The sequence below is a fragment of the Melanotaenia boesemani genome, chromosome 4 (genome assembly GCF_017639745.1).
Source record: "Melanotaenia boesemani isolate fMelBoe1 chromosome 4, fMelBoe1.pri, whole genome shotgun sequence".
Classification (NCBI taxonomy): Eukaryota; Metazoa; Chordata; class Actinopteri; order Atheriniformes; family Melanotaeniidae; genus Melanotaenia; species Melanotaenia boesemani.
The window spans coordinates 2,540,418-2,773,668 of NC_055685.1; the positions used below are offsets into that span (position 1 = coordinate 2,540,418).

The window sequence follows — 233,251 nt, forward strand, 5'->3', positions numbered from 1 at the left end:
TGTTCTGTAGAGAGACGCACAAGGCGCCTGTGCTCCAAATTTGTCGTGGCTTTAAGCGATGTGTGTCAAAGGGCGAGGGTGTGCCGGGGATTTAAACAGCGCATAAAGACACTGCATTGTTTAAATCAACAGATGTGTTTCAGTGGAGATCACAACGTGGGAGGAAAATTAGGGCCCGAAACAACCCGCGAGGCAGCAGTTTATGCAGGAAAAAGCACCCGCAGCGACTATGAGGCTGAAAATTCCTCAATCTTCATGTAATAAACACCTACTCACTAGTAGCAACTTGTTAGTGCTTTAGCTTATCTTTTAAAGGATTAAAGTACAAAGTGTAAAAATATACTTTTTGTTTATTTCCTGTGAATTACAAATCTTTCCCCGGACCTGACATGCTGATAATCTGATTTTCTTTCGTTCTAACTGCAGAGTTTTAGAAATATCCAAGTCACTAGAGTGTGAAACTACAAAAGAGAAAGGAAGGTTTTAAAAACTCACCTCCAAAATATTTAATTCATTCTTTCTAGAAAGGAACCTGAACACCGTTATTAGGAGATAAAATGAACATCTGAATATTATCATTCAAAAGAAACAAAACTTTATGAATCACAACAAATGGCTGGAGCATGACTAGATTGATTTCACTTTTTCCCCTTTTCTATTCAAGTATTTTGTGTGTGTGTGTGTGTGTGTGTGTGTGTGTGTGTGTGTGTGTGTGTGTGTGTGTGTGTGTGTGTGTGTGTGTGTGTGTGTGTGTGGCTTCATTAAAGTCGTGTTGTCAGTAAATCCATGAATCCACCTCATGTAACAAACTCTCAGCACCTCAGAGCAGCTGTTTCTGCGCACTGGGAAGACCATAAATCTGGTTCCATTTACCTTGCCAAAACGCGGTGCTAATCACCAAATTGAAACCAGAAATGATACGGTGTCATTAAAAGGACCCTCGCTGTCGTTTTATAATCCTACAGAGACGATGGGCAACACATATAAAAAGCAAGGACAAACGCTTTCACGTAGAAGCACTCTGGCTAATTAAGTCATTGAACTCGATGCCCTCGACAAAGATGTCTCCTGCGGAGGGCCGGCAAGTGGAGGAAATGAGCCAATAGGAAGACATTTTGAGTCGAAGCAGCGGAACTCCAACCAATCAAATTTTAGATCCTTGGAGCGACGCTGAGGCAGCTCTGCCATAAAACGACCAGGGGAAAAAAGGTTAAATAGACGCTGAGAAGAGCAGAAATCCTCCAACTGTCGCGTTTTCAGCGATGTAGAGAAAAGAGGCTCTTTAATGAAACAGGTAAAAGGTTTATTTTCTCTCCTCGGGCCTGCTTCACGAACGCGCGGGTGTGTGTGTTTTGAAGGCTGACAGTGTCATGCCGGCAGGATGAAAGGGATTAGTGCGCCGTTACTGTGGCAACATTAGATGGAGGGATACACACTCCTCCTCCCGTCTAATCTGACAGCGCGCCTGATGGCATTTGAACCATTGTTCATGCTAATGAACGGACATTTTCCTTCTTGTTGGGCTGATTTAATGTTTATTGGAAGCTGCTGTCCTGATGTGTTCGTCCTCAGCAGAGAAAAAACACCACGGAGAGAAAATTCACGCAGCTGGGTGATTATTTCTGAGAAAGACCAACGGACAAATGATAAATAAATGTAGCTATAATTACATCTTTCATTTATAATTATGGGGCTTATGCTTGAAATTGATCAAGTAACTTTCATTATATATATATATATATATATATATATATATATATATATATATATATATATATATATATATATATATATGTGTGTGTGTGTATGTATGTGTGTGTGTGTGTGTGTGTATTAGGGCTGTCAAAAATAAGGCATTGACAAATTTATGTAATTAAATATATATTTAATTTAAATATTTTTAATGCAATTAACGCATGTGCAGAGTGACAAGCCCCATACATCCGTCATTTCTCTGTTATGATGACGGGACGCGGAGAGGCCAGATGGAAAAGCTGAGCCGGGTGGTTCTCAGGATGGATTTGAAAATAAACACATTAATGGAGCAACTCATGGAATTCGCCCCCAGTAGTTTAACACCAACTCTTTTCCTGGTGAGAGGGTTTCACACTCACATTTTTCCAATATTGTATTTTTTTAAATTGATTTATTTATTTTTTATTTTTACTTTTATTTTTTATTTTTTTTACTTATGCATTCCACACCAACATGGCTGCTCTAGAGGATCTCTGGTCGTCTCTGTGCAGCAGCTGCTTCCTCCCTCTCCTCTCATGTTCCGTGAATCATGATGGCTGTCAGTGATCAGCTGATCAGCTTTTCTCTCTTGCTGTGAGTGTTGATGGATCAGCTGAGAAGGAGGGAACTAGCCACATGGTTCACACCGTCAGATATTTACCCCAAAGTCTTGAGACCTTTTTTTAGGTGTACATTTTATGAAATATTGAACTGATTATTGAACTGATTATTACAACTAAAGTGATCATGTAAAAAAGTGAAGAAAAACTAGTCAAACAAACAGCCAATGATGTATTTTACTAGTAGGTGTTTACTTTGGGTGATGCTGCTGTAGGACTTTTATCACTGCTGCACAAACACTCACACTTCAATGATAAAAGCAAAAACCTATTTTAAGCCAGATCATCAGTTTTATCAGAGTTTCTTCATCAATGTTGGCTGTTTAACTTCAGTCGTCTCATCTGCTGGTTTTATGACAGAAATTATCACCATGGAGACGGTTGGTGAATTCTGAATTATGATCTAGAAAATGGTAGAGAAAGTTTAGAACAACACATAGAAGTACATTACATGCTGCATTTACTGACCCTTGGATGTCTGACGTTTACCCAAGAGAAGCTCAGTTAACAGTAAATATTTTTAGCATCGGCTCATTCTGGTGATACAATACAGTAAAAACTGTATGATTGATTTGTAAGCTGTGATAAATCACGATTAATCTCTTTGAAAGCTGTGACTGATCTGATTAAAAATTTTAATCATTTGACAGCCCTAATTTATCTGACAAACAACAAGGAAAAGGGCAGAACAAACAAGTAGGTGAGCAAATAGGGTATAGGTATGGTAAATAGAAATAGAATAAATTTATGTACAAGAAATAAATAAGTAGCAATAATAAAATGAATAAGTAGCTATAGTACACAATATAATATAAAATAATATAATATAATATATAAAGGAATGAATTACCAAAAGGTGCCAGATGGTCAACAAAAACTGTGACAACCCTCTCACCCTCTCTCTACACACACATCTCATCAGGTGTTTTAGGTGAGCTAATAACCACTGCCCATTCCCATGTGATCAGCTAATCCATTATCACTGTGATGCGAAATAATACCAAAACTATCAAACAATATTAAAATACAAAATTCATTCACACATTTATGGCTCCTGCACCTTGTCACCTGGTTTCATTTTACTGATTTTCTCACCTGCAAGTTATATTTTTGTAAATACAACCCTGGTTCCAACAAAGTACACTGTGCAAAATGTAGATAAAAACAGAATGTAAAGATTTCCAAATCTCATGAACCCAATTTTTATTCCAAGTTTTACATAAACATCATATCAGATGTTGAATTTGAGACGTTTTATGATTACATGGAAAATATGAGCTGATAGTGAATCTGATGGCAGCAACACATCTAGAGAAAAGTAGTTCCAGGGTGATGTTCAGCATGGTGTAAAAAGTAGTTCCAGGGTGATGTTCAGCATGGTGTAAAAAGTAGTTCCAGGGTGATGTTCAGCACGGTGTAAAAAGTAGTTCCAGGGTGATGTTCAGCACGGTGTAAAAAGTAGTTCCAGGGTGATGTTCAGCACGGTGTAAAAAGTAGTTCCAGGGTGATGTTGAGCATGGTGTAGCATCTCTTCTTCTAACATGTCTGGAAACAGGAGAGGAATGTTGTCCCATTCTGGTCTGATGCAGGATTCTAGCTGCTCTACAGTCCTGGACGTTGGTTGCTGGTTTTTTGCTTCCATGATGCTCCAGATGTTGTGTACTGGTGAAAGGTCTGAACTGCAGGCAGGCCAGTTCAGCAGCCGGACCCTTCTCCTGTGAAGCCAGGCTGCTGTGATGGATGCAGGATGTGGTTCTGCTGAAATCTGCAAGGTCTTCCCTGAAAGAAATGTTGTCTGGATGGGAGCAGATGTTGCTCTAAAACCTCCATGTACTTTTCAGCATTGATGGAGCTTCACAGATGTGGAAGCTGCCCACGCCATAGGCACTAATGCAGCCCCATCCCATCAGAGATGCAGCTTTTCACCTGATAACTAGCTGGATGCTCCCTCTCCTCTTTAGTCTGCAGGACACACCGTCCATGCTTTCCACAAACTAGTTCACATTATGACCCAGTTTTTCTCAGATTGGTGAACCTCTGTCCATCTTTCCATCTGAGAGACTCTGCCTCTCTGAAATGCTCTTTTTATACCCAGTCATGTTTCTGACCTGTTGCCAGTTACCTGGTTAGTTGTCAAATGCTCCTCCATTATTTAATGTTACAATTAATCACGATATTAATCGCTATGATTAATCGTAAAGATCCCTCAATATCGTCACTTTATATAAAATATTATGTAGGAATCATATCAGCAGATCAACATTCGCACAGAATGAAAAAAACTGTTAGATCCTTGTGTTTCCGTTTGTGTTGCTTTGTTTTGTTTCTGTGAGAGTTGAGGAAGAGGCTGCCTGAGTGGGACACTACGGCAGAGAAACAGTTTTCCCTCCAAACAAACAGATTAAGACATCCATTTTGGATTTTTTTATTTTATTTTTTTTTTATTTTGCTATTGGGTTAAAGGAAAAAAAATGACTAAGGTGTGATAGTGGAGGACTGTTCGCTTGTAAAGCAAAACATAAAAAGTTGCAGAGAAAGGAGGAAATACATGCAATACCACCTGCAGGATAACCAGCAGCTTTTTATGCTACAGTTTAACTAACATAACACTGAAGTGAAATGTCATTGTTTCATTTGTCATTTTGTTATTATACGACTCAGGTTGGTCTTTGATCTTGTTGGTCTTTTCCTGTGTTTCTATAGAAACGTTCAAAAGCATTTTTATAATGCAGTTTTCAGAAAGAAGGCTCCCAAGTCCAGGTAGATGTCTTGTAGCCTTTCCATCTATTTTCTCTAAGAGAAATCCAGAGTTGTGTAGGATTGATTTATTCTGCACACAGCAGAGATTTAGATTGAATTGACTTTGTTGTCTTATAATTTTGTATTGTTGGCATGGAAAGATAGAAATAAAAAAATCTTAAAGACCTGTAAGGAATGTTCAGGTAATATTACACATTACAGTGTTGGGAAATTAATTGACACATAAAAATTGTGATAAACATAAAATTGTGACTATTTCTTTGACAATAATCGTACCAAGAAAATCTATAATCTGACCCCAACTTTTTCTGGAATTATGGCTGTAGTTTTTTATGTATATAGACTCCTAGTTTTCCTTCCTTTTTACGCTGCCTGTCCTTCTCCCACTGGATTGTCTGTTGTTTACCTTTATTGCTGCCTCGGTTTGATTTATTGCAAGTTTCAGAGACCATCACCTCCTCCTTTTCATGCCTGTATTTGGGCCTACTTCCACCACAGCCTTGACATTTAGTTCTGTTCAGTTATAAGATTCTGCCCTATTAACTCTGAAATATAAAATAAATGCTTACCTACAGAAGCAAAGCAAATTTATTTATACAGCATTTTTCATACATGAAGCAACTCAATGTGCTGAACATACTGACCGTACACTGAATGACATGTTTTACATATATACAGTGCACACAGACAAGTCAAATTAAGTCAAAAAAAAAAAAAAAGAAAGAAAGAAAGAAAAACTTTCTGAATTTAATGCTCAACAGAAGAAGTCTTAGGACCTACTTTACCAGAACTAGAAGTTTTCTGGTAGTTTGTTCCAGATATCAGGAGCACAAAAACTAAAGGTTTAGCCTGAACTCTGAGGATGGAAAGCAAACTTGACCCAAATATTCTTTAGAAGTCTTGGTGGCTCATATGATGTCAGCAGATCAGATCTATAGTTTGGACCAGAACCATTCAGTCTCGTACACCTGCAGCGTCATTTTAAAATCAATTCTTTATATCACAGGAAGCCAGTGTAGACATGTGAGAACTGGAATAATATGTTCCCCTTTTCTCTTTGTAAAGACACGAGCAGCAGCCTTTTGGTTTTGTTGCAGTTGTCGTATAGAGAGACCTGTGAAAAAACTACATTACAGTTGTCAAGGCGACTCAAGACAAGTGACAAAGTTTTTCTAAATCAATCTGAACCATCAGTTCTCTTAATCTAGATATTTTCTTCAGGCGGTAAAATGCTGATTTGGTTCCTGCTTTAATATGGATGTTAAAATTCAGAGTCCAAAATGACACCAAGATTTCTGTATTGATCCGTTGGTTTAACATTGCTGACTGAAGTTGGACACTCATCTTTGGTGCCAAAGACAATAATACAGATAATACAGATTTATTTATTTTTTTAAAACTTGTCCTGTCCAGCGTGGTGGCAGCAGAATGATGGTCTGCCTGCTGTGAGCTGTGAGGGGAGCTTAATGGGTATAAGGCTCATCTTGATAATCTATTTTTTATTTATTTATTCATTTATTATTTTTAATCTTATTTATTTATTCTGAATTATGGAGTTTATGCAGTCTTGCTGGACCTGAACAGAGGGGACATAAAAAGGATCATAATGAAGAGAAGGAAAAAGAAAAGTAGAAAAAAATGGTAAATGGTCTGTATTTATATAGCGCTTTTACTGTATACCTGGAACGATACCCAAAGCACTTTACATCATACTTCACATTCATCCATTCACACACACATTCACACACTGATGGCGAAAGCTGCCATGCAAGGCGCTCGACCACGACACATCAGGAGCAATTAGGGGTTTGGTGTCTTGCCCAAGGACACCTCGACATGAACCCGACTTGACCGAGGATCGAACCGGCAACCCTTGGGTTACAAGACGACCGCTCTACCTTGCTGAGCCACTCAAGGCCATGCATGAGAAAAAAGGAAGAAGACACAAAGATACTGTAGGTAGAAGCAAAGACCCGTCAATCCAATCTAACGCAAGCAGAGTGTGAGGAATGAGACGTGATCAGAGATGAGTGTGATGAAGCAAACGTGACCTCTAGGGAGGCTGGAGGCAGACTAGGGCAGTTAAGTTGGAAGAGATATAGAATCTTCTAGCTTAGTTAATAGTCTATATATTTTTTATATCTTTCGGGCATTGATATTCAAGAATTCTGCTCCCCTGATCGGTAGCTGCAAGTTTAATTTGTTAATGGTAAATTCTTTAGACATAATAGATTTAAGCTGCTTGTTCTACAAGTTTAGTGCTACTGGTTCCATATTGTAAAGGGAGTATTTCAAATGACAAGAAGTTTCCTATTTCTCTTATATGTTGTTTTATTCCTTTATTTTTCCATTGAGTGAAGTTAATTATGTTTTCTTGTTGTTGTTTTTGTTTTTTTGAAGAATGTCAGGATTGTTCCAGATGGGTGTAAGCTTACAGTTCAGTTCAGTTCAGTTCAGTTCATTTCAGTTCATTTGCTATTTGCAGTATAAAAAAAAACACATTGGAAAACAGTTGCAAGAAGCTCAAAGTGCATTGTCAACATATAACAGACGAAAACATAAAAAACACAAGCCTAAAAAACACACATGGATAGATCATAAGAACACATAGATGCTAGGAAACAATAAAACAACAAAAACACTGTATAATTAAGTAGCGGTAAAGAGATGACTAAAACAATAAGGTGCATGTTCAAGGTATTCAAAGTGCATTGTTCAAAGTCTTCATAGCCTGTGGAAAAAAACTTTTAGCATGACGAGATGTAGTGCATTTAACAGAGCGATATCTTTTCCCTGAGGGGAGGAGGTCAAACATCTCGGAAGCAGGGTGGCCAGAGGGATATGATCTGCAAAGCTCTGGTTAAAAGTCTGGATTTGTAGGTGACCTCTAGGACTGGTAGGTCACAGCCAATTGTCCTGCGAGCAGAGCGAAGCACTTTGTTTAAAATTTTCTTCTCTTTCACAGTGAGATTACCGAACCACACAGTAATAGAGCTGGTAAGAAGACTCTCAATACCACACCGATAAAAGTTTAAAAGAATAGTTTTGTTTGGAGTAAACTCCCTTAGTTTCCGTAAAAACATGGAAACATGGAATAAGCGAAGACTAGATTATTTTTTTTAAATTCCCACCAAGCCATTAAAGAGGAACTGATGTTAATGCTTTTAAAACACTTATGTGTGATTTTGTTAAGTTCAAATTTAGCTTTCCTTGTACCATTCATTGTGTGTTCTTCTGGGGCGACATGGTAAGCATCCTCTAGGGATTTAACTCTGAGTCAAGCTCTGAAATCCTTGAAGCCTCCGTCTTTCTTATGAGAAGAGAAGGAAATTATTTTCCCTCTCATTACTGCTTTTCCTGCTTCCCAAAGAACACATGCTGAAGTTTCTGGCACGTCGTTATTTTCTAGATATAAGGACCATTCTCTTTTAAAGTAGCTGATAAACTCAGGATCTTTAAGTAATGACGTATTAAATCTCCAGTTTCTAGTTGCTGGTTTATTGCGCTTACTTCTCAGAGTGAATGATACTGGTGCATGATCACTAATGCCAATAGGATGGATTCTGATTTCTGACATGTCATTCATCAGCGAGCTGCTAGTTAAGAAATAATCTAATCTAGAATAGGAATGGTGAACTGAAGAGAAGAAGGTGTATTCTCTTAGTGTGGGATGGTGAGAGCGCCAAGCATCACAAAGACCAAAATCCTTCATGTACTGTTCAGCAGTTTCTGAGGATTTCCAGACTCAGTAACTTCCTGTAGTACTGTATTTGTCCAATATAATGTTAAAATCACCTCTTTATAATTAATGTGTTATCTGAGTGACCATAGACTGAGGTGAAGAGGGAGTGAAAGAAGGAGGGGTCATCAACATTTGGACCAGATACATTTGCAATACATAACTTAACATTTTGAATAGATATTGTAATGATTATAAATCTGCCTTCTGGATCTGTGATTGTTTATCTATGTCAGAGTTTAACCTTCTATTAATAAGAGTTGCTCCTTCTCTCTGCCTAGAATTATAACAAGCTGAGTACATATGTGGAAACTGGGCTGTTGAGAGAAGATCTATTGCTGAGTTTGATAAATGAGTTTCCTGTAAGAGGACAATGTCTGCCTTCATCTCCTGGAGCCGATTGAACATTTTTAACCTCTTTTCCCCTATACCAGCTCCACGCACATTTCAAGTGACAAACCTCAGAATATTCATGATCCAACCACAGAAATGAGGCTGTGTGCATATTACTGAAGCCTGTGTCTGTGTACATCCCACTGCTTCTCCGCATGCATGTGTATAAATGTCTGCATGCGTGCTTGTGCTTTTCCCTTATACATTGCGTGTGTGCATTTGTGATGATTGTGCAAGCTAGGCCTGATGTTAAAGTGTGTGTGTGCGCCATGGTTCGCATTATTATAACAAAAGGTAGGATTACTGTTAACTGTGAAAGGATCGAAAGAAGAAGAGTGAAAACTGAAAAGAGTGACAGTGCCAAAGGAAAAAAATAATTAAAAACACCTCAGTGAATTTACTGTTAACTAAATTATCTTTTATGGCAGTTGTATGTATTGACACAATATAATGTGAATATAGGAAGATTAAAGCACATACCAACAAGTCAGCAGAGCCACGGAGTGGCATTAAGGTCACGGTACATCTGTCTATTAATAAATAATTTATCCACCGTGGTGACAGTGCGAGTGCCTTTGGTGATAGAGTTCCTCCTGATGCGAAACAGGACCCTTCACCGATCCAGGATCTCTCTCGGATATTGGTCGTTTACTCCAAAGTTCGTTCCCTTCAGTTCGCGGCCCTGGTTCTTCACCTGCTCCTTCTGTTTGAAGTTGACGAACTTGGCTACAATGGGTCTTGGTCTGTTGGACCCGGGTTTCCTCCCACCCAGACGATGGACTCTGGGAAACAAGATGTTTTTCACCTTTTCCTCTGGGACCTTCAGGTGAGTGTGGATGAAGGTTTTCACCGTGGTCTCAGGGTCCTCCTTCATCTGCTCTGGAATTCCTGCAAATACCAAATTCTCTCTCATGCAGATGGATCACCATTTATTTTATCTTTTTATTTTCCTGAGAGAGTTGGGCCAACCCCTCGGTGAGGGATTTTACAGACCCTCTGAGGCCAGCAGTCTCGTCAGCCAGGGATTCCACCTTCTTCTGGCTGAATTCCAGTGATTCACGTAACACCTGGAACTCTTTGTGGAGAATTTCCACCAGACTCAAATGTGCATTAAAACTACTTAACAGAACGTCTGTTGGGTTGTTCCCAGGTGGTAAAAGAGCTCCAGATTAATCCTTGTTTCGCTGTCTCTTGGCCTTGGATGAGGTAGGTTGGGTAGATGCTTGGTTTGGCTTTCCTATGATGATTCTGTCATAGCACCGATCTATAAAACCTGTCAGGCTGGCCAAATCCTCCTCGCTGTGCTCCAGACTGTACTTTAAAAGATAGTATTTTTCCTACTTTCAAGAATATTTCGATTACAGTGGTGAAAATACAATTGAATGAATGAATGAATGTTTGAGCATGCCTAGTTTGAATCTGCCATCTCACTGGAACTAAGTCACTTAGAGCATCACCGTCACTTACCTTTATCTTCATTTATCTGAAGAAAATCCAGACACATTCATCTGCTCTGATAGCAAAAAATCTTTGACTCAAATATGGCCCACATCTGCAGTTTTGTTTGTTCAGATAGAACTTACTCTTCTGCACTGTACCCTCTGTATATAACATGGAGTTCCCCACTGGTCCAGCTTGGGCCCCCTATTGTTCAGTATCTACATGTTCCCACCAAAACTTGCTGGGAGTTGATTGAGTAATGAACTAAAACTTTGTCTAGGACCAGAGTTCTCTGGTGAGACATTAGAGCTGAGTGTCTTCAGCATAATTATGATCAGATATTTGGTTTGTTGCCTTGATCTTACAAACACTGCAAGAAGTGAGAACTTTGTTCTTGTTCTTGAGGTCACAAGAACAAAATTATGTCATTTTGTTGTGTACATTTTATACTTTCTCACCACCTCGATAAATTTATGTAAGTTTGTTCTCACGGTCTTGGTTTGGGAGTTCTTGCAGCTTCTTCTCGACCAGCTGGACCCTTGAGGAACTCCACATGTCATCTACGGGAGGGTACAGTGCTGACAGAGAAGAGGCAAGTTCTCTCTGCTTGGGAAATATAAAAGTTAGAACATCTTACAAGATTAATTAAGGGCACATTTACACCTGATAGTCCGGGGAACTTAGTCAGATTGGGTAGAGAATTCAGAAACATGTCTCACTTTCATTTTCAATTCAATTCAAATTTATTTATATAGCACAATACAAACCACACCTGCTGAACAAAGTGCTTCACAAATAAAAACAGATAAAAAAAACAATAAGACAACCAAAAAAGTTAAAATAAGATTATAATAAAAACAGTGAAAGTACCAAGTAACAAGCCAAGTTATACCCCAGAATTTCAGGTCATGTTGAAGTCCAGGGAAAAGAGATGCGATTTTGGTCTGAACTTAAATTGAACTACAGACTGAGAGTATCTGACAGACAGAGGAAAACTGTTCCATAGTCTGGGTGCTGTGACAGAAAAGGCTTTGTCCCCTCTGGTCTTTAGCCTAGCTTTAGGAACAACCAATAAGAGCTGATCAGCTGACCTCAAGGGTCTGGGTGGCGTATAAGGCTGCAACAGATTACTTAGATAAGGCAGGCCCAGGGAGTTTAAACACTTACAAACAATAAAACCTTAAATTTTACCTGAAAGGCAAGACCAAACCATTTAGTAAACATCACCAGTTACAACAACTGCAAACCACATCAAAGTAAGGTGAGACATTTTTCTGAATTCCACCCAATCAAATCGAGTTCCCCGGACTACCCTGGTGGGAATGTACCCATAAAGCCCTCAGTGTTGGTGAAGGTGATAACATCTGTTGCACTGTACTAAATATTCTGTACTTTTAGCTCTTAAATGTCTATTCAGTGTGTGTAAATGTGTAGATATAAGTGCTAACAGTTACCATTTAGGTTACGCATTCCAGTATAGGTCTAACTATAAACTTAACATCGTTTACTAAACAGTTCCAACTCGACACCACTGTCCACATGGTGACCAGATGGCCTAAAACAAGTTTTAAAAACAACACTCTCATGAAAAGGTGAAGTTAGTGTCCCTCCTTCTGCTATCAAGCTAAGCTGTCTTCCGCTAAACCCAGCTGCTCTGAAGGCAGTAGTACTTGACCAGTAGTAATCCTTGGTGCGCTCCAGCTCCTGATAATGGTTTTTGTCTTTTGTCATGTGTATCAGCAGAACCCATGACCCTGACACGAGGATCCTTCACCTACTCCAATGGCGAAGAGTACCACGGAGAATGGAAAGAAGGCAAGACTCACCTGCTCAGTCACCTGCCCATCCTCCATCACTGGCATGAACAGAACCAGTGTTGCTACTGTTTGATAAAGACCACAGAATAATGCAGTGTGAGGTGTTGTAAGAGTGATCTGCAGTATCTCTCAGACCTGATTTTATTATCCAAACAGCTATGTGGAATTTCTTGATCTGTGGCCATGTTTAGCCTCAGTCCAAATCATTTTGCACACTTTCTGTTATAGAAGATGCAGAACAAAGTTAGAACAGGATTCATACTGTGATCAAAATCTGAACAAACACCACACAGATATTAAGCTTTCTCTGAAGGATCCAACAAAACTCTGTGTGGATGGTGAAATAAAAAAAGACTTCTCATGGAGACTGCAGGTTCCCCTTTCTAGGAGGAATATTTTTTATTGTAATTATCCAGCAGTTTTTGACAAAATAACCCCTGAAAACCTTTTTCATGCAAAATTCCTTTTAACGCAAGATGATTAAGGATTGTCTTGCATGTCCCGCCTGTTACAAATTCCCCTGACTGCATTTAAATTAGATTTTTAACAGATGATTTAACAATTAATTTAGCTTAATTTGTTTTTTTGTTTTTTAAGATGCATTATCGACATCACAGGCTTGCACTGTGGAGAGCTTATTATATCCTGGCATGACAACTATATCTAATTTTACCTTCATGTAATTGAAATTGTGCATTCCTTCTTTACTTTCTTGTCTTGTAATTTTAATCTGTTTTATTTAAAATTTCAGACAGTCAAATGCCTCCTTGTTGAATTACGTTAAAAAATTAACTATCCTAAGGGTTGTACTTACTTTCTGACTTGAAAATAGGTCATGCTAGATCAATGCAGGCGGGGAGATTATCGTGTATTTTGGGAACATATAATCATATTTAGGTTAGCTGAATAATTAAAATGAATAGCCATAGAACAGCCTTTCATATTAAAGTAAAGCATAAAGAGACATCATAATAATTAGGGTGTAAAATAAAGTATTTTTGGGTACATATAAAAGTGGAGCACATCCTCTGGTTCACAGCTTCAGGAGACCTCTCTACTGCTGGTAGAACTTTTTACAATCTTAGTGATTTCCTGCAGAGATGTTCAGATTTTTATTTATTACACATCAGGGAAATGTCAAACATCCCTAAACATTTAGAATCATGAAGAATTGTCCTCAGAATTACAGTAATGAGGCATTCTGCAAGATGCTGTCCTTTAAAAAAGTTCACAAATTAAGGAACACTTCAGTTATATCAGTCAGTCAGGGTTCATTTGTTCATTCCTTCACTGGCTTCTTACATGTCACAACTCACCTCCCAGAGCCCCTTCTTGCAAAAATAACAGCCTTTCTTTATTCCTGTTGTGTCCTTTTTTCAGTCATCGGGAATTCTTAATTTAGATTGTAAATAAAAACCTTTATACTGAGAGCTGCAGAACTACATATCTACTGGAACCATAACAGAGTCTAATAAGCTGATGTACACCACAGCAACAATGATCCCAGAGATGTTTGGTTTTAAGATAACAAACAACATAAGTAGTAATAAAAGTCAGTATCCCCCATGGACAAAAAGGTTGGAGGCTAAAATGAAGCCAACCATGAAGTTAACCAGCTGTCAGAACAGCAGAACAGTCCAATAAAGAAAGACTTTTGCAGAAATTACAACAAGACCTGAATCACTAGAAACTGTCAAACAACGACACTCACCCCTGGTGACTTGTCTGAAAAAACACCAAGGAAGAAGAAACCAAGAGGATAAATAGAATGTTTTTATTTCCACTGCACCATCCAAGGTGTGCTCTCAGTGTCAGGGTAGTAAGATGCAAATAGCACCATTCAGGGCTAAGACTGAGCAAAACTAAAAATTGTACGTAGAAGAGAGAACACAAAACACTGGTGCTCCATGACTAGTAGATCTAACCACAGCAGTCTCGCAGATCAAGAACCAGTAACCATCACAGTGACAGATATCCAAGCTGGAGTCTCAAGTATGACGAGTTGGAGTGCACCAGGCCCTGGCATGAAACACACCTACTGGCTAAAGAAGCTAACAGCACTCCATAAACAGCTAGCAGCACAAATGAACCATTATGGATTCACACCTCAGTGTGACTGTGGAAACCAACTCTGGAGGCCACCTTCAAGCCAGTTGCACCAGTCTATCACATCTGGCGTGGCTGTAGCACAGGAGGAGGAGCAGTCGTTTTCCAACCCAAAGGTTGGTGGCTCGATTCCAGGCTTCCCCTTTTTCGACCTGTAGTCAGGTAGTGTAAAGCACTTTGAGTGGTCACTGACTGACTGGGAACTGACTGTATATAGGTACAATAAGTATAAGATCTCCACTGCTGTTCTGCATAAGCCTGAACCACCCCAGAGGTGGCAAAATGATCACAGCTGAAGGGGTTGAAGAGTCCTCTGAACGACAAGAATAAAGTCCACTACATCAACATGTATGACATGTCTGTAATCAGATAACCAGCTGGTAACAAATCCCAGGAACACCAAGTGAGACCCGTATCTAGAAAATTGCAGTCCTACAGCTAAGATTACCTTCACACTGCTGGTTTTAATGCACTATTCATCTTTTTGCAGAGGCATGATTTTTTTCACTGGGTTCATATTATGATTTAATGTGACCTCCATCAGACTCCAGTCTGACCAGTCTACAGTCCTGGAGGTGCAAAGAAAGACATCCCAAAGATGCCAGTCAACAGGTTTGCACAGGTTCCTAAATTTAATGATCATCTTATTATAATGGGATTACTTGCCCGGGTGTTTGAGAAATTATTGTTTTACTTTGACCAAACACGTACAAATCTAACTTGTCAAAGCCAGTCTAATACACCCAGAAAATTTGTTTGGAGGTTTAATGACTTGCAGATGCCTCAAACTTCCATCTTTCTGTATCTTTGTGTAAAACCAGTAAAGTATAAGTGGTTTTTCATCCAGTTAAATTGCCAAAACAAAAGCTGCTCTCATTCCCAGATGTCTCTGTCTTTTTTTGTCAGAAATTGGGACTGAAAAGCAGCTCACAGACTGCATGTCTACCCTTTGACCTTAAATCATCTCTAGACTGTCACTCTGCTCTGATAAAATCCTGTGTTTATAACTGCAGCATCATCTCATAAAATCACTGTTGAGGTAACTTAAAGATAACATATGCGTGGTGAATTCAGCAGGACTTACATGAACCATGATCTCCCACAGAGGAAGTTAGAAGCTGCAGGATGTCTGCAACATTCAGTCCACAGTGATGTCGTGTCAGACACATACAGTAGGTGGTTGTATGTATATAATCTGATGTTTTTTGTTTTTACATAAACATGCAAGCTCTCCTGTGTGGTTATTCTATGCTGATAATGACCTTTTATTCTTCTGTGTTCTGGACAGAAACTGCAGGGCATTAAGCCTTTCCTTTCAGGAGTAATAAGTCTCCCGACAACTGTCTCTAGGGATGTTAGTCTGGCTTTGAGAGCTTTAGTTTCATACGATTTTTATCAGACTAACATGCTCATCTGCATTTTAAGTCTGGTTTTGCTAAAACTAACACAAATAGCTGTTCATTTCCAGTTAAATATAAACATGCAAAGTTTGTTATCTATTAAGCTTTTAAACACATACATACTGGATTTCCTGGTCAGTATTTTGTCTTCTCTGTGGCACCTTAATGACGCTCCCACCACCACCACTGCAGACTCTTGTGATCTGAATCCTCTCTCGAGGATCTCTAATAAGATAAATGAATTAAAGGGATGTCAGTAAACATGATAAAACACAGTTAACTGTGGCAACATTTAATTAAAGTGGGATTTCATCTCAGATTGGAGGGTAGTGGGAGTAGTGTTAGTGTGTCACAATAGCAAAAGTTGGTTTTAAATTAACCTGCAGTTGCACACAAGCAGATTGTATTTAGCAGAAGAAAAACAGTGAAAAAACTGAAGTCAGTAACTTCACACACACGTGTACACAGAGACCATCTGGTGGCAGCGAGCCTGCTGAGACAGCATATCGCACTACCTGAACCAGTACGAGCGCTGACAAAAACACCCAGACAACCTTCTGACTGAGGTTCAACAGAATAAAAGCAGCATGGGGAGAGACATATGTTCGCTACACAATTAGCAAAAAAACTGTTGAACTGGTTTGCACTGATATAAGCGTCCTTGTGCTAGTTTTTCACACCAGTATTGAGATTTTTTATTTTTTTATTTTTGGCCCAGACATACAGTATTAGGTTCACAAATAGATGGATCTCTCTGTTGGCTGTTTTTCTTCTTATTGTTTGCTTCAGTTTAAAACACATCCAAATACATATTCAGTGCAAATATTCAAACACAGCAGCAGTGGGTGCAGATCTTTAGACCACAACACATGGTTGATTGAATTATTAACAGAACTACTGCGATTTAAAAACCCTCATAGCTGTAGTTCTTAAGCTTTAAACCACATACAACCCAATTCTGAGAGAGTTGGGGAAGCACCTGAAAATGTAAATTTACCAGATGTATAGATTTCACAAACCAACATTTACTGACAAACAACGTGGGAGACATCATATTCTGAAATTTGCTCATTTTGGATCTGAAGGCAGCAAAACGTCTCAGAAAAGTTTCAGGGGGCAGGGTAAGGGAGGGGGGGTATGGTGGAAAACATCCATACAGAGATAACTTTATGAGACAAGTTGCTGCCATAATTCTTCATGAAATATTGAAATATCAACCTTTAATATGTTAAAAATATGTGAGTTTTAGAAATCTTTGTGTTCTGGTTTTGTCTTTATTTGACCCAGAGTTTTTCGTTAATTCATTACTATCTAGGCCTACATCACATAAACTGTGTGGTGATCAGACTCACTCAACATCTTGAACTAAAAATCTACCTTTTGACTTTTGGAAATCATTTCTGTGGTAATAGTCTGAATTAATTTCAAACATACATGCTTCAGCTACTACTACTGCTACTGCTGTGTATTTGATGCATTTCTGATAATACTTTTCTCTAAACGTGACAGAGTGGAAGAATAATCCCCTCCTCCTCCCTCCCCACAGTTTACATCTCCCCTAAAAGGAGCTGAAGTTCTGTTGGGACTTATTTCTGTAGCACTTCATTTACCTTTTCTGTGATGCTATTATTTTCTCCCACATCGAACAAATGTGTGATTACACATCCTGCTCGTTTTGAATGTGAAATGTTGAATTAACACTGCTGGGTTAGGGTTAGTAATATGAGTGTGTTTTCCTGGAGTTTTCATGAACACAAACCATGTTAGTGTCTATGCATGCTAAGTCACTGTTTGCACACAAACATGTAGGTGTGTGTCAGACAGAGGTCTGCCATGTCACATAAATAATTCAGTGGAGCGCTGGCTAAAGACAAGCCCAGGGACTCTCAGGTTACAGGAAGTAGGACTGGTACATCCACAACAGCCAAGGCACAGACTCAAGCCATTTACTACTGCTCTGTTCCATGCGGTCATTTAACATCTGTGCATTACAACTATTGATTGACATAAAAGCCGGACAAATTCAGCTAAACCATAATTAGCCAGAGACCATGACCCGATGTAGCTTGGAGAAAGGCGTTGCAAAGAAGCTGAAGGACAGATTAGGGGCGATCTGGGGGGATTCGGTTGAGGAGACGGAGAGGAAATGATTGTCCCTTGCTGCAGCAGTGGCTGATAATCTGTACTTCCAGTAAAAGATAAACTGTTAGCTTCACAGCGGTCAGTAAAATGGTAACACTGCTGCTTGATTTTATTATATTCAATAACACCATTCATACTTTGACACAGATCTTGGAGGAAGACACAGCTGTTGGCGTTTGCTGCCAGATGACTATGGCCTCCTTGACACTTTGCAGATTGCTATACTTCAGCGGGTAGGCCATGAAATTTCTGCCTGAGGCTGTCTCTCACTCGTCAGGGCTCCTTCACAGTGAAAAGTTGCATTTCAGTCTCTTCTTTACCCATACGGAGCCCATCTTCTGCACATGCACATCAGCATATATATGGATGTAGGATGTTTCGGGAAAGGAAGGACTCATAAACTGGAATGCAGAGCTCCAGATTTAGTTTGTACCAAATCTGTTTTCCAAATCTCCCGTGAAAACCCAGCTGAGATTAGGCAGAGCGGCCCTAAGCAGCCCTGACAGATGGACTGCCTAATTTACTTTGCTGTTGGCTTGAAGCAAGAGACAACACTCACTTGCCTCACCCCTGCCTCATGCCCTGCAAGAGCCATCCTGCAGTAAATCCCAGTCTGCTGAGCCCCCTGCCCCCTCCAGATCTTCTGCTCCTCTCTAACGTGGCAGTTGGAGCGCTCCCTGTAAATCCTCTTCCTGTGCGAGAAGGACCTTCTCAACACGTGCCTAATGGCCTCACATTTTGTTATTCTCCTAATTCCTGCAGATCTGCTAATAGAGTTTAGCAAGAAGAAACGTTCTGTCTCGCCTCGTCTTCATCTGTTGCCGTCCTGATGCTGTAGAAGTATAGCAGAGATTTAATCTCACATTTTACTTTAAGAAAGAACAATATTATAAATAATGAACTCCAAAGTTTAGTTTATGGTATGTTAGCTGTAATTATTTTCTAGGTGATATGACATAAGTTATGACCGTCCAAAAATAAGAAAATAAATAAAGGGATAGCAAACAGTTAAGAGCCCTTCATGGGATAATTCCTGCATGGATGATAATGTTTCAGCTGCAGCAAATTATTTACCCTAACTGATGCATTTCTTCACATTTCTTAACCCTTGTTTGTCAGGGAATTTACTACCCTTATGGGTGATTAGGAGTAAAAGCAGCCATCTTTCAAAGGTGATAATAAAACATTACAGAATAATGTTTTCCCACATTTATCCCTCAAAACTGTCAATCAAATTTATAGTTTCTGTTAGAAATGCCAAATATGGAATTATTAAAATTTTTAACCCCTTACAAAAGGCTATTTAATGATGATGCAATGTTACTGTTATTTAAAAAAAAAAAAAAAAAAAAAACATTTCCATAAAATTCTTATTTTGGGAGCTCTGGGTCCTACATAAAGCAGAGATTCACATTTTGAGCACCAGGGTCGTCTTCCAGTCTTACTCCTGGTAGGAAGGTGAGCAAAGATCCAAAGCTGCAGATGTTTCCTTTTTAACACACATCAGAAGAAACTGACCTGTTCACGAGTCAATGGTATGATTTCCATGTACACATCCATAGTTTCACATCCTTCAAATTTAATTGTGTGAAGAAATACTGCCGTCATTGTGGCAGATGTATGCAGTCACTTAAAATGTCCTTTTTATTAAACTGTGGCTTTAATGATCAGGACTTGTGCTCAACCCTGTCAGTTTTTAATGCTGGTTCTGAGACCTTTTGCATCACTTTGTGGTAAAATCTTTGCTCAACACCCTGTTTAACACAATCTGATACTTGTCTTCTGCCCCCTGGTGGACACCTTATGCACTACATTTCTGACATTTCTGGCACAATTCTGACAACATGGTAATAAACTGTAAATATACAAAAATTTATTTTTGTTAATTTGTTATTTTAAATTTTCTTAAAAGACTAAATAAAGACTTCAGATTTAGAAAAAGAGAGAATTTTCTCCCCATTATGTCTTGGGTCAGGCCTTAAATGTTTAAGGAAAAGAAACTCTTTCAACAAGAGAATATATAGTAAACTAAAATCATCACAAACAAAGAATTTATAAGAAACTAAACCTCCAAAGCGGTCCTGTTTCAAGGATGGAGCCTGTTGTGTTCAGCTGTGTAAAAGATGAATTTCTGTAAACAGGCTGCTAAGACAGCAACCGCCACTCTTTATATACAGCAGAAACGTAACAGAAGTTCAATACAGGAGATTTCAAAAAGGTGACCTCCTTATTTATCCAATTTCATCATCCATCCTTGGAAAATGAAACAAAGCCTGAAGCACTATAGCACTACTTATTATGTGTATATCTATCTCTATAGAGATGCTGTGCCATATAATATTTGCTTCTTGCTCGCCTTCTGCGGCCTCTGCTTTTATTTATTTGTTTACTTGTTGCAGGTTTGCGTCATGGCCTGGGTCAGCTGACCTTTAGCGATGGGACGTGCTACACTGGACAGTTTGAGAACGGCCTCTTCAACGGCTGCGGGGTGCTCCTCTTTCCTGATGGCTCCAGGTTTGTCACTCACTGTTTTCTTTTTATTACCAGAAATGTTGGCTTGAAGCAGTGCCTCCCAACCTATAATAATAATAATAATGGATTTCAAGGCACCCAAAGCACTTTACATTGTGAATCCATTATTCATCCACTCCTCACTCATACCTGGTGATGGTAAGCTACGTGTGCAGCCACAGCTGCCCTGGGGCAGGCTGACGGAAACATGGCTGCCAGTCTGCGCCTACGGCCACACATTCATACACCAGCGATGCCAACACTGGAGGCAAGGAGGGTTAAGTGTCTTGCCCAAGGACACAACGACAGATTACTGCGGGAGTGAGAATCGAACCGCCGACCTTCCGATCATTGGATGACCTGCTCTACCACCTGAGCCACTGCTCGCCCCATTCCCTGAGGACCCCCTTCATGCAACTACCAAAAAGCTGTGGAGCACCTGCCCACCCTGTGTTGAAGCCATGTTTGGTTTTAGGTGCATCCTGGCTGAATCCTTTGGTTGGATAAAACCAAAGTTAAGATAATTACCAACATATAGCCTACCATATAATTAGATGTTTTTTTTTTTTAAATAAGGACGAATAATCTGATCTGTGGCATTTCTCTGACACGTCACATTAATAAAATGGTGCAAAGTTTTTTCAGGCTTCCAGAACATTGGTTCCATGGGAATGACAAACCTAAATGATAAAAAACTCAAGCGAATACACCTCAGCTCATCTCTGTGTGGGCATGGCCTTCATTTAAATCGCACTGGCTCTGAACAGTCAAAGCCTCGGGGACCCCCTGTGCTCTTTGGGGGTTCCCAGGTTGGGAGCCACAACAAGTGAATGCTGTGTGTGCTACACAATTAATAAAGTTCCTCCCCTTGTTTATTTTTATATTTAACATTACAAAGCTTGTTTGAACTGGTGCTACAGACATTATGGGAGGAGAAATAAATCAGTTAGTTGTTCAGGCTTTACAGTATAAAAACTGGACATCCAAATTTCCAGCACGTCTGTCAGTGTCTCATTTTGTTCAACTCAAAGGTCCAAAACCAAAAAGGTTTTCATTTTATAGTGGAAAGAAACCTGTAAGCTTTTCCTGTTTTTACTAGTCAAGGTATTTTCTGAAAAGCGCCACTGGCTGAAGCATGAAGAGCTACATGTTAGTGCTTTGCAACAAAAACTTAATGTAGTGCGTTATTATTCACTTACTATGGTTCACTTTTCAAAGCTGCATCTCAATCAAACCACTTAAGTCTCATACACATAATCACCCTTTCCCTCAGGCAAGGCAAGGTAGATTATTTTAAAGAAATAAACTTTATTTTTGCAAGCTTTGATGATTTGTCACACAAGTTTAGACTCCCCTGGTCTGGTCTATTTTGCTACTTCTTTCAGCATCACAACTTTTGACTTTCCATACATACCATCATCCTCTGGTTTAGATGAAACAACTCTAAAACACTAAAGACTCATGTCATTATTAATATGTTCAGATTTAATTTATGTAGTAAATTTCTTTTTATTTTTAATAATAAGAGGACACTGCAGGTAAATGGTAACTGGTAGATGAAGCATCATTTATTTTAAAATTCTACATCACTTCCACTGCTCGAGTAAAATAATCCACCCAATGTGTCTCTATGGTTTATTGACCTAATGCAATTCATTCAGTTAGAGAAGAGAAAGTACACTCTCAAGGGGTCCAGGGACAAACTGTTTTCTGTCTGGGACCCAGTACTGTCACATTTGGGTAAACTTAAAACTGTGTGCAGTCAATACCATTTTACAGCATCTGCATGTGGTTTAATCATCCATGTGTCCCGTGTAGTGCGCAGCTTTGGTGGTGGTGAGCCTGTGTTTACAGTCCTTTTCTTATGTTTTCTTGATTTTTCAGATTTAATTCATGTAGTTTATTTTAATTCTGGATGAATGTCCTAAATATTCTTGTTTTCAAGCATCTTTCTTTTAAATGTTTCTGCATTAACGAATGTTGTCCCGTCCACTCAGCAGTACTCGCGTTTTAACAAGATAATCGTTTGTGTCGTCTTCTTGTGTTCACTTAAATAAAATATCATATTATGTGTCTCAGATTACCTTTTTAATGGTCATTCACAAAGAATTTTGTTATCATAAAATAAATTAGGTATAGAAACATTTTAACATACATGTAAACTCTTCCATCAGCTGGTGGTTCCATTCCTTTTTTAGTAAAAACGTGACCTTGCATCCCAGACCTGATTAGATATTCCAGATTGTGTTCTACAGGAAGCAAATTGTTTATGGCCTGCTGCTGTACCTTTTCCTCACTAATGATGTGTCCTGGAGTCTTTTCCTGTCTGTAAGAATAGGAATGAATCATCTGTGGTGTTTCTCAGACATGTTTCATTAATGAAAGAAACATCCAGGTCCGGGATCAGAACTGGTTGGATGCTCAAGCAGTGGCCTAATAAGTAGCTTTTTATTTTTTAATATATGTTTTAAAATATTGTTGGATAGTAGATTTTGATTATCTCATTTTAGTCACTTTGGTAAAAAAGTGTTCAGACTCCCAAAACATGTCAACAAAACCTCCAAATGATAAAAAACTTAAGGAGATGCACCCCATCTCATCTGTGGAAATGGTCTTTATTAGAACAGTCACACAGACTTTGTACAGTCAAAACCAGGGACCGAAGTTGGGAACCACTGTTTAAGCCTACCAAGAACTGTTCTCATGGACTGTTAGAACCATACCCAAAGACCCACCACATGCGCAGATCTCCACTTTAGGCTTTTTGTCCACTGGGAGACGGGGTGAGAATATCACAGCTGAGTGTCTCCATCCATCCATCCATCCATCCATTCTCTTCCGCTTATCCGGAGTCGGGTCGCGGGGGCAGCTGCCTAAGCAGGGAAACCCAGACTTCCCTCTCCCCGGCCACATTCACCAGCTCATCCGAAGGGATCCCGAGGCGTTCCCAGGCCAGCCGAGAGATGTAGTCTGTCCAGCGTGTCCTGGGTCTGCCCCGGGGCCTCCTTCCGGTGGGACGTGCCAAGAACACCTCACCAGGGAGGCATCCAGGAGGCATCCTAACCAGATGCCCAAGCCACCTCATCTGGCTCCTCTCAATGTGGAGGAGAAGCGGCTCTACTCTGAGCCCCTCCCGGATCACCGAGCTTCTCACCCTATCTCTAAGGGAGAACCCGGCCACCCTGCGGAGGAAACTCATTTCGGCCGCTTGTATTCGAGATCTCGTTCTTTCGGTCATTACCTACAGCTCATGACCATAGGTGAGGGTAGGAACGTAGATCGACCGGTAAACTGAGAGCTTTGCCTTTTGGCTCAGCTCTCTCTTCACCACGACAGACCGATGCAGAGCCCGCATCACTGCGGACGCAGCACCGATCCGCCTGTCGATCTCCCGCTCCATCCTTCCCTCACTCGTGAACAAGACCCCGAGATATGTAAACTCCTCCACTTGGGGCAGGACCCCATCGCAGACCCGGAGAGAGCACTCCACCCTTTTCCGGCTGAGGACCATGGTCTCGGATTTGGAGGTGCTGATTCTCATCCCAGCCGCTTCACACTCGGCTACGAATCGCTCCAGTGCGAGCTGAAGATCACATCCCGATGAAGCCAACAGAACCAACTGGAGTTGGGGCACGGAGGCGAGCGCCTGGTGACCGGGCCTTTGCCCATGGGGCCCGGTCGGGCTCAGCCCGAAAGGGAGACATGGGCCTCTCCTCCCGTGGGCTCACCACCTACAGGAGGGGCCATAGGGGTCGGGTGCATTGTGAGCTGGGCAGCTGCCAGAGGCGGGGACCCTGGCGGTCTGATCCTCGGCTGCAAAAGCTAGCTCTAGGGACGTGGAATGTCACCTCTCTGGCGGGTAAGGAGCCTGAGCTGGTGCGCGAGGTTGAGCGGTTCCGGCTAGATATAGTTGGACTCACCTCGACGCATAGCTTGGGCTCTGGAACAACTGCCCTCGAGAGGGGCTGGACCCTCTTCCATTCTGGAGTTGCTCCCGGTGAGAGGCGCCGAGCAGGTGTAGGCCTGCTCATTGCCCCCCAACTTGGCGCCTGTACGTTGGGGTTTACCCCGGTGGACGAAAGGGTAGCCTCCCTCCGCCTTCGGGTGGGGGGATGGGTCCTGACTGTTGTTTGTGCCTATGCACCAAATAGCAGTTCAGAGTACCCACCCTTTTTGGAGTCCTTGGGGGGGGTGTTGGAGAGCACTCCTTCTGGGGACTCCCTCGTTCTGCTGGGGGACTTCAATGCTCACGTGGGCAATGACAGCGAGACCTGGAGGGGCGTGATTGGGAGGAACGGCCCCCCTGATCTGAATCCGAGTGGTGTTTTGTTGTTGGACTTCTGTGCTCGTCATGGATTGTCCATAACGAACACCTTGTTCAGACATAAGAGTGTCCACATGTGCACTTGGCACCAGGACACTCTAGGCCGCAGTTCGATGATCGACTTTGTAGTCGTGTCGTCGGACTTGCGGCCGCATGTCCTGGACACTCGGGTGAAGAGAGGGGCGGAGCTGTCAACTGATCACCACCTGGTGGTGAGTTGGCTCAGATGGTGGGGGAGGATGCCGGTCAGGCCTGGCAGGCCCAAGCGTGTTGTGAGGGTCTGCTGGGAACGTCTGGCAGAGTCCCCTGTCAGAAAGAGTTTCAACTCCCATCTCCGGCAGAGCTTCAACCAAGTCCCGGGTGAGGCGGGGGACATTGAGTCTGAATGGGCTGTGTTCCGTGCCTCTATTGTCGAGGCGGCCAGCCGCAGCTGTGGCCGTAAGGTCGTCGGTGCCTGTCGTGGCGGTAACCCCCGAACTCGTTGGTGGACACCGGCAGTAAGGGATGCCGTCAAGCTGAAGAAGGAGTCTTATCGGGCCTTTTTGGCCTGTGGGACTCCAGAGGCAGCTGATGGGTATCGGCTGGCTAAGCGGAGCGCAGCTTCGGCGGTCGCTAAGGCAAAAGCTTGGGCGTGGGAGGAGTTTGGAGAGGCCATGGAGAATGACTTTCGGACGGCTTCGAGGAGATTCTGGTCCACCATCCGGCGGCTCAGGAGGGGAAAGCAGTGCTCCGTCAACACTGTGTACAGTGGGGATGGGGGGCTGCTGACCTCAACTCGAGACGTTGTGAGGCGGTGGAGGGAATACTTCGAAGACCTCCTCAATCCCACCAACACGTCTTCTGATGAGGAAGCAGAGTCTGGGGTAGCTGGTGCTGGCTCGCCTATCTCTGGGGCTGAGGTCGCTGAGGTGGTTAAAAATCTCCTTGGTGGCAAGGCCCCGGGGGTGGATGAGGTCCGCCCAGAGTTCCTTAAGGCTCTGGATGCCGTAGGGCTGTCTTGGTTGCCACGCCTCTGCAGCATCGCGTGGACATCGGGGACAGTCCCCCTGGACTGGCAGACTGGGGTGGTGGTCCCCCTCTTCAAAAAGGGGGACCGGAGGGTGTGCTCCAACTACAGGGGGATCACACTCCTCAGCCTCCCCGGTAAGGTCTATTCAGGGGTGCTGCAGAGGAGGGTCCGTCAGATAGTCGAACCTCGAATCGAGGAGGAGCAGTGTGGTTTTCGTCCCAGTCGTGGAACAGTGGACCAGCTCTACACGCTCTTTGGGGTCTTTGAGGGGGCATCGGAGTTTGCCCAACCAATCTACATGTGTTTTGTGGATTTGGAGAAGGCATTTGACCGTGTTCCCCGGGGACTCCTGTGGGGGGTACTCCGGGAGTATGGAGTGCCGGACTCGCTTGTAAGAGCTGTCCGGTCCCTGTACGACCGGTGTCAGAGCTTGGTCCGCATTGCCGCCAGAAAATTTGGCTGAGTGTCTCCATCAACCAAATTTTCAATAAATCAGCTGAAGCTGGAGAACAAGTCACAGTCAAGAGGAGGTTTATTTCTGTAGCTGGTCTTCCTAACACCACCAGTAAAAGAGACTGAACACACGTGCACATTGAAAATGATTTTTCTTTGTCTCCGTCTGCACACATATGTCTGGTGTGTGTCTGCTGTGGGATTTTGTGAAAGAATAAGTTAATAAAAATAAGAATAAGAATAAAATGAGACTGAGAGTGCCAGGATGACCTCAAACTAAAATACGTTTTTACAACAAAAAGTACAACTCCCTGGTAAAATGACATCACATGCAAGAAAACAACGTATATGTTATGCTCTCAATGTAGAAAGGCTGTGAACACCAGATCAGATCCATAAAGCACCCGCAGTTCAGATCATTAAGCTTTCTTACCGACTGCATTTTACTGACTTTCTGAAGACCCAGTAAGTGAAAGAAACAAGAGCTCTGGGACATGCTGAATGTGTGATATTTAAGTGTCTTTCCTCTGGATTTATATGCAAAAAGTTATTCCTTTATCTTATGTGGTTGCAATTCTACAGGCACACAAATATTAATATGCAAATGCAAGCGCCGGCGCTCCCGTCAGTCTTAAATGAGTAATTTTGGTAAATGAGGCACAGTTTTCTTTGAACAGACCAAAAGGAAGATGTTTGGACAGAATAGACAACAACTGTTAATAAATCAGCTTTTTCAAGGGCGTATTTACTTATTCTTAAGAAGCAGATTTTTTTTTTTCATGTAAAACTCTTCTTTTCTTATTCACAAAACAGCATTTTGTCCACCTCAAAACAGAAAAAATAATTCAGATTGTTGCACAAAAACAGAGGGAAAAGAAGTTGGAGAGGAAGCAGAATCCATCTTTAACCTCAAGAGACCGATTCCACTACCAAACATGCTGAAAACAAATGTGTTTTAATGTTGGTTGCAACTCACTCAAACAGCAGACCAACACACAGCTGCTGCTCTTCTTTATGCTGTTCCTCACACAAGATTTTTTATTTTTTGATGTGGCTTTGTCACCCAAGTTAAAAGCATTTCTCATCCAATTCAGATCCAAACAGTTCAAATTTTTTCATCTGCTACTTCTATTTTAGTGAATAATAGGTTGGAGTGTGGTACAGCTCATGATAAAGAACCAGAGCACAGCCTGCTTAATGCCATTTGCTGTGTTTCTGCTTTGATTGGTTCCTCAAGGACCCTGAAAACAAAACATGTTGTTGAGGCTAAACGTGTCTTTTTTAGCATCAGTTAATAATTGCCTGCACACCTGTTTGAACTGCTTCAGATTCCAGTCATTTACGGAGCGAGAGTTGCTGTGCTGTTGGATTCTTTGTGCTTTTCTTTTTTCACTTTTAGTTTAGAGCGGCTTCCCACTCCTCCAGTCATCTGTCGTTGTGTCCTTGGGCAAGACACATCACCCTCCTTGCCTCCAGTGTCGGCATCACTGCTGTATGAAGGTGGATGAATGTTCGGTGTTGGTCGAAGAGGCTGTAGGCTCGGATTGGCTGCCATGTTTCCGTCAGTCTGCCACTTGTAGCTTACCAAGTGTGAATGAGGAGTGAATTTAAATGTAAAGTGCTAATTACTCATTATTATTATTGATCATTTCTTCTGTAGGTATTTTACACTCTTGCGGTTACAAGTACAGTCACTGTCCACTTTATCACTCCCTGTTAACACATATATATCTAACCAGCCCAGCACATGTAGTCATGTAGACGTGTTGAAGACAACCCGCTGAAGTTCAAACTGAGCATCAGAATGAGGAAGAACGAGGATTTAGTGACTTTCAATGTGGCATGGTTGTTGGTCTAGAGAAAACTACACCACTTTAGCCCTTTAACCCTTTAGCCGGTGGCGTGAGCCCCAAATTCTATCCAATCAGAATAGCTTTCTGTCTCTCAACGTCATTTCAACAAAACATAAAATTTTTCACTGTCTGTGATGAAGAACATGCCTCGGCCATGGAAAAGCTAGGTGGTGGAAAACAACTGTCTATAACATGTCCTTTGCCAGTGGTGTTCTACATGGAGTCGTACTTGAGCTTGTAAATACAAGCAAGCAAGATGCCTGGACAATCGACATCGCCGACACAGTTTTAAAGGGCATCCATCCTGAGTGTAAACACAGGTCACACACGTGACGTCACAGCATTTTACACTGAAAGCAGTGACGTTTCTAAAGCTAAAACCCCGGTTATTTATGTCCACATGCAAATTCTCAAATCTTCACTTGGGTCAGAGGCTTTTGACCGAATCGTTTTAATACCGTAAATCTGTGTTTTTGTGGGGCTGACAGGCCAAATTGTAGAAAAATATCTTTGTTTTGTGGGATACCCTGCTACGTGTGGACAAGCATGTATGTACTAGGATTTTCACACACAACCATCTCTAGAGTTCACAGACGAGGAGAAAATATCCAGCCAGCAGCAGTTGTCTGTTTGTCTGTATTATTATTATTATTATTATTATTATTATTATTATTATTATTATTATTATTATCTGTAAAACTGCTGTTATTGGAAAGCTGAAAGGAATGTTTTTCCCTACTGGGAATGCTTTGGTAATGTGAATGTTTCTTCAGGTATGAAGGTGAATTTGTGCAGGGGAAGTTCCAAGGTGCCGGCATCTTCTCTCGCTTTGACGGCATGAAGTTTGAGGGCGAGTTTAAAGGCGGATGTGTGGATGGCTACGGTAAGATTTCTATACTCTTTTTTCTCATTGATTGGACTGAACTGAAATGTTTTGTGGAGGATTGTGGTTTTTATAAATGAAAACCAGACATGTGACAGAAACCTTTGACTTGCAGAATTTTATTATAGGATCAGATTGTTTAAAATGTGACATTCACAGAAAACAACAAAACAAAACCTCAGTCTGTACGCATCCTAACTCTTCGCTCTTTGTTCTGATTTTTATGCAAGTATTGTTTGAGCTATGGTGGAACGTGTTAATTGTCTGGTCTGAAGCTCTTGTGTGTCTGGGCTCAGAGTCTCTGGAGGTAATCAACACATTTTTATTTGAAGGCTGCTGGGTGGCGAGGGCGGATCAACGTGTCACTGTGACAACGGGCTGATATTTGTGCTTTTAAAAATAGAGATGGAGCACCAAGCTCGCCTCAGTTTCCTGACATGTAAGAACCAGAAAACAGAGCAGGAAGTTTGAAAAGAAGGACTTCAAAACATTCTGTTTTTAGATAAATATTAACTTGAGCTTAATGAACAATAATGGAAAAAAGACTTGCAACAGGTTATAGAAAACACAGAGACAGAGTTTAAGCACCAGATTCGTCTATGAAGAAGCATTTAGTTTAGTGTAGATTATTCTGTCTCCTTTACAAAGCTGCTGGGTTCTCCAAGTTTTCCAAACCTGCTGTTACCGGTGGGCTTTAGATCCAGCAACTGTTGACTCTGTATATTGAGTTTTAACACGTTTGTCACTACTTTCTCAGCCAACAAACATCCATGTCGTTTCATGCATGGTGAATAGCCACCATGCATGAAAGCGGCTGATCAGCTGAGTGTGTGAAGAGACGGGGTCTGAGCCATTCAGCTGGAGTGTGCACGCTCCTTCTTTCTGCTGCATCTACTTATTTATCTGTGTTGATGGTTATTAAAATAATATGAATAAAACTAATTTTAGTGGTCACATTAAACTATAATAACTTCACATTGTAAATCGTTTTTAAAAAGTCTGAAAAGACTTGGAATATCAGTTTTCTTTGACTTTTTATACATTATCTTTTTAACTCTGTTTAATTGATTAAAAATAACTGAATAACAATAAAAGGATAATTTAGTTTTTTATGTGGAGGAAGGGAGAAAAAAAAACAAGGCAAACTGCTGGTTTAATCATTTATCATCATTTATTGATAAATTAACCAAAGTAAAACTTTGGTTAATTGACAGTGGACAAATTGCTGAATAAATTGCCACAGCTTTAGATGCTGAGGTCCGGCTCACTGACTGTTTCTAAGAATAATCTCAAACTTAAAAGGTCTTAACAGGGCTTGGGGGTGTTTTGTGACTCCTTGAACAGATTGAGAACAGCTTCAGGAACTTTGTCTCAGTTTTCTTTAACAAAATTTAAAATCGAAGGGGTACCCAAACATTTGCCTCCAGAGGAGCATGACAGTTATTTTTTATCTCACTGAAATTTGTTTTGAGTGTCTGGAAGCCCAAAGAGAAAAAAATCGGTCTTAAAAAAAAGTTTATTTTTAAGCTGTTAATCCATTTTGGATGTTTTAAAATAAACATTTTTAACTGTAACATTCTTTGAATATATCTTTTTTTTTTTTTAAAAAACTTTTAAGTTTTTAAATGTTTGTTAATTATTTGATTTTTCTGTTTAATCTGAGATATTGTGATAAAGCAATACATTTAGATATAGCTCAGCTTAGTAACTGAAAACAGGAGAAAAAAAAAAGAGGAAATCTGCCTTGGAGCCCATTTAGCACCAGAGATAACACCTTGCAATACGTTTCTGTAAGATGCATTCACTTTAAGATCATTTAAAAAAAGAACATGTGAGATTCTTCCAGGATTATGATCATGGATGTTCTCCATGATGGAGTACCTGCAGAACCTGAAGCTGCTGCCTCAGAAACACCAGTTTTTATAACAGCTACTTCATAGGATTACAAGTTACTCAGAGTAACAGTAATAAGATTTACTGCTGTACTCTGTGAGCGAACAATGACTGCAAATGAGTGATACTGGAAATGTGCCGGAAGCGAGGTTAAAAATGAAGATTCACCAGTTGCAGCCTGGTTCTTAAAAACTTTCTTACTGCATCGCTGAGTTGTAGGTCTATGGTAAAAGGAGTCCAGTGCAGCAGCATCCTGTGGGATACCGAATGACTACAACTTTACTTTAATTCTTTCTTTCTTCCCTGTAGGTGAAAACATGGTCCTGAAGCTTTTTATTTTTTTGTCTTGTAAATTCAGAATAAACAAGCATAAAATATATTTTTTCTAAAATTATCGAGTCCGTTCCGAAAAACAGCCGTTTCGTTGTCTAAGTTAATGCAGAACACTTCTGTAGCATCTTCTCTAAAAAAAGGTTTGTGTAAAATGCCACCGTATAATCCAGCAGGCTACCGGCAGGGAGTCCTTTCTCATGGGAAGACAACATAACTGCAGCATAGAGTGTGAATGTCTCAGCTGTGTTTACACCATTTCCACCTTACTGCCTGATTTTTATCAGATACAAGAACAAGACTCATTTCCAGTCAACTAAACCAGTCTGCAGCTACTTTCCTCTAAAAGCTGCCTAGTTGTTGTGAACCTCTTGTGTGGTGCAGGAGTGCTGACATTCGTGGATGGTGGCCATGGTGGAGGAGGAGGAGGCAGCCATGAGGGCCTGTTTGAGACCAACCAGCTGATGAGGAGAGCCAGCAGCCATGGAGCCGTCCAGAGGGCACAGGCGACAGCTGCCAAAGCCCGAGCTCTGGCTATGTGACCTGGACCGCACCACTCACAGTGCCCCGGTACCAGGATCGTCCTCCCACCATCCTCCTCTGGGTTTGACCTGCTGGGTACATATTCTCCTCCATTCTGATGTCTGACTCTGCTGACACTCTGAACAAATATATGTATAAATTTTTATTTTCACTCTCAGACACATCACTTAACTAGTTTAAAAATGAATGCCTCCAGTAAGTCCAGTAAGAATGGACCGGTCACTGTTTCGGGATCAGCTGAGCCAAACACAAATTTACTGTTCAGTTAACCCACTGGTGCTAAATCTGATCCAGGGTTGGTTCAACTTCATCTGGATTTAAAAGGGTATATAGGTAACACTGATCTGGTGATTTCCTCATGAACAAGTGGGTTTCAACTGGGCTTTACACGGCTGTGATAGTATTATAAAATCTATTACTGTTTCCCTTTTTTATTATAACTCATTTAAACTTTTGCAAAAGAAGGAAAAGAAATAATAATGAAGATCTGTAATTATGTCTGATGGCTGAGAAGTCTTTAACTGCAGACTAATTAGTGTTTAACGCCTGAAGCTGAGGAAGCAAAATGAGGAAGACTTTGTAGAAAGTGGGTTGATTATAAAAAGAGCTGGTAAAGTGAGTGCAGGGGTGAGAGATGCTGTCAGAGGACGATTTACCAGACAGAGATGCTGCAGTCACATTTAGATTTATCAGAATCTGTCAGCAGCAAATTTTTAGTGATTAACGGACGTCAGTGCTTCAAAAAATGAGACAAATCTGATTTTTAATTGTTCTTTGCTCATAAAGGGAGTAATGGGAAGAAAAACACAATTCAGTGTGAAGCATTTTACCAACAAGGAACCAATATTTGACCCATGTCTGAATTTCAGTCATTGATTTTATTCATGTTAAAACAAGAGACAATAAATAAATAAATAAATAAAATCTGTTTTTATTGCAGGTCTGTAATATATGATATGACAAACTATGAGCTGTAAATTTATATAAACTTGGCTTAGAAAGCCATTAAATGAGTGTTTGGTGGATTATTTCTATGTTGTAACAATGCTTTTTGGTAATAAATTTGTTTATTTCCCTTTTAAATGGAGCTATATGTGTTAGAAAAACGCATGTGTGGGACAAGCAGCAGAGTTGAGTATGTGGGTTGAGCCAACGAAAAACTTGCTAGCTGATTCTGCTGTTGAGTCTTGTACATTGGATCGAATTATTGAAGTCTGAAGAAGCATATTGGTAATTTAACAATGTCTTCATTTAGCAAACAGGAGCCTCAGTTTCATGTGAAACAGCCATACACAGCCACAACATCTGGTACCTCCTCCTCATGCTGGTCACACTGCTGTGAGATGGCATCTCATTCTTCAACCTGCATTTGTCACACCTCAGCCAGTGTGGCTGTGTTGGTGTCACTGGTACCAACAGCTGATCCCACAAGTGTTCAATGGGCTTGAGGTCAGGACTGCAGGCAGGTCATCCATCCTCTGGAGGTATAATCTCCTGGGGATGCCCACGTCGCAGCCCTGTTATATGAAACTTGGCCTTCAGTTTGGAGATGCCATCAGGGCTCATCCCAAATGATGCTGTAAACTGGTTTTTGCAGAACACCAGCTTGAAGTGGCTCTATGACATGGTCCTGTCGGATCGGTCAGACAAGGCATACGTGCTGCACTGGCACACAACACCAACAATCAGCTGTTTGGAAAAGAAGATTTAGCTTATTTTTAATGGGTTCAACTCGACCCTGCTGCTCCTCTCACAAAAACATTTTCCTTTCAAATGTTGCTCCATTTAAAAGAGAATTAAACAGACTTTCCAGCAGTAGAAGATTTGTTATTACATCAGAAGAAATATTATTACATCAAAGAAATAATCCACCAAACTCATTTACTGAGTTTTTGTGCTGAGTTTATATGTGCATAATTCAATAATCAGAAAATAAACTAGGTGTTCTTTGAAAAAGCAGCTTTAATTTGACCTGTAATATCATTTATTAATCAGAAGTGTTGAGCAGCAGAACTGACAGACCTGTCCAGCAAAGTGTCGACAGACTCACCTTTGCATTAAATGTAATCGGATGTAAAGCCCAGTGTTAACTGAGACACATTTTCATCAAGAAATCACCACATCAGCACTTCCTGTGTTTCCCTGCCCTCCACTTTTCTCCTCGTGTCTGTCCTCGTTAGGCTGCAGGTCATGTCTGAGAAAAAGTGTTTTCTTTTCACTCAGTGCCATTTCAGCTCAGACTGATCCCAGGTCAGCAGGAACAGCCTCCACAGTGCCAACCACACAGTGCCAACAGGCTGCAGCTGATCCCGAATCACTGGCTCATCATCTCAGAGGAAGGTGGGGGGGTGGAGGATGAAGGTGGAGGATGGAAGCGCCTGCACTGAGCAGGCTGCAGTAATGACTGCAATTTCTGAGCTGGAGGTGCAATTTGATAATCGCATGCAATTTCTGGTGAGAGCAAGATTTCCCTTCCACCGGCTTTTAGATTTGGATGAAGAGGAGGCAGAGATGCTTGTACAATGAAGCAGAGGCTGCATGACTCTGACATGGTTCATTACAGAAATATCTCCTATTATCACAGGTCACTGACAACGATTCTCCTTGATGTCAAAGTTCATTTAAACAATCGTGGTCGAGTGTTTCTGGGTGGAAAAATCTCATTTACTTTGTTTCTGAGCTGATTTTCATGTGTTTCCCTTTCTTCTTTCCTCTCTCTTTGTGACCTGAAATCCATGTTGTGATGTTTGTTTTTGTGCACAGTTAAAAAAAACACAGACAAAATAACTTTATGAACTTTACAGAGCTCATGATGAGCCCTCTCACACACACGTCACATATACACTGTGCCTGCTAGGAATCAGTGTCAGTCAATGTAATGAGACCGGTGTGTAAATGTACAGGCATGTGTGTGTTGTGTGTGTGCAGTCGTACTTTTGTGGGAGGGGGTTGAGTTATTAAATGGGAAATGTACATAATTGTGTATTATATGAAAATCAAAGAGTGAGATTAATTTAGGATGTGGTTTTTGGGAGCTGATGTCCTTCCTGATGATCCATACTGACTAAAAGAATACACAGTATTGTTGAAGGCTTGTCACACCTCATAACTGGCTCCGGCATCTTAACGGGCACTGTTAAATGCACCTTAATGATCGATCAGTCTGATCACCATCTTGTTTCCTGACTGTGTTTTTATATTGTCATATAACTAACTGAGTGATCCCTTGTTTCTCTTTTCTTATAAAACATTGAGGATCATGAATCCCTTTAAAAGGCGCCTTAAAAGCTCAACTTGAAAAGTTGCCATTTGATATTAAACTGTAAAGCCATTTAAATCTGTCAGTCAGCAGCAGGGATGCAGTCGCGTCTTTCACTGTTAGACGTTGTTGGAATTGATTTTATTGTTTCTCTGTGAGATAATATCCATTTATTTCATTTAGAAGATCATCAAAGTCAAAAATCACAGAAGGATCTATGTCTCGTCTTTCAAGCCAAAAATGTTCATGACTAAAAAGGTCAGAACTCAGATGCAGATATGAAATCATCCCTGACGTGTAAATCTGAGCTCTTCACACACCATGTCTGGATTTTTTATCACTTAAAATGATCAGGCCTGCACAGTGAGACATGGTTTATCTTTGTGTTTGTTGCAAACAGGGTTTTAAATTAACACCTGCCACATGTGGGTTGAAATGAACTTTAGCAGGTCTAAATAAAATCCGCCAGCCACTTTGGTGGTTGATGAACTTCAGACGCTGCTGCATTATTCAGAAATTTGAATTTGATGGACACACCGCATGACCAGCCACATGCTTGGAAGAGTTGATTCATACACTACCGTTCAAAAGTTTTGGGGTCACTTCCCTACTGAATCCCATGGCAAAGTGATCCCAAACTTTTGAACGGTAGTGTACCAGTATGTTAAAGAAGGAAGTGGGGGTGCTCTGAAGACAGAGTAGTCGTACAGACCACACAAAATGGCACAGCAAGACGGGGAATCGGACTGTGTTCCACTTCTTTTCTGAGATTGTTGTCTGAAGAAATTTGTACCTGAAATAACAATGACAATTTTTTTCCAAACAACAAACTCGTCACTTGCAGAGAACTTCACGATTCCAGCTTGAAAGATGGCTGCCCCCAGTACCACCTGTAGTTGTTGTTTTTATTCATTTTTCTCTAGTACAATTTGTGTCCATTAGGTTTCTAGCGTGAACAGTAATTCTGTAGTGAGCGAAAAGTAAAACACAAGCAGTATCTGGCTGCAGTTCAAAGAAACTGGAGATGGAGAAGCTGAGAAACAAACTGATGAATGAAAATGAATGAGTTCAGTTGTCCATTTAAAAAGTTTCATTAAAATGTTTGTTAAATAAGGTTTTTATGAAAACACTAAATAAAAATTTCTTACCAACAAAGTATTCATTCCAGCTAAAACAGAGCTCAGTGATTCTAAATGAAGAACTGTTACCTGGAAGATCTGGCTCTAAGGGAGCTAAATCTATGAGAAGATCTAAGGTGGATTAAACAAATCACTATAGTTCTTAATAACACTGTTCAGTCACATTTCATCACCACTTTCTGCCTGATCAAAATGCAGCTGAATGAGGAGAGAAATTTAATGAAGCAAAAGTTTCAAAAGAAAAAAGTTTGGTGGTTGGACCGCATAAATAACTAGGCTAGTTAGTAACTGGTTAGTTACTTTGTTCATTACTAGAAAAGGAAAAAAAAAAAAAAAAAAAAGAAAATTAAAGATGATTAAATGGGTTTAGTTGCATTAATAATCTGGTTTATTTTCCCCAGAAAAAAAGATTTGGTTAACTGAAATGCTAACTTTACAAATCATCCAGCCACTTTTTATTAGTTATAATGGCTCCATCAGAAGTCAGAGATTTTCTGGTCCTCGCACTTCTTTAGTCTGGAGGATGATAAAAGAGTTGGAATTATCCAAGTCAGGATGTCAGTTTACCCTCTGCTGGGAGTACTGGATCAATGCTTTAAGATAAATACTGTTTTTTTATATAGGTGTTAGATAATGAGACACAAAGTACACACATGTTGTCAGATACTATTTTAGATAATTATATTTCTACCTTCACTTCTATGTAGAGAACTAAAGATCCAACCTATCCCAAACCTGATGAAACCTTCACAGTCAGTGTGTAAATGTGACTAACATTTTATTTAACCTCTGTTTTACCTGGCAGGTAAAACCTTCCAGCTTATTTATTGAAATGGCTGAGTCACATTGATTAGCTAACTGGCTACAATGACCTAGCTAACCTTAGCTAAGGGAAGCACTAAAACACTCATATGATTTCAGTTATAGGTTTTATGTGGCACTTACTGTGATTTGGTAAAGTATTTACAATAATACATTTAAAAAAAACATGTGGTTCTTGTATAATCTCTGAGTTCAGGTTGGTTTACATTCAGTAACGATAAAGTAACAATAAGCTAATTACAGTACTTATGTACAAATCTTTAGATTCTTGTACATCATAGTCTGAGCTTGTGTGTTGATGAAATATGAGCCCTTCTGGTAGCTCTAGAACCAGTTCATACCAGAGGACACGTACAGGTCCGTGTCCTTTCAGCCAATTTGTTTTTTTCTTTTAAAGCGTAAAATCAAGAAAATAGAATAACCATTTGTTTTGCTGTTTTTTTTTGTTTGTTTGTTTGTTTGTTTGCTAAACCAAAATGAAAAATCCAAAAATGTTTTCCGATTTGTGCTCAGAATGAAAATGTGCATTAAGAAAATGAAAAATAATTTGATGTGTCTGAGAACACTTTTGTTTTCGCCTGTATCCATAGATACCGAGCAGTTGGATTTCCTCCATTTATGGATGGTCGCTGCTCTTTAACATGAGTCAAGTCGTCTCCCGTGCTAAGAAGTCAGCCACTATTCTCGCTCAGCACCCCATAAGTGTTTTAATCTCACTGTTTCAGCTGCAGAAGCAAATCATACTTTCACATGAGTTATGTTTAATTATTATAAAAATAAATGTTTAATGTTGTAGCTCTTTAGTGGCTCAAACCTCCACCTGCTGATTGCACAGTCTGGCTATGTGGCTACAACATGTGTTTACAATCAGATTAATAGTCATATTAATTTATTTCATACATATTTCAGTGCACCCACTTTATCAATAAAGTTTAGTGGCATCAGGTGTATATGTAAAGTATTAATCAGTGCTAATGTGACAGTCTGGTCACAAACTAAGCATAAGCAACTAAGCCAGCAACTGAAGTTAAAAAGTTTTGTTTTGATGTTTAAATCCAAACTCCCTATATCATCCGACACTGCAGAATGAGTGCAGATGAGCACCTTAGCCTAACTTAGTTTAACTTGGGTTTGCTTAGCTTAGCTTGGATTAGCTCAGTTTAGCTTATTTTAGCTTATATATTTCTTCATGAAAGTACAAGTTCTGTGTTATTCACCTACTTTCGAGATTCATCCCCCCTGCTTTCAGCTTTCATGATGAGCTTCTGGAATTACCTGCAGAAAACAGTTGATCTTCTCATGCAACTTTCAGAGATTATTTACCCCTGGTCAGACGAGAGGATGTGTTTTTCGTGTACATTTTAATATTATTGACCAAACCTTTCTTTTATTACCAGGTTTTCTGCTAAGTCATGGTACAGTAAACGCATCAGGAACAGTGAAGTCATCTTTTCATTTAACTTCCAGTATGACAGTAAGGAGTATTTCTAAAACGCCAGGCTCTGCTGTAGGTTTAGTCTAGCACAAGTGAAAAAAATGAGCAGTGGAAAAAGTGTTGCTTTTTGCTATGATTGTTTTCATGCTCTTGAAGAAATAAGCTAGATCAGTGTTTTAAAAACTGATTGGATGCCACTTAATGGTCAGTATATCACCATTTGAATACGTTCACTTTTTAACCAAGTACAAGGGCTCAGAGGGGTTTACACCCACAAATCTGAAAACCGTGCTGTAGTAAATAGGACGTTAAAGGGTTAATTCACTCCAGGAACCCGTTGTTGTCTCAGAGTTTTCAGCTGAAGGTACATTTTCATTTAATCTCAAAGACCTGAGAAATTGTCTCTTAATTCACACTCATGAGAACCAGAGATAATAATATGTGCCTCTTTTTTTCATTAATTTCACAGTATTCACCTCTTACACTCTTTCACCCAAACACACACTTGTGTAGTTATCATGTGCAACACAAACAAAACCAAACCATTAGCATAATAGCCTCTGTAATGAGAAAATATAGAAAGAGTATCTGAGGCAGCTGTTGAACAGGCGAGTGGATCAAGAATAGAAATTTCTTTAACAATGACACGAAGCAACTTTAATGAGTGCCTGAACAAAACCCTTCCTGTACTGTGCTTTAAATACTGCCTGACTGTTGTATTACCTTTTCCTTAAGTGTCACTACTTAACAATAAGAAAAATAAACCTTTTTTGTGCTTTAAATGAAAAAGAAGGCAGATTGCGTATGAAGGTGAAGGATAGCAGGTGACCGAACACGGACTCTTTGCCTTTACTCCACGTTTAAAAGTCAAAAGTCAAATACTACATTGCTTCAAAGATAGTTAGATATGGTCCATGGAGTATTTAGATTTTTAGCTAAAAGACAAAAACTAAACATAAATGAGGTCCCACATTATCTACATGTCACCATTTTCTTTTAAATGTAGACTATTCAAAATTACAAACATCTTTTTCAGGCCTGAGACACCATGCAAAATGTCTGGTTTACTCATATGTTGCATCACTTCATACCTTTTTTAAATGTACACTTTGACAATTAAAAATCACATAAATGTTCATTTAAAAAAGAGAAACTATAAAGACAGAACGGGAAATATGTGTTTTGATCGCATCAGAGACAGCATGAAAATGTTGGTCATGTTGGTTTCTTTCCGGATATCTGATGAACAGAACAGTTATTACGAACTTTTCTGCAGCTTTGTTTGAGTAAATGTAGATGGGAATGTCAGATTAATCATCTGGTTCAGTTTGCACCAAATTCCTTATGTGCAGTAGCTGTGGTTTACAGACATGTGCAGCATCAAGTGCAGCCACTTAAAGATGATGACAAACAGAGTTTCTAACTTTGATTAGTTCTTCATAAAGTCTCTCCAAATACCTTATTTGATTTTTATGTGCATCTGCTGGTAGGGTTTTATGATGGTAACATACGCTATGTGTGCTCATCCTCTGATGGGGACATTTTTAGCACACAAACACTAACTGTATGAAAAGTTAATGTCAGCACCAACCTGGACCTCGAAACTGTGCAGACGGGTTTGCTACTTAGGTGCTGCTGACGCTGCACTAACTCTGTATTTGTAAATCTGAGTTGCTCCACCTGCACTGACTGAATTCCAGACGCTCAAATGGAAAAGGAAGTTGTTGAGACACTCTCAAATCATGTTGAGGTTAAATCATGTTTAGGTTAAATCATGTTGAGGTTAAATCATGTTTAGGCTAAATCATGCTTAGTTTAAATCATGTTGAGGTTAAATCATGTTTAGGTTAAATCATGTTGAGGTTAAATCATGTTTAGGTTAAATCATGTTCAGCTTAAATCATGTTTAGGTTAAATCATGTTTAGTTTAAATCATCTTGAGGTTAAATCATGTTTAGGTTAAATCATGTTGAGGTTAAATCATGTTTAGGTTAAATCATGTTCAGTTTAAATCTTGTTGAGGTTAAACCATGTTTAGTTTAAATCATGTTTAGGTTAAATCATGTTTAGGTTAAATCATGTTCGGCTTAAATCATGTTTAGGTTAAATCATGTTTAGTTTAAATCATGTTCAGCTTAAATCATGTTTAGGTTAAATCATATTTAGGTTAAATCATGTTCAGCTTAAATCATGTTTTGGTTAAATCATGTTTAGTTTAAATCATGTTGAGGTTAAATCATGTTTAGGTTTAATCATGTTCAGCTTAAATCATGTTTAGGTTAAATCATGTTTAGGTCAAATGATGTTTTGGTTAAATCATGTTGAGGTTAAATCATCTTTAGTTTAAATCATGTTGAGGTTAAATCATGTTGAGTTTAAATCATGTTTAAGTTAAATCATGTTGAGGTTAAATCATGTTTAGGTTAAATCATGTTGAGGTTAAATCATGTTTAGGCTAAATCATGTTTAGTTTAAATCATGTTTAGATTAATTCATGTTTAGGTCAAATGATGTTTTGGTTAAATCATGTTGAGGTTAAATCATGTTCAGCTTAAATCATGTTGAGGTTAAATCATGTCGAGGTTAAATCATGTTTAGGTTAAATCATGTTCAGCTTAAATGATGTTTAGGTTAAATCATGTTTAGTTTAAATCATGTTGAGGTTAAATCATGTTTAGGTTAAATCATGTTGAGGTTAAATCATGTTTAGGTTAAATCATGTTCAGCTTAAATCATGTTTAGGCTAAATCATGTTTAGTTTAAATCATGTTGAGGTTAAATCATGTTTAGGTTAAATCATGTTGAGGTTAAATCATGTTTAGGTTAAATCATGTTCAGTTTAAATCTTGTTGAGGTTAAACCATGTTTAGGTCAAATGATGTTTTGGTTAAATCATGTTGAGGTCAAATCATCTGTAGTTTAAATCATGTTGAGGTTAAATCATGTTTAGGCTAAATCATGCTTAGTTTATATCATGTTTAGGCTAAATCCTGTTTAGGTTAAATCATGTTTAGCTTAAATCATGTTTAGGTCAAATGATGTTTTGGTTAAATCATGTTTAGGCTAAATCATGCTTAGTTTAAATCATGTTGAAGTTAAATCATGTTGAGGTTAAATCATGTTTAGGTTAAATCATGTTTAGGTTAAATCATGTTCAGTTTAAATCTTGTTGAGGTTAAACCATGTTTAGGTCAAATGATGTTTTGGTTAAATCATGTTGAGGTCAAATCATCTGTAGTTTAAATCATGTTGAGGTTAAATCATGTTTAGGCTAAATCATGCTTAGTTTATATCATGTTTAGGCTAAATCCTGTTTAGGTTAAATCATGTTTAGCTTAAATCATGTTTAGGTCAAATGATGTTTTGGTTAAATCATGTTTAGGCTAAATCATGCTTAGTTTAAATCATGTTGAAGTTAAATCATGTTGAGGTTAAATCATGTTTAGGTTAAATCATGTTTAGGTTAAATCATGTTGAGGTTAAATCATGTTTAGGTTAAATCATGTTTAGGCTAAATCATGTTGAGGTTAAATCATGTTTAGGTTAAATCATGTTTAGTTTAAATCGTGTTTAGGTTAAATCGGGTTTTGGTTAAATCATGCTTAGTTTAAATCATGTTTAGGTTAAATCATGTTTTGGTTAAATCATGTTTAGGTTAAATCGTGTTTAGGTTAAATCATGTTTAGGTTAAATCATATTTAGGTTAAATCATGTTTAGGTTAAATCATGTTTAGTTTAAATCGTGTTTAGGTTAAATCGGGTTTTGGTTAAATCATGCTTAGTTTAAATCATGTTTAGGTTAAATCATGTTTTGGTTAAATCATGTTTAGGTTAAATCGTGTTTAGGTTAAATCATGTTTAGGTTAAATCATATTTAGGTTAAATCATGTTCAGCTTAAATCATGTTTTGGTTAAATCATGTTTAGTTTAAATCATGTTGAGGTTAAATCATGTTTAGGTTAAATCATGTTCAGCTTAAATCATGTTTAGGTTAAATCATGTTTAGGTCAAATGATGTTTCGGTTAAATCATGTTGAGGTTAGATCATCTTTAGTTTAAATCATGTTGAGGTTAAATCATGTTTAGTTTAAATCATGTTTAAGTTAAATCATGTTGAGGTTAAATCATGTTTAGCTTAAATCATGTTGAGGCTAAATCATGTTTAGTTTAAATCATGTTGAGTTTAAATCATGTTGAGGTTAAATCATGTTTAGGCTAAATCATGCTTAGTTTAAATCATGTTTAGGCTAAATCATGTTTAGGTTAAATCATGTTTAGATTAAATCATGTTTAGTTCAAATGATGTTTTGGTTAAATCATGTTTAGGCTAAATAATGCTTAGTTTAAATCATGTTGAGGTTAAATCATGTCAAGATTAAATCATGTTTAGGTTAAATCATGTTTAGGTTAAATCATGTTCAGCTTAAATCATGTTTAGGTTAAATCATGTTTAGTTTAAATCATGTTGAGGTTAAATCATATTTAGGTTAAATCATGTTGAGGTTAAATCATGCTTAGGTTAAATCATGTTCAGCTTAAATCATGTTTAGGTTAAATCATGTTTAGGTTAAATCATGTTTAGGTTAAATCATGTTGAGGTTAAATCATGTTTAGGTTAAATCATGTTTAGGCTAAATCCTGTTTAGTTTAAATCATGTTGAGTTTAAATCATGTTGAGGTTAAATCATGTTTAGGCTAAATCATGCTTAGTTTAAATCATGTTTAGGCTAAATCATGTTTAGGTTAAATCATGTTTAGATTAATTCATGTTTAGGTCAAATGATGTTTTGGTTAAATCATGTTGAGGTTAAATCATGTTCAGCTTAAATCATGTTGAGGTTAAATCATGTCTAGGTTAAATCATGTTTAGGTTAAATCATATTTAGGTTAAATCATGTTCAACTTAAATCATGTTCAGCTTAAATCATGTTTAGGTTAAATCATGTTGAGGTTAAATCATGTTCAGCTTAAATCATGTTTAGGCTAAATCATGTTTAGTTTAAATCATGTTGAGGTTAAATCATGTTCAGTTTAAATCATGTTGAGGTTAAATCATGTTTAGGTTAAATCATGTTTAGGCTAAATCCTGTTTAGTTTAAATCATGTTGAGTTTAAATCATGTTGAGGTTAAATCATGTTTAGGCTAAATCATGCTTAGTTTAAATCATGTTTAGGCTAAATCATGTTTAGGTTAAATCATGTTTAGATTAAGTCATGTTTAGGTCAAATGATGTTTTGGTTAAATCATGTTGAGGTGAAATCATGTTCAGCTTAAATCATGTTGAGGTTAAATCATGTCGAGGTTAAATCATGTTTAGGTTAAATCATATTTAGGTTAAATCATGTTCAGCTTAAATCATGTTCAGCTTAAATCATGTTTAGGTTAAATCATATTGAGGTTAAATCATGTTCAGCTTAAATCATGTTTAGGCTAAATCATGTTTAGTTTAAATCATGTTGAGGTTAAATCATGTTCAGTTTAAATCATGTTGAGGTTAAATCATGTTTAGGTTAAATCATGTTTAGGCTAAATCCTGTTTAGTTTAAATCATGTTGAGTTTAAATCATGTTGAGGTTAAATCATGTTTAGGCTAAATCATGCTTAGTTTAAATCATGTTTAGGCTAAATCATGTTTAGGTTAAATCATGTTTAGATTAATTCATGTTTAGGTCAAATGATGTTTTGGTTAAATCATGTTGAGGTTAAATCATGTTCAGCTTAAATCATGTTGAGGTTAAATCATGTCGAGGTTAAATCATGTTTAGGTTAAATCATATTTAGGTTAAATCATGTTCAGCTTAAATCATGTTCAGCTTAAATCATGTTTAGGTTAAATCATGTTGAGGTTAAATCATGTTCATCTTAAATCATGTTTAGGCTAAATCATGTTTAGTTTAAATCATGTTGAGGTTAAATCATGTTCAGTTTAAATCATGTTGAGGTTAAATCATGTTTAGGTTAAATCATGTTTAGGCTAAATCCTGTTTAGTTTAAATCATGTTGAGTTTAAATCATGTTGAGGTTAAATCATGTTTAGGCTAAATCATGCTTAGTTTAAATCATGTTTAGGCTAAATCATGTTTAGGTTAAATCATGTTTAGATTAAGTCATGTTTAGGTCAAATGATGTTTTGGTTAAATCATGTTGAGGTGAAATCATGTTCAGCTTAAATCATGTTGAGGTTAAATCATGTCGAGGTTAAATCATGTTTAGGTTAAATCATATTTAGGTTAAATCATGTTCAGCTTAAATCATGTTCAGCTTAAATCATGTTTAGGTTAAATCATATTGAGGTTAAATCATGTTCAGCTTAAATCATGTTTAGGCTAAATCATGTTTAGTTTAAATCATGTTGAGGTTAAATCATGTTCAGTTTAAATCATGTTGAGGTTAAATCATGTTTAGGTTAAATCATGTTTAGGCTAAATCCTGTTTAGTTTAAATCATGTTGAGTTTAAATCATGTTGAGGTTAAATCATGTTTAGGCTAAATCATGCTTAGTTTAAATCATGTTTAGGCTAAATCATGTTTAGGTTAAATCATGTTTAGATTAATTCATGTTTAGGTCAAATGATGTTTTGGTTAAATCATGTTGAGGTTAAATCATGTTCAGCTTAAATCATGTTGAGGTTAAATCATGTCGAGGTTAAATCATGTTTAGGTTAAATCATATTTAGGTTAAATCATGTTCAGCTTAAATCATGTTCAGCTTAAATCATGTTTAGGTTAAATCATGTTGAGGTTAAATCATGTTTAGGTTAAATCATGTTGAGGTTAAATCATGTTCAGCTTAAATCATGTTTAGGCTAAATCATGTTTAGTTTAAATCATGTTGAGGTTAAATCATGTTCAGTTTAAATCTTGTTGAGGTTAAACCATGTTTAGTTTAAATCATGTTTAGGTTAAATCATGTTCAGCTTAAATCATGTTTAGGTTAAATCATGTTTAGGTCAAATCATGCTGAGGTTAAATCATGTTTAGGGTAAATCATGTTTAGGTTAAATCATGTTGAGGTTAAATCATTTTTAGTTTAAATCATGTTTAGGTTAAATCATGCTGAGGTTAAATCATGTTTAGGCTAAATCATGTTCAGTTTAAATCATGTTGAGTTTAAATCATGTTGAGGTTAAATCATGTTTAGGCTAAATCATGCTTAGTTTAAATCATGTTTAGGCTAAATCCTGTTTAGGTTAAATCATGTTTAGCTTAAATCATGTTTAGGTCAAATGATGTTTTTGTTAAATCATGTTTAGGCTAAATCATGCTTAGTTTAAATCATGTTGAGGTTAAATCATGTTGAGGTTAAATCATGTTTAGGTTAAATCATGTTGAGGTTAAATCATGTTTAGGTTAAATCATGTTTAGGCTAAATCATGTTGAGGTTAAATCATGTTTAGGTTAAATCATGTTTAGTTTAAATCGTGTTTAGGTTAAATCGTGTTTTGGTTAAATCATGCTCAGTTTAAATCATGTTTAGGTTAAATCATGTTTTGGTTAAATCATGTTTAGGTTAAATCGTGTTTAGGTTAAATCATGTTGAGGTTAAATCATGTTTAGTTTAAATCATGTTTAGGTTAAATCATGTTGAGGTTAAATCATGTTTAGGCTAAATCATGTTCAGTTTAAATCATGTTGAGTTCAAATCATGTTGAGGTTAAATCATGTTTAGGCTAAATCATCCTTAGTTTAAATCATGTTTAGGCTAAATCCTGTTTAGGTTAAATCATGTTTTGGTTAAATCATGTCGAGGTTAAATCATGTTTAGGTTAAATCATGTTTAGGTTAAATCATGTTGAGGTTAAATCATGTTTAGGTTAAATCATGTTTAGGCTAAATCATGTTGAGGTTAAATCATGTTTAGGGTAAATCATGTTTAGGTTAAATCATGTTGAGGTTAAATCATGTTTAGGGTAAATCATGTTTAGGTTAAATCATGTTGAGGTTAAATCATGTTTAGGTTAAATCGTGTTTAGGTTAAATCATGTTTAGGTCAAATGATGTTTTGGTTAAATCATGTTGAGGTTAAATCATGTTTAGGTTAAATCATGTTTACTTTAAATCATGTGTAGCAACAGAAAGGGCTTCAATGTGATGAGGAAAACAGTGAAGGTTGATGAATTGATGCTGCACAGCTCTCGTGAACCCTTATGAACTAGCATTGAGGGTTTCTGTGTTTGAGGCGTGACTTCGGGGCATAGTCTGAAGAAGGGGGTTTGTATGTTTGAATTGTGTATTTTCCAAATGTAGCTTGCTTGAACTGTTTTTCCAGGATCTCCTATCCTACTTTAAAATGAAACAACTAAAGATGTGAGAATGAGTTCATAATCCATTTCAGACATTCTAATATCATTTGGGTCAGTAGATGGAACCGTCTCAGGTTTCATAGGTGACAATATTCAGACAGGAAAACTTTTCTTTTCTCAAACTAAAGGGATCCCAGAGCAGTTGACTAATTAGATAAGGTGGGACCTCGTGAGAAAATCTGCTGGTGCATGTTGGCTTCGTCTCTTTTTAAAACTAAAAAGCATCTGCAAACCGTGGCCTGTTGTTATCACCAAGCTAATGTCACTTATGTGATTTCAATCTTTCTTATTTTCTTTTTGTGAGAAGTTATGTCATGAAAAGACTGTGTTTTTGGTATTTTGAAATAAAGCTGAATCACGGCTGGAGAATAAAGACGTGTATGAAAGTGAGCTGGTTTCTGAGCCGTTTGTGCGGAAACAAACATCAGCACAATGAAAGGTGCACACCGCCATGAGTCAACACACACAGACAGATGGAGGGATTTTGAACTCTGATCACACATCTCAGCAGGTCTAACGATTATTTGTGGAGCCTGGTTGTCAGAAACCTTCCCTCCCCCCACTCTGTCCTTCCCTCCCCCCACCCACTCTGCTGCTGTCACTAAAATAGCTTTAAGGTGTGTTTAGGTTGGACTTTAACCCCACCGCCTGTTCGTCTCCTTGGCAACCGTCCAGAGTTCCCTTAATTTGTATCATCTCAATCCCAAGTGCTGCAAGCAGTTTTGTCTGTTTGCCCCTAATCATAGAGCCTGTTGCCATGGCAAAGTGTTTAAATATGCTGTGTAGATCAGCTTTACCTAACACATCACAAGTGGCAGATGTATAACCATCTATGTGTGTTTTCTTTTGTTCTTTTACTAAAAGTAAATGTCTTCCTCCCTCTAGTCTTGAGCTTCATGTCTGACTTGTTTGCTTCTTTTTTATTTTGATTTAATGTCATTTTCCAAACATATGAGATTTTTTCACTCCTTTCAATTCTGTTGCGGTAATTCCACCGGGAACGATCCCGTTTTTTATTTCATGCATTCCTTAAAGCGAGAAGGCTTTTGTTTTTTATCTTATCGGCAAAGCTTCACGACTCCCAAAAGCTTTGGCCATGTTTAGAGAGGAGCTGCACGTGGCATACTGATAAGAGAGGCCTGGCACAGCAGGGACGCACGCCATCACTGCACGTACAACGACAAGAGATAAAAATCTGGGCTGTATGAAGAAGAAACAAAACACACAGCCAGTATGGAGTTTGTCTGCTTTTAATTGCTCTGGGTTCTCAGCTCATATGGGAGTTTGTGTAAGTGTGTAGCTGGACACGAGCATGCATGTGCAGGGGGAGGAGGCGTGTCGAAATAAGTGTATTCATCTGCTAAATAAAAATTTTAGCAGGTATTATGAGCAGAAACGAGAAGATAAAGACAGAAAGGTTAGATGGAAACATCACCCTGATCCTGATGCTGCTTATTAAAAAACATACATCAGCTGCTTCTCAGACCTGCCAACCTGAAACAAAGAACACCACGGCAACCAAAATCTCAACAGAACTCAAATATGAAGATGCTATGTTGGTTGGCACCGAGGGTGAAAAGAGAGTTTTATCTGTAATATCTGAGCCATCCTGACCCGTCCAAATAAAAACTACAGCTTGGCTGCTCTGCTTCACACAACGCACATATTACCAGGGTGGCTTCTAACCACACTCATGAGACTGGAAATTCAAACTATTTTCTACAATATAAAAAGAATTTAAGTTAGTAAATATAAAAATGAAAGAATAAGTGGTTAAGCTTAAAAAAGATATGTAATGTAATTATTTTAAAAACACATAATTGACAATTTGTAGAGGGAAAAAAGCATTTACCTCGGTTTAATTATGCATAAAAATGTTTTTACTTTTGTTGTTTCACATAATGTGTTGTGACAATTTAGAGAAATTACTGGTCTGACAAGTAGGAAAAATAACTTGTTTATATAAAAATTAAGTTCAAGAAACTTGACTGAGTACAAGTAATTAGAAAATAAACTCCATAAATCTGAGTCTGAGCTTGTAGAAACTCATAATTCATAAAACTGTAATTGTGTTGTGAATTTATCCTGATTGCAAGCAGGTTGTCGTTCTGTGTCACATCTGGAAAATATCACTGGTTTAATCGGGCAGAGGACAGTGAATGAGCTTGTGAAAAGATGATGGGCAGTAGAAGGGAGATTTTATTCATTTTTATTCAGAAACAATAGTTTTTAAACTGACTGAGTTTAATGGATTTATGTATTTATTTGGAAATAGCCTCTCCAGCCTTCAAAAACACACAGCACATGCTTCGGAGCATTGTAGCAGCATGTAGCATCGCTCATTTAGTAGATTTTGTTACGACTATGTTTCTAGTTCAGTTATACGCTTGTGTACAGCTGCACACAAGGCTTTACTGGGAAGCAAAATGAAAACCAGCTTCCACCTCCTCCCTCCACCACCCAGCCACAGCTTACAGAGAGCTGATGAAGAGGATGACCCACGGACGGTCAGATTTTACTATCTGACTCCTTATTGTCCTTCTACATATCAATTCTTTATCAAATCTGCAAGTTGGAGGGTTCACATTTACTGTGTTTAAGCAAACTAAAATGGAAAGATACGCATTGTCCAAGAAATCCCCAAAATAAAGAGCAGTCACATCCACGTGTTCAGTTTGTTCTCTGTATGATGAAGTCAAGACATTATTACATTCCTCCCTCAGGTAACTCATCACAGCACATCTTCATTTTAAGACCAGCACACATTAATTTTATGGTTATATCCTCACATTCAACATGCCTTCTCTGTGCTTCAGGCACAAAGGGAAGGAATGAGTGTAGCAGAGGCCGACTGAAGGAGGGCGGAGGGATGAATCTGCATGTGGAAATGATGGAGGAAATTTGGGCTCAGCCAGGAAACCACAGGAAAGTGGAAGCATAAAGGGGGTTGGGTGGTTATAGGTACCCAGGGACAGGAAGACATGACATACATATTCAACGTTTTATGTCCCATCAAGCAGAAATCCTCACGCTGATGCTCAGATTACTGGTGGTGCAGTGAATTCCAGCAGATATCTGGTGGCTTTGTTGAGTATTTTCAGAGGAAAGTGCTCAAACTTCAGCGTTCAGTCAGTGTGTCGACTTCAGAAGAAGTTTCATTTCAGACCCTCCTGATGGGCGACAGCCTGCACTGTAAAATAGTTTTAATTGAATATATTATGTGGACATAACTTCATTTTAATCTAGTTGTTAGTAATACTATTCTTAAATAAGTTAAATGAACTTTGGAGGTTAAAATGTTAAAAAAAAGTGTACTTAAGTTTAATCAGTAATTAAGATAATTAAATGATGAGTGATGACGTTGGGGGGAAGCAGGATTTCCCACAATGCTGCTCACTTCCATCATCAACAAATTAGAGATAATTTGCTGCATGAAACTTTGCATTTTTACTGTGACAAATTATTAATAGTTGAAATTACACAATATGTTTTGAAAGAACTGTTTATGTTTTACTTCTTTGGTTTATCAATAATTCAACTGACACAAAAATTTATTTGATTTCAGAAAGATGTAAAAAAAGAAAATCTAAAATACTGTCACGCCCATTTTCCAGTCATCCAAGTTAAAATGTCTCAAATTTGCTCTTGATTAGTTTCTTTTATCTTCTTGTCTTGGTTTAATTAGGAATAATAAAATGTGAAAACAGAGAAACAAACATCATATCATGTCACCCTTGATGATCTCCACTTTCAATTCCCTGCTCCGCCCACACCAAGTTCCTGCTGCAAAAGCAAACCATTTTTAGCCCATCAGTTACTTTAAGTGTTTCATGTGTTGGAAATAAAAACAACATTTTGTGAAGCATCTCTTCTAATTCATGTGAAATTAATCAATTAAGTTTCTTCCAAACCTCATTAAATGACAGCAAAGTCAAATGGATCAAGTTCGTAAAAGTTCAACAAACTAAAACCATTCTAGTTAGGCTTAATTATTCAATCACCCAAATTTACGGTGGCCGGGAAGTGCAAAACAATATTACATTGAGTAAAACACTTTTATATTTTCACAATACAAATTTACCTCCAGTGAAACACTTTTACAAGTTTACCGAAACACAATTACAAAGATAGGTGTTACACCAAAATCTGCGATCCATCAGAATCTGTGACCACAGCAGGGTTAGAACACGTGCAAAGTTCTTGAACACTTTTAATAAAAACACATTTCTGACAGCTATGAGAAGGTGTTACGTTACTGTACCGGCATTGTAATGAACACAGACTTCAATAACAGTGTTTTGAAGACTTTGCTCGTCTTCTAAGACGTACCTTCCGTGGGCTCCCTGCAATCACAGATTTTGGTGTAACGCCTATCTTTATAATTGTGTGTTCACTAAACTTGTAAAAGTGTTTCACTTGATGTACTATTGTTTTGCACTTCCTGGTCACCGTACAAATTTACAAAAATTTCATTCTTTTGAGGCAACGAGTTTTCCTATATTTTTAAGTAAAACCAACTAAGTTAGATTTTACAGTCTGCATGCTGAACATCAAGACAAATGTGTATTATCACTTTAAATCAGGGGTGGCAAACATACGGCTCAGGGGCCAGAACTGGCCCAATAGGGGATGAATTTGGTTAATGTGAAAATAATAGAATACATGAGCTGCATTTCTAAATAAAAGTAACTTTAATTCTTAATTTGTCCCTGTGAGGTTTCATTTTTTCTGTTTAAATGTAAAACATTTCCAAGGCAGGGGAATAACTTGTTCTATCTTTTATGTCTTTCTGACTGGATAGATCTGACTTCAGTTTGCATTGATCATTGATTTAAAGACGAAATAATTAGCATTGACACCTAGTGTTTCAAATCTGAACCGCAGTTGAAAGAGAAAAACAGGAGTGTCGTCGTTTTACTAGCTTCCATACCTGCATGCTGCAGCTCTTTTGCCAACATAAAATACCAAACGCTGCGTTGTTTGGCAACCGTGGGGAGTCGCATATGATTGGTTAAGGAACCAGGAAGTAGGAAAGAGCTGCACAGTGCACGAAGTTATTCCGTCACGCAAGTCTTACTTTGACAGGAGAAAAACTTGACAAAGATATTGTTGATGTAGGAGACAGATTGTTTATAGGGAAGCTTCCTTTTATCCCTCACAACAAATGAGAACATTTTAAATTATTTTTACAGAAAAAAAATCCTAATAATTTAGCCTTTAAGACGCATCAGTGATAACAAAAAAAAGTTACCATACATTTACTTTCGGAGGAAGTTGGACTCCTTTGAAGTGTCTAAGTTATGCACTTTTTACTCTTCATTTATTGAAAGTCTTAACTTTTTCTCCTTTTTTTTGTCGTAGTTTTATGGAATCTGTTCATATAGATATACAACATTTTTTAAATGTGGAGTTTAAAAAATTATAACATTTTATGAAGATTTTATATATAAAGAATTAATCAAATTAATAAAATGTATTTTATATTTATATATATGTATGTAAATATAAATGTATGTAAATATTTAAAAGTATAAATATCTTGATAAAAAATAAAGCTAAATATCTAAATAAATAAATAAAATAACAAAAATATGTAAATGCATAACTTAGGCAAAACATTGTTGAAACTGCTAATATTTTCGCCAGAAGTTTCAGGCTTATCATGAAGTTGTCTTAAAGGATATTTTACTTAAAAATGTGGAGTCATCATTTATTTTATTATGCTGTTCTTTACTGGTCCAGCCCATTGGAGATCAAACTCCTGAATGTGACCCCTGAACTGAAACCAGTTTAACACCCCTGTTCTAAATGGTCAACTAAAGCATCTCACAGTTAGTAGGCAGATTTTCCCGTTAAAACCATGTTGTTGTAAGTTTCTGCACAGCAGACAATCTGCATCTCACAAATATATTCAGCATCAGTGGTGGCAGAGTAGAGTCCTGGGATGGAGGAAGCTGTTTCTGGGCAGAAAGAAAGAAACGATGAAGGGAATGAAGCCAGCTTATCTGGCTTTGCTGTGTTTCATCTGCTCTGGGATTCTGTGTTAGTGTGTGTTTTTATGGGAAAAAAAACGTGAAAAGCCGGCTCTGAGGGTAAACTTAAGCCTGCTTTAAATGAGGGTGTTGATGCTTCCAAGAAGCTTCTAACCAACACGCTGTTTCCTTTTCTGTTGCTCCTGACAGGAAATTTAACGTCATGGTTTATGAGTTTATGGTCTTTTTGTGTTCTTTGTTTTCTGATTTTAGTGTCGACCTTGTCCTTTGAGTTTCCATGTTCAGTGCTCTAATCTTATCTACAGTCCGATTTCTGTTTTCCTTCTGCCCTTTAGTCAGCTTACTCTCTACTTTTGGATTCTCATTTGCCAGATTCTTGCCATCTGGGCTCTGTTTCCAACTCTTTATCTGTTTTGTTCTCCTTTGATCCAACTTACGTTGGATTTTCTGTCACTGGCCTCCCAGCCTCCAAGTCATTTGTTCGATCCACATTAACAAAAGTGCCGTGCACTTAAAGTTCCACTGACATTTCACCACCAAAACCAGTTCAGCTCATCCTCATATTCTTGTGGATATTTGTAAACAGATTAAATGGATTTCCTGAAGGAATCAGCAGGAAAGGTAACCAAGAGAGACTGATGGACAACCTGGACACATAAAGCCTTGGCTGTTTTTTTAGGATCAGCAGAATGTCCATCCATCCATCCATCCATCCGTCCATCCATCCGTCCTTCCGTCCATCCATCCATCCATCCACCCACCCATCCATCCTCTACCGCTTATATGGATTGGGTAGTGGGGGCAGCTGCCTAAGAAGGGAAACCTCTACCCTCTCCCCTGACACATTCACCAGCTTGTCTGGGGGGATCCTGAGGCGCTCACAGGCCAGCCAAGAGATGTAGTCTCTCCAGTATGTCCTGGGTTTTCCTTGGGGTCTCCGCCCCATGAGACATGCCCAGAACACCTCACCAGGGAGGCGTCCAGGAGGCATCCTGACCAGATGCCCGAGCCACCTCATCTGGCTCCTGTTCATGTGGAGGAGCAGCGACTCTACTCTGAGCCCCTTCTGGATCACTGAGCCTCTCACCCTATCTTTAAGGGAGAGCCCAACCACCCTACAGAGAAAACTCATTTCGGCTGCTTGTATTAGCGATCTTGATCTTTCAGTCACTACCCACAGCTCGTGACCATAGGTGAGGGTAAGCATGTAGATCAACCAGTAAATTAAGAGCTTTGCCTTTTGGCTCAGCTCCTTCTTCACCACAACAGATCGATGCAGAGTCCACATCACTGCAGATGTCGCACCGATCCGCCTGTCGATCTCCCGCTCCATCATTTCCTCATTCGTGAACAAAACCCCAATATACTCCTCCACTTCGGGCAGGTCCTCATTCCCGACCTGGAGAAAACACTCCACCCTTTTTTGACTGAGGACCATGGTCTAGGATTTGGAGGTGCTGATTCTCATCCCATCTGCTTCACACTCGGCTGCGGATTGCTCCAGTGAGAACTGAAGATCAGGGCCTGATGAAGCCAACAGGACCACATCATCCGCAAAGAGCAGAGACCCAATCCTGAGGCCACCAAACCAGATCCCCTCAACACCTCGACTGATCCTAGAAATTCTGTCCATAAAAGTTATGAACAGAATCAGTGACAAAGGGCAGCCTTGGCGGAGTCCAACCCGCACTGGAAACGACTCTGATTTACTGCCGGGAATGCGGACCAAGCTCTGACACCGGTCGTACAGGGACAGGACAGCTTGTACAGGGGAGTTCGGTACTCCATACTCCCGGAGCACGAGGGAGCAGAATGTGATTATTTTAATTTCAGTTCCACCGCTAACATTTCAGAGCGCCCACACCAACCCCATACCTGCTGATTGAGCCATCCATCTTAGACTGGAGCTGTGCTGCAGTGCCTTTAGAGTTTCAGTTATTCCAATCATTACTCCAACCTAACTTGAAAAATGCAATAACATTTCATCCTTTATTTACTGTGACTGGTTTGCACTTTACCTTTTATTGTTTGTACTTTGTTTTTGTTTATATTGATGAAAAATTATATATATTTATATAAAGGCAGAAAAACATAGACATTAAACCAAAAAAATAATAAAACAAAAATCCTTGCTCAAAAGGAATGGGAAGAGACCGGCAATTATGAATGAATAAAATTGGACACTACATGTTCCAAAATCACAGGTATTATTAGGAATAAACCCTAAGCAGTCCTATACATCATATTATAATGAAACAATAATTAGTAATAATGATAAAAAAATACTCAGCATAATCATATTAGTAAGGTTAACCTTATCGTATTTATAAGAAAACAGTAATCATAATAATGTGTACGTATATTGTCCATGCTGTATAACATATATCCTGTCTTTTATGTGAAATCATTTATATTTCCTTAAAAAAACATTTAAATGTATTTTTGGTAACACTTTACAATACTGGACGCAAAATTTGCTTCGTTACTAGGGAACACCTTGGGGGCGAATCAGTAAGTAATGGGTAGTTAACCAGTACTTACTGGTACCCACAAAAACCAGACTTATTAGGGAGCTACTGGTTAATTATTTGCTTCGTTACTATCGAACGCCTTACAGGCGTAATGGGAAGTAATGGGTAGTTTACCAGTACTTTCTGGTACCCACAAAAACCAGACTTATTAGGGAGCTACTGGTCAATTATTTGCTTTGTTACTAGCGAACGCCTTACAGGCGAATCAGGAAGTAATGGGTAGTTAACCAGTACTTACTGGTACCCACAAAAACCAGACTTATTAGGGAGCTACTGGTTAATTATTTGCTTCGTTACTATCTAACGCCTTAAAGGCGTAATGGAAAGTAATGGGTAGTTTACCAGTACTTACTGGTACCCACAAAAACCAGACTTATTAGGGAGCTACTGGTTAATTATTTGCTTCGTTACTATCGAACGCCTTACAGGCGAATCAGGAAGTAATGGGTAGTTAACCAGTACTTACTGGTACCCACAAAAACCAGACTTATTAGGGAGCTACTGGTCAATTATTTGCTTTGTTACTAGCGAACGCCTTACAGGCGAATCAGGAAGTAATGGGTAGTTAACCAGTACTTACTGGTGACCACAAAAACCAGACTTATTAGGGAACTACTGGTTAATTATTTGCTTCGTTACTATCGAACGCCTTAAAGGCATAATGGAAAGTAATGGGTAGTTTACCAGTACTTACTGGTACCCACAAAAACCAGACTTATTAGGGAGCTACTGGTTAATTATTTGCTTCGTTACTATCGAACGCCTTACAGGCGAATCAGGAAGTAATGGGTAGTTAACCAGTACTTACTGGTACCCACAAAAACCAGACTTATTAGGGAGCTACTGGTCAATTATTTGCTTTGTTACTAGCGAACGCCTTACAGGCAAATCAGGAAGTAATGGGTAGTTAACCAGTACTTACTGGTGACCACAAAAACCAGACTTATTAGGGAGCTACTGGTTAATTATTTGCTTTGTTACTAGCGAACGCCTTACAGGCAAATCAGGAAGTAATGGGTAGTTAACCAGTACTTACTGGTGACCACAAAAACCAGACTTATTAGGGAACTACTGGTTAATTATTTGCTTCGTTACTATCGAACGCCTTAAAGGCATAATGGGAAGTAATGGGTAGTTTACCAGTACTTACTGGTGCCCACAAAAACCAGACTTATTAGGGAACTACTGGTCAATTATTTGCTTTGTTACTAGCGAACGCCTTACAGGCGAATCAGGAAGTAATGGGTAGTTAACCAGTACTTACTGGTGACCACAAAAACCAGACTTATTAGGGAACTACTGGTTAATTATTTGCTTCGTTACTATCGAACGCCTTAAAGGCATAATGGGAAGTAATGGGTAGTTAACCAGTACTTACTGGTGCCCACAAAAACCAGACTTATTAGGGAGCTACTGGTTAATTATTTGCTTCGTTACTATCGAACGCCTTACAGGCGAATCAGGAAGTAATGGGTAGTTTACCAGTACTTACTGGTGCCCACAAAAACCAGACTTATTAGGGAGCTACTGGTCAATTATTTGCTTTGTTACTAGCGAACGCCTTACAGGCGAATCAGGAAGTAATGGGTAGTTAACCAGTACTTACTGGTGACCACAAAAACCAGACTTATTAGGGAGCTACTGGTTTATTATTTGCTTCGTTACTATCTAATGCCTTAAAGGCGTAATGGGAAGTAATGGGTAGTTTACCAGTACTTACTGGTGCCCACAAAAACCAGGCTTATTAAGGAACAAAAGAGAAATTCTTCATGTGAGTACTGGATTACTCTGACTCGTTGAGTGAACAGCTCATTTAGTCAAAAACCTTTTCCTGGTGGTTTTAGAAGCCTTTGTAAGGATGAAAAGCAGTTTTATTTATTTATTCTTGTACTGCTGTGTCATCTTACCTTTACTTGTTTATCACTTACTAAGTAATAAGTCATTACTTAATCATTGACTGGTCATTATCTATTATACTGTTTACCTTCATAAAAAAAGTCAAATATAGTACCAAGTATTTACTGAGGAACACATCACTAACTACTCAGTACCTGATCAGTACCTACTACTTTTGTGTACATTATTGTAAAGTCAAACATCATACCAAGTACTTACTGAGGAATGAAGCATTAACTAATCATTACCTGACCAGTACCTACTACTTTTGTGTACATTATTGTAAAGTCAAACATCATACCAAGTACTTACTGAGGAACGAAGCATTAACTAATCATTACCTGACCAGTACCTACTAGTTTTGTGTACATTATTGTAAAGTCAAACATCATACCAAGTACTTACTGAGGAACGAAGCATTAACTAATCATTACCTGAACAGTACCTAGTTTTGTGGCATTTTTTCTATATTGAAAATAACAATTTGATCTCTTTCTTATACCTGTTAGATACCATTTTTATCATAAGGCTTTATGCATATAGCTATCTAACATGTGCAAACCATTCAAAATTGATAACAACTGCAGAAGAAGAGACAGTATTTATTACACAAAATATGCCTTAAAGTTAGACACACACACACACACACGCAAGCATTTCCCCCAATAAATGGAAATGGATTTGAATTTGAATTTTGAATTTGAAACTATCGTTTCCATATATTTTAAACTTTGTACTGTTTGCATATCTCGTGAAGCATATGTCCAAGTGCACCATTCTTGTGAGATCTGGCCACCCAATGTGTCCACTCTATTGAGGCAAGCTGTTTCTTCAAGGTGTTCTCTGTTCGATTGCCAGGCAGTCTCCAGACCTGGGATTTGTAGGTAGACCACTCACAGTCAATGTTCTTTGTATGGGCACCTGTTTCTGCGTTTACAAATGACCGGCTGTGGTTTACTGAATAGTGAACATATCCACTATTAGCCAGTGCCGTCATATAAACCCTCCATTGATCTGAGATGATAGTGGTCCCTTGGCAATCATAACACCTTATGACTGGGATCAAGTGCCACCAGGACTGTTTTCTGACTAGCCTCAGAATGGGCCGCCTTCTCATGCCTTTAATGCCTAGCATTCCAAAGACCCATGTTCGCCTCCTCCAGATTCGCCCTAATCTTCCCCGACCATACTGTTCAAAATAAGAAAACATGGTAGTAAAAGAAAGTTTAATATTGTCCACAAATTCACAAAGTTCTTTGTATTTACTTGTAAAAACACACAGAAATATCATATAATTGGATATACTATTAGATAATTTAATTGGCTGAGTAAATATCAGAGTTAAAAAGTACAAAAACAATGTATAAAAAAATCACTTATAAACATCTTTACAAGATATTATCATTCCACTTTTAGATCACAAAACCAAAGTGTGGTCACATTTTTTCTTTTAAATGAAGAGAAAGTTGTCAAATTACACTGATTTGCAATGACATTAGAACATGACATCGGAAATAACATTATCTGGTTACAATAGTGTTGAGGAATCTGACCTCTGATGCTGATTTTTTGCCTAATTGACCACTGCAGGGCTTCGGTCTGAAAGCACTTAAGCTATCAGTAAAGTGTGTGTGTAAGTCTTGTAAATTAAATACAGTGTCCTAAAGAAACATTTCATGGTAAATAAAATACTGCTGCTATAACACTTAAACATATAGCATGCACATGTTAGCTTAAAGTAATCTGAAGTTAACAGTCATACGGTTAGCTAAATGATGCTAAATTGCGATCATGCTAACGGGCAGAAATGGGCATTTTAAAGAGTGCAAACATACACAGGAGCGGGACAACACTAGCAGAAAGAGTAAGTTACATTTAAAAATTAATCTTGTCTCAGAATAAACACAACTTACATCGTCAGTGACCGCTGTACCGCTGGAAACATGTCGAAGGTAGAACGTGAAGAAAAGGAAGAGGAAGTGCATAAGCCGTCTTCAAAATAAAATGCCTACTTCAAATTAAAGGTATGAATACATGAACATTTATAACTGGAAGAATTCATAACAAATTGCATAAAGCTGTTTAATACTTTAAGCAATAAGATTTTTTTTTTAAGATCTTGAGCCTTATGTCTTGTAAAGAGGCAACCATAGGAAAACCTAATGGAACCATTCAAGAAAGTGGGTTAAACTCAGGTTTTTTTATTTTAGAAAGAGATTAAGTAATTTTCATCATAATATTTCATATTATTTACATGTGGCCTCTATTAGACTTCAGTATGAACCGTACACTGCCCTGAAGTGACCCACATACACAGAGGAACATGTGACGGCACATGCAGCACACTGTGTCCATCGAAATCCTACATCACACACTGTGGACAAGTATTAACATCACATCACATTTATATACTTGTTAAATTTGTAAATGACTATTTGTTGGGACGTTTTGATCATGATCATTCTGAATGTTAAAACTGAAAAGTCTATTTTTGAAAAGTGATGTGTTTGATTTACTGTTCAGGGATATTTCTACTGAAATACATATTCCGAAGATTAATAAAACAGCTGGTAGAGTCCTGACTAATTACAGGTGAGAACTTTGATAGTGGTCATGGTAACCACTGAAAGATTATGGAAGAAAATATTTATTTGAGTGGTCAACATGACTGGAAAAGTGCTATACATCTTAAGTATATTTACCAAAAAGTATTTTTAATTGAGGGGAAAAAAGCTAACTTTTTAAATAATTGACCATACTGGGTGGAAAAAGAAAATATCTTAAGAAATGGGCTTGTAAAAATGTTGGAATTCTTAAGTGCCCTGTAGCAAATGATCATGAAGGTACACAAAAGTAGTAGTTACTGGTCAGGTACTGATTAGTTAATGATGCGTTCCTCAGTAAGTACTTGGTATTATGTTTGACTTTTTTATGAAGGTAAACAGTATAATAGATAATGACCAGTCAATGATTAAGTAATGACTTAGTAAGTGATGAACAAGTAAAGGTAAGATGACACAGCAGTACAAAAATATATAAATGGTACTGCTTTTCATCCTTACAAAGGCTTCCAAAACCACCAGGAAAAGGTTTTTGACTAAATGAGCTGTTCACTCAACGAGTCAGAGGAATCCAGTACTCACATGAAGAATTTCTTTTTTGTTCCTTAATAAGTCTGGTTTTTGTGGGTACCGCCCATTACTTCCTGATTCACCTGTATAGCGTTCACTAGTAATGAAGCAAATAATTAACCAGTAGTTCCCTAATAATCAACCAATCAATCAATCAATCAAACTTTATTTATATAGCACCTTTCATACATAAAAATAACAACTCAAGGTGCTTTACAGAGAGTAAAATTCCCCAGAACCCCAACCCAATAGCAGCAAGCCCCCCCCCCCCCCCCCCCCCCCCCCCCACACACACACACACACCCCCCACACACACACCCCTTCCCATCAAACACACACACACATCACAGAGGGTAAAAGCAAGTTAAAAGGACCAAGGAAACGCTGTCGTAAATTCTGGGGTCTAGTGGTGTGGGGAAACACTGAGATAAAACACTGTAAAACCAAATCTAAGACAATCTAAAAACCAACCTGGGTATAAAAGTAATAGTAATATTGCTAAGACCCATAAAATAAGAGAACCCGTGAAATAAGAGAATCAGAATGATAAAACAAATACATGAATGATAAATAAATAGAAGCTGAATACAGCCTGTGTGTTAAGAATAAATAAATGAATAAATATGATAGTAATAATAAGAGTAATGATTAAAATGCTAAACTAAAAAGGTGGGTCTTGAGTCTGTTTTTAAAAATAAGTTAATAAGTCTGGTCTTTGTGGTCACCAGTAAGTACTGGTTAACTACCCATTACTTACTGATTCGCCTGTAAGGCGTTCGCTAGTAACGAAGCAAATAATTAACCAGTAGTTCCCTAATAAGTCTGGTTGTGGTCACCAGTAAGTACTGGTTAACTACCCATTACTTCCTGATTTGCCTGTAAGGCGTTCGCTAGTAATGAAGCAAATAATTAACCAGTAGTTCCCTAATAAGCCTGGTCTTTGTGGTCACCAGTAAGTACTGGTATTTTTATTATATATATTTTTTATTTTACATTCATTGTGTGAATGTGCTGCCCATTTTATTTTCTGTTGTGTATATGTGAGAATGTGTGCATGTTGTGTGTGTGTGTGTGTTTGTCTAATAATGATAATGATGACATCAGTTGGAGAAAGGGAATGAAAGAGAGAAAAAAAGACTTGTCTTTTGTACCTTGTTGATATGTGTATTTTTAAAAAAAAATTTTTTTTGTTTGTTTTGTTTGTTTACCTGCCAAGGGACAATCAGATGCAAATTAGCTACTAGGCTAATTCTTTAGCACATTTTTGTGAATTTGTACATTAATGTGCAATAGTCCCTTTTAAAGTTCTTAAATACACCTTATGGTGCCCCTGTACACATCATCAGTGATGTAACCTGGGATCTCAGGGGTTTTTGGGTCTTTTAACAATCACACCCCCTCCCCCAGGAGACCCAGCCACGGTTGATCAGGCCCCAGCTTGTGTCCAGGTAGCACTACCCTATTTGCCACGCCTCTCCCTTTTTGATCCACAATCACCTTGACGCCACCTCTGCTGCGTCGGTGTCCAACTTGATGGCCCTTCAATGACTGGCTCCTGTTATGCCTAGCATCTTGTAGGCCCTGTAGACGGATTTGCCCACAAATCCTCGGCATCCCACTTGGATGGGTTGCCCACTTTCTCTCATGGGCCTCCTCCATCTGGTCCTCCCACAGTACAGTGAGCTCCAGGAGAATTACCTGCTTGGATCCTACTGAGGTGAGGATGATGTCTGGCCTTGATGTTGTCTTGGCAACTGCTTCTGGGAACTTCAGCTGCTTCCCTAGGTCAACTTTCAGCTTCCAGTCACCAACAGGCCAGGGGAGGTGTTTTGGGCAGCTGATGCAGCCTCCCCAGCTCTGACAAAAGTGATGGTGTTCCTAACTGGCTGAAGGCTCTTACTGTGGCTCATCCCACTGCAGATAGCATCTGCTATGGCCTTCAGGACCTAGTCATGTTGTTTCCAGTGGTGGCGGCCTTCACCCAGGGCTCTTGGACAGCAGCTGAGGATGTGCTTCAGGGTTCCTCTCTTCTGGCAGAGGGGGCAAACTGATGTCTCCACTTTCCCCCAGGTAAAGAGGTTAGATGGGTTAGGCAGCTTGACGTAGACCGCCTGGATTTTATGCAATGGAGTTTAGCTTTCTCCAGCTCAGTCCATGTGACTTTGTGCTCCACAGCTGGCTCCCATCTCGTCCAAGCTCCCTGCTGCCTAATTCCCACCATCTAGCTGACCCGCTTCTCCTCTACTCCAGCTCGCACCTCCTCATGGATTAGCAGCCTCCTCTGTTTCCCCTATGCCACTGATACTCACTTCGGTCCTACGAGGGCCGCAATCCAGCAGGTTTTCCATGTATCCCTGCACCAACACACCTGAGTCAAATTAATGAGTCATTGTGTAGAACCTGATTGGCTGTTAGAGCCACCTAATTTGACTCAGGTGTGTTGGTGCAGGCATACATGGAAAACCTGCTGGATTGCTGCCCTCGTAGGACCGAAGTGAGTATCAGTGCCCTATGCCCTACCTTAGCGAGGTGTTCTACCGCTACCCAAACCCTCTCTTCCCTGTGCCAGGTTGTCACTAACAGGTTGTGCATGAAGGCTCGAAGAGGTGGCTGTCGGACTCTGGACTTGTTGAGGGGCCCCCTACACTGGACTTCCACGGACTTCACCAGCATGTTTATGGTGAGTGCGAAGACGATGACCGAGATCGTACAACCAGTGATCCCCTTTTTGAGCTTGTGCCAATCGGAAGTTCTTGATCTTAAAGATATTCTCAGGCTGAAGTTGGCATAGTAGTCCAGGAAAAGGTCTCTGATGTGATGTCAGTTCAGTGCATCTTCGACCAGCTTTGGCATTGGCAAAGTTCAACCACAGCACAGCCAGGTCATCTTTGTTCTCCCTGATAAGCTGGGTGACCACGCCTTTGTGCTCCAAACATCCATAGACCTTTGGGATTCCATCTTTCTGGACTGAGGTGTTGATGTAGGAGTTTTTCAGGAGGTAGTCTGTCAGTTGCCTGGTAACAATGTTGAAGATCTTCCCTTCAACAGAGCCTATGGAGTAGCGTGGGCAGCTCCTTATAAGGTACTCCACTGGGCTCAGGAGCAGAGATTTCTCTTGCCCGCTTGACTACCTCCTGGATCTCTCTCCAACCGGGCTTCTAAATGTCGAAATCCAGCGCTGGTGCAAGTGGATCAATCAGGGACCTACAGGGGCCCAGTTCTTGTGCTTGTGTGGAGTAGTGCATTTGGGTTGTTTGAATAAATAATTTAAAATAAAAAATATAAAAATGACAATACCACCTGGTGATTTTCCCCCCAGGAAATCTTGCCTGCAAGGCATGCAGGTTCAAATTACTGCCCTTGCGAAGACAGTTTCCCAAATTAAAAATAATTTTATTAAAATAAATACAGAGGTTAAAAAAATAATAAAAAATAACTCTGACATAAAACCAAATGGCCAAATGGCTGGATTACCAGGGACACAATCCTGAAAACAAAAAGAAGGGTCAACACATGCAATAATGAAAACAAACTAAAACATACACACAATACCCTCTATAAACCATAAAAACAGGTTGCATCCCATTCTAACCAGCCAGGTCTAAGGGCACCCACAACGCTCAAGCGCTATCAGAGTCATCAGTCGATTAGGAGATAAGGACGATGACCCATACTCCACCGGACCAGGGTATCTGGTGGGCAGTATCCAGTTGAATGGATGAACAAACAGAAATAATAATCTGGGACAAAACAGCAGTGTGTCAGTCAAGGTCACACTCTTCCAGGTGGAACACACACAAATATTCATGTCACTGTTTTCTCGATGGGCTCAAACTAGCTTGTAGTGGGACAGCAGCCTTACCCATACATGCGGGCTTCCACAGGGGGAGAACTGAACTGACACGGTATACTCCAGACGGCCTCCATGATCCCACCCTGTCTTCAGCTCCATCAGCCACCAAGCTACTCAACCAAGCTACTCGTGAACCCAGCTTTAGCTACAGCATTAGCTCCTGAGCCACAGCTTGTATCCCTCCATACCGATATTCAACCAGGGGCATCTCAGGTAATTGACAAATCACTGGAGGAGAACAGAAACATCTTTCCAGACCTGCATGGATCACCAGTATCACTGCGCCAGTTTGAAGTCAATTTTAAAGTAGTTTCCTATTTATTCATCCTTTAAAATTTTGGCTGCACATTTTTAGGAGAAATTTAGTCCCTGTGCCAGTAAAACTACTAATGTTATGTAAGGCTATTAACATGATGTTAGCACAAAGCTACATAGCAATCTAGTTCTGTGCTAGCACTGGAGTAGTTCTAAGATAATGTGGGGAAACTATTTCATATTTAGTTTTCAGTGAGTGTATTTAGGGACACGCATCAACTCAATTCATCAAGATTTTCACATTGGAGCTGAAAATAAATTGTGAAGATGGACCTCAGTATCAGGACCTTAGAATTAGTGCTGCCAGACGTACGATAATTACTGTATTTCTACGATAATTTAGCCCTCTATTTCTAGCCATGCTAGTTTCTCACCAAACACCATGCATATCCTGCAGTGGGACACAGCATCCAGCCCACATGGTTCTACAGCCGATCAACGCTTGACATATACAAGGCCCTGTCTGACGGACCATTCCTGATGCACTGGGCCATAAAGTGGTCTGACTGGCCCACTTGTTTAAAAAAATAATAATAATAATAATAATAATAATAATAAAGAAACAAACATGTTGCTTTACATCGGTGCAGCTGATTAACCTGACTGGAAGGTGCACCCACAGGCAAAAACTATTTGTACTTGTCGGTTGTTACAAGTGACAATTGGTCAAAATGACAGTAATAAAGTTTTTATTTTTTAATAATTAACAACACAAGAAAGCATGAAGAAGAACCGAAAGAAGAAGAAACATGGTGGCACAAATGGACTCAGGAAAAAAGGAGGCAAAGGAGCACAGAGGGTCCCTATTAAAAGACAAAGCCACTTGAGGAGGAGGAGGAGGAGGAGGAGGAGGAGGAGGAGGAGAATGTCAGACACAAAGTCCCCACCAGCAGGTCAGTTCACCGTTTAATGAATGAGTGAAAGAGGAGATCCCCAGCTGGGATTGTCTGTGGATCTTTTTATGTAGTTGTAATGATGATTCTGATACTTGCTGTCTGAACTATTCTAAGTGTTGCTGTGGTTTGTTACTGTGCAGTAAAATATTTCTCATCAACCCAAACATTAAAGCCACTGGATATTCCAACTTGTATAGGATGTACAGGAGGTCCTTGTTAAAATGTCCTGGTATCACAGATTAAATATTAGTTAATATAACGTGCTACGGACATGTGGATATTTTAATACTAAGGCTGCTTGACTATACTAGTCTGTACACATATACTGTAGTGTACACAACTGTCCTCATACAACCTGGAAACAGTAAAACTGCCAATGAAGAACATTTTATTATCCCAGTTTAAATACTGATGAAGGAACATTTTGACCTATTCAGATTGTCATATCTGGTTGTAAACGACATGATGGCAGGTTTTTAGCTTACTGGTTAAATGCTGATGTCTGAGGTTTTTGTTAACAACTTCATGTGGAGTGTGTGTGTCAGGTCAGGTCAGGTTTATTTATAAAGCACATTTCCAACAGGTCATGTTGCCCAAAGTGCTTTACAAACTACAATACATCTAAAATAAAATGAAGTGCATTATAACAGAGCAATAAAATAACACAATACAATAGGGAAATTAAAACAATTAAAACAAATTTAAAACAACTAAGATGATAATGACTAGTTAGAAAAAAAATGTTTAGGTCAACTTGTGACAAAGTCAGTCAATAAAAATGCGTCTTCAAGGGGGATTTAAAATGTTCCACTGATTGTGGAGATCTAACACTTAGCGGGAGGTTGTTCCAGACTCTGGGACCTGCCACAGAAAAGGCTCAGTCAGACTTCTTATCCTTGGAAAGGATAACATCAGCTGGGAGCGGGATCTTGTGGATCTTGCTGGAACATGAATAAATAGGAGTTCAGACAAAGAGCTTGGCCGTTCAGTGCTTTTAAAACAAAAAAGCAGGATTTTGAATTGCATACTGTAAGAAACTGGAGTTATATGTTATCTTCATTTTGTACCAGTCAGCAAACGAGCAGCAGCATTTTGGACCAGCTGGAGACGATGAACAGACGACTGATCCATGCAAAAATACAAGGAGTTACAGTGGTCCAATCTATAAGTGATAAACAGATGGATTACATGTTCAAAGACATTAGCTGGAAGATATGGCTTTACCTTAGCTAGCTGTCTCTGAAGGAAAATGCCAGATTGAACTACTGCACTCACCTGCTTACACATTTTAAACAATCATCAAGGTATGCACCAAGGTTTTTTACATTTTCCTTACAGTAAAAAAATAAAAGGCCAAGGGCATTGTCAATACCTTGACTAGAGTTGCAAAAAATGACTATTTCTGTTTTGTTTTATTTAATTTTAGGACATTTAAGGACATCCACTATTTAACATCTTCAAGAGAGTGCAATAACAGATTAATCAGTTCCTGCTTCTAATGGCAAATTCATTTGTAAGTTATCTGCAAAGCAGTGAAATGAAATGTTGTACTTTGAAAAATGGACCCCAGGGGCAAATACAAACAGGTTTGGACCCAAAATTCAGCCTCGAGGCACACGACAACTAAAAGGGGCTATTTTGGAGCTATAGGGGCCCACGTTGACATAAAAGGTCCTACCAGATAAATAGGGCTGAAACCACTTAAGAACAGCTCCTTTAAGGCCAACACAAGATTCCAGCCATGATAGGAGGATATCGTGGTTGACTCCAGCAACAAGAGGGCAGCAGAGTTTCCAGAATTAAGAAGAGCTAAAGAAATATTATCATTAAAAACCCTTAAAAGTGCTGTCTCAGTGCTGTGGAGCGATTTAAAACCAGATTTAAACTTTTCAGTGACCTCATTAAGATCAAGGAGGGCCTGCAACTGTAAATAGACCACTTTCTCTAAGATGTCTGAAAGAAAGGGGAGCTTCGAAACTGGCCTGTAATTAGCCAGAAAAGTTAGTTCCTGGCTGTATTTTTTAATAAGAGGCTGAACTGTGGCCTCTTTAAAACATAATGGAACGAAACCTGTAAAAAGGAAAGAATTGATTAATCTCTTAAAAAAAAAAAAAAAAAAAAAAAAGGCCCAACAGCATCCAAAACATGTTTTAGAAAACTTGGTGGAAGACAATCTGAGGGGCAATGAAATGTTCTTAAGTGATGAACCATGTGTGTGGATGTGTTTTTGTTTGCATGACTTTTTCTATTTTACAGCATGTAATATTTGGTTCTTGCTGGACCAAATATCCCTAATATCCCTCCACAGGTGGGTTGCTGCCTGAAAAAGTTAGGGAACCCCTCTGAAGGTTGGACAGTCTTATCTAAGTTGAGACAAGGTGAACTTGTTGTTGACCACTTCTTGTTTTTACTGTCAGTAAATATTGGTGATGGTATATGGTGTTTGCTGTGGTAAATTGTGAATGATTTGCTCAAGACATGAGCAAATCTGATATTATTAGCTGTGGACTACACAGTGGTGCGGTGTGGTCTCAGCAAGATTCGTGCCTCAGCTGGGGAGGGGTTGGAACTGTCTGCCTTTCTGTGTGGAGTTTGCTCATTTTCTCCTGTGTATGTGTGGGACGTCTGTTGGAAAGGACAGGTTTTGCAGATTGCGGTGTCTATGGGTGACACGTCTTGGTCTGTACTAATGTCTGACAGGGATGGGTTTGAGGCACATTGTGTGCTGATTTGGTAGTAAGGAGGTTATAGCTCGTGCCTTTACTCGATGGACTCGCGCATGTAAACTTGGAGGTCTTTACCCTGTGTGGTCTTAATCTGACGTGGGCTGGTACAATGGCTGATGTTTCAGCCATTAAGTACCTGGAGCGGACACAGCTGATTTCACTTTGCTTGATTGCAACAGGCTGAAACCGCCTGAGTAGTTAACAGTGGACGTGAAGAGCGTCACAACTGTAGTAAGATTGTAGAAAGTGCTAATGATAGAGCCCCACAATAGCAATGTAAACAATAACCCAAAACCAAGACAGAACCAAGACAATTAGTGCACAGACTCTTCAACTGCAGCAGTATCAATTGTGTCACGGATTTCAATTACTGGATGTCCAGACATTTGTTAGAATTAAATAATGCTTAAACTAAAATACTGGTTGTTGGTTCAACAAGTCAGAGAAAAACCTACTTGTCTTGTTTTCTCTCAAACACAGTGAGTCAGGAACCTTGGTGTTATTGTAAAAGGTGATTTCAGTTTTGACTGCCACATTACAAACTTTGCCAGAACTGCTTTCTACTATCTGATAAATATATCAAAAATTAGAAAACTCATATCTCAATTGGACTCTGACAAACAGTTTTATACACTTTATACAACGCCCTATTTGCAGGATTATCCAATCAATCAAATGGACAATTACAATTTTTAAAAATGCAGCAGCAAGAATTCTGACTAGGACACCAAAATTTGAACATATTATCCTTGTGCTAAAATCCCTTCAGTGGCTGCTTGTTCAACAGGCAATCACATTTAAAATCCTCTTACTAGTTTGTGAAGCATTGAATGGCTCAGCACCTCCCTACATCTTTGACTTGCTCACTGCTTATGACCCCATCAGGTTCCTCAGGTCAGCCGATGCGGGTCTTGTAGTTGTTCCTAGAATCAAATCCAAGGCTGCAGAAGATGTCGTCACTTACTGTTGTCCTGTTGTCTGGAACAACCTACCTACTGACCTGTGATCAACTACTACTTTGTCTACATTTAAAACCAAACTTAAAACTTTATGATTGGTACAGACTTTTTCTTATTACTGCTGTGCCTATGTTAGTTAATATGTACCAACTATATTGTTTTTTTTTTGTGTGTATTTTTGTACCCACGCATGCTAGTGTCAAAGAATATGTACATATGTGTATACTTGTGTATTTGTATTTCTTGTAAAGTACATTTTGTTTCTATGTAATAAATGTGCTACATAAATAAAATTGTCATCACCATTAAACGCATGGTTAAATCAAATTAAAGAACAACAGCAGTAGAACTCAGAACGATGTTTAACAGTGAAAGTAAGAACATTTCCACATGAACAAAGTGAAGGGAACTCAAGGGACTGGGACTGATCAGCTGTGTAGCCATAAGAAAACCACTAATCAGTGACACTAACCAGAGAACAAAGCTTCAATTTTCTAGGGAGCATGAAGGTTGGACTCTGGAATACTGTACAAGCCTGTGGGGGCAATCTATGACCTGGGGTTGCTGCAGTTGGTCAGGTCTAGGTTCAGGTCTAGGTTCAGCAACATTATGTGCCCAAAAAATGAGGTGAGCCTGAATATACTGAATGGGCAGGTTATTCCATCTTCCCTGATGGCATGGCCATATTCCAACATGACAATATCAGGATTCATGAGGCTCAGACTGTGAAGGAGTGGTTCAGGGAACAGAAGACAATATTTTCACACATGGATTGGCCACCACAGAGTCCGGTCCTGAACCCCATTGAGAATCTATGGGGTGTGCTGGAGAAGGTTTTGTGCAGTGATTGGACTCTCCTTAATTAATGCAAGATCTTGGTGAGAAACAAATGCAACACTGGACTGAAACAATGCCAGAGAGAATGCTGCCCTAATCAAAGGTAAAGGTGGTCCAACCAAATATTAGAGAGTGTGACCTATTTCTTCCTGTGACTGTCTTTTCCTTGGCCAGGTAGTGTATATTTTTGTCACATGCCACATATGACAGGGGCCTGGGTCTGAGTTAAAAAAGAATCAGAACTAGGTCAGATATGGGCAAACAACTGGCAATGTGAACATATTAAATGTTGCTTCTCCTGCTTCTGTGCAGCTGCAGTCCATCACTTTTCTATTTACATGCACATGCCTGTGCTTGTCTGGTAGGCGAGTCACATTTCTTTTCTTCTTCTTTATTAAACCACGCTTCTCATTAGGTGCAGAAAAAATACAATTTGTCAGAAGCTTGACGGTCTCTTTGTTCCTCTGCTGAGGATTGTCTTCATTTGAGGAAAGAAGTAAGTAGGTCATGCAGCTGCTCAATTATGCTTAATTTTAGATCTACAACAGCCAATTATGTAGTTATTAATCAGGTTGTCTCCACCTTTAAAACTTACTGCTCTGTAGATCCTACACTCGTCCAACTTACAGCTGCCAACCCTGAAATCTGACTGTAGGCCCTAGTGACCAACATGACCAGCTGTATCATGGTTAATTAACTGCTTCATCCACATCACTCCTCCATTAAAACCACTCTCAACCTTTTTTCTCTAACACTTAGCCCTCATAATTTTCCATCTGTTTCCTCCAATTTTCTGATCATGTTTTGCGTCAGTCTGAGGTTTGGTGGTGAAGACAACACAGCGGAGAACAGAGTTCGGATAAATATGAAATTACTGTAGACAAGCATGATCCACACTGTAACCGTCAGACACAGATGTGTCTCTTGTGTACAGGCTCAGATAATCAGTTATTTTTTTGTCATTGTCAAAGAATCCTATTACATTAAAAATAAATAAACAACAACACCAATGTTGTCCGTTGGGCCTCTGAGGAAACTGAGACGACAGAAGGAGCTTCAGACTAGGTCATTCTGTCCTGTTGAAGCTTCGTGAGGAAATCACACCATGAAGCTCGGTATTTAGGTGTGGAAATGAGTGGCTCATTGCCACTCAGCTCGTATCTCTGGCTTAGAGTTCTGGTGCTTGTTAACTCATCTTTCCAGTCCTCTACACCCCCAACCAGTCCAGGAAGACTGCCATTCTTTCTGGTTCTGGTTTTGATGGAGGTTTTCCTTCCTGTTTAAAGGAGGACTTTCCTATCCTGTGACTCCTTTTGCAGCTTGCGCTGGAGGATTTCCTAATTGGTTTCATTTACACGGTTATTAGAAACTGGACTAATGTGGATCATATTATTTTAATTTAATAATATTTGGATGACAATTGGATTGAATGGGATGTGTCTAGAAAAGTACTTTGAAATGACTTTGTTAACTAGAGCTGTATAAATAAAGTCAATGCAAATCAATTCAATGCTGTTTGTTTGAAGTTGTGCTTAATTTTAGTAATATGACAGGTGGAGAAGGGAGGTCCTAGAAACCTGGTTAAATATGATTCAAAGGACAAATCCTGGTCAGAAATAACCAACGTTTCTCACTGTAGTTCTTGAAGCCAAGTTCTTGTCATCTAGAGTCTTCATGAGGTGTTCAGTGCAAAGACAACAACTTCAGTCTGAAGTTAGGAGAAAATTCAGAGACATCCAGGCCTTTATATTTTTAAGACTTCTTTGTAATCTGATTGGTTTCATCATCCTTTATGGATATCTGAGTATCATCAGTGTAGAAATGAACATTTATACCATGCTGATTAATAAGAATCCCGTATACAGACATATACAGTTTTTGAGACATTTTGCAGTATATGAAAGTTAAAAACTTTGCTTAAAATCCATTTGAACACAATCCGATACTTGTCTTCTGCCCCCTAATAGATAACAGAAGGCAGAAAACCACACTATGTCACGGGCTGAGGCGGAGGTAAGGACCCAAATGCAGGCTGAGGGAAGAGGGAGGTCATGACATCCACATCATATCTATTCACAGAAGTTGAGGTTTTAATAACACAAAACAAAACTAGACTACGCAGACTAAACGAGACATGACTACTTCAATGAACTGACAAAGAATAAACCAAGGAGTATATAAACACTAACAAGGAACAGGTAAAGCAAATTAGCGAACAGGAATTAAAAAAAGACTTGTTTTACAATTTTTTATGGGCTGGGCCCTATTAACTAAACGATGCATGTACTTAAAAAGTATAGAACCTTGAAGAACTCTATGACTAACACTAGTCTTTCAGGAAGACTCATCATTTACATGAAGAAAGTGAAATTTATAAACTTATAAATATGACTTTAACCAGCCTGTTCCAGTTGCTTTAATCCCAATAACATGTTCAAGCCTCTGTAACAAAATGTTGTGATCAGTGGTGTTAAATGCAGAACTGAGTTCTAACAGGAAGAGTCCAGACAGGAGTCCTTTATATGAGGCCACTAGAAGATCATTAGTACCTTTCACCAAGTCTGTCTGTGCTAACATGAGCTTTAAATCATGACTGAAACTCACCAGACTGATTATTTGTGCTTAAATGTCATAGAGTTGAGTTTAAATTATTGTTCTCAAAAATTCTACACTTAAAGTAGAGGTTGGATGTGGGTCTATAAGAAGCTAACTTCCTGGAACAAGAGTAGTTTTTTTTAAATAAATGCTTGATTGCAGTCACTTTAAAAGTACATATAATTTAAACATTATATGAGATATATTGACAACATCAATACAAATGCATTCATTAAAGAAAATGTGAAAATGTGAAAATTATGTTTTTGTTTTTCTTCTTTTCCTGAGGTTTGTTTTTCGCCATATCTTAAAAAATTTATGTATTCAGTATTTTAATATAGCTGATGTTAGACAGTTCATGGTGCAGATGAATATTAATTATTGAACAGCCACTCCCTGACATATGAGGGTGGCTACACACCTATTACAGTTTCAGCTGAAATAAGTGTTCGGAGTGTTTGTTTCAGAAAGTTGCTCCCAGGAGGAGGTCTTTTTCCTCATTTTTTCTCACAGGGCTGCTGTTCTCATGAACAGCTTATGATTTTTAAGTTTTAGCTGTTATAGCGGCATTTTGGTCTAGAAAAGAGAATGAGGGAGAGTGGTGTGATCTAGGCAATAGCTAACCACAGGGAAGGAAAGATGAGAGGATGGGGGAGGAGGGAGAGATGGAAAAGGGAGAATGGGGGAAGGGAAGGAAATCTGGGAATCTTTTAAGCTCAATTTTAATCTGGGGTGCTTCCAGGATGGGAAAAAGAGGAGAGGGAAAGAGGGAGAGAGGGGCTGGGAAGTACATGCTACGCTACACAGAGAGGTCATCCCAACGCCTGGAGTGTTGGACAGAAGAGGAGGCTGGGAACAGAGGGATGCCGGAGAGCATGAAGGGGAAAGCAGACAGGGATGAGGAAGTGCAGAGGAAGCAGGAGTGATGTGGATGTCACAACCTCCCTCTTCCCGATGACACTGCAGCAAAGAGGGCAGTTTCTGCTGACTCGTCGCTCCGAGCAGGGAGGAGATAGACCAACCCCCTCCCACTGGGAGCAGAGGCGCATCGGCCCGTTGGTCCAACATCTTCTAATTCAGATCAAAGGGATGTCCTTGATGCAGAGCAACAGCAGCACAGTGTCGCCACCATGTGGTCATTACATACCACTGCAGCCTCGACCCAGGTGACAGCAGCTAATTACCATTTTTATTATTTATTTAAACTAAATAACAAAATATTAAAAATGATAAAAATCTGTGGAATGTTTTGACTGTGCTCTAGTTTAAACATCCACTGAACCATCTAAAACCTGATTATTCTTAACTGTTTTTTACCTGAAAGGAATGAAAGATTTCACTAAATACGGGTCTTTAGAAATCCTACTAGACATTTTTCTTTCTTTGGAAAACAAAAATCTTTGGCACCGTGACCTTTCTTGGGAGAACATCTTATACACAAGTGATGAAAAGAATTCAGCTAATCAAAAATATTTGAAAAAGGTAATAAAAATAAACTCATGACAGGAATGTTGTTCAGACCAGACAAGGTCTGAGGTAAAAGCCTGTTAACCCTTCTTCTGAATGAACCTTCCTGGTTTTTTTTTTTTTTTTAAGGACTTATGAAATTAATAATATCAAAACGTCTGTGAATTGCATTTTTTAGGCATTCACACAGAGTCAACAGTTATCATTTGTACTGATATTTTAACCTGCTGCAGTTCAAAATTTTGTCTTTCTGAAATTTTTAACCTCAGTCTTCAAAAGAAACGTGGAAAAATAAATCAATTACCAGCTAAGAGGAGAGCAAATTGAAGAAAAAAAGCTAATCTCAGATGTATGAGGTGAAGCCATGGAGCAGAGAACTGAGTAGGGACAGTAGGGACATATCCCAACCAAAATCCAGCAACTTCTGAGGGCATATTCATACCAGCCTTTTTTATTCTGAGTCCGTTTGCTCGGAAAGCCCGCTTCGTTTGGTATACTGTGAATGCACAAACAAATTCTGATTCATGAATGTGGGACGATAGGCGGCTCTGGACAGGAGAAATAGCTTGTGGTCAGATGTGGAAGAACTTTGTAAAGTAAAGATAGAATTCTGATCAACCAACGACCACTAGGATCTGATGCTGCTCCAGATTTAGCTGTTAGAAACCAAAGTTGTTCTGCAGTGACCAATAGACCATTTTCTGCTTTCATCACTGATCACGTGACTTGCACGTCTGCGGTGTTGGTACAGATGTGAGGTAGCTTGGGTTAGTGCTCCGGGGTTGCTGATGGCCCGGATCTCTGGGCTGCCCTGATCTGCCTCTGGCCTCCGTAAAGGCGCATGGTTGCATGGTCACATTTGCACAATCTCACTCACTACTCTTCATCACTGATCTCTCCTTATTCCTCAATTCTGCCCCCTCTGTCTCCCCATAAGTCAAAGTAAAAAACTAATGAATAAATCATTATTTCAAGAGGAGCCTTATATCTACAAGCCTCCCCTTGGCAAAACAAATTTGTTCAGTATGACAGCAACCAGACCATCATTCTGCTTCTATGAAGCTGGACAGGACAGGTTAAAAAAAAGTCATGAATCAACGTGTTGTCAGGTGACAGAATCAAAGCTGCAGCTCAGAGAGATGAAGAAGAGGAAGGAGGGTTTGGGACAGGATTAATTTAAATTTAATCAAAGTCATAATATGTAACACAAAAATGTTTACCTGACCTTTATATAATATTGTATTGACATTTTTCTTTGGTACAGATTCCTGAAAAAGAACAGACCATTATCATTTTAGCATGTTATTAAATTAAAATTAGAATGATAATGTCAAAATTAACTTTTTCTCTAACGTCACAAATTCTATGTAACTGCAAAGCATAAAAAAAATCACATCTAAATTTCCTTTTCAAAATGTTTCCACAAATCATCTGTAAGGAGGATCTGTGTAAACATGGTTTGTCACTGTTTGTAATTTGTTCATGATCCTAATTTCCTTCAAGGTTTCATTAAGTTGATGAAATGAAATCTTTAAATCTTTTTCTGTGTAAATAAAGAACATTTCTGTGATGATGATTACATCGTAGTACAATCTGCTTTCTTGTCTCGACAATGATGATGTGAAATGAATAATAGATGTCTTCAATTCATAAAATGACGTAACTCATTATGTAAAATAATCCTGTTTTCAGTTTAGCCAAAAACATATGATGCAGTATTTTTATTTATAAACATCAATCATAAGGGCAACTTTTACGTCAGTGTCAGAATCAAACCTTCGCCCTTGGGTGGAGGCAGACATGAGTTCGGTGTTAAACTTCTCCGTCTGTGCTGGATGTGATGGATGGATGCAACTCTTTGTGAGCTTTTAACACATTAGTGAGGTGATAAAACTGTTCATATGATTATCTTAAAGTTATGGATCTGTCCCCAGGATGTTGTGCGTGGAAATGCCTGCAATCTGAAGAAGCTGGATAACTTGTCTTTGGAGGGAAACATGATTAACACGGTTAAACATGCGACTCGCTTGTTGCAAAATATTGACGCTTCATCTGTAATAAATGTGCTAAAATGTATTTTCATTGTGTTTTGTGATAAAAAAACAGAGTAGATTTATGTTCCACTTCTTTTGCAGACGGCAGTCAGCGTGCGTACAGGATCCAGTATTCATCCACTCCTCAGTCGTACTTGGTGCTACATGTATAGCCACAGCGGTCCTGGGCAGGCTGACAGAAACCAGCCCTCCGACCACCACCCAAACATTCACACACCTGTGATGCCGACACTTGAGGCAAGCACAATACAACAGATGACTGGGATTTGAACTGCCAACCTAACGTTCATTGGCAACCTGCTCTACCACCTGAGTCCCAAGCTCCTGCATTCCCACACACACTTCGATTTTAACACCAATAATTCACCTAAAAGAAAATTCAAACTGGGTTTCTCTGCAGTGCGTGAAAGAAAGATTTAACCCACGTTATAAACGTCTGTTTCATGTGAAACTGCACTTCATTGCTGAGCTGTGTTTAAACTTCTGGCTGTAAAATGTTGTGGCTGCAGTGTATTGGATCAATTTCTCCCCCATCTTCCTTTAACAAGCGAGTGAGGAAAAGTTGTTGTAGGTGGAGGTATGATGTCTCTGTGGATCTCGAAAGAAGCAGAGCCCCATAACCAAGCTCAAACTCATGTTTTCCCAGAGAAGTTCTTCAGGAAAAAAACTGACAACTAATTTTATGGTTGGAACTTTTATTTTGTAGAAACTTTGATTTAAAAAAAAAACAAAAACTCAGAAGAAGTCTCCTGAAAGTCAAACTGATGACGTTTTCATTATTTGAGTGGTGAAACATGTCAGCAGAGATGATCACCGCCCAGACTCACCACATCCAGGGACTGCAGGGGGAGCGACTCCCACAGGAAGCAGAGGAATGGATTTATTAAAAGGGGCTGAACATTGTTCTAAAATTCCCACTGAAAACTGAAACTTGAACGCGGCGACGAGCTCTGAAAGCCCCAATATTTCCCATAACATAGAGGACGTGATGCTATCTGGTGTGAATGCAGCCGGTATGTCTGAATTCAACAACTGGGCCCCCGCTGGTTAAATGACAGAGCATTTAACACCGAGGCAGAGAGAAAAAGAGAGCTTTCACTCCGATGCATCCCAGTCACACAGGAACAGAGGAAAACATATCACATCCTTTCTTTCTGATCCGCCAGGCAGTTCTGAAAATATCTCCAGCTCAGAAAGGTGCTAATTGGACTCTCAGTAAGATAAAAGCAAGGAAAGTGAAAAAGCCAAAGGCTCTCATTGCCATGACTACCCGCTGCATTCGGCTTTAATTACAGTGATTATGGTTTTTAACTTTTTCACTTCAAAGAGCATGGTGGCATTCTGTTGCACACTGTGACGGTGACCTTCAGCTCTGCCTCCCACTGACCTGAGGAGGACTTGAAAACTCTGCAACTGTTCAACAGACTATCAGAAGCACACCAGCCATCACACATAAAGTCTTTAAAAACAGAAGAAAAAATCAAACAAACAGAGACGATCAAATATGATTTCAGCAGAATTAATCTAAAAGAAGCGAGTGACTTCGTTGGTGTGTGTTGTTGGCTGCTACGTCAGTCTGCAGCTGTAGCTTCATCTTTAGTTTACCCCCACCAGAGTGTAAGAATACGCAGCATTCAATGTATGGTAGCTTGAAAAGTGATGTAATAGTCCATTGTTATTATTATTATTATTATTATTATCTTGAGGCCATTTCTAAGTCTGATGGTTTGATTAAGAACTAAATGAGGAAAGTTTGTCCATTTCTATCTCAGCCAGTGGACGTATGGAAAGGTAGTGAATACACTGGACATTGTGGCGTGACTTTCTGGCTTATGTCCATTCTGCTTCATGTCCACAGGGGCAGGTCTACATTTCACACTTTTCCATTACTCAATCACAAACACACACTCACACCTCTGAATGCTTCTTTCCTGTCTCTGTCCTTCTCACTCGTCTCTCAGAGCTTCCGTCTCTCTCCTCCTGTCCCATCTTTGTCTCTCAGAGTTTGTGAAGAAAGACTGTGCGAGTGTTTAGGGCTCGTTGGGTGATGGGAAATAACTTTTTAGCTTGCATACAGTCCTTCTTCAAAAGCTTGTGCAATTTCTACAGTTGTTGTGCTCGTCTTTGTTCTTCTTCTGCTTTTTTGGTCCCTTCCTGATCCTCATCTTCTTCTCTGGTGTGTTTCTTTAGCTGGTAGCATGTCAGTTATTCTGCTCAGCACTGCCTCCACGATTCCCGGTGGTATTGCTCTGTCTTCTGTGTCAAGCTACATAGAGCTAAGCTCCCTAAAAACGGACCAAATCACGTGCGTGACGGACGAAACTGTCCGTCTGTTTGCGTATCCGTCTTCTGCGTCGAGCATAAATGGGTCTTAACTGTCCCCTGATCACAGTTTGGGATAAAATCTGGCTTTTTCCGTCAGCACCAGGCGGAGATGATGAAGTGGATGGTGAGTGTTTGCAACGCTGCAAAATAAAGTTTGACAAGCATCTGATGTAATCTGAAACTTGGTCTTTGCTTTGTGGTTTTTCTTGTTTGATAATTGTTTCTATGGTTTCCTTCCTCTGATTTTCACCTCCTTCCACTCTCATCACCTTCAGTATTTATTCTTTCTGCTAATGAATTTGATTTTCCTTAGTTGAATTAGTTTGTTTTTTTGTTTGTTGTTGTTTTTGCTGTAAAAAAAACACTTAAACAGCTTCATTGTGTAAATTTTCTCTGAGTTCAATTTCTGAGAAGTCTGAAAGTGATTTAATTAATTGGAAAACAACTGTGAGAATAAAGGAAAAAGCAGCAGATTCTACACTTTTCAACAGTTTGCAAACATCATTACACACACTGGGAACATTTTATCAGAGTTTTTAGCATTGTGTTTTTGTTCTGAAACAGGAAGTGAATTAAACGTAACAGGATTTTCAGATGTTCACTCGTACAAGCTCAGCCTGGGACCCTCACAGCCATCCGTTGGAGGAGAAGTCCCGTCTCAGCTGCTGAGTCTCTGCCTCTGTGAGCGGCTGAAGAGGTGATCGACAGGCACCGCCGTGGAAACCAAACCACTCCATTGCCTGCTTAAGGGCAGGAACTCCCAACTTTCTGGTAACCTAGCAACAAAAAGCTCCAATCAATGAGCATGCAGAAGACGCGTTTTGTTGTTTCACAGCTTTACGAACATTGGTGTTGAAATTCAGATATTTCGGCTGCTGAACTGCATCTGTGTCCGGTGTGACTTCACAGCAGATGAAGCTGGACTCATGCTGTTCGGGCAGTGACATTTAACACGCCTTAATGAACATGTTTGTAGCCTGAAGCACACTCAGCAGCAACTCACTTGGGCTCAGAAACTCTCAGAGCAGAACAGAACACACAAATCTGACATTTAACTTTGTCAATTTAACTCACAGCTCAACCAAACACTCCAACTTCGAGAAAATGCGTTTGGTTCTTCCCCCCCAAACAGGATGCTTACAAAGGAATTTAGTAACGTTTGTACTGATGATCATTAAACACAGCTGATAATGTTAATTATTATTCTGAAAACCAGTGCTGAAGGCATTATTTGTTGCTCATACTTATTCTGCTGCCGTCATGACGTTTAGTATCTAATTAATTTTGAGAAAACCCAAGCAAAACCTTCACCAAAACCTGTGGCTTGCTAGGGAACAGCAGGCTATGACTTTTGTTAGTGATTCATTCCACAGTTCACAAAAACTGGGGGGAAAAAAAAGAAAAAGAAGTTAAATTTAAGCCATAGAAATTAATGAGATTTTGCAGAAATTAGTGGAAAAAGTTAAAACTGGTCATCAGAGATAAAACTTGTAGGGTCCAAAAGCACATTTTGTTATATTTTACAGTTTTAACACAAACAAATTTTATTTTTTATTCAATTTGAGATGCAACCACAAAATGTTATGTCAGCCATCATGTCGTCTCTCATCGGGACTCGTAGAATGTGAGAATTACAGGACAGACTTTATGATTAAGGATTTTTACACTAAAATCATGGAAAGGGCTAACAGGAAGAACTATTAAAATAGACCAGCACGCTCCTTGTGTTGGTCCTCCCTTGTGTTTCTTTACAAAGGCAGGTGACCCTGATTTTTAAATGAAAAACATCATGGCCGCAGATATTGTAGATCCTGTATCATCTAATTCCTGTTTGCCTGGCTGTCCTCTTACTAAGGGCTTGGTAGAAAGCACCGTGGTAGCAAGTAACTGTTTTGAGCCCCAGTATCATTTCTAAATATACAGTTTTTATTTAAACAGCTGGTTTCACGCTTCAGTTACACCAGAATTCCCAACAGAATATAATACACCAAACATAAACGCATTTCTTCTTTATTACCTATTTTACAATGTTAACATATCTGAGCATAAAAATTATAGAAAACATTCATTTTCGTCTCAACTTTCTGCCAAAATTTTCACTTTTTTGTCAGTCATTCTTGAAGCATGGCCATGTGAACCCAGATTTGTCCAGTTTCACGGCACTCAGTGTGTCCTGTGATCCATGCCATGGACGGGTGGTCTGTGGACTGGTCACGCTGACCGGCCACCACGTTGTCATCCATGCAGCTCTTCAGAGCTGGAATAACTCAGTCAGGGAGTTTGTAAGGAGTAGTCAACTGGAACTGGACCACCAGATTAAAGCAAAAGAAATTCTTCATCACACTAAATAATACTTTTTGTATGTTCTTCATTAGATTATATCTACTCAGCATCTTTGGTTCATGTGTTTATATTTTGGTTAAGTTATATTTTGGCAATATACAACTAAAGTCTAAGTTGATCATTAGTTAGTTTTACTTTAAAAAAAGATGATTGGTAGATCTTATTTCTTATTTTGAGTGCCAGATAACGGCTTTAATTTTAAATTCACTGGATAGAATTTTTCTCAGACGACAAAGAAGTTTTTGTTTGGCTGAGCATCAAATTTTCTTCATGTGTTCCAGACATAAGGACTGCTGGTGCACTAAGTTTTTCTAGCATGAGTACTTCAGGCTGCAGAACACTGATCAAACCAGCAGTCTGGCTCTGTTTGTGCATGAGGAGTGGCTGTTTCATGGTTGATAAAAGCATGCAGCAGATGGTACTCACGGCAGCGTTGGGCTCGATGAGGCGCTGCTGCAGGACTCTGGCTTCCTCCCAACACCCGGACACACACAGACGCTCCAGCTCGCACAGCTCCCAGCCCAGAACGTTAGCCAGCGCACACACACCTCCAACAGCACCTCAACACACACCGAAAAACCCACTGAGAGTCCAAAAATCAGGAAACAATACAGAAATGTTGTCTTCTAGCAACTCCCCTTTCTCTCAAAGTTAAGCATTCAACATTTTCTTTTTTCAGTCTTGTAGATTAAGTAAAGAGATCCAACATCAGTACGAAGAACCAGGAAAAAAATGACTTTCCTTCTGTTTGGGTTGTCTTTAATAGATGATCAAAATCCATGAATATTATTTCATCTCATAAAAATGTGGATATTTTCACCACATTATGCTTCAGTAAATCACCATGTTGGTCCAGCAGCAGCTGAAGTCCACAGCTACATGTGGATGCCGTTGTTCCTCTGTGGTTCAGTCAGCTGAAAATGATTTCGTTTCTGGTTCCGTTTATATTATGGACCAGAAAGAACTATTTCTTTTTAATTTGTGTAAAGATACATGTAGGAGCTGAAGTTTTAACCCCAGTCAGCATCATGATGTTTCCAGCCTCAGCTGGCAGACTGGGAGGTAAAATGATGTAAAATGAATGTATGAATAGATTTAGCAGCATAAAGGTCGACCAGAAGAAGAAAGCAGAATTTATTACTAACAGAACTTTGTAGAAATAACACACAAATCAACAGTGACCAAGCCTTTTCTCATCTGCACATCATTCTCTCAAGTCTTGGCTTTCAGGAGAGAAAAATGTTGAAAATATTAATGACACAAACATTTAACATCATTGCTTAAGGGAAGTGGCCACATGGCGGCTGGCGCTCTGGCCCACACACATCTCATTTCACATCAGACTCCAAATCCTTGCTGTTTTAAAGGGTTAAAAAAAGATTAAAAGTTAAAGAAAAAAATAAATAAATAAACAAAACTGCCAAAAAAAAAAAAAAAAATTAATATTAAATAAATTAATTACAAGTTGTATGGCCTCAGGCTGCCTATCACTCTACTGAAAACAAAGTTTATGAAGTGAAGGTATTTTGGCAAAAATAGGCTCCAGCTGGTCTCTGACTGATAACCAGAATCTTACAACATACCTGTGGTCTGCAGGAAAGATGCGTCACATGGAAATAAAAAGAAAAATCATCCATTGATTTTCTGTACAGCTTCATCCAAGTCAGGGTCACGGGGAAGCTGGAGTCTATCCCAGCAATTAACAGGTGAGAGGTAGGTACACCTGGACAGGTCGCTAGTCCATCGCAGGGCAACACAGAGAGACAAACATCCACTCACACGCACTCCTACAGAGAATTTAGGGTGACCAGTTACAGTGTAACTACACCCCCTACTTTCTGCGTAACTCCACCCACTGTCAAAGTTTGAAAAAAGCCTGAAACTGCAAGGGTTGGGGTGGGAGGTGTGGGGTGATCAGAGTGGGCGGGTCGGGATACACAGGAAGAAATGACTGACAGACAGCAGCTCAGCTCACTGGCAAGATGCAAAGCGAGATTCACAAAGCAGCTACGCCACAGAGCGTCTTTGAGGTGCAAGATTTTCCCCTCCTGAAACTCCTCAACTATACATGAGCCAGGTGGTCCTCGAAGGCCACAAATTAAATAAAATCAATATACATAATTGTAATGCGTAATCAGACAGGTTCGGCTGAATCACAAATAAGAATAGTCTTTTTTATCTTTAAATACAGGAAATGCTTAAAGTGGCCCGGAGCCCTCCGGAGCTGAGCTCCACCACCTAGGGTGAATTTGTGCAAGCATAGGTCCTGGATTTATCTGGATCAGCCTTGAGGTCCGCCATCAGATGATGATATTCACCATGCTGTTTCCTTGTTTGTAAAATAGGATGAACCCAGGGTTGTCAGGGTTATCTACAGTAGAGTCAACAGCAAGATTTCTGTCAACTCAAGCAACATCTTCTGACTCTTCATGCTTCATGCCTCGTCTGACATGGACTGCTTTTAAAACGTCAAAATTCCACACAAACCTCCCCAAACATCTGATATCAATCATAATACAGAAGCAAAGGCAATGAGGTTGTGATGAAGCAAACTAAAGAGGAGAGGAGGAGGACAGGTGCTATACAGGTACTATCAGGTACTATAGGTACTATCAGGTACAGCCAGGTACTAGTGTAGGGGGAGAAAATGTGGAGCACTGTCACTGGTTTATGGGGAAGCCAGTTACTGCTGCTGGTTTGAGGTTAAGCAACAGAATTTCCTGCAATCTTAAAACTAGGCTTCCTGTTTTGGTTTTTTTGCAGTAATAAATACGTTTATAACATAAGTCATGAAATAAGTAGTAAATGTCACAATAAATAGCGGCACACAGGCCTATATGTAGTCAGGTAGGATTATCTGCAGAGTAAATCATTACTTAGACCAGGTGTCATTAAACTACTCAGTACTGGGAATAAAACAGCCGCTGTGAGCCACTAAAGAACCATTACTTTTTAATAGATAATGAATATTAACAGACACAAAAAAATATCTTTGTAATTTATTTTAACTGATGGTTAACAGTAATTATAAATGTAGGGATACAGTATATAGGAGCCTGTGTTGTTTAAAACAAACCCAACCAGTGTAGCTGCTGACCACAGGAAGATGTTTAGTTATCACAGAAGCATCTATAGAGTCCATTTAACATCAAAGCAAACAGCAGAATTACAGTTTCACTACAGTAGGTGTGTTTTATTGAATAAATAACATTTTCTTTTTATTTGTGTACTTGATGAAAAACATTTCAGTTGGTGAAATCTAAAATGAACTCGGACATAAAGAGAGACTAGCCTGCTCTTGGACGGGTTTGTACTGGAAAAAATTTTCATTGCACCTGTTGCAATGACAATAAAGTTTCATTCATTAATTCAAGGACGGTGGAGAAAACTTTACTATAAATATCTTTGATGCCCTTTGACAGAAGACACAGATGTGGAGACAGGAAGTAGAAGATAGCAAAAATAAGAGGACAGTAGATGGAGGACATTAGAGAGAGGGAGGGGTTTGTATGAAACATTTTCAGATAAAGTTTGGTCTTTATTCTGGAGACGTGTGGGTGATAACTGTCCATCTTTGGCTCTGTGTGTTCAGCTTCTCCACCTGCTGGAAGTCACAGCTCTTTCATAAAAGGCTGTATGAAAACATGGAAACTAATTTCTTTAGTCAGTATTTTTGTAATCTGGTGCATTAATACAGGAAATTGGGCTTTTAAAAACAATAAAAACTACAGGATTGGAAGTAGTGAACAAAGGTTTCAGTTTCAGAAAGAGGTTGGTCTTAAATATAAAACACCCGGGCTGAAAACTGGTTCCACTGGTCCTGGCTAACAGTTATCCCAACTTAAAGGTAGAAGCTGTCTAGGCTAGCTATGGCTGTTACTGGCCAGACTTTTATGTTCATGAATATTTATTTAGCTGTTGAAAAACCAGCGGTTAATGTTAACATCTGGTTATTTTATTGTTAAAGATGGAGGAGGATGAAAAAAGAGAGGACACAAACGAAGAATCACAAATATTTATTGGCTCCTATTAGAATGTTAGATTGTGTGTTTTGCCTGTTAATCCAACCTGTACTTTTCTGTCGAGAATAAAGCTAATAGAGTAGATTTTTGCAATCATTTATGTAATTCAGTGTTGCGCCACAACACTTAATTTTAGGGCTCCCCCACCTGTCAACCCCCACTTTAACCACTGAATACAGGTATTAAATAACCGTGTTGTGTTTTGGATATTTAAATAAAAGTATTTAAACAACACCAAGGTTATCTTGGCTCAAAAAGTTGGGAAATCACTGTTGTAGAGCTCTGTGTGACTTCAGTTTTAAACGGCGCTCATGATTTAATGGCTTTTATTTCTCCTTATTTAATAAAGAATCTTGTCACTGTGTATTTATATGGGATGTGTATTTTATATAGTCTATGGGAAAGAGTTAACTATCAAGTCTATCTAATCATGCAAAATCATGTAAAATTATTCTAAAGCTATTGCAATTAATAACCACAAATGTGTTGAGTCAGGAAGCTAAAGACTCAGTTGTTTAAGGAGTATTTCCGCACTTAGCTTAACTCTTCTACTCAACAGCATGAGTTAGAAAGATTTGTCCAACTCTTTGGCTCAACCAAGTACTGAATAAGCTGCGTGCACTTATGCCCAAGATGACATTGTTCAATGAAATCGTGATGTTGTATTTAAACAAAATGACCTACAAAAACTAACAAAAAAAAAAAAAAGTACTACATGACAGCAGTCTGACGACCACTTAATGATGACGTCCCATCTTGTTTGAATTCTTGCTTGTGTTGTTCTTACTCTCAAATCTAAGTCGCTTAGGATAAAAGCGTCTGCGAAATGACTGTAGAATAGAATAGAATAGAATAGAATAGAACATATCCCGGCTTTTGTGCAATAGGCCCCAGCACTCGATGAAGCAATGAGGTCTGCAGATCCTGGAAACTTCTGATCGTCTGCATCAGCAGTCCTGATTTTCTCATCAAAGCTCCGAGCGCTGCAGGGTTAAAGGGCCTCATCATCATGAGGGTTGTTAACAGGATATATTCAGGAATCATAACTTCAACACACTCGCAGCGTGGACACATTACCATATCAATCAATCTGCACTACCTTGCTCTGCAGCAGCTGTGTCAGTCTCACAATTCCTTGCATATTTTAGTTGTGGAGATGAGATCAAAGATCAGAGTGAATGTGAGTTTGACAGCGGGCAGCAGCAGAACGCCACTCATCAGATTGTTGCGCATCGTGTTGAAGCTTATTCCCAGCATGCTGTGCGTGTCCAACATACCAAGATGGTGGAAGACATCACTTCACATTACTACTGCAGTAAAAGTGCTCTGACTTCATAATTTGCTGTAACTTCACATTAAAGAGAACACGCATCCCCACAGGATGAAAACAGCTAGAAGACAAGACTGCTGAGCTAAAGGGAGGAGGCTTATCCACAGTGGTCTCCTGTGTACAGGTGCCACATGAGACGTAAAATCCGGATGTTTGAAGTAGATAATTATTTGCATCTTCAGGATGCATTAGGATGTGTTCTATACTGTGTTTTATACATAACCACTTTATCAGCTCCACCTGTTAAACTGCTTGTTAACACAAATAGTTAACCAGCCAATCGCATGGCAGCAGCTCAACACATGTAGTCATGTAGACGTGGTGAAGACAACTTACTGACGTTCAGACTGAGCATCAGACTGAGGAAGACAGGGGATTTAAGTGACTTTGAACGTGGCATGGTTGCTGGTCTAAATATTTACTGGAATTTTGATAACTTTTGTCTAAACAACAAATTAAATAATTTTGTGAAGAGCCAAACTAAAACGGAAACTAAGTGTAACATAGTTCAAGGATGATTTCACATTCAAAGTTTTGTTGAAACTCAGACTCAGTAACGATTATATGAGAAGGTCGGATGGATGTCAAGAAGGACGTTAATGTAAAAATGACACAAAAAAAGATACCGAGCTGCAGCGTTCCACCGGAGGAGACCGAAAGGAAGGGATTCCTGATTCTCAGCTTCCATGAAGATGCTTTATGGAAACATTTCTTTATATTTGGAACCATGCTGTCAGGACCCAACATGATGTACAAAACATATATTTGAAAAAATCTAATAAATAAAATAAAATAAAATTGAACAATGAATAAATTAAATTAAATGAAATTAAATTAAACAATAAATAAGTACACACATACACAAACAAATAAAATAAAAAAATAAAAAAATAGAATATGAGTAACATACAAATACAATTACAATATCAAATAATCATAAAATAAAGCAAGAACATAAAAAATAAATAAATACATCCAGACAATAACTAAAATAAAATCAAACAGGGAACACTTAAAAAACGGCTGCATGTGAAGAACAGCAGCTGTTTTTGATCTTCTTACCAACACAATAAGCAGCCTGTAGAAACCCCGCTGAGCCGGCCAAAACCTGGAAATCTTGCTTCTTGGTTCTGTGAACAATCAGGCCGATCCGTGTGATCTGAAGACCATGTGAAAGAAAACAGAGGAAGAGAGAAAGAAGTCAAAAACAAGTGTTTTATCGTCAGCTCTGTTCCCTGATGCCACAGCTAATATCTACCAGAGTATTTTAATCCCAGGAGAGGCTGTCACAGGAGACAACAAACTCAACGTCTCACAGGGTAAACAAATCACACAAAATGAGACGAGCATCGTCTCTTCACACAGCCATGGTTTCTGAAGAAGAGGATCGCTGAAGATCCAAAACAGAGGAGGAGAAAGCAAGAAAACAGATAAGCCCCAAGTGAGATGGGAAAAGTGGAATCAACTTCAAAAGATGAGAGGGACGGGGATGATGGGAGAAGCTCATGAATATCATCTCATGAATATCAGCTTTCTATTTTGTTTTGCCTCTTTTAATCCTCTTTTGTCATTTCAGATATGAAGCATAGAATCCAAATAAACCTGAAATGTTCAAAGAGAGCAGAAGATACAGCAGCTGAAAGCTCCGTAGGGAAAACCTACCAGTCCTGCTTCAGCCACCATCACCGTCTCTAAAGAGCCTCTATTTTTAACTGCCGCCTGCCAATCAGTTTCCCCACATTAGTCATTTCAAACACGCAGGACTGTAATTGATCGGTCAGTCAATCAGGTTATAGGAGCTCCTGCTGCTCTCCTGAAAGCTTAAGCACTCTGGCTATTTAGATATCGCTCCCTGATGGGAAAAATAAGGTTACTGAAAGACTGGAGTCTCCCTGGGTGACAGAAACACTCATTACCTTCATTTTTTTTAAGTCTCATTATTGTCATTAGCCTTCTGTGTGCAGGTTAAGAGGAAACTTAAGCCTCAACTCTATGAACTGTGACTGCAGCAGGTCCTGCCATATTATCTGTTATATGTTCAGGGAAAAATGACTCACATCGTCCTTGTTTTTGTTGCACAAACTGTTAATAATGTGTCATACAGCTGAAAAAAACAGACAGTGAGGACATCACCAGCAGGTTAAACCAGTTAAACCTGAGGACTGCAGGTTACCAGAACACATGGATTAAAAACAGATACATTAATCGCATTACAAAATATACTTGGTATAAACTGCAAACTCATAGAGTTCCGAAATCTCTGAACAGTACAGGAGACACGGTGCCAAGGTGCAACTTAACAGTAAAAAAAAAAAAAAAAAAAAAGACAATGAAGTGTTGATCGAGACGTTAGGATCCAGTAGATTTAAGTGTTCAGTGCTGTCAGGACGGATTACTTAAAATCCTTTTATTTATTCATTTATTTATTTTTCTAGAGAAAAATCTGTAATTTGTGCTGGTTGTCAAGTCTATGGGGAGCGTGATCCATTCCCCTATAGATTTATATGAAAATGCTGATTGTGCAAAAGCAGTTTTACATTTCAAAGTGCTACAGCGCCATCTATAGGTTGGTCTAGTTACTCTGTTCATTTGTGCAGAATAAAGACCTAAGGGGGAGGTGCAGTACCATGTATGATTCTAAAAACCAAACGTGCATCTGCAAATGTTATATTTTCAAAAGTTAGCATCTTGTGTCTGGTAACCATACTGTCAATCAATCAATCAATCTATCAAATTTTCAAAATATTTAAATTTTCAAAACGTTTGCGTATTCTAAGGAATATAAAACAATTAGAACGTACCAGCCTTTCTTTTTCTCTCTCTCTCTCTCTCACACACACACACACACAGACACACACACGCGTGCACACACAAGTCTCTTAACTTGATGTAAATATAATCTTAAATATAAGAATATAATCTGGCTTGATGCTCCTGTGAGGAAAAAATATGTCCACACTGGGAGCCACCATGGCCACAGAGGCCACCACAGGGACAGCCCAGATCCGGGCAGGCAGGGGCCCAGACCACAACCATATGGTTGCAGCGCAGAAGCCCCCATTTGAAAATCAACTAAACCTAAAAATAAAAAGACCATTACCGTCTCTGCAGCCCTGATGTTCTCTGGCAGCCTGGTCCACAGATGAGGACCGAGGTGGTGGAGTAAGGCCAGAGGACTTCAAGGTCATAATTTAAAAAACCAGAAAAATAAGAAGGCCCAAGACCATTAAGACAAGTACAAACCACTAAAAGAACCTTAAAATAAATCCTGAAACAACTCAAAGATTTTCATTTTGTCTTCTTATCTCAATGATATGTTTTTTTTTTTTTCCCCTAATCAGACAATAATAGGATGTTGTAACATACCTGACATGGTTTGGCTGTCACCTGCAGCCTTCCTCAGAAAGGGTCCATCAGATCAGCTGAGGTATTTACCTGGTGTTTACCAAAAGTGCTCCATGTAAATGCAGCTAATAAGCCTTCTGTCACTCAGCAGTTTCATATAAAAAGAGTGCATATCTAACAAATTTAATAGGCAAACCAACAAGCAATAAAGAGACAAAATACAATAAAAAGAGAGAAAAAATACAATGTCACTGCGTATGAACTATATTAACTACTCAACTATGCTTGTTGAATTAAGGCATATGATGACACGGCTGGTGTCCTGGTGCAGGATGTTCTTCCTGAAGCAGCTGAGAACCAGCTGGTACAGTTCTGCACGGCCATCATTGAGTCCATCCTCACTCCTCCATCACCGTGTGGTACGCTGGAGCCACTGCCAGGGACGGGCACAGACTGCAGCACATTGTGCGTGCCGCTGAGAAGGCGATTGGCTGCAGGCTCCCATTTCTCCAGGACCTTTATGTCTCCAGGATCTGGGGATGTGCAGGTCGAATCACAGTGTGCCCTTCTCATCCTGGACATGATCTGTTTGTCCCTCTCCCCTCAGGCAGGAGGCTACGGTCCATCTGGACCAGAACCTTGCCTGACATAGACAGCTTCTTCCCCTCTGCCATCAGATTCATAAACACTAATAAACCATCTGACCCACTGGAAACGACTGGTTCCATTGGAAAAACAAAGTTACAGATGTTGCTGCTTTAGTATTGTTATCAATATCTACTGGACCGTTATCGGATCTAAATAAATAAAAATAATGTGATTTTTTTTTATTATTAATTTATTTTTTTAACGAAGACGAAGCGCGGCTCAAAACACCCCTATGATGTTGACAAATCATGGACCCAGATTTCAGATGTGGGCAATGACAGCAAGACCTGGAGGGGCATGACAGGGAGGAATTGCCCCCCCGATCTGAATCCGAGTGGTGTTTTGTTGTTGGACCTCTGTGCTTGTCATGGATTGTCCATAACGAACACCATGTTCAGGCATGTCTTGTCTACATGTGCACTTGGCACCAGGGCACTCTAGGCCGCAGTTCGATGACAGACTTTGTAGTTGTATCGTCAGACTTGCGACCGCATGTCTTGGACACTCGGATGAAGAGAGGAGCAGAGATGTCAACTGATCACCACCTGCTGGTGAGTTGGCTCAGATGGTGGGGGAGGATGCCAGTCAGGCCTGGCAGACCCAAGCGTGTTGTGAGGGTCTGCTGGGAACGTCTGGAGGAGTCCCTTGTCATAAAGAGTTTCTACTCCTATCTCAGCTCTCAGAGCTTCAACCATGTCCTGGGTGAGGCGGGGGACATTGAGTCCGAGTGGGCTGTGTTTTGTGCCTCTATTGTTGAAGTGGCCAGCCGCAGCTGTGGCCGCAAGGTCATTGGTGCCTGTCGTGGCGGTAACCCCCGAACTTGTTGGTGGACACCATCAGTACGGTGGTCCTATCGGGCCTTTTTGGCCTGTGGGACTCCAGAGGCAGCTGATGAGTATTGGCAGGCTAAGCAGAACGCAGCTTCGGCAGTTGCTAAGGCAAAAACATGGACATGGGAGGAGTTTGGAGAGGCCATGGAGAATGACTTCCAGACGGCATTGAGGAGACGGCTTCCGGCGGCTCAGGAGGGGAAAACAGTGCTCCATCAACACTGTGTACAGAGGGGGTGGGGGGCTGGTGACCTCAACTCGGGACGTTGTGAGGCGGTGGAGGGAATACTTCGAAGACCTTCTCAATCCCACAAACACGTCTTCCGATGAGGTAAAAGAGTCTGGGGACTCTGGCGTTGGCTCTCCCATCTCTAGGGCTGAGGTTGCTGAGGTGGTTAAAAAGCTCCTCGGTGGCAGGGCCCCAGGGGTGGATGAGGTCTGCCCAGAGTTCCTTAAGGCTCTAGATGCTGTAGGGCTGTCTTGGCTGACACGCCTCTGCAGCATCGCGTGAACTTTGGAGACAGTTTCCCTGGGCTGGCAGACTGGGGTGGTGATCCCCTTCTTCAAAAAGGGGGACCGGAGGGTGTGCTCCAACTACAGGGGGATCACACTCCTCAGCCTTCCTGGTAAAGTCTATTCAGGGGTGCTGGAAAGGAGGGTCCGTCCGGATAGCCTAACCTCGGATTGAGGAAGAGCAGTGCTGTTTTCGTCCCGGTCGTGAAACAGTGGACCAGCTCTACACTATCTTCAGGGTCTTGGAGTCTACATGTGCTTTATAGACTTGGAGAAGGCGTTCAACCGTGTCCCCTGGGGACTCCTGTGGGGGGTATTTCGGGGGTATGGACAGAATTTCTCGGCGCAGCTGAGGTGTTGAGGGTACCTGATTTGGTGGCCTCAGGATTAGGTCTCTGCTCTTTGCAGATGATGTGGTTCTGTTGGATTTGTCGGTCCATGATATTCAGTTTTCACTGAAGCGATTCGCAGCCGAGTGTGAAGCGGCTGGGGTGAGAATCAGCACCTCCAAATCTGAGACCATGGTCCTCAGCCGGAAAAGGGTGTGCCTTCTCCGAGTTGGCAATGAGGTCCTGCCCCAAGTGGGAGTATCTCAGGGTCTTGTTCACGAGTGAGGGAAGGATGGAGCGGGAGATCGACAGGCGGATCGGTGTGGCGTCTGCAGTGATGCGGACTCTGCATTGGTCTGTTGTGGTGAAAAGAGAGCTGAGCCAAAAGGCAAAGCTCTCAATTTACCGGTCGATCTACGTTCCTACCCTCACCCACTAGCTGTGGGTAGTGACCGAAAGAACAAGATCGCTAATACAAGCGGCTGAAATGAGTTTTCTCAGCAGGGTGGCAGGGCTCTCTCTTAGAGATAGGTTGAGAAGCTCGGTGATCCAGGAGGGGCTCAGAGTAGAGTTGCTGCTTCTCCACATCGAGAGGAGCCAGATGAGGTGGCTCAGGCATCTGGTCAGGATGCCTCCTGGACACCTCCCTGGTGAGGTGTTCCGGGCACGTCCCACCGGAAAGAGGCCCCGGGGAAGACCCAGGACACGCTGGACGGACTACATCTTGCAGCTGGCCTGGGAACCCCTCAGGATCCCCCCGGATACGCTGGTGAATGTGGCCAGGGAGAGGGAAGTCTGGGTTTCCCTGCTTAGGCAGCTGCCATACCCATAGAAAAGTGATTGATAAGGTTTATTGAAATTCTGTGCTGAAACAATAGAAAAATCATTTGAGCAGGGATATCAAACTTTGGTCCCCAAGGGGGAGCTTGTGGATCATTTAAATGGTAAAATTACAGCATTATTAATGTCATTGCTCCCAAGGTGAAAGTGACCGCTGCCAAAAAGAGAGCTGTGTGGAAGAATGTGGAAGAGCTGAACGCATGTGGCGGAAAACAATGTTGCAGGTTCACTATGAGATTTACAAAGAGACTGAGGATTTATAATCTAGAACTGAGACATGCAGACCATCTTTCTTGTCTGACATCATTGCTAAGAACAGCAATAATGCTTGTGCCTTGCTCGTTTCTTTTGACAGGCTAACTAATCCTCTTGTGTCAGTAACCACAGAACTTCTATCCAACCGGGCCTGGAATGAGTTTGCTTCTTTCTTTACTGACAAAATTCAGAAAACCAGTCAGTCAGTCAGTGCTTCCATGCCAGGGGCAGGACATATGTCCCTGTGTCCACTCAGAGACATGAACACCATGACACACTTTTCTCCAATCAGTCCTAAAACCTGGATGAGATCATTTGCCATCTGAAAACCACTACTTGCTGTCTTGAAGCCCTGCCAACCAGGTTTTTTAAAGAATGTTTCAGGATGCATAGCCTTAGATATCTTACAGATTGCAAACACCTCTCTGCTTTCAGGTGTCTTCCCTCAGACCCTAAAAACAGCCGTCATCAAGCCACTACTGAAAAAGTAAATCTTTTATGAGCAGCTACAGGCCAATATCGAACCTTCCCTTTCTTAGTCAGATTCTTGAAAACGCTGTCTTAGGTAGGAGAGACGCTGTGGCAGGTAGGAGAGACGCTGCAAGAAGGTGACGCTGGTAGCAGGTAAGTGACGCTAACGTTGTAGGTGACGTAGTTCCGGGGAGATGGCGGATTCAAACTAGGCGTGCCCAAACATTTATGCTAATCAAAATATTCTTTAAAGTAGGAAAATAGTGTCTTTAAAAGGTACACTCTGGAGCACAGTGGGGAGGATTTGGATTTTATAGATCGTTGTTGCGACAGAATCATCATGGGGAAACCAAACAAAACGTCAACTCCCTCCCCCTCATCTAAGGCCAAAAGACAGAGAAATGAGGATTCACCTGGAGCTATTTCACCACCGGGTAACGACTCAACGGATGTTCTGATCTCTATAGATAAGAAACTAGTAGTAGTTTTGATGCGCGTTTGAGCCTGGTAGAAATTCTCCACAAGGAGTTCCAGGCGCTACGTGAATCACTAGAATTCAGCCAGAAGCAGATGGAAACCCGGGCTGTAGAAAATGCCGGTCTCAGAGAGTCGGTAAAATCCCTCACCGAGGGCTTGACCCGTCTCTTGGAAGAAAATAAGAAGATGAAGGAAACGGTGATCGATCTGCAGGCGCGGAGCATGAGAGAGAACCTGGTGTTTGCAGGGATTCCAGAGCAGACGGAGGAGGACCGCGAGACCACTGTGAAAAACTTAATCAAAACTCACCTGAAGCTCCCGGAGGAAACGGTGAAAAACATCTCCTTTCACAGAGTCCATCGGCTCGGCGGGAGGAAACCCGGGTCCAGCAGACCAAGACCTATTGTAGCGAAGTTCGTCAGCTTCAAACAGAAGGAGCAGGTAAAGAACCAGGGCCGCGAACTGAAGGGAACGAACTTTGGAGTAAACGACCAATATCCGAGAGAGATTCTGGACCCACGAAGAGTCCTGTTTCCCATCAGGAGGAAATCCATCACTGAAGGCGCTCACGCTGTCATCGCGGTGGATAAATTATTTATTAATGGACAGCTGTACCGCGACCCGGACATCACTCCGTGGCTCTACTGACTTGGTATGTGCTTTAATTTTCCTGTATTCTTACTAGATCATGTTATATCCATAAAACTGCCATAAAAGATAATTTAGTTAACAGTAAATCCACTGCCCGTCTCCACTACACTGCTCTCAGCACAGATGCGTTTTTTAAATGACTTTTTTCCTTTGGCACTGTCGCTCTTTTCACTCTTTACACTTCTTCTCTCCGACCCTTTAACGGTTAACGGTAACACTTGTCATTATATTATATACACATCAGCACTTTTCATGATTCACAGGAACACACACAGAACAGCACAAGCGCACATACATCCCTGTCACAACCAGCCGGCAGATACACATGCACGTGGAGAAGCAGTGGGATGCACGCACACATGCTTCAGTAATATGCATATAGCCCTCATCTCTGTGGCTGGTTCATGAACGAACTCACATTTGCCACTTGGAATGTGCGTGGAGCTGGCACAAGGGAAAAGAGGTTAAAAATTTTTAATCGCCTGCAAGAAATGAAAGCAGATATAATATTACTCCAAGAGACTCATTTTTCAAACTCAACAATAGATCTTCTCTCAACAACCCAGTTTCCACACGTGTATTCAGCTTGTTATAATTCTAGGCAGAGAGGAGTAGCAACTCTTATTAATAGAAGGTTAAATTTTGACATAGATAATACAATCATAGATCCAGAAGGTGGATTTATAATAGTTACATTATCTATTCAAAATGTTAAGTTATGTATTACAAATATATCTGGTCCAAATGTAGATGATCCCTCCTTCTTTCACTCCCTCTTCGCCTCTATGGTCACTCAGATAACACACTAATTATTGAAGGTGATTTTAACATTATACTGGACAAACAAAGTACCACAGGAGCTCATAGAGTCTGGAAATCCTCAGAAACTGTTAAACAGTACATGAAGGATTTTGGTCTTTGTGATGCTTGGCGCTCTCACCATCCCACACTAAGAGAATACACCTTCTTCTCTTCAGTTCACCATTCCTATTCTAGATTAGATTATTTCTTAATTTCTTAACTAGCAGCTCGCTGATGAATGACATGTCAGAAATCAGAATCCATCCTATTAGCATTAGTGATCACGCACCAGTATCATTCACTCTGAGAAGTAAGAGCAATAAACAAGCAACTAGAAACTGGAGATTTAATACGTCATTACTTAAAGGTCCTGAGTTTATCAGCTACTTTAAAAGAGAATGGTCCTTATATCTAGAACATAACGACTTGCCAGAAACTTCATCAAGTGTTCTTTGGGAAGCAGGAAAAGCAGTAATGAGAGGGAAAATAATTTCCTTTTCTTCTCATAAGAAAAAGAAGGAAACTTTGAGAATCTCAGAGTTAGAACTCAGAATTAAATCCTTAGAGGACACTTACCATGTTTCCCCAGAAGAACACACACTAAATGCTATAAGGAAAGCTAAACTTGAACTTAATGAAATAATAGATAAAAAGACGCAATTCTTGGTGCAAAGACTTCGCTTGGAGAACTTTGAGCATGGCAACAAATCTGGAAAGTTCCTGGCTAATCAGTTAAAAACAAACAAGGAGAAAACAACCATCTCCTCTGTCAGAGATCCAGAAGGAAACATCAGCCAAGACCCTGACAAGATAAATAACACTTAAGACTAATAAACATCATGGATTATTCTACTCTACATAATCTGGAATCCACAGTCATTTCTTTAGACGCAGAAAAAGCATTTGAACGAGTAAACTGGAAATTTTTATTTGCAACGTTAAACAAATTTGGGTTTGGGTCATCTTCCATAGATTGGATAAAAATATTATAGAACAACCCAAATGCATGTGTGAAGACCAATGATCAAACTTCTCCAAGCTTCTCTTTGCAAAGAGGAACCAGACAGGGCTGCCCGCTTTCTCCATCACTCTTTGCTATTTTTATTGAGCTGCTGCCATAAGACATAATAAAGAGATTAAAGGAATCCATGCCAAAAATATAGAACATAAGATAAGTCTTTATGCTGATGATGTATTACTTTTCCTTCAGAACCCACCGGCATCTCTCCCCCAGACAATCACACTTATTAACACATTCTTATCAATATCTGACTACTCTATTAACTGGTGTAAGACTATTGTTATGCCCATTACCTGTGACCTACAAAACACACCCAATACTACAATACAGTCTGGAAACATTAGATATTTAGGCATAAACATTTCCCCCAGGTTATCAGAACTAACAAAGCTAAATTATGTCCAGCTACTTAAAGCAATAGAGGATGATCTCTCACGGTGGAGGCACTTACCCATATCACTCATGGGGAGGGTTGCCACAGTTAAAATGATGGTTCTATCTAAAGTAAACTACCTGTTTTCAATGATACCCACTAAACCATCCTCCAGCTGGTTTAAGTCACTGGACTCACATATATCTAAATTTTTATGGAAAAACAAGCCATCATGTATCAGTCAAAAAACTTTACAACAGACTAAAGATTGGAGCTACCCGACTTTAATCATGTTTTCTTAGCTAACAAGCTGCAGTATATCTCCAAATGGCTCAAACCTAGCGGTCTGGATGAACCATGGTTAGATGTAGAGCAAGCATTGTGTGAGGATGTGTTTATCTCTGACCTGCCATTCATCAGCTCAACCATCAAAACACATAAGTGTTTAAAAAGCATTAATATCAGTTCTCTTTAGTGGCTTGGTGGGAATTTCTAAAAATAAGAAAGTCTTCACTTTTTCCATGTAAGCTTAAGCCCCTCTGGAACAACCCTGACATCCTGCAAAACAAAAAGCTTATCAATTTTACTCAATGGAAAAATAAAGGAATAAAACAGAACATATAATAGAAAATGGAAACTTTTTCTCATTTAATATTCTCACTTCACAATATGGAATCAGTAGCAAACTTTTTTTTGAATATCACCAGATTAAATCTATTATATGTAAAAAATATACCATTAATCAATTAAACTTACAGCTACCTATTAGGGTGGCAGAATTCATGAATCTCAATGTCCCAAAGCTATTATCAAAAACATATAGACTATTATCCAAACTAGAAGACTCAATCTGTCTTCCAACTTCAAAATGGGAGGGTGACTTATCCAGTAACTTTAATAAAGATAAATGGTCACAAATATGTTTAAACACCTTTAAAATGACTAAGAATTCAAATATGCAACTGATACAATTCAAAATTCTGCATAGAACTCATTATACAGGACAAAGGATTTCCAGGATGGGTCTGTCACAATCAAACATCTGCCCACACTGCAATGAAAACACACCTGACAACTATCTCCATGCCTTGTGGTCCTGTACACCTGTCCGCAGGTTCTGGCTTCAGGTATGTGTGGACATGTCAACATGGTTTAAATGTAATATTCCTGCAAACCCTGCACTGTGTCTACTAGGTGACTTGGGTGACATTAATATGCGAATTAACTCTGCACACATGATACGCATAGTATTATGCATTGCAAAGAAAACTATCCTTGTGAACTGGAAAATCAAAAATAATCTGTGTATTCAGCAGTTTAGGAATCTCTTAGTTGATCACATCAGTAATGAGACAATGTCTGCCTCCTCAAAGAACCATTTAGCGGAATCTCATTCCCTCTGGTTCCCTGTGCTTAGCTCCATCACTTAGTGTAGGTGGAGGACTGTGACCTCGTTGCTTTGGGGGTTGGAGGATGGCCGGGAGTGACTGGTGGTTGCGGGTTCTTTGTGGTTTCCCGTGGTGCGGAGCCGGGCTGCTCTGCGGTGGGGGTGGCTCTGGGTCTGGCCCTGTCGGGGGCTGTGGGGGCCAGCGGTTGGAGTCGCCTTGTGGCGGGGGGTGAGGCCACTGGTGATGCCTGGGTCGGTGGGCGTCGGTCCTGGGCCGGGCGGCCGGGCTATTCCGGGAAAGGCTGGGCGGGGGTTCTGGGCTCTGGTGCCTGGGGGTGGTCCTCCTCCCTCCGGGGTGGTGGGGTCCGTATGTGTCGGGGGTCTGGGCCTGCCCGGATGTGCTGCCATAGTGTGGGTTGGTGCATGCCCTGGTGTCTGGTTCCCGCCTTGGGACCCAGGGTATGGCCCAGGGGCAGGAGGGGTGTAGGGGTTTGAAGGAGGGCTGAGTGGGATTCGGGGGATTATAGGGGGAGGTGCTGGGGTGTGAGACAGGGATGCTTGTATGTTGTGTGTGTGTGTCTATGCTTTGGATGATGTTTGTATGAGTGTGGGGGTATGTTTGTGTGCGTGCGTATGCATGTGCTAGGATGAGTGGGAGTGTGTCTGGGGAGTGAGAGTGGGAGGGTAGTATGCTGCGTGAGTGTTTATATTGTGTGGGTGGGGCTGAGGAGGCATGCAACCAGATTATCATTAAATAAACAAAATAAAATAAAATAAAAAAATAAAAAAATAGAAAAGCTGTCTTTAAACAGCTACACAACTTCCTGATACTAAATAACTGTTCTGATGTCTACCAGTCAGGTTTTCAGCCACACCACAGCACTGAGATGCTCTAGTTAAGGTATTTAATGACATCTGTCTGAGCACAGATAGTGGGAACATTTCAGTCTTGGTACTGCTGGATCTCAGTGCTGCATTTGGCACAGTTCAGCAAAACATCTTACTAGACCGGCTGAAAAAATGGGTGGGACTTTCTGAAAACTGCAATTAATTGGTTTGAATCCTATTTAAGAGACATGGATTACTTTGTGTCTATATGGTAACTATAAATCTGAGCAAACCAAAATAACCTGTGGGGTTCCCCAAGGCGCCATCCTGGGTCCACTGCTGTTCAACATCTACATGAGCTCACATTATGGAAAACATTTAAATATGTTACCACAGTTATGCTGATGACACACACATCTACATAACAATCTCACCAGGAGACTACAGTCCAATCCTCGTCAACTGCATAAATCAAATTAAAGCTTGGATATGCCAAAACGTCCTTCAGTAGTTTTTGGAGCCAAGGAAGAAAGCTTCAAAGTCCTCAGTACTGAGCTTCAAACATCTAAGTTCAAAACAAAAACCAAGCCAGAAATCTAGGAGTTGTCATGGACTCAGACCTGAATTTTAGCAGTTATATTAAGACAATAGTGAAGTCAGCCTATTATCACTTAAAGAACATGTCGAGGATTTCAAGAGTCCAGTTGACCTGGGGTCTTGACTGATTATTTAAAACCTACAGCAATAAACCTTGTGGTGCGCTTAGATGGTAACCTCAGACTTGACTCATAAGAAAGCTTAGTGGTCAAGTCTAGTTTTTTTCAGAGTCAATTTTAAAATTCTTTTATTTGTTTTTAAGTGCTTCCACAGTCTCGCCCCACAGTATCTGTCAGATCTCCTATAGCCATTCACACTTCCCTCAAGTCAGCAGACAGGTCTCTTTTAACCGTCCCCTCAACCAAGAGGAAACTTAGAGGTGACCAAGCTTTTTATGTAGCTGGACTGAAACTGTGGAACCAGTTACCTCCACATATTAAGGAGACCTCTTCACTTAAATAACTGCTTAAAACACGTTTTCTCTTTGGCTTTTAACACTAGATGAGATGTTTGTTTTTGTCTTTTTTTCTTTTTTTTTTTACTTTTTTTAATACTGTTTTATTGGCTGATCGTATGTTTTTATACTTTTTACTGTTTTATTTTGGTGTGCACTTTGGTCAACTTTGTTGTTTTAAAAGTGCTATATAAACAAAGCAGAGATGGAGTTGGAGATTAAACTAGTGATGACTCAGTAGGATTTAAAAAAACTGGTCCATGCATTTATCTTTAGTAGACTGGACCACTGTAATGCTGTCCTCACAGGTCTCTCTAAAAAGTCCATCAGACAGCTGCAGTTAGTCCAGAACGCTGCTGCTCCAGTCCACACTAAGACCAGGAAAGTAGATCCTAGAACTCCAGTCCTCGCTAAGAACAGGAAAGTAGATCCTAGAACTCCAGTCCTAGTTAAGAACAAGAAAGTAGATCCTAGAACCCCCGTCCTCAGATCTTTGCATTGGCATCCTGTCTGTCAGAGAATTGACTTCAAAGTTCTGCTGTTAGTTTACAAAGCACTGAATGGTTTAGGATCAAAATATATTCAGGATCTTCTGGTTCGTTATGAAACAACCAGATCCCTCAGGTCATCAGGGTCCACTGGCGTTCACAGACATTTTGAGGGGCAGGTTCTCAGTTTTTAAAAAAGGGCGCAGAGTGCTTGGAACCGCCACCTATGTTAAATTATAGTGTGAAAAAAAAAAAAAAAACATTACAGGCTTTTATGTACTTGCAAATTTATTTAAATATGTTACTGTACATGAACCGAGTACTGATCAGTCACTGATCTCCCTATCATCCTCATGTTCCATGCTGGTACATGGTCTACTGTGGGTCATTAGCGAAAATAGAGTGATGCATCTTTGATTAAGACTGCTTAGTGACAACAGTCAATGCATTACACCGCTAAGACTAACACCAGTCTGCAACTGCCATAGTCTGACGTCAGTGCCTCACCTCTAGCTGTGTTCTGCAGACAAATTCTAATTGGGTATTTATGATGGTCAACATTTCATTATTAGCCTACAATGGTAAATACAAGATTACTGTGAATTTTGTAAGGCCTGACATGAAAACAACTTATATTTGTGGGGCTACAAAATAATGTACTGGACAAGATTTGGCTGCCAAACCACATTGTGGACACTTTTACATGGTTCAATAAAATTTGTGGAAGAGTTCATTTTTAAAAACCTGAGGTCCCCCAACCATTGTAAAGTGCTGTGAGTGTCTAGAAAGGCGTTATAGAAATGTAAGTAATTATTATTTATTATTAATTATTAAAAGGCTTTAAACAGTTAGCATGACTCTGGTCTTGGCTCTGATCTTTCTCCTTCATCATCTTGCTCCTCATCCTCCTTGCTGCTTGGTGGCTTCATCTAGGCCAGCAGTGAGCTGCTTCCCTGAGCTGCCTGGTGGAGCTCCTTTAACTTCTGTTTTCTTAATCTCTCTTTTCTAGACATGCTGCAGTTGATAAAAGCCAAGGCCAGCAGTGTTATAGACTGCTTAGAATAATGCTGCTTGGAATAAAGAAAAAAAAAAACAATCTTTCAAATTATTACAATCTGCGACAAAAGAGATGAACAGCTGGAGAACGCTGTGTGATGTGGTTTATGAATACCTGGTGAAAAAAGCCAAACACACCCGCGTTTGTGGTGGCCACTTAGCCTAACATCTGGCAAGGTACCACTGATTATGGCTAGTGCCAAGCTCAGTAAGCAGGCTAATTCAGACTCAGCCGTTCAGGCTGTACTGAGACAGACAGGCTACTTTACAACAGGGACGAATAGTTTGGTATCAGGCTGAGTTTAGGAGCAAAAGGTGCCCTTGAATAGTTTAGCACAGGGGTGTCAGGGCCGGTATCCTGCAGGTTTTCATTGTTTCCCTGATCTAACACACCTGACTGAAATTAATGGGTTATTGTGAAGAAGTTGACAAGAAGCTGTTGGATCCATTTGATTTTATTCAGGTGTGTTAAATCAGGAGTTTGACACCTGTGGTTTAGCGTTACCGAGTAGTGGCAGGTGGAGCAGCAGGAGGTAACTTCGCGGACAGTCCAGCTGCTGCAATGAACATGCTTACAATGTGCCTCGTTGGCGGCCGCTTTGCGTGATCACATTGCCAAAGAAACTACGGGAACAAAACAGGAGGACGTGCACGTGCATGTGTGTGTAAGGGGTGTGTGATCGCGTCAACATAGTGGGCCAGGTCAGGTCTACTTTTTGTTCCTCACACTGGAACATTATTTTGTTCTATTTATCTGTTTGATTTTAGGTTTTTTTTCTTTCTGATTTTATTTAATTTCTTGTTTTTCTTTAAAGTTTTGCTTTTGCACCTGCTGTAATGCTTTTAATGTTTTATGTAAAGCATAAAGTCTATGTAAAGTCTTGTATTCAGGACAACTCCTGAAATGTGCTATAAAGCATAAATAAACTTACCTTACCTTGCCTTATGGGTAAAAGGCTCCTCTTAATAATCTAATGTTTTTATTTATTTGCTTGTTTTAAATATATTGTTTTATCTTATTTATTTGGTATTATGGAATTTATGTAGTCTTGCTGAACCTGACCTTAGGGGACAGAAAAGAAAGGTAAGTAATAAAGAGAAATAAAAATGAAACTGGAAAAAGGAAGAGGAGACAAAGATACAGTAGACAACCCTTCAATCCAACTTAACACCAGACAACCAACTGCTACACTTGTACAGAAACAAAAAAGAGAATTTCCTACACCTTTTACAGGTAAACTAAACCGACAATCATCAGGAATTCCTAAAAAAAAAAAAAATAACCAAGTCAACAACAACAAGATGTATCACAACAACCAAAGTACCAAAGACACACACATAAAAAAAGAAAAACCTAAACAAAAATAGCTTGCATATAAACCTACTGGACACCTCAGTGACTGTGTCAGCATGCAGAGGATGAGGAATGAAGAGTGATCAGAGATGAGTGTGATCATGCAAATGTGACCACACCTCCACAGAGGCTAGAGGCAGACTAGGGCAGCCCAGAGACCCAGGCGATCAGCGACAATCCCGGAGCACAAATCCAAGCCACCTCACCACAAACACTACCCCAGATCCACCCCAAGGGCAGCAGAGGAAGGCTCCAGCCAGAGCCCCCCACAGTCACGGGGTACAGGCCCCGGTGGGCCAAGATTGGCAGCTATCGACCCTGCCAGGGTTTTTTTATAATAGCTTTGGGTCAACGAGATTCAAAAATTCTGCCACACTCAAAGTTTAATAGGTTAATCGTATATTTTTTACATAACATGTATATAGAGACATATTTGTTACACAGGACTCCAGGGAGACAAGAGCACGTTAACGGTGCTTTGTTTACAGAATAGTACTCAGAAGAATAAACATACTGGTACCGATACTGGAAGAGGTAACAGGGTTGAGGAATCCTGGAACGGAGAGGGAATGAGTCCTTGATGTGTAGGATAAGGTCCGACAGGGAGTAACTGAGGTGCTGGAGTATAAGAGGACTGGGGAAACAAAGGAAAACAGGTGTGGCAGGTTGACTTGATACTGATAAGCGGATCAGGAACAGGTGTGGAGGATCAGGGAGCGGGGTGACTGGCTGAAGGTGGAAGGACAGGTTGTAACAATATTATATGTATTTAATAGATTTAAGCTGGTGACATATTAAAAACTTAGTGCTGCTTATTCCATATTGTGAAGTGAGAAACTATTAAATGACAAGAAATTCCATTTTCTATTACATGTTCTAACGGTTTTTTCCTTTATTTTTCCATTGAGTGAAGTTAATCATCCTTTTGTTTTGCAGGATGTCAAGGTTGTTCCAGATGGGCGTAAGCTTACATGGAAAAAGTGAAGACTTTGTTATTTTTAGAAATTCCCATCAAGCCGTTATATAGGAACTGATGTTGATGCTTTTAAAACACTGATGATGTTTGATGGCTGGGCTGATGAATGGCAGGTCAGAGATAACCAGATCCTCACACAATGCTTCCTCTACATCTAACCATGGTTCTTCCAGACGACTAGGTTTAAGCCATTTGGAGATATATTGCAGCTTGTTAGCTAAGAAATAGTGATTAAAGTTGGGTAGCTCCAATCCGCCTCTGTCTTTAGTCTGTTGTAAAGTTGTTAGACTGATACATGATGGCTTGTTTTTCCTTAGAAAATTGGATATATGTGAGTCCGGTGACTTAAACCTGCTGGAGGATGGTTTAGTGGGTATCATTGAAAACAGGTAGTTGACTTTAGGTAGAACCATCATTTTAATTGTGGCAATCCTTCCATGAGTGATATGGGTAAGCGCCTCCACCGTGAGAGATCATCCTCTATTGCTTTAAGTAGCTGGACATAATTTAGCTTTGTTAGTTCTGATAACCTGGGGGAAATGTTTATGCCTAAATATCTAAAATACAATAGTCAGATATTGATGAGAATTTGTTAATAAGTGTGATTATCTTGGGGAGAGATGTCAGTGAGTTCTGGAAGAAAAGTAATACATCATCAGCATAAAGACTTATCTTGTGTTCTATATTTTTTGTGTGGATTCCTTTAATTTCTTTGTTTTGTCTTATGTCAGCTGCTAAGAGTTCAATAAAAATAGCAAAAAGTGAAGGAGAAAGCAGGGAGCCCTGCTTGGTGCCTCTCTGTAAAGAGAAGCTTGCACACTAAAAAATGCTGGGTTATTTTGCTAACCCAACTGCTGGGTTAAGGACATTTGGGCATAGGTTGGGTAAGTTTGAGCAAACGTTGGTCCAAACATTCTGACCCAGCGCATATATTTTCCCTACACACCAATAAACTCCAAAACACAGTTTTCAAAAATCCATAATAACACATGTTTTTGCACTCGCCCCATGTAAACACTGCAGTCTGTCCTTGTAAATATCTCACATCTGATGAATGTAGCAGGACCATTTTAATGTTTCATAACAAAAAATTAAGTGAAGTTTATATCATGGTGAAATTAAACAGGCCAAGAATGCTGTAACATGCATATTGGTGGGAGTTGATGAGGGACAAAAATGTCCAATAGATGTCCGACTGGAGAACTTTGCCAGGTAAGAACCCGCTGATACAAATCAGGTGTATTGGAGCGGGAAAGCATCTCAGACCTGCAGCACAGTGGCCCCCAAGGACCAAAGTTTGAGATCCCAGCTTAAGACAGAAATTATAATGTCAGAACATTAAAACAAGTGAAATAAAAAGTTTAAAATGTCTGTTAAAAAAAAAATCATATTTCAGAGGATGGAGATAACAAGAAAGATCAACTCAAATGTAAATGAATGTGAACTGTTTTGTAAAAAGACAAAGCTAACCCACCACCACAACAACAAACTAAATTTCAAAAGCACCACTCATTTCCATTTGCCTTCATCAACCAGGTTTCAGTTAAAAGTGATGAGTGGGTTAATTATTTAGATATGAATCATGCCTGTGATGGTTTTATCATCTGCATACAAACTGCAGAAACATTTCATTGGACATTTATAATGTCAGATTTGAGCAGGAAGCATCATCATCATCCTCAATCTGATCCAACACATGAAAAGATTCACCTGTGAGTGCCTCAGTCTCAATGCTGTTTAAGATATAAACGAAAAACAAAAGAATAATTAGTTTGAGGATTATGCATTTAGGTCTAAGTCTAAATGCTCTCAACTGTTCCAGGATCAGGCAACTCAAAGAGCTTACAACTGAGCAGATTGGTTGTAGTGTACACAGACATAATGTCTTATGAAAAGGATTCACATTAAAATGCAGAGAGAACACACAGACACAAAGTCCAAACAGCCACAGAGTGGGCAGGAGGAAGAATGTCAGAGGAGATGAAATAAACTTTGACAGCTGCTGCAGCGTAACTGTTAACATGTCTCACAGGTCAGAAGAAAAACAAACAGAAAGTCATTCCTGATTTTTATTCTGTCCCAGAAATGTCTTGAAAACCCTCCATCTGATCCAAAACACTGCAGCGAGGGTTCTGATGAGAACTATCATCAGAGATACATTTTCTCCAGTTTTATTTTCTCTTCATCAGCTTCCCTTTAAATCCTGAACAGTATTTAAATCTCTTCTCCTCACATATAAAACTCTTAGTGACCAAGATCCCATGGATCTTAAAGATCTTAGAGTTCCAGATTTTCCCATCAGAGCTTCACTCTCAGACAGCAGGTTCACAGCTGGTTCCTAGAGGTTCTAAAAGTAGAATGGGAGGCAGAACCTTCAGTTATCAGACCCTCTCTGTGGAACCAGCTCCCAAGTTTGGTTTCAGGAAGCAGTCCCCCTCTCTACATTCTGATCATCTTCAAACATTTAAACTTTTTCTGTAAAAGGGCTTTGAAATGACTGCTGTGAACTGGTGATGTATAAATAAAGCTGAATAGAAATAAATCTGTTTTCAGAGTGAATGAAGGTGGGCAAGTGGCAACAGCACAACTCTGATGTGAGACTGCATCATCAGGATGTTTTCATGTTTCTGTCTTACATTTTAAAAACCATACTTATGAGCAATAAAAACCCAGATCTACATGGTCTCACAGCAGCTGCTTTTACAGGAAACAAAAAAACAAATCCAGTTTGAAACATCAATCAAACTGGATCACTAAGGTTGCCTGCATCACTGAGGTTCTGATGAACATACATTTAGATAAAAAAAGAAAAAAAATGTGGAAAGGAAAAACAGTCAGAATCCTGTCATTTCAGATGAGCTGGGAGATATTTCACCAACGAGCTCCTGTACATCTGGACATAAACACAAATTTATTGTTCATAAATTAACAAAAATACAGGTTACTGTAGTTTAAGTTCTGGAGCAGGAAACATTTACATTTCATGTATTAAATTATATTTCTGCAGCTTCTGTTTTCCTGAAATGACCCATAATCCCTTGTTTTCAGTGTTCACGCCCACAGCTGAGCCGTGCCGCTCTGTACTTGAACTACACCCACACGGCGTCTCACAGCAAGTGGACAAACATGTTGTTTCCCAAATCACAAATCCATCTGCAACTTCTGCAAACACTTCCCACACACACTAAAAGGTATGAAGAGCTCACATTATTTCATTTTTGAGGTAGAAATATGGAGAGAAAATCGACTCAATATCATTGTGTGTGTGTAATACATAAGTTGTAAAGTGTGTAAACTAATTTGTGTGTAATTTTGGGTAGTTGTGTGTGTAATACATGGTTTGTAAACCGTGTAAACCATTTTGTGTGAAACCTTAGGTACTTGCAAATGTGTGTTCTAATGCACACACAAATACCTAAAAATTACACACAAAGAATAAATTTGCGCATGCACAAATTACAAAAATACACAAACATTAATATTTTACACACAAAGTTTTTACCCTCAACCTCACAAATCTAGTAGTTTCGAGTTTAAAATGCTCATTCACATACGGATCGTTAAATACGTGTGCACGAATCGCCTGATACACACAGACAAATATGCATTTACGCACAGATCTGTTAACTCGCGCTCGAGAGGTTCTGAGACTCTTTTAACGCTTCCGGTAGCCTCACAGCTTCCTGCGTACACGGTGCGTTTAAAAGCTGGTGGAAAGCTGGGTCGTTTGGGTTTCCATGGGAGTCTAGTATTTTCTCCACTCTTGCCGAATTGGGAAAGGCGGTTTTCTGTAGGACAAAAAGAGTAGCTCATCGCCCACTGATTATAACACATAGACCTACATTTGCTTTTCTGTATTTTAAATGTCTTATATAGACAAATAGGCATTCATCAGCCGTGCAAATGTAATTAGATTAATTAAAGAAACGACCGCTAGGTGGAGTAGTGGTTCTTTGGCTGAGAAAGGCAGAACGTCAAAGCAAGAGGCAAGACGGTAATGGCGGGGCATCCCAGTCGTCTTCCATCTGAGGTAAGAATAAGTTAAACATGTACACTTTACAATCCTATTATAATAAGACAAGCGGTATATCCGATTACATCGGATACTGTTTGCTGTCTAATAGTTTGGTGTACTGTCATCCTTACATTGCTCTGTTAGCGGGAGCTAATACGTGTACCTGAGCTAAGCTAGCACAGTAGATGGTTGCTAAATCGTTTTATTTAATGTCAGTTTTAGGACACACTTTCTCAGGCCATTAAACGGATTGTATCGACATTTACACCACACTAACCTATTTCTATGATGCCTAAGCATCGAGCTAGATGAACCCTCGTTGGTAATTAGCTCTTATTAACACATTTTGTTTTAGGATAGCAAACAGGTTAAACAAAATCCTGAAGATTCGCTTGTTTTAGTTTTTCCATTATTGCACACTGTTATAAATCACTGATTACAATCTGCTCTGATTTTGACGTTCAGTATTTACTTAGGCTATGATGTCTTTAACTATGCAGTGAATGAAGTTAGACTTCTAACACAGTCAATAAAGGCAGAAACAACTGAATCACTTTCCAGGCCATTTTAAACACCAGACTATTGTATATTTTTTAGAACGATTACGGTAATGCCTTATTTAGTAGTTTTAATTATGCCTGCAACGAGCGTAGGTTTGATTCCCACGTACAGTATACTGTACACATTATCACTAATTTATTTGTAACTCAGGCTTTGATTATTCTAAGAAATCATGGACTTATTTGTTATCTTTACAGCAAATTGTGGGGAATATGGCTCAGGCTTTAATGTCAGCTCTGAGGAGGGAAATCAGTGGTAATGACGTGGGAACAACTTCAAGTCCATCTGTAGGCCACAGCAACACACCAAACAGTTCGAGAGTTAACCAAGCATTAAAAAGGTAAGATTTAATACTTTTCACTAAAAATTAAGAAAGCTGCTGGTAAGTGTGCATTTCATGCGATTTCAGTGTAATGTTTCAGGACTATGTTGCTATTTGGCCATTTTACTGAGTCTTTACTTGAATTTTTGGTGTCTGGTCTCAAACCAATAATTCTCCCTCAATTTTAAAGGCAATTTCCAAACCTTTTTAATAAGTCAGAGGCCAAGAGAGGCAAAGGCAGGATCAACAGCCCTGGCCATCCCGTAAAATACACAAACCTTGCCATATTTGTCCTGCCGGGCCCCACCAATGTCACCCCTAGAGGTTCCGAAGAGCTCACCTTAGCCCATGCGGGATTAGGAAAAAGAGTGTTGGCTGTTTCAGATCAAAGCAGACATGAACAGGTAATCAATTACAATAATTTTAATTTAGTTATAATATTTAATGTAGCATTTATTTTGTATCTGTGCACTGATAGTACAAAACATACATATACACATGCACACACACTATTCTTATGAATAGAATACTTTATTAATCCCAGAAGAAATTGTGTAAATATATATGTGTGTGTGTGTGTAGCATAATGAATGAAATAGTTACCACAATTACATCTCAACTCAAGGTTTGTGCTTTTATGCGTGCCAGATTGTCAGACAGATGGAGGAGGAGTTTTTGAAACTCAAACCACTTAATGGAAGATGGATGTTCCACAAAGCAGCAGGTTGAAATTATTCCTTTTCAAAAAAAAAAAAAAAAAACTTAAATGCTGTGGGTTGGACAATTATTGTTTTGTTTTGTTTTGTATTTGTTATCAGGTGGAAGCGGCCAGAGAAGGTTGTCTGTGATACCCATGGATGCAGAGGGTTATAGTGGCCACCAACTTCGATCTGCATCAAATAATGGCAAAATAGTTCTATTCTTGGTGCCCCTCCAGGAGGAAATGGACACAGAGCCTCTCCCCTTTGATGGTACAGAATTTTCAAGAATGCCTCAGGTGCCATGTGTTAAGTGCAACACAACCATGCCGCTACAAATGTTGGCACTGCACGCTGAAAAATGCAAAGAAGTGTCTAATGTAAGTTGTTTCCTGACTGTCCACCAACATTCTTCCTTGAAGATGATGGGTCCCCAACCCGTCCTTCCAAATGGTGGAAATTTCTTAACTGATTTTAGTATTTTCTGCATTCTCAGTCTTCATAGTTTTTTGCTTGATACAGACTTATAATCTGACCCTTCTGAAACAGAGAACATCTTTACCACAACCACAAAATGTGTTCCAGCATGCCGAAGACATTACAAGCAGCCAACTATATCATTTAGGATTTTATTACTTACTGAACCTGGAATATAATAATGATTGTAGTACTTTTCAATGGGATGCTCAAAACGCTTTTCTTAAATCGAGATGGTGACTGTTGTTTTTGGGCCAGACATTGTATCGAGTCGGGCCACCCAATTAATGGAGTTCGTGTTATTTCTGTCAAGGCAAACATTATAATAATTTTACCAATATACTGTATTTTTAACCATCTCTAGATATACTAGAGAGCAGTGGGGCTGCCATTTTTCAACACCCAGGAAGCAGTTGTGGGGTGGTTAAGGGCCTTGCATAAGGGCTGTGTGTAGTGTATTAAGTGTTGACAGTGCATTGTCTCACTTTAACTAACTTTTTTCCTATAATTTATTCATATTTTAGGTCTTGAAGGTTTTGCTGACACTAATCTTCTAAAATGGAGAGAAGACAACAAGAAACATGGGTATGTAGTTAAGCAGTATAAAAAATATTAGCAATCTGCAAATAATTGTTTAGATTTGGTAGTGTGATTTCCCTAATTAGTAAATTGCATTGGGCAGATTAAGTGAGAAATAAATATAGTCATAAATAAATACAATAATTTAAAAAATAAAAATAAAAAATGGAGCTTTCTGAATTTAGTATTTAAACTAACTTGTTCTTTACGAATGCAAAACTGCAGTATTTATGAATTCTGTATAACTATGTTGTCCCATTCTCTTTGCCATCTTTAAATGACTGAAATGTTTGGTTCTTTAAACTACCATTGGCAGCACTGTAAACTGTTTATGAAGTATTTATTTTAATTGGGACCTCACTGGCTTGAAAAAAACTCCCATCGATTACTGATATATGTCTTATTTGCATTCAAAGTGAATAAAAAATATTAGTGTGTGGTGCAGTTTTGTCTATACTTTCACTGAGCCTGTCCTTTTTTTTTTTTAATAGGATCTATTGAAACAACATATCCTGGAGAGACTGCATCTGCGTGTCTCACATGCACTGCAACACATGCCACTGGATATTGACTATCTGGAGTTTGTTTGTAACCAGGAAATGGTTTTCATTGAAGCTCTGTCTCAACATATTCAACTGTCACAGGACATCACAGAGAGGTTGACTGATTTACACAATGCCATTCAAAACCACCGAAATAGTCAAGAACCTCCACCAGCTGTTAGAATTGAAAAACAATCTGCAAGTGGACGTCCAAGGATAATAATCTCCATTGAACATCTGGTTCATTTGTTGGAAATTGGACTACCTGTAAACACCATTGCCAAGTTATGGGGTGTGTCACGTGCAACATTATTTAGGAGGATGGCAGAGAACAATTTGTCAGTCCAGAATTTGTACAGTGCTTGCACAGATACAGAACTTGATGAACTTGTCACAGAAATCAAAGACAGAATGCCACATGCAGGCTATCGACTGGTAAAAGGTACTTTGAAGGCACAAGGATATCATGTGGGATGGGACAGAGTCAAAGCATCAATGCATCGAGTAGACAGCGTTGGAATTTTGTCTAGAATGACTCAGTTGGGATGTGTTATCCGGCGAACATATTCAGTGCCCTGCCCAAAGTACTTAGTACATATAGATACAAATCACAAGCTCATCAGGTGAGTTTTTTGTATCTTTTTATGTTGTCTAAAGGCAAAATGTTTGCTTTGTGTGAAACACCAAAACGATGCGATGAGCTGGTATAGTAAGTACAATAGGGTCATTATATTTTAGGTTAAAAATATTTAGCCAACAGTACAGCTATGCTACATCTCAGTACATGTTAATATCAGCGTTTTTTTTGTTTTTTTTCATTCTATATTTACACTAGTGTGTTAACTAAAGTGATTCCCATATATGTTATTAATGCATACATTATTCACACAAATCATGGAACATAAAAAAATAGTTTCAATGGCTTCTTTAGAAACCTAGAATTTTCTTTTTGAATAAACACTTAATGACAATGTGCCTTTATTGTTATAATATGTTATCTGCTGAAAGGAGTGCTTTGACATGAATAAACATTTCTGTGACTTTTAAGTATTCACTTTTATAAATATCACTATGATTTCTTTAAATTTTCTGTACTTTATGACTGTGAAATTTGCTAATGTTTAATTTCTCGAATGCAAAAATGAAATGCTTACAGAATATTCCATACTAAAATCCCCATGCCAACTTTTTGTTTATTTATCAGTAATAGTTTACATTTACCCAGGACAAGTATGTGGCAAAGCTGTCCATTGCATTTCATTGTTTGTTTTCCTACAGGTACAATATCGTATTGTTTGGTGGCATTGATGGGTACTCTCGCAAGGTGAGAAAGCTACTGGTAAAATTATCTTGACTTTTAAAGTTAATGTTAATTTTAACAAAATAACAATTGTCTGTCTGTTAGCAACATAACTCCAAAAATTATGGATGGATTTTGATGACATTTTCAGAAAATCTCAGAAATGGACATTGCAACAAGTGATTAGATTTTGGTGGTGATCCGGATCACCTCCTGGATCCATTTTTTTTTTAAGGATTCTTTACTTTAGGGAGATAAGGATAATTTTGTCATTAAAGCTTCTAACAGAAAAATGATGCCCATGATCATTGGCAAAAAAAATACATCACTATCTTTGAGTGTGTCCAGTTTTTTTTTTCTAAACACTGACCTACATATCATTAAAGCAGTAGAAGTTAAGCTGACACAAAGATCAGACAGTTTGACAGACAGAAAATAGGGTTTTAGCAGAAACAAGTTGATTCCCAAAAGGTGATTTTCATACACAACATTTATTCACACTCACAAACACACACACACACACACATATGTATATATATATATATATATATATATATATATATATATATATATATATCCACGTGTGAATGACTGATTTGTATTTATTTTTGTATTTTTTAATGTTCCTTAAAAAACTGTTCATTTTCATAGATAATGTACCTGGGAGCTGCAAACAATAACCGTTCAGACACCACCTTGGCCTTCTTCTGTCAGGCTGTTGAAGAATTTGGGTATCCACTGAGGTAAAAGCCTTTCTTCACCATCAGTTGTTTTATATAGCTAAGCAAATGACTCATGAGTCATAATTTTGCTTAATCACTACATTTGAGTTTGTAGTTTTCAAGGTGTCTGAAATGAAAACTGTATTTTTTTGTATTAACATTACAGTCATTTAGCTGATGCTTTTATCCAAGGCGACTTACAGTGGTTAGGCAGTAGCATTAAGGGTCTTACCTAAGGACCTAACTGGAAGGTGTTAATATTTGTCCCCTGGGGGAATTGAACCCTGGCCTCCCACATGGGGGACTGATTCTCTGCCAACTAAACAAACCAGCTGCTAGCAATAATAATTGTGAAATTTTTCAGGGTGCGAGCAGATCATGGTGGAGAGAATGTTGGAGTGGCACGTCTGATGTTGACAGTGCGTGGTCCTGATAACGGAAGCTTTATTGCTGGCAAAAGTGTGCACAACCAAAGGTTTGTGAGACCTGCAAATGTCTTCAGCCTATATTAACCTGGAATCAGAGCTTGACAGATATTAAAGAAACATACTGTATACTTTTTTTTTTTATGTCACTGAATTTTTTTATATATACACAACTCACAAAAAGTTGGGGATATTCAGCTTTTTGTTTTATGTCGAATGTACTATAACTTTCACAGGTGAACTTAATTTTACTTTCAACTTTTGAATGCAAATGATCAACTGTTTAATGTTTCAGTATTTAATGCAGAACATGCATGATTAACTACAAAATACTAAAGTATCAGAACCATGAATCAACTGCTAAATATTGTATCTAAACAGTCATCTTCATCATACTGCTTACATTTATACATCATCAAACAAAACCACACCAAACAATTGTTCAATATTCTTTGAATAAAATGCTTGAGAAATTACTATTGCATACATTCATGATATACCAGTGTAGCATAGATTTTTAAGTTTTCTATTAATTTTACCCAGAAGTTGAATATCCGTAACTTTTTGTGGGAAGTGTGTGTGTGTGTGTGTGTGTGTGTGTCTGTCTAGATATTTATCTACACACACGTATTTATTTACTTATACACAGGATGGAGAGGCTCTGGCGTGATCTTTGGATGGGGGTCACCAGTGTTTTCTACCATGTTTTTGTTGTGGAATTTTTAGTTATCAAAGATCACACACTAAGTGAGAATCGAACAAAGTATTATTTATTAAGAGCTGATCAGCAATGAGAGTCCCACAGTCAAAGGAGTTTGTCTGCGTGAGTCTGGGGAGATACAAGTGAGCTTGGTTAATATACTAGGCATGAACTGATAACATCACAGCAGGTCATTGTTGTAAATTCCTCACAGCCTGGTACAAAGAAGAAAAGTAAAAAGGGGGAAGGGGAGCTCACTAAATCCTTATCTGGGTACACAGTCATTCTCCTCCCTCAGTCAAACATAAGCCAAGCTTTAACAATGATAAGTGTAGTATACAGAATATAAGGGTTATGTGTAAATTTTCCATTACATTTTGCACTCACTGGAGGAGGAGGACTTCTTGGATCTCAGCAATCCTCTGCACTTGTTTTGCTGCCATTATGTCTTCTTGCCTCGCTGGCAAGTTAACCTTGACATATTTCGACAAGGATGGGACAATCATCCAATGAGAACTGAGCAAAACCTCACACCAAATCAGCTTTGGGAAGTAGGACAGATGGTGCATCCAGTTGTTGACCCAGAGGTATTTAAATCTTATTAAATAATAATATGCTGTGTGCCTGAGAAATTACTACACTTGCTTTCCATAACAAACCAGTGTAGTGGTTAGCACCGCTGCATCACAAGACAGTCACTCTTTCGAGCCTCAGGGGATGGAGGAGTTAGAACGGGGAGATTTCTATGTGGAGTTTGCATATTGTCCAGGGTGTACCCTGCCTCTCACCTGGTAATTGCTGGGATAGAGTCCAGCTTCCCCATGACCCTGAATAGGACTCAGTCGTATAGAAAATGGTTTTCCACAAACTGTAACCTTCTCTCTGTTACCTTATTTAGGAGGTGCAAATTCCCTACATACAGTGGGAGGACAGTGGTTTTCTTCCTGATCCACATGCCGAAGTGCGGGTACCAGAACTGGGCAGCCCACTCACAGACGAGCAAATGGAGCTGCTGCGGGAACACATTAACCCTCTACAACCTTCAGAGTCTAGTGGCATGGACATTTACTTGCATACAGTGCAGTATGTGGAATCATTACTTGAGACAAGTTAGATGCTAAGTAGATTGCATTATGTTGTTAATGATGAAAGCATTTCCCCAACTAATTGTTTAAAAAGGCCATTTGCAAAAGTATACCCATAGATTGACTACTGCAAAAGCAAATAAATAAATAAAAATATGCTTTAATTAGTAACTACATTGATCTTTTGCATTAGAGACTGATGGAAAAAACTTTCTAAACATGTATGCCAACATCACTGAAAACTTTAATATGTAAATAAAATTAATTTCACAGTGAACTTCCAGATGTTGATTGTTTCCAGCTTTCTTGGTAGTAAAGAATTCAGCTTCCTACATATCACCTGTGAAAGTTGAGTGTGAGAAAAAGGCATATTTCAGTATGGACAGAAAAACACAATAAAAATATTTACTGAATGGACTTTAATGTACACCTCAATGCACAGAAGGGGCAGATTAACCATTTTTATGATTGCCCCAAACTTTTTTGGAAACTCAACAAATTGGCCACAGAGTTAAATGGGTGGTTGAGAAATCTAACTAGCTCAAAAAGTTTTAAGTACTTCAAATAGGTACTTCCAGGAATACACATTTTTCACAAAACTTAATGTCAGACTTAATGTAGTGAACCATAAACAGTGTGTCAAAAGTGACTTGGTTAACATTTAAATCTCTTTTTCTAACATCTTTTCAACTTTTAACTAATCATTTAACAAAAGAAAATACCAGAACTCAGTTTTTAAACCAGACCAAAGCCTGTCTCTACAGATTTAAGACACACCATCATGTCTGCCAGTAGAGCAGAATAAGTACTGTAATGGCTTGGAAGGCGTAAACGCTCGTTACAGGTGGAGGAGGTGGGCAGGTGCCTTGGTCCAGTGGACTGCACTATTTCCAGCTTGAGGTCTTGGCATGGAACCTCCCAGCCAACCCAGAATCTCATGAGCTGGCGCAGATTGTCTGAAGATGCTATGAAAAGGTTAAATAAAGACATTTGGCATTTCAGATGCATGTTAACTTTTCCTGTTGAAATTTTGCAGCTTTGTGAAAATTAACATTACTGGATCATAAATTTGTGTGTCTCTACACAACATATGTAGAATTTTTGCTTTTATGTTGACCAGAGATGTGTCCATGCATATTTTGCCGTTAGGGCAATTGGCACTTTTGTTTGGAATGTCAAAATGTCAGTTTTTTCAGTTTTTTTTCAGTGAGCATTGCATTGTAAATACATGGACATTTACCCAATTTACTGGCAGAGGTTTTAATGTTATGGCCAATCTGTGCAGTTGTCCAATATAATTATCTTCAGAACCAGCTTAAAAGCAATTTAATAACTCTGGTTTGTAATGCACATACCTTTAACTGATCTTAGAAGAACATAGACAAGCATATTGCCCAAATTTCTACAGACATTGTACCTTCTTCGACAAACTGACGGAAGAACCCTGCCACTTGCATGGTTTCTGATTCCAGGTCATCACTGTCCTCACTCTCATCAGTTTGCCTCGCCTGAGGCCAAATGATTGACTGCAGGACCATCTGTAATAATTTGATGGAAAAGTTTTTAATAAATAGCCAATGTATGTACCTTACAAAACTGTTCTTTAGAATACAACACACTATTTAGATATATTTCTCTGTAATGTGCTGTCAGTGTACCTGGGGAGTGATTTCAACTTCACATTCTCGGGGGAAAAGGAGTGGCACCACATCAGGTCTAGAGGTAATCAGTGGCCAGATGCCCGTTTCTTTTAGTCCCTTTTTAAGGTGCTTTACTTGCACACTGAGTCGAGTGAGGACCTGTTGATTTTAACTTCATTAATGTTCTACTCAAGAGCTTTCAAAACACATTACTTATTTCTCCAGGTACACTAGGGAATTTACTGAAACTAGCTGACATAAAATAAATAACATTAAAAAGAAAGATGTAGACATATTTACTACCACATGAGAGAGAAGCTGCTGTAGGAGGAGGAGTTTATTTGTCCCTTTGGTTGGTACAGGGAAATACCATTCCATACATAGACTGGACACCCTTGAAGTCTCTTCCTCAGTCATTTCATCTTTCAGCAGCTAGAAGACACTATTATTATATTTCTGAACAGAACCAGAGATTAGTGGATTCCTTCTTTCTGCCTTATATGATATTTTAAAAAAGTGTGACAAAGTTAATTTAATGTGCTTACAAGACCAATGGTCTCCCGGTGGTCAATATCTGGGCAGTCCTTCAGAGAAAGGTATGTTGTGGCCAATTCCTTTGAACCATTTGTCAAGGCATGCACCGCTGCCAAGCTGAGCCCTGACAGGGCTGGGCCTCCGTTAATTACTGAGTGGCCAATCAGCCGACCAGCCATCACAAAAAGCTCACTCTCAACAAGCACTGCTGATGTGGTTGGTACAAGATGATCAGTTTCCCCTTCAAACATTGCAGTTGCTGCAGCATTTCCTAGAATATAAAAATGAAAAATGTAGGGTTTTATTACTTCCATCCACAACAAATGCACAATGCCACAGCTACTATCTCATGTACCTGTCTCTGAGATTTATTACTTGTCAAGTTGTTAAAGATTACAGCACTTACAGCACTAAAAACATTAAAGATTGCAGTACATACCAAAGTTCATTTTAAATCCCCTTTTCAGTTTGGTAATGGCAGATGAGATGATGTGTCTTGTCACACCTCTACCAACTGCTGCATCTCCTACAAAACAAATACTGGTTAAATCAAACAGCTGTTTTCAAGTGTGGTGGAAATTACTTTTGAAGTACTACCTTGAATGCGACAGCGAAAAGGAGCTGCCCATTGCATCTTGTCACGGTTATGCTTGTAGAATGAAATGAGTGACATAGCTCGCTCCTCGTCACTGTCCGTAGCATCCAGGGTGAGTATGAGAGTCCCCTGCTGCTTTCCTCCTTGTTTCAGTTGTTTGAGGAACAGCTGTACTGCCTTTTGTGGATCGTTCACCTCTTTCCACACTAACAAATTGATTTGGACAAAAGCATTATTTGTTGCTAATTAGAATATTTATACACCCAGTCTTTAATGTTAGGACAAAATAGCATTTTAGGATTACTTTCATGATAATCTGCTACATCAAGCAACAGAGCTGTAACTTTGAAAATGGACAAGGCTGGCTGAGCATGACCACAAAGTATTTATTTACGAAGCACCTTCATTAAAACAATGATCACACAAATTGCCATTCAGACAGTAAAACCAGCCCTCCTGCATCAATTAATAAAGTGAGCTGTGGCAGTTGGAGAAAGAAAAACCATGATTCACAAAATAATGCCATGTTTACCCTTAGTACTTTCAGTTTCTGCTGGTGAATAAGGTACAGGAGTTACGGATGATGGCCCTGGAAGGTCCGGGACTACCTCCAACACTGCTTCACTGTTGAATGCTCTTTAAAATAAATATAATATTCTGAGATTTAGATATTTGCACTAAGTCACAAGCATATCTGTCTACAAGTTCATTATCATTTTTTAGGCCAATTTTTTGGTACACCCTTTTCTTTTGCGCATTATGACAGACCAATTTAGTTTTGATTAAAAAAAAAAAACAAAAACAACAACAATAACAAAAAGCAAAATCATTCTAATACCTGTCCCAGCATTCACTGGCATGATAAGGGAGCACTGACTTTAAGAAGTTCCCCTGGCATATAGGGCAGATCTGTACATTAATAGACAAGAGTATATTCAACACAAAGGTAAAAACGAATAACCAAACACGTGAAACTTTATACATTGTAAACAGTCAATCCACTTTTCCACTCTCTTAATAATCCATATGTAAAAAATACCTCTCGTTCCCCCAAATTGTCCATGGTTGTTTCATGTCCCTCACAAATGTCATGTTCACTGTCTTCATCAACATCTGTAGGCTCGGCTTGCTCCTGTAAAAATCATGATGGATTGATTCAGTTATTGTTCTTTTAAACTACCAAATGACTGATGCTCAAAGCCTGACCTGACTTAGAAAGTACAAACCAGATGGTTACCAATAATACCCACAAAATAACATGGGAGGGAAAAAAACATTATGGGCAGGTGCAAACATCTGTGAACTTCCTTGAAGTTTGTCACATTGGGTTCTATTGTCAGTAAAACCGCAGGGCTGATAAAACATAATACCACTGGATTTGCAGCATCAACCCTCGTTGATTTGTCTTTGATTATCAAGAAAATTCTAATAAATATGCCAAAAATTGTGTTGTGGTTGGCTGCAATAAACATAATTATTCTAAAGATAAAAAGAGATTGTTCTTTTAGCTGCCGAAGAGACACAAAAGCCCAGAAAAATGCAATGACTGACTAGCAGCTTTTAAGCATGTTAACCTCTGACAATTTGTTCAGGTCATTTTGTGACTGGTGAATAAAACATGTATTATGATATTGTGGTTAAGCTCTTGTAGATGTTTATGTACTGATGCCAAAAACTGCATGGTGGACATATAAGCCCACTTAGCATGTTTATATATATCCATAGGCATTTCTGGTCAGATAAGATGTCAAACAAATAATATGAAACATTAAACATTAAAGTGGAAACAACTTACATTAGACACTTCTTTGCATTTTTCAGCGTGCAGTGCCAACATTTGTAGCGGCATGGTTGTGTTGCACTTAACACATGGCACCTGAGGCATTCTTGAAAATTCTGTACCATCAAAGGGGAGAGGCTCTGTGTCCATTTCCTCCTGGAGGGGCACCAAGAATAGAACTATTTTGCCATTATTTGATGCAGATCGAAGTTGGTGGCCACTATAACCCTCTGCATCCATGGGTATCACAGACAACCTTCTCTGGCCGCTTCCACCTGATAACAAATACAAAACAAAACAAAACAATAATTGTCCAACCCACAGCATTTAAGTTTTTTTTTTTTTTTTTTTGAAAAGGAATAATTTCAACCTGCTGCTTTGTGGAACATCCATCTTCCATTAAGTGGTTTGAGTTTCAAAAACTCCTCCTCCATCTGTCTGACAATCTGGCACGCATAAAAGCACAAACCTTGAGTTGAGATGTAATTGTGGTAACTATTTCATTCATTATGCTACACACACACACACATATATATTTACACAATTTCTTCTGGGATTAATAAAGTATTCTATTCATAAGAATAGTGTGTGTGCATGTGTATATGTATGTTTTGTACTATCAGTGCACAGATACAAAATAAATGCTACATTAAATATTATAACTAAATTAAAATTATTGTAATTGATTACCTGTTCATGTCTGCTTTGATCTGAAACAGCCAACACTCTTTTTCCTAATCCCGCATGGGCTAAGGTGAGCTCTTCGGAACCTCTAGGGGTGACATTGGTGGGGCCCGGCAGGACAAATATGGCAAGGTTTGTGTATTTTACGGGATGGCCAGGGCTGTTGATCCTGCCTTTGCCTCTCTTGGCCTCTGACTTATTAAAAAGGTTTGGAAATTGCCTTTAAAATTGAGGGAGAATTATTGGTTTGAGACCAGACACCAAAAATTCAAGTAAAGACTCAGTAAAATGGCCAAATAGCAACATAGTCCTGAAACATTACACTGAAATCGCATGAAATGCACACTTACCAGCAGCTTTCTTAATTTTTAGTGAAAAGTATTAAATCTTACCTTTTTAATGCTTGGTTAACTCTCGAACTGTTTGGTGTGTTGCTGTGGCCTACAGATGGACTTGAAGTTGTTCCCACGTCATTACCACTGATTTCCCTCCTCAGAGCTGACATTAAAGCCTGAGCCATATTCCCCACAATTTGCTGTAAAGATAACAAATAAGTCCATGATTTCTTAGAATAATCAAAGCCTGAGTTACAAATAAATTAGTGATAATGTGTACAGTATACTGTACGTGGGAATCAAACCTACGCTCGTTGCAGGCATAATTAAAACTACTAAATAAGGCATTACCGTAATCGTTCTAAAAAATATACAATAGTCTGGTGTTTAAAATGGCCTGGAAAGTGATTCAGTTGTTTCTGCCTTTATTGACTGTGTTAGAAGTCTAACTTCATTCACTGCATAGTTAAAGACATCATAGCCTAAGTAAATACTGAACGTCAAAATCAGAGCAGATTGTAATCAGTGATTTATAACAGTGTGCAATAATGGAAAAACTAAAACAAGCGAATCTTCAGGATTTTGTTTAACCTGTTTGCTATCCTAAAACAAAATGTGTTAATAAGAGCTAATTACCAACGAGGGTTCATCTAGCTCGATGCTTAGGCATCATAGAAATAGGTTAGTGTGGTGTAAATGTCGATACAATCCGTTTAATGGCCTGAGAAAGTGTGTCCTAAAACTGACATTAAATAAAACGATTTAGCAACCATCTACTGTGCTAGCTTAGCTCAGGTACACGTATTAGCTCCCGCTAACAGAGCAATGTAAGGATGACAGTACACCAAACTATTAGACAGCAAACAGTATCCGATGTAATCGGATATACCGCTTGTCTTATTATAATAGGATTGTAAAGTGTACATGTTTAACTTATTCTTACCTCAGATGGAAGACGACTGGGATGCCCCGCCATTACCGTCTTGCCTCTTGCTTTGACGTTCTGCCTTTCTCAGCCAAAGAACCACTACTCCACCTAGCGGTCGTTTCTTTAATTAATCTAATTACATTTGCACGGCTGATGAATGCCTATTTGTCTATATAAGACATTTAAAATACAGAAAAGCAAATGTAGGTCTATGTGTTATAATCAGTGGGCGATGAGCTACTCTTTTTGTCCTACAGAAAACCGCCTTTCCCAATTCGGCAAGAGTGGAGAAAATACTAGACTCCCATGGAAACCCAAACGACCCAGCTTTCCACCAGCTTTTAAACGCACCGTGTACGCAGGAAGCTGTGAGGCTACCGGAAGCGTTAAAAGAGTCTCAGAACCTCTCGAGCGCGAGTTAACAGATCTGTGCGTAAATGCATATTTGTCTGTGTGTATCAGGCGATTCGTGCACACGTATTTAACGATCCGTATGTGAATGAGCATTTTAAACTCGAAACTACTAGATTTGTGAGGTTGAGGGTAAAAACTTTGTGTGTAAAATATTAATGTTTGTGTATTTTTGTAATTTGTGCATGCGCAAATTTATTCTTTGTGTGTAATTTTTAGGTATTTGTGTGTGCATTAGAACACACATTTGCAAGTACCTAAGGTTTCACACAAAATGGTTTACACGGTTTACAAACCATGTATTACACACACAACTACCCAAAATTACACACAAATTAGTTTACACACTTTACAACTTATGTATTACACACACACAATGATATTGAGTCGATTTTCTCTCCATATACAAACATCTGTTCATCCTGTCCAAAGATAAAATAAAATAATAAAATCCATAAGAACAGGCCAGGTGTGTCATCTTCTTCATTTCAAATGCTCATCTCCGTGGAAATGCCATTTAGAATGCTCATCTCCACACACATCATATAGAATGCTCATCTCCATGCTCATGTGTTTTAGAATGCTCATCTCCATGGACGTCTTATTTAGAATGCACGTCATTAGTATACTCATCTCCGTTCACGTGTCTTTACACTGCTTATCTCTAAGCACATGCCATTCAGAATGCTCATCTCTATACACGTGACATTTAGAATGCTCATCTCCATGCTCATGTCTTTTAGAATGCTCATCTCAATGAACATGTCATTTTGAATGTTCATCTTTATGGAAATATAATTTAGAATGTTCATCTCCAAGAACATCTCATTTAGATTGCTCATCTCTATTGACATGTCATTTAGAATGTTCACATCCATGGAAATGTCATTTTGAATGCTCATCTCTGTGCACGTGTCATTTACAATGTTCATCCACATGCACGTGTCACTTTGGATGCTTATCTCTAAGCACATGTCATTTAGAATGCTAATCTCAATGCACCTGCTATTTACATTGCTCATCACTATGAACATCCCTATTTAGAATTCTCATCTCCATGCAAATGTCATTTAGAATGATCATCTCTATGCATTTGTCATTTAGAATGCTTATGTCCATACACTTGTCATTTAGCATGCTCAACTCTGTGGAAACGTCATTTACAATGGTCATCTCAACGAGCATGTAATTTAGAATGCTCATCTCTGTGAAAATATATCTCTAAGCAGATCTCATATAAAGTACGCATCAACATGCACATATCATTTAGAATGCTTGCTGAAAAATGCATTTAGAATGCTCATTTCCATTTACAAGTCATTTAGAATGCTTATTTCTGTGGAAATGTCATTCAGAATGCTCATGTCTTTGCAGGTCATTTAGAATGCTTATCTTGGTGAAAAGGCCATGTAGCATGGTCATCTCCATGCATGTCATTTAGGATGGTCATCTCGATGCACATGTCTTTTAGAATGCTGATCTCTGTGGAATTCTCATTTAGAATGTTCATCTCCAAGCACCAGTTCATACAGAATGCTCATCTCAATGCACGTGACATTTAGAATGTTTATTTTCATGCATCTGTCATTTAGAGTGCTCATCTCAATGCATGTGTCAATTAGAATCCTCATCTCTACAAACGTGTCATTTGGAATACTTATTTCTATGAAAATGTAATTTAGAATGGTCATCTCCATGGAACTGTAATTTAGAATGCTCATCCGGATGCACGTAATTTAGGATGCTCATCTCAATGCATGTGTCATTTATAATGCTCATCTCAATGCACGTGTCATTTAGAATGCTCATCTCAATGCATGTGTCATTTATAATGCTCATCTCAATGCATGTGTCATTTAGAATGCTCATCTCAATGCACGTGAATGCTCATCTCAATGCACATGTCATTTAGAATGCTCATCTCAATGCATGTGTCATTTAGAATGCTCATCTCAATGCACGTGTCATTTAGAATGCTCATCTCAATGCACGTGTCATTTAGAATGCTCATCTCCATGCACGTGTCATTTAGAATGCTCATCTCCATGCATGTGTCATTTAGAATGCTCATCTCCATGCACGTGTCATTTAGAATGCTCATCTCAATGCACGTGTCATTTAGAATGCTCATCTCCATGCACGTGTCATTTAGAATGCTCATCTCAATGCACGTGTCATTTAGAATGCTCATCTCCATGCACGTGTCATTTAGAATGCTCATCTCAATGCACGTGTCATTTAGAATGCTCATCTCCATGCACGTGTCATTTAGAATGCTCATCTCCATGCACGTGTCATTTAGAATGCTCATCTCAATGCACGTGTCATTTAGAATGCTCATCTCAATGCATGTGTCATTTAGAATGCTCATCTCCATGCACGTGTCATTTAGAATGCTCATCTCCATGCACGTGTCATTTAGAATGCACGTGTCATTTAGAATGCTCATCTCAATGCACGTGTCATTTAGAATGCTCATCTCAATGCATGTGTCATTTAGAATGCTCATCTCCATGCACGTGTCATTTAGAATGCTCATCTCCATGCACGTGTCATTTAGAATGCTCATCTCCATGCACGTGTCATTTAGAATGCTCATTTCCATGCACGTGTCATTTAGAATGCTCATCTCAATGCACGTGTCATTTAGAATGCTCATCTCAATGCATGTGTCATTTAGAATGCTCATCTCCATGCATGTGTCATTTAGAATGCTCATTTCCATGCACGTGTCATTTAGAATGCTCATCTCAATGCACGTGTCATTTAGAATGCTCATCTCAATGCATGTGTCATTTAGAATGCTCATCTCCATGCACGTGTCATTTAGAATGCTCATCTCCATGCACGTGTCATTTAGAATGCTCATCTCCATGCACGTGTCATTTAGAATGCTCATTTCCATGCACGTGTCATTTAGAATGCTCATCTCCATGCACGTGTCATTTAGAATGCTCATCTCAATGCACGTGTCATTTAGAATGCTCATCTCCATGCATGTGTCATTTAGAATGCTCATTTCCATGCACGTGTCATTTAGAATGCTCATCTCCATGCACGTGTCATTTAGAATGCTCATCTCCATGCACGTGTCATTTAGAATGCTCATTTCCATGCACGTGTCATTTAGAATGCTCATCTCCATGCACGTGTCATTTAGAATGCTCATCTCCATGCACGTGTCATTTAGAATGCTCATCTCAATGCACGTGTCATTTAGAATGCTCATCTCAATGCACGTGTCATTTAGAATGCTCATCTCAATGCACGTGTCATTTAGAGTCCTTATCTCTATGAACGTGTCATTTGGAATTCTCATCACAGTGGAACTGTTATTTAGAATGCTCACCTCAATTCAAGTGTCATTTAGAATGCTAATCTCTATGCACTTGTAATTTAGAATGCTGATTTCTGTGCAAATGTCATTTACAATGCTCATCTTCAAGCACAGGTCATGGAGAATGCCCATCTCTATGAACATGACATTTAGAATGCTCATCTCCAGACACATCATACAGAATGGCCATCTCCATGTACATGTCATCTGGAAAACTCATCTTCATGGAAATATCATTTAGAATGCTCATCTCTATGAACGTGTCATTTTGAATGCTCAGTTATTTCTGGTCGTTTTGTGCGGTAGTTCTGTGTGGTACTTATGTCTGGTAGTTCTTTGTGGTAGTTCTTTGTGGTAGTTCTGTGTGGTAGTTTCGTCTAGTTGTTCTGTGTGGTAGTTCAGTGTGGTAGTTATGTCTTGTAGTTCTTTCTGGTAGTTCTGTCTTGTCCTGTGTGGTAGCTATGTTTGGTAGTTTTGTCTGTTTGTTCTTTGTGGTAGTTCTCTCTGGTAGTCATGTATGGTAGTTCTGTCTGTTTTCTGTTTCATCCTCTGTGTCGTGTTCTGTGTTTCTCTAGTAGTTCTGTGTGGTAGTTCTTCATTGTAGTTCTGTGTGGTAGTTTTGTTTGGTAGTTCTTTCTGGTAGTTCTGTGGGGTAGTTCTGTATGTTAGTTCTCTCTTGTAGTTCTTTCTGGTAATTCTGTCTGGTAGTACCGAGCGGTAGTTTTGTGTGGTAGTTCTGTGTGATAGTTCTTTCAGGTAGCAATGTCTGGTAGTTCTTTCTGGTAATTATGTCCAGTAGTACTGAGTGGTAGTTTTGTCTGGTAGTTTTGTGTGGTAGTTCTATCTGGTAGTTTTGTGTGGTAATTCTTTTTGGAAGCTATGTCTGATATTTCTGTTTGATAGTTCGTTCTGGCAGTTCTGTGTGGTCGTTTTGTCTAGTAGTTCTTTCTGGTAGTCATGAGTGGGAGTTCTGTCTGGTAGTTTTGTGTTTTAGTTCTGTGTGGTAGATATGTTATGTAGTTCTTTCTAGTAGATCTGTTTGGTAGCTCTGTATAGTAGTTCTTTCTGATAGTTCTGCCTGGTAGTTCTGTGTGGTATTTTTTTCTGGTTGTTCTGTGTGGTACTTCTTTCTAGTTGTTCTGTGTGGTATTTCTGTGTAGTAGTTCAGTGTTGTAGTTATGTCTGGCAATTCCATGTGGTAGTTCCGTCTAGTTTTCCTGTGTGGTAGTGGTAGTTCTGTGTGGTAATTCTGTCTGGTAGTTCTGTATGGTAGTTCTTTGTAGTTTTTCATGTGTTAGTTCTGTGTGGTAGTTTTATCTCATTGTTCTATGTGGTAGTTCTCTCTAGTTGTTCTGTGTGGCAGTGCTGTATGGTATTTTTGTCTTGTTACTGAAAATGTCATTAAAGAGTGCATGGAGATTTGCTCATCTCAATGCACATGCCATTTAGAATTCTTATCTCTATGCACCTATCATTTAGAATGCTTGTCTACATACACCTGTCATTTAGAATGCTTTTTTCCATGCATGTCGTTTAGAATGATAATCTCTATGCATGTGTCATTTAGAATGCTTTTTTCCATGCATGTCGTTTAGAATGATAATCTCTATGCATGTGTCATTTAGAATGCTCATCTCTATACATCTCTATGCACTTGTCATTTAGAATGCTTATCTCCATGCACCTATTTATAATCCCATGCAGTTGTTCGAGGGATTGAGCTTTTACAGCCTGAGGTGGGATATATTCTACTGTGAGGATAACAGATAAAATTATCTAAGTTTAATGGTTAGCAGCTCCAGGGCTGTTGCCCACAAGGAGTTAACCCGGCGCTGTCGGGAATGGAGAGGTCCAGCCATGATTCCGTAAAGACAAAAACACAACAGTTCCTCGTGTCCCATTTGTAATAAATCCGTGCGTGCAGGTCATCCAGTTTATTCTTCAGAGACTGAACGTTTGCAAGCAGGATGGTGGGAAGAGTAGGTCTGCTGTATCTCTGGTGATTTTGGCATAGCACTCCGGCTCGCTTTCCTCTCCACGTCTTCCTCTTATGGTGCCGACGTAAACAAAGGAGTCACGTGAGAACGTCTGCCGCGGAGTCCTCCAAAGTCGACTTAATGTCCACCCTAACTGAAGAATATAACTTCAAAAGTGTGCTGCGGTCATACTTGTAGAGTGGAGGTGCAGTGCAAGTGCAAAAGGTTAAAAAATCATTGTGAATAAAACAAAAAGAGCGAGTGGGCACAGAGCTCTCATCAGTGCAACCATCCTACGGCGCAGCTTGATGACTTGTCATTTAAAATGCTCATCTCTAAGCACCTGACATGTAGAATGCTCATCTCAATGCACCTGTCATTTAGAATGCTCATTTCAAATGCATAAGTCATTTAGAATGCTCATCTACTTTAAAATGTAGTTTAAAATGTTCATTTCAATGCACCTGTCCTTTAAATTGCTCATCTCTGTGGAAATGTAATTTAGAAATCTCACCTCTATGCACGTGTCAATTGGAATACTCATGTCAATGAACGTGTCATTTAGTATACTCATCTCTGTGGAAATGTCATTTAGAATCCTCATCTCTACGCACCTGTCATGCTAATCTCAATGCATGTGTCATTTAGGATGGTAATCTCTGTGGAAATGTCATTTAGAATGCTCATCTCTAAGCACATATCATTTAAAATGCTCATCTCCGAGAAAACCTCATTTAGAATTCTCATCTCTGTGAATATGTCATTTAGAATGCTTATTTCCGTGAAAATGTGAATTAGGATTCTCTGTGGAAATCTCATTTAGAATACTCATCTCAATGCACGTGTCATTTAGAATGCTTATCTCTGTGTAAATGTAATTTAGAATGTTTATCTCCGTGGAAATGTCATTTTCACCTCTATGCACGTGTCATTTATTTTTAGTGTCTACTAAACTTGGAAGTGTTATTTATTTTGTTTTACCATTATTGTAGCGGTTTGTATCGTTTATTGATGATTGCACAGTTTTATATTGTTTAAGGGATTGCACTTTCAAGACATTTCTTGCCCTGGACTTTTGCACTAACCTTGGAAGCGTTATTTTGTTTTATCATTTTGGTAATAGCGTTTAGTTTAGAGTGTTTCAGTGTGACTTTGTTTTGTTTGTTAATAAAGAGACAAGAAGTTGTACATTAGTTACAAAATGTGCGTAACTGAATTATGTCTCGGTAAGCATTTTGCCACGTGGGGGGGCAAAACTCCTGTTTTGCCTAGAGCACCTGCCGGCCTAGGCAGTATTTTGAGAATCATGTTGTTTGAGTTCTCAAGTGCTTTTAATACAATTCAGATACTCTGTTACATGTGAGAAGCTCCATAAATTCTGGGTGGATACCTACACAACCACCAAGATTTTTTATAAGACTATTTTTGAGACTGAAAGGTTGTGTGTCTGAAATGGTGGTCAGCAGCACTGGAGCACCAAAAGGGCCTGTACTCTCACCACTCTGATTACTCTGCAGCTGTGGGGAGTATCAGTAATGGACAAGAAGCCGAGTACAGAAAACTGAGGCTGTAAAACACAGCGTTATTAACAAGCTATCTCTTTTAATGAAGAAATAAAGCCTTGTTACTGACCGCTTTGAAGGTAACAGCTGTATCTCTCTGTTACCTGGGTTGACTTATCCAGACATTCAGGACCTGGACAAACAGTACATCAAAGCTGGTTATTACATTGATAATTCATCCCAGGGTTTTCCCTGCTCACATATGAAGGGTGGAGTTTGCAGTGTGTGACCAGTCACAGATATGCAGAAATCCTGCAGAGCAGCAGCATCAAGCAACCAAATATCTAACACTCGTAGTAAAGGCGATGAAATAAAAAAAAAAAAAAAATGGGGGGCTCATCATATATGTGAACAAACGTTGGTGTTGCCCAGGACATGTCTCAGTGAAAAAGGAACTGTGTTGCCATGACTTGGAACTTTTAGCCGTTAGTCTGGGGCCATATTACTTGCCGAGGGAGCTTAGTCACGTGATCGTGCTCTGTGTTTACATCCCGCCCAGCGCGGATGCATCAGCTGCCTGTGAGAAGATACACACAGTAACAGCAAGGCTGCAGACTAAGCATCCCGAGGCGTTTATGGTCTTATCTGGGGATTTTAATCATGCTTCCCTGGACTCTACGTTGGCCTCCTTCTACCAGGCTGTAGACTGTCGCACAAGGAACAACAGAACAATAGACCTGCTGTACTCCAATGTGAAGGATGCCTACAGAGCCACCCCCCTCCCCCTACTTGGAAAGTCTGACCACAACCTGGTATGCCTACAGCCACAGTACACCCCCATGGTCAAAAGGATGTCTAAAACCACACGCTCGATCAGGAAGTGGTCACCTGAGGCAGAGGATGCCCTGAGAGACTGCTTTGACATCACTGATTGGGATGTACTGCTGAGACAACATGGTGAGGACATAGAGGAGCAGACTCACTGTCTGACGGACTACATCAACTTCTCGCTGGACATAGTCTCCCCCAACAAGACTGTCCGTTGTTATCCAAATAACAAATCTTGGATAACACAAGATGTCAAAGCTGCCCTCAACAGGAAGAAGGTGGCTTTCATGAACCATGACAGGGAGGCAATGCAATTAGCACAGCGGGAGGTGAAACAATGCCTGAAGGTGGCGAGGGACACCTACAGAAGGAAGTTGGAGGATAAACTGAGTGAGAGCCGTATGAAGGAGGTCTGGGATGGTGTCAACACCATCACAGGCTTCAGATCAAAGGCCATAACAGCGGGGGGGACAGTGGAAGAAGCAAACAGGCTGAACATCTTCTTTAACTGCTTTGACCAGCCCACGCCCCCCCCTCCCCCACTGCAGTACACATCCTCCCTGACTTCATCCCCTGTCCAGCCCCCCTGCCAACCTTTACCCCTCCCCCCATCTCAACACCCTCCACACATAACAGCTGAACAGGTGAGGGGAGAATTGAGGACGCTCCACCCATGGAAAGCAGCAGGCCCTGACGGAGTGCCTCCTCGTCTGCTTAGGACCTGTGCTGATGAACTGGGGGAACCACTCCAGCATGTCTTCAACCACAGTCTACAGCTAGGGAAAGTGCCTACCCTGTGGAAAACATCCTGTATTGTTCCAGTTCCAAAGAAAAAACGTCCTGGTGAGCTGAACGATTACAGACCGGTGGCACTTACATCCCAGCTGATGAAGACAATGGAGCGGCTCATCTTCAATCTCCTCAAGCCCCAAGTGCAACAGGCCCAGGACCCCCTACAGTTTGCCTATCGCGCAGGTGTGGGTGTGGAGGATGCTATTCTCTACCTCCTACACCGTGTCCAAGTTCATCTGGATAAGGGGAGGGGCACAGTGAGGATCCTCTTCTTGGATTTTTCAAGTGCCTTCAACACAGTCCAGCCCCTGATGCTTCTGGACAAACTGAGGGAGATGCAGGTGGACCCCTGCTTGGTGTCCTGGATTGGTAACTACCTCACAGAGAGACCGCAGTACGTCAGGCTAAAGCGCATCACATCTGACACTGTTATTAGCAGCACAGAAGCACCCCAGGGGACCCCCTCCTCTTCACACTCTACACCTCAGACTTCAGTTACAACTCAGAGCTGTGTCACATCCAGAAGTTTGCAGATGACACAGCCATCGTGGGGTGTATCAGGGATGATGGAGAGGACGAGTACAGGAATCTGGTCAGTGACTTTGTCACCTGGAGTCAGATGAACCATCTCCAGCTTAACACCTCAAAGACTGAGGAGCTGGTTATTGACTTCAGGAAGTCCAGCCCACAACCACGTCCAGTGACCATCAGGGACGATAAGGTGGAGCTTGTAGACAACTACAGGTACCTCGGGTTGTGGCTGGATAACAAGCTGGACTGGACATGCTGTACAGATCACCTGTACAAGAAGGGCCAAAGCCGTCTGTACTTCCTGCGAAAACTGAGATCTTTTAACATCTGCAGGAAACTCCTGTGGATGTTCTATCAGTCTGTGGTAGCTAGTACGCTTTTTATGCTGTTGTCTGCTGGGGGGGTGACATGACAAAAAGGTGTGCTAACAGGCTGGAAAAACTCATCAGGCGGGCGGGCTCTGTGGTTGGCATGAAGCTGGACTCCCTGGTGACAGTGGCAGAGAGGAGAACACTAAAAAAACTACTGGCTATTGTGAATGATGCCAGTCACCCTCTGCACACTGTCATCAGTGCACAGAGAAGCCTGACCAGTAACAGGCTGCTCCTCCCCAAGAGTAGGACCAACCAGCTCAGAGACTCCTTTGTCCCCCGAGCCATCAAACTGTACAACTCTGCATTAGGCAGGAGGTGGAGAAGGAGGGGGGAGAGGGAGGTGTGCAGTCCGCCTGATACAACACATGCACAATAACCCACACAAACAGTTGCTATAACTTATACGTGCAATAGTGAACTGGGAATCTGTACCACCTCTACTGTGTGCAATGCTTGTTTATATTGTTTTATTTAACTTATCTTATTGTTATTATTGTTATATTTATTGCATTCTATTTGCCTCTATTTTGCTTTGTACTTGTATATATTGTGTCTTGTGCTTGTCCTGCTTTACTGTTGGTGTTGTATTGCTACTGGTACCCAAATTTCCCTGAGGGCTCTCTGAAGGGATTAATAAAGTATTTCTATTCTATTCTATATATATATATTGACCTACATTTATATATATATGAATATATTTTCATATATTATATATATGGCTGCATGGTGGTGTGGTGGTTAGCACCACAGCAAGAAGGTCGCCGGTTCGAATCTTGGCTGGGGGAGGTTCGAACCTTGAGGGCGGCAGCCTTTCTGTGTGGAGTTTGCATGTTCTCCCCGTGTATGCGTGGGTTCCCTCCGGGTTCTCCGGCTTCCTCCCACCATCCAAAGACATGCATGATAGGTTAATTGGTTATTCTAAATTCTCCCTAGGAGAGAGTGTGTGTGTGTGAATGGTTGTTTGTCTATCTGTGTTGGCCCTGCGACAGACTTGCTTGCTCTTATCTTCTTCTGTGAAGGTGTCTCTGTCACTGTGCATCATTTTGTCCACTTCCTTCAGGAGCATAGTAACTGCAGCTTGCTTTGTGACTGTGTCAAAATAACGATCTTTGTACCTCGGGTCAAGGATAGTTGCCAAGTAGTAAAGCGGCTCGGAGAAAGCGCTTCCAAATCTCTCGTTTACAGCTTCCAGTAGAGTGGTCTTTGCTGTGCGGACTCCACTGTCGTTGTCAGCTGCCTTGCTCAACAAACGTTTTAGAGCCACAACAGAAGGAATCACATCCGCGGCAGTAGCCAATTGTGAACTTATTTCCATCGTTAACTGTTCAAATGGAGTGAGAAGCACAGTCATGTTTTCAACGAGGCTCCACTGGTGTGCGCTTAAACAGGCAGGGAGCTCGTGATCTGCTCTATACACACCAAGTGCACGCTTCTGATCCAGTAGACTTTTCATCATATAAAATGTACTCTTGCATCTGGTTGCTACATCTTGTTGTAGCACCTTGGTTTTCATGCCTAACTCTTGCTGTATGTCTCTCAGCCGAGAGGTGGCAAGTTGGAAGTGGCGAAAATGTCCGACTATTTTCCTTCCAATAGCCACACAGTCAGAAATGCTTCGCTGGCTTAAAACTCCATCATGCACTGCTAGCTGCAGAGTATGAGCCATGCAGCCCAGGCTTTTAACACCACACTCGTCCATGGCCTTCTGCATATTCCGTGCATTGTCACGAAGCACAACATGCACCTCGTCTTTCTTAATTTTCCACTGTGCAAAAATGCAGTCAAATGCACTAGCAATGGCAGCTCCCGTATGCGATCCTGAAAACTCTTGTGCATGCAAAACAGCTCTCTTCATTTCAAAGTTGTCATCAATCTACTGAGCCGTTAGGCTCAACATACTCATCTGACTGATGTCCGAACTCCATATATCCATAGTGAAACTAATGTCAGTCACACTGTCCAACAACTTGCTCATATGTTCTGGCCACCATTTCATGCAGAGCAGGAAGGCAAACATCTGAAAAATAGCGCCAGCTGGGAAGGATGTAGCGGGGTTCAATATGTTCAATCAACCGCTGAAATCCTCGGTCCTCCACTAAGGAAAATGGCTGGTCGTCGAGAGCAATCATTTCCATTATCTTGTTCGTGATTGACCTGGCTTTTGCGCTGTCCTTGGCAAATTTCTTGGTTTGGTCGAGTGCTTGCTGTATTGGGCTCCCAACTGTGGCTGCTGCTTTGGTTTTTGCCTGGTGGCTAACCTTAGAGGAGTTAGCTTCCCGCAATTGTTTGTGAGCTTCCGGATGGTGGTTTTTCAGATGACATATTAAATTTGTAGTATTGAATGATTTGACACGGCATCCTCCTTGCATCACTTCAACTTTTTGACTGCTTTTCGACTATCATTTGACACCGTGAAAAATGACCACACAGCTGACATCATTTCTAGTTTCCCCACAATGTAGTACTGCATCGCTGTTACATGTCCAACATGGTGGCAAGGCCAAATGCCCCTCCTCCTCCCGACACACGTACACAAACAGCAATTAGACGAAAATAAATATCAGCTGGCAATATCGGGCCAGTTTTGCTCATCGGACCGATACAGATATGTAAAAAAATGCCTAACATCGGCCGATACCGATATTAATGCCGATATATCGTGCATCCCTAATTTGAACCTTTTATTTTGAATGCTGTTTTTCACAGCATCATTTTATTGATCAACTTTCTTTTTCAAGTTCCTGCATTTTTTTAAATTGGGTTTTTATTCATTTGGTGTTAAGATCTAATGTGCTGTTCTGTCTGTGTGATTAAACCTGTGTGTGAACAAAGATGAAACAGCAAGCCAAACTCGTGTCTCACAAGCCAGGAATGCGAGTGTCTTGCTCCTTTGTTTCCTTTTCTTTACTGGGTTGACAAGTCAAAACGAGAGTAAAACTGTAAAAACAACAGAAAATGAACTTAAACATACCATTCAGATTAGCTGGCTAACAGGTAGCTACATTTAGCCTAGCATTTTCTAACAGCACACATTTAGGACCAAATAAACCACACTATTTAACCTTTCATGTCTACAGCAAACATATTTGTAGCTAAAGAGAGACCAAACAGTACACTTACAGACATTGTTGTTGTTGGGAAAAAAGTAAAGAGGAATGAACTTCGAGGTCTTTCTCATATAATACAGCAAATAGCTAACAGGATACCATAAACTCTTGCAGGGTTACCGCAAAATCTTGCCGGATTAAAGCAGTACTAGAAATGAGCCTTTACTTCTGTTAATAAACATTCTAGGGCATGAATAAGCCATATTGCAAACACATCACAAGAAAATAAGTTTAACATAACATTTATGGCTTTTTAATTATTTTAATCAGCCTGAGGACAGAACATCTAATATTAAGTAGATTTTGTGTTCATACGCCTGATTTGAGCTTTTAAATTAGTTCTGTAGAAGAATGAATTTTTTGGCATCTTGTCGTACGTGCAGTTTCATGTACAGGTCATATTTAAATGTCACATATTTTTTTCATCATGTCATATTTTACAAGGTTTTAGATGTTATATTGCAAGTGGATTTGCTTTAGCTATAGAATACAAATTAAACCAGGAGTGATAACAATTAAACCAAAAACAGTGTTAAGGTATGAATGGGCCCTGGACCGTTTTGTACTGGAAAAGTTGGGCCTCAGCATTAAAAAAATCTTAAGAACTCCTTTATGCTTCCTACTTCTGTCCCCTGATGACGCTTTGCTGCTTCGCTGTCCTCTCTGCTTGCATTTTCTGCCAATATTCTTATCTTTCTACTCAAGAAGTTTATGGGCAATGGCTCCAGGATTCTCATTAATCACTGAATGAAAGAATGAATGAACTTTTATTGTTATTTGTTTATTATTTCCAGTACAACCCATCCAAGAGTAGACAACAACAACGTATAAACATAAACATGGTCAGGCAAACAGAGGCAGCAGCCACAGGGCAGCACTCCATTTCCACAGATGGAAAAGATAACATGAGGGAGAGACGGGAGGGGAGAAAAAGAGGCATCTCTACACTGCATCTAATGGCAGAGTGCTGAGATACAAAATAAGCACACCTTAGTGCAAAAAAGCACATATTCAGACAGTCACTGGGACTGTATTTTGGCGGTAGATTTGGTTGGATCTTACTACTTTTTAAGACTTAAAATCTTGTCAGTGTCACATCAGCGTGGCCTACAAATAGCAGAAGCCTTATCAACAGTTACGCATGAGCTAAAGCTAACTAGCCGCAAGATGCCTGCCCTCTCTACAGATGACCATCACAAACTTCTACAGAAGATCACCATGCTGGAAATAAAGATTCAATGGCTCAAGGTGAATATGGAAGTGAATGGTTTGTGTGGAAACAATACAATGTTTCCATTAATAACAATCAGCAGACAAAATCTTGCTAACACACAGCTAATTAGCACAAACATGGCTGGAAAGAAACTAAAGGACAGTGTACAAGGTAATAACTCTTTCAGTGATGGTCCTCCCTGGAATGCTTTGGTGCAAAGCTGAAGAGTAAATCATCTCACAGAGAAATGGGAGAACGAGTAACAGGCAGAGCACAGTTTGCTGAGATTGGCGACGCGACAGCTGGCCTGCTCTGCCATCCGGACCAAGCACCCCCTCAACCCCTCTCATGAGCAAGACACAGTCACGGCCAGTTGTCAAAAGGAAAAATAGGTTTCCTGAGGCTGGGCCTCTGACTCTGATTGTTGGTGACTTCAGTGTGAAAGATCTGTGTGGAAAGCATACCGAAAAGTAATGTGCTTTCCCAAGGATATGGTATCAGACTTGAGAAACAATGTCCTTCTGAACGTAAGAGTGAAGGTTTCATCAGAATGTGAACGGGTTCTTCATAAGATAAAAGCAGTTCTGCAGCTCATGAAAGGAGTTCTTTAGAACATAAATGGGTTTTGCAGAATATGAACGTTTTAGCAGAACATTAAGGGTTCTTCAGAATGTGAACATTTCTTCTGAATGTGAACGAATTCTTCAGAACATAAACGGTTCTTCAGAACATTAAAGGCCTCTCAAGACAGTGAATGTGTTCTTTAGAAAATGCACAATTCTTCAGAATGTGAACGGGTTCTTAAGGAAATAAACAGGTTCTTCAGAACATTGACATTTCTTGAGCACATGAAAATGTTCTTCAGAACGTGAACAGGCTCTTCAGCTCGTGAACAGGTTCTTTACAATGTGAATGCTTCTTCAGAACGTGAACAGTTCTTCAGAAGATGAACAGGTTCTTAAGATCACGAATGGGTTCTTCAGAATGTGAACAATTCTTCTGAATGTAAATGGGTTCTTAAGACCATGAATGGGTTCTTCAGAACATGAAGGGTTCTTCAGAACATGAAGGGTTCTTCAGAAAGTGAATGAGTTCGGCAGAACATTAACAGGTTGTTCAGAACATGAAAAGTGTTCTTTAGAACAATAACGCTCCTTCAGAACATGAATGGGTTCTTCAGAAAGTAAACAAGTTCTCTGGATCATGAACGGGTTCTTCAGAACAAGAACATTTCTTTAGAACAAGAATGTTCCTTCAGAATCTGATTTGGTTCTTCAGAACAGTAATTGGTTCTTCCACTTTATCCCGCTTATATATGAAGATTGACTATTTTCAAGTCCTACATTTAGAATTTTATATTATTGTGTGTCCAAAAACAAAATTATTAATGGCTGTATTTTAAAATCCAAATATGGCTCTCTCTCAGTGAGAGAAGCTGATTTTCATGTCACAGTGGTGACCAGAATCCACCAAAAACCACTTTATCCTCCAAACAGGCTTCATATGCCTGAGGTGTCCATTCTCCTCAATTTCAGCGTCACAGACAGCTGCCTCTAGTTTTCATGTGTGTTTCATTTGTTTTTGTGTGTGTGTGTGTGTGTGTGTGTGTGTGTGTGTGTGTGTGTGTGTGTGTGTGTGTGTGTGTGTGTGTGTGTGTGTGTACTCACGTGACTGCATGGCTATGTTTGATTGGTGAAAGCGCGAAGCACAACGACTCAGCAAAAAGGTGTGTTTGAAAAAAAATAAGTGTTTGAGGCTGCAACAACACTAAACTTTGATAACAGGTTAGAAACCACAAAATATAGTCTGATGTGCAAGTTTGAGACCCATGTCTTAAATCCTAATGTTCACAAAACCAAACTGAAAGTGTATTTTAGGTTTAAGTATTAAGTTTAGATATGACTACTTGTTGAAGGGGATCAATGACGTGTTTGCTGATTGTTATCATGGTTTTATTCTCTGTCAAACTCATTTCTCTTCTCTTTGATTTGTAATTCACTCACATTTCTGACAATGGGAATCCATTTTCTAAGGGTCCCTAGATGTCCCTAGACACCAAAAACATGAAGAACCTTATTATTGTGGAGAAATTCCTCATTTACTTTGAGTCTTTTTAGGAGTTTTTTCTTTCTTTTAAATATAAACGGGGCTGAAGGGGTTAAGTGAGTTCAGCAGATCACTCTCTGACACCAAGCAAGGATTTCAAACTCCCATCCTCAACGACCAGTGCTCTGCAGGTTTTGAATGGTTCTCCTGCTTTAATACACCTGGTTCAAATAAGGTGAACCCAACATTTGGTTATTAAATTTTAGTTAAGTTGCGTTGTTAAATACAAATATTTGTATAAGGTGTTTGGGACGGTGGACCTCGAGGACCAGAGTTTAACTTCATCATATGTCAGTGACATCATCATAATAACGATCACTGCACTGGTTGGAATCTTTGCCAGTGAGCAAGAGCAAGCAGAGAAAATCCAGAAGCACAGCAACTGTGAGTTTGCAGAAACTCAGAGCACAAAGAGAGTTAGATTCATTGCTTGACAGTAAAAACAGGTTGAAGGTGAAGCAGAACATATTCAGACACCAGTGGAGACTTTTTGAGTCTGAGGTCAGAGTTTAGGGAAAACAAGGAAGGATGCCCTCAAATCCATAAACTGAGAAATATCCTGCTTACATCTCCTCCGCTGTCCTTCAGGCCCAGGATGTTTGGGTGCTGGGAAAGAGCGACCACAACGTCCAGCGGCAGCTCCAGACCCGTGTTGGCCGGGACGCTGTACAGAACCACCGGCACTGGGCTGCTGTCTGCCACCTGCAACATGAAAATTTAGTTTATTCTTTTGCTGTAACAATATTTATTGGTAACAAATCTGATAATGTTGGAAAGTCTGTTCATTTCCTTGTTAAATGGAGCCACATTTGTAAGGAAAATGCATTTGAGGGATGAGCAGCAGAGGTGAGAATGTTGGTTGTTATTCTCTGATTTCATCATCCTGAAAACTGGTTTAAGTTTTTTTAGGTTGAATTTTCTACTAGCTGCAGCCTCTCGGCTGTTATTGTGATGAAAATATTGTATAACTGTAGCTCAGAGGTTGTTCTTCCATCAATTATTTTTAATCAATCAATTAAATTGATTACATTTACAATGCAATTTACAATATTTACAACAACCCTAGTCGATAAAAGTGCTGAACAGGGATGAAAAAACAACAGCCATAAGGCTACAGTGTAGGGCCCCAGCCAACCAGACAAGTGCAATTACCGCAGCAACAACCCCCAGAACGAGCAGGTAAAACCCCAGTGTGGAGGATCCCCATGAGGAAAACACTGGAGTTAAAACGAAGATTAAATAACCTTAAGAAACAATAAGAACAGCTAAGAATGAATGAATGAATTAATGAATGAATGAATGAATGAATGAATAAAAAGTAATATAGTTGAGTAAAATGAAAAGAAATTAATGTGAAATAAAATTATGTAAAATAAGATCAAATAAAATTTAGTTAAAAGCTAAGCTAAAAAGTTAGGTTTTAAGCTTCTTTTTATCAACAGTTTCTGCAGCCAGAGGTTCTCTGGCAGGCTGTTCCACAGTCTAGGGCTGGAACAACGGAAAGAGGCCTCGCCGTATGGCTTGGTCCTCACCCTTGGAACAATTAAGAGACCGGTACCAGAGGACCTCAGGGACTCTGAGGTTTCAGAATTTAAAGTAAGGTCTGATAGATAAGAGGGCCAAAGACCCTACTAAAAATCAATCCTGAAACGCACGGGAAGCATAACTCCAGGGCAGAGAGTTCCAGAGTTTCAGCCACTGTAAAGGTACGATCACCTTACTCTTTGCACCTGGACCTCTAGTCTTTACAGGGCTCTGCTGGGCTGGTGAGGGATCAGCATGTCACATAGATAAAGAGGTGCAAGTTTGTGGATGGAACAAAAAGCAAACAGTAGCATTTTGGACTAAATTCTGATATGACAGGAGTTATGTGGTCATCTTTATGACATCACCAAAAAAGATGAATTCAGTCTTTGACTCATTCAGACAAAGGAAGCTCTGTGACAGTCACTGCTTAATGTCATGCAGACACATTTGGATGAACTGTGTGTCTGGGTAGTTCTGGTCAACCGGCAGATAGATTTGTAGATCGTCTGCATACAGATGGAATGAGACATTATGACGGGATATAACAGAACCTACGGGTTTTATTTAACCATTATTTATAAAGGTAGTCCCACTAAGACTCACAGTCTCATTTACAAGAGAGAGCTGTTTGGACAAAATAAACAACATTTACGAAAACATCTATGACTGGAACAATGGGGATGGGAATAAAACATGCACACCAATGTCCACCCACACAGAACTGTGGGATTGATCCGCCGTGTTTGGGGAACCAGCGTTATGTTTACAGCAGTTCAGCTGTGGCCGTTTCTCTTTTTCATCTATTTGTATTCAGAATTTCTGATGAGTAATTTATCTTTTCATTTTTCTATGAGTCATGTCCTCAGCTGCAGCAGCAGCTCTAAAAACGGAACGGAGCATCAGATTTTCATCCTGCTTTCCAATCTTGGAGGCAGCGCAGCAATGAACACGTCCCCGAGACCAATAAACACATCCCAGAGACCAGTGGACACATCCCGGAGACCAGTGGACACTAGGGCTCCTTGATTATGGGAAAAATGATAATCAAGATTATTTTGATTGCAATTGAGAACTCGATTATTTAACACAATTAGAGAAAATTGTGTGACATTTGAAGCCTTGTCTGTGGTAATACAGACTAGTTTCTTTGCACCGGGTCCTCGTAGCTATTTGTCTCTGAACAGCAGCTATGTTCTGCCCGGAGTGATCTGAAAAAAATGAGTCTGGAGACATTTTTTTTTCACATTGAAATCTGCATCAATAAAATGTTGCACGACATTTATATAAGGCTCTAGCAGTGGCGAAACATTAGGCTGTAGCCACATCGTCCACCTCATCATCCAGGGCAGGGAGAGACACTCAACTAAGATGGAGATGAGATGGCAGTGATACCGTTTGTCCAAAGTGTTCATGAGTTTCTTAAATCCCGGATTGTTCACTGTGTTAATTGAGAAAAAAGTTCTGTTTGTTTATAACGTTTGTTTCTCTGTGTCTTTGTAAGCTGGTGGATTATTTAGTCGCGACTTACAAAAATGGAACATTTTTCTGTTTTCTTGTGTCGCTCCACCGTGTGCACATCTGCTTGAACAAGCACAACATTTCACATACAAGAATGTCACCTGTCATTTGGCTGGAGGAGGGCAGCAATTTTTGCCTCATCACGTAAGTTCCATAGGAAATGATGGAGAAGGAGTACCAATACATCCCAAAGAACCAGTGGACACATCCCAAAAAACCAGTGGACACGTCACCGAAGAACCAGCGGTCCAAGAATGGAGCCCTGAAGAACTCCATACATTAAAGGAGCAGAAGAGGACTCTGCAGCTCCAATCTGGACACTAAAACTCAAATCGGTTAAATAGGATCTCAGCATTTATAAAGCTCCACCCCGAATGCCAACCCAGTTCTCTGGGCAAGACAAAAGGATCTGATGGTCCACTATGTGGAAGGCTGCTGTGAGGTTCAACAGTACCAAAACCACACAGTGACCCAAATCTGTGGTCATAAAAACATAATTAAAAACCCTCAAAAGTTCAGACTCCATACTGTGCAGTGTTTTAAAACCAGACAAACAATTCAAGGACATTGTTTTTCTCCAGGAAAGACTGCAGCTGGGAATACACAACTTTCTTCAAAACTTTAGAGATGAAAGGAGATCATCCTGAAGTTTGATAGGATGATAGAAAGAGTCCAGGACGGGCTTCTTAATTAGTGGTGTACCACTGCTTGTTTAAAACTTTCAGGTAAACGCCCATTAGTTAAGCTGCCATTAATGATATGGAGCATAGGAAGCTAAAGTGGGGAAGACCTTCTTAAAAGGACGAGGTGGAATAGGATCACTGGGAAATCCAGCAGGCTTCATGTGTCTTACTAGATCCTCCAGAAACTGCAGAGTAACAGGCTCAAACATGGAAAACAGCAGAAGAAGGAGTAATAAGGGCCCTAATATTCACAACTAAATTCACAACTAAAAGTTCTTGAAAAAGTTCTTAAAATCTTCACACATTTTAGTCGAGCTCTCTCGGCAGGTTGTTCGTGGTGCACAAAGAGAAATAATGACATTAAAGAGAATGCGGGGGTTATGTGTATTAGAAGCAATGACGTCAGAAAAATACTTTGCTTTGGCAGCTTTCACAGATCTTTGGTAAGATTGCCAGCTATCTCTTAGATTCTTAGCACCTGTAACCTACCATTTATCCATTTACACTCAGCTCTCCTGCACATACACCTGGCAGCGTGTGTAATGTCATTTAGCCAGGGCTCATGCCCGGGTCTGAGACATCTTGTCTTCAATGGAGCCACTATGTCCAGCGTAAGAAGGGAAGTGAAAAGGGATCATGTCAACGTTGAAAGCAAAACAAGACACAGAATTATGACAAAAAACAGCAGAGAACTTAGCAGCAGTGGAGGGGTTAATAACCCAAGAGTGCCGCACCGGATTCAATAACATGACAGGACAGTGGTATTTCAAAAACAACAGGCATATGATCTGAAAACACAGCATCACAAACTTCCAAGTTCAACACATCAAAACCATGTGATAAAACAAGATTAAGACTATGTCTGCACTCTTAAATGGGACCCGACACGTTCTGAGAAAGATTAAAACTATCAAGTTATTTAAAAAGTCTTTGCTCAATGGTTTTTCCAGACAGCACACATGGATGTTAAAATCTCCTAGGATTAAAATTCTGTCATATTTAGGCATTATATCGGCAAAAAGCTCTCCAAAATCATGGATAAGTCTTTGCAGTACTTGGGTGGCCTGTAAATGACAGCGCACACCATCCGAGGGATTGAGCACAGCTCAAATAAATTCACTTCAAAAGCAGAGGAAAGAGATGGCGGTGTGACCTGTTTTCAGTTCAGTTTATTTCAGACCGGTCACTTCTTTACCAATCAACTTACATAGCCATCTAGCAGTATATTTATACCAATCAACATGTCTGAAAAGGGGTAGGAAGAAGTAAAACGTATTTACTCCTACCCCTCCCCCAAAATTCATAGTTACCTTATACAATCTTATGTTTTTAGAAGGGAGAAATTATACTTGTGTACATTTATACATAAATACATACCCATACACCCATATATACATATATGTACCCACACCTACATGTATATAATATATATACATATACACATAAGTACATCCACACTTCCACACAATACCTACACCCACACTGTATCATATCAAGAAAATTATAGTCTTACTGTAGTCATTTCCAGCCCAAACCACAATTACCCAGAATGCCACATCAAGACCCGAACCTAATAACTCCAATACAGCCATGCTGCTGTGGCGTGTCCTTATACACACACTCATCCAAATTCTTACAATCATATTCCTAATTACTTCTATATATCTGTCAGTTTATGCCATCTAAAGTACTTCAATTCACCTCAAGTTGTCCCCTTATACTTGGGTTAGGGTTATACATAAAAAAGTTTTGTAAATTATCTGGTAATTTTTTATTCCTAGCCTTATACATTAACTGCGCTGATTGAAACTCTACCATATCTGGACGTTTTAATAAACAGGCGTTTATAAATAGCTCATTAGTGTAAACTCCACTTTATGAACCATCTTAATGGCTCTTTTCTGAAGAGTGCACAACTGTCGGAGTGAGGATTTGTAAGTGTTGCCCCAGACTTCCACACAATGATTCAAGAATGGTAATAAAAGTGAGTAATATAAAATATGTAATGCTTTAATATTCAAAACATATTTACCTTTACTAAGTACTGAAACAGTTTTGTTTAGTTTGGCTTGAACATGGTGTATGTGTGGTTTCCAGCAGATCTTTTGGTCGATTATCACCCCCAGAAACTTCATTTCTTTCACGCTTTCTACATTTACACCTTCTATCACAATCTTGACTTCACTGCTCCTCCTATGACTTCCAAACAATATACATTTTGTTTTGTCTAAATTCAAGGATGATTTATTAATATCAAACCACATTTTCAATTCTGAGGTGATTTCCTCCATGAGCTGCTGCAAGTTCTCCCCTGAGCAGAAAATACTAGTATCATCAGCAAACAAAATAAACTGTAGCTTCCTTGAGATTTTACAAACATCATTTATATAGAATAGCAAGTGCTGGTCCCAGTACCAACCCCTGAAGGCCACTACGAACCATGTCCAAGCATGAAGACTGAAGGGCTCCTATTTTTACAAATTGTTGCCTATTTCCCAAATAACTTTTCATCCATTGTAAAGCAACTCCCCTAATTCCATAACATTCCAGCTTTTCTTTTTATCAACAGCACTAGTGATTTCTTCTACTAGTTCTAAAACTGCTAATGATGTGGATCTATGTGATCTGAACCCATATTGACTTTCAGAAAGAAGATTATATTTACTAATAAATCTTTGACCAAATATTTTTTCTAATATTTTGGAAAATTAAGGGAGTAAAGAGACAGGCCTATAATTAGTAAAAAGGTATCTGTCTCCAGCTTTATACAGTGGTATGATTTTTGCAGTTTTCATTTGTTTTGGAAATTTACCAGTTGGGAAGGATCGATTCCAGAGATATGTCAACTGCTTTACAATTGCTTCAATAACCTTTTTATCTATCGACATATCTATGCCATTGTAATCAGTTGATGTTTTACTTTTGCACTTATTGACAATATCTACGATCTTTTTCTCCCCCGCTGCAGTTAGATACACTGAGTCTAAGTTTCTACTTATTAATATTTTATTCTTTCCATCAACTAAATCATGTTCAGTGATTTTATTTGCCAATTTTGGCCCAACCTCCACAAAATATTTATTAAAGCTATTAACCACCTCATTAATACCCTTTATACATACACTATCATCCTTAAAATATTGAGGGTAACTACTTTGACCAGACCTTTTTCCAATGACATTGTTCAATATATTCCAAATACCTCTAGTGTTATTATTCTTATTTAATACTTTACTATAATATTCCTACTATAATATTCCTGTTTTGAATTTTTATATATTTTTTATATATATTTTCAGTTTCTTCTGTTCTGTGCTTTATGAATCTTTTATATAGATTTTTTTTTTTTTTACTGGCATTTTGCAGTCCCTTCATGATCCAAAGTGTGTTTAAGTATTTCTTTCTTCCTGTATATCGGGCAGTATCTATTGTATAATCTTTGGAAGGCGTTTAGAAAAGTTTCATACGCTTTATCAATATTTTCTTCCCCTAATACTGCCTCCCACTTCTGTCTGAACAACTCTTCTTTAAATGTATTGATTGTTTCTTCCGACTTTATTCTTCTAAACCACTGTCCCATTTCCTGTTTCTCATTCTTGTAACAACTATCATAAATAACAAAAACTGCTAAATGATCAATGATGTCATTTAGGGCTGCAACGATTAGTCGACGTTGTCGACAATAGTCGACAATGAAAATAGTCGACAACGAATTTAGCCGTCGACTACTGTCGGCAAAAAAACAAAACAAAAAAAAAAAACAACAACTACAGAGTGAGACATCGTCTTCTAATCCTATCTCTGCTGAGAGTTGCACAATGCACATGCGCAAAGAGGGGGAAAAAACTACAGAGTGACACATTGTCTCTTTTTTTTTAATCTCTGCTGAGAGTTGCACATGCGCAATAAAGTCCACCAGTGGAAAAATATGGCGGCTGACTAGGGAGCAAAACGGCAGCAGAGGACGTCAAAAGTCTGGGCTAACTTTACGTTAAACTTATAAAATAAATTAAATGCATGCGAGATTTGTCAAGCAGACCTTGCGTACCACGGAAGTACGTCTGCAATGCTCGAACATTTAAAGAGGAGGCACGGCAGACTTTCATAACAACCTCATTCAAGATTTCAAAGCTGAAGGGGGGGGGCAGAAGGTTTCTTGTCCATCCTGACTAACATAAGCCAAGACTCTGAATGTTGGCTGCAGGTTTAAGAGAGTTTGGCGATCATACACCAGCACAGAGTCAGCTTTTGCAAATATGATGGACAAAACTACTATTAGCACAATCAAGTTTGGAGAATCAGGGAGCAGGCCACACACACTGGCGCCATCTTGACATCCACAGACAAGTGTACACGTCCCAAAGAACCAGCGGACACGTCCCAGACAGCAGCCGATAGGTTGGAGACTCGCAGGTTTTATTCCATCTGTTTTTAAAATGGCTGCATGAACATTTAATGATCAGTAGTTTATAAATCCATGACAGGTGTAGGAACTTCCACCAAACACCAGGTAAACACCGACATCTGAGACTGAAACCAGCGCAAACACCTGAACTTCATTCATTGTTCAGCAGCTTGTGAGGATCTAACTTTTTAATAATTAGTGTTTCTGCATCGTAACAACGACTCACTTCTCCTGTCAGCTGATCGCCGTGAGGATGTTTCTCTCTGGTGTGTTTTCATCACTGTTTTCTAGGAAAAAACCTGAACGTGTAGACAAACAGTAGCTGGGTGCTCCTGAGATGGCGGACAAAACCCTGGTGACGTCACAAGTAGATCATGTGTTTCTGTGAATGAACAGCTGACCTTCGTGAAGTGAGCAATCAGAGCACGGCTGTCCATCTTCCCCTTGTAGAAGCAGGGGGTGACCACCAGGACGGCGTCTGCTCCGGCTGCCACCATCTTCTCAGTGAGCTGGACGGTGGCTCTGGTGGCTAAAGAGGAGAAGCAGCTTTACTGGGTTTTATTACAACTTCTGTCTCATATCCATCAGGATTCACTTCTTTATCTTCTTTTTATCCTTTTATTCCTTCATCTCAGCAGTTTTACTCTGTCAAGTGGCTTCACAAAAACAGCATCAAGGCCGAGGAGGCAAAACCATTTTATGCAAATGTCCCTGAAATACACAGAGAATCTGTACTGTGTTTATGTGAAATAACTGATTAACCCACAAGTTTTTCATTGATCAGTGGAAAAAGAAGAGGGAAGATGGAGCAAGTCATCTCTGAACACTGACTGTGGAAGTACATTTATTATGTGATGGCTTTATGATCATCTGATCTGAAACCTGGAACAGAAACACGCCGGGAATCATTTTCAAGCTCATAAATATTTAAATCAAATCAAATCAAACTTTATTTATATAGCACCTTTCATACATAAAAATAGCAACTCAAGGTGCTTTACAGAGAGTAAAATCCCCCAGAACCCCAACCCAATAGCAGCAAGCCCACCCCCCACCCCTTCCAATCAAACACACACACATCACAGAGGGTAAAAGCAAGTTAAAAGGACCAAGGAAACGCTGTCGTAAATTCTGGGGTCTAGTGGTGTGGGGAAACACTGAGATAAAACACTGTAAAACCAAATCTAAAACAATCTAAAAACCAACCCTGGATATAAAAGTAAAAGTAATATTGCTAAGACCCATAAAATAAGAGAACCCGTGAAATAAGAGAATACAAAATGATAAAACAAATACATAAATGATAAATAAATAGAAGCTGAATACAGCCTGTGTGTTAAGAATAAAGAAATGAATAAATACAATAGTAATAATAAAAGTAATGATTAAAATGCTAAACTAAAAAGGTGGGTCTTGAGTCTGTTTTTAAAAATATCCCCTCACGTCCTCAGGCAGGCTGTTCCACATACGAGGGCCGTAGAAATAAAAGGAGGACTCGCCGTGGGTTTTTCTTTTTACTCTGGGAACAGTTAAAAGGCCAGTACCAGAGGACCTGAGGGGTCTCGTGGGCTCATAAGATAAAAGCAAATCAGATAAATAATGTGGGCTAAGACCATTAAGAGACTTAAAAAACAATAAAAGAATCTTATTTAAATACTTCTGATTTCATATAAATGTTTGTGAAGCTAGAAATCTGATGAAAGTTGTACCAGAGAAAATCAAATAATCTGTTTGCGTCATCTAAAAATCAGTTCGTTGATTTAACAGTATGAACATTTGCTGATGTCCAGCCAACAGATTCTGATCCAGCATGAAGATCAGTATTTTACACACAAACACACCTGCTCATTGCCCTGTTCTTCCACACGTCACACACTCGTACCTACATTCACATCCCGATCCAGCAATCAGCAGTTTTCCAGCCGGCAGGAATCGTCTGACCGTCCTCACTACCTCCACTCGCTCCTCTTCGTTCAGGTACGGATACTCACCGTTGGACCCCTGAACCACTAGACCTGCAACACCAGACATCATCTCTGAGGCTTGTGCTTCTGTGATGGCCTTTTTATAGCCCGTCTTGTTGTATTACAGCATAATACGGCTCAACTTCCATGGAGAGAAAGTAATTTATAAACTGTGTAAACCATTTTGTGTAGAGCTGTGGGTACTTGCAATATATATACATATATGTGCATATATATATACATACATATATATACATATATACACATATACATATATACACATACATTTTATATATATATATATATATATATACACACAACATTTCATCCGTCGTCATAAATATTTGATTTTATAAATATAAAGAAATATTAACTGTTGCTGTTTAAAGAGAAACTGCTGCTAAACCTGTTTATGTATTTAGTGCAGGGATCTGCAACCTTTCCAATCCAAAGAGCCATTTTTCCCTCAGCCAGCTAAATAAAACTTTAAAACTTTAGAGCTGCAAATGTAACGAGTCTTTTCAAAAAGGTAACTTAATGTGTATTTTTTAATGAAGAGCCACCATAGGATATTTATTTATGAAGAACCGCATTTTTATTTCCATTCTTAGGTTTTAAAATGAAGAAAAACATAAAACCTTTATAAAGCCGGGAGCGGCCGTTGTCGGCCATTATTGTTTTGTAATCATCATCTCGAGATAACGAGGACTGTTGTCTCATGATAACTGGATAATTTATCTCGTTATCTCAAGAAGACAAAGTTTGTTTTCTCAACATAACGAGATGATTTAGATGGGCTCAAACGTAAGTGTGTGATACCTGATTTCAATGATCAAAACTGACTCCATGACAGTTGATGGGAGGGGCTACAGTCATGGTGTAGGTGTGTAACTATGTGAATGACTGGTAAAAAGTGACAGTCAGACATGTCGCAATTTCAGCCTTTGTTGGATTTGACAGAAGTAAAATCGGATGTATTGACCAGTGATAGATGTTGCTCGATCTGACATCCATTGCTGTACTGAGACATCCCAGTACAGAACAGCTCTGTTCCCCTGCGAACACTGACAGCCCTGCACAGCTCCTTCAGAGACAGACTGCTGCATCCAAAGCATGAAGGAGCACTTGCAGGAGGTCGGTGATTCTCCCAGTAGAGCACAAACCCACAATAAAATGCAATATAATGTATTAATGTACATACTTAATATAGCTTATTTTTTTACAATTCTTAACAACAAGTAGGTTTCTGGGGCGGAACCTGTGTGGAATTTGCATGTTCTCTCCATGTATGCATGGGTTCTTTCCCGGCTTCCTCCCACAGGCCAAAGGCATGCATGTTAGGCTGATTTGAGTCTAAATTCTTGCCAGGAGTGAGTCTAACTGAATGTTTGTCTCTCTGTGTTGGTTCTGTGATGGACCAGAAGTACGTTTATCCTCTCAAGATAACGAGATAAATTATCCCATTATAACCAGAAAAAGGCGTTAAAAAAACATGCAAGCCCAGCCGCTCTCTGCTTCTGTACAAATTACAAAAAATCCACAAACATTAATATTTTACTCAATTTTTTGTTCTTCAGCATCACAAATAGAATTTTGTCTTCAAAGTGCTCCAACGCAGACAAACGATTAAATATGTGTGCACAAATCCCCTTTCACGCTTCTGGGAGCCTCACGTGGTGTCTACATGGTAAGTTTAAGTGCTGGTGGAAAACTGGATCATGTGAATTTCCTCTACCGTTATTTAAAAGTGGGAAGGAGGCTTTCAAGAAATAAATATTTTCTATTTCATTCCAACATAGCCTTTTACTCCAATGTTGCTACAGTGCAGATACACCAGATGAAGTCCGTGGAGCATCAGATGTTTCTGATACCAGCCGATACTACTGTAAATCAAACTTGTAGTCCCGGTAAACGGCCAGAAGAGGGCGACAAACCATCACCAGAACCGGTCTTGTATCGAGGAGTGTTTCCCCGTCAGGATCTGTTACCTCTACCCCGCCCGCAGGAAAAAAGGCGGAGTCAGTCGCGCATTCAGGGAAAGGCACGTCCCATGGCACGTCCCCGCAACATTGCTTCTCTGTTTGCTCCATTTCTAGATCCGTGCCTCTGCCACTCTCACGGCACCAAGGTTTTACGGATAGCAGCAGAGGGCAAAATTGACTGTGTTATCGTCTTTTTAATCTACTGCGTCAGTTGGGGGCTGGAGAAAGTTAAAGTCATTGTAAAGTGTTTGCTGTGTTTTATCATTGTTGACACAACTAAAGACTTATGTCCATAATTATATTACTTGAAACATTGTCTTAGGTGTTTTGTTAGAAGAAAGCCTATTTGATTTGGTTATAAACAAAGAACCACACTTAGTGTTTCTTTGTGTAATGTTTGGAAACTTCAGATTTATTCAAATAAAATTATTATTTAAACCTATTTGATTTTCATTCCATTTCAAATATGCACAGTGTGTTTTCCTGACTGTATTGGGCTACTTTCTTTCAGCAGGAATGCAGCTGCATACATTTTGCCAAGAGAGAGCTCTGTTAAGTCATATTGTTGTAGGGAAGCTATATCTGGTGGGTTTCTGCTGACATGGCTTCAGTCCACTGGTAGCTTCTCTAAGTTGGATCCCTCTAACATAAAGTATCTTCATTGTAGCCAGGGGGACACGCTTTCTGACGGCTAAGAGCTCACCTGTCAGATACCGTTCCCCCTGTGTTTAAAGGGTCAAGATGTTTCCACATCTGTCAGAGTGTTTCTACTAAGTCATTTTTAGTCCAGCACAAGCTTCTCTGAGTTTCAGTCCTCTAACATAAAGCATCTTCATATTAGCCAGGGGGACACGCTTTCTGACGGCTAAGAGCTCACCTGTCAGATACCGTTCCCCCTGTGTTTAAAGGGTCAAGATGTTTCCATATCTGTCAGAGTGTTTCTACTAAGTCATTTTTAGTCCAGCACAAGCTTCTCTGAGTTTCAGTCCTCTAACATAAAGCATCTTCATATTAGCCAGGGGGACACGCTTTCTGACGGCTAAGAGCTCACCTGTCAGATACCGTTCCCCCTGTGTTTAAAGTGTGAAGATGTTTCCATATCTGTCAGAGTGTTTCTACTAAGTCATTTTCAGTCCAGCACAAGCTTCTCTGAGTTTCAGTCCTCTAACATAAAGCATCTTCATATTAGCCAGGGGGACACGCTTTCTGATGGCTAAGAGCTCACCTGTCAGATACCGTTCCCCCTGTGTTTAAAGTGTGAAGATGTTTCCATATCTGTCAGAGTGTTTCTACTAAGTCATTTTCAGTCCAGCACAAGCTTCTCTGAGTTTCAGCCCTCTAACATAAAGCATCTTCATATTAGCCAGGGGGACACGCTTTCTGATGGCTAAGAGCTCACCCGTCAGATACCGTTCCCCCTGTGTTTAAAGGGTCAAGATGTTTCCATATCTGTCAGAGTGTTTCTACTAAGTCATTTTCAGTCCAGCACAAGCTTCTCTGAGTTTCAGCCCTCTAACATAAAGCATCTTCATATTAGCCAGGGGGACACGCTTTCTGACGGCTAAGAGCTCACCTGTCAGATACCGTTCCCCCTGTGTTTAAAGGGTGAAGATGTTTCCATATCTGTCAGAGTGTTTCTACTAAGTCATTTTCAGTCCAGCACAAGCTTCTCTGAGTTTCAGTCCTCTAACATAAAGCATCTTCATATTAGCCAGGGGGACACGCTTTCTGATGGCTAAGAGCTCACCTGTCAGATACCGTTCCCCCTGTGTTTAAAGGGTCAAGATGTTTCCACATCTGTCAGAGTGTTTCTACTAAGTCATTTTCAGTCCAGCACAAGCTTCTCTGAGTTTCAGTCCTCTAACATAAAGCATCTTCATATTAGCCAGGGGGACACGCTTTCTGACGGCTAAGAGCTCACCTGTCAGATACCGTTCCCCCTGTGTTTAAAGTGTGAAGATGTTTCCATATCTGTCAGAGTGTTTCTACTAAGTCATTTTCAGTCCAGCACAAGCTTCTCTGAGTTTCAGCCCTCTAACATAAAGCATCTTCATATTAGCCAGGGGGACACGCTTTCTGACGGCTAAGAGCTCACCTGTCAGATACCGTTCCCCTTGTGTTTAAAGGGTCAAGATGTTTCCACATCTGTCAGAGTGTTTCTACTAAGTCATTTTCAGTCCAGCACAAGCTTCTCTGAGTTTCAGTCCTCTAACATAAAGCATCTTCATATTAGCCAGGGGGACACGCTTTCTGATGGCTAAGAGCTCACCTGTCAGATACCGTTCCCCCTGTGTTTAAAGGGTCAAGATGTTTCCACATCTGTCAAGAGTGTTTCTACTAAGTCATTTTCAGTCCAGCACAAGCTTCTCTGAGTTTCAGTCCTCTAACATAAAGCATCTTCATATTAGCCAGGGGGACACGCTTTCTGATGGCTAAGAGCTCACCCGTCAGATACCGTTCCCCCTGTGTTTAAAGGGTCAAGATGTTTCCATATCTGTCAGAGTGTTTCTACTAAGTCATTTTTAGTCCAGCACAAGCTTCTCTGAGTTTCAGTCCTCTAACATAAAGTATCTTCATATTAGCCAGGGGGACACGCTTTCTGACGGCTAAGGCCAACCATGTTCACCACATTGTCATGGCAACACAGAACTGTTCTCCACCAGGAGAATGTCAAAAGCTTAAAAAACCAAGTTAATAACTTAAATCCAACTTAAATAAACACGCTACATGGAAATGAAATGAGTCTCGAGGCATATCTGTTTTGTTTCCAGCAAGTGTTTTTTAGACTGAAAAAGCCACTTCAATGAGTGTTGAAACATCTCATAAAATAAAAGTCCAGCTGATGTTAATAAACTTCAAGATCAATACATTTTTTTTGCCTGGATGATTGAAAATCTACACAGAATTACCCTACTGTCTCTATATAATCATGTTCATGATGACATTGAACACACAGTACAGATCTCACCATCATAGAACAAGTTTTAGATTAAACATAGCCACAGAAGCCAGTGAGGCAGCCTTAATCCACATGGAAGGTCCTCAACTTAAGCCACCTTGTTAAGCACATTTTAAAAAACTATATGAATATTTACTAAGGCCATTTGATGTAGAGTCAAAGGCAGAGAGTGCTCATCATATTATTTTAATTTAGGTGTTATTGTTCATGCTGCCATCTGTATAATTTTAAATGGGAAAAAAAATCATTGCGTCACCTTCAAAATCATTCTAATTTTCTTGTAGTGCTGAAAGGTTTTCCACAATAACATGTACACAGACACTGTTGTACCTACATATATATATATATATATATATATATATATATATATATATATATATATATATTGCCTAAAAAAGCGACCACCCTCTCTGGAACTTTAAATACCTATTTCTAGGCCTTTAAAAACAGGGATTGTTAGCAGACAGTTAAGTGCCAGAAGTTGCACACGACATGTATGACGTCATCAAGTAAACCACAAGATTACTTCATTAATTTTTTATTAAGATATATTTTCATTTTTGCACGTAGTATATGTCACTTATGCGATCGCTTAACTATTTTAACACAGTTTTCAATTATTTGCACAAAGTTGTTTTCAAACAAATCCACACCATTTGCTGCAATTACGCTACGTGCACACGACGTCGAACGGTGTTTATTGATCAGGCAAATTAACTTTGAAAAAGTCGTAGAACCGTGAAAACCCTGCAGAAGAGGTATGTGAAGGCCCATCTAAATCCTAAACAGCCTTATTGTGCAGTGACAATTATAAGCTTAAGTCGCATTAACTTTTTCACAGAGTCGAGCTAATTAACCTGTTTGAGTCATCCCTGCTAGGCAAATGGATCCAGGACTTTACAACGCAATTGTAAATTATCTGACATCTGGTAAATATCCAGACGGCGCTAACAAATCCCAGAAATTTATAATGAGGAGAAGAGCTTTGGACTTCATAGTTGATGGTAAGTTAATAAAGATACAAATTTGTCATCTGTAAATGTGTCCTATACTGTATGGTAGGCTGGTTAAAGGTAATAAATGCTAACTATGCTTAGATTTTTTTATTTTATTTTTTTCCCAGTTGTTTAAAGATTTTTTGGTCAAATTTCACATAACATAAACAATTTACACGGGTGACCTATTTTCACAGTGGTTCTACTCTTTTTAATAATTTGTTAGAAGTTGGATGGAGTTTAAAAAAATTTAACAAGCGCAGCACTTATTAATAAACATGCTGTTGCCAGTTACATTACTGGTCTTAACACTGTTAAATAACTGTGTCATGGTAGTGTACGAGAACAGTTTAACAAATGAATAAACAGCTTTTCCAAAAACATCATCCGAATGGTGCAGTTTTCATGATTAACTCATAGCACCACAAATGTTTGCTGAAGCAGATGGTGAATTGTCATTGCTTTCATAAACACAGATACAGTAGATACTGTATACAAATTATTATGAGATTTAGTATTTATTAGGCACTCATTTGATCATTATTATGTTTTTTATATTCAACAGAAGGATCATTGTATTATATGAAAGGAAAGGCTGGTCAGAAGAGGAAAGTGGTTTGTGGCACAGAGGATGCAAACCAGATTTTTAAAGAGTTCCATGCCAGTGCTTTTGGGGCCCACTGTGGCATTGTCAAAACAAGGGATGCGATAGGAAAAAGATTTTACTGGCCTGGCATGACGAATGATACCGAAAAATGGGTGAGTACATATTTTGATTTTATATACACATAATAATGTTACTTCTAAGCAATAATATTTTCTCCAAATTACTATACATGAGTAGTTCTCTAAAGATCTTTTAAATCTGTTTGGTATGGTGCAAAAAAGGTATTTATTTGTTTGTCCAAAGACACACTATCAAAAAACATGTCATAAGAAGATAAATATTTTAGAACATTAAGACAGTTTCACATCATGTGTCGCAGGTTTCAGAATGTCAGCAATGTCAGGTCAGTGCTGTAACCATAAAACAGGAGAGTGAATACATCCCCATACAGGTGACTCCAAATTTATATTCTCCCTTTTATGTTACTAATTTGCAATGAAATGTTTTAAAAAGGCTACACTGTAAATGCAATCTGTACATTTGATTTTTCCAATGTGTTTTTTGAAGATAAACCATCCATTTGAACTAGTGGGGATGGACATCGTGGGTAAACTCGCAAAAACAGAGGCTGGAAACATGTACATCTGCGTGATGGTGGACTACTTCACAAAGTGGTCTGAGGCATTTGCCCTCCCTGCTAAAACGGCTGCAAATGTTGCAGAGTGCATCATCAAGTTTTTCTATCGTTTTGGGGCCCCAAAACGAATTTTGACTGACCAGGGACGAGAGTTCGTTAACGAGGTTTGTTGGATTTTGGATATTGTTATAGTACATAACAATGTAGTTCCAGACAGTGCTGGAATAGGTAGGAGATTTTACACCGGGATTACAAAATCCTGATACAAAGTGTCTTCATAGGATTACTGCAATAATTGCACACATTTATGTTGTTGATCAACAGGTGAACACAGAAGTGTGTAAAACTCTGGGCATTAAGCGTAGCCTCTGTGCACCTTACCACCCACAGACAAATGGGCTTGTGGAAAAGTTAAACGGGACCATACAAAGGTAATTGTAGTTTTCTTAATTACTCTGTTTGTTTGGTGGGAAAATATGTTTAATACTTGGTATATGCCATAAAATCTGGTGCTGTTATGCATTTTAAACATAATGTTTAAGTACATTGGACATAAATCAACTGTTCTCATCAAGAATCACCTATCCAAAACCTAAAACATAGTATAAAATCACTTCAAGCTGGTTTATAATTATAATCCTGTGCTAAAACAATATAAAGCCACAATTTTAATATATTTCTGATATTATGATAATGTGGATTCAAACTGTAATTTAAATAAGTTGGCTAAGTTATTGATGTAATTTCTCTTTTTAGGGCACTGTGCAAACTTGTCTGTGAACGGCCTGAGCGGTGGGATGAGTATCTGGACTCAGTGATGTTTGGACTAAGAACCAAAAAACAAATCACAACCAAGTTTTCACCTTTCTTCCTTCTGTTTGGAACCGAGGCTCGATATCCTTCTGAGGTGCCTGAAGACTACGAGGTTGGTTTAAAGCGTAAACCATGATGAAGACTCTGTTTTCAATTAAACGTTGACTAAATTGTAGCTCATTACTGTAAAGCATTGGTTGTTAGAAGTACATTCTCTGTTAGTTATTCATAATAGTTTATGACAGAAATGTAGTATTACACAGTATTACACAAGTGTCGACTGAAAATGGCCAATGAGTGATGGCTATATACATACACCGATCAGGCATAAGATTATGACCACCTGCCTAAAACTGTGGACACAAGTCAGTGCAGCAGTCTGTTGGCACTCGTGTCACTCTGCAGCTCACAGACCAGTTTATGTGTATCTCTTTGCTTCCATATTTATACCATCCAAAAGGGCACAAATGCTTAATGAGTGTGGAGACCCTGTTAACATATCAAAATCATTAACAGTGAAATACTGAAAATTTTGTTTTACAAAACAGATAGACAGCAGTGTGGAGAAGACCGTGAAGCAAGAGGTGGTGTCAGAGGCCATCGACAGGCAGGAGTCACTATTTAATGTGGTACGCCAAAATATTAAAAAGGCTCAAGATGCCTACAAAACACCAAAATCAGAGAAAAAGGCCTCTTTTAATGTAGGAGAAGAGGTCCTTCGAAAAAACATCAGGAGCCAACAGAGAAAGGGAGGGAAGTTGGACCCAAATTGGACCGGGCCATTTACAATTGTGGCCATACATGATAAGAGTGCTGACCTACAATCAGAAACACAATTCATTCCAAAAGTAAACATTGATCACCTCCAGCCATTTAAAGCACAGCAGCCAAGAATCCCCCATCAAATAAAATCACAGAGGGTGCAATTAGCAACAACCCCACCACCAGCATCATCCAAAGCTCCTGGAACAGTTACAGCTTCTGTACCAGCATCTAGCTCCACTTCATTCTCAACCCTTGCACCAACCTCATCACCTGCAACACCAGCAGACCTGACAACTCCATCAGTCTCTGGAACACCAACAGCTTTTGCACCACCGTCCTCCACCACACCATCATCAATCTCTGCACAACCACCAGCCCTGGAAACACCAACATCCTCTGCTTCACCAGCCCCAACTCAAGCTTCATCATCCGGGACTATAGAGAAATGTATGTTTAGACATTTATCTCGATCTTTTAAGTGTTGATTTTTAATATTTTTATTACTAGACAGAATTGCTTCCCTAATATGCAAGGCATTTATATAGTAATTCATAATTTTTGCTTTTTATGTAGATGTGAAGGATGCCTGGGATGGTCTGAACCCCCACATCCTTCTTTCTAAAATTGGGCCATATAAGATTTTTTACTGGGACATTGGTCGAACAAGGCCTGGACTGGAATTAGAGAGTGAGGTAAAAATGGTTATTTACTAAGTTAAGTATGAGTAAATAAGTTTAAAAAAAGTAGAAAGTAATGGTTAAGTAATTTAAGTGGTATATATGTTTACATAAAATAATATATTTGGCACAGTTAATGCCATCTCAATATTCTTAGGTCATCAATGCCTACCTGGCCATGCTTGAGAGGCAGCACAATGTGAAGTCACCAGAGAAGGTTCTTCATATTGATACATATGGAATAACATCCGTATGGAATGGAAAAGTTCCACGATTCAGGGTTAGTTACTTATTTTCTTGTAACATATTCCTGCAACTTTAATTTCATGTGGATGGTTGCAACTCTAAACTTATTTATGTACCTTGATTCAGTGGGACCCTTCAAAATATCAGTTGCTGTTTGGAGTTGTGAATGAACACCATCACTGGTTTCTGGTTGTAAGTGTTTTACGGAACATTCTTCATATTAGTTGGCATGTTACATATATTTTTCAAAGACATGGGTTTTAGATTAGGTACTATGTTTTGTACCTGATAAAAATCACTTGTATATCATATAAAATATCTTCTAAATTATAGTCATTTTTTTTTTGTTGGGTACAGGTGATATATCCATCACAGAACAAGACGCTCCTCCTGGATCCACTTGGAGAAACTGCTGCCAAGTTAAAAAGGTGCCAGGATGCATCAAGGTAAACTGTAATTATAGCTTTAGTTGTAATATAACACAATTGTCATTCATTGCTATAGATGAGAACATTATTACATAATGCAGAGGTCCTCTGAGATCCTTTGAAATATTCCAAATCATATAGGTTCCACATTGGACAAATTACATTTGCTGTTTTTTATAACAGTATCACAAGTTTATCATTGTGCTCTTGATTGTCTTTAATAGCTTGCTATGTTCTGAGGAAAAGTTTTTTTTGCATGTTACACTGGATGTTTTAAATAGGGCACTCATGAGGAGAAAAGGGATACATGTGTCAAGGTGGAAATGTGACACAGTGCCTCATCCCCACCAACCAGACAGCACGTCCTGTGGTGTTTTTGCCATTGTGGTTCGTAAAAGATTACTCCTTTTACTTAACTCTGTGTACACACACAGTACGTTGCATAAAATTCATTGATCATCATTAAAAGTATTTTTAATTGACTGTATTGTTTTTCAATCAGTTTGCAGAGAAAATCTTATACAATCAGCCAGTCACATTTCCTGCTTCCCCAAAGGATGTGTCAGATTTGCGGTGGCAGATTGCCACTACTCTTCTCAGAGATTCAGGTAAGTTATGCAATACATGCAATACAGTAATTGAAAATAAATATGACTGCAGTAGTTGTCATTGCTGAGATTGTGCTGCAAATGAAAACTGATGTGGTCATCATTACCTTGTTTAAAAATAATTTTGCAATATTTTGACAGATGACCTGACAAACCTGTGTCTTCACTGTGGGGAGGCCAGTGTGGATGGCAGTCCAGAGGAACAACTGACTTGGGTATTTTATGTATATTAATATACAATTAATATGAATATCTAATTATGCTTTTCATTTACAAAAAATAAAATCAAAGAATGATGAAATAAATCATATTCTAAATCAGCACCCATTAACATTAAGAAAAATCATACTATTGAAAAAGTAAGGTGTTCCAAATAAAGGTTTAGTCAAATTTACATTAGAATATCCAGTTGTGTGCTCCATCTTTCAGAAAGTAAATTTGGGGTCTTAACTTCTGTTGGGTAAACCATGTTTATTTCTTAAGTACTTGATTCTGTTCATCATTCCACTGTTTATGTATGTCATTCGTCATCTTGTTGTGTACTGTATTTGCGATCCCCTCAGAGCTGGAATGTGAACAGGATTATATGAAACTGTTTCATTTCACTTATTGGCAATTAAACTTCCATCTCAGGCCAAATGTGCACAGTAAGATTATATCCTAAAAGTGATGAATAATAAAAGAATATGTATATTTTCCCCCAATTTGAAAAAGGTGAAAAACAAATAGGAGCATGATTTTATAAAAAATCAAACACAAAACACATGTATTTCTGATTTAGGTCAAGCACTGACACTGGTTCAAAACAAGAACATGAAATGTGCCAGCACAGAAGCATTGGCTGAAACGTCATTCCTCTAGTTAATATTTTTGAAGACATGGTGACTTTTACATTTAATACATATTTTCACAAACAGATCTCATGTGATGCCTGTGGAAGGTGGTTCCACCATGACTGTGTTGGACAACCAAAGATGGAGGAACCATTCAAGTGTACAGCATGCTGAACATAACAATGGAAGTATAAAAGTGGAGTTTTTGTATGTTTTTGCGTTTATTTGTTGTAACTGTAATTAAACTGTTTAACTGTTGTTAAACAAAAAGTTCTTGAAAATAGGTACATTTTAAGTGGATTTACAATTTTATTTTTTTAAGTTTCAACAATAATATAATTATTTTATTTTAATTACTGACAGACAACTTTAAGTTCTATAATCTTATGTTTTATTGTAAGGCTTTGTTGTTATTTTATTTACTTAATTTATTTACTGTTATATTATACTGTTTCAAAACTGTGCAATATTTGATATTTCATTGTTTTAAATAAAGGCTTTTCCATTCAGTAAGTTGATATTTTACCAGATGATGAGGGACTGAAACTCAGAGAAGCTTGTGCTGGACTGAAAATGACTTAGTAGAAACACTCTTGACAGATGTGGAAACATCTTGACCCTTTAAACACAGGGGGAACGGTATCTGACAGGTGAGCTCTTAGCCATCAGAAAGCGTGTCCCCCTGGCTAATATGAAGATGCTTTATGTTAGAGGGCTGAAACTCAGAGAAGCTTGTGCTGGACTGAAAATGACTTAGTAGAAACACTCTGACAGATATGGAAACATCTTCACCCTTTAAACACAGGGGGAACGGTATCTGACAGGTGAGCTCTTAGCCAGTCAGAAAGCGTGTCCCCCTGGCTAATATGAAGATGCTTTATGTTAGAGGGACTGAAACTCAGAGAAGCTTGTGCTGGACTGAAAATGACTTAGTAGAAACACTCTGACAGATATGGAAACATCTTGACCCTTTAAACACAGGGGGAACGGTATCTGACAGGTGAGCTCTTAGCCGTCAGAAAGCGTGTCCCCCTGGCTAATATGAAGATGCTTTATGTTAGAGGGACTGAAACTCAGAGAAGCTTGTGCTGGACTGAAAATGACTTAGTAGAAACACTCTGACAGATGTGGAAACATCTTGACCCTTTAAACACAAGGGGAACGGTATCTGACAGGTGAGCTCTTAGCCGTCAGAAAGCGTGTCCCCCTGGCTAATATGAAGATGCTTTATGTTAGAGGACTGAAACTCAGAGAAGCTTGTGCTGGACTGAAAATGACTTAGTAGAAACACTCTGACAGATATGGAAACATCTTCACCCTTTAAACACAGGGGGAACGGTATCTGACAGGTGAGCTCTTAGCCGTCAGAAAGCGTGTCCCCCTGGCTAATATGAAGATGCTTTATGTTAGAGGACTGAAACTCAGAGAAGCTTGTGCTGGACTGAAAATGACTTAGTAGAAACACTCTGACAGATATGGAAACATCTTGACCCTTTAAACACAGGGGGAACGGTATCTGACAGGTGAGCTCTTAGCCATCAGAAAGCGTGTCCCCCTGGCTAATATGAAGATGCTTTATGTTAGAGGACTGAAACTCAGAGAAGCTTGTGCTGGACTGAAAATGACTTAGTAGAAACACTCTGACAGATATGGAAACATCTTCACACTTTAAACACAGGGGGAACGGTATCTGACAGGTGAGCTCTTAGCCAGTCAGAAAGCGTGTCCCCCTGGCTAATATGAAGATGCTTTATGTTAGAGGACTGAAACTCAGAGAAGCTTGTGCTGGACTAAAAATGACTTAGTAGAAACACTCTGACAGATATGGAAACATCTTGACCCTTTAAACACAGGGGGAACGGTATCTGACAGGTGAGCTCTTAGCCGTCAGAAAGCGTGTCCCCCTGGCTAATATGAAGATGCTTTATGTTAGAGGACTGAAACTCAGAGAAGCTTGTGCTGGACTAAAAATGACTTAGTAGAAACACTCTGACAGATGTGGAAACATCTTGACCCTTTAAACACAGGGGGAACGGTATCTGACAGGTGAGCTCTTAGCCGTCAGAAAGCGTGTCCCCCTGGCTACAATGAAGATACTTTATGTTAGAGGGATCCAACTTAGAGAAGCTACCAGTGGACTGAAGCCATGTCAGCAGAAACCCACCAGATATAGCTTCCCTACAACAATATGACTTAACAGAGCTCTCTCTTGGCAAAATGTATGCAGCTGCATTCCTGCTGAAAGAAAGTAGCCCAATACAGTCAGGAAAACACACTGTGCATATTTGAAATGGAATGAAAATCAAATAGGTTTAAATAATAATTTTATTTGAATAAATCTGAAGTTTCCAAACATTACACAAAGAAACACTAAGTGTGGTTCTTTGTTTATAACCAAATCAAATAGGCTTTCTTCTAACAAAACACCTAAGACAATGTTTCAAGTAATATAATTATGGACATAAGTCTTTAGTTGTGTCAACAATGATAAAACACAGCAAACACTTTACAATGACTTTAACTTTCTCCAGCCCCCAACTGACGCAGTAGATTAAAAAGACGATAACACAGTCAATTTTGCCCTCTGCTGCTATCCGTAAAACCTTGGTGCCGTGAGAGTGGCAGAGGCACGGATCTAGAAATGGAGCAAACAGAGAAGCAATGTTGCGGGGACGTGCCATGGGACGTGCCTTTCCCTGAATGCGCGACTGACTCCGCCTTTTTTCCTGCGGGCGGGGTAGAGGTAACAGATCCTGACGGGGAAACACTCCTCGATACAAGACCGGAACCTACGTGTTGAACTTTGCTTCTACTGTCTGCTCCTCAAATAAATAACTTAATTCAGATCAGAAAAATCTGACCATTTATCTCAGCCCTAACTTCTGAGTGAAACCGGTATCGTTACTTTAATAAGTGGTCAATTCTGGACGACACTGCTACAAACCTAGAGTTCGGTTCGTGAACTATAGGCCTGACCTTTAAACGGTATCTTGGCATATTTCTGCAGGTTTTCCTCCAGTTTCTTGTAGTCCACGTCCTCCGTGGCGGTGAACGGAGTGGCGATGGGCGGATAAATTCCGCTCAGGTCCATCCGGACAGCTGCCGTGTGGTTCCGGGTCCAAACCCAGGATCTGACCCGAGCGGCTGTGCAGAGAGAAGTACGGACCCACTGCATGGTGAGACGGTGTGTGTGCTGCAGGTCTCTGCAGCTGCTGCAAACACACTCCAGTTAATCACTAACCAGCTGCTTCAGAGATTACACTCGGTCATTGAGACCGTCCGGACTGGACCACACGGACCGGGACTTCAGCTGGGCCCGTTAGACCTGGCTTACCTATAACTGTATCGTGAACTCTCAAAAGGAAGAAACTTTTATTCCTGCTTGTTGTTTGAAACCACCATCAGCGCGCGCCTTGTCACTCGCCACGCAGCACGAACAGGAAGCCCCGCCCACTAAACGACCAGGGTTCATCCAGTCCAAACAGGTCTGATGCAGGTTTACTGGTGTCAGCTTCAGTTAGAAAATTTAAATTTCAGGCTTCAAATCATTAAACTTATTGATTTAAACATTTAATGTTCATCTTATTCACAACCAGGTTTATTATTCCAGAAGGGACAAACTACCAGAGACAATAAATGACCAGAAGATACAAATTGCCAGACAGCAAACTACCAGAATAAACTCATTTCCAGAGACACCAAACTGAGTCAGAACTAACTACCTAAAGAGATAATTTCCAGAGACAAAAAATTCCAGAGGACAGATAACAAATTTCCAGAAAAAATGTCATTCTGATTGATTTACAGATTAAAAACAGATGTTTTAATAATAACGTATTAATGATTATATATTAGTGTGTGGGTAAAGCAAATAAACCCACTTAGACCTATGTCTGGTAGCTTTAACTCTACTGCCACCATGTGGAGAAACGTTTAACTGCATTTAGCTTCTGAAGAAGGTTCAGTTAATCTACAGAATACACAAATAAATCAGTGGTTGTCATATTTGGGTGTTGTGCTGAATGTAATTTCACTGAAACCGGATTGAACCTAAACTCTACAAGCTCATAAAAAAGTCTGAGAATCTCTGGTTTCTAATAGAGTGCTGAAAACTGTCACTATTGTAGTCTGTGGGGAAACGTGCAGCTACCAGAACTGGTCAAATTCTCTAAATTTTAAAGAAATGAAGCTTCCTTTAGCAACTTCTCCAGGATGAAAAAGGGAAGACCAGGTATGGTTGTAACATGGGGAGAGTTGAAACAGCATCATTTCCACCACTTAGGAGGAGTCATATGATCATTTTAGTCTTTACCCACGTCCTTCTCAACCTGACATGGATGCCAGGGTTGGAATCAGGCCTCTGCAGATTTCATTGAGGAAAAAACATTATTTTGAGTTACTAAAGTAGTTTGTTTTTTTTTTTTTTACCAACACTAAACTTTGTTTAATTCTTATACAATTTCAGATTAAATCATATGAGCTACAGTTAATTAAATCATTGTCGTTTAGACAAAATTGCATTGAAATGCATTTTTCTGTTTCTAATTTCTAATTTGTCTGTTACAACTCTCCCCATTAGGTGTTACAACCCACCCCAGTAGTGGATATAGTATAGAAAGGAAATAGAGAACAAAGAAGGTATCTCAGAAACATTTTGAGTCTATGACTGGGAAACGAACATGACCATATTTATCATTTTGAAGCTCTTACTGAATTCATTATAAATGTTTGTGTCATATGAATTATTAAATCTATCAGAATGAAGCTACCAAAAGTATGAAGTTGCATACAATTCATCACAGTGTACTTTATAAGGTGTATGTAACATATGCTGCGGAGGCATGACCACCTGCACACCTGATCCTCATCACCTTGAACCCCAACAGCTGCTCCTGAAGGACGGGGCTCCTCCTACACAGAGCCAGATGCCTATGGTAACGCACTCAGGCCAGTTTTTCTTGTTCTCTTGTCTGTTTGGCCTTGTAACCAGTCTGTCCTCTCTCCCACACTCTCCAGTCTCTACTTGTTCTTGAAAAGCACCTGGATTGCCTGGACCTCTTCATCTACCCGACTGGCCTGGATTTTTTATTGCCTAGAAATCATAATAAATCATATTCTGTTTATTTAGTCTCAGAAGGCCCAATGTGCGCTTTTTTTTCTCCAAGTTGTTTATATTTATGTTCTTCTCACTTAAACATAAAGATAGTGCATTTTGTACAATTAAACATGGTGAAAATGTTATTTATTTTTCATGAATCTCTCACTGTCCAAAGACACGCATGTTAGGTAACTGTGGTTACTCTAAATTCTCCCTAGGAGTCAGTGTGAGTGTTGTTGTTTTTCTTTCTGCATTGGCCCTGCAATGGACTGGCAACCTGTCCAGGTGTACCTGCCTTTCGCCTGGTAACTGTTGGGATAGACTCCAACTTCCCTGCGACCCTTAATTGGACGAAGCGGTGAGAAAATGAATAAATGTATGTATTTCAACATGTAAACATTCATCTACAAATACTGTATATAATCTAAATTCTCTATATACGATACTGTTAGGAAGTAAACTATTAAAAATGATAGATTTTCATAAGGCTCTTTATTTATTTTTAGATGTTACTTGAAACCAGTCCTGTCAGCTGTTGTTACACCAGTTTTCTTTAGGGAATTTTGTTTTAGGACCAAATGAAAGAAATATGATGCAGAGATCTTGTAAAACATGGTTATATCATATTATTTCAAGTTGTGTTATGATGTGATTCACAAAGTCTTGAAATTAAAGTTTTGGTTAATGTTAAGTATACGGTTATTTATCATGGTTAGGAATGGGTGTCAACACTTCGCTCATGTAATAACATGTAATAACTGGACTGTCTTTTTTGGAGAGCCATATGTGATCGTCTTTATCGCTTTCAATTTTGGTATATACAACATTTTCTATGCACGTCCCAAGGACCAAAATCAATTGCATGTATTCAAGTGCCTGAGATAATGTCAATATAAGGACAATAGACAAAGAAAGTAAATTCAACTTAAGTAGTAGAAAGACTTAAAAACCTCCCACTTTAAGTAAGTAATGAGGATGTTGAAAAGTTTGATTTGGTTTTACTTAAAATACTGTAAGTAGTGGGCGATTGGCTGTCCCCACTGTCAATCACACTGTTGAAAGAGCAAGTGCTTCCTGCTAGTGCTAGCTAGTACCAGATTGGTGCTAATGGTATATGTCTTCAGTCTGAACTTCAGGAGCAAAGAAAAGAAAGGAAGACATCTGGGGTTATTTTAGTTCAAATTCACACTGGTACAGTTTGGTCTGTTTTAAACGAACCCAGGTCCACTTCCACAGACAGTACGGTTCATTTGGAGCAGTGTGAATGCTCATTCGCACCCTGTTGCAGACCATGTTTGAAAATCAGGGATCTTTGTTTACTTGCAAGTGAACCTTGGTGTGGTCTACATGCAGTGTGAAAGCAAGCGGGGTGTTCAGTGAAGCAAAGAGGAAGAGACGTAAATCAACATGGTGAATACCTGGCTGCTTCTTGTGGAAGAAATTTTACTTATTATGCTCTATATATAATATTATAATCACACCTATAATTACTTCCTTTACTATATTCATTTATAAATAATATTTACACTGATTGTTACTATATTACACTTTTTACATTGTACATTTTTACTCATCATGCTTTAATTCACTTTTAAGGTTAATTGTCATCATATACATGCTCTGTTAAAAGTTCACTACGAGGGTAAGATGACCGTTATCTGGTCCTTCCTCAGACCCTTAGTCAGACTGGTTCTGGTGGAGATACAACTACGTGAAGTTGTTTTGACTCCAGCTCTTGGCGTTGTGTGTCCACCCAAGGTCTTCAGGAAGGAGGATTCTTTCTACTGAAATGTATATGTATTGTTTTTCCTCTTACCTCCCCAGAGTCTCTCTCAACTTCACACGAGTCAGGACGACCACTCTCATTACTTGCAAGTAATTCTGTATTCAATAATTCTCATGTAATAAACTTTGTTATACTTTTACTCATTCCAGACTCTTGGTAATTTTTTTCTACAACATTCTCCTGCTGCTCATACTGGACCCATTCTGGTGAAAACTGGACCAGCTTTGATTCTTTACTTGCATGAACACGTCTAATTTCTTCTTCTTCCTTTTGGGTCAGTGGTTGTGAACATGTAAGTGCATGACTTTGTCCAGGTAGTTTGGTCCGACTGAAGTCCAGAGTGAAAGCAAAGCAAAGGAAGATGTGAGGTTTTTGGGAAATCCTGTCGAACCGAGTCCCCTGTACTATCTTGGTGGATGTGCATCCTTAGAATGAGTCAACATAAAAGTTTAAGGCACAATGAAATTATTTTCTCAGCTGCTACTTTGTCTATAATAGGTGATGTTACCTGCCACTAAGTGAAAAACCTGTTTCCATATCATGAATTTATTGTTATTTTGTCAGGTAACAGAATCAAAGCTGCAGTTCAGAGAGAAGAAGATGATGAGGAAGGAGAGTTTTAGTTCACAGAGTTGTGACAAGATTAAGTTAAATTTAATCACAATATATCACATTGAAATATTTACCTGACCTTCTCATAATATTGTACAAACTAAAGAAAATGCATTTTTGTTTGGTACAGATGCCTGAAAGAAATGGATCATAATAATTTGAACATGTTATTAAATTAAAATGAGAAAAATATTGATGTGAAAATGAACTGCAAAGAGTCCAAATGATCCCATATTGATTTTCATTTTCACATTATTACAGCTCTAAGGAAGCTGGTGTAACAATGGCTTCTAACTGTGTTTGTAATTCTGTTAATGTAATAATTTTCCTCAAGATTTCATTTAGTTGATGAATTTAAGTTGTGGATTATTGTACTGTGTGATTAAAGAACATTTCTGTGATGGTGATGATTGCACCGTAATATTATTGTAAACAAATATACCAACAAATGTCTTCAACTCATAAAATTACAGAAATCAATAAGTAAAATAATTCTGAATTCAGTTTAACCAAAAAACTTAACAAGAAAAACGCTTATTAAAAATCCCTAAATAAAATATTTTGCATTATAAACTTCTGCTTGTTCAGATGTCCCACTCAGTTACATCCACCCATTTATTTTCTATATCACTTAATCCAATCCAGGGTCGCGTGAAAGCTGGAGAATCAGGCCAGAGTACCTGGACAGGTCGCCAGTCCATCACGGGACACACTCAATTACATGATATTGCAAATGGACGTCTATCATAAGTGCAACGAAAAACAAAAGAAACTATCCCAAGGGTCTATGTGGGTCGTCTTTTTGTCCCTCTGTCAGAATTAAACCTCAAATACAAGTTAAATACTTGTTTGATTTTGATTGTCTGTTCTTGGTGTGGCACGTGGGAAGGGAGCAGCCTGATTTTAGGGATGACGCCCACCCCTCCACAGTCCTTCTTTGGGGATCAAATTTTGGTACTTATAATATTTGGAGTTGCAGCAATCATTAACTCTGTTCCATTTTTACTGTTACAGGCCTGTGCTGGCATCTACATCTAAGGACACAGATCGCTGGAATATGATTATGAAAGAGAGTAGAACAGATTATAAACTCAGATGAAAAACAAAAGCTCCGAGTCATTAATAGAGTTACGTCATGGCGCTGAGCGTGCGTCTCCACACAGCATCGTCATAATCTCCAGCTTTGAAACGGATTGCCAGTGGTCCCTGCTTCTCCCACATGGGCCGCAACCAGGCAGCACCACGTGACTCTGGATCTTTTGCCAGAGCGAGCTGCTCATACCGCATCATGGCTGCGGAGGATGCGGCCGCGCGGTACCGAGCCGGAGCTCTGCTCTCCCGCGGGGCTCCGCTCTCTACGTCCCGCCTGCTTCTCACCTCCGCCTGCATATGTGCGCTGCTTCCCTCCCCGACACTTTGTTTGCTCGGCTTCCGCCCGGAGGAGACCGGAGCGGAGCTGTCCGTGGAGGACGGGGTGCTGAAAGCCACCGAGGGAACCCGCTTCATGCTGCGGGTTTACTACTCCACCTCCCCACAGAGGCTTAACCGCACCGCGGGGACTCGTGCCAACAACGCCGCGCCCTGGATCGCATTCATCGAGGAGCCAAGTCCAGGGAGAGAGGGACAAGTTCACCCCAAGAGAAATATGTGCATGGACAAGAACGCCAGGACGTCCGACATCGAGGTTTTAGGTTCTTTTAAGTCTGCCTCGAGTCAGAACTCGGTTCTGGTAGAGCTGCTGGCCAAAGACCTGCGCAGGGGCGAAAAGATCAAATTCTACTCGATGTGCGCCTTCGACGGATCCAAATGGGAACATTACAGAACCCGGGATTTCTGGGTGGCCGTGACAGAGCGCTCTGCCGTCCCGGAGCTGTGGCTGCAGGTGCTGGTCTCCGTCCTCCTTCTCGGCCTGTCAGCTCTGTTCAGCGGACTGAATCTGAGCTTGTTGGCTCTTGACCCGGTGGAGCTGCAAGTCCTCCAGAACAGTGGCACTGACACGGAGCAGAACTACGCGCGGAAAATCGAGTCTGTGCGTCGTCACGGTAACTACGTCCTGTGCACATTACTGCTGGGGAACGCCATCATCAACGCCTCGCTGGCCGTGTGGATGTGCCAGATTCTGGGCATGACCTGGCTCTCCACGGTCATATGCGCCTTCGGCATCTTCTTCATCGGGGAGATCCTCCCGCACTCCGTGGCGTCGCGCCACGGTCTGGCTATCGCTTCCAAAACCATCTGGGTGACGCGGCTGCTGATGGTGCTCTCCTTCCCCATCTCGTACCCCATCAGCAAGCTGCTGGATCTCATCCTCAACCAGGAGATCTCCAACTTCTACACCAGAGAGAAACTCCTGGAAATGCTGCGCGTCACCGACCCGTACCACGACCTGGTGAAGGAGGAGCTCAACATCATCCAAGGTGCGCTCGAGCTACGCACCAAAACCGTGGAGGATGTCCTGACGCCGCTGACCGATTGCTTCATGCTGGCCTCGGACGTAGTTCTGGACTTTAACACTATGTCTGAGATCATGCAGAGCGGGTACACCAGGATACCGGTGTTTGAGAACGAGAGGTCCAATATTGTGGACATCTTGTTCGTCAAGGACCTGGCCTTTGTGGACCCGGACGACTGCACCCCTCTGAAGACCATAACCCAGTTCTACAAACACCCGCTGCACTGCGTCTTCAACGACACGAAACTGGATGCGATGCTGGAGGAGTTTAAGAAAGGTGAGGAGCAGGAAGTGGTTACATCCATGTGTTCAGCTGAGGCATTGATATGAAGATTCAGACGAGTTGTCATCCACGCAGATCCTGCTGCAGGTCACACACACACACACACACACACACAAACACACACACACACACACACACACACACAAACGCACACTCATGACGTAGAGACATGGTTCAACTTAGATGAGAGAGAACTTTATTTCCGACTTTTTCTGAGACTTTACACCCATCTGAGATCAGACTCTAACATCAGGATGCCTCATGGCCCTTATAGGTTAAATTTATAAATTAGATCCCGGGATGCTGATAAATAAAAATAGTTTATACCTCTGCTTGTACATGAGTTTTAATATTTAATAAAAGATGTTAACTGTAAAAGTTAAATACTGCTAAAACCTGCAAAAATACAAAAAAATATATATATTATAGAAATGATAGAAGATTGCTTTTATCAACAGTCCTGTCAGTTTAACAGACTATTATATAAATTCACAGTAAAATAGCAGAATATAAACCATATTAAACTTAAATTTAGCAGTTATTTTCTTTTAAAATGATATTTTAGTGAAATTATAATAAATATGAAAATGTAATAAAAGAGTCAGTAAGTAAATACAAAAACATTCTGTGGTTCATGGTTCTGGTTTTCATGCCTGTCTGTGAAGCTCAAACAGAAGGTGGGCAGGCTGTTTGGAGCTGAACATGTCTTCCCAGGCAGGCCGGCTTGTGCTGCTTATTTTCTCTGCTGCTTTCTTCGTGCCCTGCAGAGCTGCTGCCAGAACATTTTCTGCAGGCTGATTTTCTGGAAGCTGTCAGGAAGAAGAATCACACTCTCTCTGACACTGTTGTGTAAGATCCTCTGGGATGTGCAGGTCTACGCCTGAGAACTTCAAGGCTGACATTCTCTCCACACTTTCATTTCTATTTCTGTGAATTGTTACTGCATAAAAAAATCCCTGCAGTCTGTACAGCTGCTGCCTGTTTCCAGCCCAGTCTGCAGTACCCCTGCATCAGAGCATGCCATCAGCTGGGTTTAAAATGGGTGGGGTTCAGACGGTCCAATCACAGGCCGTGCTGCTGGTCTTGCCTTCCTGCACAGTCAGCAGTTTGTGTGTTGGTAGTGAGGACAGGAAGTAAACAGCACAGGACACCTTGACTCAGGCAGCTCATTCATCTTTATTTTGGATTATTTTGTAACATGAAGAAAATCCATGATCATGGTCAAGCTTTAGATTTATTTGAGGTTTTGTTTTATTGCAGCCTATTTATCTTTTATACGTCAAAAAATGGAAGAATTTTCTGGACTTGTGAGACATGCATCTTTAACTGAAGCCTTTTTTCTTACACGCTGAATATCGTGTAAGATGTTCATCATGTGTTTTTTGTCTGTTTAAATGGGCTCTCTTTATGTGCATATGGCCACAAGTGGCTTGCAACAAGACTGATGTTATCAGAGATGGAGAGTGAACACAAATTGTTGTGTTCCTGCACCACAGAGGGGTCATCTACACAGGCATTAAGATAATTAGGATTATCAAGGTGTTAGCCTCCATCCCTCTGCACATGCTGCTCTGTTTCTCCTCCACTCTTGGTTTCAGGCACTGCAGCAGAAAAATGCTGCTCATCTCTTTCAGCCTGTCAGACTTCTGGAGCAGCTTGTGCTGACACAGCTGTTCAGACTGAATATCTCAAACTATTCTGAGCAGGGTTGTGGAACCCTTCCTGAGTTGCAGAGGGGATAATTAAAGGAGTTTGATTCTCCAGTCTACAAATGTTTAGTGGTTGTTGTGGGAGTATGGGTCCCTGCATGCCCAGACCAGCAGCTGTGTCCAGATTCTCAGCACAAAGCTGAACTTGTTCACAGAGTGTGTTGGACTCCGCCAGGGCTGGCACTCACACCTATCCTGTTTGTGGTGTTCGTGAACAGGATATGGAGTCGTAGTCAGGGGAATTCCTGCTTTTTGAAGATGATGAGGTCTTTCAGCCACACTGCTACAGCTCACAGATGAGTGTGAATTGGTCGGATTGAAAGTCTGTTCTAACATGGAAACAAGTACAGTGATGGAGCGAGAAATGGAATGATGATTGAGACCAGTAATGAGGCCACTGTTCCGATTGTCCATCTATGTTCCAACCCTCACCTATAGTCACCAGATTTGGGTATTAAGCAAAAGAACGAGTTACGGATGCAAGTGACTGAAATGAGCTCACAGATATGATGGGGCCTTGGAGTCGCTGCTCCACCGTGTCAAAAGAGGATGCCTCCTGGCCGCCTTCTCTGACAGGTGCTCTGGGCACGTTGGAGACCCCAGTGCAGATCCAAGGTCTCACTGGAGGCATGATATATCCTTTCTGGCCTTGGAATGCCTCAGGATTCAACAAGAGGACCTGGAGAGAGGGGTGTCCTCCATGGCCTAAATTCTGATGAGTGGAAGAATATGGAGGGATGAAAACAAACCCACTGCATGCGTTTGTTTTCTTGACCTCCGTGAAGTTAACCATATAAGCAGGTGCCCTATGTATCTACTGGCTGTTGAATGTATCATTATATAAGAAAAAAATGGAAGAAATCCAACAAATAATAGAAACTCCGTTGTAACTACATTTACAGACTCTGCAGAGTTGTAGCAGAGAGCCTGCAGGAGCCTCTGGGGGAATGTTTGGCCTGAATGCTAATCAGTGAGTCTGGCACAGAAAAAAACAGTCCAGAAACACCTTCCTCACTTGGAACGACCGCAGCAGCAGCAGTGTGCTGGTAGAGGGAACCACTGCAGAACCAGGCAGAGGGATCTTTAAATAGCTGAATGTGAACGTTGCACATAAATCCTGGATGAGTTTGTTTTGAGTTCTGTGGAAGGAGTTTTTCTTTTATAAACCAGCAGTAGGTTCAAAATGAAGAAGCATTAATTAGTCCAGCTGGAAAATAATCAGTGACACATCTCACTTTATCATCTCAGCATTTATCAGTCAGAAGGCTGATAGAATAACCTCAGTGTAAAAGACGATGAATCCTAGTTTAATTATGTGCCTGCTAACTTTCCAATGTATTATAGTTCATTTCCCCTCTCTTCATCGTGGTTCTTGTTGCCTCCCAGGACAAAGTATAAAATATTCATAATGCTGCTCTTTCATCATCCCTCCCTGCCATCTGTTCTCTGCATTCATTTGACTTCAGTTAAAAAAAGCATGTTTCAGCTGTTATTCTGTGCAACAGAAGTTTCAGAATTGTTTAGTCTTTCCTTCTAAATCCCTACTGATGAAGGAGCATCATCAGCTTTGTTTACTCCCTCTCAGACATGTTTTAAGCCTTCATCTTTAACAGACGTCTTCATCAGGTTGACTTTATTTGTTACTGTTGGACTTTTGGTCTAATCCTGGTCTTATATTTAAAGTCCTCATTTTCAGCAAAAGAAGACTCATTTTTAAACTGTTGGTGCTAATGTTCTCTATCGAAGTGACGTCCAAAGAACTACTGTGAAAAGGTTAAAAATGTCTTTACTCATTATTTGAAGGCAGTAGTCATGATTCATGGTTCTTGTTTCATGTGTTTGGTCCTTCTTATGTTCATGGTTTATCTTCTTGGTTTCTTGTATTTAGGGTTATGTTTAGCTCTGTTTTCTGATTTCTGCTCATTAGTTCATCTGGTTAATTAGCTCATTCACTTTACCTGTGCCTTGTTAGTTCCTTCTACGTATTTAAGTCCATTGAATTCAATTGCTGCATGCCAGTTCATTGCTTTCTGTTTGTTTGCAGTTAGATGTAGTTCCTGTTAATCGTTTAGTCCCCTGCCATGTCTGAGTTTTTGCCTCTGGAGTCGTTTGTTTTGTGATTTTTACCTTATTAAAACTTTTTCCCTGCCTGTCTCCTGCCTCTTCTGCCTGCACTTGGGTCCTCACGTCCACAGCTGTTGACAGCAGTTGAATCATCTGTGCATTAAACATTGCCTTAAAATATATATGTCATTGCATGTGTTCTCCTTCCTGAATGTTCAACACACTGGGTTGCATTATGCATTAAATATGCTGATAGATAGGAACAATCTCAGTGAGGAAGCTGAGGCTGAGCCAGGCTGCTGAAATGAAGCAACACTTGAGGATTTACTCTGTTTTTTGTCAGTAGTGCTACCATTTTTCTGCAGACCTCCCCATACTGATTTATAACTTCTATTTAACATGCTGTCATCCTGACCAAAAAATGTCACCGTGGTTTCATTTTACACTTTAGTCAAATCTTCTCCAGATGTAGTTTTTCATCTGGTGGTTTGTGGATCCCTAAATGTTCCATTTATCTTTTGAAACAGCCTAAGATTTTAGCTTAAGAAGCCAACACTCATCACCCTGGAAGTAAACACAGAAGCTCTGCAGACTCTGGATATGAAGCTGATGGATTTTGTTTTTCATCCAGAGCGTCTTCTGTGTTAAATCTTCCTTGCTGTTGATTCATGGGCTGAATATTACAGCCAACACACAATCCACTCCCACTTGGTATGACTCACATATGAGAGTAGCCTAAATATAAAATCAGACCATCATCATTCTACAAGAAAAATGTTTTTTAGGTTTCATATTTTCTCAGCTGCAGGTTCCCAGTTGATAAATCAAAGCTAACAGAGGAAGAAAGATCCAAAAATCCAACAGAATTAACAAACTGTTGCGCCTTAAAAGATGTTGACAAATCTGAGATGCCAGAATTTTTTTTTAACCCTATCAGGCATCGTGTCCACGGAAGTGAACACCTATTTGATAGTTGTTTTCTAGTATATTCCTGGGGGGATAGTATATTTATTAGTGCAGAGTTCAGAGTTCATTTCCTAGTTCAAAGGTCAGTCTCATAAAACAAACAATTGTGGAGGATATAAATATAACACACATTCTCGGGAAAAAAAGATATAAAAAGAGGCAGCACATGACTGTTCTTAAGGAGGTCTATGTTCCCAAGTCCAGGTGAGGTAACATCATGGCTGTCATAGGGTGGGGTGGTGCATGTCCTGGTGTCTGGGTGCCACCCTGGGACCCAGGGTATGGCCTGGGGGGTAGGGGTGGTGTAGGGGAGGAAGGGGGGAGTGATTAATGGTTTCCATGTTCTATCACTTCTAGGCACTTGGGGCCCTGGGTCCTTTGCTCTGGCTGCCTTGGATGGCCGATGCCTGATGGGGTCAGCGGCTGCCAATCTTGCTGCTGATCGCCTAGGTCTCTGGGCCTCCCTAGGCTGCCTCTAGCATCCATAGAGGCGCGGTTGCATTTCCATGATCACACATCTCTGATCCTCAGATCTGTGCATGCTGACACAGTCACTGAGTTGTCCAGTGGGTTTAAACACTAAGAGATGCTTTTGTTTAGATTTGTGTGTGTGTGTGTGTGTGTGTGTGTGTGTGTGTGTGTGTGTGTGTGTGTGTGTGTGTGTGTGTGTGTGTGTGTGTGTGTGTGTGTTTCTGGTACTTTGGTTGTTGTTGTGATGCATGTTTTTTTTTTTTTTTTTTATTTTTTTTATTTATTTATTTTAGAAACTCCTGATGATTGTCAGCTTGGTTTACCTGTAAATGCTGTAGGACATTCTTTGTTGTGTTTCTGTACAGGTGCAGCAGTTGGTTGTCTGGTGTTAGGTTGGATTGAAGGATCGTTGCCTCTGTCTACTGCATCTTTGTCTCTTCTTTCTTTTTCTTTTTTTTTTTTAACGCTCCTTCTTACTTTTCTTAACTATTTTCTCCTTTTTTTTCTGTCCCTTCTGGTCAGGCCCAGCAAGATTACATAAATTCCTTTATTCAAAATAAATGAATAAGATTACAAAAACAAAAAAACAAATCAGATTATCAAGAGGAGGCTTTTAACCTTGAAGTTCCTTTTGGCAAAGCAACTTTGGCACAACACAGCAGCCAGCAGCGAGACCATCATTCTGCTGCTGCCATACTGGACAGGACAAGTTAAAAGAAAATGGTTTAAAAAATGGAGCATTTAAAATGGAGAGTTTTTTTTAAACTAGATGTCAGTTTTTAAAAGAAAAATTACTCTGATTAAAGTAAAGTGATTTATTTTCCTCCGTCGTGCTGCTCATTCACTTTATGTTTATCGTCTCCAGGAAAGTCCCACCTCGCCATCGTGCAACGTGTAAACAACGAGGGTGAGGGCGATCCCTTCTACGAGGTGATGGGCATCATCACCCTGGAAGATGTCATTGAGGAGATCATCAAGTCGGAGATCCTGGATGAGACAGATCTCTACAGTGTGTTAGAAAACACACACACAAACACACACACACACACACACACCTATTGGTTACTGCTGAATGGTTTTACACTCGTTGTGTGTTGGTGTGTTTCTCAGCTGATAATCGCACAAAGCGACGAGTTTCTCACCACGAGCGGAAGCAGCAAGACTTCTCCATCTTCAAACTGTCAGAAAATGAGATGAAAGTCAAAATTTCTCCTCAGCTGCTCCTGGCAACGCATCGCTTCCTCTCTACAGGTACCGGCCAATCAGCTCATCGCTGTTTCAAACGTTCTTCTTCTAACCACTGGAAAAAAATTCCTGAGAGCAGAGGTTTTGCACTGCCTTTTCACGTGATGGTAGACATGTCCAAACCTCTTCTGTCTCCTGAAATCAGAGGTAGAGCCTTTCAAACCTGCTCACATCTCAGAGAAGATTCTGCTGAGGTTGATCAAACATCCCAGCGTAGTTCAGGAACTTAAGTTTGATGAGAAGAACAAGCGAGCATCACAGCACTTTCTGTTCCAACGCAACAAACCTGTGGACCACTTCATCTTAGTACTGCAGGTACCAGCAGCATCTCCACCCTTCACCAGGGCAACAAGCAGCCATGGCTGTGGCATGTAAATCATTCGGTCTCAGGTGGATGTTGGTTTACTAACGATATGTTTCTCTGGTGTGTTCATCAGGGTCGAGTTGAGGTGGAGTTTGGAAAGGAGGCCCTGAAGTTTGAGAATGGAGCATTTTCCTACTTTGGAGTACCTGCCATCATGCCAAGTGGTACGAAAACACATCCATACAGCTTTAAGTCAGGTCAGTCTTTCAGGAAGAAGACTGACACAGAAACAGGCCTTATAAGGAACTACAAAACCTTAATCACATAGATCCTGCCATGTAATTCTCATCCAATGAGCATGATGAGAGAAGACACAATGGTTGCCAGAATGCATGTATTATGAGCTGGGTCCCAATTCAGGGTCTGCACACTTCGAAGTGCGCAGACTACGTAGGCTATAGAGTGTCCTACGTAGTCTGCACACTTGGAAGTCTGCCTAATGTTTGTAAAATGGGACAACCTACCTATCCAACCACAAATTCCCATAGCAGCAATGGAGGACGCTGAATCACCTAAACTCTGAAATTTCTGTTTACATATCATGGGACACTTTAGTGAACATTAACACCGACTGAGTAATATTAAAAAAAACTGAGGCTCTGTTGTTTTGCAGCTGGTAGAGACTTCATGAATCTCCTAAACATCAACCAATATTAAATATTACAGAATTTTAATGCCACCTTTAAACAAAAATGTTTTTAATGTACTTGGTTTTGTCACATTTAAAAAAAAAAAAAAAAAGGTAATCTTCTGAGCTTTGTTCATGGGCTCATTCACCACCATCTTGTGCGCAATGAATTCTAGGAGAAAATGATGCGAAGGATGCATCACCAGCAGCCTTCATTACAAGCCAATTAAAGTGCAGATTTGTAGGGTGGATTTGGACACTCCTTTCAGTTGGGACAGTGTTTTCCGCACCACAATGACATAGCCAACAAATCTGCACTTCAAAGTGTACAGACCCTGAATTGGGACACAGTTATGCGGACAGCCATGTTGGAATCTGTCAGTTAGAATAAATGTTTGCTATGGTGATGAAGCTGGTCCTTATGAGTGTGGGAGAGGAGCGAAACAGAAATATTGTCTGACAATAAATACAGAGAAAACTCAGAAATTATGGTTACTACTTAAAATAATAAGTATCAACAGCATTTCATAATTTTATGAAACCTAAACAGTGATCAAGTCAAAACTGTAAAAAATATCAAAATGGCCTTTGAAAAACTAAAATTTTCATCTTTTGTGACCTGTTTAAAGCTGAGTTAATTTCTACATAAAAGTCTGCTTGAGTTAAAGGGCTTTAAATTTCACTTAGTTTTTCACTCATTTCAATAGAATCCCATTCATTGCCATTAAAAGAAAATTCCTATGTTTTGGTGTTTATGTAACAAATTGTACGATAAATTGCTCCCAAAAGCCATAGCACCCTATTCCTAATTAAGCTACACACTTTGATGTAGGCTATGTTTTGCTTGGGCGTCAAAACTGTGTAACTGGTTAAGCACAATAAAAGATCTTTTGTTATTTATCGTCACTGTAAGCAGCAATGGCAACAGTCCTGCAATGAATGGCGGCAGAGGTGAGGAACTGTTACACAGGACTCCTCGGAGACAAGGGCAGGTTAAACATTCTTTATTTATAAGACAGGATATAAGGAAGAGGTCTTACGGAGACTGGACTGAAGGCATCGATAGGAGGGACAGGAACCATGGAATGGAGTAGGGGTGAGTCCATGAAGTGTGTAGGTTAAGGTCCGACAGGGAATGACTATGGTGCTGGTGTATATAAAGGACTGGGGAACAAAGGAAGACAGGTGTGGCAGGTTGACTAGATCACTGATGAGCGGATGAGGAACAGGTGTGGAGGATGAGGGAGGTGAGGAGTGCTGGAGGAGTGGCAGGACAGACTCCCCCCACCTCCAGAAGGCCGGATTCTAGACGGCCCGGGAGGACGATAGGAGGGCTGCGATGACAGGAGCTGGAGTCCTGGCGGACAACCACAAGGGGGAGACAAAACACCCAAAACGTCGGTGGGCGTCCAGGAGGACGGGAAAACCTGGACCGGATCCTTGGAGGACGCCCGGAGGATGAGCAGGCCAGGGCTGGGACCTGGGAGGCCGGCCTGAGCGGGACCGGGTCTCTGGAGGACGGCCCGGAGGGCGAGCGGACCAGGGCCAGGACCGGATCTTGGGAGGACGAGCAGACCAGGGCCGGGTCATGGACGGAGGACGACCCGGTGGACGAGCAGACCAGGGCCGGGTCATGGACGGGGGACGACCCGGTGGATGAGCAGACCAGGGCCGGGTCATGGAAGGGGGACGACCCGGTGGACGAGCAGACCAGGGCCGGGTCATGGAAGGAGGAAGACCCGGAGGACGTGTAGGCCTGGGGTTAACCCCTGGCGGACGGGCATGCTCGGACAGGAGCTCTGGAGAACAGGCTAGGTGGATCTCTGGTGGCGGCTGAGCAGGCTTGAGCTCAGGCGGACGGCCAGAGGGCTGCGCAGGCTGGAGCTCAGGCGGACGGCCTGAGGCATGCACTGGCTGGAGCTCAGGCGGACGGCCTGAGGCATGCACTGGCTGGAGCTCAGGTGGACGGCCTGAGGCATGCACTGGCTGGAGCTCAGGCGGACGGCCTGAGGGATGCACGGGCTGGAGCTGGATGTCTGGCAGGCGCCCTGACTGGAGCTCTGAGAGGTGTGCCGACTGAAGCTGGAATGCAGGGAGGCACTCTGACTGAAGCTGGAGCACAGAGAGGGGCGCAGACAGTAGTTCTGGAAGACAGAGACATGTTAATAATAATTCTGGCGGGCGACCGGGAGGTCGCACAGACAGGAGCTGAGTCTCTGGTGGGCGACCGGGAGGTCGCACAGACAGGAGCTGAGTCTCTGGCGGGCGACCGGGAGGTCGCACAGACAGGAGCGGGAACCAGGAAGGACCCAGATGCTGGAGAGGAGCGTCCTACTTGGAGACCGCCTTGGAGACTGGAGCGTCCAAACCGTTGACCTCCTCGGAGACAGGGACTGACAGGCTGGACAGAACCAGGGGCTGGAGAGGAATGTCTCGCTCTGAGACCCCCTCGGAGACTGGACCAACTGGCGGGAGAGGAGCGTCGAAACCGTCGACCTCCTCGGAGACAGGGACTAACAGGCTGGACAGAACCAGGGGCTGGAGAGGAGCGTCTCGCTCTGAGACCCCCTCGGAGACTGTACCCACTGGCGGGAGAGGAGCGTCGAAACCATCTACCTCCTCGGAGACTTGAGCTGACCTCGGACTGGTGAGCGCCGGACAGGACCGTTGCACTGGTGTCGGAGGTAATAGTGGAGCCGCCCGTGGCGCAGACGTCGGAGACCGAGCAGGAACAATCCGTGGCATTGGTGTATGACGTGGGAGATCAGATGAAGACTGGGGAGCAGGCACGGGAGGCTGCAGGACAGGAACAGAACGGGGCTGTGGCGTCGGACACTGTAGAGCCGGACCGGACTGGGAAGCAGACGTAGAAGGCTGCAGGACTGGTGCAGATCGTGGCTGTGGTGTCGGACGCTGTAGAGCAGGGACTGACCGGGGATCAGGCGTCGGAGGCTGCGGAGCAGGACAGGACTGGGAAGCAGACATGGGAGTCTGTAGGACCGGGGCTGATCGTGGCTGTGGCGTCGGACGCTGTGGAGCCGGAGCAGACGTCAGCTCAGGGGACGTGAGCCTGGGAGCTGGAGGCGACACTGGGGACGTGAGCTTGGAAGCTGGAGAAGACGAGGGAAACACTGGCGTGGAAGCCGGGGGAGACGCTGCAGACACTGGCTTGGAAGCCGGGGGAGACGCTGCAGACACTGGCGTGGAAGCCGGGGGAGACGCTGGTGGTGCTCTCAAACCCACATTCTCCAATTGAGCCTCCATATAAACCTCCCAAGCTTCCTTTACCAGTTCAGCCAGATCCGGAAACACGAGGAGAAGGGTTGGTCTGGCTTCCAACTGGGTGACCAGGTCCATCGCTGAGCGGAGCCTCACCAGGGGTCCGGGGAGCTCAGCCAGTGCGTCCTCATAGGTGACCCATGCGGTCTGGACCGCACTTTAGTCCTTTGGGGATAGGTAAACCTCCAGGTCTGGCAGTAATTCCTCCTGAATGCGTTTCCTCCAGCACATTTCGTCGGTTTTGGGTCGGACCTTCTGTTACACAGGACTCCTCGGAGACAAGGGCAGGTTAAACATTCTTTATTTATAAGACAGGACTTTTAACTAATGATTATCATTATATAGAAAAATTGCTGGCATCTCTAAAGATATTTAGGGTTTTATTGGTAAAATCCGTTGTGTTAATTTACCTTTTTGGTAAAAAATATTTCCCTCCAGTCCACAGATCCCCCTCACGCAGCAGTGGTCTGGACCGTTCTGACTCAATGCTGTATGGGGGAAGTATGGGTCAGCTGAATGGAGGAGGCAACGTCTACCTGCCAGACTACTCTGTCAGACAACTCACACACCTTCAGATCATCAAGGTAATATCCAAAACTCATGTAAGCTTTTAAAATGTTCTCCACAACTTGAATTAATGCCAAACAGTCAGTAGAGTTTGGATCAGATCTAGATTTGATTAAATAAGTGTAAAATAATTTCAACCTTGATTACAACAAAGTTTGAACCCTGTATAAAAGGTAAAAAAAAAAAACAATGAATGCAATGATTTGTAAATCTCACAAGCCAACGTTTTATTCTCAATTAAACAAAAAACATATCAAATTTTGAAAATGGGACATTTCTTATGAATCTGGTGACAACAGTATGTCTCATAAAATTGTTCCAGATGTATGTTTTCCAACGTGCAGCATCTACAACAGCTGCAAAACATCTGGAACTGAGGAGATCAGCCTAGTGGTTACAGAGTTACAGAGGTGGGCTTGGGTCTGGAGGACCTGGGTTAAAGTCCTGAGGTTGGCAACTGAGGCGAACCATTGTGGGCCCCTGAACAAGGTACTTGACCCCCAGCTGCTCCCCAGGCACTGGTACCTGGCCTGGCAGCTTACTGCTCCTAGTAATTAGGATGGATTAAATGCAGAAACAGAATTTCACAGCTGGGATTTGAAAAGAAGATATATATATATATATATATATATATTGCATATTGAGACGAGGTGGCACAGTTGTCAATATGGTGTAAAAAGAACAACTTTGTGCTTAACACTACCAAAACTAAGGAACTGATCATAGACTTCAGAAGGAAAAAAAATGGGCATCCAGCCATTGGTCATTGACAGGGACTGTGTAGAGAGGGTATCAGACTTCCGATTTCTTGGTATAAGTTTAGAGGATGACCTGACCTGGAACATCAACACCACTGCCATCATCAAGAAGGCTCACCAGAGCTCAGGAAAAATCACCTTAATCAAGATCTGCTGGTGTCCTTTTATAGTTGCTCCATAGAGAGCATCTTAACTTACTGCATCTGTGCGTGGTTCTCCAGCTGCACAGCTGCAAACAGGAAAGCGCTAGAGGGTCGTCACGACAGCCCAGAAGATCATTGGCTGCCCTCTACCGTCCCTGGAAGATCTGCATAGCTCTCATTGTCTCAGGAAATCTCGAAATATCCTCTTGGACCCATCGCATCCAGGACATACAATTTTAGAACTGCTGCCTTCAGGCAGACGGTTCAGGTCCTTAAATGTACAGACTAGGCTAAAGAACAGTTTTTATGCCAGAGCAATAAATGTACTTAAGAGGCGCTGATCACTGTACATATCCGTAGGATGTTAATGTTGTGTGTGTGATGTTTTTATCTGTTTTTATTCTTGTTTTTATTTATTTTTCTTATCTTTTCACTTTGTTTTATTTTCTTTTCGTTTTTTATTATATTTTTGTTTTGTTTTTTTAATGCACATTCAGTACCTTCAAGGACTGGCATTTTTTTATTTCGTTGTACCAGTACAATGACAGTAAAGACATTGAATTGAATATACGTATATATATATATATATATATATATATATATATATATATATATATATATATTTCTAACCTAGCGGCTGGGTAGCTCAGTGAGTAAGTCATTCAACTTTCATGCAGGAGACCCGTACAGGGCAATTACCAACACCTAGTGTGTGTCCTTAGGCAAGACTCTCTGTGCTACTGCCTACCTCATATGATGAGAGACAAGAGAACACGAGACATACCAGCTCAGACGTCACCCGGTCAAACAAGGTCTGCGTCAGGTGCTGGGGAACCAGTGCACCCTGGCGAGAAGTGGGCTACTGGAACAAGACAGAAATGGACGAGAGGCGAAAACAAGGCTCTGTTAGAATGTTACTACTCCAGTAACCCTAGTCAGAGGGGTTACATGCAGAGAATGTGGGAAAAATGGAATCGTCGAAACCCACAATCAACACTCACTGCCAAACAACTAGTAGCTCAACTTTCCAACATCCAAGATTCAAGATTCTTTTATTTGTCATCATACAAGTGCAGGACACAGGTACAAGGAAATGACTTCCAGTACAACCCGTCCAAGACCAGACAGCAACAACTTGTAAGCACAAACAGGATCAGGCAGACTGAGGCAGCAGCCACAGCACAGTGCACCTATATTAGTATTAGATATAGATGGAAACTGCTATCACAGCTTGAGACTGATGAGGTACAACACAAATATTACAGCAAGGGGGAGCCAGGACGACAGGTCAGGGGGGAGTTAACAACAACTCCCCATCCAGAGATTGGGTACGAAGCCCCAATAAGCACAATCACGCAGAGCGAGGCAGCAACTGACCTAAGGGATAAGATCATGGCATAAATGAACATCAGGCAACCCCGACGCCGATTACAGAGGCTGAGTGGAGCACCATCTGAAAGTCTCCTGGAAGATGTGAATGCAGATTTGAGAACGATTCCTACAATGACCATCACTGAAACCAATGAGGTGAACTACACCTCAGCAGCAGTGATCCTTGAGATGATTGGCTATCAACCAAAGAGCAACCATAAAGATGCATATCCACCATAGAAGAGGAGGTTGGAGGCTAAAATCAAGGCAGCTCGGAGAGAAGAGAGCCAACTATCAGAGCTCCAGAAAGGTGCAATAAAAAAAACAGGTACCCAGGTGGTACAGCCAGAATCCCATACATGAAGCACTAGAAACTGCCAAACAACGACTCCAAGCATTGGCCACCTGCCTAAAGAGGTACACGAGAGAAATTGAATCAAGGCGAATAAACCGGCTGTTCTCAACTCAACCAGCTAAAGTGTACTCTCAGTGGCAGGGTAATAACAACAGGGCAGACCTGCCAAGACTGGAGACTGAACAATACTGGAAAGGCATATGGGAGAAGGAGGCATCACACAACAGCGGTGCACAGTGGCTGATGGATCTAAAAGCAGACCACAGAAAATTCCCTGAACAAGAACCAGTAACCATCACAGTGTCAGACATTTAAAAAAGAGTCTCAGGTATGAAAAACTGGACAGCACCAGGGCCTGACATGATTCACACCTACTGGCTGAAGCAGCTAACTGCACTCCATGAGCGCCTGGCAGCACAAATGACCCAGCTGCTAAAGGATGGGACCCACCCTGAATGGCTCACTGAAGGCCAGACAATCCTGATCCAGAAGGATCCCCTGAAGGAAACAGTTCCATCCAACTATCGGCCAATGGAAGCTCATGTCAGGCATCATAGCAGCTAAGATAAGTGTGCACATGGATCAATACATGAGCACAGCACAGAAGAGCATTGGTAAAAATACCAGAGGAGCAAAACACCAGCTGCTGGCAGATAGAACAATTGCTCGGGACTGCAGAACCAGGAATACCAATCTGTGAACTGCCTGGATTGATTACAAGAAAGCCTATGACTCAATGCCACACACATGGATCATGGAATGCTTGGAGATGTATAACATCAACAGGACTCTAAGAGCCTTCATTGCAAACTCAATGTGGCAGTGGAAGACCACCCTTGAGGCCAACTGAAAGCCAATTGCACAAATGTCCATCAAATGTAGCATATGCCAAAGAGATGCCCTGTCCTCTGTGCTGTTCTGGTCTGAACCCTCGCAGCCAAATAACAAAGACTGGCTATGGATACCGACTCAGGAATGGGTCCACCATTAGTCACCTCCTCTACATGGATGACATCAAGTTGTATGTCAAGAGCGAGAGAGACATTGACTCACTGATCCACACAATCAGGATCTACAGCAATGACATCGGAATGTCATTCAGACTTGAGAAGCGTGGTCGGATGGTGACAGAGGGAAGGTAGTCCATACAGAAAGGGTCTCACTCCCAGACGGCAGAATAGCAGACACTGAGAACAGCTACAAGTACATTGGAATCCCACAAGCAAATGGCAACCTCGAACAGGCCACAAGAAAAGCAGCCACAGCCAAATACCTCCAACAAGTAAGGCAAGTTCTAAGGAGTCAGCTCAATGGCAAGAACAAGGTCCTGGCAATTAACAACTATGCCCTGCCAGTCATCAAATACCCTGCAGGAATAATAAGCTGACTGAGACTGTACACTAAATGCAAGGAGGCAGAGGACTAGATTGTCAGAACCACTATCCAGGATGAAACATCCAACATCCTTGAATACATCGGGAAGATGGGCTCGAAGTGCTCAGTGAATGTCTCAGGCAGTGGAAAACAGATCATGTGGTGATGAAGGAATTATCATGGGAGGAAAAGCCCCTCCATGGGATGTACCACCGACAGATAACTGAAGTGGCTGATATCAAGAAATCCTACCAATGGCTAGAAGAGGCTGGACTGAAAGACAGCACAGAGGCACTGATCATAACACCAGAGCAATAGATGCCCAGATATACCATACAAGACAAGACCCCAGGTGTAGACTGTGCAAAGAGGCCCCTGAGACAATCCAGCACATAACTGCAGGGTGTAAGATGCTGGCAGGGAAAGCTTAAAAGGAGCGTCATAACCAAGTGGCTGGTATAGTGTACAGGAACATCTGTGCGGAGTACAGACTGGCTGCTCCTGTGGGACTTCCAGATCCAGACCGACAAAATGGTAATGGCAAACCAGCCGTTGTTGTGATGGACAAACAGCAGAGGAAAGCCGTTTTGGTTGACATCGCAATACCAAACAATTGCAACATCAGGAAAAAGGAACATGAAAAACTGGAGAAATACCAAAGCCTGAAAGAAGAACTTGAGAAGGCCTGGATAGTGAAGGCAACAGTGGTGCCCGTGGTCATCGGAGCACTCGGGGCAGTAACCCCCAAACTGGAAGAGTGGCTACAGCAGATCCCAGAACAAACCTCAGACATCTCAGTCCAGAAGAGTGCAGTCCTAGGAACAGCAAAGATACTGCGCAGAACCCTCAAGCTCCCAGGCCTCTGGTAGATATGGTATAAATATATATATATATATATATATATATATATATATATATATTTATTTATGTATGTATCTATATTTTAACCTGCATTTGTGGCTTTGCCCTTAACCGTGTTACTACTGTGTTATGTTTAACTTTCTAGAGCGTTTACAGCACCACTTCTTCCTCTGAAAAAGGACTAAAAAATCAGCTCCAAGACTCCCACAAGTACATCCAGACTGCACGAAGGGCTTAGTTAAAGGCAGAATTTGCTGTGGTGGGTCTTCATGCTGAGTTTCCTGCTGTGGTTACTTCATTATAGGTTCATGTTTGGGTCCAAACACTGTAAAGATACATTTCTCTCTGATAAATTCTACTTTAGCCTCACACAGGACAGAAAACATCCAAATATTCTGCTGTATTTCCATTCTGAAAACGAACGTAAAAATGTCTGTAATCTGGGCTATATTTCAAATGTTAAAAATATCAACGATAAAGAAATATTTTTGGTTTACAGATAATTCAACACAGTTCTATTTTCTCATCATGTAGAGGAGCATGTACAAACTCATAAATTCATATAAATGTTCTCATGTTTCAAACAACTTGAAGCCTTTAAAAAACCCAGAATTCTCTGCTCCTGTTTTCAGATCACCCGGAGCCACTACCAGAACGCATTAACCGCCACCAGGATGGACAGCTCCCCTCAGACACCCGACGCCGATACCCGTCTGACAGAGGGCAACACCCCCACCCCGGACCCCCCAGCCACAGACCACACCGCCACGCTCATGCCTTCCGAGCACGCCACCGCCACCCTCATGCCCCCACTCAGGGAGCCCGGCCGGCCCAGCTCGGCTCGGACCAGAGGACAGCAGTCGAGTGTCCCACACACCACCTCCCTGCTGAACGAGAAGAACCGCATTGTCCGTAAGAGTCTTCAGGGTCAGACGCTGGAGAGGCAGGGGGAAAGTTCAGACCCAAGTCAGGAAGAGATCATGTGATCAGCCAGATGGAACAGCTGCAGGAAGATCTGTTTTTAGGATGTAATATCTAATTTCCACCCTAACAGTTAAACTTCTAGCAAAGTGTGTGAAATGTGTGAAGTTCTGACGACAATATGGCTGCCCCCGATATTCATTCACTTCCACTGGTGCTACATTCACTGAACCATTGTACTGTGAACTATTAGCTCAATAAAATGTGACAATCTGTTTCTCTGTGTGTGTTACAGGAAGTAAGTCTGATGGTCAAAAGAGTCCCAGTGATTCAGTGTTTCTCAGAATGGATGAGATCCCATACATCCGAGAGGACAGATCTGAGACAGAACATGCTGGTTTGTCTTTATTCTTCTAAACATCTGCAATGAATGAATAAATAAGCTTTGAAATCCCAAATGTCTTAAAATCCGCAACCTGTGAAATTTGGCCTTTGAAAGATGCGTTGGAAATATGTTTATATCACTGTCACTGGTTTATGGGGAAGCCAGTTACTGCTGCTGGTCTGAGGTTAAGCAACAAAAGTTCCTGCAATCTTAAAACTAGGCTTCCTGTTTTGGTTTTGTGCAGTAATAAATATGTTTATAACATAAGTCATGAAAAAAGTAGTAAATGTCACAATAAATAGCGGCACACTGTATGTAGTCAGGTAGGATTATCTGCAGAGTAAATCATTACTTAGACCAGGTGTCATTAAACTACTCAGTACTGGGAATAAAACAGCCGCTGTGAGCCACTAAAGAACCATTACTTTTTAATAGATAATGAATATTAACAGACACACAAAAAAAATCTTTGTAATTTATTTTGACTGATGGTTAACTCAGTAATTATAAATGTAGGGATAAACAGATGGCATAGGAACCTGTGTTGTTTAAACCCACCCAGTGTAGCTGCTGACCACAGGGAGATGTTTAGTTATTCCAGAAGCATCTATAGAGTCCATTTAACATCAAAGCAAACAGCAGAATTACAGTTTCACTGCAGTAGGTGTGTTTTATTGAATAAATAACATTTTCTTTTTATTTGTGTACTTGATGAAAAACATTTCAGACATAAAGAGAAACTAAGGAATTAATGGAGCAACCTATGGAACTTGCCTCCGTGGAGAATGGGGGTGTTTTAACACAGTGGTTCTTAACCAGGTCCTCCAAAGAGTACAGGGGGTCCCAGAGGCTTTGAACATTCAGAGCTATTGTGATTAATGTCCACACATTGTTCCTATTTGAAGGAATAAACAGTAAGAAACTATGTTGTTAATTTAACTTTAGCTTTATGGAAGGACAGGTCTCAGCCAAAATACATTATTTATAGAGAAAATCTCACTTTTGAAAGCATAAAACCAAGTATGGTTTCAGCACGGGGTGGGGCATGGGGTCCATGGCTTCTTAGTATTTGCATGAATAGGGTACCCAAGGAAAATAGGTTGGGAACCACATACTCCCACACTCGCACTTTTCACGCTTTCTTTTTTAAACTTGCTACAGCCCAGCTGCGTTTTGCACCAACGTGTCTGCTCTGGTGGCTCGCTGGTCGTCTCCGTTTGTGCAGCGATGGCTGTCAGTGGTCAGCTGATCAGCTTTTCTCTCTTGTTGCGTTTATCATTCAGCTGAGTAGAAGGAAACTAGCTGTTCATGGTTCACACCGTCACATATTTACCCCAAAGTCTTGTTGTTGGCAGGACAGGGTTTATAATGCATCTATGCAGGGGCGGGTCTAGAAAAGTTCTGATGGGGGGGGCCAGGCAGGAGCACTAACCAGGAAAAGGGGGGCACAAGTGAGACCATTTTTTAGGTGTAGAATTTATTAAATTTTAAACTGATTATTACAACTAAAGGTATCATCTCGTGTAAAAAAAGTGAAGAAAAAGTAGTAAAACAAACAGCCAATGATGTATTTTATCAGCAGGTGTTTACTTTCAGTGATGCTGCTGTACGACTTTTATCACTGCTGCACAAACACTCACACTAAAAACCTGTTTTAATCCAGATCATCAGTTTTATAGGAGTTTCTTCATCAGTGTTGGCTGTTTAACTTCAGTTGTCTCATCTGCTGGTTTTAGGACAGAAATTATCACCATGGAGACGGTTGGTGAGATGATGCTGTATGAATTCTGAGTTATGATCTAGAACGTGGTAGAGATGATTTGGAATAACATATAGAATCAACAGAATGAGCCAATGCTATAAATATTTACTGTTAACTGACCTTCTCTTACATGCTGCTTACATTACTGACCCTTGGACGTCTGATGTTTACCGAAGAGAAGGTTGGTTAACAGTAAATATTTGTAGCATCGGCTTATTCTGGTGATACAATACAGTAAAAACTGTATGATTGATTTGTAAGCTGTGATAAATCATGATTAATTAATTTGAAAGCTGTGATCAATCTGATTAAAAATTTTAATCATTTGATAGCCCTACTATAAATACTTTTATGCCCTTTGGCAGAAGACACAGATGTGGAGACAGTAGACAGTAGATGGAGGACATTAGAGAGAGGGAGGGGTTTGCATGAAACACAAGTTGCTTCCCGTTTCAGATAAAGTTTGGGCTTTTTCTGGAGACATGTGGGTGATAACTGTCCATCTTTGGCTCTGTGTGTTTCTCCACCTGCTGGAAGTCACGGCTCTTTCATAAAAGAGCGTATGAAGACATGGAAACTAATTTCTTTAGTCAATATTTTTATAATCTTGTTCATTAATACAGAAAATTGAGTTTTTAATGTCTTTATTCTCACAATAAAAACTACAGGATTGGAAGTAGTGAACAGATTTATCCCTTTCACTCCACATCAGAAAGAGACTGGTCTTAAATATAAAACACCCGGGTTAAAAAGTGGTTTCTCTCCGATCCTGACCAGGAAGCTTTTCAGAGAACTTTTGTAACGCTCACGTTAAATAATGCTGCATTCAACGACCACTGGGAACTCCTAATTTTCAAAGTAACATCATTAGATGTAATATGCCTAACACAAGTGGTATTTCGTTTGAATGAGACATGTGACAGAGTAGGTTTTGTGGCTTTTTAGCTCTTCTGAGGTTTTTGTGAGAGACCTGAAGGAGAGCAGTGTTTTTCCTCCTTCCATGCATCCACTCAAGAAGTCTTAAATTTACCTTTGAGCTTTAAACTCCCAGAACCAAAAGATACAGTGCAGCATAACCATGGATCAAATTCTGATATTTGACTCAGAATGCAGACAGTTTAAAGTGCCTGCTTGCCTGTTCTTTAGGGACTGGACAGAATATTACCAAATCATCGTGCACATTTTTAGCCCTTTAACACCTGAATTTATACAGTGAGTTTAAGTAAACTCTGTGAAAAAAAAGGAAAAAAAAATAAATAAAAAGGAAAAATGCATTAAAATTAAATATAAAATAAACTAACTACAACAAATAAACAGATAATAAAATGTAATCTAAAAATAAAACATAAAAAATGTGAATGAATAAAAAAATAATAAATAGAATCAGAAAATCAGAAAAAAAATAAAAATTAAAAAATTAATAAACAGAAGTGGTTTGTTGCACATTTATGACAGTAGGCCTCATGAGGTTAAGCCTGGTACACACGTAAGGATTTCTTTAATCTCATGAGATTTTTTATCTGGTCGAGACCTCACACGTGAAGATAAAAAATCAGGCATTTAACAGTTTTGATCGTACTGTGTGTGGTGGCGCTGATAATGTAATCACAGAACAACACACACTTAATGATGCTGTCCCGCAACTGATCTACAATCTAGTCCTCCGAGCCTGAAATCTCATATGACCAAGCGTGATCTAACAAAAACGTAGAAGAAGAACCATAGAAAAAACCGGCAAAAAAAAAAAAAAAAAAGGAAGAAGAAGGAAAACACAACACCCAGCGTGGAAGAGGACCTATAGGACGAGCGAATGATGGTGGTCTTGGGACTATTTTTAACAGAACTGAAATAATAACAGACTGGAGACGGCTTGAACACGGACTTTATTTACTTCATTGTTCCCCAGCCAGCTTGCTCTCTGATTGGCCACATTCCAGCCCACATCACCATCAACACAGTCACAATTCATGAGTCGTCGGCTTTCCTCACACACATGAAGATTTCAGGTCGTGAATATTGAACATGTTTATGTTTCAGATTCTCGGCTACGACCCGTTTCGGGACAAATCTGCTCATAACACAAGTCAAACCAAATGATAATTGTACAGAAAAATCTTATAAGACTCACAATAATCTGGTGTAGTCCTTGGTCGGGAAGGAGCAAAAATCGGGACAAAAAAGCGCGATAATCTTTATGTGTGTACCAGGCTTTAAAGAGTGATGTTCTGTTTTATGCATGAAGAGAACTCATCACAACATGCAAAGTTTCCACATAAGAACCAAACTTCCCAAAAGATTCCTGTGAGGAGTTTTCAGTAGGCCCCACAGGATATTATTCTGTCCTCTAACACAAACCTAACCTCTCTCGCCCTCTCTCTTTCTCTCTCTCTCAGACACGGCCTCTGTTCCCATAGAAACGGACACGTCTCCTTTCATCAGCAGCCTGTCCTTAAGCAGCTCGGAAGACACGCTGGGCAAGAAACTCCTGCTAAAACTCAGTCAGTCCACACACACATACAGGCCGGCTATTTACCCATCTATTCTACACCTTTTCCTTCTCATTGGCTCTGATTCACATGCAAACTACGCACACACGCGCACACACACTCACGCACTCACACACAGTAACCTGCCTACTTTGTATTCACATGTAGTCTCTGTGAAAGTCCCCTGCAGTTCTCTTTCCTCAATGAAGGTCCGGATCAGACCAGAAAGAACTGTAAATTAGTTTTTGGGCTTTTTTTTTTCTTCATCAGAAACGGCTCCACACACTCCAACAGGTTTCTGAGGTGATCTTACTGTGAATTGATCTTAGTCTGAATTCAAAATAAGACAAGACATAAAACAATCATGTATTGATGGATTTTTTCCACTTTTGCATTTGCATGTCAAAATCCTGAAGGTCCTAAACTTGTTTGGATGGATGGATGGTGGATGGATGGATGGATAGATGGATGGATGGATGGTGGATGGATGGATGGATGGATGGATAGATGGATGGATGGATGATGGGTGGATGGATGGATGGATAGATGGATGGATGGATGGATGGATGGATAGATGGATGGATGGATGATGGGTGGATGGATGGATGGATGGATGGATGGATGGATGGATGGATGGATGGGTGGATGGATGGATGGATGGATGGATGGGTGGATGGATGGATGGATGGATGGATGGATGGATGGATGGTGGATGGATGGATGGATGGATGGATAGATGGATGGATGGATGGTGGGTGGATGGATGGATGGATGGATAGATGGATGGATGGATGGATGGATGGATGATGGGTGGATGGATGGATGGATGGATGGATGGATGGACGGACGGACGGACGGACGGGAGGACGGGTGGGTGGATGGATGGATAGATGGGTGGATGGATGGACGGACGGACGGACGGGAGGACGGGTGGGTGGATGGATGGATAGATGGGTGGATGGATGGATGGATGGATGGATGGATGGATGGATGGATGGGTGGATGGATGGATGGATGGATGGATGGGTGGATGGATGGATGGATGGATGGATGGATGGATGGATGGTGGATGGATGGATGGATGGATGGATAGATGGATGGATGGATGGTGGGTGGATGGATGGATGGATGGATGGATGGATGGATGGATGGATGGATGGATGATGGGTGGATGGATGGATGGATGGATGGATGGATGGACGGACGGACGGACGGACGGGAGGACGGGTGGGTGGATGGATGGATAGATGGGTGGATGGATGGACGGACGGACGGACGGGAGGACGGGTGGGTGGATGGATGGATAGATGGGTGGATGGATGGATGGATGGATGGAGCTTGGGAGCTGATGGTGAAGGTAAATTTCAGACATGGATACCAAACTGAAATTTGTCATTTCCAGCTGTAAAATTGACCAGTTACATGCTAATGCCGGAGAGAAGGATGACATAATTCTTATTTCTAACCTGAGTAATCAAATGGAAACAATTTGGAGAAAAATAACGAAATCTTCTTCAGAGTTTTCCTTATCTGGTAACCTGTCTTTGTCCCTCAGGCCACAAGAAAAGGAAAAGATCTCGTGAAGGAGACAAAACCCCGGAGGACCTGTCGGAGCAGCCCCTGGTGAAAACCTAGCAGGATGCGTGTGAAATGGACCTGAACAACTCATCATCCCACGGTGATGTTAGTGGCTACTGAGCTACAGCTGAAAACACACTCCACACGCCCACACTGCTGGAGACGGGAAAGTGATCCATCACCAGGAACGTGCAGCTCACATTGGTGGAGGGCACCACTTCATCACAAAGGTGCAGGCACAGCTTCGGCTTTATGCATCAAACCGTAGCTTCTCCTCTTCACTTCTACATGATCTCCTGCTGATACTCGCGTATAAAACAACTGACAGTGAATGTAAAAGATTTGTAGCAGAAATATTAGTTTTTATACAGGTGGAGCGAACTGAATGTTGGTGCACAGGAAACAGATGGAGGACACCAAAGATGTTGTACTTCAAGTATTGCTCCACACAGCTGAGGAAACATCAGCAGAACAACACCAGTCACTTTCCTGATAAAATAATTAAAACACACACACACAGATTTTAACTTTAGAAATGCATTTTCTACAAATTCACATGAGCATCAGTGACTTTGGATGTTTGGAAATACAGATTCAATAACAGATGGACAACAGATCAACATCAACACATCTTCACTGACTCTGCTGGAGAGATGGGTTCTGTTCTTCCCTCTTCACTGTGCTAATCCTGGTTTTCCCTTCAGGACCAGGACGGAGCCGCTGGCTCTGCTGGTTCAGGTTTGTCCTGCCCTTTGTCACATGTCTGCGCTGCTGAAATGTCCACATGTTTCTGTGTGCGAATCAGGAGTTTTTCCGGTCTGATGAAGGTGGTATGATCTGAACTCCAGAGTGTGTTTCTCTGCTGGATCTCAGTGTTGGTTTAGAAGTGAGCCACACACACAGGAAAGCAACTCACCAAGACATCTTTATTTTCTATTTTAGTTTTTATTTGAACATGTTTCAAACATGTTGCTTCAGTTAAACATGTTTATTTACCAGGTCTTTTCATGTCCACATGTGCATTTTATATCTTGAAAAATAAAGAAAACACGTTATTTACATTAATGAAACTGAGGCTCAGACACAGATGTCCAGCAGCTTGGATCTCCCTGTATGATGAAAATCAGACTTTCATGTTTATTCTCTGAATCTTTAAACATCATCATCACTGAACCTTTATAATTATGAATGGATCTCATTATTTCTGTGTATTCTTCGCTGTAGGAGAAATTAAATCAAACTCCTTGCTCTTGTGACTTCATCACCTTCATCGTCTCACAGGATCTTTTCTCTATTGGATTAATAACTGAAAATTACAAACCCCATTTCAAGAGGAGCTGGAAATTTTTCTATAATGCAACAAAAACTAAAACCTGTAACACACTGTAACACACACACACTCTGTGAAACTCGGATAAAATCACCAGCTTCCTGTTTATTGATTTTGAACTGAGGATACTAATTATTTCCATTTTCACAGCTGAGTTCAAGTCAGCTTCTTTGTACAGCACCCATTCACAGCGGTCATCCCAAGATACTTTTACAGACAGTCCAATTCAAGTCACTTGTTTACAATCAAGACCTTCAAGTGAACGCCTTCAGTGGTGTTCAGATCAGATCGATACTGACAACATTGCTCACAGTTTTAATAATATTAATATGACCTGTGCATGAGCTTAGATTTTTCCTGTTCTTTTAAATTTTTTATTTCATATATTCTACTAACTTTGTAGGTACGTAGGTAGGGTAGGATGTTTTTACCAAACTTTATCTTTTTTCCTGAAACTCCTGAATGCAACCCAAATGTTGAGTCATGTCACTTTTCCCTGTAAGCTGTCATAACTTGACTTATTTGTTTATTACCATGAGGAAATATAATGTTGTGTGACTGAAGGCAATGTTGATCCATTCGCAGCAGCTCAGAGGTCACAGCTGCTGAACTGATTCATTTACTCAGTGATTCTCCTGAAACGAGCCAGAATCAATGAATGTAGGTGTTTCCTGCTCTGTGTTTGCATGGTGCTGAGGGGGCAGGATGGATGGGGTGGGGCTGAATGTTGTACCACTGCAGCACTGAAGAGGAGGATGGCGACGGATGAAAGTGGAAATCCTCTTAAAGGTCTTGATTTTATGTCTGATATAAAATCTGTTGCCTTTATAGTGAGTTTTTAGTGTTGGTCTCTCAACTGCACTTAGGATCAGTTTTCTCTGGATGCTGTAAACATATGAAGAGTTTTTATGGCTTTCCCATCTTTTTATAAAGAATAAGTTCTCTGGGAAACAGTTTATAGCTATTATTGGATGAAATTCATCAAATGAAAGACAGTATTGGCAGCGTATGTTGACAATTAATCACATGCATGGAAAAGCTCACACTGAACGAGGTAAAAGGGGGGAGAGGCATTCTGCTCATTTCCTAATGTAATAGGGTGGTGAGGAAGAGCAGAAGCATTCCTGCTGGGTGTACACGTCAGACCTGCTGAGTCACTTTGCTGCATCAGAGCTGCAGCCAATCAGCAGCTGTCCCTGTTTCTGTGGCGATCCAGCGTAATGCTGCAGCTGTATTATTGTCCACACATCCTGCGTTGGACAGACCTGTGAGCAGAGAAATACGGAGGCTGTTTTTGGAAATATGTGATCTTATTACTTGTAAAGTAAAATACAACTATGTGATGGTATTTTGTATCAAAATATTACAAAAATACAAAGTCCCAGGACATGCTGAACTCCTTTGTGTGATGTTTTTTTTACATCAAGAAGTCTGAGAGGGATCCAAACAAACCCAGTCACTAACTGATCATAATCAGTTTAACACACATTTCTTTCACATTTATGTAAAAAGTTGGTTTTTATACAGTTTTCCATTCTTTAAGATTCTTACATTCATCTCCCACTGTTGGACCCCCTTTTGTTGGGCATAGATCAGCAGTTTCAACCTGTCCCTGACCCCGGGTCCCCAAACAGCACAGGGCGTCTTCAAGGCTTTGACTGTACAGGGCCTGTGCAAGACCATGTCCAAACAGACAAGTTGAAGTGTGTGTGCTTAAGTTTTTCATCATTAGGATGTTTCGTTCACATGGAAACGAGGTTTTGAGAAGACAGAAGACAAATTAAATAAATGGGGGTCATCAAAATCTACTACACATCAACATTCTAAAACAGGGGTGCCCAAGTTCGGTCCTCGAGATCTACCATCCTGCAACTTTTAGATGCAACCCTTCTCCAACACGCTTGAATCAGGTACCATCTGGATGTCATTCAGGTCTGCAGAGGCCTGGTAACGAGCCAGTCATTTGATTCAGGTGTGTTGGAAAAGGGTTGCATCTAAAAGTTGCAGGATGGTAGATCTCGAGGACCGGACTTGGGCACCCCTGTTCTAAAACATATTCATATTAACATAAATTAAAAAATTAAAAAAAGCTACTTATTATGCCACAGCTTGTGCATCCAGTCAGTTGCGGTCCATGTACTGTGGTTCAGTGAGGTCAGTTGCGGTCCGTGTACTGTGGTTCAGTGAGGTCAGTTGCGGTATGTGTACTGTGATTCAGTGAGGTCAGTTGCGGTCCGTGTACTGTGGTTCAGTGAGGTCAGTTGCGGTCCCTGTACTGTGGTTCAGTGAGGTCAGTTGCGGTCCGTGTACTGTGGTTCAGTGAGGTCAGTTGCGGTCCGTGTACTGTGATTCAGTGAGGTCAGTTGCGGTTTGTGTACTGTGATTCAGTGAGGTCAGTTGCGGTCCGTGTATTGTGGTTCAGTGAGGTCAGTTGCGGTTTGTGTACTGTGATTCAGTGAGGTCAGTTGCGGTTTGTGTACTGTGGTTCAGTGAGGTCAGTTGCAATATGTGTACTGTGGTTCAGTGAGGTCAGTTGCGGTATGTGTACTGTGATTCAGTGAGGTCAGTTGCGGTCCGTGTACTGTGGTTCAGTGAGGTCAGTTGCGGTCCCTGTACTGTGGTTCAGTGAGGTCAGTTGCGGTCCGTGTACTGTGGTTCAGTGAGGTCAGTTGCGGTCCGTGTACTGTGATTCAGTGAGGTCAGTTGCGGTCCGTGTATTGTGGTTCAGTGAGGTCAGTTGCGGTCTGTGTACTGTGATTCAGTGAGGTCAGTTGCAGTTTGTGTACTGTGGTTCAGTGAGGTCAGTTGCGGTCCGTGTACTGTGGTTCAGTGAGGTCAGTTGCGGTCCGTGTACTGTGATTCAGTGAGGTCAGTTGCGGTCCGTGTACTGTGGTTCAGTGAGGTCAGTTGCGGTCCGTTGTACTGTGGTTCAGTGAGGTCAGTTGCGGTCCGGTGTACTGTGCTTCAGTGAGGTCAGTTGCGGTCTGTGTACTGTGGTTCAGTGAGGTCAGTTGCGGTCCGTGTACTGTGATTCAGTGAGGTCAGTTGCGGTCCGTGTACTGTGATTCAGTGAGGTCAGTTGCGGTTTGTGTACTGTGGTTCAGTGAGGTCAGTTGCGGTCCGTGTACTGTGATTCAGTGAGGTCAGTTGCGGTTTGTGTACTGTGGTTCAGTGAGGTCAGTTGCAGTCCGTGTACTGTGTTCAGTGAGGTCAGTTGCGGTTTGTGTACTGTGGTTCAGTGAGGTCAGTTGCGGTCCGTGTACTGTGATTCAGTGAGGTCAGTTGCGGTCCGTGTACTGTGATTCAGTGAGGTCAGTTGCGGTCTGTGTACTGTGGTTCAGTGAGGTCAGTTGCGGTCCGTGTACTGTGATTCAGTGAGGTCAGTTGCGGTTTGTGTACTGTGATTCAGTGAGGTCAGTTGCGGTCCGTGTACTGTGGTTCAGTGAGGTCAGTTGCGGTCCGTGTACTGTGGTTCAGTGAGGTCAGTTGCGGTCCGTGTACTGTGATTCAGTGAGGTCAGTTGCGGTTGTGTACTGTGGTTCAGTGAGGTCAGTTGCGGTTTGTGTACTGTGATTCAGTGAGGTCAGTTGCGGTTTGTGTACTGTGGTTCAGTGAGGTCAGTTGCGGTGTACTGTGATTCAGTGAGGTCAGTTGCGGTCCGTGTACTGTGATTCAGTGAGGTCAGTTGCGGTCCGTGTACTTTGATTCAGTTGAGGTCAGTTGCGGTCCGTGTGTACTTGTGGTTCAGTGAGGTCAGTTGCGGTCCGTGTACTGTGGTTCAGTGAGGTCAGTTGCGGTCCCGGTACTGTGATTCAGTGAGGTCAGTTGCGGTCCGTTGTACTGTGGTTCAGTGAGGTCAGTTTGCGGTCCGTGTACTGTGGTTCAGTGAGGTCAGTTGCGGTTCCGTGTACTGTGGTTCAGTGAGGTTGGTGACCAGGTGGAGCTACAGCAGTGGAGTATTTCATGTTTATCATGGAAACCGGGCATTTTTCCTGCAACATTTCATTACTGAAATGGTGTGAGAAACACACCACAGTGCAGATGATTACTTCCTATTAAAAAGGAAATGCTCTATGTTGATAGTTAACTTTGGTTTTATCAAATAAGGAAAATAACTCAGCCAGAATGCATCATTTGTGGTGAGAAGCTACTGAAAGCATAAAGGCAAGCATTGCTTCAGCATGTCGTGGCCAGAGGTGTTTTCCTCTGGCCACTATATGGCATTTGCCAGCATTTCCACCTTGATTAGGGGGGCCTGCGTGACGGGTCCTTCTAAAGCGGATGTGTTTGGCCCTGGTTGGCCCCGGTTGTGTGGGCCTCTTTAAGAACCTAACGGGTGGTGAAGTTCCTTGAACGGTGTAGCTGGTTGCCCACCGTGGTCGTTACACCGCTACTCCGTCATATACTCAGGCAGGCTGTGGTGGTTAAACGGAAGTCATGTTGGTACTAAGGGGCCCAAAGAGTGGCCAAGAAAATCTCCCCCCACCATTACACCAGCAGCCTGAAGCGTTGATCCAAGGCAGGATGGAACCATGTTTTCATGATGTTTCCAGCAGATTCTGGAGGTCTAGCATCTGAATGTGGAGCTGAAATGGAAACTCATCAGACCAGCAACGTTTCTCCATCTTCTATTGTCCCAGTGTTGGTGAGTGTGTGTGAATTGTAGCCTCAGTTTCCTGTTCTAGCTGACAGGAGGCACCCGGTGTGTCTTCTGCTGCTGTAAACCATCTGCTTCAAGGTTGGACGTGTTGTGTGTTTCAGAGATGCTGTTCTGCAGATCTTGGTTGGAACCAGTGCTGATTTAAATTCCTGTTGTCTTTCTATCATCTCCAACCAGTCTGTCCATTCTCCTCTGACCTCTGACATCAACCAGACATTCTGGTCCAGACAACTGCTGCTCACTGGAATATTTTCTCTTCTTCAGACCATCTCTGGAAACCCTAGAGATGGTTGTGTGTGAAAATCCCAGTAAATACTCAGACCAACAACCTTTATTCAGTCTCTTAAATCCCCTTTCTTCCTCATCCTGATGCTCAGTTTGAACTTAAGCAAGTTGTCTTAATCATGTACTACAGGACTACAAGCTGCCATGTGATTGGCTAATTGGATATTTGCGTTAACAAGCAGCTTTGAACAGGGGAGCTAATGAGCTCATATCAACCCTGTTAGAATAAAACAGCTCATTTGGATTACAGTGTGGACTTAAGATCCTTCTCTGATACAATAATAGCAAATATTCATTTAGTAATATGCTGATTTAAATGTATATTACAACTTTATGCTCTGATCTTGGGTTAAAATTCATATTGAATGCTTTTTTAACCAGTTAGAAAAGACAGATCTGGAGACCCCTGGTGTGCAGAGTCAACATCTAGAATTCTACCCTTTTCACCAAAATCTAGTGACCATTACATTTAAAAAGATAAATATTTGAGAAACTGGCCAACCAGGGGCTTTAAAGGATATCAAAAAGTACAAGCAGGTTTGGATCAGAGATGTGTTGGTTCAAGTGGTTTTAAAGTTTATCTTCTTGCATTAACAGCCCAGGATGTCATTGCAAACAGTACAACATGGGAGTGTAGCTGAGTAGACTGATGGCAGGTTACAAGCCAATCACACCTGGACTGAACAAACGACACTGCAGGGTGGAGAGAAAGTGGAGATGGCACACAGCGTGGTTTTAACTTAGTGGTTTTCTACACATCTGAGAACATCAGGTACAAGCATGTTTCCTCAGAGGATACATGTTAGCAAAAACATGTGCGTTTACAGTCATCTTCGACAAATTAAAATCAACATGAACGATTCTGTCTGCATAAATAAATTGACAGAATACAGGTTTTACATTTTAAGGCAGAAAACAGGAAAATTTTTTCATGTATTGATGTGGAATAAGTTACAATTCAGTGCAGAAGCAGGAAATGGTCAGAATCTAACTGATTATTTACATGAATTTTTTACTCAAGTTCAATTGTTAAAGTTAATTTGAATAAAAACATTTGAGACCAGAAAAGAAACAAGCCTTTAAAATTCCTTCATTGCACTTCCAAAAACGTTTTTATGTGTCCTACTATGGTTAACAGTTTAAACCAATCAGAGAAGAGGATAAGTGGGCGTGGCGAGGGCACAGAGATGATGCACTTCCTGTGGCCGTATGGAGGGCGAGAGAGAAGCGTGTGGACATGGGCAGGACTTTACTGGACCTTGGTGACAGCCTCGTGGATGGATCTGAGCGACGTAGTCCATGTTCTTGGTGGTCAGACCGCACATGTTGATGCGGCCGCTGGCCATCAGGAACACGTGCTTCTCCTTGATCATGAACTCCACCTGTTTGGCTTTAAACACACAATACAGTAAACAAAAGAGCACCCACCGCCTGCTACACTTCCAAGCTTTTCCCCAGACTCAGAGGAAAAAAGACTAAATGCAGAATAAAAACACCACAGAGGTTTGGGCTCACGAGGAACAGATGATGGCTGCTCAGCACCTGAGAGTTTTACGTCAACTTTTAAGTCTGGGCCTAACTTTGACTTAGTGTCAGATCTCAACTACTGTAAAAGTCAGAGTAAAGTCATTCACGATTATCTGTTAGACTGCAGCTTACTGAAATACCGAGTTAAACTTTTCAGCATTTTTAATTACTTAGCTCCGTCAAGCGGAAGTCATGTAACCAGCGACCATCTGTCTGTTAGCAACAAAAAGTTATGGATGGATTTTGATAAAACTCCTTAAGGGAATCTCACAAATGGAATAAATTTGATTTTCGGGGGTGATCCAGATCACCGTGTGGATCCAGGGATTTTCTTAAAAGGATTCTTTGCCATGAAGAGAAAGGGATAATTTTTGCTATCATAGCCTTCTAACTAAAATAATGCCTCCCTCCACACTTTCAGGTGGGGGGACGGGTCCTGACTGATGTTTTGTGCTTATGCACAAACAGCAGTCAGAGTACCCACCCTTCTTGGAGTCCTTGGAAGGGTGTTTGGAGAGCACTCCTCCGGGGACTACCTTTGTTCTGCTGGGGGACTTCAATGCTCACGTGGGCAATGGCAGCCAGAAACTGGAAGGGCGTGCACTGGGAGGAACGGCTCCCCTGATCTGAATCGAGTGGTGTTTTGTTGTTGGACTCTGTGCTCGTCTGTGGACTGTCCATAACGAACACCATGTTCAGGCATAAGAGGTCCACATGTGCACTTGGCACCAGGACACACTAGGCCGCAGTTTGATGATCGACTTTGTAGTTGTATCGTCGGACAAGCGACCGCATGTCTTGGACACTCGGGTGAAGAGAGGGGCGGAGCTGTCAACTGATCACCACATGGTGGTGAGTTGGCTCAGATGTGTGGGGAAGGAAGCCGGTCTAGGTCTAGTAGACCCAAGCGTGTTGTGAGGGTCTGCTGGGAACGTCTGGCAAAGTCCCCTGTCAGAAAGAGTTTCAACCTCCCATCTCCGGCAGAGCTTCAACTACTGTCCCAGGGTGAGGCGGGGGACACTGATCTAAGCAGTGCCCCATCAACACTGTGTACAGAAGGGGTGATGGGCTGCGACCTGACTCGGGACGTTGTGGGTCGGTTGGAGGGAATACTCGAAGACCTTCTCAATCCACTGACACATCTTCCGACAAGGAAGCAGAGTTGGGGGACCCTGTCGTGGACTCTCCTATCTCTGGGGCTGAGGTCGCTGAGGTAGCAGGACCCCCGGGTGTGGGGGAAGTAGGCCTGAAGTTCCTTAAGGCTCTGAATGCTGTAGGGTTTCTTGGTTGAAAAACACTGCACCATGCCTCTGCAGCATTCGCATGGACATCATGGACACTTTCCCCTGAACTGGCAGACTGGTGTGGTTGGTCCCCCTCTTCAAAAAGGGGGACCGGAAGGTGTGCTCCAACTACAGGGGGATCCCACTCCTCAGCCTCCCTGGTAAGGTCTATTCAGGGGTTCTGGAGCGGACGGGTCTGTCAGATAGCGAACCTCGGATTTGAGGATGAACCACGGTGGTGTTGTCCCAGTGGTGGACCAGCTCTACACCCTGTTCAGGGTCTTGGAGGGGGCATGGGAGTTCACTCAACCAGTCTACATGTGCTTTGTGGACTTGGAACTTCGATCTACATTTCCTACCCTCACCCTGATGATCACGAGCCGTGGGTAGTGACGGAAGAAGAGATCGTGAATACAAGCAGCCTAAAGGGTTTTCTCCACAGGGTGGTCGGGCTCTCCCTTAGAGATAGGGTGAGAGGCTCGGTTATCCGGGAGGGCTCAGAGTAAAGTCTCATCAAGAGGAGACCTGGATACAACCCAGGACACACTGGAGGGTCTATATCTTAGCTGGCCTGGAACGCCTCAAGATCCCCCTGACAAACTGACAAATGTAGCTAGGGAGAAAGAAATCTGAGCTTTCCCTGATTAGGCAGCTGCCCCTGCGACCCAATCCCTAGATAAGCGTTAGAAAATGGGTGGATGGCTGGATGGATGGATGGATTATATTTTGGTGCCTCAGCTGCTGTTAGAGCTGTAAGGATGAAGAGCTCAGGCTCAGCGTTTTCATTATGTTTTACAGCTGGGTTAACTGAGTCTACCGAAACCCTGCTGACAGCCCCAGACCTGAGTCCGAAGTGATGTTTGAGGACATAAGTTCGTCCATTAAACAAAGCTGCTTAGTTAGTCTAGAGCTGGAAAATGACTGAAGAGTTTTGCTGCAGTTAAAGTGGATGGAGCTGATTTGAGATCGGTTAATCGGGGTGTTGGTCCAACTGTTTTCTAATCCTTTTAACTGTGATGATGGATTTTAATCTTCAAGCTATGAAATATTCTGGTCATAAAAAATCCAAAATAATTTCAGATGTTTGATAATCAAATAAACTGTGTGCTTTTGTGCGGGGGTGTTTGTTTTTCAACTTACGGTTAAGGCCAGTGAAGCTGAAACATCCCTATCTGCTGAGTGATGTGGTCCCAGGTCCCCGGGGTTCCCAGAGCTACCAGCTTGGTCTTCAACTGATCCCTCATCAACAGGACCCGGTCTGCCATGGTCTTCACATTATCCTTCCTTTCAGAGGGATGGACGACACATCAGATAGACGAAAGGAGGAAACATTTTGGGGGTCAACGTGTTTTGGAACGGACCATTCAGCAAACAGATCGGGGTTGTTGAGGTGTCTTGCTGACAATTCGTGCTCCCTGAGATGGTGGGTTGGACCTCTAGGTTGTCCTCACAATCTTCTCCATCTGGGATAAGATGCGGATCAGGTTCTCTGTATCCTTTTGGCGACCACCGTCAGGTTCCCCACCCTCTCATTGACCCCATGGAAACAGAGTGAGCTGGGAACTGTGTGCACATGGCAGAGTTAACGGAGGTCAGCACTAAATCACAGAGAAAACACGTATATATGAATCCACAGGGATGTATCATGTGTCCTCACTGTACAGGCCGAAGGTTTTTGGCGAAGGACTGAGCGATGAAGAGCTCAAAGCCCTCAGAGACAAAAGAAACGAATCGCCCAGGAATCCTTTATCCAGGCTGCCAGCGGCGAATCCCTGTAGGCTGAGTCGAAGAACACAAACAGCTTTATTCCTCTGGAGAAAGAAGGAAAGGACCAAAAAAACTTAAAAAAAGTTTTCTCCAGAATAAACACATGAAAAAAATCATCTTATGATCTGAAAGTAAACAACATTCTTCTCGACTTCATGACCTCTGCGATGGTCTTCCACTCCTCCTGGGTGGGGTCTGTCCCGGTGGGCTTGTGTGTCACAGGCATGGAGGACGAAGATGGAGTGTTCAGGAGCTTTCTGTTAACAGCATAAAAGATCAAGAAACACCCTAATGCAGGGTTGCCCAAGTCTTTGTCCTCGAGACCTCACCTATTCTGCAACTATTAGATGCATCCCTTGTCCAACCACACCTGAGTGTAAATAAATCGGCTTGTTTCCAGGCCTCTGCAGAGCTGACATGCGGAGGGGAAATTCAGCCACTGACTTCAGGTGTGTTGGAGAAGGAATGCATCTAAAAGTTGCAGGATAGTAGATCTCAAGGACCAGACTTTGGCAAGCCTGACCTGATGTCTCTTGATCTTTTATTTTTCATCCGTTCTTTTGGGTTGTTAGAACTAAACATCTGAAAGTGATGGTTCTGAAGCTGTTCTTTGAACAGGAGCAACATTCCTTTCAAAGACAGTCGTATATGAAACTGGTCGCCGCGACAGATCGTTATTTTTAAAGAGGCAAATGTTAATGTTCTCAAATATCAGTTCAGGTTGTAAATCCTTTACCCTTCTGGTTTTAATGAATATCACAGTTCTTCCCCTCCTCCTCACCTCCAGGTCCTCTAGGAAGCCGCTGAGGTCCAGGCCCCTTTTAGCAGCATCCCAGTAGTGGTACGGACGTGATGTCCTTGAAATCCAGCATCAGCAAACACACCACTGTGGTTTTCTGGAGAAAAAAAAAAAAAAAAAAAAAAAAAAGAGTAACAGAATATTAATTGTTAAGTGTATTACTGCCTTCATCCTTAAAAACAGTTTTCTCTGCAAGCAGCGTCTGAAAGGAGAGAAGAAAAATCACAGCTCTTATTTCTATCCTACAGCTGTATACTGACCCCCATGTGGGTGCTGAGACATAGACAGGCGTGGCGGTGTTCTTCACTCCATTGTACCCACCGCTGCAGAAACTCTGCCCCGATCCTCAACGCACCAGTCCCACCCAAAGCCTGAACTCCTCCCACCTGGAAAAGAGAGGAAGGCCCTGCTCATGTAACACAGTGGGACGGACTGATCAGAGAACGAACAAAGAAGACAAAAACACGACTGAGCTGAAATATGAGCTCATCGTGGATCTGACTCAGAATAAAAACAGGGTGCGGACGTCACCCTGTTCTCCTTGATGGCGGCGCTGTCGTCTCCTAGAGCACCTTGGAGGCGGCAGAGCGGAACTCGGGCAGGCCGAGGATGGGCAGGTACTCATGGTTCAGGCTATCATCCTCCACAATGAGCCGCTCCACCTTCTTGACCACTGGCAGTACCAGGGTTGGCAGTCATCAGTACGGTACGCTGGAGAGCACAGAAAACAATCAAGAAACCACAACTGATGTTATAGTGAAGTCCAGTCAGAACAAAATAAACATTTAACCCTTAAAACTCCAAGCAGGTCAAGCCGTTTTTTTTAATGTAAACTAGTCTGTAGCAGCTGAAGCTTTTAATCCCAGTCAGCATGCAGACATGATGTTTTCAGGACAGCCTCAGTTGTCTGAGGTCTGAGGCTAAAATGATGTAAAATGAATGTATGAATAGATATAGCAGCATAAAGGCCGACCAGAAGAAGAAAGCAGAATTTTTATTACTAACAGAAGCACTGTTTTTTGTGCGGAAATCCTGTGTTGTCTGCTCCTCTACACCCGTGAAGGGCTTCTAATATCAGATGGACCACCTCTACAGACCTACTTCCAGTTTTTTTTTAGCTTCTGCTGCAGATCTGGTTACTTTTTTAGCCAAAAAAGCAAGATGCCACGGGAGAAGAAAACGAGTTGATGCTCTTGTGCGCCTTCGGAAACGCAGATCACCCAGCCTCTACCTGGGATTTTCCTGTCCAACGTGCACTCACTAAGCAACAAGATGGATGAGCTGCCGCTGCATTACAAGGAGAAACAATGGGCTTCTCCTCGTGTGTTTGTGTTTCACGGAGACGTGGTTCTGTGAACAGACCCCGGACAGTGCATTTGATCTGGAGGGTTCCAGCTGAGCCATGCAGCCTGGGACCCCGGAGCTCTCTGGCAAGACCAACGGCCTAGGGGGCGTCTGCTTCTACATCAACAGCGGCCTGCGTACACTGATGTGACTGAGTCTCAACACTGCTCCCCTGCTCTGGAATTTACTCATCAACTGTAAGCCATTTTACTCTCCATGTGAGTTTGCTTTCATTCATTCTGGTCGCTGCTTACTTCCCACTGACGTCTTTAGTCATGAAGTCTTTTGAGTGTTGGGTCCTGCCCCACTGCAAATGTTACCATCCCCCTTCTAAACCCTCTGCTGTTCACAAACAGGCCCAACAGGCCTGTAGACGGCACAATCAACCTGGCCCTCCATTTCATCCTGCAGCACTTGGACTCCCGGGAACCTACCACCAGAATCCTGTTCATGAAATTCAGCTCTGCCTTTCAATACCATCCTCCCAACTATGCTCCAGGACAAGCTTTCCCTGCTGAACGTACCCAACTCCCTCTGCAGGTGGATTACAGAGTTTCCTACCAGACCGGAGCCTACATGTTCGGCTGGGGAAGACGGTCTTGGACACTCTTACCATCCAGCACTGGATCCCCCTCAGGGCTGTGTACTTTAACCCTTTGCTCTTCTCCCTGTATATCCAAACAGCTGCACCTCCAGCACTCAGTCCGTAAAAACTGATCAAGTTTGCAGATGACACCACCCTCATCGGGCTCATCTCAGACAATGATGAGTCTGTCACAGAAAGGGGGTGGACCGGCTGGTGTCCTGGTGCAGCCACAACAACCTGAAGCTGAACACCCAGAAGACAGTGGAGATGATCGTGGATTTCAGGAAAACCACCAGCCCCACCAACCATCCCCCCTCATCCTCACTGACTGCCCCATCTCCCATTGTGGACTCCTTCCGCTTCCTGGGCACCGCCATCACCCAGGACATCAAATGGGGGCACCGAACCCAACCCGGCACCATCTTGTCTACCCTCATCTAAAAGCCCCCAGCAGAGGATGTTCTTCCTGAAGCAGCTGAGAAGAAAATCAAGCTGCCTGCCAAGATGTTGGTACAGTTCTGCACGGGCCTTTCATGGGAGTCCATCCTCACTCCTCCATCACCGGTGGTAGGCTGGAGCAACTGCCAGGGACGGGCACAGACTGCAGCGCATGTGCGTGTCGCTGAGAAGGCGATGGCTGCAGGCTCCATCTCTCCAGGACCTGTATGTCTCCAGGATCCCGGGGACATGCAGGTCGGATCGCAGTGGGCCCATTCTCATCCTGGACATGATCTGTTTGCCCTCTCCCCTCTAGGCAGGAGGCTACGGTCCATCTGGACCAGAACCTCACCCAACATGGGCAGCTTCTTCCCCTCTGCCATCCAGACTCATGAACATAAATAACTCTGTAAGGGACCAATGAACAATCCTCCCCTACTCAGTATCAGACTCATGAACACACAACCAACTCGTGCCATTTTGCACTTATGTGGTTCATTTCCACCACTCACCCTGCTACTAGACTTTAACATTAAATTTACCATCCACGTGTTGTTTGTTGTTACATGTATATTGTGTTCTATGTAAGAGGAGTATTTGTAGTTTAGTTTATTGTTTATTACGTTGCCCTTATAGCCTTATTTAAAGTCTTTATTATTTATTTTATTTCCCTTATTAGTCTATGTTTCATTTTACACTGTTGCACCAAGGAAACTTCCTAGTTTTGTGAAAACTTTCACTGACAATGGCAATAAACTGATTCAGATTCTGATTCTTTCCTCACTAAACCAACTCCAGCTCAGCTGCTTTGTGGCGCCACCGTGCATCAGAAACGTCTTCTTGGCTTTATCCAGCCATAGAGGAGCATTATTTTTCTTCTTTTCACACAACATAGAACTTTCTGCTCACTGGTTGATCTTTGGCTGCTCCTGATTGGACGTTACCGTCAATCTAAGCTCTCTGATTGGTGGAAAGTCTGACAGGAAGTGGCTTCATCCTCATGTCCAGGTCTAAACAGAGGTCTCTTAGCAACATAGTAGTGATCTTTTTATGATGAAAATGTGATTAATAATGCTGTTTATCATGGATCACTCATTGTGATTTTTACCATATAATCAACACTATACATCGTAAAAACAAAACATTTTTTGTGGCTGGATTGTAAACTCCTGGATGGATATAAATACCTGGGAAACGTCCGTAGAAACCTAAAGGGTAAACTATCTATCACAATTAACCCCACAAAGTTACACACTACGTTCATGAGAAACTGTTCATAATATAAAGATAGCAATTGATAGCACTGGAAATCTAGCAGAGTTTAATGGGTTGAAGCTTTTGTCTTTTAGTGCAGAAATGTTGAAAACCAGACGGTTTGATATTTACAACACGACCATCATCCCATTTCTTTCTACCTGAAGCAACCGCCCCAGATTACCGTCTTTCACTCTGTCAAACAACCTTTTAAATAACTAGTCTCCAAAAGTCCTTCGAAAAATACACACACACCACAGAGACAGGAGTAGGATGAAGACAACATTTACTTTGCTATCACACACTAAGGGTCACACAGACTAAACTAAACTGAGTGTGGCACATGACTTCTGAAGAATTCAACCTGGTTCACACTGAACTGCAGGATCAAATATCAGGGCGAGGCCAATGCAGAAGGATAAAATCAAGGCTGCAAAGGTCAACAATAAAAACACCATGTTTAAACATATTCGCTGGAAACCTGTCCCAGTGAAATTTGTTTCTGTAAAAGCACCAGGCTTCTGCTTCCTTGACTATATAAACTGACATACAGCTTTTAATGGCTCCAAATAAAGGATGAATCTCTCTGCTGATCATTTTCAGGCCAAACTGCGTAGCTGATCACAGATATGTTACAACAGCAAGTCATGTGCATCATAAGAAAGGTGAATGTTTCAGGGTTTATTTCCCCTGTCAATCTGTTAAGTAAAACTAAATCATTTATTTTCATAATTAAAAATGTATTAAGATGAATGTGAATTCATGGTCTACAAATGTAGGAGTCCAAGGGTGGAAGGGGGGAGTGGTCGATTCTGTCGATGACTGTCAGCTTAGTTTACCTGTAGTTTAGTTTACAGTTCAAAGCAAATTAATACGATTTTAAATAAATAAGCAAGCATTTCTTTCAGGTTGCAGTCTACAATGTGCAACAGTGTCCATTGGAAGTCTCTTAACATATAAGGAAAATTATTTGGATTGTAAGATAACTTCGCTAGCGCAGCTGAAAAGAATCATAATATCAGCAGAAGTTGTTTGAGGAATTCTATAAATGCTAAGTTATCTGTTTAACAAATAAAGGCCAAACATCATATTTTATCAAGTTGGAACATTTTCTAATTGTATTTACAAACCAACTCTGATTTGTTTGTTCCACCCATGTGGTTAAAAGGGGCGTTCTCGCCGCACAAGCCATCGATCTGAGCGGGTCATCCCACTGATGACCCGGCTGATCGCGCTGTTTAAGTTTAAATGGAGTGAAAACTCCGCCCACCCGGCTCGCCGCCGGGTCACACGGGCGGTAAATTGTGCGGACCCACTTCCTGCTGCAGGGGACACATATCACTGAGGAGTGATGCATTCAAGGACACAGTTAGCGTAACAAGTAGAACACACTAATCAAATGAACCTGTCATGTCAAACTCCAGTCTCTAACTGAGAATGATTTGTTGGATGAGCAGATGAGTAACGAGAGCAGTACTTCCATTGATACAGATTAGTATGTATAAGGTCAACATTAGCAGTGTGCTAACAACAGGGTTAGATTTTTAAATTATGCGACGGCTTGTCTGGTTCAGTTAGCTTGTAGAGAAGGTCATATCAGAGGAATGTGAATGTATGGTAACATGATGACACCATCACCTCTAAAGGTGCACGCAGCGCGCTCACTTAGCTTTAGCATTAGCCGTCTGCTATCATCTGTTTACCTCCAACTCCCAGGTTCACCTTCTGCGGGTGGCTGTCCTCTCTGAAGTCAGCGGTCAGCTTAAAGACGGCTACAGGCGGGGCCTGGGGGACCTCACTGAACAGGGACATGGCTCAGGATAGACAGATGTTCCCGGTGTGGAGCAGGAGGACACGGGGTGCGGACACTTCCAGAGACGTTTAGGTTCACCTTCACTCAGTTGTTTCAGGATGTGCATGAGAGAGGCGTCATTCCGGCAGCCAATAGGAGGGCTTGTAACACCGGGGTAGGTCCTAGAACAGCCAATTACAGCACAGAAATGGAAATTGTATTATTATTATTATTATTATTATTATATATTTTTTACTTTTTCGTTTTCTTTGTTAGATTGAAAGGAATTCATTCAGTTATTTTCTTATTATTATTATTTCTTATTATTCCAATCCAGGTTTGCAATGAAGATGGGACCAATCCCAGCAATTAGCAGGCGAGAGGCAGGGTACACCTTGAACAGGTCACAGGTACATCACAGTTTAAAGTAAATGGTAGTTCTTATTTAAGTTCCTGTTCTGCAGGGCTGTTGATTTGCGCAGGAATCACCTGCTGTATCTCTCAGTGTTGCTGTGGGACTGAAAAAGCCTCTGAGTGAACACACTTTGTTGTTTCCTCACTATATTGTAGAGAACGTGAAGAATTGGTCATCGTGTCCAGCAGCTTACACAGCATTCTGCTCTACTCAATCTGCTCCAGGATCCCTAGAACAGAACCAGAACCTGTGGATCAGTTTGTTGAGTTTTGTTAAGTCCTCTGGTTCTGGTTCTGCTGCTGCAACAGATGGTGCAAAGCAGATGAAACTCTCCATCACAGACTGATAGAAGATAGGAAACATCTTGGTTCAGACATTGAAGGATCTCAACTTCCTCCAGAAGTAGTCTGTTCTGTGCAAACTTCTAGATGTTTGTGCGTCATATTTCCAATTCAGTCTGTTGTCCAACTGAACGCCAAGGTACTTGTAGTCCCTGGGTGGGTCCCTGTTCTCATGATATGCATTAAAATTAAATACATGCAATAGAGAAATCCCCTTGTATCCAGACTTTATAATTGTATATAGAAAAGAAAAACCTTTGCAGGGAAACAAGTTTAAGACAGGAGTGGGTGAGATGAACATAACCTAGTTTTTTCCACTCCCATTAAATTTAAATAGAACAGGGCTACTCAGTTTGGTCCTATGAGGGCTGCAGTCCTGCAGGTTTTTGATGTTTCCCTGCTCCAACACACCTGACTCAAATTAATGAGTCATCGTGCAGAACTTCATAGGCTGTTGGATCCATTTAATTTGAGTCAGGTGTGTTAGAGCAGGCATACCTGCAAGACTGTAGCCCTCATAGGACCGAGCCTCGATACATAACATAACATAACATAACATAACATAACATAACATAACATAACAGTTTGTATCTTTACAGCCTACAGCAAATCCTTTCAAGTATAGTCTTACATAATTAACAGGATTAATGAAAAGGTAAGTCTTTTAACTTAACTCATCATGATGGTAATTTTATTCATGACACTAATGGATGAGATCCTGCTATAGAGATTTACCACATTTTTAAAGATAGTGTTTACGTTTGAATAAATTAATTTGAAAATATGACATCATTAAAGCACACAGCTGCTGATTAAGACAATTTTTGTGTCCCTGAGTTTACACTTTAAATGTAAATCTATTGTGGGTTAAAGTGCCTCAAGTTGACTTTGTTGTGATTTGGTGCTATACAAATAAAGCTGAACTGGATTAAACTGAAAAGCTATCACCATACTTGTATCATCCAGACTAGCAGGATGCAGTCTGACCTCTGATTAAACACTTGTAAGTATTCTGAATGCACATGTGTCCTCTGTTAAATATTCTGTTGTTTATTAATTATGGTCTTCATAAGAACTTGTTAGAGTTATAAATAGACCTGTCGAAGAACGTGCAGTAAGGGGAACAGATAAGAAAAGAGTCTGATGAATATATGTAAATGTTGTAGCAGGAGCTCTTCCACAAGATGTCAGCATGCTCATGAAGAGGAACGTCTTGACAGTCACTTCAAACTTCACATTAATTCTAAGACTCCACAATTGTCTTATAAACTCCATCCAGTGTGTGATCTGTTAGTAGAAATGGTTAGGTTGGAAAAACACTGGAATCTATCAGAAATAAGAGTTGACTGGAAATGCAACAGGGATGAAGTTATCTAAATTTTATCTATGAAACGCAGCAAGCGAGTGCTTGATCTGCCAGCAAGTCTTCACTGGCAGACAGAATCAGATTCAGGTCCCTGATTCTGCCTAGAGAGATGGTTCTCGGTCTGCCACAGCTCTAAATCTCAACTCCTTCCTCTGGAACAGGAGCTGGTCTGATGTTCTGGTGCTCTTCTCAGGAAACAGTCTGGTTCCACAAAAGTGGAGCAAACTTCAAAATGCCATCAGATCAGGGGTGTCCCTTTCTATCTCCAAGAAGTTCTGAAGACTAATCTCTTTAAGATGCATCTGGACCTTCAGCTGATCCATCTACTGCTGGCCAAAGCCTCATCAGAAATGGTCTCCATGGAAACGTGGCTGTCAAAAAGCCTTTCTGAAGGAAGAGAACCAGGAAGAAAAGGCTGAGATATGTCACATGGCACGAAAACTGGGCTGAAAATCAGTGGAAACAGGTCTAATGGAGGGATAGATCCTTCACAGAACCTGGACCTCAACGTTACTGAAGCAGCATAGGATCATCTGGACAGAGAAATCAACAAAAGGCAGAAATATCCAAAGAAAGGCTTTGGAAAGTCCTTCATGGATCCTGGAGGACTGTTCCTGAAATGACAGCAAGCCTCTCTAAGAGGGTTCAGACTGTGATGGAAAATAAAGCTGCTCTGACCACATATTCACTTTCAGGCTCCATTGAATTGGACCGACTCTGTTATTGACTCAGCTACAGAATTTATATTTATTAATGTTTGTACATGTTTCTGTAAATCACTGCAGCTGTTTCCTGTTTTCTGGGAAATAAGAAAAGCGTCTAGACCAGGACTGTAGGACGTTACTGTATGCAGGGTTTCTTACTGCGCCGTGGATGCTGTTCCTCATGCATAATCTCTTTGGATTATACTGTGTGTTAAATGACTAACTGTAAGTGTCAGTGTAAATGTTATGTATATGTAGCTCATCATTTTTACAAGGCACTTGTTTGCTCTTTGTATTCATGAGAGTGAAGTCAGATCTGGAACTCATACACTCAGAGAAAGTCACACAGAAAGACAGCCTCTCTTCCTTTTGCTGCTGAACTGCAGATATCCAGGTGTGTTGTTCTTTTCTTCCTACCTCTCTTTGTCTCTCTTTCTTCCCTCCTTTCTTGTGTTAGATCTGAAGTGTTTGATAAATGTCCCTGGTGTTACTTCTGTACAGCATCCACTTGCAGCCCTCCTGCAGCTAAAGTAGTCTGTTTTTGTGTCAGTGAAGTGTTTCTTTGACACACTCAGGCACCCATCCCTTTGTTCAACTGTAAAATCCAGAAGACAAATTCTCTTTTGTAAACTTCAAACTGTCAAGCGTAAATTAAGCATTGACATCAAATTAAGATGTTTTAAAATCTAAATCTCAAAATGTGTTTTTCAGGATGGGAGCACAGAAACATTCATTTACACACAGCAGTTGTCCTCTGACTCTGTCATTGCCTCACATGATGAGGCCTCCACTTTCCTCCTCTGACTCTCCAGAAAAACATAGTTGAACCATCAACAGTGTTACATTTCAAAGGGCCAAAGGCCCAAAGCTCCTGAATGCAGCTGATTGAGTCAATTTGTCGACATGATGGATGTTCTGTGGCCTCTGCAGGCTCAGCTGCAGGGCAGGCACAAGACTTTCAGAAATGTTTCAGAAGTGAAAAGAACAAGAAAAGATGTTTCGAAGAAGTGACAGGAGGTAATGACCCTTAGAAGAAACCTGGAGTTACTCATTTAAAAGCTCAATGTAAGTCATGTTAGGAAGAGCCAAATGAGCTTATACTTCACTGATGGCTAGATCGGATCTTTTTTTTACCCCTCTATTTTATTTTTCTTTTAACAACACATAGATGACAACAGAAGGCAAGGTATAGTGTTATGTACAGGAAAATAAAGACAAAAAAAGAAGAATGAACACAAACAAACAAATAAACAACACTTATTAAAGTGTATTATATAGTGAATTTGTTATTAATGTAGCTCAACTCATCTGGGCAGTATTGGTTAATGACGAATTAATAAATAGTAGATGAAACACGAAAAAGGGAGATTAATAATAATCATAATATTAACCATTAAGTTTGAAAGAAAACATGTATTTTAATACTACTACTACTACTACTACTACTACTACTACTACTACTAATAATAATAATAATAATAGCATTCACCATCATTTTCATAACGGATAGAATGGATAATGAGAAAAAAAGGTGATATTCATTCTTTTCAGTTGGTGCAGGGACAGTTGTAATTTAATGAGGCAAAAAGTAGTTATAGTTATACAATTATAATATAAATTGGTGACTATATTGGGGGTCTGGTCTAAAAGCAGCCTCCATTAAAGTCTCACAGGATCAAAGATGTTCAGAGGATTTACAGTTTGTCTTGTAAACAATTTAATAGTTTACAAACAACTGTCCTCTAATAAAGATCGAAAGGATCTCCTTATTTTTTCCCTCTACGGTCAGAAAATCATTAAAACATCCAATCAGTCTGGAGGAATTTCAGTGTGTAGGTCTAATCTGGACATTTTGATCTCTGATCCCTCAGTTGGACCTGCATCCAGACCCATAATCATCACCACCTGATAGAACCACATCAACAAGGATTACTGTGGAAACATTCATCAAGCTCTGCAAATCAGAGTTACATTCACAGATATTACCGAGCAGAAAAGAAGCTGCATGCTAATCTGATCCAGAGGCTGTGTCAACTTCTCTGGACTCTGAGGCATCTGGGATGGACTATCACACAGTGGAAACCTGGACTGTGGTCAGACCAACCAGTACAACCAGTAGAAATGGAGCAAAGAGCAGAAAGAGTCTCCAGACTGATGTCAGTCTAAAAGGCTGGTGTATACACGTTAATAAAACACGAAGGCCATGGTTAGCATGAAGAAGTAACACATTCATTGCACTTCTAACTTTGTGTTCTTGATGGTATGGGGTCAGATCAAGGTTCTGTGATGTATGGAGCTGGATCGGGGTTCTGTGATGGTATAATGTTCTAATGATAAGGGGTCAGATCAGGTTTGGATCAGGGTTCTGTGGGGGTATGGGGTTGTATCAGGGTTCTGTGGGGTTATGGGGTTGTATCAGGGTTCTGTAGTGGTATGGGGTTGCATCGGGTTCTGTAGGGTATGGGGTTGTATCGGGTTCTGTGGGGGTATGGGGTTGTATCAGGGTTCTGTAGTGGTATGGGGTTGTATCGGGTTCTGTGAGGGTATGGGGTTGCATCGGGTTCTGTAGAGGTATGGGGTTGTATTGGGTTCTGTGGGGGTATGGGGTTGTATCAGGGTTCTGTAGTGGTATGGGGTTGCATCGGGTTCTGTGGGAGTATGGGGTTGCATTGGGTTCTGTAGGGGTATGGGGTTGTATCGGGTTCTGTGGGGGTATGGGGTTGTATCGGGTTCTGTGGGGGTATGGGGTTGCATTGGGTTCTGTGGGAGTATGGGGTTGTATCAGGGTTCTGTGGGGGTATGGGGTTGTATCGGGTTCTGTGGGGGTATGGGGTTGCATCGGGTTCTGTGGGAGTATGGGGTTGCATCGGGTTCTGTGGGAGTATGGGGTTGCATTGGGTTCTGTAGGGGTATGGGGTTGTATCGGGTTCTGTGGGGGTATGGGGTTGCATCGGGTTCTGTGGGAGTATGGGGTTGCATTGGGTTCTGTGGGAGTATGGGGTTGTATCAGGGTTCTGTGGGGGTATGGGGTTGTATCAGGATTCTGTGGAGGTATGGGGTTGTATCAGGGTTCTGTGGTGGTATGGGGTTGTATCGGGTTCTGTCGGGGTATGGGGTTGTATCAGGGTTCTGTGGTGGTATGAGGTTGTATCGGGTTCTGTGGGGGTATGGGGTTGTATCAGGGTTCTGTGGGGGTATGGGGTTGTATCGGGTTCTGTGGTGGTATGGGGTTGTATCGAGTTCTGTGGTGGTATGGGGTTGTATCAGGTTCTGTGGGGGTATGGGGTTGTATCGGGTTCTGTGGGGTATGGGGTTGTATCGAGTTCTGTGGTGGTATGGGGTTGTATCGGGTTCTGTGGGGGTATGGGGTTGTATCGGGTTCTGTGGGGGTATGGGGTTGTATCGGGTTCTGTGGGGGTATGGGGTTGTATCGGGTTCTGTGGGGGTATGGGGTTGTATCGGGTTCTGTGGGGGTATGGGGTTGTATCGGGTTCTGTGGGGTATGGGGTTGTATCGGGTTCTGTGGTGGTATGGGGTTGTATCAGGGTTCTGTGGTGGTATGGGGTTGTATCGGGTTCTGTGGGGGTATGGGGTTGTATCGGGTTCTGTGGGGGTATGGGGTTGTATCGAGTTCTGTGGTGGTATGGGGTTGTATCGGGTTCTGTGATGCAACTTTTTCTGATTTGGAACTGTTCAGCTTCTAACAGGATCACAGGAACATGTGGTCCTTCTGGACCCAGCAGCAACCTGATGAAAAAGTGTGGGACAAATGTGTCCACTGTAACATATCGCTTCAGTCTGTTAAGATGAGCAGCCCAAGAGTCACAATAATGAAATCTGTGTGAGTTTAGTCATAACAGGAGAAAACACATCCTTCATTTAGAAATGTGTGCAAACAGCAGGTTGTACGGTAAGTTGAACAGGTGGAGAGTGATGGACTTCTCATTGTTTAAAGCTTTGCCGCATTTCCCACTGAGAGAAACTAAAAACCAAGCGCCATCAACAGGAGGAAACGATAATAATAATTAGATAATCTGATTTCCTGCAGCTGGAGGAACAAAAGTTGCCACAGTTGCACATTTTCAGTCAACAACTGTTATCCTGCACCAAGGATGTGTGAGAAGGGTCTAATGTGGTCTCTCGTGTGCTTCATTCACTGTATGTCTGTATTAGGCAGTGAGAGGAGGAGGAGAAGGCTCTTCATTGCCTGTGGGGAAGGTTTGAGATGAGACAGTGAGTGGGTGTTTGGGGGGGATCAGGGGGATTTACTGTGTGCTCAGTAATTATCAGATTTGTCAAGCCCACAGCAGGACACACACACACACACACACACACACACACACGTTAACCAGCCCTAGGCCAGTTTAAGGCTGAGAGAGGAGCGCAGTCAGTGGGACAAGCTGACAGGCCGGCCCCCGGGGGAAGATGATAACCAGCCCTGCTCTGACAGCTGCTTAGTGTTAAATTCTTCCTGCTCAAAAACACTCAAACAGACTCTCAGGCCAGCTCTGATGCACATATGAAGGAACAGAAAAAGCGAGTTTAAGCATCGTTAATGTGCAGCTCATGAAGACGGAATCATAATCACATCCACACATTCATGTGAAGACAGCTGTATCTTCCCAAGTTAAAGGATTTCATCTGAGCAAGAGGAGGTGACCAGGGGAGAGGAAACAGGATGAGAAAGTTAGATTAGTCTGATCTAAGACACTGAGCACCTTTAGCAGGAAGACAGTGTGGGCGAACTTAAAGCAGCTCCTAAAAAAAAAAAGAGGAGACAGCTGTGATAAGATCTGATCAAAGTCTGTCAGGACGGGCTTCACTTGGTCATTTTTCCAGTTTTACTTTCATGTTCTCCTTGCTTTCCCAAACTTGATAGGTCCTCATAAGGGTTGAAAGAATGACAGACATCATCAGCTGCTATAAAACTAATAATTATTTTAATTTTCAATTGCTCAAACTTTACTCCCTTATGTTCACAAAAACAGACAAAGTGTTTTTTAAGTCAAACATAGATGTTCATTTAGTTACTGATGGTAATCAATGAAATCTGTGTTCATAGATTATTGTTAGTATGGTGTTTTCCTCTGTTAGATAAAGAGGGAAAAATCTTCTGTTTATTTTTTACACTGGGGATAATTTCTCTGAGGACCCTAGATGTCCCGAGACATTAAGAGCGTGAATATGAACCTGATTACTGTGGAGCAATTTTTCATTTACATTGAGTCTATTTTGGAGTTTTTCCTAAAAATATGAACAAAACTGAAAAGTTCAGTCGCCAGTGCTACTTTAAAAAAAATCTAAAGTTTGATTTCAAATATACCATTCATGAAAAGAAAAATAGAATGATAATGTTACACTTGTCTACTTATCTTTTCCTCAGTTTTCTTCTTCACATCTCCACTGATGGAGTTTAGAGGAAAAACACCCTCATAACCTCAACATGAATCTTTTTAGTGCATCACCTCCTCTGCAATCCGTCTCAGCAATGCTAGAAGTTGTGGGTCGCGTCAGAGGAGGCAATCATCTAAACAGATGCTGCAACCTGAAACTTTTTGGATTTTAAAAGAAAGAAAGAAAACATCTCCTCAAAGATTAATCAATTTTTTTCTTTGTTTGTAAAATGTTTGAAATGTAAGTGTGGGAGAATGAGGATATCCAACAACACCCCTTCCTTTCTTTGCCCACCTGCAATGGTGTGTGGCAAGATTGGCCCAAATGCAAAGTGAGACTCGGGAGCACATGGGGAACAAGAGGAAGACACTGGGGCCGATGACAGAAACACAGCTAACATGACACATGCTGGCACAAGACAAAGGAAAACTTGAATCATATATACTGAAGGACTTAGTACAAAAACAAGAAGTAGGTGACAGCAAATTCAAAATGTCAAATTTAAGATTTTCCCAGATTTTATATGGGAACCTCTGAAAAGTGTTAAATCAACACTTTTTAAAGTGTTTACATTATTAACAGAGAGTCTTTGTTCATCTAATTCTGACTGATGTGGTAGTCACACATCAGCATTACTGTCTGAGGCCATGTTACCACTACTTTGACAACCATTTAAATGCTTTCTAAAACCTGCATAAACACCACTGAACAGCCTTCCTGAGCACAAAGAACAACAAATTTCTTGCCAGGATATAACCCATGAAAACTTTAAATGCTGAATTAATGCACTGAGTGTTTCATGCAACGATCTACAAACATGACACCTGTACATTGTTCAAGATGGTGATCTTTAGCTTTCTCCTTTAGCTTTGTTTTTTCTTCGCCTACTCCGAACAATAAAAATAAAAGTTGAATAATTGCACTATGTGCACAGTGCAATAACCTACAGGTGTAGCATGTATACATTGTTTTAAAGACGTGGCTCTTAGCTCGCATTCATGAACTTGGCTCACAACTCCTTCGCTCTGGGACTTGCTTTAGTGCTGTGAGCATCAGTCCCATAGACTGCTGTCTGAAGGAATGTGTACATGTGGCTCAGAGAGATGTCATAGCTTACACTGAATGTGAAATTTAAAGAGCTCATCAAAGGCTGCCAATGATGTGGTTCCCTGGCAGGGAGTGAACTTCTTTTCCATCACAATGTAGTAAGTGCTGATTGCTTGCAAGTTCCAGAGGCAAGAAGGTACGGCTGGCAATGTTTATCCTTCTTCTGTAGGTACTCATCCACGCTTCTACAGGACTGTGTGGAAAGTTACATGCCAGTTTTGTTGTACAGTTTGTACAGTACAGTTTTGCATCTCCATTACACCTTTAACTAACAAAACACAAAAGCAGAAAGCCATGAACTGGTACATACCTTGTGAAATACAATCAGATGGTCCATGGCCTGAGCTGTGAAGGTTTTCTGTGTTTTCTTTCTGGTAGGCTGAGGTGGTAGGACATGAAGGAGGAACCAATTCTGTTTAATTCATATTTGCTTTTAAAATGAACTTTATTGGTCATTTAACAAAATCCCAACAGAAGTATTACAGTACATCTAATTTATAAGACAATATCTAATTTCACTTCAGACTTAAATAGGTAAACTCACTTCAGACTTGTCTACTTGTAAATAAAAAACCAATCATCTTGAGCACAAGACAGACTAAATCTTGCATTTAAGAGTCTAATTCAGGCTGTAATTGAATACCTGGGTGATCCTCTGAAGACTTCTTAGTATACTGGTTCTTCTCCGATGTCAACAAACTCTGGAGTGGTAGGGTGGTAGTAAGGCTCTCTGCTTCTCTGATCACCTTCCTCTGAAGGAAGTCTGCCACTTCTTAAGCAGTTTGGCAGCCTTTTCTGGTACAAATAGGAGAAGAAAATCTTGAAGTATCTGCAGCAACTTAGAAATTGACAAACATATTGGTTTAACTTGCAACTCTGACATTTCATTTGCTCAGCATAATTACTGAGAGAAGTGCATACAACATCAGAAATGACTGAAAGAATAAAAGTATAACAGTAAAATCTTTGTGGAAAACAGATTCATTAAAGTATCTTAGCCAAATATCTGATCACAATTAGATTTTAGAATGAAGTTTTATGAAGAAAAATGCCACACTTACATATACTTTGCTGGAGAAAGGATGTCTTAACGAAGGGAGCAAGGTGACAATTCCAAGGGCATAATTCTCTTTATTGACTTGCCAAGGGATTCTCCTGCAAAGACAATGGTTATTTTAAATAAAGTTAGGAGACCAACAAAAAAAAGCAGCAATTACATTAGTTAATTAATTGCTCCTTTTGTCTAAGCTCATTCAAGTACCACTTTATAGTCTGGCAACAGTCCAATAGATTAAAGTGCCAAATTGATTTCTAAAGCATTTTCCAATCTAAATGGTAAATGGTCTGTATTTATAAAGCACTTTTATCCAAAGCGCTGTACATATACATCACATTCACGGCGGAAGCTGCCATGCAAGGCGTTCAACCACGACCCATCAGGAGCAATTTGGGGTTCAGTGTCTTACTCAGGGACACCTCGACATGAGCTCGAAGGCTGGGGATCGATCCTGCAACCATTGGGCTGTAGGACGACCGCTCTACCCACTGAGCCATGCCGCCCCATCTAAATGACATGCTGAAGGAAACATGACATGAATTTAAAAGAAAAAAATACTTTTTTTTCATAAAACATACCCTTCACTCTCAACCATGTGTGCTGTAAGATTGTTGACCATATAGCTTCTTCTTCTACTGTCTCTCAGTGTCCCAGTTACATCATATCCTTGGATTACTGTGAACCTCTTGGTTTGGCCTCCAGTATCCCCCAGATCAGCTGAATAGTTAAATGTCAGATGTCAACTGAACAATCTGTGGAAGAGTTCCTCTTTAATTTGGAAAGCTACAAGCTAATTTTAAACATCATGACAAAATAAAGTATTATTTAAGTAAATGTCATATTTAGCCTTTTTCTTCTCCTTCTTTTTTTTTTTTTTTTTTTTTTTTTTGCCTTGGCCAAACTAAAATGAAAAGGAAAAAAAACTTGGCACCTAAATATTAGGATGACGGTAATGTTTTAGACGTGAGACAAACTAGAGCTAACAATAAAACTCACATCTCTAGAATTCGCTGTCACTGCACACACTGGACACAGATGGCAAACCTCCACTGGAGGAGGATGGACGTGATGTCTCAGATGAGCCTGGATCTAAAGGAAACAAAAAATCTTTTTGTAGCATAGTTGTTGGATTTCAGACATTAGTAAATTCTTTTATTTAGATATTTTAAATATTTAAAATATAAAACAGAGTTTCACTTATGTTGAGTTACTTGTGGTTTGTCCTCTTAAACGAATTACTCAGAATCAGCAGCCTGCAGTTTGATATACGTCCTTCAGTTTGGATACCTTTACAATCATTTTGTTCTCTATATTAGGCTATAAAGAAAGGAACAAAACTTTTAATGCAAATCCTATTTGAAGGATACAAAAAGCACTCTAAAACATTCACTACAGTTAAATACTATATGAGGGACCAAAATATACTATTTGGCACTGAAGCTGATGGATGTACAAACGCTCCCTCTCAGTTCCTGCACCTGTCATGGATTTATAAACTACTGATCATTAAATGTTCATGCAGCCATTTTACAAGCAGATGGATTAAAACCTGCAAGTTTACAAACTGTCGGCTGCAGCTTAACCATCATACTGAAAATTTATATGTAAAGTAAACATTTATTGTTCTAAAATTATGATTCTGAAATCAAATATATGATCCTGGGCATTATTGAATATAAAGACAGATGTCTGCATGTTCAGGATTTATTAATGTTGTTTAAGCAAAAGAAGTAAAAATATGCAAGGAAGCATTTTTGTTTATTACAAGTACAATAGAATATTCCAAAAAAATCGATGTGATGTCAGTTCCAGTCTGAAACCAGTAAAACCAGTAAACAGTCCTGAATGTGTGACAGAACCAGACTGGGACTCATCAGAGAACAACAAACATCCAGCCTGGTGGAGGAAAGTGATGTTCTTATCTGTACATGGAGTTTCATCCAGATGTAAAACCCTTCAGCAGGAAGCCTTTCTACCTGGATTCTCAGGTGTATAACCTCAGCTGTTCTCTCATCATCTGTTCATCTAGCTGTTACCTTGGAAACCCAACCATCTTTACTTCTGGGATGTGTCCACCGGTCTCTGGGATATGTCCACCATTCACTGGGATGTGTCCACTGGTCTCTGGGATGAGTCCACTGGTCTCTAGGACGTGTCCACAATTCACTGGGATGTGTCCACTGGTCTCTGGGATGTGTTCATCATTCTCTGGGACGTGCCCACCATTCTCTGGGATGTGTCCACAGGTCTCTGGGACGTGTCAACCATTCTCTGGGATGTGTCTAACGTTCACTGGGACGTGTCCACCGGTCTCTGGGATGTGTCCACCATTCACTGGGATGTGTCCACTGGTCTCTAGGTGTGTCCACCATTCATTGGGATGTGTCCACCAATCTCTGGGATGTCCACTGTTCTTTGGGATGTGTCCACTGGTCTCTGGGATGTGTCCACTAGTCTCTGGGATGTGTCCACCTGTCTCTGGGATGTATCCACTCTTCTCTGGGATGTGTCCACCGGTCTCTGGGACGTGTCCACCAGTCTCTGGGATGTGTCCACCGGTCTTTGGGACGTGTCCACCGGTCTCTGGGACGTGTCCACTCTTCTTTGGGATGTGTCCACCGGTCTCTGGGATGTGTCCACCAGTCTCTGGGATATGTCTACCGTTCACTGGGACGTGTCCACTGGTCTCTGGGACATGTCCACTCTTCTTTGGGACATGTCCACCAGTCTCTGGGACGTGTCCACCGGTCTCTGGGACGTGTCCACTCTTCTTTGGGATGTGTCCACCCTTCTCTGGGTATAGCCTAGATATTTTTTTATTTCAGCCAATACTGGCAAGTACATCTTACCACATTGGCAAATTATTTCGCTTGATTAAAATCAGAATCTCTAAGTTCGGTGCTGTTTTTTCTTTATATTAAGATAGCTGATTTTTGCAGTGCAACAACTTGTAAACAGTTGTCTTAGTTGTGCAGCTGGGATCAGACCTTATGAAAAGTGTAGGTGTGAGTTTACTGCATGTCTCAGCACAGGCAGAACTGCCTCTGTGTCTGTGTGTTGAGTCTGGCACTTTTCTGACAGGAAGTGATCCATGTCAGTGCATACACATCAACAAACAGGACCTATGAGGAGGAAGAGGAGGAGGTGGCAGACAGGATCAAGGGTCAGAGTGGGCGGAGACTGTTGATTGACAGTCTAACCCAGCAACATGTCTGCTGTTTGTTTGAGTAGAGGCCTGTTCTGTCATCAGCAAAGACCAGACAAAACGGAAGAAGGAGACAGCACAGAGATGGATTGTAGGCTGGACAGCGAAGTAGACTGCACTGAGAAGAAAATAAATCACAGGAACAAGTTGTCCATCTTTCTGAATCCAGAGAAACAGACTCACTGCTTCGGATTTGTGTGCTTTTTAAAATGTTTAATAATAATAATGTAATAGATTTATATGGCACTTTTCAAGGCACCCAAAGCGTTTTACAGTGAACCCATGATTCATTTACATCCAGGGCTGTAGCCAGGGTTTTAGAAATACCAGAGTCCACCACCCATTATGGCCCACACATCTCAAGAGCACAAAATCTATTTAAAATGAAAGTAACTTATGTTTCCCACAAACCCTCCCTCTCATGTCCTGTATCTTGTCTTCATCTACTCTGTCTTCTTTTTGCTCTCTACTCCCCTCTGAACGTTCTGTCTCCTCGCACACCTGTCCTGCCTGAGTGTATCAGAAACATTTATGGTAAAGTGATCTACACCTTCATTAGTTTGTCTTTATCTGGAACAATAACACATCTCTGTAGTCAAAGGTTAACACTGAATGAAACGAGACCATCACACAGGGACAAACACGTCATCTATCTATCTATCTATCTATCTATCTATCTATCTATCTATCTATCTATCTATCTATCTATCTATCTATCTGGGCCTGCTGAAATGATGAGTTGATCTCAGGGACATATCGCTGTGTTCATACTAACTTATCACTTCAAGCTGAAGTCATGCAGCTTTTCATTGTAATATTTACTTATTTCGTTATTTATATTGTTGCCATATTTATTACAGCACATTTGAACAAAATGGGAAGCCTTAGTTTTAAGATTGCCTTGTTTGATTATCAGCACAAACACCTAAACCCTGCAGACAGATGGAAATTACTTTCCTAAAATTCAGCAACAACCTGGATAGTACCTGATAGTATCTGTATAGTACCTGGCAGTACCTACTGTAGATAGTACCTGATAATATCTGGATAGTATCTGCCTGCAGCACCAAGACTACTACTTCTGTTTCGTGACCCTGTCTTTCTCCTCCTCTCCTCCCATCACCTCTTCTTCGGTGTTCTGATTGACAGTTTGTGTTCTCCAGAAACCACATAAGTGTTTTAAAAGCATCAACATCAGTTCCTCTTTAATGGCTTGATGGGAATTTCTAAAAATAACCACGTCTTCACTTATTTCATGTAAGCTTACATTCATCTGAAGCAACCCTGACATCCTTCAAAACAAAATATGATTAACTTCACTCAAAGGAAAAATAAGAAAATGGAAACATCTTGTCATTTAATATTCTCACTTCACATTATGGAATCAGCAGCACTAAATTTTTAGAATACTGCCAGCTTAAATCTATTATAAATAAATCGATTATATATAAACTTAAAGATTCAGTCTACCTTCCATCTTCAAAATGGGAGGCTGACTTATCCAGTAACTTTAATCAACACGAATGGTCACAAATATCTTTAAACACATTTAAAATTATTAAGGATTCAAATGTGCAACAAAAACTAACTTGGGATGTGCGGTTGGAAAATTGGGGTTGCTGTCTGGGGGTCTCTGCCTTGTGAGGAGCCCTTCTGGGCTCTTGGGTCCCTGTACCCTTCGCTCTGGCCGCCCTGGATTGCCGGTGTCTGGTGGGATTGGCGGTTGCCAGTCTTGGCCCACTGGACCTATGCTCCATGACCGCGGGGGGCTCTGGCTGGGGCCTTCCTCTGCTGCCCTCTGGGTGGGCCTGGGGTGGTCTTCGTGGTGGGATGGCTGGGGTTCGTGCTCCAGGATTGCTGCTCATTACGCAGGTTTCTGGTTGTTGTCTGATTGTCAACTTAGTTTACCTGTAAAAGCAGTAGGAAATTGTCTGTTGTGCAGGTGTAGCAGTTGCTTGTCTGGTGATAGTTTGGATTGATGGACCGATGCCTTCTATCCTATATGTCTTTGTCTTATTCTTCTTCCTGCTTTTCTTTTTGTTTCTTTTCGCTGTCCTCCTTCTTTTATGTCCCTTCCAGTCAGGTACAGCAAGATTACATAGTTTCCATAAATCAAAATAAATAAATAAGATTAAACAAATAAATTATCAGATTATCAAAAGGAGCCTTATAACCATAAAGCTCCCATTGGCAAGAAAATTTGTTCGGCACAGCACAGCAGCCAGGTCATCATTCGGCTGATACCATGCTGGACAGGACAAGTTTAAAAAGAAAAAAAGGAAAAAAAGAGGGTTTGTGGTCTTGGCACACATGAAACTTCATGTTGTTGCTGTTTGAGGAGCTGAAATGTCACCACACATGGCAGCGCTTTAGATTGACTAATCACTGATCAGTGAGTGAGCGGCGCTGATGACTACGTTACACTGTGCCTTATTTTACATACGACAATGGCAGGCAGAAGAAAAAGTAGTCCCTACCTATCCTGATAGTTTAGTTACTTTCCACTGTCTTCATGCTAATGATAATTGTTAATATCAGTAGGAGATTTAGTCTGAGAATAAGTTCAAGGATATAAAGAGTTGGTATGGGAGAAATCAATATTTCGGTAACAATCCACACATCAGTGCTAGTCTTCTCAGATAACCTTATAGCTCAAAAGCATTTATTTTATTAATTCTACTACACACACAGCAAAAAAAGTGCAGCGATCCATACCTGTGTGTCCTCAATGGTAGCAACAGCCTTGTTTACACCATATTCATACTTAGTCATGGTTAGCTAGATGTGTAGCCACTAGCCACAGCTATCCTGGGGCAGACTGACTGCACCAACTACCTCTCTGATTCATAACAAAGCCAACACTGGAGGCTCGTCCAAGGACATAAGAACATTACTACAATAAAGCAAGGTTCAAACTGCCAATGTGCCTGTTATTGGACAACCCACTCTACCACCAGAGCTACTGACATCGGTTCAAGGAGAAATTATCAATATATTTTTATCCACTCAGGGTTTTTACATTACCCTCCAGCTCCACCTTCTCATCCAAATACGATGATTTTAAAGGTGCAGTGTGTAAAAAAATCAAAGATCAGTGACAGAAAAATTAAATCTGTCATTAAAAACTGTGTTTCTATTAGTATCTAATCACTTTACTAAAATAACGGTTATATTTTTATTCTCCTAGAATTAACCTTTTATATCTACTTGCTGTGGTTCCATATACATGGCAGATGACACCATTTTTACTACAATGTCTCTAAATGAACAAACGCTTTAATCCTGCATTATGAGCTTTGTTTGGTAGGTGCTAAAGCAATGGTTCCCAGCCAATTTTCTTTGGGGACCCCTTAACACAAATACTAAAACGTCATGGACCCGCTGCTCCACCCATGCTGAAACCATGCTGGCTTTTCTCACCACGAATAATGTATTCTGGCCAAGTCCTGTCCTTTGATAAAGCCAAAGTTAAATTAACTAAATTTAGTTGTACTTTTTTTCTTAAAAAGGGGGGCAATGTCTGGACATTGATTACAATAACTGAATGTTCAAAGCCTCGGGGACCCCCTTTGTTCTTTGGGGGACACTCTTGGGGGTCCTGGACCCCAGGTTGGGAACCACTGTGCTAGAGCACCGTTTGGGATAAGTAGATTAACTTTACCAGTAAATGTCTGTAATTCTTACACACTGTCCCTTTAAAGGAAAATTAAATACAGCATAATGTTAATTATGAAATAGAAGAAGCTCTGATTGTTAGCGGCCAACATCCCAGTAACTTCATCCACATTTTTCTTCACCCACCACCTGGCGAGCATTACAAAGATTATGTTGTTTTGTCGAGATCAGCTCTAAAGTTTGGATCTGTTTGTCCTTGAACACACTACCATATATGTTTGCAGATGGGACCTGTAAAGGTCGGTGGCCTCATTGTTTCCTCTCCAGCTGGCTGCTGTCATCAAGCTTACTGAGGTGTAAGATGGCTGAAGTCTGGGAACAGCAGCTCCTATTTTTAGGTCTTCAGGGCCACTTTCTCAGAGAAACTCACACAAGAGCTGACAGGAACTGCCTTCACAGTGTGTGTTCAAGCATGTGTGTGCACATCTTCCAAACCTGCAAGACATAGCCTACAACAAATTTCAGTCTCTTTCCTTTCTTTCTTCTTTCTTTTTATTGATTTTTGATTTTGTAAATGAACTAATTAACGAACAAACAATGGACAAGAAGACCTGATGAGTTTATAACATCTTGCTGATAAATACAAAAGACTGTAACCTCCAGTTGAGGAAAGAACAATAATCAAAGTTTGGTTTAATGGTAGAGAAATATGATGTTCACTTTTTAAATATTTAATAAATACATCTTGCTTTCTTAGATTGCACAACATCAGTCAATTGATCTAAAGTGGCTGTGTCTTTGTTAGCCACTTCCTGGTGATGGACTTCTTGTAGGCCCCTAGTAATATTCACAACAAATATTTTCCTTTGTTCCACCACTCAATGCGTATTTTTAGCTTAAATAGGATCACAACAGTTAATGTGGGGGGCTGGAGTCTATCCCAGTAACTAGCAGGCAAGAGGCAGGGTACCTGGACAGGCCATCAGTCCATCGCAGAGCCAACACAGAGAGACAAACAACCACTCACGCACACTCCTAGAATCCAGAGCAATCCTAACATAGACCTAACATGCGGGTCATTGGATGGTGGGAGGAAGTCAGAGTACCCAGAGAGAGCCCATGCAGAACACCCACAAATTTGACCATTGTTCAAACCCCTACCCAGCTCGAACCAGCTGTCGTGCTGTCAGACTGCGGTGCTGCCCACCACACCACTGTGCAGTCCTTGGATTCACCAACAGTAGTCACAGCATCGCCCCAAAATATAATAAAGTGTTTGTCCTCTTTGCTTCCACATCATCTGCAACACTCTCTTTGATCAAAATATTAGTTATTTTAAATTGGAATACAGAAATAATTGTTTTATCCATGTAAACTCCCTCAAAAGTGGAGAATTAGTTATTTCTGTCCAGTTCCCTGTATAGGATAGAAAGACTTTTTCCTATGATGTACCTACGATGAAAATGACAGACCTCTCTCATCTTTTTGAGTGGGATAACTTGCACAATCGATGGCTGCCAAATACTTTTTTGTCCCACTGTGCCACTGTGTGTATATATATATATATATATATATATATATATATATATTATATATATATATAAATTATGTACAAATTAAAATTAAATTGACCTAGAATTGATCCTTGTGGAACCCCACACTGGATTTTATGGGTCTTTGAGGAGCATGTATCCATACTTACATAAAACTGTCGATCTGTGAGATAGCAGTAAAACCAATTAAGAACAGTACCTGAGAGGCTCACCAGACTTCTCAGTCTTTGTGATCTATGGTATCTTAGATCCAGTAGAACCAGAACTAAAAGTTTCTGTATATCCAAGTTACACCTGAGGTCATTAACAATCTTTAAAAGGGTCATCTCGTACTGTGGTTTTGTCCTAAAACCAGATGGATATTTTTATTAAAAACATGAAAAGCATGAACATGAAAGAGTAGACGTGTATGTACAGGGAATCAGCACGTCCTCATATGTATTGTGTGTGTGTTAATTCTAAGACATGATGGTCTCAAACTGCTTTTTTTTTAGCAGTTTATTGCCTCCAAACATCCCTGGGAAGAGCATGTGTTGGACCTGGAACCGAAGCTCGGCTTCAGCAGCTCTTTATTTACAGCGTTGGCGTGTGATGGAGGAGCTGTGCAGTCCATCCCAATAACAGATTGTCATTTTGATGGCGACGCCACACGGGGAGAGAGCAACAGCTCGAGTTCATCTGTCTAAAACAGTGTTTACTTCCTGGAAGGTCATGAAGCTGTGAACTGTTACATGCAAACATGTAAACACACTCCTGTAAACGGTGACTTTTCTGCAGATTTGTCCTTCAATTTCTCATTAAATAAAAAAGACATACAGCTTTTAATAAATCCAGATCTATCATTATCGTTGTTTTCCTCAGCTCCTGGCTGTATGTATTTCTGCAGCAGTGAAGATACATGGGAGTTTTAAAGTGCCTCTGCATCACCATAAATCACTTCCAGCATGGGCTCTATAGATAGATTTGTGTAAACGTACAGTCATTAGAACATGCAGAAACACACATAGACAACAAGACAACTTCCTTTCACATGAGTTATAGCTCCTCCACAATAGCTCCAATTATAGTTTCCCATCTCTGTGCTGATGATGGCGGTGCCCCCTCCCTGACCTCTCCGTCCCAGTCAGTGTGGGGGTGCACCGCATCATTTCTGGTTTCATTCACACCAACAAGCCAAACAGACAGCTTTAAAAAGGTTTTAGATGGGACCGGACAGCATTCGGCCCGTAGAGATGCTGCAGAACGTTTCCTGGTAGCTGAGAAATAAAGAAAAAACGTGGAGACAGAACTGTGTCAATATATGAAGTCAGTTCGCCCGCGTTGACGTCATTTCATTTTTAATGGGCTTCATTTCAACAAAGACACTCAACAGTTTATTTAATGTTATGCATTGAAAGATGGAGGAGATGATAGAGACATCTGAAGGCTCTCTGCATGGATCATCTGGAGGGTCTCATGGATCAAGGCTCAGCGTAACATACCTGGGGCCCCGCTGCCGTCCTTCATACAACCCAGAAATGACGCAATTAGTCCACAAGGACTGGTCCACATGGACCTATTCATGGGGATACATTATTAATTAAATTAATTCTATTTATTCACTGGTATTAGTAATGAAATTTTTAAATAACTATTGTTGATGTAGTTATTATTGAAATTATAGTGATGGTGGTGGTGATGATTATTGATGTTGTTATTGGAATTATCATTGTTATTATTTTTATTATTCAGATTACTCTTTTTCTAAATTATTATTATTATCACTATTATTGTTGTTGTTGTTGTTGTTGTCACCATTGTGGTTAATATGAGTAATATTGTTGCCATTAAGATGATTTCTTACATATTAATAAGAATTGGGATTTTACTAAGTAAATACATACCTAAACTTAGTAAAGATAGCCCACATGAGATCAACACTCGTCAGTTTCCAGTTTCTGTTTTTGAACTTTTGTTCTTTATATTGTGTTTGTTTTGTTTGTTTGTATATTTCTGTTTTTGTTGTTTTTAGTTATTTTACACTTTGTCATCTACACAACTGCACAATTTGCAATAAAAAAAACATTAGAAATGGAGCGAATAGGACAAATAAATGGAAAAAGGGAGGATGGATGTATGAATGAGGGAGGGAAGGAAGTGTGGACACACACACACACACACACACACACACGCACACACAAACAAACACACCACAAAAATGGTTTAAAGAAGTCATCACCTGGAAATTGCACTTTTTCAAGTTAAACCAGGTGTATTGGTGTTGGACCGAAATGTTAACTTCCCTGACGGTCGAGTTTTTCCCTCTGGTCTCCTTGTTCACAGCAGAACTGACAACAACGTAAACTCTCGCAAACGCGTGATTTTAATTTGCTCCTGAGATTTCGTCATTACAATGATGTGCACTGTGCCAGCCCCCCTTCCGACTCTGGCCCCCTGCAGCCAATCAGCACGCACCTCATTAACATTAGTCAAAAGCTTGCATGAACTGTCATGAGACAAAGTTGTGGTCTGAGCAAAGGATCAGAACAAGCTCTGTTTGATTATATATATATATATATATATATATATATATATATATATATACGTTTTTTAAAATATATATATATAATATATATATATATATTTAAAGACACTTAGAGGACAGTGTATGCATGAAAAGACCAGGTGATGACACCTTTAAATAAAAATGGTAATAGACTCAAAATCTCTGTTTTTATGGTTTAACCCTTAAAGCTCAAAGCATCTTTTGCTATTTTTGGTGTAGGTAAAATAAAAGTATTTTGACCTGAAGCCACTTCCTGTCAAACTTTCTACCAATCAGAGAGCTTAAACTGACAGTAATTTCCAATCGGGAGCAGCCAGAGATCATTATGTGGGTCTGAAAAAAAAAAAATAATGCTCCTCTATGGCTGGAATAAAGCCAGGAGACGTTTCTGATGCACGGTGGCGCCACAAAGCAGCTGAGCTGGAGCTGGTTTAGTGATGATAGCAGGTAAATAGTTGCAGGAATATAAAACTCTGCTTGGAGCACCATAAAGACTCAGGCCGGCCCTGAAGACACTTGTTCTGTTTTTATTGTCTTGTGTACACTTCAGGGCTTCTCCTTAATGTTAGATAAACTACTAACTTATGAGAACATCAGCGGGATGTTTCTGATCCTCTTTAGATATTTACCTCATGTCATCCTGCAGATTGATGGTCGGCTCGTTTTTCAGCAGAACCAACTGTGACCGTGGGCGCTGCATACCTGCAGATCAGAGTCAGAACACAGCACACACTTCTGGCACTCCTGTTGGCGCTCAGATGCAGCCAAGGAGGGAATGTTGTTGTGTATTCCAGCTCTGTGATCTGTTGCTCAACACATACATATGCTAAACTGAATTCCTGACTGTAACCCTCACATGCTAACCCTAAAATTTCTGCCTCCATGACCACAGGAAGTCCCCAGAAGTTGAAGAAGAAGCATAGTTACGTTTTTGTCCCCGTCATGATATATAAACACACACAGGTCTATCAGGACAGGTCTATACATGATGTGAGTGCTGCTGCATTGCTCAGGTTGTGTGTGTCATTCCATCTCTGTCAGGCCACAGACTATTTCAGGGTGTGGATGATGAACTCATGGTGGGGAATGTTTTGGTGTGTGTTTGAATGTCTCCTGCATGAAGACCCACCTCCTTTTCTGTAACCATAAATCGCCACGAGTCAGGTATTTTCTGCCTGGGATGGGATCCAGAAAATGTGTGTGAGTGTGCAGCAGCAGCAGACAGGGCTTTGATTAGATCTGCAGAAGGATGCCACATTAGCTGCTTAAGCCTGTGCAGGTCAGCCAGGTCACACACACACACACAGCAAATAATGCACGTTGTGCACTGCATGCATAACGTGAGAATGTAAAAGGCTGACAAACCTTGTTTGACAAATAAAGAAAAATCATGAGGATTTTTAGATAAACTGACAGAAATCACACTTTCACGTGGTTGATATCCCTGAGTCCACTGAGCAACGGCACGAGCTACAACCTCCTTACTACCAAATCAATGCACAAGTAGCGTCAAACCATCCCTGTCAGACATGGATACAGACCAAGACGTGTCACCCATAGACAACACAATCCACAAAAACCTGTCCTTTCCAATGGCATGCACATCTGCCACATCCTCTACTACCTTCGGTCTCTGGAACTGCCAGTCTGCAGTGAACAAAACAGAATTTATCAGTTCATTGATAAATGTCTCAGGCGAGGTAGGTCCTAGCCCTTACTGAAACCTGGATCCACCCAGAACCCG

At 40.6% G+C, this 233,251-nt stretch overlaps 5 protein-coding genes, 5 long non-coding RNA genes and 1 pseudogene across 12 annotated transcripts; 4 read left to right on the plus strand and 7 right to left on the minus strand.

Annotated features, from left to right (window-relative positions):
• Positions 1 to 7,972: 7,972 nt before the first annotated feature.
• LOC121638688 lies at positions 7,973 to 22,085 on the minus strand. Its single transcript, XR_006010051.1, has 3 exons — positions 22,073 to 22,085; positions 21,828 to 21,832; positions 7,973 to 8,049 (listed from the first exon to the last, which is right to left on the minus strand). It is a non-coding gene; the product is annotated as an uncharacterized LOC121638688 (long non-coding RNA).
• LOC121638687 (MORN repeat-containing protein 4-like) lies at positions 12,433 to 32,069 on the plus strand. Its single transcript, XM_041983609.1, has 4 exons — positions 12,433 to 12,501; positions 20,551 to 20,665; positions 29,075 to 29,184; positions 31,792 to 32,069. Exons 1-4 carry the CDS (start codon positions 12,435 to 12,437, stop codon positions 31,947 to 31,949), a joined length of 450 nt encoding a protein of 149 aa, XP_041839543.1. The 5' UTR covers positions 12,433 to 12,434; the 3' UTR covers positions 31,950 to 32,069.
• A 46,796-nt stretch (positions 32,070 to 78,865) lies between these two features.
• hoga1 (4-hydroxy-2-oxoglutarate aldolase 1) lies at positions 78,866 to 163,052 on the minus strand. Its single transcript, XM_041983402.1, has 7 exons — positions 162,599 to 163,052; positions 147,995 to 148,123; positions 146,510 to 146,637; positions 138,543 to 138,677; positions 87,245 to 87,341; positions 81,257 to 81,390; positions 78,866 to 79,263 (listed from the first exon to the last, which is right to left on the minus strand). Exons 1-7 carry the CDS (start codon positions 162,795 to 162,797, stop codon positions 79,114 to 79,116), a joined length of 972 nt encoding a protein of 323 aa, XP_041839336.1. The 5' UTR covers positions 162,798 to 163,052; the 3' UTR covers positions 78,866 to 79,113.
• On the plus strand, positions 107,832 to 115,597 carry LOC121638550. Of its 2 annotated transcripts, XM_041983397.1 has the most exons (9): positions 107,832 to 107,906; positions 110,474 to 110,534; positions 111,020 to 111,693; positions 112,349 to 112,394; positions 113,022 to 113,113; positions 113,457 to 113,567; positions 114,167 to 114,223; positions 114,594 to 114,804; positions 115,116 to 115,597. In XM_041983397.1, the coding sequence occupies exons 2-9, from the start codon at positions 110,508 to 110,510 to the stop codon at positions 115,329 to 115,331; spliced, it is 1,434 nt and encodes a 477-aa protein (XP_041839331.1). In that variant the 5' UTR covers positions 107,832 to 107,906; positions 110,474 to 110,507; the 3' UTR covers positions 115,332 to 115,597. The 2 variants fall into 2 exon arrangements, with proteins under 2 accessions (XP_041839331.1, XP_041839332.1); XM_041983398.1 differs by lacking the exons at positions 114,167 to 114,223; positions 114,594 to 114,804 and having other exon boundaries at positions 115,116 to 115,596.
• LOC121638556 lies at positions 116,053 to 117,138 on the minus strand. Its single transcript, XR_006010041.1, has 3 exons — positions 116,961 to 117,138; positions 116,720 to 116,840; positions 116,053 to 116,267 (listed from the first exon to the last, which is right to left on the minus strand). It is a non-coding gene; the product is annotated as an uncharacterized LOC121638556 (long non-coding RNA).
• Positions 117,594 to 118,361, minus strand: LOC121638557. Its single transcript, XR_006010042.1, has 3 exons — positions 118,074 to 118,361; positions 117,916 to 118,002; positions 117,594 to 117,747 (listed from the first exon to the last, which is right to left on the minus strand). It is a non-coding gene; the product is annotated as an uncharacterized LOC121638557 (long non-coding RNA).
• LOC121638561 lies at positions 119,991 to 120,666 on the minus strand. Its single transcript, XR_006010045.1, has 3 exons — positions 120,542 to 120,666; positions 120,222 to 120,297; positions 119,991 to 120,126 (listed from the first exon to the last, which is right to left on the minus strand). It is a non-coding gene; the product is annotated as an uncharacterized LOC121638561 (long non-coding RNA).
• On the plus strand, positions 156,915 to 159,975 carry LOC121638554. The gene is made up of 8 exons (XM_041983403.1): positions 156,915 to 157,277; positions 157,665 to 157,787; positions 157,880 to 157,945; positions 158,111 to 158,199; positions 158,463 to 158,568; positions 158,684 to 158,789; positions 158,931 to 159,004; positions 159,707 to 159,975. Exons 2-8 carry the CDS (start codon positions 157,686 to 157,688, stop codon positions 159,794 to 159,796), a joined length of 633 nt encoding a protein of 210 aa, XP_041839337.1. The 5' UTR covers positions 156,915 to 157,277; positions 157,665 to 157,685; the 3' UTR covers positions 159,797 to 159,975.
• A 702-nt stretch (positions 163,053 to 163,754) lies between the features above and the next one.
• On the minus strand, positions 163,755 to 180,680 carry LOC121638560. Its single transcript, XR_006010044.1, has 3 exons — positions 180,433 to 180,680; positions 171,520 to 171,523; positions 163,755 to 163,768 (listed from the first exon to the last, which is right to left on the minus strand). It is a non-coding gene; the product is annotated as an uncharacterized LOC121638560 (long non-coding RNA).
• LOC121638548 (metal transporter CNNM1-like) lies at positions 167,782 to 194,477 on the plus strand. Of its 2 annotated transcripts, none has more exons than XM_041983393.1 (10): positions 167,782 to 169,847; positions 175,929 to 176,072; positions 176,174 to 176,314; positions 176,454 to 176,623; positions 176,746 to 176,869; positions 181,018 to 181,163; positions 186,641 to 186,920; positions 187,225 to 187,326; positions 191,470 to 191,574; positions 193,118 to 194,477. In XM_041983393.1, the coding sequence occupies exons 1-10, from the start codon at positions 168,338 to 168,340 to the stop codon at positions 193,195 to 193,197; spliced, it is 2,802 nt and encodes a 933-aa protein (XP_041839327.1). In that variant the 5' UTR covers positions 167,782 to 168,337; the 3' UTR covers positions 193,198 to 194,477. The 2 variants fall into 2 exon arrangements, with proteins under 2 accessions (XP_041839327.1, XP_041839328.1); XM_041983394.1 differs by having other exon boundaries at positions 176,746 to 176,836.
• A 6,187-nt stretch (positions 194,478 to 200,664) lies between these two features.
• Positions 200,665 to 210,342, minus strand: LOC121638552 (annotated as a pseudogene).
• Positions 210,343 to 233,251: the final 22,909 nt, after the last annotated feature.

Excerpts from the sequence above, each read along its gene's own strand:
- LOC121638548 (XM_041983393.1), top strand. The coding sequence starts at position 168,338 with ATGGGCCGCAACCAGGCAGCACCACGTGACTCTGGATCTTTTGCCAGA. Across the intron at positions 169,848-175,928 it reads GCTGGAGGAGTTTAAGAAAG|GAAAGTCCCACCTCGCCATC; the intron begins GTGAGGAGCAGG and ends TATCGTCTCCAG. Across the intron at positions 186,921-187,224 it reads CGAGAAGAACCGCATTGTCC|GAAGTAAGTCTGATGGTCAA; the intron begins GTAAGAGTCTTC and ends TGTGTGTTACAG.
- hoga1 (XM_041983402.1), bottom strand. The coding sequence starts at position 162,797 with ATGCAGTGGGTCCGTACTTCTCTCTGCACAGCCGCTCGGGTCAGATCC. Across the intron at positions 148,124-162,598 it reads TGCCAAGATACCGTTTAAAG|GTCTAGTGGTTCAGGGGTCC; the intron begins GTCAGGCCTATA and ends CTGGTGTTGCAG. Across the intron at positions 81,391-87,244 it reads ACAGGCTGCTTATTGTGTTG|GTGCTGTTGGAGGTGTGTGT; the intron begins GTAAGAAGATCA and ends GTGTGTGTTGAG.
- LOC121638550 (XM_041983397.1), top strand. The coding sequence starts at position 110,508 with ATGGAGAGAAGACAACAAGAAACATGG. Across the intron at positions 112,395-113,021 it reads TTGATGGGTACTCTCGCAAG|ATAATGTACCTGGGAGCTGC; the intron begins GTGAGAAAGCTA and ends TCATTTTCATAG. Across the intron at positions 113,114-113,456 it reads GAATTTGGGTATCCACTGAG|GGTGCGAGCAGATCATGGTG; the intron begins GTAAAAGCCTTT and ends GAAATTTTTCAG.
- LOC121638687 (XM_041983609.1), top strand. The coding sequence starts at position 12,435 with ATGACCCTGACACGAGGATCCTTCACCTACTCCAATGGCGAAGAGTAC. Across the intron at positions 12,502-20,550 it reads CCACGGAGAATGGAAAGAAG|GTTTGCGTCATGGCCTGGGT; the intron begins GCAAGACTCACC and ends TACTTGTTGCAG. Across the intron at positions 20,666-29,074 it reads CTCTTTCCTGATGGCTCCAG|GTATGAAGGTGAATTTGTGC; the intron begins GTTTGTCACTCA and ends ATGTTTCTTCAG.
- LOC121638554 (XM_041983403.1), top strand. The coding sequence starts at position 157,686 with ATGCTTGAGAGGCAGCACAATGTGAAGTCACCAGAGAAGGTTCTTCAT. Across the intron at positions 158,200-158,462 it reads AGGTGCCAGGATGCATCAAG|GGCACTCATGAGGAGAAAAG; the intron begins GTAAACTGTAAT and ends TGTTTTAAATAG. Across the intron at positions 159,005-159,706 it reads CAGAGGAACAACTGACTTGG|ATCTCATGTGATGCCTGTGG; the intron begins GTATTTTATGTA and ends TTTCACAAACAG.